The sequence below is a fragment of the Monodelphis domestica genome, chromosome 7 (assembly GCF_027887165.1).
Source record: "Monodelphis domestica isolate mMonDom1 chromosome 7, mMonDom1.pri, whole genome shotgun sequence".
NCBI classification, from domain to species: domain Eukaryota; kingdom Metazoa; phylum Chordata; class Mammalia; order Didelphimorphia; family Didelphidae; genus Monodelphis; species Monodelphis domestica.
This window is the reverse complement of record NC_077233.1, coordinates 233,063,324-233,305,845: the sequence shown is the minus strand read 5'-3', so window position 1 is coordinate 233,305,845 and position 242,522 is coordinate 233,063,324. Positions and strand designations below refer to the sequence as shown.

Genomic DNA, 242,522 nt, shown 5'->3' with positions numbered 1-242,522 from the left:
TTCACAGTTGATTATTGTATAATATTTCTGTTATTGTATACATTGTTATTCTGGTTCTGCTCACTTACTTTGCATCAGTTCATGACTTTCAAGTTTGTTATGGGTAGGTTCTTTTCCTTTATCTCTGATCTCTTTGGGATATAGACCCAGTAGTGGTATTGATGGGCCAAAAGGCATGTCTAGTTTTATGGCCCTCTGAGCCTGATTCCATATCTCAATTCCTTCTTAACTCTGTCTCCAAGAAATCCTTGCCTGACTGATGTATATCAGTAGCATATCTGATGTATATGAGTAGCTATCACTCCTGAGACAATATAGGCTTGTTAAGGAGAAGGGCTATTTTCTTTTGTGTTTTTTTTTTATCTCTAGACTCTGCATAGCTCCTGGAATTCAGGAGGTGCTTAATAGATACTCAATGATTAATTAGTTGAATCTAAAGGCCCATATATACCGAGAACCAAATGTCATCAAGAAATGAAATTGATTATAATTTTACATCAGGAAATGATTGTTCCCAAAGTGAGAGTCACTCCTGACAGTCACCTATCTATAGATAAACTACCAAGTTGTTAGTTGAAAAGCTCATACAACTCAAAGTTGTCAGTGAAAAGCTCATACAACTCAAAGTTGTCAGAAAGAAAATAATGAGAAAAAGACATGGTATGCAATTCAAACAATTCTAAACTGACTTATTTAAACAAAATTTCAATGTAAAAAAAATGAGAAATGGATGGAGAAAAGGTCATCTACTCTGATTACAGCAAATTTTGTGCAAAAAATTTAACCAATGTAAATATATAGTCAGAATGATTAAAACAAAAGAACTTAAAATTGCCTAGTCAGTAAACATTTGGGTTATTCCTCAAGTAGAGATAAAGCAGAGTAAGGAAGCAACTGTTTAGAAATCTTAAGGAGAAGAATGAAGATGGTCAACATCATCTCATCAAAGAGAGAAAACTGATTTAATGAAAGCTTTGGTTTGACAACCCAGGAAGCAAAGATATTCTGAGGGCATGGAAAATGGATGAAACTGGAAGAAAGACAAAAAGCAGATGTAGATGGAAAGGCTCTTCAAAGAGCTTTGTTAAAAAATAAACAAACAAATCAACCTCTTTTCACTTTCTAAGGGAGTGAACACTGTCATTCAAGGACAGGGATCATCCATCTGGAATGGACTAGATAGTTCAGAGAAAGTAGAAATGATTCTTCCCTCCCTCCCCACAAAGGATAGGAAAAGCAGCTTAATTAGAGCAAGTGTATATGCAAGAGATCAGTGCAGTAGGAGACCTTCTTTTGATGGCCTTGAGGGATGAATTTTTAAGGGGTCTTCCATACCAAAAGTATGAGAAAAAAATCTTGTACCTTATTACTACTAAAAAAAATAACTGAAAGAATATCAATAATATAGATCATATATATCTACTTTGTCTTCTAAAAATTTTTAAAGAATAATCTGCATATATAGAAAGAAACCAAGCATTTATTAAACATCTACTATGTACCAGGCACTAAGCACTTTATAATATCTTATTTTATCCTCACAACAACTCTGAGTTAAGTACTATTATTATCTTCATTTTATCTTATCTTCATTTTATAATTGAGGAAGCTAAGGCAGACAGAAGTTAAGTGACTTGCCCAGGGCTATACATCTGGTTAGGTATTTAAGGCTGGTTATTCCTTGTCCAGATTTCTATTCATTGTGCCACCTAGTTGCATAGACCTCCTTGATTTCTTGAAAGCTCTGACAACAGATTTGGCTCTGTTCAATGACCCACTGATCGTTAAATATTAAGTAAGGCATAAAACAGGGAGATAATATAGGCTCACTCAAGATATTTGCCATTGACATGGAGGAAATTCAGGGCAGGGTTCAAGTTGCAGGGGAATTTGCTACTGGCAAGACAATGGCCTGGGATGCAGTGGATGACTTTGGCATCTTTTATATCTGACCAAACTCTAAGCACTCTATAGCTCCTGCTTTAGCTGCCTTTATGGCCACTGGAACAAATTGTTCTCACCCACCTATTCCACCAGAGGAAGCCTTCACACATCTGGTGTAAACATCCCCATAAATCATCAATAGTTTTGAGGTCTGTTGGCTTCCTTCAACCTGGTTTACCTATCCTTACTGGGAAGTGGCTGCGGCACATGCTACAGCTTTTTGAAGCCACAGGTAAGAGTTAGGTAAAAGATGGATAGCAAAGACTAAACAATTAAAGATGTTGGCTTCCCTGAATGTCCGATATACCTGGAACAGTGGAATAATAATCACTAAAAGAGTTTGGTCTACTTTTCATCATGAGAAAAATCAAGTGGATAAAAGGAGCCCATTTTCCTGCCTATTACATACAGGTGAATAGATAACCTATATAGCTGATCCATCAGCATACACATTTTAATTATTAGCTCTGTGAAACTATATAAACAACCCCAATTTAACTTCTGAATGCCAACTGTGCACTGGATATTTGAAACAAGTTGTCCTATAGACATCTCAAACTCAGCAGGTCTGAAAATGAACACATTATCCTTCCTGTTTCTTCATACAGAGTGATTTTAGTTTTTTCAGTCATCTCTGATTCTTCAAAACCCCATTTGGTATTTTCTTGGTAAAGATACTAAAGTGGTTTTCCATTTCCTTCTCCTGTTCATTTTACGGATGAGGAAATGGAGATGAACAGGGTAAAAAGGGACTTGTCCAAGTCCATACAACTAATAAGTATCCAAGTTCAGCTTTGAACTCAGGAAGATGTCTTCCTGATTTCAGGCCCTATATTCTATCCAATGTGATAACAGAGGCTGATCAGAGGCTGAACTAGGGTGGTGGTCGCGTTACTGGGAAGAAGGATACTAGGAAGAAAAAAGAGAAGTCGAGAAGAAATTGATGAGACTTGCCAATTGATTGAATATGGGAGTAGAGAGAGAGACTGAGGAGCTGGGGCTGATGCTGAGGTTTTGAATCTTTGTGAATGGATGATGGTGCCCTTGATGGAAATAAAGAAGTTAAGAAGATGGATGGTTTTGGGGGAAAGTTGGTATTTTAGACAAGCTGATGGATGTAGGTATTCCCTCTAACAATGAAACAACCTCTCCATGCTCTCTTATCCCAAGCTATTCTTATCCACATTTTCCTATAAATCATCCACAGAAAGTTCATCCAGCTTCCTTGTAACCTCTTCTATGTCTTTTTTTTTTTAAGCCCTTACCATCCATCTTAGAATCAATGTTGTGTATTAGTTCCAAGACAGAAGGGAGGTAAGGGCTAGGCAATTGGGGTTGAGTGACTTGCCCAGAGTCACACAACTAGGAAGTATCTGAGGTCATATTTGAACCCAGAACGTCTCTTCTCTAGACCTGGATCTCTATACCCCGAGTCACTCAGCTGCCTTTACGTATCTCAGCAGAGATTTTCCATCATTATCCCTCTTTTCCATCCCTTGTGTGGCCTCCTTTCTTTTCAGGCAACTATCTCTCTGATGGCATCCTTTAAAAGCAGCTTCTCTTATATAATCACATTATTTATTATGTACCTAGTTTTTTATTTTTTGTAAAACGAACATCTTACAAATGAGACGGTATAGGTTAGGGAGTGGACTTGTGGTTTTAACAGTATTGGGAACTCCCAAAGGAGGAAATGTGACCAAAGCAGATCAGTCCCTTCTGTGCAATTTATAACCTTAGAGGGCAGCAAGAGGTTAGGTGACTTGCCCAGGGCTACCCAAACAGTATGAAGCATTTGGTGGCCATAATAAATAGAATGTCGGACTACTGTGAATCAGTCAAAGCCAGCCTGTTGTGGAATGGTGGAAAGTTTTGTTCCTTTGTTTGGAGGAGGACCGATTACACCAAGGGGAGTTATCTTCATGACAAATTGGATTTAAGTGAGGCAGAATTCCACAAATTGAATTCTTCCCTCAGACACTTACTAGCTATGTGACTTTGAGAAAGTCACAATTCATTTCTCTTAACCTCAATGGAGATAATAAGAGCACCTACTTGGGAGCAGTTAGGTGCCTTGGGATTGAGAGCCAAGCCCATAGATGGGAGGTCCTGGGTTAAAATGTGGTCTTAGACAGTTCCCAGATGCGTGATCCTGGGCAAGTCACTTGACCACCATTGCCTAGCCCTTACCACTCTTCTGCCTTGGAACCAATGTACAGTATTGACTCCAAGATGGAAGGTGAGGGTTAAAAAAACAGCATCTACTTAATAGGGTTATTGTGAAGAGCAAATAAAATAAAATATACATATATTTCTATATATGTTTGCCAGTATTATGAATCAGAGGCAGGACTTGAACTCAGATCTTCCTGGGTAGGAGATCAGCTTTCTATCTACATTACAGGAAATTCCATGTGATGGAACTCAACCAGAAAAATCCATAGGAATGAAGTGGGCGAGGCTGGGGGTGTGGAGGTAAAGGAAATGGGACCAGACTGGTTGAGGCTGTGTGTCTTCATTCTTTTCCAGAACCAGAAAAAGTGAGTCGAGATTCATGATTTGCCACCGAGTGTTCATGTTCTTAGATATGGAGATGAGAGTTATTTATCATCAGGAAGGGAAAAGGCAAAGAAAAAGCCTGGAGCCTTTGCTAAGAGATTCCCAGCGAATCAAACACTAGAGCGAGGGCATTTCTAGTTAAGCCAGCTCCGCATCCACACAGGAAATGTGCCAACGAGCAAGCCATTGAAATCTAATTGCCTCTCCCCCAAGGACTTCATTAAATCTTCAAAATTACCGGGAGCCTCGTGCAAAACACAAAAGGAGAAAAGAAGTAATTTCCCTTTAATTGTTGGTGGGATTTGGAAGAAATTAAACTGCAATTAAGTCGAGTTTATTTACCAGCAGACAGAGTGTGGACACAGTGGGGAAGGAGGGATTTCAGTTCTTTGAAAGTTCTTTGAGTGCTCTCTTCATAAAAGCTCCCCTGGGAAAAGCATCCTGTTCCCGAACTTGGATTGTCAGCGGCGAGGGATGAGGAAGCGAGTTCTCTTTACGTCTGTCTGCCCTCTAGCGTCCAATGCTGGAACTGAGAAGTCCACGGGAGGTGGATCCTGAGCAGTCACCCCGTCTCGCTCACTGCCCTTTGTGTAGGACAGAAGTTCTAACTTCCGGCCAACTCCAGCCTCCAACTAACTAATCAGCTCAGCAGGCAACGAGCATCAGTATGGAAACTCAAGCTATTGCCGGATTGCCCACAGTCGCTGAGTATCATCTCCATTTTCCCTGATCTATTTTTTAATATCAGATCGAACACAGAAGAGCAACAAGGGCTAGGCAGTGGGGGTGAGGAGATTTGTCTAAGGTCCACACAGCTAGGAAGTGTCTTGAGGGCAGATTGGAACCCAGGTCGAAGCCTGGAACTTTTCTACTGTTCTATCTATCGGCCCCCCTAAATTATTTTTGAGATAAACTACGTGAGAAACCTGAATCGAGTGCACAAATTTCCTGTGCCATAATATCTCACATCTATACAAGTTCTTGGAAGTTTAGAATCAAGTCATAGATGAAGAGCTCTATTATGATTCAAATTATCTTGAGGGACTGATTTGGGGTAAGAAATATCTGTTTATTGAGAAAGAACCGTGGGAGTAGAAACAGAAGAAAATCACATGGGTCAATGGGGATATGATTGGGGATGTAAAATCTAAATGATCACCATGGTGCAAATATCAATAATGGGGAAATAGGTCTTGATCAATGACACATGTAAAATTCAGTGGAATTGAGCATTGGCTATGGGAGGGGGGTGAGAGGGAGGCATGAATCATGTAATTATGGAAAAATTTTTCTTAATTAAATTTAAAAAATTTTTTAAAAATTTAAAAATAAATTAAAATTTAAAAAAAAATTTAAAAGAGAAATATCTGCTTATTGAATGAATATATATATATCCATTTATTGGTTACACCAGCTTCATAACTGATTCAAGGACATATAGATCTATGGCCCTCTCAAATGACCACCAACCCAGAAACTGGATAAGGCAGCTTACTAAATAGAGTTTTAGGAGCTCATTATTCAGCCCCTCCCTTGAAAAAAATTATTTTTTGGGACAGCTAGGTGGTTCAATGAATTGAGAACCAGGCCCAGAGATGGGAGATCCTAGGTTCAAATCTGGACTCATCCACTTCCCAGCTGTGTTACCCCTATTTTCTAGCCCTTATCACTCTCCTACCTTGGAACCAATACATAATATTGATTCTAAGATGAAAGGCAAGGTTTTTAAAAAAAATTATTTATTTTTTAAATAACAAATTTCCATATAAGTTTTCCAAAGTTATATGATCCACATTATCACCCTCCATTATTCCCTCCCCTTTTCTGGAGCTGAAAAGCAATTCTATCTGGGTTATAGATGTATTACCACACAAAGCACATTTCTATATTATTTATTTTTGTAAATGAATCATATAAAATCAAAACCCCAAACCATATGCCCAAATAAACAAGTGGTAAATCTCATGTTTTCATCTGCATTTCTACTCCAACAGTTCTTTCTCTAGAGGGAGACAGCATTCTTTTTCATAAGTTCCTCAGTATTGTCCTGGATCATCATATTGCTGAAAGTATCCAATTCTATCACAGTTGATTGTTCCACAATATTTCAGTTACTCTGTATAACGTTCTCCTGGTTCTGCTTATTTCACTCTGCATCAGTTCATGTAGGTTTTTCCATTTCTTAAAGAAATCATCCTGTTCATCATTTCTTATGGCACAATAGTATTCCAACACCATTATATACCAAGATTTGTTCAGCCATTCCCCAGTTGAGGGACATCCCTTTAGTTTCTAATTCTTTGACACCACAAAAAGAGCAGTTATAGATATTTTTGTATAAACAGGTCCTTTCCCATTTTTATTATAAGATGTTGCTAATTGGTAGACATTTTTAATTAAGAGGTGGTCTATCAAACCATTTACCTCTCTCCATCTACATAGGGTGACAGGTGAGGAGTTTATCACTTTCACAGGAAAATAATCCTTCTCTCCTTCATTTATTGACCAAATTCTGTTAAAAAGGAAGACATTCTTTGGGATTTCTAAGGACAAAGACAATGAAAAAAGCAGCAGACTGGATGGAATCTCTGACTCAGACTACAGACACAGAAATACAGACTAATTCTCCCTAACATACAGGAATTAATTTAGAGCATTTCTGCTCTAATTCTGCTCGATACAAGAATTAGAACAACATATGAAAAAAAATTCTCATGGCTAGAAAAGACCATGGATTTATCTAGGTCAACTCCCTCGTTTTACAGATGGGAAAACTGAAGCCCAGACAAAGTATATGATTTACCCAAGGTTATATGGATAAGATTCAAACTGCATCTCTATTATTCTAAGATCAGTTCATTCTTTACTTGCAACAATCCTGTGGCAGAAGTATTATAACAGCTATCATCCCCTTAGGAGCATGATTTTATCATACAGGTAAAAAGGGAGATATTGAAAGTCTTACAGATGTGGAAAATGAGATAGCTAGCAAATATGGGAGCTGAGGCTCGAATCCTGGGTTTTCCGACTCTAAGACTAGGACACATTGTGCAATTCTGCTCCATTTCCATCCAATTCACATTCAAGTCAAGACATCTCCCTGTAATGAAGTCCTCTTCAAAAGGAAGGAGAACAACACCTACCATTTCACAATGACTGACTTTGGCTGATACACAATATTTTGGATAATATACCCACAATCCAGGCAGAAATATGACCAGTGCAAGAGTTAGGAAATCCATTACCAAGTTGTCTCCTTTTCTTTGCCTTTCTCCTGGGGCCAACAAGGAGGAAAGGCAAAGGGAAGAGATAATCCTTATACATTTGGATAATTGTCCTTCCCGAGGCCTAGATTTGAGCAACAAACTAGTTTCCTGTGGGATTTTTGAGGACTCAGATGGCTCAGGAGTCTGAGATTCTTTGTTTTATCCTTTTTGACAGAGCCTGGAGTCTTCTCTCAATCAATTCTTGCCAGAGGTAGGGCAAGTTTATGCAGCCAAACTTCAGCGTTTTCCTTTGAGGCTCTCATAATGAGCCTAAAAAGAAGGAAACTTGTGTTGCTGCTGACTTGGCTGCATCTGTGAAATAAAAAATAGGAGCTCTTATCTCCAGTGGTTTACTAAGTCTGAGATTTAGGCCATATTAGAACCCAAACAATGCAACAAGCATTTATTTAGTGCCTACTATGTACGAAGTATTGTTAAGTGCTAGGGATATAAAGACAAAATTTTACATTAGTTTTAATTTTTATTCTAAATTTAACAAAAACAAATGAAATGGGCATCTGGATATATGCAGCAAAACAGAAAAAGAGGATTTGATCATAGAACTGGGAAACCTCAATTATTTATAATAATAATAACGATAGCTATCATTCATATAATGCCTTAAGGATTTAAAAGAGCCTAACAAATATTCGCTCATTTTATTCTCACAACAGTTCTAGGAGATTGGTACTATTGTTATTCCATTTAATAGATGAAGAAATTGAGGCAGACAGAGGTTAAATAACTTGCTCAGGGTTTATTTAGTAAATGTCTAAGACAAGATTTTAACTCAGGTCTTCCTGATTCCAGGTCTAGTGTTCTAACTACTGTGTCATCTTTCCTTTTTACATTTTTTCTTTTTTTTTCTTTCCAGATTATATGTCAATATCATTTTCAATAATCATTTTCTGACATTTTGCAATTCGTGTTCTCTCCCTCCCATCCCTCTACCGCTTTCCAAGAAGGGTGGGATTCCAAGAATATAGGTTGCACATGTATTATTATGTAATACATATTTCTATGTTCATCATGTTACAAAAGAAGGCACATATACTAGAGAAAAATTCTTTCTTTTTTTTTTTTTAACTCTTACCTTCCGTCTTGGAGTCAGTACTGTGCACTGGTTCCAAGGCAGAAGAGTGGTAAGGGCTAGGCAATGGGGGGTAAATGACTTGCCCAGGGTCACACAACTGGGAAGTGTCTGAGGCCAGATTTGAATGTAGGACCTCCCATCTCTAGACCTGGCTCTCAATCCACTGAGTTACCCAGCTGCCCCCTAGAGAAAAATTCTTGAAGAAAATAAAGTGAAGAATGGCATGCTTCATCTGCATTCAGACTTCATCAGTTCCTTCTATGACAATGGATAATCTTTTTTCTATACTTGGAGTTGTCCTCGATCCTTGCATTGCTCATATAGTTGTCAATCACAGTTGATCTTTGTCGCTGTAACTGTGCTCAGTGTTCTTCTGGTTCTGCTCACTTTACTTTGTATCACTTCATATAAATTTTTCCAGTTTTTTTTTTCTTGTGTGTGTGATATGCTGGGAACCATCAGATCATGATGCCTTGACAGAGTCATGCGTGGTAGCTGAGGAGACCACAAAGTGGTCCTTGGAGAGATGTGATTGCCCACTCTATCCCCCTTACATGACCTCTTCCATCAATACCCCTTACCTATGAATTGGCATGATTATTATTCCCCCTAGTCTCAAAAGAAATAATGCAAGAGCAAAACACCTGTACCCTAACTCCCCAAAACATCACCAAAAAGATCAGACCTTTAAACCCAATCCCAAAAAGACTATCATGGGTTAACTTTTTCTTCGGTACACAATTCCCAGCAAAACCCAGCAAAACCGCAGCTAGAGGCCAAGCCCAGAACTTTCCCACTCACAGAAACCTATTCTCATGAAGCCAGCACACAAATAAATCATAGAGGCCCAAGCGATAAGTACAAGTATATCAAGCTTCAGTATGCCTCAGTGACTCGATTACACAAATCAGTATTTGTGTACTCCCTAGAAGCCACCAGTCTAAATTTGAATTATGATCCCAGTACCCTTCAGCCTCAATGATATGATTGTTGAATTGTCTTTTAAGAACTGTTGATTAATTATTCCATTTTATTAAAAGCAATAAGTAGTTTTCCTTGATTGTTTGTAAGCTCAAAACTCACAGGGTAATGAGAAAATTAAGCCACCTCTGACAAAATAATTTATCTTGCTTGTATGCTGTCTGTAATCACAATATAAGAATATAGAATGTTAATCAAGTGATTTGTTAAAAGTTAATGTATCACTTTTCCAATTATCTCTCTTTGAACATGTGTGTTAGGTAATGTAATCTGCATGCCAAGAAAATGGGTATAAAAATAAATCCCAGGCCTGGGAATGGCGGAGCAGCAGATGCAAAGCAGTCCCATGGCCATAATGATTAAGCTGTCTTCCTTTGTTATTTATTTTGACTGATCATTCGCCACCAGTCAGGAACCCTGGAGTCGTGAGTGAGTCTGGACCCTGATCGCGGCAGTGATAGCCTTATTTGTCATTTTTTATGGCACAATACTATTCTATTATAATTATATACCACATCTTGTTCTACTATTTCCCAATTGATGAGCATCTCTTCAGTATCCAGTTCTTTGCCACCACAAAAAAAAGCTGCTATAAATATTTTTGTATAAGTAGGTTCTTTTTCTCTATCATTAATCCCTTTAGGATATGCTTTTTCCTTCCTTCCTTCCTTCCTTCCTTCCTTCCTTCCTTCCTTCCTTCCTTCCTTCCTTCCTTCCTTCCTTCCTTCCTTCCCTCCCTTCCTTCCTTCCTTCCTTCATTCCTTTGTTCCTTCCTTCTTTCTTTCCTTCCTTCCTAAATTCCCATCCAAATAGAATCTAGACTTTTAGTATTAGCTATTTATCCTAGCTAACAGCTAACAGTTCCTTGTACAAACATTTGGGCTTAGAAGGCTTCAAAATATAGACATTTAATTATTTAGAAGAAAATAGAGAACTGAGCCCAATAGAGTCAAGAAACCTCTTGCCCTAAATTGGAACACTAATGCATTGTGGATGGAGTTGTGAACTGATCCAACCACTTGGAGGGCAATTTGGAACTATGCCCAAAAGTCTATAAAACTGCATAATCTCTGATCCTGTAATGCCACTACTAGGTCTGTATCTGAAACATTATTTAATTTTTTCTTATTTATTTATTTATCCATTTATTCATTCACTTATTTATTTACTTGCTTGTTTATTTATTTATTTGTTCATTCATTCATTCATTCATTCATTCATTCATTTATTTATTCATCTATCTATCTATCTATCTATCTATCTATTTTTTTTTATTTTAAACCCTTACCTTCTTTCTTGGAATCAATATTAGATATTGGTTCCAAGGCAGAAGAGTGGTAAGGGCTAGGCAATGAGGGTTAAATGACTTGTTCAGGATCACACAGCTAGGAAGTGTCTGAGGTTAGATTTGAACCTAGGACCTCCCATCTCTAGGCCTGACTCTCAATCCACTGAGCGACCCAGCTGTCCCCTAAAAGAGATTTTTTTTTAAAATGGGGAAAGGACCTACTCATACAAAAATATTTATAGCAGCTCTTTTTTGTGGTGGCAAAAAATTGGAAATTGAGGGCATGTCCATCAATTGGGGAATGGCTGAACAAACTGTTCTATATGATAGTGATGAAATATTATTTTGTTGTAAGAAATGATGAGCAGGATGATTTCAGAAAAAGCTGGAAGAACTTACATGAAATGACACAGAGCTAACTAGGAGAATATTGTACATAGTAACAATAATACTGTATGATGATCAACTGCGATAGATTTAGCTACTCTCAGCAATACAATGACTTGGGACAATTCTGAAGAACTTATGACAAAGTATGCTCTCCACCTACAGACAAAGAACTGTTGGAATGCATATCAAAGTATACTATTTTTTACTTTAGTTTATTTGTATTTCTATTTGGGGCTTTGGTTTTATATGAGTATTCTCTTACAACAATGACCAATATGGAGTATGTTTTGTATAATAATACATGTAGAATTCTGATCAATTTGCTTACCAGCTCTGGGAGAAGGGAAGGAAGGGAGGGAGGGAAACATTTGGATCTTATAATTTTGGAAAACTCATGTTGAAATTTTCCATTACATGTAATTGAGAAAATAAAAAGTAAAAAATTAAAAAATTAAATTAATCAATGACTTACCTATTTTTTCATTAAAAAAACAACAACAACAAAATCTGTTGTTCACCTGCCAGTAGAGCACAGTCCCTATAATGTCCTATAGTACCCCAGGTCGAATGTAGCAAGAGGTAAGGATTTGCAGTTGTCTACTTCTTGTCAGGGCTCTGCCACTAAGTTGTTTTTCTCCCCTTGGGCACTCTACTTCTTGTCATGTTTTCCTTGGCTGGCTTCTCTTCTCCAGCTTTCTGCTGTGTTGTCCTTTTACCAATCTTTCCTTCAGAAGTTGCAAGTAGCCTCCTGAGTCTAGTTCTCAAGTAGAAGGCTCCTGAAAAGGTTATATTTGATTTGTAGCTTCCAGATCTTTCTTGCCTCCTGGACTAGAATGTCACCTGGACCTTTACACTGTTTGTAAATAAATACACAAAGGTTCTCCTTAGGTCTGTAGGAACACTTCTTTCTCCCATTCTTCAACTCTCTATTTTCCACCCCGAGTTAGCTCATGTTAAGTCTGTCCAATTTACTGCCACTCTTTCCCTGAACCTTGGCAGTGATCCCAATGAGTTGGACACCCTTCTCCCACACCCCCCCAATTTTTCTGAAATCCATGCCCTAGTCTTGGTCCTTCCCATTTGTCTTTCAGCTTCTCATTTTACTCTGAGGCAGCTCCTCCCAAAACTTGCAATAAGAGGAAACTTTCTTTGGTAGCCACAAGTATATTTATATGATCTGAAATTATTTTGAAACAGTTTAAATATTTTGGCAGTGGTATATATATATATATATATATATATATATATATATACTGCATTTCTGTTTCTGGGACCAGATTGCATATCTATTTATCAATCTATCCATCTATCCATCTATCTATCTATCTATCTATCTATCTATCTATCTATCTATCTATCTATCTGTCTGTCTGTCTGTCTGTCTGTCTGTCTGTCTGTCTGTCTGTCTGTCTGGTCCCAGAAACAGAAATACCAGGGTTTAAGGTCTACATCTCACACATGCTGGCTGTCTGATCCTGGGTAAGACACCCAACATGTAAGACTTTGAGTTGAAGTTGCTAACCTGCACTAGAAGGAGTTTTCTCATTTTTAGAGCTCCCTAAAGAGATGAAACCACAGGTCCAAAACCCTATCTGTTAAATAATTTAGACCTGATTTAAAAATGAACTCCAACCCCCAAATTAGAGAAAAAGCATATGAATTCATGATAGTTTTAGAGGAGATCACTAGAGGTTAACAGGAATATATAGTATTGTTCATTCAAATCTAGTTTTCAGTGAACCCACCTAACCAGGACTAACAAGTAAATGTTTGCTTGTTTTTTAAAACTAGGCTTGTGATTTCCTTGGAAGATGAAACTCCCAGGGAAGACACTCCCCACACCATAGTAGATAAGAAATTGCTCACAAGTTTATGATCTTATAGAGTCATTTGGGATATTGAGAGTTTAACCAACCTTAGGTCATACAACCAGGATGTATCAGAGGCAAGACTTGAACTCTGATACCCAAGTCCAGCTCTCTTTCCAGATGTTGTTGACTTTTTTTTTCCTGTTTTCCATTTTCATTTAGACCTTTCACAGGGTCGATGATGCCTGGTCAGACCTATCTTCCCACAGGGATGACAAAAATAGACCAAAACAGCTTCAAAGACTGTGTAAGCCATTCCCCACCACCATGATTTAAAAAAAAATTCTACTAACCTCTGGGGATCTCCTTTTATAACTATGGCTATCATCATCATTATTAATTCTATAATAAGAGGTTGGGGCTAAAGACAAAACATTTTGGGAGAGAGGATACAAGGCCTTATAAATGTTAGCTATTATTTTCAGTATTGTTATTAATTCTATCCTAAGAGGTTGGACTAAGGACAAGAATACATTTTATCTTTTCTTCTTTCTTTTACCTTTCTACAGTGTGTCTCCCTAACCACAACATTCCCAAGGCTCTCTCTTGTCTCCACTTACTTCACAAAAGTGGCAATGTTCTGCTGGTCCATCTTACTGACATTTCTGTGTTGATGAGGGACTCTGAGCCTTGCCCTTTTCTTCCCCCCTGAATTGAGCTGACTTCCCCTTTCCCATCCAAGATGGGATGGGAGTATCTTAGAGACTCTTCCTAATACTCTTTCACTATGTCTGCTGCCATATTAATCCATCAAAAAATATTTAAGTGGGAGGCCCTGTGAGGGATATATACAAACATTTGTTCTTTGCTTTCATGGAGCAAATAGACTAATTGGGAGAGACAAGACTAATATATGTGAAATAAATGAGGCAGCAAATTTTTTCGTGTTTAAACGGAGTGGTACAGGCTGTCAGTAGGACATCAGGGGATGGAGGGGGGCTTCATGACGGTTGGAGCAGCCTTTTAATAAATAATTGTTGGATTGGATTAGACTGGAACGAGGGAGGAGAGATTTGTGAAAGCAATGGGACTCAAGTGGAGTCTGCATGGATGGGCACCATTTGGAACAGTGGAGGGGAGAAGAGAGGGCCTTCTGGGCAAGAGAATACACACATATAAGAGCACACACAAACCCTGGAAAGTCTCCTATGCAGTGATGCGAAGTGAAGTGAGCAGGACCAGGAGAATGTTGTACACAGTAACAACAATATTGAACCACGATCCACTGTGAGTGACAGCTATTATCTGCAAGGCAAGGATCCAGGGTAACTCCAAGGGACTCCTAATGAAAAGGAATATCCATTGCCACAGAAGGAACTGAGTCCAGATACAGATGAAAATGTACCATTCTTTATTTCCCCTCTGAATTTTTCTCTGGTGTAAGCAATATGTGTCTTGTTTGACAACACGATGCCTTCTGTGATAATATAATATACAACCTGTATCACATTACTTACCTTCTTAGAGAGGGGGGAGAGAGAGGAGGAGAATATAGACTGCAAAATATCAGAAGATGAATGTTAAACATTGTATCAATATGTAATCTGGAAAAAAGAAAAATTAAAAATTAAAAAAGAAAAAGAAGGGGGCATCTAATTAGCTCAGTAGAGAGCCAATTAAAAAATAATAATCTATATATTTATGTAACAATTCAAAGGCAGCATAAGGATCTGTTTATTTAAAAGAACATTAAATTTAAATTTATTTTTTTCATTTTTTTTAAGCCCTTACCTTCCATCTTTGAATCAATACTCTATATTGGTTCCAAGGTAGAAGAGTGGTAAGGACTATATAATGGGGGTCAAGTGACTTGCCAAGGGTCACACAGCTGGGAAGTGTCTGTTGCCAAATTTGAACCCAGGACCTCCTGTCTCTAGGCCTGACTCTCAATCCACTGAGCTACCCAGCTACCCCCTAAATTTCAATTTAAAACCAAATAGTGAAAAGCTTCACAGAATCTTGATAAGAAGTGTTGTCTCAGGGGCAGCTGAGTCCTGGGCTCAGACACTTCCCAGCTGTGTGACCCTGGGCAAGTCACTTGACACCCATTGCCTAGCCCTTACCACTCTTCTGCCTTGGAGCCAATATACAATATTGACTCCAAGACGGAAGGTAAGGGTTTAAAAAAAAAAAAAAGAAGTGTTGTCTCATTACTGAAAACTTCAAAGTAGCCCTGAAGCAGCATCCTGATGAACAAAGTCCTGTGTTCGAGTTTGATTTCAGACACCTCCTAGCTAAGTGACCCTGGGCAAGTCACAACCCCCTCTGTCAAGCTCTTAATGCTCTTCTGCCTTGGAACCAATATACAGTATTGATTCTAAGATGGAAGGTAAGGGTTTAAAGAAAAAAGTAAACGCACCTAGGTAGGAACATTTGAGAACAAGAACTCAATTACCTACACATGGATTGTCCACAATAAGTATCTAATTCCATAAACGACTTCCTTCTCACCAGCCTATGTTTGGGTGTCTCCTCCCTCTGTCCCTTAGAAACCCTCATAAACAAATCAGGGCTCCAAAACGGTGATGTACTCCGAAGCCAAATAGAAATGACTTTTCTCTGGGGATGTGGGACTGAAGCCAGTTACTAAACCGTAGACGGGCAGTTCTAACAGGAATCCAGGACACACGCCGCATCCCTGGCTCCTCTCTCCTGGGCTTTCAGGGTAGAGCGGGTGGAGGTAGGGTCTTAGGGTCCCAGGGTCAAAGAATGAGGACTAGAAAGGATCTAAGAGACCATCAGCTCCAACTCCCTCGCTGTAGAGACGAAAAAACTCAGGCTCACAGAGGGATTTACCTACCTCAGGTCTTACAGCTCGAGTGGAGGCAGGATTAAAATTGAGGTCTTGCTGATTCTAAGTCGAGATGGAAGCTGTACACAAGATTCTGACTGTCTCTTCCCCGAGGCTATTTTCTAGCCAGGACTACTTACTGAGAGGATTAAATAGAGAGGAATGATCCCCAGGCTACCACTGCCGAAGTGTTGCCAGATCCTTGAATTACTGGCCATTGATAGTCCCTCACATACTACCTGGCACGTATAGTAAAGACTGGCTCTTGAAATCTACAGACTTTTACTGCTTGTGGCACTATCTAAGTACTAAGTCTCAGCTGAACGGATAGAGTGCAAAGTCCCAGTCTTGTTTCAATAGCTCCAAACCCACTGCATTATTTTATTTTCATTTTGAACTTAATAATCACCAAAATAAAGCTAACATTTCCATATAAAAATATAAAAAGGAAAACAGAAAAAGAGCATTGTGCATGAAACTATGAATGTTTTAGCCAGCTATGTAGCACAGGGTCTGGAATCAGAAAGTTAATTTTGTTGTTCAGTCATTTCAGTGGTCTGACTTTTTTTTTTTGCTTTTTATAAATAGATTTTTATTTGTATCTTTTTTTTAACATTGACTACATTTCCTCTTTGTATCTTTCACCTTTTCCCTTCCAGAGAGGCATTCCTTGTTTTAAAGAAAAATAATTATTTTATTTTATTTTTTTTTCTTTTTTAATTTTATGTAGTCAATTTAGAACATTATTCCTTGGTTACAAGAATCATATTATTTCCCTCCCTCCCCATAGCGGTATTCCAATGGGTATTATATGTGTCCTTGATCAGAACCTATTTCCATGCTGTTGATGTTTGCATTAGGATGTTCATTTAGAGTCTATATCCCCAGCCATAACCCCCTCAACCCATGTGATCAAGCAGTTGTTTTTCTTTTGTATTTCCGCTCCCACAATTCTTCCTCTGAATGTGGATAGCATCTTTCTCATAAGTCCCTCTGGATTGTCCTGGATCATTGCATTACTGCTAGTAGAGAAGTCCATTACATTCAATTGTACCACAATGTATCTGTCTCTGTGTACAATGTTCTTCTGGTTTTGTTCCTCTCATTCTGCATCAATTCCTGGAAAATGATTATTTTATAAAGAGGCAGAAGAAAAATTTAAAAATGAGCAAAACCAGTCAACACATGGAAAACATCTGAAAATATATGCTATATTTCATATCTGTGACCTACTTTGTAGTGTCTGACTCTTCATGGCCCCATTTACATTTTCTTGGTAAGGAAACCAGAGTGGTTTGCCATTTCCTTTTTCAGCTCACTTGACAAATTAGGAAACTGAGCCAAACAGTAAAGTAACATGTCCAGGATCATATAACTAGTAAGTATCTGAGGCCAAATTTGAACTCAGTTCTTCCTGACTCATGGTCCAGCACTCTATCTACTGCACAGACTAGCTGCCCCTGGAATTAAGAAGACCTAAATTCATATTTGACCTCCGTAATTTACTACCTGTGTGAACCTGGGCAAGTCACTTTATTCTATTTGCCTCAGTTTCTTCATCTGTTAAACATGCTGGAGAAGGAAATGGCAAACCTCTCTAGTATCTTTGCTAAGCAAACTACAAAAGTGGTCACAAAGATGCAGAGGAGATTGAAAACAACCAAATAACAGCAATGAAAGTCTTATATCCAGTTTCCTTTTCCTTTTAAGTTTATGGTAAATTTAATGCTTTACTTTCCAAATTATCTTGCTTTTCTCTTGGGCTTTTTCTGTTCTCTTCTCGGTGCGTGTTTTCTTGTGGATTTTTTGGTAGGGGGATGAGGAATCCCTTTCTGCCACCTCTTGATAACTTGAAGAAAATTAAAAAACCCTTGAGTAACTCAGGCTTGTCACATATCATGGAGGTACCCCAAGGGGCCTTTGGAGCATGTCCAGGTAGATAGGAAGCCTTCATCTGTTCGGTAATGTGGGTTGGGGATGGTTTTCCGTGATTGGCTGCCTGTGTCTTTAAGCCTGGCAAGACTGAGCTGGTCACTCTCAGGCACACTTTTTGTGTTCACTGCCCTACTCCGCATTTATCTACAGTGTAGAAGGAAGGACTTCCTTCCCCTGATCCCTCTCTTTTATCCTGACTCCTAGAAATGGCCCTGGGACTGTTCGCTTCTCTTCTACAAGGTCTGTTCTCTTCAGTTTCAGGTGCTGGAGGTGATCCTCATGGGTCTTGGGGATTTGAACCATGGTGGTGACAGCCTTGGAGCCAGTATAGCCAGCCAGTGGAAGCCTGGAGGAGTCAGGGAACTGGGGACTTGAACTCAAGGTGGGTTTGGGGTTTGGAAATGGGGCTGTGCTCTATGGAAACAGAGTTAAACTATGGACTGAGTCCCCTTCATCTCTCCAAAGACTGAAGTGGTACAGGTTGGGAGAGGAAAGTGTAAGGAACATCATGCCTCCCATGTAATAGGGAGTAAATTTATATATTTATGATAATATATTAAAAAAATTCTTACCTTCCATTTTAGCATCAGTACTGAGAATTGGTTCTAAGGCAGAAGAGTGTTATGGGCTAGGCAAATGGAAGTTAAGTGACTTGCCCAGGGTCACACAGCTGGGAAGTGCCTGAGACCACATTTGAACTCTGGACCTCCCATTTCCAGGTCTGGTATCTATCTACCTAGCACATACCTGTCCCCAATAATACCTTTTTTTTTTTTATGGTTGGAATGATTTATTTATCTTTTTAAATTTTATAATATTTTATTTGATCATTTCCATGCATTATTCATTAAAGACAAAGATCATTTTCTTTTCCTCCCCCCCACCCCCTGTAGCCGACGCGTGATTCCACTGGGTGTCACATGTGTTCTTGATTCGAACCCATTGCCATGTTGTTAATATTTGCATTATAGTGTTCGTTTAGTCTCTCCTCTGTCATGTCCCCTCAACCGCTGTAGTGAGGCAGTTGCTTTTCCTTGGTGTTTCTACTCCCACAGTTTGTCCTCTGCTTATGAATAGTGTCTTTTTCTCCTAGATCCCTGCAAATTGTTCAGGGACATTACACCGCCACTAATGGAGAAGTCCATTATGTTCGATTATACCACAGTGTATCAGTCTCTGTGTACAATGTTGTCCTGGTTCTGCTCCTCTCGCTCTGCATCACTTCCTGGAGGTTGTTCCAGTCTCCATGGAACTCCTCCACTTTATTATTCCTTTTAGCACAATAGTATTCTATCACCAACATATACCACAATTTATTCAGCCATTCCCCAATTGAAGGGCATCCCCTCATTTTCCAATTTTTGGCCACCACAAAGAGCGCAGCAATGAATATTCTTGTACAAGTCTTTTTCCTTATTATCTCTTTGGGGTACAGACCCAGCAGTGCTATGGCTGGATCAAAGGGTAGACATTCTTTTATCCCCCTTTGGGCATAGTTCCAAATTGCCCTCCAGAATGGTTGAATCAGTTCACAACTCCACCAGCAATGAATTAATGCCCCTACTTTGCCACATCCCCTCCAGCATTCATTACTTTCCTTTGCTATCATGTTAGCCAATCTGCTAGGTGTGAGGTGATACCTCAGAGTTGTTTTGATTTGCATCTCTCTGATTATAAGAGATTTAGAACACTTCTTCATGTACTTATTAATAGTTTTGATTTCTTTATCGGAAAACTGCCTATCTATGTCCCTTGCCCATTTATCAATTGGAGAATGGCTTGGTTTTTTGTACAATTGATTTAGCTCTTTATGAAGCTGGTACTTTGAAAAAACAAACAAAATAGACAAAGTACTTGTCAATCTAATTAAAAAAAGGAAGGAAGAAAAGCAAATTAACAGCATCAAAGATGAAAAGGGGGACATCACCTCTGATGAAGAGGAAATTAAGGCAATCATTAAAAATTACTTTGCCCAATTATATGGCAATAAATACACCAATTTAGGTGATATGGATGAATATATACAAAAATACAAACTGCCTAGACTAACAGAAGAAGAAATAGAATTCTTAAATAATCCCATATCAGAAAATGAAATCCAACAGGCCATCAAAGAACTTCCTAAGAAAAAATCCCCAGGGCCTGATGGATTCACCAGTGAATTCTATCAAACATTCAGAGAACAGTTAATCCCAATACTATACAAACTATTTGACATAATAAGCAAAGAGGGAATTCTACCAAACTCCTTTTATGACACAAACATGGTACTGATTCCAAAACCAGGCAGGTCAAAAACAGAGAAAGAAAACTATAGACCAATCTCCCTAATGAATATAGATGCAAAAATCTTAAATAGGATACTAGCAAAAAGACTCCAGCAAGTGATCAGAAGGGTCATCCACCATGATCAAGTAGGATTTATACCAGGGATGCAGGGCTGGTTCAATATTAGGAACACCATCCACATAATTGACCACATCAACAAGCAAACCAACAAGAATCACATGATTATCTCAATAGATGCAGAAAAAGCCTTTGATAAAATACAACACCCATTCCTATTAAAAACACCAGAAAGCATAGGAATAGAAGGGTCATTCCTAAAAATAATAAACAGTATATATCTAAAACCATCAGCTAATATCATCTGCAATGGGGATAAACTAGATGCATTCCCAATAAGATCAGGAGTGAAACAAGGATGCCCATTATCACCTCCACTATTTGACATTGTACTAGAAACACTAGCAGTAGCAATTAGAGAAGAAAAAGAAATTGAAGGCATCAAAATAGGCAAGGAGGAGACCAAGTTATCACTCTTTGCAGATGACATGATGGTCTACTTAAAGAATCCTAGAGATTCAACCAAAAAGCTAATTGAAATAATCAACAACTTTAGCAAAGTTGCAGGATACAAATAAACCCACATAAGTCATCAGCATTTCTATATATCTCCAACACAGCTCAGCAGCAAAAACTAGAAAGAGAAATCCCATTCAAAATCACCTTAGACAAAATAAAATACCTAGGAATCTATCTCCTGAGACAAACACAGGAACTATATGAACACAACTGCAAAACACTCGCCACACAACTAAAACTAGACTTGAGCAATTGGAAAAACATTAACTGCTCATGGATAGGATGAGCCAATATAATAAAAATGACCATCCTACCCAAACTTATTTATCTATTTAGTGCCATATCCATGGAACTCCCAAAAAATTTCTTTACTGATTTAGAAAAAACCATAACAAAGTTCATTTGGAATAACAAAAGATCAAGGATATCCAGGGAAATAATGAAAAAAAAAACCACAAATGAGGGGGGCCTTGCAGTCCCAGACCTTAAACTACATTACAAAGCAGCAGTCATAAAAACAATTTGGTACTGGCTAAGAGACAGAAAGGAGGATCAGTGGAATAGATTGGGGGCAAGAGACCTCAGCAAGACAGTATATGATAAACCCAAAGATCCCAGCTTTTGGGATAAAAATCCACTATTCGATAAAAACTGCTGGGAAAATTGGAAGACAGTGTGGGAGAGATTAGGAATTGATCAACACCTCACACCCTACACCAAGATAAATTCAAAATGGGTGAATGACTTAAACATAAAGAAGGAAACCATAAGTAAATTGGGTAAACACAGAATAGTATACATGTCAGACCTTTGGGAGGGGAAAGACTTTAAAACCAAGCAAGGCATAGAAAGAATCACAAAATGTAAAATAAATAATTTTGACTACATCAAATTAAAAAGCTTTTGTACAAACAAAACAAATGTAACTAAAATCAGAAGGAAAACAACAAATTGGGAAAAAATCTTCCAATAGTTCCTTTTGAAGTAAATATTTATGTGTAAAAAAGAGTATTGGTAAATTCACTTAACTGGTCATTTCAATTAGTATTTTTTCCAATATTATTCAATTGGTATCAATTACCAAAAAAAATGGTAAATTCTATTAATCAAATATTGGTTAGATGATGACTATGCATTGGACTGGGATTTAGGAGACATGGATTCTTGAGGTTCTGACTTCTTATATGACTTTGGGAAGGGATTTCAGTTTTAGTTTTTGTGAAACAAAGGGATTGGTAGATGGTCTCCAAGGTTCCTTTCAGCTCAGGCATGCTGGGCGTCTTCCTTGTCATTTTCCATTTTTAAATTTCTGCCCTTGCCTGATGTATTTGATTTTCCCCCCTCATAGATATTTCAAGAACTGCTATTTCCTTTTCATTTTGCTGTAAAACACTGCGTTCTTAGTTTTGTTCTCTGCCTTTTGTTCTCTAAACTCTTTCTTCTATTTCTTTTTCCTTGTGCCTCCATTGTCCTTGTAAAAAACTCATTAGCCTGTTACTTGGTTCTGTATAAATTCTCTGGGGAATGTCTTCATTAACTGAATATTCCTTATGGTGGGATATGTGGGGTATGCAGAGAATATTAACACCTTGGGTATGAGGGCTTGCCAAGTGTCCTTTTCAGGGATACTCATTCACCTTTGGCGTTTACCTATCTGCCAACTCTTACCTGTGGCTCCAAAACCTAGATCATGGCATTAAGTGGCCATACCCCAGCAAAACCATCTGGATGGACAGGCTAGACCAGCTGAGGGTAACCTACAGGCATCAAGCCCATCAGTGAGTTAGGGGGATGTAAAGGGGTGTCTACCCCTGGTGGGTGGATGAGAAAAATGAGCTCTAGCAGTCATGAAGGTGGCTGAAGCAGATGCTGCGGACCTCTTGGGGCTTGGGCAGCTTGTCCCAACTATCACTTGCCATCTTGACTTTGGTCTTGCTACTCGACTTTGATGACTCTGGAAGAGAGAGAGGGAAGCCGATGACTTTGTGCAACTCTGCCTCATTGAAATCCAATTCACTGGCAGGTTAAGATATCTCCTTGTGACATCATCGGTCCTCTTCAAAAATGAAGGACAAATAGCAATTCCTCACAGCACTGCTAAATCAGTGCATATGTAAAATGGGTAGAAAGCTGGCCTTGGAGCCAAGCCACATCTCTGATTTACATTGGTTGTGTGAACCTGGGCCTGCTACTTGACTTGTTTGGAATTCTAGGCTAATAATATCAATGGGGGCCACTAAACCATGCATAATGGTTTGCATTATTATATATGTTTGCATTATTGCCTGCATGTTGACTTGGGAAAGTACCTATTAACATTATCTATATTTTGTTAAAAGTTTCCCACTTATAATCTGGTTTTGGTAGCATGTGACCATGGGCTTAATATGTCTGATTTAGGTAATTCTCTTAAGATTAGAAGTTAAAATTGCGCTAAAAGGAATAATGAACTGGAGGACTTCCATGGGAACTTGAACGACCTCCAGGAATTGATGCAGAGTGAGAGGAGCAGAACCAGAAGAATATTGTACACAGAAACTGATACATGGTGGTACAATCGAATGTAATTGACTTCTCTACTAGCAGCAATGCAGTGACCCAGGACAATCCAGATGGACGTATGAGAAAGAAGCTATCCACATCCAGAGGAAGAACTGTGGGAGTAGAAACACAGAAGAAAAACAATTACTTGATCATATGATTTGATGGGGATATGATTGAGGATGTTGACTCTAATAATCACCCTGGTGCAAATATTAATAGTATGGAAATAGGTAGTCTTGATCAATGACACATGTAAAACTCAGTGGAATTGTGCATTGGCTACAGAAAGGAGGTGGAAGGAGGGGAGGGAAAGAACATGAATCTTAATCAATTAAATACAAATTTTGAAAAAGATTAGAAGTTAAAGAAAGGGGGGACAGATGGGTGGTTCAGTGGATTGAGAGTCAAGCCTAAAGATGGATGTCCTGAGTTTAAATCTAGCTTTAGATAGACATGTCCAAGCCGTGTGGGCCTGGGCAAGTCACTTAACCCCATTGCTTAGCCCTTATGGCTTTTCTGCCTTGGAACTAACACACGCTATTAATTTTAGGACAGAAGATAAGAGTTTTAAAAAAAGTGAAAGAGAGTGCTATAGTTTCCTCATTTCAAAATTCTCTATCCCAGGGAAACTGTAGATTCAGTTCCTGTGCCAATGGTATGCCAAGAACGTTTTCAAAATGGGTAGTTCCAGTATATCCTTTCAATCTACCCCACCCCACATCCCTCTTCTATCTACCCCACATACTATCGAGCTTTCTCTGTGTTCTTTGGTACATCTGTAAACTGGCAAGTAGAAGCTTCTCAAGTTCAAAGAAAAGCTTGATGCAGGATTTTTGTAAATGACAAAAGTTCAAAGTGCCTTTCCTCAAACCCAAATGGCAAACTATTTGAGTTGGAGTAAAGCTAATTAAAAAAGACCAACAAACCATACCATTTTAAAGAGAAAGCTGATTTATATGTGGAGTAGAGAAATCAGAGAGAGGGTAATTAATATGCCCATTTAACCTAAGGATTTCCCCATGGCATTTAAATCAAATTTACACAGGTCCACTTTATACTCAAACATCCAGGAACATGTTTATTGCATAGCGCAAGGCGTGCCTGCTTCAGAATAATCAGGGCTTAGTTGCCGCCTCCAGCCATCAGATGTTCCAGTGAGGAACTGGACAGATCCCAGATTATTCCAGAAACTGCCTTATTTTAAGTCAATGAAAAGAATCACAATGAAAGATTAATATCCTAAGAAATCTTTAGGATAATACCAGGAACATCTTCTTTTCTCCTGGAAATAGCCGCTGGGCAGTGCTTTGAAAATTTCATATATTTTAAATCTTTGAATGGATCATTAAATTTGTTGTTGTTTCATCATTTTCAGCCCTGTCTGACTCTTTATGACCTCTGGGGATTTTCTTGGCAAAGATACTGGAGTGGTTTCTATTTCTTTTTCTAGCTCATTTTACAGATGAGGAACTAAGGCAAAGAGGTGAAGTGACTTGTCCAGGGTCACACAACTAGTAAGTGTCTAAGTCAGAATTTGGACTCAGGTCTTCCTAACTCAAGGCACAGCTTTCTAGTCATTGTATGACCTAGTTGCCCCTGGATTCTTAAAAACCCAGTTAAAAAGCTGGAAAGTTGCTGGACTGTTGCATTCTAATTTATGCCCACTAGATGGCAGGAGAAGAAAGATAAGATAGTGCCTACGCCCTGGAAAAGAAATCAATGCTAGGGAGCTCATCAGATTGTAGAAATTCTGAATTTTAGGACTAGAGAGGCTAGGTCACTGAGAGGTCTTCTTGCTTGTGCTTCTAGACAACCACTTTTAAGATGTGTTATTAATTTTTCTTCTTGTTTATATCCCCCTTTCCCCCCACTATGACCCCTCCTCATCCCTTAACCCTCTCTTGTAACCAAACACTGATACTCTGCAGGATATTTCTCTCACGTTTCTCTGAATTCCTTTTGAGAGGGTATGGTGGTGGTGGTGGTGGGGCAGGTGGAAGAAAGAGGAAAGAAGAAAGGAAGGGAAGAAAAGGGAGGGAAAGAGGGAGCAGGAGAGAGAGAGAGGCAGAGACAAAAAAGAAAGACAGGGAGAGGGAGAGAGAGTTGGGGGAGGAAGAGAGAGGGAGGGAGAGAGGGAGAAGAGAAAGAGAGAGGGAGAGGGGGAGGGGAAGAGAGAGAGGAGAGAGGGAGAGACAGAGACAGAGAGAGACAGAGACAGAGACAGAAAAGAGAAAGAGACAGGGAGAGGGAGAGTTGGGGTGAGAAAGAGAGACAGAGAGAGAGAGACAGAGAGAGAGACAGACAGAGACAGAAAGACAGAGAGAGAGAGACAGAGAGAGACAGAGAGACAGAGAGAGAGACAGAGAGACAGAGACAGAGACAGAAAAGAGAAAGAGACAGAGACAGAAGAGAAAGAGACAGGGAGAGGGAGAGAGAGTTGGGGGAGAAAGAGAGAGGGAGGGAGAGAGGGAGAAGAAGAAAGAAAGAGAGACAGAGAGAAAGAGAGAGAGAGAGAGAGAGAGAGAGAGAGAGAGAGAGAGAGAGAGAGAGAGAGAGAGAGAGATTATTTTTTAATTCAATTCAATAAGCATTTGTTAAGTACCTTCTGCATGCCAGGCATTATGTTAGACACAGCAGGTACACAGTAAAAAACAAATCCAGGCTATGCCCAAGGAGCTTACATTATACTGGAGACAAGCACCATGTACACAGGCAAGTATGAAATTTGTATGAAATTAGTAAAAAGTGATTGAGAGAGATGAGGCACTAACACTTGGGGAATCAGGAAAGCTTCTCAGTGGAGCCTTGAAGGAAACTAGGGGTTCCAAAAGGCAAAAGGTTTGGGGCATAGCCTACACTAGCTAAGCCACAGGCATCTTTGAGGGACTTCACTGTCCAGGGAACAGCAAAGAGTCCCAGTATAGCTAAAAAAGTAGGTGAAGGGGAATTACATATAATCAGCTTAGAAAGACAGGTTCAAGGCAGATTGTGAAGTGCTTTATTTTTATTATTTTTATTTTTTTAAACCCTTACCTTCCACCTTAGAATCAATACTGTATATTGGTTCCAAGGCAGAAGAGTGGTAAGGGCTAGGCAACGGGGGTGAAGTGACTCATCCAGGATCACACAGCTGGAAGTGTCTGAGGACAGATTTGAACCCAGGATCTCCCATCTCTAGATCTGGCTCTCAATCCACTGAGCTATGAAGATGCCCCTGAAGTGCTTTAAATGACAAAGAAATTTGGATTTTATCCTAGAGACAATAAGGACCAACTTGAGCTTTTAAAAAACAAAACAAAACAAAAAAACAACTCTTACCTTCCATCTTAGAATCAACACTAAGGATTGGTTCCAAGGCAGAAGAATGGTAAGGGCTGGGCAAGGAGTAAGTGATTTGCCCAGGGTCACACAGCTAGGAAGTATCTGAGGCCAGATTTGAAACCAAAGTCTTCAATCTCTTGGCTCAGGTCTCAATCCTTTGAGCTACCCAGCTCCTCAGTACTTGAGCTTTTTAGGATGGGGAGTGATATGGTGTGATTGGACTAATATTTGTCAACATTTCCCTGATTCAACTTCTACCTTCTCATTTACAATATTGGATAGGTCCAGCTCCTCTTCCCTTTTGAGTCAGGAAATCACCTTTCTTTAAAAGGAGAGAAAACTTCCCTCCAAGGGTCTGACTAGAACTGGCTTCTTTTTTTTTCTTTTTCATTTTTTCTTATCATGCAAAACCCACTTCCATATCAGTCATTGTTGTAAGAGCAAAGTCATACATAACCCAAACCAAAAAATAAAACCAATGATACACTGATGTGAAAGGTGACTCCATCAGTTCTTTCTCTGGAGGTGGAGAGCATTCCCCAGTTTAAGTCTTTCAGAATTGTCCCAGATCAGTGCATGGCCGAGAGTAGCCAAGTTTTCACAGATAATCACTGTTCAGTATTGCTGTTATTGTGAACAATGTTCTCCCGGTTCTGCTTATTTCACTGTGCATCAGTAGAATAGGCTTCTCTTGACACAACTTTCTTCTCCCAGTTTCCAAGATGAGGTAGGCTCTGGACCCTCCTTTTTCCTCCTCCAACAGGGATTAGCTTTCTCTAAAAGAGACAAATCTATCTGGGGGAATCTGATTGGCTCCCCTGGGGGCATAAGGAGTTCTAGTCACTCTGAATCTAGGACTTTAGGTCTTGCTGGATTTCTGAAGACCTCTCACCTTGAAATGTTCTTCACGACATCTTTCTCCGATGACCAGACATTTCCATATGAAGATCAGAAGAGAGAATGATGTCCTTGTATATCCTTAATGTACAAGGGCAAAATTAGCCTCATATTGTTCACTATTCAGTGACTTGCAAGAGCCTCATTTCATGCCAATATCCACATTGAATGAAAAGAGTTTTGGCTTTAGAGCAGTCTCTAACATGTGGTCAAAATGCATTTTAGGATTATCACCTGGGCAGCCATGTGGAATGTAGATGAAGCTGGATATGAGGAAGACCATTCAGGTTTATTGAAGTACCTTAGGAGAGAAAGGACAAGGGCTTGGACTAGGGTAATGGTTGAGTAAGAGATGGGAAGGGGGGAAGATAATGAATTCTTGTTTTGGACATGATGAGTTTCAGATGCCAATGGAACACACACAAGGGGTGTCCAGTAGATAGTGATATGGAAATGGAGCTCAAGAGACAGATTAAGGCTAGATATCTGGATGGAGTATCTGTCCAAGGTAGATGGACTGATGGACAACCTCTATGGATTGTTCATCTGAGTATAGTCAAAGTATGTAGGATATCATTACTCCTTAAATGTTGGGAATCTTTGTCTTAGATGATTTCAAAACCATTGGATCCTACTTTCATGTGTTCAGAGTTGAGGGAGATCTTAAAGGACATTTAGTCCAACAACCTTATTTATCAGATGAGAAACAGAGGCCAGGAGATGAAAAGTGACTCGTATGAAGATATTTAGGTCATCAAGGAGCAGAGAATGGATTTGAAAACATGCCACCTGACTCTAAATCCTGTTGGTCAGCCATAAGGCACATGCTTGCATGTTGGGAGATGTAGGATAACCATTAAGGAACATGTAATTCATCTGATGCACAGAGTCATCGAATGTTGGAGCTAGAAGGGACCTCAGAGATCTTTACGTCCATCTTCTTCATTTTCTAATCAAAGAAACAGAACTTCAGAGGAGTGAAATGATCTGTTCAGGGTCACAGAGCTTGTGAGTGATGCAACTTATCATGGAACCCAGGGGTACTGGGTTTGATTCTTGTGGAACAGATATTCAACTATAAGGGGCAAAAATCGCCAGCAATGTAATTTCTGGTTTTTGAACCTAGAATAAGAGCATTTCAAAAGCATGCTTTATAGCCAGTAAATGTTTAACTGGAGCCTTCTTGATTCCTAGTCTTATACTCCATGCACTATCATGCCCAGCTTCAAGGAAAAAAAGCTTCATGGGGGAATATTCCAGGGTCAACTAGCCACATTGCTATTCCGAGGAGAGGGAGGTTCAGAATGCTGAGGGGAGTTCAGGGATGAGCCAGCAGTAGAAAAGATATGGTTCTGAAGTTCAGAAAGAAAAGGCCAGGACCAGGATGAGATAGGAAATGACTGATTATAGACATAGAGGTCATTACATAATTGAGTTGGCCATCTCATTGAAAGCCAAGATTTGGACAGAATAATTTTTTTAAAAGCGTGCTTTATTCCCTCCTCACCACCCTTGCTTTCCAAACCTAGCTTCCTTTCATGAGTTGTCTTCCTTCACTAGAATGTAAGATCCTTGAGGTCAGGGCCTTTTTTGTTTGCTTGTATTTGTACCTTAGTACTTGGCAGAGGGCCTACCGCACTGTAAAAACCATACTTAATAAGTGCTTTTTTTTTCAGTCAACAAATATTTATTAAGCAAATACTATGTGCCAGATTCTGTGCTGAGCACTTGATATACAAAGTAAAACAAAAAAGAGTGCCTTCTCTCAAGGAGCTAATGTTCTCATGGAGAAGACAGCAAGGAAGTCGTTAAATAAATACAAGATATACACAAAATAGATATAAGGTAACCTGAGAGAAGGAGGGAGATGGCACAGCAGATAGAGGGCTGGTCCTGGAGTTAGGAACAAATCTGATGTGGGACATTTACTAGCTGGGCAAATCAATCTCTTTCTGCTCCAATTTCTTCAGCTGTAAATTGGGAATAATAATAGCACCATCTCCCAATGAGATAATATTTGTAAAGCATTTGCAGACTTTAAACTGCTATGCAAATGCTAGTTATTAATAAAACTAGCTAATATTTCTAGAGCACCTACTATGTGCCAAGGGCATTTATAAAAGGAGTCTTCCTGACTCTGGACCTGGCACTCTATCCCCTGAACCACCTAGCTGTCCATTCCAATCTGTTGTTGTTATGTGGTTTTCAGTCACTCTTTATGACCCTATTTGGTGTTTTCTTGGCAGAGGTACTATACTGGGCTGCCATTTTCTTCTCCAGCTCATTTTACAGATGAGGAACTGAGACAAATAGGATTAAGTCATTTGCTCAGGAATCATGCAGCTAGGAAGTGTCTGAAGCCAGATTTGAACTTGAGAAGATGAGTCTTCCCGACTCACAATATGGCACTCTATCTACTGTGCCATCTAGCTGCCCCATCCCCCATTTGTCCTACACCTCTTCAAAAGAGTTTCCCATGCTTTTCACTGTATGCCAGGTGATAACAAACTGTAGTTCTTTGGGGGCCATTATTATGGTAATTTGATTATCAAAGGTGGCACTCAGCTTCTCATAGTCCATGGTTCAATGACTGACCTGGTGATGTGTAGATTTTATTATATATGTGAGGAATAACCAAAATTAGAAATTAATCTTTTAAAGCTTAAGTTCAAAACCAAGCATTTTAGGAACATGGTTGCTTTTGGAATCATTATTTTTTGACTAAAAAAAATTTGAAAAATTCAAATCAAGTGTTTCTCTGTTCTATGCTATGTGTCATCCATCTCTGCCAGTTGGCACATGGATTGATTTCATTTGTAAGTGAGCCCATTTCTTCAGAGAACTTTTAACATCTAGAGGGTTAAGTGTGGAGATAAACATATGCACATGTTAAGTGGAGCAGACTAATAAATCAAGACAACTTTAATAATATTTCAGGGATTTTTTTCAGCATGTCAAAAATACAGAATATAATTAGTAATCATTTAAATTTCCAACACAAACAATAGTGATTACAAACTGATGAAGACGTAGATATTTTCAGGCTCTTATTTTGTCATTTATGATAACTTGGCAATTATTTTCATGTAGAAGTTTTAATAAGTTTGGATTCAAGGTACAAAACCTTATCTTTGGGCTTTAATGAATCACCCAAAGAATTGAAGAGTTGTAAGAGATTTGTAAGTCATAAAGTTCAATCTTCCAATATTTTGCAGAAATCTTTCCTATAGATAGTCGTGTAGGCTCAGCTAAGTAACTTTCAGTGATGGAGCACTCACTACTTTTTTTTTTAAACCCTTACTTTCTGTCTTAGAATCTATATTACGTATTAGTTCCAAGGCAGAAGAGTGGTAAGGGCTAGACAATGGGGGTTAAGTGACTTACCCAGGGTCACATAGCAGGGAAATGTCTGAGGCTGGATTTGGATCCAGGACCTCTTGTCTCTGGGCCTGGCTCTCACACTGAGTCACCTACCTGCCCCGAAATCTCATCTTCTTTCCAAATGAAAGCTCTTCATATGACTGAAAACAACTATCATGCTCTTTGCCAATCAATCAAATATTCAACTAGCACTTAAGTGCCTACTATGAGTCAGGCATTGTGTGAGACACAGGGGATACAAATAAAAAGAATAAAAAATACTTTCTAGCAGTATAATTCTAATAGAGGAAAAATAAATATGACTATAGGGCTTCCCAAAAAATTTAGTGCTATTTTAAGCTTAAACAGCTTAAATAACTTAAAACAATATTAAGATTTATAATCCTGGACAAGTCATTTGACTCTCATTGCCTAACTTTTACTGCTCTTCTGTCCTGGAACCAATACTTAGTATAAGATTGAAAGTAAAAGTTTAAAAAGTTATTTTAAAACTATAAAATATTTATGATATATAATAGAAAAGTATAAATAAATTCAATATAAAAATGAATTTAAAAAGGAAGACTTTTGGAATATCATATATAGTAGGTGACTGGCATTCACATGGAAAGCTAGGTGGCACAGTGGATAGAGTGCAGTCTGGATGAAATGAATTCAAATCTGGCCTTAGACATACTAGCTACATGACCCTGGGCAAGTCACCTAATCTTGTTTGTCTCAGTGTCCTCCTTTGTAAAATGAGCTGGAGAAGGAAATGGCAAACAAATCCAGTATCTCTGCCAAGAACACCCCAAATAGGGTCATAAAGAGTTGGATGTGACTGAAATGACTGAACAACAAAAAAGCATTTCTATGATGCTTTAAGATTTGCAAAATACATTATATATTTGTTTATAATGCTTTACTTATTTGTTGGTGAGAGCTCCAGCAAAGGCACACTTAAATATATGCAAAATAAATGCAAAGAAATACAAGACAATTCAGTAAAGGTAGAGGAAAGGGAGTCCTCTTCCAATCAGAGGAAGGACATCAGCAGTTGAAGGGATTAGAAAAAGCTTCATGTAGAAACTGGTACTCGAGGTGTGTCTTGAAGGAAGAGAAGGATTCTATGAGGCAGAGGTGAGGAGGAAGTGCCTCCTAGTCCTGGGGAATAACAGGTACAAAAATACAGAGGCAGGGAATGGAGTATCATGTGGGAAGAACCTGGAGAGGGCAATTTGACTGAATCTCCGAGTACAGGAAAGTTAATAATATACAAATAAGACATGTTGGGGCCAGTTTTGATATCAAGGTCATTCTAAGCTAAACAGAGGAGTTTATATTTGAACAAGAAGCCAATAGGGAGCCATAGTTGTTTATTGAGTAGAGGAAAGATGGTCAGATCTGAGCCCAAAGAAAATCATTTGGCATCTTTGTGGACTTTAAACTGGAATGGGGAGAAACTCGAGGCAGGAAAAACAATATGGCAGCTGTTGCAGTAACCTAGGGTGGAGGTGATAAGAGGCTGAGTTAAGGGAGTGGCTTTGTGAGTAGAGAAAAGGGATTGGAGGAGAGCGATGTTGTGGAGATAAAAATGGCAAGATTGGGTAATAGACTAGATACCTAGGAATAAGGGAGAATGAGGAATTGAGGTTATACTTCTTTGCACTACTTTTAATCTTCAGATTTTTATCTATTTCTTCCTTGCCTTCAAATACACCAGCTACTCTCATCCTGAAAAGACATTCACTAGACCCTATTATCCTCTGTATGTCTCCTCCTTTTCTCAGAAAAAAGTTCATTAAACTCATAAATTCCATTTCTTCTCCTCTTACAATCCTTTGTAGTCTGACTTTGAATTCACCCAAAACTACTCTTTAAAGTTACCAATAATCTCTTTTAAAAAACAACACCAAAACACTTTACCTTCTGTCTTAAGATCAGAATTGACAATAAATATTGATTCTAAGGCAGAATGGTAAGGATTAGGCAATTGGATGCCTAGGTCACACATCTGGAAAGTGTCTGAGGCCAGATTTGAACCCAGGTCTTCCAGTTCTGGTACTTTTCCACTGTGTTACCTCGCTGCTCCCTCCCAATAATCTCTGAATGGTCAAATATGAAGGTATTTTCTTTTTTTTCTTTTATTTATTTATTTCTTTTATTTTTTTATTTTTTTTCATACTTTTAATTTTTATTTGGTCATTTCCAAACATTATTCATTGGAAACAAAGATCATTTTCTTTTCTTCCCTCCCCCCATCCCACCACCTCTCCCATAGCCCAAGCATGATTCCACTGGGTATCACATGTGTTCTTGATTCGAACCCATTTCCATGTTGTTGGTATTTGCATTAGAGTGTTCATTCGGAGTCTCTCCTCAGTCATATCCCCTCCACCCCTGTAGTCAAGCAGTTGCTTTTCATCGGTGTTTTTACTCCCACAAATGAAGGTATTTTCTTAAAAAAAATTTTTTTTAACCAATTACATGTAATAGCAAATGTCCACATAAGTTATATGATTTAAATTGTTTCTCTCCCTCTTTTTCCTCCCCCTCTTCTGGAGCTGGCAAACAATTTGATCTGGATTATACATATATTATTGTGCAAAACATATTTATGAAGGTATTTTCTAAGTCATTATTCTCTTTGACCGTTATGCTACACTTGACACTGTTGATCAGCCTCTTTGGCACAAGGACTATATGGGTACAGCATGAGAAATCACAAAGTGTGGGCCAGTCAGTGCCCTGCGAAATCAGTAGGGATAGGAGTATGTAGTGGTGACCAATCCTTGAAGAGCTTGGAGTTAGAGGACCAGTGTCTGAATCCTAGCTCTGTTACTCATTATCTGTTTTACCTTGAGCAATTTGCATCCCTCTCTGGTCCTTGATTTCCTCATCTTTCAATTTGATTCAACATTTATTAAGCAAGCGGGATGTGATGCTTGTTAGTGCCATTTATAACTCTAAATCCTATGATCCTAGGTATAATAAAAATTGGCTCATTTACCATTTTTGGTACACAAAGCTCTTAGCTAAATGCTGAAAAATGAAACATGAAAGAGTGAAATAGAAAAATTTACTCTCCATTCTTTGACCTGTCCAACTCCAGTCTTTTCTTGTCCAAAGCCTATATCAACTAGGACACATGGGGCAAGCAATCTGAGAGCTCTTAACTCTAGATTAGGTCATTGTGGGAATTGGTATCTATGTTAGATTTTTGTTAGATTTTAGATTTGTTAGATTTGTTAGATCTATGTTAGATTTTATGTTAGATTATCTAGATTAGATTTTTGAGTTACAGAACTAGTACCAAAGACCTCAGTGATTTATATCATGGACATGATTGTTTACTCCAATAATATTAAAAAAAGATGAGAGCAACATAGATATCCATGGATAGATTTCATGGAGGTCTATGAAATTTTCATGGAAACAAAAATTATATCTTTATTTTCATTAACTCTGATTAGCATTTCCTTCAATTATTTAAAAAACTTTATTCTGAGAAAGGGTCCATTTGCTGTTGTTCATTTGTTTCAGTCATGTTCAACTTTTGATGACCCCATCTGGAGTTTTCTTTTCTTTGAAATCCTTATTTTCTATCTTGAAATCAACACTAAGGATTGGTTCCAAGGCTGAAAAGAGGAAAGGGTTAGGCAATTGGGATTAAATGACTTGCTCTGGGTCACACAGTTAGGAAGTGTCCGAGGCCAGATTTGAACCCAGGACCTTCCATCTTTAGGCCTGGCTCTCTATCTACTGAGTTACCTTGTTGCCCCCATTTGGGGTTTTTTTTGGCAAAAAGACAGGAATAATTTGCCATTTCCATTTCCGTATCATTTGATAAAAGAGGAAATGAACACAAATGGGGTGAAGCGACTTGCCCAGAGTCATAGAACTCTATTTAGTAAGTGTCTGAGACCCAATTTGAATTCAGGTCTTCCTGATTCCAGGTCCAACACTCAATCCGTTGTGCCAACCATCTGCCAGAAGGAGTCTATAGGTTCTGTCAGACTGCAAAGCAATTCATGATACATAAAAACTTATGAACCCTTATTATTATTTTATTGAAATTTTTTTTCTGATTACATGTAGAAACAATTTTTGACGTGTGTTTTCTGACATTTTGTGGTTCAGTCTCTCTTCTCTTTTCTTCCCCCACCATGATAAATAATCTGATATAGGTTATATCAGTGCTTTCATGCAATATATATGTCCTATTTCCCATGTCATGACTGAAGACATGTATAACATATACAATAAAAAATTCATGAAGGAAATAAAATGAAGAATGGTGTGTTTTGGTCTGCAATTAGAGTTCTACAGTTCCTTCTTTGTCTTTGGAGAGAATTTTTTTTTTATCATGAGTGAATCCCCATTATTAAAACAAACAAACAAACAAACAAACAAAACAAGCCAGTGGACTGGAAACTTGTGAATCTTTTCTAGACTGGAAGTCTGAACTGTTCAAACCTTCTTTGTGGGCAGGCAGGTCAAACTCTGGGGGTCAAAGAAACACAATTCAGGTGCTCAGGTTTGAATCTCCCATTTAAAAAAAATAATTTATTTAGTCAATTTAGAATGTTATTCCTTGGTTACAATAATCACATTATTTTCCTCCCTCCCCTCCACCCACCCTTCCCACAGCCAACGAGCAATTTAATTGGGTGTTACTTGTGTCCTTGATCAGAACCTATTTCCATGTTGTTGGTGTTTGCGTTAAGATCGAACCTCCCATTTTGTATTTATCAAATAAAAAAATGAAACAAAAACAAAGATCAATCTGCTATGGGAAGTGGCAGCTATTTATTCTGGGATTTTCTCATAAGAAAAACTCCCAAAGGGTGAATGTCTGGCCAACTGAGGTAGCTCAGGAACTAAAGGCTCCAAAGTTAGCTTGTTTTTCTCTATTGTTTGAGCTTTCAAATTATAATCTGCCATTAATCTGGAGTTTGGATCCAGCATGGATTTCCTCTTTCAGGTAAGTATGTTTCCATCTCTACTCTTGGCCTGGTTCTACCTGTTTTCATCATTTAACCTCTGTGATTGACTTGTGCCCAAGAGTTATATCAAGAAATCTTGAGGGTGTGATGAAGGCTGGCTCCATGCTGATCATTCTGTCCCCATCGTCTGTCATCTTCCCCCAAATCCCACCATTCTCTCTGTCTGATGACATCATTCTTTAGGCTTGGCAGCTTCCTTCTCACTGTTTGCTTTATCACTCAAGTCATACAGTATCCAGGGAGGTGAGGAAGAAGGGAAACGGTAAGGTATAGAGGAGGGATAGGAAAGGGAAATGATATTGTATATAAAAAAAGGTTGGAATGGATGATCTCTAAGGTTGTATGCAGTTCTTTTTATGCTCTTGGGGAAAGAATGCTATCCACATCTAGAGAAAGAACTGTTAGAGTAGAAATCCAGAAGAAAACATGATTTATCACTTGTTTGTATGGATAAAGGATTTGGGTTTTGGTTTTAAAGGATTACTCTATTAGAAAAATGAATAATATGGAAATAGGACTTGATATATGTATATGTATATATGATATATATGTATAACCCAGTGAAATTGCTGGTCAACTCTGGGAGGAGGGAAGGAAGAGGAGTGGAAGACAACATGAATCATGTAACCATGGGGGGAGCGGGAAAGAAATGTCTTAGGTACAACCATGTCTGAAAAAGTCTGATTTCTAATATAGATTGAAAATTGATACAAACATATAAAGCCAAGGGCATTTTCTAATATATAAGTAGATAAAGAATATGAATGGTTCTCAAGAGTAGAAGTAAATATAAACTATCAGTGATCAGTTAGTTAACCAACAATTAAAAAAAATTAAACACTATATTCCAGGTAGTGTTTTAAGCAATGGGTATATAAAAATAGGTAAAAACAATTCTTGGCCTCAAGGAGCTTGCATTCTACTGATGGAAACAATATGTAAATATCTAGGAGCATACAATAAAAACAATGTATCCCAAAAGTCTTAGTGCCATTAAAGGTTTAAAATGGCGCCATGTTTTGGGACACCCAGTATAGCATGGATGGGAAGTAATCTTGGAAGGTTCTAGTTTGAGGGGATTGGGAAAGGTGGGATTTGAGCTAAATTCTGAAAGAAACCAGGGGAAATAAGAGTCAGAGATGGGAAGGGAGAGCATTCCAAATCTGGGGGATAGTCAACTTAAAGGCACAAAGAAAGGAGATGAGATGTCATGGTTAAAAATAGGAAGTAAGGTCAGTGTAACTAGACTGTAGAAAATATAGGGTAGGAGGAAAGGTATAAGATTCAGAAGACTGGAAAGGTAGGAAGGGGTCAGATTATGAAGTGTTTTAAATACTAAATAAAGGATTTTATATTGAAGTTTTGAGGGACTGGAGTTTATGGAGTAGAAGGGAGCCATGGTCAGACCTATAATTTAAGAAAATCACTTTGGCAGATGAGTAGATGATGGAGTGGAATGGGGAGAGACTTGGAACAAGGAGACAAATTAGAAGGCTACTGTAGACACAGCTGGATAGCTCAGTGGATTGAGCACCAGTCCTGGAGATGGGAGGTCCTATGTTCAAATCTGGCTTCAGACTCTTCCTAGCTGTGTGACCCTGGGGAAGTCACTTCACCCCCATTGGGTGGGTGCCCTTACTGCTCTTCTGCCTTGGAACTAATACACAGTATTGATTCTAAGATGGAAGGTGAGGGTTTAAAACAAAAGAAGAGGAAAGAGACCATTACAAAAATCCAGGTGAGAAGAGATAAATGAGGGTGGTGGTTGTAATAGTGGAAAGAAGGGGACTTCTAGAGGAGGTGTTGGGAAGGTAGACAAGATAAGATTTTGCAGTGGTTTGTGTATATGGGGTGAAAATGGATAATTGAAGCTGTTGACAAGATTGTGAGTGACTGGGAGAATGGTGATAATCTTGCCAGTAATAGGTGTAACAGGGAATTGACTAATCAGAGCTGGATCCTTATGGCCATATGCAGTGTATTGAGCCTGATGTAATTTCTTGGGTGGCACTGGAGCAGGAGTACTTTTCTGTGACTTTTTCTATCTGCTTATTATGTGGTGAGGAGGATAGGCTTCGGAATTGGAACTGAACATTTAACAAAAGACTTCAGTGACTCAGCCTTCTTCTCTTTCTTGTCTGGCTGCTTTTGAATGAGGAGACAATATTTACTGTAAGTTTCCAGGTGGGAAGAATGTCAATGGCCTGCTCTCCCCACCTGGGTGCACATGAAGCCAGGAGCACAGGGCTCAGCTTATATCCCTGTGTTGATTTTCTTTTAGGTTTATGTCAAGGGATATTTGAGGTACCACAGGCTAGGTAGGCTTCAATTCTGTAAGGTTCTAAAGGTCAGGAGAGCATCGGGAGTCTGGAAACTGGTTTCTGTGCCACAGTATGCAGACAGTAGAGAACAGGGAGGAGGGAAGCCCTGGATGACTTGCTTGACCTCTAAAAGCAGTGACTCAACATTGAGATTGTGCAGATTAAATTAAATCTCTCCCCTGATTGTGAAAATTAAATTAACTCCTCTGCCCATTTTTAGATTTAATCACCAAAAGTGTAAACATCCCACTTAATCATTTACTGGGAAGGTCTGTGACCCACGTGTGAAATAGTGGGTGACGAATAAGAATCGACTGACTACCTCCTGGGCAGTCCTAAGCAAGGCTTTAGACTATGATTTGTCCATGTAAAAAGTGGAAGAAGAAACAGGAAGTGACGCAAAAGAAAATGTCTTTAAAAGGAATTACAACTTCCTGTGAGACTCAGTTCTTCATTCCTTGGAGTTGAGACTGGAGAAGAATCTGCTGCCTGGACCTGAGACCCTGTTCCTGGTGAGACTGTGCTTAAATCTCTTCCTTTGGACTGACACATGGTGAGTGAAAAGGCTGACTCCTTTCCTGGATTTTCTGAAGAGACTAGCCTCAGGAGAGACCTACCTCTTGAGAAAGATTTCCCCAGGTCCTCAGCTTTGCTGAGGCCTCTCCAGCTTAGGACTAACTCTTCCTTCCTGGGTTGAGCCAGGGGCCAGGAGTAAATTACTTAGTGCTTAGGCTAGATATCTTACCCTCTCCTCTCTCTGATTTTCTTCACTCTTTCTATATTTTGTAAATAAATTATAAGTAAATATCTTTGGAATAAATTAAATTCCTGGTGACCCTATTTTAAATGTAATCCAGTCCAACCTTTTTATATAATTAAACCTTTTCCACCTTACAAGATATTATTCTTTTTGTAAGCAAGGAAGCACTTTTTCCATTGATTAGACCCCATTTAGAAGTGAACTCAGAGGGTAAATATTCATAGCAGCTGCTTTAAGTTTGAGCCCAAGGGATCAAGGTGATATAGAGGAGAAGATATCCCTGGGTATTTAGAGAAAGTGTAGTGGGACAGGAACACCCCAAGTTTATAAAAGTTCCATAGGGAAATTTGGAAGGACAGAAGGTTGGGGAGGGAGGAGGGCAGAGATGATAAATTCTCTTTTGTATAAGTTGAGTTTTAAGTCGTATTGGACATGTGGGGAGAAAAATCACATGTAAAAGTGTTCCACATCACTAATGACAAGACAAATGAAAAATTTTTAAGAACTCTTGAGGTTTTACCTTACATTCATCAAATTGGCAAAAATGAGAAAAGATAGAAATAGTCAATGTTGGAGTGAGAAGTTAAGTACACTAATATCCTGCTGGTAGAGTTATGAGAGGGTAGAATTGCCTTGGAAAATTATTTGGTATTCAAGAAAATTTACTAAACTATTCATATTCTTCCCACCAGTCTCATCACTGGGCATGTGCCCCTAGGGAATTAAAGGCAAAAAGATAGTTGCTATGCATAACAAAGTATGCATAGCATCACTTGTTTTGTAGGAAACAACAAACTAAAAAACAAAAAAGATGGCCATTGATTGGGGATATGGCCCATGAATGTAATTGAATATTATTGTGTTATAAGAAACAACAAACATGAAGAATTCAGAGAGGTTGGGAGTAGATGTATGAAATGAAGAAAGGAGAAGTAAGAAATACTAGATAGATAAGGATAATAATTTTTTAAAACTTCACATTTTTGCATTTATTCCACAAGTATACATGAAAGTATACATAAGTAATAGTATACATATATACAAGTATACAAAAAGTAATATATATGGTTAAAATGAGCTCAGAATAAAGACAATAAAATATATTTAATCCAGAGGTCAAATTACTGTGAATACAGAATATGGCAGATGAGTTCTGATATAATTGCTATGTTGGTCGATTCTAGGTGACTTTTTCTTTATTACAATATTATATACTTAAATACATTCCTTTCTCTTCTTTCCTTTGACCTTTCATCGCCTGTTCTTTTAATAATAGAGGCAGCTATATGGTGTGGTAGATAGAATGTGAAACCTGGAATTATGAAGACCTGTTCAAATCCTGCCTCAGGCTTTTACTAGCTATGTGATCCCGGGCAAGTCACTTAACCTGTCCTCATCTGTATAATGGGAATAATAGCACCTATTTCCCAGAGATGTGAGAATCAAGAGATTTGTAATGCATTTGTTAAACTTAAAGTGCTATGTAAATGCCAGCCATTAATAATAATAGTGTGAGAATTAAAATTAATATGCAGAAACTCAAGTATTATATTTATAAGATTTATTAAAAAAACTAGAGTTAAAAGGGAGCTAACTCAAGTCACCGTCTCAAGAAAGAAAAGAAAAAAGAGGGAGGAGTCCCAGAAACTTATAAACAATCACATAAAGATGCATGTAAATGAAAGGGAAAGGATTCTGGGAAATACAAAAGGAATTCTGGGGAACATAGTTCAAAGGCAGAAAATTTCCACTTGTACAACAGCTAACATTTATATAGAACCTATTATGTGGCAGGCACCAAGCTAATTGCATTTACTAGTATTGTCTTATTTGATTCTCACAACAGCTCTAAGAGATAGGTGCTATTACTATTACTATTACTATTCTTTTTTTATAGATGAGGAAACTGAAGCTGACAGGGGTCACATGATTTGTCCAGGGTCATTTAGCTGGTGTAAGAGGTAGGATTTGAATTTAGGTCTTCCTAACTTCAAGTTCACCATTCCTTTCCTCTATGTCACACTGGCTCTGAATTCTAAACATGGTGGGTGGGGAGTGGGGAGGGGAAGAAGTAAAATAAAGCATTTTTGTGGTTTGTCCTTTGTTTCTGAAAGGGACCAGTGACATCATGGGGTAATGTCATGACCTTCTTAAATTGGATTTAGGTGAATCAAGGTTCTACAAAGTCATCAGCCTCTCTCTTTTCCAGAATCATCGAGATCCAGTAGAAAGACAAAAGTTAGGAAGACTGCTGATGGCACAGGACAGAGTGCATGGTCTTGGCATCTCTGATGTCTGACCAAGCCCTAAGTGCTCCACAGTGACTACTGTTGTTGTCCTAATGGCTATTGGAGCAAATTCTTCTCATCTGCCCATTTCACAAGGGAAGTCTTCACATGCTTGAGGCAGACATCCCCCCCCCCCATTTACTGGTTTGAGACCTGCCTGTCAGTTACCCTCAACCTGGTTTAACTCATCTGGTGAGATGGTCTTTTGGGTGTGGCCATTGTGCTGCTCTTGGAGCTACAGATGAAAGCTGGGAGGAAAGGCGAACACCGAAGGTGGATGTCAGGAAACCTTCCCAGATGAGGTGATAGTCCTCCTTGAACACCTCTAGACTCTAAATAAAATGTGGGTCTAAAGTACCAGAAAACTGGACCTAAAGGCAGGCTCTGTCACAATAGTACTTTAGGTAAGTTAGATCATTTCTTTAGGTCTTAATTCCATCATATGTCAAATGGAGATGATAATTTCTGTCCTATCTATTTCATAGGGTTGTTATAAGGATTAAATAAAATAAGTGGATATGAAAATGTGCTGAAAAGTTAGATAAAATACAGAGGTAAGCATTAGATACAATATGAGGTTTAGCTCTCAAACCACTCCCAAGGTTAATAGGGTAGAGACTCAGATGGGTTTTGGGTCAGAGAGGCTAATTAGGGAAGGTCTAATCATCACAGACTCATCAAACACCTGAAGACAGGCTCCTAGCCAACAGAAAGGTAATAAACACAAATTCCCAAACGTAAGTCCCCCAGGCAGAGAGGAAATACAGACTCATACTGGTCTTCTCTGACTGCCTTCCCAGAAAAGGGCATTCCCATCCAGGGAAAGACATGTGGAAATACCTCCACATTAGAGAAGACTCCCTAGTGATCTCAAACATGATAGCCATACCCTTCTTCCACAAAGGCTTCTCTTGTTGGCAGCTGGGTAGCATAGTGGATTGAGAGCCAGGTTTAGAGAAGGGAAGTCCTGAGTTCAAATCTGGCCTCAGATACTTCCTAGCTGGGTGACCCTGGGCAAGCCACTTAACCGCCATTGCCTAGCCCTTACCACTCTTCTGCCTTGGAACCAATACACAGTACTGATTTTAAAATGGAAGGTGAGGGTTTAAAACAAACAAAAGCTCTTCTTCCCAAAGGCAACTAAAATGGCAAAGTAGCCAGCTTTGAATCGGTGATGAAGGAAGAGTTCTTAACTCAACTCTGGCTCCAACCACAGGCACACTACACAAAACAAGTCAGATATGGTTTTCTTAATCTGGCCCTTTCTAATGGAGTTCACTGCTTCTATGTTGACCCTGTCCATGGTATTGTAAATGGGAGATATCATGATATGGATACTGGTGCTGAGACTCTAAAATGTGAATCCATATTCAAAGAAGCCTGATTCCTCCAAGTCCTAGGTGGTGGCATAGGTCATAAAACCTAATGGTCGGATCTGAACTGAATCTTGCTGTTTCCCACAGAGTCCTTTTACAGATCATTTTAAGCATAATCAGAAAGTGTCTCAATTAGTACTTTCTCCTTGGTCCCAACAACAGGCAGCCAAAGTTGCTGATTTCAGCCCAGAGATGATGAGAAAGGAAGAAAAAAAGGGAGGAGAAGAGAGACACAAAGATAAGAGAAGAGGAGAGAGAGAGAGAGAGAAAGAGAGAGAGAGAGAGAGAGAGAGAGAGAGAGAGAGAGAGAGAGAGAGAGAGAGAGAGAGAGAGAGAGAGAGAGAGAGAGAGAGAGAGGGAAGGAGGAGGAGGAGGAGGAGGGAGAGAGGGAGAGGGAGAGGGAGAGGGAGACAGTATTTTGTTAGAGACCGTGTTCTGCTTTTCTTCCTAGCACTTAAGAAGTCAAACTCATGCTGTGCATGTGTGTCTCTGAGGAGTGACTCTAAGTAACGAAATGGATTTCTATGTGTGGCTTGTGGAAACAGCATCATTATGGTAAAGTCACATTCTGTAGCCAAACATTGAGCAGTGAATTTAGTCAAGTAGAGCATGAAATAATTTTTCCTGGTCTTTGTTAATCACCAAGTATTTCATGCCTACTGTGCTCAGCCAGGTGCTGAGGAAGAGACTGAAGACTTTCCTCAAACAGCTTGTTATCTAGTTTGGGAAACAAGATATACATATTTATACATGTGTGACACTGGCCTCTATATGACTCTTTTGCCTCTGGGCATGAATCTTTCAGCTTAGAGGCAACATGTCATTGTATTAATTATCCAGCAAGGAAGTATGTTATCGGACTTGCCTACCAGTTGGCACACTACTTATGCACTAGTCCAGTCTTCTCAATTACTCTCTGGCTCAGGTGGTGATAACTTTTCTCAAGGGGCTTCAGTATCTCTGTTAACTATCAGAGAGCACTCCACCTGCACTCCAAGGCAATTCATCATCTGCCACCTAGCCCAGGAGGCAATTGCAGATGCTAAAGTGGTTAGAATTAGCCCCTCAATGACTGGGTCAAAATTTAATCTAGAGAATGAAGTGGAACAATGCTCCAAATATTAAAAACATCAAGACTACTGTTTGTACTAGTTCAGAACTATCACGTCAGTGGCTTCTCTTGCAATTCAATTCCTATTCTATTCAGAATCAAGAGACTTCGCATGTTGTGATAAGGTAGTTTATTGTATATGGGATAAAGTGAAAAGGAAACTAGACTAAATACTCCTCTGTGGAAAGTTTCACTTTCTTATTTTTTAATTTTTAAAACCCTTATTTTCTATCTTGAAATCAATACTGTGTTTCAAGGCAGAAGAGTGGTAAGGGCTAGGCAATGGGAGTCAAGCAACTTGCCCAGGGTCACACAGCTGGGAAGTGTTTGAGGGCAGATTTGAACCCAGGACCTCCCATCTCTGGGCCTAGCTCTCAATCCCCTGAGCTACCCAGCTGCCCCTGGAAAGTTTCACTTTCAATTTTCTTTTATCCTCCCTCCCATTGCTCTCAAAGATCTTTGGGTGCTGATGAAGGAATCCTGACAACACAAAAGCCTTGCTTGGTGGAACACAGGCAGAGGCATTTACTTTTAGGCTCATGAACTAAAAATAAAATTTGGAAAAAGGGGAGGTAGGAGAAGATATTGAAGAGTTTCTCTTCTTCACACTCATGGTCTAAGGGACCAGTTCATCAACCTGATAAGATTCAGAAATACTGGATTTTTTCCCTCTATGTGGTTATGCTTGCTATTCCCCCTTGTTCTACTTTGCCTTGAGGTTATTGTTGCTGTTGAGTCTTTAAGTTATGTCTGACTTTTTGCAATCATATTTTGGGGTTTTCTTTGCACAGATACTAGAGTGGGCTGCCATTTTCCTTTCCAGCTCATTTTACAGATGAGGAACTGAGGGAAACAGGATGAAGCGACTTGCCTGGTTACACAATTAGTAAATGTCTAAGGACAGATTTGAATACATGAATGTGAATCTTCCTAATTCTAAGCCTAGTACCATCCACTCTGCAACCTACCTACTTTCATATGGTTAGTGGACTAGAACCAGTTACAAAATGACTGAGAATGTTCCAAAGTCTGCATGGGGATCTCAGTGACAGAACATTCTGCATATACCCATAATGGCTTGGCTTATTGGCCAGTTCTCCATTATATTTAAAACCAATCTATATATAGTAAATTCATGATTTTGCATGCAAAAATGTCTTTTTCTGTCCTTTGCTTATAGAAATATTTGTGTTTGTTGTTGACTATAAAGTTCAAAATAGGACAACTATGTAGCACAGTGGAATCAGGAAGACCCATTTTCATGAGTTCAAATCCAGTTTCAGATACTTACTATGCGATCCTGGGGAAGTCACTCCATCCTGTTTGCCTCAGTTTCCTCATCTGTAAAAATGAACTGGAGAAGGAAATGGCAAACCACTCCAGTATCTTTGCCAAGAAAATCCCAAATGGGATCATAAAGAATCAGATAACACTGAAATGACTGAACAAACAATAACAAATCAAATTCATACTAAGATTTTTAAAAATCTAAGTAATGATGATTATCAACAATGGCTCAATTCAATTAAAGAAATATTTTTTAACAACTTACAATGTGCCAGATACTGGAGAAAGTGAGCCAACTCATGCCCTCAAGGAGCTTACTTCCTACAGTTGTATGATGATGACTATGGTGAATTGTGATAGTCTTTGCTATGAGAGCATCAAACAATCTCCATAATGTTCTATTGTTTGACATCCCATTGAACTGAATATACCACTCTATGATGTGAAAGAGTCTTGTGGTCCTCCTAGTAAGAATAAGAATAAAATGGAGAACTAGTGTAATCTTTCTTTTTCTTCCCCACTTCTGTCTCCCATGTTTTTATGGCTCCATCAATCTTGTTTAAACTTGAGTGTAAACAATCCCTGTTGTGCCAGCGGCCTCTGAGTCATCAGGCCCCAGCAGACTGGTGCTAAATTAATTTCTGAGCATATTTGGTAGGGATTAGGTTTCCATCTCCCCACTCAGAGACATCCAGGCTCTTTGGCTGCCCAGTAGAGACCTTGGACAAGGAGGGTTCTAATTGGGTTGTGAAAAGCTCCCCATCAGAACAAAGACCATGTGTCTGAATAAGGATCTGGCTCTAGCACATAGAAATCCATCTCAGGTCATTGATGGAGTAAAGGGAAGGAGAAAAAGGAAGCAAGAAATCATTCTATGTTTCTCAGGAAATTATCTGATTTCTTTATCTCCCTTCTCTATCTTTCATTCTGTCTCTGTCTCTATAATGTTTTCTGTCCCAGACTTTTAAAATCTCCATCACTTTTATTTTGTCTTTCATTATCTGTGGTTATCTCTCTTTTTTGACCCTATATCTGCCTGATTCTTGGTCTCCATCTCTCTGTCTTTGATTCTCCAGGATTGACTTTGGCCTATTTGATAAGTTTTGATTTGGATGGGACCTGGGGTGGTTTTAGGACTTTGGGGCCATATTCTTGGTGTTCAGTATATTGTCAAGAAAAATTTTCAGCCAAAATGGCTCAGAGAAGAGCTGGGTTATGGGTATTAAAAAGGGAGAGGGATCTTTATGGACATTAAAAATAAACATCATTAAAATCCAAAGATGCTATCTAAAATATATAGAATTCCTAAGCAAATCTAATATCCCTGGGAGATGGGGGTTAGTCTCTGCCCCACCTTCCCCCTGGTCCAGGAGCCTTGCTATGGACACTCAGCTCTGGAAATACATCTTTTTTTTTTTTGCTAACAATAAAATGACATTCTAGAAATCTAAAAAAACTTTCTATCCATTTAAAAAACCTTCTCCACCTTACACAAACAAGGTTTTGGAGTTGACTATTGATTGAAATTGTTCTATTCACCTTAATGAACATAAATAGCCAAATATGAAATTGGGGAAATGTGTTCAATCACAAAATTGAGCTTTTGTCTATTTTTCTGAGGGGCAAAGTGGCATTTTGGATAGAGAGCTGGCCTTGGAGACAGGAAACCTTGAGTTCAAGTCCCATTTCTTGACACATACTGACTGGATGACCCAGGAAAAGTCACTTAACTTGGAGGCAACAAAGTAGTACAATGAATAGAGTGCTAGACCTAGAGTTGGGAGGACCTGGGTTCAAATCTGACCTCAGACATTGCTGGGTGAACCTGGGCAAATCTTAAACCTGATTGCCTAGCCCATACAGCTATTCTTTCTTAGAATTGCTACTAACAGAAGGTAAGGGTTTTAAAAAAAAGTAATTTAACTTCTCAGTGCTCTGGACAGCTTTCTAAAAGATGGTAAGTTCAAAGGAAGGAGGACTTGCAGTGCCAGATCTCAAACTATACTATAAAGCAGTGGTTATCAAAACAATTTGATACTGGCTAAGAGACAGAAAGGAGGATCCATGGAATAGACTTGGGGTAAGTGACCTCAGCAAGACAGTCTATGATAAACCCAAAGACCCCAGCTTTTGGGACAAAAATTCACTATTTTATAAAAAGTGCTGGGAAAATTTGAAGACAGTGTGGGAGAGATTAGGTTTGGATCAACACCTCACACCTTAAACCAAGATAAACTCAGAATGGGTGAGTGACTTGAACATAAAGAAGGAAACTATAAGTAAATTAGGTGAACACAGAATAGTATTCATGTCAGACCTATAGGAAGGGAAAGATTTTAAAACCAAGCAAGACTTAGAAAGAATCACAAAATGTAAAATAAATAATTTTGACTACATCAAATTAAAAAGGTTTTGTACAAACAAAACCAATGTAACTAAAATCAGAAGGGAAGCAACAAACTGGGAAACACTCTTCATAAAAACCTCTGACAAAGGTTTAATTACTCAAATTTACTACGAGCTAAATCAATTGTACAAAAAATCAAGCCATTCTCCAATTGATAAATGGGCAAGGGACATGAACAGGCAGTTCTCAGCCAAAGAAATCAAAACTATTAAATAAGCACATGAAAAAGTGCTCTACATCTCTTATAATCAGAGAGATGCAAATCAAAACAACTCTGAGGTATCACCTCACACCTAGCAGATTGTCTAACATGACAGCAATGGAAAGTAATGAATGCTGGAGGGGATGTGGCAAAGTCAGGACACTAATACATTGCTGGTGGAGTTGTGAATTGATCCAAACATTCTGGAGGGCAATTTGGAACTATGCCCAAAGGGCGCTAAAAGACTGTCGGCCTTTTGATCCAGCCATAGCATTGCTGGGTTTGTACCCCAAAGAGATAATAAGGAAAAAGACTTGTACAAGAATATTCATAGCTGCACTCTTTGTGGTGGCCAAAAATTGGAAAATATGGGGATGCCCTTCAATTGGGGAATGGCTGAATAAACTATGGTATATGTTGGTGATGGAATACTATTGTGCTCAAAGGAACAATAAAGAGGAGGAATTCCATGGAGACTGGAACAACCTCCAGGAAGTGATGCAGAGCGAAAGGAGCAGAACCAGGAAAACATTGTTCACAGAGACTGATACATTGTGGTACAATCTAAGGTAATGGCATTTACCTTAGTGGTAATGCATTAGTGGCAATGCAATGTCCCTGAACAATCTGCAGGGATCTAAAAAACACTATCCACAAGCAGAGGATAAACTGTGGGAGTAAAAACACCGATGAAAAGCAACTGCTTGACTATAGGGGTGGAGGGGATACGACTGAGGAGAGACTCTAAATGAATACTCTAATGCAAATACCAACAACAGGGAAATGGGTTCGAGTCAAGAACACATGTGATAACCAGTGGAATCGCGCGTGGGCTATGGGAGAGGTGGTGGGATGGGGGGAGGGAAGAAAAGAAAATGATCTTTGTTTCCAATGAATAATGTTTGGAAATGACCAAATAAAATAATGTTAAAAAGAAAAAAAGATGGTAAGTTACAGAGAAGGTGGCAACCTGCATTAGTAGAGGGAGTTCCCTGTATCAATGGAATCACAGGTCCAGTGCTTGTCCCAGTCCCAATTTCACTAATTTAGCAAGCTTCTATTATACAAAATAGAAAGTACTAGGAGAATTCTGCATATAGATTTCCCTCCGACTTGGGTGTAATCTTAATTGATTTCTAGCCCTGAGGGTGGTTGAAAAACTCTACATCTTTCAACATTCAACAATTTACTAAATACTCAGTTTAGTCAGATTTTTGGAGGGATTTTTGCTTCAATCAAAAACTCTACCAGTGGAGATATAACTAGTTAAAAGAACTACCCAACTGACTGAGAATTGTCATTTGCAACTTCTTATTTTCTCACCCCACACACTGGGTCACTTACTAAGCTTTGCTTGTCATCTCTGCTTCCCTTTTTTTAATTTTATTTTTTTAAATTTGGTTAATTTCAAACATTATTCCTTGGTTACAAAAACAATATTCTATTCCTCCCTCCCCCCCACCCGCCCTTCCCGTAGCCAATGTGCAATTCCACTGGGTATTACATGTGTCCTTGATAAGAACCTATTTCCATGTTGTTGATGTTTGCATTAGGATGTTCATTTAGAGTCTACATCCCCAGCCATATCCCACGACCCGTGTATTCAAGCAGTTGTTTTTCTTCGGTGTTTTTACTCCCACAATGTTTCTGAATGTGGATAGTGTTCTTTCTCGTAGATTCCTCCAAGTTGTTCATGATCACTGCATTGCCACTAATGGAGAAGTCCATTACATTCGATTGTACCCAAGTGTATCAGTGTCTGTGTACAATGTTCTCCTGGTTCTGCTCCTCTCACTCTGCATCCATTCCTGGAGGTTGTTCCAGTTCCCACGGAATTCCTCCACTTTATTATTCCTTTGAGCACAATAGTATTCCATCACCAACATATACCACAATTTGTTCAGCCATTCCCCAATTGAAGGGCATCCGCTCATTTTCCAATTTTTGGCCACCACAAAGAGTGCAGCTATGAATATTCTTGTACAAGTCTTTTTCCTTATTATCTCTTTGGGGTACAAATCCAGCAGTGCTATGGATGGATCAAAGGGCCGACAGTCTTTTAGCGCCCTTTGAACATAGTTCCAAATTGCCCTCCAGAATGTTTGGGTCAATTCACAACTCCACCAGCAATGTATTAGTGTCCTGACTTTGCCACATCCCCTCCAGCATTCATTACTTTCCATTGCTGTCATGTTAGACAATCTGCTAGGTGTGAGGTGATACCTCAGAGTTGTTTTGATTTGCATCTCTCTGATTATAAGAGATGTAGAGCACTTTTTCATGTGCTTATTTAATAGTTTTGATTTCTTTGGCTGAGAACTGCCTGTTCATGTCCCTTGCCCATTGGAGAATGGCTTGATTTTTTGTACAATTGATTTAGCTCGTAGTAAATTTGAGTAATCAGACCTTTGTCAGAGGTTTTTGTTATGAAGATTGTTTCCCAATTGGTTGCTTCCCTTCTAATTTTGATTACATTGGTTTTGTTTGTACAAAACCTTTTTAATTTGATGTAATCAAAATTATTCATTTTATATTTTGTGTCTCTTTCTAAGTCTTGCTTGGTTTTAAAATCTTTCCCTTCCCAAAGGTCTGACATGTATACTATTCTGTGTTCACCTAATTTTCTTATAGTTTCCTTCTTTATGTTCAAGTCACTCACCCATTCTGAGTTTATCTTGGTGTAGGGTGTGAGATGTTGATCCAAACCTAATCTCTCCCACACTGTCTTCAAATTTTCCCAGCACTTTTTATAAAATAGTGAATTTTTGTCCCAAAAGTTGGGGTCTTTGGGTTTATCATAGACTGTCTTGCTGAGGTCACTTACCCCAAGTCTGTTCCACTGATCCTCCTTTCTGTCTCTTAGCCAGTACCATATTGTTTTGATGACCACTGCTTTATAGTATAGTTTGAGATCTGGTACTGCAAGGCCACCTTCCTTTGCATTTTTTTTTCATTATTTCCCTGAATATCCTTGATCTATTGTTCTTCCAAATGAACTTTGTTATGCTTTTTTTTCTAATTCAGTAAAAAAGCTTTTTGGTAGTTCGATGGGTATGGCACTAAATAAGTAAATAAGTTTGGGTAGGATAGTTATTTTTATTTTGTTAGCTCATCCTACCCATGAGCAGTTAATGTTTTTCCAATTACTCAGATCTAGTTTTAATTGTGTGGAAAGTGTTTTGTAGTTGTGTTCATATAGTTCCTGTGTTTGTCTTGGAAGATAGATTCCTAAGTATCTTATATTATCTAGGGTGATTTTGAATGGAATTTCTTTTTCTAATTCTTGCTGCTGAGATGTGTTGGAGATATATAGAAATGCTGATGACTTATGTGGGTTTATTTTGTATCCTGCAATTTTGCTAAAGTTGTTCATTATTTCCACTAGCTTTTTAGTTGATTCTCTAGGATTCTTTAAGTAGACCATTATATCGTCTGCAAAGAGTGATAGCTTGGTCTCCTCAATGCCAATTTTAATACCTTCAATTTCTTTTTCTTCTCTAATTGCTACTGCTAGAGTTTCTAATAAATGTTAAATAATAGTGGTGATAACGGGCATCCGTGTTTCACTCCTTATCATATTGAGAATGCATCTAGTTTATCCCCATTGCAAATGATGTTGACTGATGGTTTTACATATATTCTGTTTATTATTTTTAGGAAAGACCCTTCTATTCCTATACTTTCTAGGGTTTTCAATAGGAATGAGTGTTGTATTTTGTCAAAGGCTTTTTCTGTGTCTATTGAGATAATTATGTGATTTTTGTTGGTTTGCTTGTTGATATGGTCAATTATGTGGATAGTTTTCCTAATATTGAACCATCCTTGCATTCCTGGTATAAATCCCACCTGATCATAGTGAATAACCCTCGTGATGACTTGCTGGAGTCTTTTTGCTAGTATCCTATTTAAAATTTTTGCATTTCATTAAGGAGTTTGGTCTATAATTTTCTTTTTCTGTTTTTACCTGCCTGGCTTTGGAATCAGTACTATATTTGTGTCATAAAAGGAATTTGGTAGAACTCCCTCTTTGCTTATTATGTCAAATAGTTTGTATAGTATTGGGATTAGCTGTTCTTTGAATGTTTGATAGAATTCACTTGTGAATCCATCAGGCCCTGGGGCTTTTTTCTTAGGGAGTTCTTTGATAACTTGTTCAATTTTTTTTTCAGATATGGGATTATTTAAGAATTCGATTTCTTCTTCTGTTGATCTAGGCAATTTATATTTTTGAATATATTCATCCTATCACCTAGATTGGCATATTTATTGCCATATAATTGGGAAAAATAGTTTTTAATGATTGTTTTAATTTCCTCTTCATTGGAGGTGAGTTCTCCCTTTTCATCTATGATACTGTTTGGTTTTCTTCTTTTCTTTTTGTTTATTAGATTGACCAGTACTTTGTCTATTTTGTTTGTTTTTTTTTCTTCAAAATAATAGCTTCTAGTCTTATTTATTAGTTCAATATTTTTTTCACCTTCAATTTTATTAATTTCTCCCTTAATTTTTATGATCTCTAATTTAGTTTTCTTCTGGGGATTTTTAATTCATTCACTTTCAAATTTTTTAGATTCACATGTCCAGTTCATTGACCTTTGCCCTCCTTAATTTGTTAATATATGGACTCAAGGATATAAATTTTCCCCTGAGTACTGCTTTGACTGCATCCCATAGATTTTGAAAGGACTTCTCATCATTTTCATTTTCTTCAATGAAATTATTAACTGTTTCTATGATTTGTTCTCTAACCAATTTTGGAGAATAATATTAATTTCCAATTAATTTTTGATTTGTCTCTCCATGTACCCTTACTGATCATTATTTTTGTTGCCTTATGATCTGAAAAGGTTGCATTTATTATTTCTGCTTTTCTGTATTTGTTTGCCATGTTTCTATGTCCTAGTACATGGTCAATCTTTGTGAATGTACCATGTGCTACTGGAAAGGAGGTGTATTCCTTTTTGTCCCTATTTATTTTTCTCCATATATCTATTAACTCTATTTTTCTAAGATTTCATTCACATATTTTACCTCTTTCTTATTTATTTTTTTTATTTGATTTATCTAAATTTGATAGTGGTAGGTTCAGGTCTCCCACTAGTATAGTTTTACTATCTATTTCCTCCTTCAATTCCACTAGTTTCTCCTTTAGAAATTTGCATGCTATACCATTTGGTGCATATGTATTGTTTACTGATATTTCTTCATTGTCTATACACCCTTTTATCAGGATGTATTTACCTTCCCTATCCCTTTTAATCAGATCTATTTTTACTTTGGCTTTGTCAGATATCATGATTGCAACTCTTCCCTTCTTTCTATCAGTTGAGGCCCATAGGTTTTGCTCTAACGTTTAATTCTAACCTTGTGACTCTCTACCCACCTCATGTGTGTTTCTTGTAGACAACATATGGTAGGATTTTGGATTCTAATCCTCTCTCCTATTTGTTTTCATTTTATGAGTGAGTTCATCCCATTCACGTTCAAAGTTATGAATGTCATTTGTGTATTCCCCAACATTTTGATATCCTCTCCTGGTTCTCTCCTTTCTTCTTTTGCTACATCCGTTTAAACCAGTGGTTTGCTTTTAATCAATCCCCCTAATTCCCTCCCTTGATATGCTTCCCTTTTAGTTCCCTTCATTTTTGTTCCCTTCTTAATTTTTTAGGGTCTGTTAAGTTTCCTCCCCCCTCTATTTCCCTCCCTTTTTGTACTCCCTCCCCCTTTGCCCTGGTTTTCCCTTCTCACTTTCCCTGTAGGATAAGATAGAATTCAAGTCCCCAATGGATCTAGATGCTCTTCCCTCTCAGAATTGATTTCACTGAGAGTAAGGTTTAAAGTATTATCTATTAGCATTCTCTTCTTCTACTTCTTATAAGAGTATTCTTCCCCCCCCTTCCCATGCGTATCTTTGTGTGATAAAGATTATCCTATTTATTTTATTTCTTCAAGTATCTCTTGGTTCCATCTTTGATTCCCCCCTCCCTTTTTCTTTTTTTGCATATCATCTTATAACACTTATTACCCCAATCTCTTCCTGTGAATGATTCTTCTAATTACTATAATAGTGAAATAATTTTTGAGAGTTACAAATAACATTTCCCCCATATATTAATATAAATAATTTGATCTTATTGTAGCCCTTAATGAAGAAAGTTTGAATAAAAACATCCCCCCCTTTCCTTTTCTTTCTTATTTACCTTTTCATGTTTCTCTTGAACTTTGTGTTTGGATATCAAACTTTCCACTTACTTCTGGTCTTTTCTTTACAAATACTTGGAAATTTTCTATTTTGTTGAATGCCCATACTTTCCCCTGGAAGTATATAGTCAGTTTTGATGGATAGGTGATCCTTGGTTGAAGACCCAATTCTCTTGCCTTTCTGAATATTATATTCCAAGTCTTGCAGTCCTTTAGTGTGGAAGCTGCCAGGTCTTGTGTGATCCTGATTGGTGCTCCTTGGTATCTGAATTGTCTCTTTTTGGCTTCTTGTAGAATTTTATCCTTAGCTTGAAAGCTCTTGAATTTGGCAATTACATTCCTGGGAGTTGTCTTTTGAGGATTTAGTGTAGAGGGTGTTCTATGAACTCTTTCAATGTCTATTTCCCCCCCTTGTTTGAGAACATCAGGGCAGTTTTCTTGGATGATTTCTTGTAGCATGATGTCAAGATTTCTGTTTATTTCTGGGTTTTCAGGGATACCAATGATTCTCAAATTGTCTGTTCTTGCTCTGTTTCCTGATCTTCCATATTCTCAGTGAGTTATTTTATGTTTTCTTCTATTTTATCAGTCTTTTGACTTTGCTTTATTAATTCTTGCTGTTTTGCAAGATCACTGATTTTCAATTGCCTAATTATGGATTTTAAAGACTGGTTTTCCTTTTCAGTTTGGTCTATCCTGCTTTTCATGGCTTCCAGCTATTTCTACAATTGGGAGTTCTTGTCCTTTAAACTGTTATTTTCTCTTTGAACTATTTCCCACTTTTATTGCCAGAAGGCTTCCATGTTTTGGATAAGTTCCAATTTAAATTCTTCAAGAGCTTATGGACAATTTCCATTTTTTTTGGGAAAGGTTTTGGTGCATTTATTTGAACTTCCTCTTCTATTTCATCTGTAGCCTGGGTTTTTCCTCTGTAAAATTTTTCCAGTGTCAACCTCTTCTTCTTGTTTTTTCTTGGAGGGAGGATGTTGTTCCTGGGCACTATTTACCATCACTGTGGAGGTTTTTCCTTCCCTTTTAGTCAGAAATTTGAGTGAGATGGGCAGGCTCTCTGCGTACGGAGTTAAAGAGCAAGGATTTTGCCTGAGGCAACCTCTTGAATCTCCAGAGCTTCTGCTGTTTGCTGTCCTTCTCTGTGCGATCTTCCTGTGAATGCCCACGGTCTGCACTCTTCAGCCTGCTGGGGTTTCAAGTCTAGCTGATCTTAGGGGTAGTTCTTTGGTGGTCTTAGTCAGCTCCCAATGACCTAGAGGTTCTCTCCACTCACTCTAGAGGTGCCCCTCACTCATTCACTGCTTCTGGCACATTCTGGATCTGACTCTGGCTTGGTAGGTGGGGTGGTAGTGGGGTAGATCAGATCACATTTTGGTGGGAGCTTTTTCACCTCCTTATAGTGCGGAAATGCCCAAATCCCATGTACCTTCAATGCTGTGCCCTACTGTAAAGTCCCTTTGTTCTTATGAATTTTTTGGTCTTTTGAGGTAGTCTATATCAGTGGGTGCTGAGGAAAGGAAGAGTCCTGTGTCTAGGCTGCTGCCATGTTTACCTGGAAGTCCCATCTCTGCTTTCTTAACATCTTTTATATGTCCCCTCCTCTCTTTTAATATGGCCACCACCCTGGTGAAAATCATTATTACTTTATAGCTGGGCTCTTGCAATAGCCTTAGGACTGTAGGGTGCTGCAGTAGATGCAGAGTGCCTGGTTTAGAATCAGGAAGATTTATCTTTCTAAGTTCAAATCTGACCTCAGACACTTACTAGCTGTGTAATCCTGGGCAAGTCATTTAACCCTGTTTGCCTCAGTATCTTCATTGGTAAAAATAAGCTGGAGAAGGAAATGGCAAACTATTCCAGTATCTTTGCCAAGAAAACCCCAAATGTAGTCATGAAGAATTTGGACATGAATAAAAATGACTGAATAACTGAATTGAATTAGCCTGTTGGTTGGCCTCTTTACCTCAAGTCTTTCTGTCTTCGAATCCATCCTCCACTCCACTAACACATTGATCTTCAGAAAGGGCAAGTCTGAATCTCTTTATTTCCTAGTTCCCTTTAATCTACTTCAGCAGCTCCATATTATTTCTAGGATCAATGAAAAATCCTATATTTGGCTTAAAAACCCTCTAACTTTGCCCCTTCCTACTTTTCTGGTCTAGTGACAATGGCTTCTTTGCTATTCCGAAAACTAGATGCTCCATTGCCCAATTCCATTCATTTCCTTTGATTGGTACTATTTCCCTCCTTATCTGTTCCTTCTGGTTTCCCTGGCTTTCTTTAAGCATAACCTCAAGTTTCACCTTTGGCAAGAGACCCACTTAATCCTAATTCTTTCCTTCTCTTGATTTTGTTGTTTTTATTTGGTTATTTCAATCATGTCTGGCTCTTCATGAACCATTTGGTGTTTTCTAGGCAAAGATATTGAAGTAATTTGCCATCTCCTTTTCCAGCTCATTTTCGAGATGAGAAAACAGAGGCACATAGGGCTAAGTGACTTGCCCAGGGTTACACAGCTAGTTAGTGTCTGAGTCCAGATGTGAAGTCAGGAAGAATCCCTGGTGCTGTATCCACTGCACTACCTGGCCACCCTATCTATTTAAATGTCATAGCAGGAATAGTAGTTGAAATGTATTTCCTCCAATACCAGGAGCAAACTGTCCTAAGAGTCTGGGGATTCTAGGCTACAGAATCTTACCCTGGCTATTGTAGACAACCAAGTGGTCACAACCCTTCTGGAACAAAAATCTTCAGGAGGCCACAACAACTCTGTAATACCAGTGCTGAAACTCTGAACTGCTGGGGCCAGGCCAAAGAACTAAGGAATAAAGGGAGAGGAACAGGGTATCTATCGGGTGTTTTGGTGTTGGGGCGTGCTGTGCAGGACCCCACTAAGCCTGAGAGAAAGAGCTCAGCATCTAACTGGGGCCAATTCTGACCATTAGAAGTCACTTGAGGGAGAGACCTGGGCTGCTGAACTGTGAATTGCTCATTATGTGGAAGTAGACTGAGTTGCTTTGAGATCCAGTCTTGACAGAAACCACAGTAAGAGAGGAGTCAGACAGTAAGCTTTAGCAACAAATAAGAGGGGAAAAGGACTGGAATTACCAAAGATTTCAGGAAGGAAAAAAACAAAAGACCTTCAAAATAAGTAAACAACAGGAAAAACAGTAACAACAGAAGGAAATATATCTTCCAGATCTAATAAACCAATTTATATATCTATGAATAAATACTATAAAACAAAGAAAAATGATCCAACAATTGATGAGACAGAGGACCCTGTGGAATGTGAGAACACAGAACTCTAATACTTCCTAAGTGGTTCAAAAGTGAAAAGCACGACATACTTCTTTCCCCCATATTATTCATTTTTATAATAGAATGATCTTTTAAAACCCATGTCCCCAATTCTATACCCACAAAATAAGTGATAAATCATTTGTTTTCTTCTAGATTTCTACTCCCACAGTTTTTTTTTCTAGATATGGATAGCTTTGTTTCTCATAAATGTCTCTCAGAATTGCATGACATACTTTTAAGTTTAACCTGCATTATTAATATTACACAACAATAATTCAAGGCATGAGCTGTAGCATTTACTAATTTCTGAGGTGTATGCATGCAGAAAATGGAACAATTGAGAGCCTGCATGAGCTGGCTGCAGCATATCCCAACAGAAAATAATAAGATGAAATTCAATATGCATAAATATAAAAATCTTACCCTAGAATTCAAAATGTGAACAGCACAAGTTCTGCGTGGGAAACCATGATAAGAAAAAAATTTATCTGAAAGATGTTTTTTAAGGTTTTAGTGAGCTTCAAGCTCACTATGAGCCAGAAGTATGATGAGGCAACCAAAAAAGCTAATGTGATCTAGGGCTGTGTTCAATTTTGAGTATCAGATTTTAAGATTTTGGCAAACTGGAGAGTGTCCAGAGGAGGGTAATGAGGGTGGTGCCTTAAGGTTCTTGATTATAGGTCATATAAGGATCCATAGAAACCAAAGTGAGAAAGCTAGGTAGCACAGGGATAGAGTGCCAGTCCTAGAGTTGAGAGGCCCTAGCTGTGGCAAGTCACTCATTCTAAATTGCCTAACCTTTGCTGTTCTTTTGTCTTAGAACTGACATTAAGATAGAAGATGGAGAAGAAGAAGAAGACGATGAAGAAGAAGAGGAAGAGGAAGATGTAGAAGAGGAAGAGGAAGGAGTGGAAGGAGGAGAAGGAGAAAAGAAGAGGAAGAAGAAGGAGATGAAGAAGAGGAAGAGGAAGAAGAGGAAGAGGAAGGAGAAGGAGAAAGAAGAAAAGAAGAAGGAGAAAAAGAAGAGGAAGAGGAGGGAGGAGAAGGAGGAGAAGGAGAAGAAGAAAAGAAGAAGAGGAAGAGGAAGAAGAGGAAGAAAAAGAAGAGGAAGGGGAAGAAGAAGAGAAGGAGGAGGAAGAGGAAGAGGAAGAAGAGGAAGAAGAAGAAGAAGACTAGAGCTTAAAGAAGAGAAGACTTAGGGAATATTGGGGAGCATGCTATCTCTTAAGTATTTGAAAGTATTATCAAGTGGAAAAAAAATTTGTTCTATTTGACTTCAGCAGGAGAGCTAGTAAGAATGAGTAGAAGCTACAAAAATGCCAATTTAGGCTTGATATCATGAATAACTTCTTAGTAATTGGGAAGTTGTGTTAAAATGGAATGGGATACCTGTGGTGGTGGTGAGTATTTTTTCACTCTGAAGGTCTTTAAGTGGAGATTGTATGACCATTTGTCTGGTAAATTGTGATCAGGATTCATTTTTGGGTATAGGTTGGATTTCGGGCAACCAATTGGTTTCAGTGGAAAGAATTTTAGGCCTAGGGTCAGGAAGATTCCTCTTCATGAGTTCAAATCTGGCCTTAGACTCTTCCTAGCTATGTGATCCTGAGCAAGTCATTTAAATCTTCTTGCTTCTTTTTCCTCATCTATAAAATGAACTGAAGAAGGAAATGGTGAACCTCTACAGGATTTTTGCTAAAAGAAACCCCCCTCAAATGGGGTCATGAAGATTTGGACACACCTGAAAAATAACTGAGCAATAGCAACAAAATGGACTAGGTACCTACTGAGATCCCTTTGTAATGAGTTATATGTTAATTAGGTAAGCAGTAAAAGATTCTTGACAGGTATGGAATAGGTGGATAGAGAGATGAGTTTGAGTGAGCTGAATTTCTTTAATTCAGAGTGGAATCCTCAAAGAGGATGTTGGGAAAAATGGACTCATACTGACTCCATTGCAGGAAGGTAGTGATTGTAAGAAAATCAAGCATTGTTTGAACCTAGTCTTCTGTGACGCCTATACTTGCTGCCCAGAGATCCCAACCAAAGACCTGGGTTAAAGATTGATGTTGGGAGTTTTCTCATAAATTGTGAAGCTAGGTGATTCATATATGAAAGGTAGCTCCATTCTAATCAAGTAGTTATTGTTTCTATATTTTAGATTGTGTACAGCTTCTTGGCAGGGTTTGTGGGACATTTCAGCTGACATCAGTTCCAAGGCAGAAGAACAGTTAAGAGCTAGGCAATGGGGGTTAAGTGACTTGTTCACGGTCATGCAGCTAGGATGTGTCTGATGCTAAATTTGAATTCAGGACCTCCTGTCTCTAGGCCTGGATCTTATTCCTCTTAACCACCTATCTCCCCCCTCAAAGAATAATACTTGTAATAATGAAAATAGCTATAGGATTTTTCAAGGGCAGCTAGGTGACTCAGTGGAGTATCAGGATTGGAGTCAAGAAAACTCCTCTTCCTGAGTTCAGATCTGACCTCAGATACTTACTAGCTGTGTGATTCTGGGCAAGTCTTTTAACCCTATTTGCCTCAGTTTCCTCATCTGTAAAATAAATTGGAGAAGAAAATGGAAAACCACTCCAGTATCTTTGTGAAGAAAACCCCAAATGGAGTCACAAACAGTTGGACATGACTGAAAATAAAGAATTTTACTTTGCAGATTACTGTTAATGTGCAGAAAACGTGTTATTTAATCCAATCTTTACAACATCCCCACGTAGCGGGTTTTGGCATTTTTATCCAGTTACAATTGGTTCAATCCATATTGTGACTTTCCCATGGAGCAGTGCCTATGATCACACAAGCCTTATGGTTCTGCTTCCGGATAGGTCTCCGTCAGGCCTCCCAATGGCAGATTTCCCTGTTTTTCTGATGATGTACTTCTCTTTTCTTGACTTGTATCTATTTTTAGCTCTAGCCTCAGAGTGACTCTCCTCTGGGCTCCAGTTGCCTAGCAGCCACCTCTTGACTCGTGTGATTAGTTTGGCAGCAGGTGGTTATTAATATTCTCTCACTGACATTACCTGGCATTTCTCATGCAGCAACGGATCAAAAATAGAAGTTTGCAGATGTGCAAGGCAGGCTGCACATCTGGAGTCTGACCTTCAGAAAGCCCAAAACATCTACTGAACTCTTCCCCTGAAAGCTGGAGCAATGATGGTGAGTTTGGGCTGTTTTGTTTGGTTTTACCCAGATCCCTCCATAGGTTGGTATTGTCTTTCCTTAGGTACAGCCACATTTTCTGGGCCCTGAGCATTCTTATCCTGCCTCTCAGGGTCACTTAGAATTTGGAGAACTGGTTGAGCTCTGTTTGAGCTCTGCTGAGCTCTGCCTGGTATTTTAGGCATGGTAAGGAACTTTCACCAATGGAACATTGGCCTATAAATGTGGAAGATGCATTTTACTGGCCCCCCCAGAATGCATTTGGCTTTCTAGAGGTTTTCTTCTTGACATAAAAATATGGCATTTCAGACTCTCACTGTTGGCTCATTAGAGTCTCAAAATGACATTGTATTTATTAGACTTCAGCATGTGGCTATGAATAACAGCTAGGAGGGAGAAGATGCTCTAAATGGAGTCCAAAATCCTGAAAATAAAGTCCCAGAAGTCATTTTGACCTCATTTCCAGGGCCCAGATATTTCTGTCAAGATATTATACAGAATAATCATTTTTCCACATTTCTCTATTTTTCAACTAGGAATGTTGTAACACTGACACAAAACACATGTGTGTGCATATGCAGGTTTCCACTTGGGCCAAATATCCAACAATGCACCTCTGAGTCTTCTGGAGTCTGAGAAGAGTACAACGTGGCTGAGATAAGAAAGTCCCATCTATCTTCTCCTTTCTATGAAGTGAGTAGAAACAACCTTCCTGTTTTGTGGAGTATTTGGTGATTACATTTTATTACCTAATTTTGATCATGGTCTCTGTTAAAACAATGATGCAGAATCTTACAGAGGGAAGGAAGATCAGAGGTCATTAAATGTTCCAGAGCAGGAAGGAAAGAAACAACTATATATTGGGTACTATATCGAGTGCTTTTTAAATATTCTCTACTTTTATCTCCACAAGCTTATGGCCCACCAAAACTTTCAGATATTTTTTATTTTTTTTTTAACTTTGTACAATTTATTTTTTTCTCTCTTTTTAAAAAATATTTTATTTGATCATTTCCAAGCATTATTCGTTAAAGACATAGATCATTTTCTTTTCCTCCCCCCCATCCCCCATAGCCGACGCGTAAGTCCACTGGGCATTAGATGTTTTCTTGATTTGAACCCATTGCTTTGTTGATAGTATTTGCATTAGAGTGTTCATTTAGAGTCTGTCCTCTGTCATGTCCCCTCAACCTCTGTATTCAGGCAGTTGCTTTTTCTCGGTGTTTCCACTCCCATAGTTTATCCTTTGCTTATGAATGGTGTTTTTTTCTCCTGGATCCCTGCAAGTTGTTCAGGGACATTACACCGCCACTAATGGAGAAGTCCATTACGTTCGATTATACCACAGTGTATTAGTCTCTGTGTACAATGTTTTCCTGGTTTTCAGATATTTTTTAGACCAATTGAAATCTTTATCATCCTGTTATAGAAGAAGGAGCACAGGGTTAGGAATAAAGAGCCTTGGTTTTGAATCTCAGTTAATTTTAATATCATTATAAATTATTTTAACTATGATAATATATTATATATTTTTAGATTTTTTAGATTTTAATATATTATAATATTAATATTATTTATAATCATATAATTAAATAATAATATATTATATTATATAATTATATAGAATATATTTATATATTATATAATAAACTTATTAATTATATTTATAATGAGTTTTTGGTTTTCAAAACACTTTCACATACATTTTCTCCTCTCATATTCTCTGCCAACAAATTATTACATAACCATTGGCAAGTTACTTCCCTTCTCTGTGCTGTGGTTTCCTCATCTGTAAAATGGGACATTCAAGCCTTATGTGCTATAATCTCATTCTTTTCTGAATTCGAATTGGTCTCCTAGGGTAGATTTTAATCATTGTACTGTAAAAATTAAATTAGCTTCTCTACTAAAAGTATTATATTTTTAGAGGTTTATTAAAGATTATTAGAATTAAGAAATACAAAATAAGAAAGCATGTGCCTAGAGCACTAGCCCATTCACAATTCACTTACTACATCTTGATAGCTGTGTGTGCTTAGAAGCGGAAGCAGAGAGAGACCCGAAGTAGGCGGAGAGTCAGTTTAAATACAAATTGTGTTCTCAGCCCAGGTGAGGACTCAGGTGAGATTTTAGGGAATTCTAGGAACTACCAAGGACTTCTGGGGATTTAAGTCTGGGGTTCAAATCTTCATTTTTACAATACTAAAGTTTTTGCAGAGGAATATCTATTTGGTAGTCAGATTTATCTCCCACAAAGTCTTGTCTTAATTTCTCTTTATGACGTGTATAGAACTCTGGGTTCTTGAAGGATATGCAAAGGAAGCATAGGAACTAGTCAATTCTATTATGTTGGAAGAGCTTCAAGTATTGGACTAGTGGTAGACTTTAACTGTTTTCTGAGCATCATTTTAGCTAAGTCTAAAGGGTGCATCCCCAGGAAACTAGGCACTTAATAATGAATTCTTTGACTGTGGAAACTCATAAAACAATCAACAATACAACATGGTCCTCAGTCCTTGGTGGCTTCCTTTTGCTTCCCAAGCACTAGAGGTGGAGTGGCATAAAAAAGAGAAAGAGGATGCTAAGAATGATTCAATCCTAGCTATGGACCTGAAAGTGACCTCAAAGATCACCTAGACTACCTTCTTCATTTTGCACATGAGCAAATGGAGGCACAGAAAGCTCAAACAAACTTCCCAAGGCCTTACAAATAGTAAGTAGTAGAATCAGGATTCAAACTTGACTTAAATTTTGACTCTAAATCCAACATTCTTTCTATTGTACTACACTGTTTCTCTATTCTGTATTCATGATAGGAACCAAATCTAAATCCTAGGATCCCTCATCTCCTCTCTCTCTCTCTCTCTCTTCTCTCTCTCTCTCTCTCTCTCTCTCTCTCTCTCTCTCTCTCTCTCTCTCTCTCTCTCTCTCTCTCTCCCTTCTTCTCTCTCTCTCTCCCCCTCTCCTTCTCTCTCTTTCTTTCTCTCTGTCTGTCTGTCTGCCTTTCTCTCTCTCTCCCCCTCTCCTTCTCTCTCTCTCTCTCTCTCTCTCTCTCTCTCTCTCTCTCTCTCCTCTTACCTTACACCTTAAATCAATACCGTATATTGGTTCCAAGGCAGAAGAGTGATGAGGGCTAGAAAATTAAAGTGACTTGCCCAGGGCTACATGGCTAGGAAGTATCTGAGACCAGATATGAACCTAGGACCTCCGGTCTCTAGGCCTGGATCTTAATCCACTGTGCCACCCAGCTGCTCCCTTTCTATTTCTCTTGGTCCCTAGCAATGTTTCAACTATTTCTATATTTTAACTTTGCTATAATTCTAGGTGTATGATTCTTGTTTAATGATTGAGTACACATATCACGAGGAATTTAACCATATTGATCTCCACATTCTCTCTACGAGAGAAACCAAAATGAAACGAAGATGAAAGGAAGTTGCAGATTAAATGGAAGGAGGGATCACAACCTCTCCTTAGGCAAATAAAAGAACTAGCATTAGCTTTCTTCTGTTTCTAAAGGCAACAACAAATATAAGATTGTGGAGCATTGGGTCATCTGATATTGAGGTGCTCATGATAAATATTTGCAATAAAGGGTACCATGAAAACAGCTGTAGCTGATGGACCAACATTTGTTGCAGAAGATGAAGAGATAAAGAAATTCTATGAAGAACTCAGTAAGCCCCTGAAACTTAAAATAACATATCCCTCGATTCTTGATTATTTTATACATAAAGGATTACAAGAAATATATTGGAAAATATGTCTCAAGAGTAAGGAATGAAAAAGACCAAAACCTTTTAGGCTATACAGAAGACTGGTGTATATAGCATCAGTACTCTGAGAAAGGAATCAGGAGGCATTTTACATAGCAAGCACTAAATACCACCACAAAAATTAAGTGGATTCTATTTTAACAGGTTAGAAATGACTCATTATTGAAGTGGGAGTCATTCTTGAATCATCTTTCTGTGTATAGTCAGACCATTAGCTTGTTAGAGCAAAGATCAAAATTAATATAGATCTAAAAGAATAAAAATAAAAAGATATGATGTGCAATTAAAATAGCCTCAAATTGGATTATTTAAGCAGATTATTTCTGCCAAGGAATGGGATATGGACAGAAGGAAAAACATAGCAGTTGATTACAATAAATGAATATATGTTTATCAGACCATGGCAAGGAGATCAAAAGGGCCTAAAAATCACCTTAGACAGTAAACAACCTACACACCAAGCAGAGAGATGTGCCCCAGTTTAGAATATAAAATTCTTTGTATAATCTCATGGAGAAGGATGGTGGAAAATTATGAGTAGTATGAACTTCTTAAGACAATGAGAATGGTGATAGGGTTAGCAAGGAACCTTACTTTAAGGGAAACATGGTAAGAGATTCAATCAGTCATCCTATAGATGTGATCCCTACCATATCCTTCAGAGCATAGAATAGTGAAATAGTGTAGTACAAGAGAAAGAATGTTGGATTTGGAGTCAGAAAATGTTAAGTCAAACATGTAAAACCCAGTGGAATTGCACGTTGACTATGGGAGGGGGGTGGGAGGAGAAGGAAAGAACATGAATCATGTAACCATGGACAAATTTTCTTAATCAATAAAATTAAATTTAAAAACTAAAAAGAAGAAAATTTTAAGTCAGGTTTGAATCCTGACTCTACTATTTACTATTTGTAAGACTTTGGGAAATTTGCTTGATCTCTCTGTGCCTCCATTTGCTCATGTGTAAAATGAAGAGTTTGGACTACATAACCTTTGAGGTCCTTTCCAGGTCTATACCTGGGATCGTATCATTCTTAGCATCCTCTGTCACCTTTTTTGCTATTCTGCCACTAACTCTAAACTCTACAGACAAGAGAGGAGGATTTCAAAAGGTCACATAATAAATTCTTTTCATTGTCAGTAACAGTGGAGAATGCTAGTATTATAGTCCAAGATGTCCTTCTAGAGGAAGTGAAAAGGGCACTAAAAAAATGGGAAAAGCAAATGAACTAGTTAGGTCAAATATGGAAAGGAGAAATCTGTGCTGGAGGTGATACAATATTGAGGATCCTGGGGTATAAATTCTCAAGGTATCTGAAAGAGAGAAAGATATAGGGACACACAAAAAATCCCAGGCTTTCTTATCACAAAAATGTTACCAAGAGAGGCAGCTAGTGGATAGAGAGCCAGGCCTGGAGTGGGGAGGACCTGGGTTCAAATATGACTTCAGACACTTCCTAGCTCTGTTTCTCTGAGAAAGTCACTTAACCCAAATTGCCTAGCTTTTCACTCTTCTGCCTTAGAACCAATACACAGTATTGATTCTAACATGGAAAGTAATGGTTTTTAAAAAGTTACCAAGAGAATCAGTATCAGTCCATCTGCTTACTTTCCCATTGATATCACACATGAAAATAATCTACATAAGTGTAGAGGGCATCATCATTGATGAGTTCAATAGAAGAAAATAGGAAGACTTTCACAAGTGATATTCTGCAGTAGACTACATCTTTGTTATCACACAATTGATTAAAAGATATAGATAATTTAACACCTCATTGTGTTCATTTATGACTACTAAAATTTTTGATTTAGGAGATCAAAATGTCAACTTAAAGGTGATCCTCCAAGAATGCATCTCTTGTGTATCTGTCAAAATTATACAAGGCTTATCAAAAGCTATCACAACTATTTGATCATTCCTGTGCTCATTAATATCAAATGAGGCATAAAACAACATGTTACCATCATCACTGTTGTGAACCAATTACCAATCCCAATTACAGAGGAATTTCTTATAACTAGTGAGGTCTTCTACATGCTCCTGTTTATAGATGACATTGTGACGATTGCAAATTCTCTTCATGAGAACCATAACTACATAAAAAATTTGGTCTAATCATCCACAAAGGAAAAAAGTGACTTAAGAATGCTCATTGCCCAGACAATGATACCTTCACATGCAATGTTTTCTCTTCTGATATAATGTTATCCATTGAAGGCGGAGACTTTCTTTTTTGTTATTGTATACCCATCACTCCACATGGTGCCCAGAACATAGAAGACATTTTATAAATGCTTGTTGAACAATTGATGAGATGCAACAACCTATAGAGCCTCTCCATTTGTATAGAGAGACAGTGCATATAGACAGTCAGTTGAGCCTTAATTATAAGAAAGAAGAAAACATGCTGCAATGTCTTTGGGAAATGGCAATTGTCTTTTAATGACTCCAAACTTCTTCCCAACAAGAATTATATTGATCATCCTTCTCCTTCTGGACTGATTTTCTTTGGAGGTCATCTTTCATCTCCTTTGCCTCATTTTTAAGCTGATTAATTTTGGCTTTCAAGACAATATTTTCTGTTTCCAGATGACTTATATGACTTATCTTGCTTTTTAAGTTCTTTTCCAGTTGTCTTCAGCCTCTCTTAATTGTGTTTTGAATTGCATTTTGAGTTCTTCCAAAGCCTATGTCCAATTTGTTGGAATTTCTGTGTTTTTTCTTGGTGTTCCTTGATCTTCCTCTGTTATATTTACTCTTTGTTCATTGCCTAGATAGAAGCTGTCGATTGTAATTTCTTTTTTCTTTTTCTGTTGTTTGCTCATATTTGCCCCTTCTTTTCCCCCTGTAGTTGCCTGTACTCTTTCTCCTCTCATTATGTGTTGGATCTGTGGGTTTGGGCTTTTCTGTCAACCTTCACCCTTGGAGCTTAGCAAGGCACTCAGAGAAGTCTGTGGGGGAGGGGTGTTGGAGCTTGAGCTTCCCTGCCCTCTGAATACTTGATAAGATTAAGCCTAGCAGAGTTGAACTTGCAGAACTAGATGTGCCCTGAGACCAAAACCTCGGGAAGGGAGGGGGCAATATGGAGTGTCTTGGCTGCAACTAGCCTGCCTGCTCTGCGCTTCTTCTCCAACTGTTTCCCCACCGCCTGTGTTCAAAGCCCTGAGCTTGACACAGCTTTGCCTGCAAGGTACTCCCTCCAGACTAGAGCCTTTGCCCACCCAGAGATTCCAGCCACTGCTAGAGGCTTAGTACTGTAGGTGGGGGAGGGGTCCTGGGACCTTCCTTTTTCCTTCCCCTTAAATCTGAGTGTTCTGGAATTCAGGCTTTTGGGGGGCAAACCTTTTAAGTTGGGTCCAGCAGGAGGGTTCCTTAGCTCTGTCCTGTTGTTAGATTTGGTTTTCAGTCCCCTAGGAGCATTTGGTTTTTAATTGGTGAGGAAGGGTTTTCAGAGGTCTGAACTTTCGCTACCTTTATGCCGCCATCTTGATTCTGCTTCCCCAACAAGAATTATATTGATGCTACTGTTGCTTACTTAAGTTTTTGTCAATGGGTGTATGCCATTCTTTTGTGATAAGCATTTCTTCTGTGCTGAGGAAACAACCAACTGTTCTATACTAATTTATACTCTGCATTGAATTATTTCCATTCTTCCCTTTGATGAGACCCTAGACATGAGCCAGACCCAAATTTTCAGTGATTCTCCTTGAGGTTTCAGGGACAGAGAATTCAAGAAAAAGAGCCTGACTCCTCTCTTTAGGAGCGATGAATACCATCTATGCCCACATTATTCTAGGGTGAAGGTCTATCTGAAGGAAGGAGATGGTTAGTATCCCAGCCCCATTGGACCCAACAGTGGTTGTCTGTATGTTATTACAAAGACAGCTCACAAGGCAAAAATATTTATTACCCAAACAGGAAATAAAACAAGTATTTCTGAAATGACAGTACTGAGTTTTGAGGGAGGGAGGGTGCTGGGAGTGGTTTGGGCATAGGGAGGGGGAATCATTGGAACTTTTTAAAGAGGCTAGACTAAACCTGTTGGAAGCTGGGCCAGTCCTCTCTACTTCATTCCTTCTAAAGAGTAAAATTATGATCTAATAAGATTAAATTGAAAAAAAAAACCCTTACTTTCCATTTTAGAATCAATACTGTGTACTGGTTCCAAGATGAGCAGTAAATAAGGGCCAGGCAATAGGGGTGAAGTGATTTGCCCAGGATCACACAGTCATGATGTGTCTGAGGTCAGATTCAAACCCAAGACTTCCTAACTCCAGACCTGTCTCTCTACCCACTTACCTCCTTTCTAGACTTTTCACACATTTCCCCCCTCCTTCATGCACTTTACAGTAGAGCCAAATTGACTTTCCTGTTGTTCCTCACACATCTTCATCTTCTGTCTAGGTCTATGTTCAGGTTGTTCCTCCTGGTATGGAGTGTGTTCCTTTTCTCCCTCTGCCTCATAACATCCCTAGTTTCCTTCAAAGTTTATTGTAAGGGTTCTCTTCTGTTGAGGACCTTCCCAATCCCTTCAGCTGCTAAAGTTCCCCCCAGCTCAGCAATCGATTTGTACTTACTTTGTATGTACTTAGATAAGCACAGGTTGTTTCTTGAGATATAGTGGAAGTGCTTGGAGGCCAAGAAGTTTTTCATTTTTGCCTTTGTATTCCTAGTGCTTAGGAATCATATAATAAATATGTGTTGATGAATTGATTCTTAATCTTTGCAACACAACCATATGAGAAAGTTGGAGGTAGAATGGTCTGTAGTGAGTAGGGTAAAATTATTCTTCATGACAGACTCTCTCATTCCTGATTCTGCCATGAAAGATAGAGTATTGTTTTTAAAAATTATAGACACTTAGGTGGCCCAGCAATAGAGCATAGGACCTGAATAGCCTCAGAAACTTACTAGCCGTGTGACCCTGGGCAAGTCATAGGGCTGTCTGCCTCTATGTCCACATCTGTAAAATGAGGATAATAATATCACCTATCTCCCAGGATGGTTGTGAAGATAAAATGAGATAATATTTGTAAAGCACTACACAAATTTTACCAATTATATGTAATAACAAATTTCTACACAAATTTTCCCAAGTTATATGATCAAAATTGTCTCCTTCCCTCCTTTCCCTTCCTTCTTCCAGTGCTGGTAGGTGATTTAAGTTGGATTATACCAGTATTATCATGCAAAACATATTTCTTTATTGTTCATTTTTGTAATCAAATAATCTTATAAAATCAAAGCACCAAAATATAAACCCAAATAAACAATTGAAAAATAATTTGCTTTCACTTCATTCTGTTTCCAACAGTTCTTTCTATGGAGGTAGATAGCATTCTTCTTCATAAGTCCCTCAGAATTGTCCTGGATCCTTGTGTTGCTGTTAATAGCAAAGTCTATCATATTTGATTGTTCCACAATATTTCAGGTACTGTGTACAATGTTTTCCTTGTTCTGCTTATTTCACTCTGCTTCAGTTCATGGAGATCTTTCCAACTCTTTCTGAAATCATCCTGTTCATCTTAACAAACATTATTAGGTGTCTACCACTTCCCAGACATTATGTTGAACACTGAGGATATAAAAAGAAGTAAAAGACTACTCCTGGGGACAGCTGGGTGGCTCAGTGGATTGAGAATCAGACCCAGAGACGGGAGGTCCTGGGTTCAAATTTGACCAGACATTTCCTAGCTGTGTGTCCCTGGGCAAGTCACTTAATCATCATTGTCTAGCCCTAACCACTCTTCTGCCTTAGACCAAAACCCAGTATTGATTCTAAGATGGAAGGTAAGGGTTTAAAAAAAAAAAGACTACTCACAGGAGCTCACAGTATAATGGAGGTTACAATAAACAAATATATACAAACAAAGTAAATAATTAACAGATGGAAGACATTAGAAATTAGAGGAGTTGGGAAAGACTTCATATAGAAGATGGAATTTTAATTGAGACCTAAAAGAAGCCAGTAGACAGAGATGATGAGGGAGAAGATTCTAGGCATGAGGAACAGAGAAAACATCTGGAGCCGAGAGATGGGTGGAGTATCTTCTTCATGGAACAGTTAGGAAGTCAGTGTCACTGGATTGAAAAGTATGTGTTGGGGAATAAGGTGTAAGATGATTGGAAAGGTAGGAGGGGATTAGATTATAAAAGGCTCTGAATGTAAAACAGAGGGTTTTATATTTGATCCTAGAGGACACAGGGAAGCCCAAACTAGAAGAAAGAAACACTGGAGTTTCTTGAATGGGTGGAGAGGTGACATGGTCAGACCTATGCTTTAGGAAAATCGACTTCAGTGACTGAATGGACTGGAGAGGGGAGAGAGTTGAGGGAGACAATCCCACCAGCAGGCATTTTCAATAATCCAAGCTTGAGGAGTTAAGCGCCTGCACCAAGGTGATGGCAGTGTCAGAGGAGAGAAGGGGAATTTTTCCAGAGAAAAAAAGATGAAATAAAGATGAAATAGATAGGCCTTGGCAACCGCTGGTATATTGAGGCGGGGCATGTATGAGAGATACTAAGGAATCCAGGATGACTCCTAGGTTATGAGTCTGAGAGACTGGAAGACTGGTGTTGGCCGCTACATTAATAGGGGAGATAGAGGGAAAGACCATGAGTTCTATTTTGGACATGTTGAGTTTAGGATATCTATTGGACATCCAGTTCGAGATATCTGATTATCAGTTGGGAGATGCAAGACCAAAAGGTCAGCAGAGAGGTGGATTTGAGAATCATGGGCATGGAAATGGTAATGAAACCCATGAGAGCTGATGAAATCACCAAGTGAAGTGGTATAGAGGTATAGAGGGAGAAGATAAGAGGGACCAGGACAGAACCCTGAGAGATACTTATCATTAGATGGCATGATCTGGGTGAGGACTCAGCAAAGGAGACTGAGAAGAAGGAGTGGTCTGATAGGTAGGAAGTAGGAAGAGAACCAGGAGAGAGTGATGTCCTGAAAACCTAGAGAGAAGAGAGCATCAATGGGATCAACAGTGTCAAAGACATCAGCGAGAAGAATGAAGATTGAGAAAAGGCCATTGGATTTTGCAATTAAAAGATCCCTTGTAGGTCTTGGGTTCAAATTTGGACTCAGACACTTCCTAGCTGTGTGACCCTGGGCAAATCACTTAATCCCCATTGCCTAGCCCTGACCACTCTTTTGTCTTGGAACCTATACCTAGTATTTATTCTAAGGCAGAAGGTAAGGGTTAAAAATAAGATATATATATATATATATACATACATACATATGAAACTAATACACATACATGTTAGACCAAAAGCCATTCACAAATGCATATTAATAAAAATTTCCAAGAACTATGAACTATTAACAATCATATGAAAAATTGCTCCAAATCATTATACAACCGTTATGTTTCACTATAAGAGAAGTGAACGTCAGAACAATGCTAAGGTTTTACTTCACATACAAAAAATTGGCAAAGATGATAAAATATGAGCATAGTCAATGTTGGAGGAGTTGTAGAAAAACAGATATATTCAGGGGGTGTACTGGAACCAGAGATTGTACCAGCTCAAGAGAGTCAATTGTTAAATTTTCAGTTTGAGCATTTACATGTTGGAAATCTGCAAACACTCTAAAACATGTCTTGATTTATTATTTTCTTGACTTAAGAGAGTAATGTAAAAAATGTTAGTAATCCAGATTAAACTTCAAAATATATGATGTATACATTTATTTTTTCTGGAGAGCCTCTTGTTAAACATTTACCAATATGCCCTTAAACTTAGTTACACTATTGGGGAAGCCCTTTTTTGGACCAACCATTATGGAATGAAATTTGGAATTACACTAAAGAAGTGACTAAAATGTCTATCTATACTCTTTGATGAAAGGATCTCAAGGAGAGAAATTATAGAAAGAAAGATTTCACAAAATGTTAGAGCAATACTTTTTGTAGTAGCAAAAAAGAGTATCTATCTGGGTCTGGACTGGACCTGTGAATTCATTTACAGAAATGAAAATTCCTGTATGAGGACACTACACATATTTGGGGCAGCTAGATTGCACAATGGATAGAATGCCAGACCTGGAGTACCTGGGTTCAAATCTGATCTTAGACACTTCCTAGCTATGTGACTCATTTAACTTCAATTGTCTAGCCCTTACTTCTCTTGATACTTAGTATTGATTCTAAGATAGAAGATAAGGGTTTAATATATATATACACACACACACACATATATATATAATGCAGATTTGTATCTCCTCTGCAATATGACTTTCTCAGGGTAACATAGCCAGTATGTATCAGAAGTAACACTTGAACCCAGGTCTATCTTGACTTCAAATCTGGACCTTTATCAACTACTCCACATTGCTTTTAAAAACAAAGAAGCTCCTCAAGGATTGGGAAAATGGCTGAAAATTTATAGTATGTGAATGTAGTGAGATATTACTGTACCAAAAGAAATGATAGATGCTAGAAATTCAGAGAAAGATGGGGAGATTTGCTTGAACTAATACAAGAGAAAGTAAGTAGAATGAGGAAAACAATATATATGACTATAATAATGTAAATTATAAAAATAGGAAAAGGCAGCTGAACCCAGATAAATTGTAATGACTAATTCTGACTTCAGAGAATAGATGGGAAATATGTTTATCTTTTCTTGGTAGAAAAATGGAGTGTTTGATTTAAAAAATTTTAAACACCTGCAAGAGAATCTAATGGGTGGTTTTGTTCAACTGTTTTCTCTTGGATAGAATGGAGGATTAAAGCAGAAGGTAGAGAGGATATTGGAAAATGATTGCGATCAATAGCAAAAGGCATTAATGTAATTTAAAAAAAAAAGACTGGACTTTCCCATACACAATCCAGATGGGAATGAGTGATAGCATGGTATAGTGAGCAGAAAGATCTGTTCTCAAATCCTTCCTTACATATTGTGTGACCCTCAGACAAGTTAGTACTCAGTTCCCTTACTACATGTAAAAAAAATGAGGACCTTTAAAGTCCCTTGCAGCTCTAAATCTGTGATCGATTCCTTCATAGCCTTTTGCTCTGTACACATACACACGTATGCCTTTCAATCATCTTTTTATGACTTCTTTTTTTCCTTAAGGTCATCCTGAAGGAGACTTACAGTGTATTTTCCCAGGACCCCTTGCCCCTGAGGAGGTTCCCTCAATTAGTTGCTTGGATACTCCTAGCTGGGTTATCAATATGGAATGAAAGCAGTCATACATTCCCAAATGGCCTATTTGCATAACCAAGAGATGGCAGCACATGCCCACAGATGACTCTCACAGCCTATTTCCTTCCTGGCTCTAGCTGGAAAGTTTCAAATGAGCTAACCCCCAATTTGTAGAGACCAAATGAAATGTTCCCCTCCTTGGGGCATCATCTCAGGCATGACAGATGAAGCAATTTTGGACAGAGCTAGGAGTTCAGAGACTGAGTTCCAAGTTCTAAGGGAATGGTGTTCTCTTACTTTTGTTGTTGTTGTTGTTGAAAATTTTATTTAGTCAATTTAGAACATTATTCCTTGTTTACAAGAATCATATTATTTCCCTCCCTCCCCTCCCCCCACCCCTTCCTGTAGTCAACACACAATTCCACTGGGTATCACTTGTGTCCTTGATCAGCACCTATTTCCATGTTGTTGGTGTTTGCACTAGGATGTTAATTTAGAATGTCTACATCCCCAGCCATATCCCCTTGACCCATGTAGTCAAGCAGTTGTTTTTCTTCTGTGTTTTTACTCCCACAGTGTTTCCTCTGAATGTGGATAGTGTTCTTTCTCATAGATTTCTCCAAGTTGTTCTGGATCACTGCATTGCCACTAATGGAGAAGTCCATTACATTCGATTGTACCACAGTGTGTCAGTCTCTGAGTATAATGTTCTCCTGGTTCTGCTCCTCTCACTCTGTATCACTTCCTGGAGGTTGTTCCAGTCTCCATGGAATTCCTCTACTTTATTATTCCTTTTAGCACAATAGTATTCCATCACCAACATATACCACAATTTGTTCAGCCATTCCCCAATTGAAGGGCATCCCCTCATTTTCCAATTTTTTGCCACCACAAAGAGCGCAGCTATGAATATTCTTGTACAGGTCTTTTTCCTTATTATCTCTTTAGGGAAACCCCTAGTTTTCTTAAAGATTTAGTTCAGCTGCTAAACTTAGCTCAATTGCTATGGGAAACTTTTTCTTATTTCTATGGATGTTTCCAGTTTGCTAGTGCCTTTCCTCCTAAAATGATAGTGTTTCTTTATCTGTCTCAAGAGGATGTAAATTCTTTAGGGACAGGGACTATTTTGTTTTTGTTCTTGTATATACAGGGTGTAGCATAGTTCTTAGCAATATAGTAAGTGCTTAACAATTGTTTATTTATTGTTTTGTTGGTTTGTTAGAACAATGTCTCCAGAAGGCCTCAGTTAAAAATTTATTAGTTGGAAACACATTGACTCATTGCTATTTCTCTTAATTTTATTTTTTTATTCAAAGATATTTTATTTTCCCAATTATATGCAACAACATTTTTCAACATATGTTTTCTGAAATTATAAGACCAAATTGGCTCCCTTTCTACCTTCCCTCCCCACTCTTGGTGATGGTGAGTGTTTTGATTTGGATTATAAATCATGCAGAACATACTTCTACATTGACCATTGTTGTAAGAGAATACTAACATAAAACCCAAACTCCGAAACAAAACTGTAAATAAACTAATGCAGAAGATAATATGCTTTGATCTGCATCTGACTCCAACAATTCTTTCTCTGGAGACAGATCACATTCTTTGTCATAATACTTCAGAATTGTCCCAGATCATTTTGTTGCTGAGAGTAGCTAAATCTTTCACAGTTGATCATCAGGCAATATTGCTGTTACTATGGACGGCGTCTCTCGGTTCTGCTTATTTCACTCTGTGTCAGTGCATGTAGGTCTTTCCAGCTCTTTCTGAAATCATCCTGCTTATCATTTCTTAGAGCACAATAGTATTCCATCACAAATACATACTGCAGTTTCTTCAGCCATTCCCCAATTGATGGGCATCCTCTCAATTTCCAATTATTGAACATCACAAAAAAAGAGGTACTATAAATATTTTTGTACAAGAAGGTCCTTTCCCCTTTTTTAATGATCTCTTTGGTATGCAGAGCCAGTAGTGGCATTACATGATCAATGGTTATGCACAATTTTATAACCTTTTGGGCGTAGAGTCAAATTGCTCTCCAGAATGTTGGATTAGTTTTCAACTCCATCAACAATACATTAGTGTTTCAATTTTGCTACGTCCCCTCCTACATTTATCACTTTCCTTTACTCTTATATTGACCAATCTGATAGGTGTGAGGTAGTTCCTCAGAGCTGTTTTACTTTGCATTTCTCTAATCAAGCATGATTTAGAACATTTTTTCATATGATTTTTGATAGCTTCGATTTCTTGACCTGAAAATTTCTTGTTTGTATCCTTTCCAACTTAATAGATATTTATTGACTGACTGTGGTATAATAAGCACTTTAAAAGCCTTGTCTTCTTTTTACTATGTGCTAAACTCAACTGTATCAATTGTACCTATTATGCTGAAAAACTTTGTTACATCATTCCCAATTTCATGTTTTTTCTTTTCTCTTTTTTCTTTCTCTATTCTTTTCTTTTCTGAAACCTTTATCTTCTGTCTTAAAATTGATACTAAGTATTGTAAATCTTAAAATTTCACAGACTTATGAATGTTAAAAATTTTACTCCACATTGAGGAATCCTCCAATTCCCTACTTGAAATAATTCCCTACCAGATAATGAGAACTCTACTTGAATGTGAAAACTCCTTGCTATGGGAGGATCTCTACCCCATCCCTACTTGGGACTGCTTTAGGGGAGAAAACTCCTTGCTATGGGAGGACATCTATTCCACCATTAAGAATGCTTTAGGGCAGAAAACTCCTTGCTAAACAATGAAAGTACTTGAAAACCATACTTATAAAGGAAAGGAGTTCTTTGAGCCATGCCTATTTTTGGAATTGATACAATGGGATGCTAAGTGCCTATAAAGGTGGGGCAACTTGTAAACTACTTAGACCTAAAAGGTGAAAACTTACTCAGAGGTTTTCTCCTAATGAAATTAGTTGACACAGCAGCATTTTTTCCTGACTTACTAAAGAGATTAATCTACTCAGCTGTGAATTCAAAATGGGCTGTCTTTTGGAAAACATTTACAGTGATTGGTAGATATAGGGACTTAGGGGAGGTGATATGGGAGGAAAACCCCTATATAAGAAAAAGCAGATATCCTTTTGGAGGATCTCTGATGAGGATTGCTTGGGAAGAATCTCTTGAGAGAGGCTCTGGAGAAGGGAAGCTCTTGGAGGACAATCTCTAAGGAGATCTCGCTGGAGCTCCTCTGAGGGGACTCTGTCCCTCTGGAGGTTCTGGAGAGAGGCCCTTTGGAACTCTCTCTGGTGAAGTCAGCTGAGATGGAGCTGGCCTGGTGTCACTAGAATCCTTGCTTAGGCAGACCTTGTGGTGAGTGTTAAAAGACTGACTGACTGATCTCTCTCTCTTAAGACTCAGGTCTAGGCCATGTTGGCTTAAGGCCCTTCATACTTATTTCCTTTCTCTCTCTTTCTCTCTTTTCTTTAATTCCACATTTGTATTAATTAAAATCTCTATAAAACCCAGTTGACTTGGGTATTTGAATAATTGGGAATATTAACCTTATATTTGATTTAAAAACCAAGACACTGTAGTGAAACATATTTTCTGTGGTCAAATTTACTCACCCTCTCTTATATCTATCACAATTTATATCTTCCACCATTTTAACTCACTACAGTTTACAACATCACTCTTTTAACTGTTACAGTTTATGGGCTTCACTATTTTAAATCTCACAGTATTGATTCCAAGGCAGAAGAATGGTAAGGACTAGAGGATTGGGGTTGAGACTTGCCCAGGTTCACACAGCTAGGAAGTGTCTGAGTCTTGATTTGAACTCAAGATCTCTTGTTTTGAGTCCTGACTCTCTATCCATTGAACCATCTCACTGATCCTCCATACCTTTCCACTGGCTGTCTTCCATGCCTAGAATTCCCTTCTTTCTCCTCTCTACCTCCTGGCTTTTTTGGCTTTCTTTAAGTCCCAGCTAAAATCTCATCTTCTGCAGGGAGCCTTTCCTGATACCCTGACTCCTAAATCCTTTTCTCTGTGGATTATCTTCATTTTATTTTGTCCATATCTTATTTGTGCACAATTATTTTCACATTGTCTCTCCTCCTGAGAGTGTGAGATTCTTGAGAGCAGGGACACTTTTAGGATATCTTTGTATCCCTAAGTCTTCTTAGAAGAGTGTCTGACACATAGTAAACAGTTAATAAATGTTTGCTGGCTTTGTGGCCCTAGACAAGTGGATTCATCTCTCAGTATTCTTGGCAATTTTCTAAGGCTATAAATTGCAGAGGAGGAGCTTACTTGCATTGGCAAGGGAAGTTTCCTCCCCAGGGAGTTCTCTATCTATATCAGCAAAGTTATAGATTCACTTCTTATCCACAAAGAATGTTAGAACATCAAAGGTGAGAGGGTATCTTATCATATAGTTTAACCTCTCCTTTTATGAGGAAGGAAATTAATTAAGCAGCAGAAGAGATAGGACTTACCTAAGGTCTCACAGTTAGTTAGGATCAGAGTCAAGATGGAATTCAAGGTCTGCTGACTCTTAACTGTGAGGCCTTTTCCCTTTTATTTTCTTAAAAACAAACAAACAAACAAACAAACAACCCAACACAAACCTTTACCTTCTGTCTTAGAATCAATGCAGAAGAGCAGTAAGGACCAGACAATGGAGGTTAAGTGACTTGCCCAGGGTCACACAGCTAGGAAGTATCTCAGGGCAGATTTGAACCTAGGACATCCTGTCTCCAGGCATGGTTCTCTATCTCCTGAGTCACCCAGCTGCCCCCCCCCCCTCCAAGATCTACTCTTGATGGACACAAATTTAGGCAGCTGGTGGTTTAGAGAATAGAGTGCTGGCCCAGGAGTCATGAAGAACTGAGTTCAAATTCAGTCAGTGACTGAGTTCTTTTTATTTAATCAGCAGCTGACTTTGAGATATCACCTGCATTAAGGAAGTTGCTTTTCAAAGGGGAGTTCAGAGTACTTATTGACAAACACATGAGTCTCCTTCCTAAATATCATTAAAGGATAAAGTTGGAGATTCTTGCCTAAGTCAGTAAGGGAGTTTAAGGGTGAATAAGATAATTCAGCTCAAATACCATCACACCAAAAGTCACTACAACCCTACAAATAAGGAAAGAATTCTAAAGCCATGGCTAACATACTGCTTATTTAGTGGACAGGGAAAGGGAAGAAAATAAGAGTTTATGCAATACTTCTTGGGCAGCCAGGTGGGTGGCACAGTGAATACAATGTTGGGTGTAGAGTTAGAAAGACCCAAGTTCAAATCCAGCCTCAGAACTTTCCTAAGTGAATATCCTTGGACTGGTCATTTAACCTCTGCTTGCCTCAGTTTCCCCAACTGTAAAATGAGGAGAATAATAGTATCTACCTTGAAGAGTTTTAGGGAGGATTAAATGAGATAATATTTGTAAAATGCACTTCACATAGTAAGTATTTTTGCTGTTATTCAGTTACATTCAACTCTTCCTGATCCCAATTGGAGTTTTCTTGGCAAAGATACTAGAGGGGTTTGTCATTTCCTTCTCCAGCTCATTTGACAAATGAGGAAAGTGAAAACAAGGTTAAGTGACTTGCTCAGGATCACACAAATAATAAGTGCCTGAGGCTGGATTTGAACTCAGGTCTGCCTAATTCTGGGCCCAACACTCTCTCCACTGTGCCACCCACCTAGCTACCCAATTGACGTCACATAAATACTCATTCCATTCCCTTTCCCTGGCCCCCCCCAATAAGAAGTATGTTAGCCATGGCTTTAAAAGTGGAGGGTTGTAGTGATTTTTGGTGTGATGGTATTTGAGCTGAATTATCTTATTCACCCTTAAACGCCCCTGTTGGCTTAGGCAGGGATCTCCAGATACCTCCTCTAACCACTTTTGGGAAGGAGAATCATTCGTGTATCAATAAGTACTTAGAACTCCCATTTGAAAAGCAATTTCCTTAATGCAGGTGATTTAGTATCTCAAAGCCAGCTGCCAATTAAATAAACAGAACTCTGAAAGCCTCATTAAAGGAAATGTTACCTTAGAGTTTTGAAAGAATCATAAATAATGTTCTGGTGGAGCTTTTGGTGACATTTGAATTAAAGGAGCCAGATGGTAGGTTCAGGGTCATCAGTTTAGTATTAGGGAAAAGTCACAAGGAATCATAGGTGATAGGGGGCTGCCAGCATCATGAAGAAATTAGGTAACAGGGGAAAGGTAGGAAGATGGAACCCAAATAATCGCTGACAAGATCAGGTAGCTTGGTGATGCAGTGGAGCTACCATGACAAAGAGGCTAGTTTGATTCCTGCCTCAAATATTTACTAGCTGTGTGACCCTAGTCAATTAACTTTTCTTAGTGTCATTTCCCCATCTATAAATAAATAAATAAATAATAATAAATAAAAATATTTATTTTTATAATATATTATATATAATATAATAGATATTAATATATAATAATAATATAATAATTTATAAAAATAATAAATAAATAAAATAAAAAAACAGAGGGTTGGAATAGATCAGTGATAGTGAACCTTTCAGAGACTGAGTGCCCAAAGTGCAGCCCTTACGCTGCATGTGAGCCCCCCTCCCCCAACCTTACCTTAGACAGGGGAGGAGGGAGGAAACACTCCCACTGGGCTGCTGGGAAGAGGGATGGGTGATGGAAGAAATGTTCTCAGGTGCATATAGAGGGGCGGAAGGGAGCAACCCTCTCTGGCACATGTGCCATAGGTTCGCTAACATGGGAATAGATGGCCTCTAATATCTATTTCTAGCTCTAAATCTATGATTCTGTGAATTGTGGGTTCAGAGTATAAGAATCAAAGCAACAGTATTTCAGAGGTCCAGGGCAACAGTTTCTCTAACAAGGGTTTAAGAGTGTTTCTTGCCTGTTACACTAGATTAACTCTGCCTGCTCAGCCTCTCTCTGAATAGCTTACTTTTTTAGATTTAGGAATCTTCCTTGATATAAAAGCATTCTTATATATCTATGCCAGTCAGAAAGTTTATATCTTCAGGACATACAAGGAAGACTGTAGCCTGTGGACTTGGGGAAAAAAGGACTAAATATCCATTTTCCTTGGAATCAGGTTGGGTAAAGGCTGGTTGAGTTCCATGTTAATAATAAAACCCCATTCAAGAGAGAAAGGGAGAAATGTTTCAGATAGGACATTTCTTTACAAACAGCTGAATGGCCTGGGATGGGAGGAAGAATCATAGTAAGAAGCAAGTGGGGCTTGGTGGCTGGAGTTACTGATTATGGGTGCTTAAAACTGAATTGGGGTTAAGACTGATATAACCAAATCCAAAGATGCTTTTGGGACATGAATTCTTGAGTTCAGTTCAATGGTTAAATACAATAAGTTCAGTGATTACATCAAGATTCTAATCATTGTTCTATGGGTAAATGTGAGTCTATTTAACCTCTTCTACCAAAGTCAGTCGTCAACTTATCTGTAACTATAATTATAATTATAAAGTCTTATTAAAAAAAAAACAAACCCTACTGGGCAGAGATGTAGGTGATGGGGGTTAAGTGACTTGCCCAGAGTCGCACAGCTAGGAAGTGTCTGAGGCCAGATTCAAACCCAAGACCTATCTCTAGGCCTGGCTCTCTATCCATTAGGCAACCTAGCTACCCTTAAAAATTATTTCTTTTTAACATATTTAAAAAATTAATTAATTAAAAAAAATTGAGTTCCAAATTCACTCCCTCTCATCCCACCTCACTCACTGAGAAGGAAGAAATATGATCTAAAGTATACATGTGAAATTATGCAAAATAAATGTCCATTATTAGCCATGTTGCAAAAAAGAAAACATTTATGCTTTCATCTGCATTCAAACTCTATCAAGTCTTTCTTTGGAGGTGGACAGCAGTTTTCATCATAAGTCTTTCAGAATAGTTTATTGTATTCATAAGAATAGTTTAGGTCATTCACAGTTGATTATTGTATATTATTACACATCCCTTCAATTTCCAGTTCTTTGTCAACACAAAACCCCAATTCAGTCCCTTAATTGGGGAAGGGCTGAACTAATTGTAGTATATGACAGTGATGGAATACTATTGTGCTATAAGGAATGATGAACTGCTTGATTTTTATAAGAACTGGGAAGACCTCCATGAACTGATGTGGAGTGAAATAAACAGAACCAGGAGGACATTGTACACAGAAACTGAAACATTGTGGGGTGCTCAAATGTAATCAACTTTGCTACTAATAGCAATGCAATGATCCAGGACAATCCCAAGAGATTTATGTGAAAGAATGCTATCCACATCTGGAGAAAGAACATTGGAGAAGAAAACATGATTTACCACTTATTTATATGGGTATATGATTTGGGGTTTAAATTTTAAAAGATTATTACAAAAATGAATAATGTAGAAATAGTTTTTGAGTGTAAGACATGTATAACCCAGTGGAATTGCTTGTCAGCTCTAGGAGTGGGGAGGGAAGAGGGAAGAGAAACAATATGAATCATGTAATCATGGAAAAATATTTTTTGAAAAATAAAAAATATATATTAAAAAATGCAGGCAGTCCCTGCCCACAAAGAGCTTACTTTCTAATATGGCAAAGACATAAAGTGGAACTTGACCTGGTGGGAAATTTAAATGTGGTAGCTTGGTTTAATGGTGGGCAGGAAATGACGTGGAAGTTTGGTTCTAGATAAGGAAGAAGCTCATTCATTGGGACCTAAGGTGGATTGTCAAGAGCCATCAGGCCATGATGTCACATGTGGAAGCCAAAAGGTCACAAAGTGACTCCTTGGCAGGATGAAATTGCCCACTCAGCCTCCTCTGTATGACTTCTTTCATCAACATCCCTTACTAATAGAATTGATATTATTATTGTCCTCTCTCTAGTCTCAGAAAAAGTAATATAAAAGCAAAATGCTTGCACACTATTCCCCCCCAAATATCACCAAAAGATCAAACTCACAAAACCGAACCCAAAAGACTATCATGGGTTAACTTTTACTTAGGTATATAATTCCTAGCAAAAGCTGTACCCACAAGCTGTGCCCAAATATACCCTACTCCCATGTTCCAAAACTTATTTTCCTAAGTCAGTACATAAGTCATTCATAGGAAAGATCTGTGCAAAATACTTTGGTACACACCAAGCTTCATCATGCCTCAGTGTCTTGATTTTTACCAACCAAAACCCTCCTTGAATGACTCCCTAACAAACCCTGGAAAATGATCAGCCTAATATTAAATCAGAATTGTGTTCTCAGTACCCCTTTGATCTCTCAATTTCACTGCTATGATTGTTAATTGTCTTTAGGATTTCTGATTGATTATATATTTTTATTAAAGGTAATAAGTAATTTTCCTTGATTATCTAGAAGCTCAAAGCTCCTCACAGGTTAATGAGAAAATTAAGCCACCTGTGATGAAATCATTTATCTTGTGTAAAACCTTTGTGTATCCTGTCAGAATCAATAGTTACAATATAAGAGTATAGAATAATCTTGGAATGTTAATCAAACAATTTTAAAAAGTTAATGTATCACTTATCCAATTATCCTTACTCAAATATATATGCTGAATAATGTAATTGTAAGCCAAGAAAATGGGTATAAAAATAAAGGCTAAACCTGGGCATGGCAAAGCAGCTACATCATGCAGAGCTTTGCCTCAGGCTGATACACACACACACACACACACACACACACACACACACACACACACACACAGCTGCCTTCTGTCTCTCATTTTCACCTAATTGCTCCACCTTCCAAGGACCCCCTGGAGCCATGGCCTTGGCTGGATCTGAGACCCTGGCAGTGGATCCAGGGACAAAAATCTATCAACAGATTATCTAAAAAATAAAGCTAATTACTTGTTGCAATTGTTTTTTAGTCATTTCTCACTATAAGTGATCATGAAACAAAATGCATTTAAATTACATAAGGGGCTACATTTCTATCTAAGTGCTTATTGTCTTTCATTTTGTTCTAAGATTTGTTCAACTCTTTCAATTGGGAGTCAATATAACTTTCCAACATTATGTTATTTTCATTTTTTAATAAATCTATCAAGTATATTGAAAAATTTCTGTGTGTTATTGCCATCAATAGGTTTTTCTGAAGTAACAAATCATCCCTAATATTAATTTCAACAACATTCAATCAAATAATGGGTAATGCAACATTTTGAGCCTGAAATTAAATGGACCCTATCTTGTAACTTATGCTGTTTAGGGGATGATATAATTCATTTCCTTCATTTTTTTGTTTTAAAAAAATTGATACATTTTCAAAAGCATCACTTTATCTCTGAATATATTTCTTTCTTTCCTTTCTTCAGAAAGCCATTCCTTTTGCCAAATCAAAAAAGAAAAAGGAAAAAAAAGGTAAAAAAATGAAAAAAAATCAATTGTCTGACTGTACAATGTACATCCACTTTCACAAAGGAGGTAAGTACAGTCTTTCATCTTTTACCCTGAACAAAATCAGACCATTATAATTGTTTTGGTTTAGTTTTTTTTAGTTTTTTCCTTCTATTTCCATTGTAGTAGTCATACAGATTGTTTTCCTGGTTCTATTTACCTCATTGCATCAGCTCAGCTTCATACTAATCAGTTTTTATGATCTGGTAATTTTCTGTGACTTTTATGTTTTTTGAGTTATTCCTGAATTGATGGGCATTATTTTATTTGTTGTATTTTCATTCTGAGTGCCTAGAACAATGCCTGCCACATTGTATGCCCTTACTAATTACTTATGAATTGATTGAATGATTGATGGATAAACATCCATTTTCTTTCTCTTTCTTTGCTATTACAAATAGAATTACTAGGAATGTTTTGATGAATATGACCCCTTTCTTTCTGTCTTTAATTTCCTTAGGGCATATATGCCTTGCTAGAACTGTCACTTTTTAGTCAAGGGATATAGACATTTTATTCACTTTTTCACAATTAATTTTTTTAAAGCATAATACCAAATTACTTTCCAGAATGGTAGGACAAATTTACAGCTTCACCAACAATGTCTTAGTGTACTTATCTTCCAGTAGTTCTTCATCTATATATTATCTGAAGGGAAGAAGAGGATATGATTTTGAACAGGAGTCTCTATGGATATTTATATCTGTATAACAAATCGCTATCTCCTCTTTCCTGTTGCTAAAATGGAAGGCAAGATAAATTAGAATTTTCAGCTGGATTGTGAGGAGTCTACATGGCCTGATAAATGCAACCTGGCAGGCTAACTATGTTTATTTCATACTGGCTCTTTATTTTGCTTGGCACAATATGGCATTAAAAAACTTCAAAAAATTCTTCAGAGAAAGGAGTTGGGAGAAGATGGAACAAGCAGAGAAATTTTACCTGTACTTGCACAGGAGAAGGGGACATATCTCTATATGAAATCAAGAAATCAGAGATGAGTGAATGGGCAGATTCCCTGGAATTCATTCCTCTGGCCTTCAATCTAGAACTTGAGAAATTTATTAAGCAGTCCTTGTTGGACTTACACCAAGTGACAATTCAGGAAGCTGAGCCAAATCTCTTTTTTTTTCCAGTCAGTTTTTGTAGTGTCTGATAGATGATGAAATGATCATCATCAAATGCCTACTCTATTGGATCATAGAATTAACTTACAGTGCCCAAGATTGCCATCTTTTAAGACTGGAGAGTACATGTTTGACAAACATACCCTAGAAGAAAGCTGCAGAATCCCACATTAAGACTTTAAGGTTTTGGGACCTTGAACAAAGATCATCGACAAGGTCCCTGCAGCTGTCCTCTCTTAATACTAAGAATAAATTATTTGACATTTCAAAAAAAATTCTTATAAAACAAACAACAATGCAAGATCCAATGGGTATTTCCTAGAAGAATTACACACTCTTATCAGACTTGGATCCCCAAGTATCCAAGTGAGCCTTCAAAGATCATTCAAACTTTTTCCTGAAATACTCTTCAAAAATAGTTTGGCAATTTCCTGTGTAAGTTTGCTGGGTGATAGGGAAAAAGGAGTGGTTTAAAGGCTAAGTGGACCCCTTTGCTAATTAACTTCAAAAGCTGCTTTTATCATTTCACCCATATCTCCTAGTACCTCTTTTCCTCTATGGCTTGGAAAGCAGAAAAAAATACCGGGTTCCTCCTTTTCCTCTGGCTTTAAACATTTTCCTCACTTAGTGGCAAATAGAAGTACCTGGCTTTCTAGGAATAAAAGGACTGAGCTATAGTGTTGAATCAGGTGTGGGTACAGCAGAAAGAGCCCTGAAGGATATTAGAATATTGATCCATGTAGCAGTAAGTCATAACTTTAGACAGCTGAACATGAAGTATGCCTCCTTTCTTGTGGCATAGACCTGGGAGGTACTGAATGAGGACAAAAGTATTCATTTGTTTTGTTTCATCGTATTTATTACAGAGGATTCTATCATGGAGAGGCAAAATGGCAGGAACCAGGAAGCACTGGGTAGTGATTGTAAAAAAAAAATATTAAAGGCATCTATAAAACACAGATAAAATGGCAAAATCAGGATTTAAATTCAGACTCATATTTCAGATTCATTATTCTGCTACTGGACCATTTTGTATGTCTTTTGCACATACTTACTTGGATACAAGTAAAATCAGACTTTGTGCATACCCAGATTACCTAACATGGAGGTACCCACCTGGGAAAGGCCAGGGACCAACTTCTGAGAGAAGACATTCTGGACTTCCCTATCATAGGTGTGGGAAAAGTCTCTTTCCATTGTTTGAGTAGCTGGAGAGGCTGTGTCTTTAAATGATTAGACTGGGACATTCTTGCTCTTTCTTGCATGGTCCAAGGAGTAAAGTCTTGTTTACACAAAGATGGGCACCAGGAAGTGAGTAAAGAGAAGGACTACTCTCCTCCTCTTCTCCTACATTTTCTTCCCTTGCCTTCTCCCTCTCATCTCCTCCCTCCCCCTCTTCCCCTCCTCTCCTCCTCCCTTCCCTTCTTCCCCCTCCTCTCCTGTATTTGCTCTCTTCTCCTCTCCTCCCTTCTCCAACTCTTCCTCTCCTCTCCTTTAATATTTCCTCTCTTCTCTTCTCCTAGATTTCCCCTCCCCCTCCCTCTCCCCTCTTAACCTTTTCTTTCCTGCTCTCTCCTATCTTCCCCATCCTCTTGTCCCTTACTATAGTCCTGTATTTCTTCTCTACCCCCTTTTCTTCCTACATTTCCTCCCTTTCCCTCCTCTCCCACCCTTCCTTTTCCCCCTGCATTTCCTCCTCTCCCTTCCTTTACTCCTACATTCCTTCCCTTCTTTCCTTTTCCCTTCTCTCTTCCTACATTTCCTCCCCTCCCCTCCTGTCCTATATTTCCTCCCTTCTGCTCCCCCCTCCTGCTTTCTCCTTTCCCCTCTCTTCTTGCTTTGAAGCTTGGGAGCTACTTGTATTTTTACCCCTTTTGCCTTTCTGACAGCATCTGGCTCACATGGGCTTCTTCTTCCCTGTCCCTGACTTCATGGTTTTCCTTGGTCCTAACTTCTGATTGTAAAATGTTAAGGCTGCTGAAAAGAAGAGGTGAAAGTCTGTTTAGGTTAACTCTTGATAGATTTGCATGAGTTTAATGTTACTATTTCCTAACATTCCTCAGCTATGAACTTGTTCTTCTTAGCCACATATTATCCCAAGCAAGAAGCCCACAAACATTTGTTGAGCTTAATATGTGGGAAGAGTGTTTTGTAATTTTCAAGTACCATAAAGAAATTACAGCAGCTAGATGGTACAGTGGATAGTGCCAGTCTTGAAAACAAGGGAGACTTATCTTCCTGAGGTGAAATCTGGCCTCAGACACTTCCTAGATGTCTGACCCTGGGCAAGTCACTTTACCCTGTTTGCCTCAGTTTCCTCATCTATAAAATGAGTTGGAGAAGTAAATGGAAAACCATTCCAATATCTTTGCCAAGACAACCCTAAATAGGGTCAAGAAGAGTCAAGACATAACTGAAATAAGTGAATAACAATAGAGATGTTGCTGTCATTGTTAGATAAGAAAAGTTGCCACGGGTGAGTGCCAAATAAATGATACATATCTATATCTATATCTATATCTATATCTATATCTGTATCTATATCTATATCTATATCTATATCTATATCTATATCTATATCTATATCTATCTATATCATCTAGGGTTATAGATAAGAAAATGGAGGCTTAGGGGAAGTAGGTTGCACAGTGGATAGAGTGCCGATCTTAGAGTTGGGCTGACCTGGTTTCAAATCTTGGCCTCAGACACTTCCTACAAGGGCGACCCTGGGCAAGTCACTAAACCCTATTTGCCTGGTCCTTGCCCTTCTGTCCTAGAGTAGTTATTAAGATAGAAAGTAAGAGTTAAAAAAACAACAACTGAGTTCAGGGAGCTTAGCCCATGGTCATATGACTGGTTTAGGGACAGTCAACTTACAAATCCATAAACATTTATCCTTCATCTACTATGTTCAAAGTGCTATTTAAATCACTATAACAACAGTAATGTTAATGGAAATAAATGAGTTAAAGTAAGGGAGAGGGCACCTGGTTCTGCAGTGGTCAATGGGAGGTTTAAGAACCCTAATATCCAGTTGGGGTTCATAGGCTTTGGAAGAAACTAACTCCCTAATTTAATAGATGAGGAAATGAGTCTTGGGTTAAATGACTGACCCAAGGCCACACAGATAGTAACAGAGCAAGATTTGAACCAGTGTCCTCTTACTCTGAATTTGAATGCTTGTTCCCATTGTATTACAGTTGCAAAGGTCTTTATAAATGTTATAGTTCAACCTTGTTTTACAAAAAGGGAAACAGGCTCAGAGGCAGAAAGAGTCTTATCCCTGGTCAACTTCCTAGTTAATGACATAGCCAGGACTAGGAGCTATATCTATATATACTTCTTAGGTTTCAAAGAGAAATTGGGACTTGAGTTGAGACTATCATGGATGATTCATGAAGGGCTGTAAGGGTGGACCACTTGTATTATTGAAGAAATAAACTTAGAGGAAATACTAATCCCAGAATAATGCCACCTCCTATTTTGATAGTGTGAGAGCATTTCAGAGTACTTCTACAAGGCTATCTCATTTAATCCTCAAAAATACCCTATGTAGGAAAGGAAAGCCTTTTTTAACCCCCATTTGAAAGATGAGAAAATTAATTAGTCCAATTGAGCTGAGTTAATTTGGTCACAGATAACTTTCAAGGTCATATAGCCTGCCATCTAGCCAGGATTTAGAAGATTCTATTTTTGAAGGAGATCTCTTTTGACTTCTGGTCAATGACTCTTTGCTTCCCATACAGTCTCCCCAGGAGCTCAGGACAGAAGTCAATTAGAAATTTGATTTACAATCAGAGATTTATTAAGTCACTGGGACTAAGAAGACCAAAGAGGTACAGGAATATCTACTTCCTTAGAGGCATGACTCTTTCGAGTAAATGGATATAGCTGCTCACTGAACACTAAGGGAGCCAGGTCAATGTGAAAAGGACTTAAAACTTGTTCGTTTTCCTTTGAAGATCTCCTAAAATCTTGACAGAAGTTGGAATCCTTGGACTTTGGAATTTTCAAGGATTTCATTGGAGTGTTTTTGGTTGCCTGGTAACTTAATGGGAAGCAGTGGGTTAGATAACTATACCTGTTTAAGCTAGACCTTCGTGGAGGTGAGGGGCTTTGGACAATTACAACCTCTGTTGCCTCAGGAACAAGAGGGAGATTTGGAGGAGAATGGATCAGCTCCCACTCTGGAACAGGGACAAGGTCCAAACAGTAGGAAACTGAAGTTTCACTAACCTTTGTCCAGGGTGTAGGTAACTCATGTCTAAGGGAGTTATTCATGGGATCATGAGAGCTCTTGGGTAATTGTAGTCTTAATGGTACAGGTTTGGGATGCAACTGGGGAACTTGAAAACTCTTTTGTCTTGTTCTATCGTGAGGAGAGTATTTCCAGCAGACACTCTTAGGGATCATTATCTATGTTATTTTAGGATGTCGTCGCTGAGCTGGACGTAATGTTGACTAGAGGCCTGGTTGTGGAAGTAATGCAGAAGCTGTCCTCTGGTGAGTAAGTATGGTGTTGCCTTCTCCTCAGATGGGTGATGATCTCTAATCTCATAACTGGTCCTGTTTCAGAAGAGGAATTCAGGAGACTGTGATCGAAAACATTGCAGGTCAAAGATGCTTTTGGCAAAATGCCATCTTTCTTTTCCTCATTATCACAGTAAGTCAGTCAAAAAGCATTTACCAAATACTTACTATTTGGAAGGAACTTTGCAAGTACTGGGGATTGAAGAGAGGCAAAAATGTGAAAGAATTCACATTATAGAATGGGGGAGACCTGTCCTTTGAGTTAAGTGTGTTTAACCCATTTCTAGCCTAGTGATAAAACTGGTGGGTGTGTATGGAAGTGTGGAGGGAGGGAAGATGTAAAGTGAGTCAAGTATCCCACAGCAAATTGAACAACAACAAATACTCATTAAGCATTTATTATTGTGTGTGCAGAGCAATGCATTAAGTGCTTGCTGGGGAGATATCAAAATGAACACAAAGATACGGTCCTTGCCTTCCAAGAGCTCATAATCTAGTGGACTGTACAACCCAGAAGATAGCAAATGACTTTTAAATACTCTTTCTCAGACCTTCTCTTTGATGTGTCTCCATTCCTTGACACCACCTTGAACTGCTTTACTAGTTCTTATCATATCTGCCCTTTCCCTTTCTCTTTTCTTCCCTTAGACAGTGTCTTTCTACTTCCAAATGAGAATTGGCCATGGGTTCATTTACCACCTCTACAAGGATGATTCCAAAAGTTGTACTATTCATTCATTTGTTCCTCCCTCCCTCCCTCACTTCCTTCCTTCCTTCCTTCCTTCCTTCCTTCCTTCCTTCCTTCCTTCCTTCCTTCCTTGCTTCCTTGCTTCCTTCCTTCCTTCTTTCCTTCCTTCCTTCCTTCCTTCCTTCCTTCCTTCCTTCCTTCCTTCCTTCCTTCCTTCCTTCCTTCCTTCCTTCCTTCCTTCCTTCCTTCCTTCCTTCCTTCCTTCCTGATTTAAAGAAAAATGTAAGAAGCCCTATAAGTCATGTAGTCCAAAACTTTCATCTCACAGGTGAGGATACTAAAACTCATAAGTTATGTGACTTCTTAAGGCAAAATTTGAACTTATCTTCTTGACTCCATTCCAATTTTCTCACCACTGCAGCAAGCTGCCTTTCATCTCCTTATAGCCTTGGTTTATTTCAAGACTACCCATTTTGTTTGAAACCCTCTGCCATTCAATGGACAAAGAGGTAGAACATCAGACTTGGAATCAGGAAGACTTGAATTTAAATTCAGCCTCAGACACTTACTAGCTGTGTTCTTTGGGCAAGTCACTTAACTGTTTGCTTCAGTTTCCTCATCTGTAAAATGAAATGGAAAAAAATTGGCAAATAAGAAAGTCCCAAAATAACATTCAGATCGAGTGACAATGAGTTGGACTAAATGACTGAACAAACAACAGCAGAATAATATTTATGGTTTTGATCTCTGACGAGAGAAGAAACAGTAGACAAGCTTAACCCTACCAGCCCTGGCTTGTAAGCTTTCTTCATTCTTAGCCCAATAGATCCTCTATAAAACTATGGATTCAGGGGGGTTCATCTCTTGAGCTACCTCTACTTTTTATCCCTTTCTCCATGTAGAGGTAGCAGCGATTTCTCCTACCTCCCTGGCCACTTAGTTTCATGAACTTAGTCTTCCTCCATAATAAGATTTTAGGGACTTAATATCTTGCCTATACCAGAAGCACCTGCATTTTAAAAAATATGAAAAAGGGCATTGTTTAACTTTAAGGAATGCAGATCCAATGAGTAAAATTCCAGGCACTTTAGGATCTAAGAGAGGGAGAGATTTTGAAGAAGGAGGGAGATCCCTTGTGTTGCTTTAAAGCACACACTTAGACATCCTACCTTGCTGTGCCTTGGAATGTGTGGTCCCAGTGTGCTTAAGGCAATGAGACTTGCTTTCTCATGTACTTTGGATGACACTCCTACTAAGATGGCCATAACTCTCCCAGAGTAGTTCAGTAAGAAGAAATGAAACACCCCAAGGGATAAATGCCATTCTTTTCCTTAATGCCCTTCATTGTTTTTATCCCAATACAAAGATTATCACCTTTTCTGATTTCTGTTTTATTAGATTAGCCCACAAGCTAATCTACTTGATCTGGAGTGGTGATAGGGGAGTTTCTCCTTTTGAAGGGAGCATCTACTATGACATCAGACAGAGGATATTCAGTCTCCTATTGGTCAAGGGACCTACATGGTAGCATTGTGGTGAAATAGTCTAATCGACATGTGTCAAGTCTCTCTATAAAGTAAAGAGACTTTTAACAGCTAAGTCAAACCTTTACCTGCTAGTCTCCTTTGGGAGGTTGTGTGTTGATTCCAGAATTATTCCTTTCCCTCAGAACATGTTTGGAACTCCTTTGGGGGAATAATATTCATATTATGTATTTTTGACTCCCAGACACACCCCTTAGCTTTGTTACCTCTACCATTTTCAAAAATCATACCTACCCTCAAAAGATACGTTTATTGCCATTGAAGACCTCTAAGAAAATATGGTATTGGCCAAATTAGTTCACATCTCTGAGCTTCAGTACTTTCTGATAAAAACTTTTATACTAAATGCTTTTATGGAAGATACTGTTTTCCCATTTACATGTAATAATTTTCCACATACATTCTCTGAAGTTATAAGATCCAAATTGTCTGCCTCCTTTCTCTCCCCACTTCTAGAGATAATAAACAATTTGATCTGGGTTATTAATGGATTGTCATGCAAAACATTACCATATTATTCATTATTATAAGAGAATACTTATATAAAACCAAAGTCCCCCCCTAATACAAATAAACAAAAGTTAAAAATGATATTCATTGATCTACATTATAACTCCAACAGTTCTTAGGTGGATAGCATTTTTTTTTTATCATAAGTCCTTCAGAATGGTCCTGGATCATTGTACTGCCAAGAGTGGCTAAGTCTTTCACAGTTGATCATTGTATGATATTGCTGTTACTGTGTACAAGGTCCTCTTGGTTCTGTTTATTTTACTCTGCATCAGTTCATGTAGATCTTTTCTGCTTTTTCTGAAATCTTCCTCCTCATCCTTTCTTATAGCACAATAAATAGCATTCCATTGCCACATCATATACTGCAATTTGTTCAGCCATTCCCCAATTGCTGGACATTCCTCCAATTTCTGATTCTTTGCCACCACTAAAAAGGGCTACTATAAATATTTTTGTATAGGTAGGCCCTTCCCTACAATTTCTTTTATTACTTTGGGGTATAGACCTAGTAGCTGTATTACTGGATCAAAGGGTATGTACAGTTTTATAGTCCTTTGGGCATAATTCAAAATTACCCTTCAGAATGGTTGGATCAGTTCCCAACTCCTGATTCTTCCACGTACCCTCCAACAGTTATCATTTCCTGTTACTGTCATATTGACCAATCTGATAGGTGTGAGGTGGTACCTCGGAAGTGTTTGAATTTGCATTTCTCTAATCAAGAGGGATTTAGAACATTTTTTCATATGATTATTGATAGCTTTGATTTCTTCATCTGAAAACTGCTTGTTCATATCCTTTGACCACTTATCAGTTGGGGAATGACTTATATTTTTATAAATTTGGCTTAGTTCTCTGCATATCTGAACAATGAGATCATCTTTATCAGAGAAATTTGTTAGAATATTTCCCTCCAGTTTGTTGTTTTCCTTCTAATCTTGGTTACATTGGTTTTGTTTATACAAAACCTCTTCAAATTTAATATAGTCAAAATTATTCATTTTACATTTTATAATACTCTCCATCTCTTTTTTGATCATAAATCCTTCCCTTCTCCATAGATCTGAAAGGACTTCCTGTTCTCCCGGGCTGGCTCTCAATCTATTTAGCCACCCAGCTGCCCAGCTAAATGACTTCTAAGGTACCTAAGTATTTTTATTCTAATTGCCTTGGTCAAACTAGATTGGGTTCTCTATACTGAAAGGGAAAGAAGTCGGGAATTTTCTTGCAGTCTTCCATGGTTAGAATGGAGGGAACATGGTAGTATTGGAGACAAGCCCAGAAACAAGGGATTGAGGGGGTGCAACAGATCTTCCTAACCTCTAATTCAGTGATAGTGAACCTTTTAGAGACGGTGTGCCCAAACTGCACGTGAGTCCCCTGCCTTACCCTAGATAGGGGAGGAAGGAAGTGCTCATATTGGGCTTCTAGGCAGAGAGGTGGGTGATGGGAGAAATATCCTCAGATGTGCCTGGATAGAGGGAGGAGAGCATCCCCCTCTGGCACACATGCCTTACATTTGCCAACATGGCTTAATTAATTTATTATATTCTGTTTGGGTTATGTCAAGGTCCCCAGGGGACTGGGGCCCCTACTTGGTGAACTACTGTATTGTACTATGCTTCCTTTCTATTCAGTGGTCTCTAAACTTTATATTATATTTAGCAAACTAAAAAAATTTTTAATCAGTAAAAAATTCTTCAAGCATACACACCAAAATACTTGTATTAATTTATAAATCACATATATACCCTACTACATATAACATATATCATAAAATATGAACATATGTTAATATATAACTAAAGATTAGTAAGGTTTAATTTTTTGTTATAAGACAAAATATAAATATAAATGAAAGTACTCTACTACTATTTTCTTCCTATACTCCTATTAGATGATTTTGTACATCTAGAATGTGTAAGCACACTTTGGATACTACTGTTCTAATTCACTGACAAAGGAAAGACCTCTTTTGCTTTGAGATATCAAAGAAGGTAGTTAGTTAAGGAGCTAGAGAAAAGGCAAGGAGGTGGTCAAAGGCCAAAGTTCTAGGGGCAGGAGAGGGGATGGGAGTCTCTTGGTGAAACTGTATCAGACCTACCTCCCCTCTCCCCCCAAAATTGGGTGTCCCTGAACAGGATTTGCTGGGTGTAATCAATCAACAAGCATTTATTAATCTCCTTCTTTGTGATGTGCCAAGCACATAATAGGGACTTAATAAATATTTATAGGTTGATTGACTAATTCCTTCTTTGCATTATATAGCACATAGTAGGGTCTTAATAAATATAGATTGATTGACAGTAAGTAATTCCTTATTTGTGTTAGATAGCACATAGGCAGGGACTCTATAAATATTTATAGATTGGTTGATAGTAATTCCTTCTTTGTGTCAGATGTGGTCAGAGGGTAGAGGATGAGATAAAAGCAAAAATAAAGAGGCAGCTAAGTTGCTCAGGTTTGGAGATGGGAGGCTCTGGGTTCAAATGTGTCCTCAGACACTTTCTAGCTTAACCCCCTTGCTTAGCCCTTACTGCTCTTCTGCCTTAGAACCAATACACAGTATTGATTCTAAGGAAGGTAAAGGTTAAAAAACAAAAACAGAACAATTGCTTTCCTTAAAGTATACCCATTCAGTAAGGAGAGATGACAAGTATATACAGGACCCTAAATTCAGGTCTGCAGGAGATCCCAGATCATAAATCATAAATCAGCAAATTAAGACCCAAGAGATTATCACTGGCTCAAAATCATAGAGATAGTATTCATAAAGGGGTAGGATTTGAACCCAAGCCCAACCACCAATTTTTCTGCTGTATAGACAAAGAAAGGATATGGAAAAATATATTCAAATAAAGACAAGGTTATTTTGGTGGGAGAAGCCACTAGTAGTTGTGTGTGTGTGTGTGTGTGTGTGTGTGTGTGTGTGTGAGTGTGTGTGTGTGCACGCACGCAAGAGTGCGCAGTGAAGACCTCACTTAAGAAATGTTCTTTGACCTGAGATAGTCAAAGACAGATACTAGGGATTCTAAGAATAGATATTCTGGGAGTGAGGAATACTGAGAAGAGGAGGAAGATGAGGTGTTAGGGGGAGATACAGCAAGAAAGCCTGAATACATGAAGAGGAATAAAGTTGCTCCCTGGGAGAGGGCAAAGCTATAGCAACCTCAGCAAGAACCTCTCCTGGTTTTCCTTAGTCTTTGTTCCTTTTCTTTGAGATTATCTCCAATTGATCCTGAACATCGTCTGTTTGTTATCTTCCTTGTTAGATTGTCATCTCCTTGAGAGCAAGGAGTATCTGGTTGTTTGTTTGTTTACTTTCTTGGTATACCCAGTGCTTGGCACTGTAGATGTTGTTGCCCAGTCCTTTTCAGTTGTATCTGTCTCTTCCTGGCTCCATTGGGAGGCTTTTTGGGCAGAGATATTGAAGTGGTTTGCCATTTCCTTTTCCAGCTCATTTTAAAGATGAGAAAACTGAGACACACAGGGTGATGTGACTTGTTCAGGGTCACATAGTAATTGTCTGAGGCTAAAATTTAACTTTGAAAGAGGAGCCTTCCCTGGCAAATAGTAGGTTATAATAAATTGGCTTGACTTGTTAAGAAAGCCAGTTTTCAGTAATGTTTTCTCAAGGTCTAGGACCCAAAGTCCACCTGGGAAGCATTAGAAGGGAGGAGAAAGCAGGCACCCTTCCTAGTTGCATTGGATACTGGATTTGGATGCAGAGGAACTTTATATAGATCTTATCTCTGTGACCTTGGACAAATTGCTGAATCTCTTTGGGATCCAGTTTACTCATCTGGAAAGTAAAACGATTAGATTAGATAGACTCTATGGTATCCTCCAAGCTCTGAAATTTTAAATGAGTGATATGCACTGTATTCTTATATTGTTAGATTTCAGATATCTAAGTAAAGACACTCATGCCCTGCGGCTTGAAACACCCCAGATTCTAGAAGTCACACAAAGTAAACTGTTAAATAGTGAGTGGCATAAATATTTAAGCATTTGAGGCCTCAGAATAACTTTGATTATTAACCTGACTATCTTGCTGAGGGGTAAATACTTTCTATCTACAGATCAGAGACTGAAAAATCCTTTGATGGTTTTTATTTTTGTGTGAGAAATAACTGCATTAGTTGGGAAGCTTTCCCCAGAAGGCACACAGTCAAATCATTCCTGGCTTTATATGGAAGACATTCAGGCACTCCAACAGAAACAATTCTGGGAAACTTTCTGGGATTTGGTTACTTCGGTCATATTGTGATTGAGTGGAATCATGGGGATCTCTATGGGGGTCATTGGATTCATTCTTTCAAAAGGAGTAAAAACTGTTGGGATGCCTTGTAGGCCAGTAGCTTGGAAGACAATCCAACCAAGATTGCCATTGTACTGAGAGAAGTCATGGTTCAGGGATGATTGTGCCACGCCAAGACTGGCAGAAGGTCAACCACAAATGGATGCTTGGAGATGGTGGTTGGTTGATACAAGGAGGACCATGGCAAGGACCTAACTAAAGACTGAGGATATGAAGAAAAGCAAAACTGCTTCTGTTTTAGGGAATAACCATTTGAGTGACTTCAGCTGACCAATGAGTCTAGAAGCCATATTGCAAGTGATTTAGAAGAGTGAGATATAACTAGATGACTGGTTATAATGTATATGTATATATAATATATTCTCTATATAAACACATTCACACATGTGAGAAAGAATGAAAGAGAAAAAGAAAGAGAAAAAGAAAAAGAAAGAGAAAGGACGAAAAAAAGAGGAAGGAAGAAAGAAAGAGGAAGTGAAGAAGGAAAGAAGGAAGGAAGAAAGGAAGGAAGGAAAGAAAGAAGAAAGAAAAAAGAAAGAAAAGGATTGCTTAGGGAATCCCAGTAATTCTTGGCTGAATAATTGCGGGCTGGAGAAGTCTAAGGGGACTTCTTGGACGAGGATGAATTACACTGAAGGATGGATAGGATTCAACTAGTTCAGGCAGCGGGAAATAACGGAGGAAGCAGTGAGCAGTTCAGGACTTCAGTGGGAACGTTGTGGGTGGGGGTGCACTGAAGCCTGAGAAAAGGAGAGAATCACATCCTCGTTTTTGGCATACTGAGGTTGGTATTAATTATTGCAATCTGCAGGGAGCCTCCCTCTTCGGCCAGGAATAAACAAGCCCGAGAGAGAAGAGGAGTCTCTGGGACATGTTATTTTTATTTTGAGTACGTTCTGTCGGGACCGGGGTAAAAATGGCCCTCCATCTGGCCCACCCCTCTGCCAAGCAGGAATGATTGATGCCTTTGTGGAGGAGGCTGGGACTGGGAACGCAGTGGGGCGCCTTTAACAACATCTCGATCCTTTCCCTTGGCACCAAGCCTCCCTCAGATCGAGGATGGAGAAGCGTTTTCTAGCTAAGTACTGCAGTTAGGTCTACAGTGATAGTCCCAGGAGTAAAAGTGTGAGGAGTTATCTCCCTCCTACCCTTTCTAACCACCTCTCTCTCTGTCTCTCTCTCTGTCCCTCTCTGTCTCTGTCTCTGTCTCTCTCTGTCTCTGTCTCTCTCTGTCTCTGTCTCTGTTTCTCTCTGTCTCTGTCTCTGTCTCTGTCTCTGTCTCTGTTTCTGTCTCTGTCTCTGTCTCTCTCTCTCACACACGATTGTCATACTCAGGTTGGTCAGTTCTCAGTCCGAATTTCAGTCTCATCTTGAATTCTTTCCTTGGCTATGGATGCCTAAACAGCTCCAGTAAGAAAGCCCTGTTTTAGGAGCAGCTGGGTGGTTCAGTGGATGGAAAGTTTAGGGAGGTCCTGGGTTCAAATCTAGCCTCAGACACCTCCTAGCTGTGTGACCCTGGGTTGCCCATTGCCCAGCCCTTACTGCTCTTCTGCCTTAGAACCAATACACAGTACTGATTCTAAGGTGGGAAGGTGAGTTAAAAAAAAAAGAAAAACTGTATTTTGCCCAGAGAAGCAAGACCAGCAAGAAATGGTATGATGCCTCTGTGTCAAGAAAATGGGAGTTCAAGTTCTTCCCTTGACTTACATAACCCTTAGTATTTCATTGGCTTTAATTTTTAAATTTTAATTTAAATATTTTATTGAAAAGAATATTGAGAAGGCCACTGAATAGGTCAGTGGTTAGAGAGCCAGGTGGGAGGTCCTGGGTTCCATTCTGACCTCAGACATTTCTTAGCTAGGTGACCCTGGGCAAGTCACTTAACCCCCATTGCCTAGCCCTTGCCACTCTTCTGCCTTGGAACCAATATACATTACTGATTCTAAGATGGAAGGTAAAGGTTTAAAAAACAACAACATTGAGCATCAATTCAATCACCTAAATTAGTTTAGTAAACATATACTAAAAGTAATTAAATTTAAATTATTAAATAACTGATAATATTAATTAACAATTTAAAAAATAGTAATTAAAATAAAATTAATTTAAACAAATAGGAAGGAAACATTTAAATAGCATCTGCTTTGTGCCAGGCACCATGGTAAAGGCTTGACAAATATTATCTCATTTGATTTTCACAATAACCTTTGGAAATGGATGCTAGGATTATCCCCATTTTATAGTTGAGGAAACTGAGGCACAGATTAATGACTTGCCCAAGCTCACACAGCTAGTAAGTGACTGAGGTCAGATTTGAACTCAGACCTTCCTGATTACTGCTTCATATAATTGTCCTTCTTATATCGACCAGCTAGAGGATGAGCCCAAAACCCTGGCCTGGCTTTCCCAAATGTATGAACATGGAGGGAATTGTTTGGATGATACAGAGTCAAGGTGAGATATAAAATCAGATATTAAAGGCTCATGAAGTGTGATAGGCAGACTAACCATTGGGCTATTACAATAATCCAGACAATAATAATATTAATAATAATAATAAGTAACATTTATGGAACATTATGTGCCAGATTAAGAGAAGAAAAGGACCTACATATTTAAAAATATTTATAGCAGCCCTTTTTGTGCTGGACAAGAATCAGAAATCTGCAAAGCACTTCACAGTTATTAATCGCATTTGATTCTCACAAAAACCCTGGAAAGTAGGTGCACTTTACCGTTGAAAAAGTGAGGCAAACAGAGATTAAGTGACTTGCTCAAGGTCACATTTTTTTTAAAACCCTTACCTTCCATCCAGAATGGTAAGAGCTAGGCAATGGAGGTTGAGTGACTTGCCCAGGGTCACACAGCTGGGAAGTTTCTGAGATTAATTTTGAACCCAGGACCTCCCATCTCTGGGCCTCAAGATCACATTGTTAATAAGTGTCTGGGTCTAAATTTGAACTCAGGCTTATTGACTCTAGGCCCAGCATTTTATCTACTTTACCACCTAGCTGCCTCCTTAAATATGAGGAGATAAAGGTCTGAACCAGGGTCATGGCAATATCAGAGAAAGAAAGGGTGGCTTTTTTTGGAGACAAATAGGGTTAAGTGACTTGACTAGGGTCATACAGTTAGTAAGTATCTGAGACTGGATTTGAATTCAGGTCCACCTGACTCCATGGCCAGAATTCTATCCCCTGTGCCACCAAGCTTCCCTGAAGGGTACCATTTTTCAAGAGATATTACTAAGGCAAAAAACAAAAACAAAAACAAAAACAACAAGTCTTGGCAATTGATTGGATATTGAAGATAAGAGAAAGAGAAAAGAATGGAGATGGAGGTGTCCTTGACAGTAATAGGGAATTTTGGAAGAGGGGAGGGTTTGAGGGAAAAACCCAATGAGTTTGGCTATAGACATTGTTGAGTTTAAGATGTCTATGGGACATCTAGTCTGAGATATCTAATAGATAACTGGAGATGTTGGAAGAGAGGTTAGGGCTAGATAAGGAGATGTGAGAATCAGCATAGAGAAAATAATTGAATATATGGGACCTGATGTCATAATCAAGTGAAATAATATAAAGGTAGGAGAGGAGAGTGCCTGCCTGCCTTCATCATGTCATTTGTCAACCAGAAACCAGTTATATATTAATTGTTCATGGGTAGGCTGAGCCAATATAATTAAAATGACAATTCTACATAAATTAATTTACTTATTCAGTGTTTTATCAAAGAAGCTATCAAAAATTATCTTATAAAGCTAGAAAAATGATAACAAAATTAATCTAGAAGAATGAAAGGTCAAGAACAGCAAGGGAATCAATGAAAAAATGTGAAGAAAGGTGGACTAGCAGTAGTAGATTTCAAGATGCATTACAAAGCTGTGATCATCCAAACAATTTTGCATTGACTAAGAAACAGAGTGGATTATCCCCATTTTATAGTTGAGTAAACTCAAATGACTGCAGTAATCTCATGTATGATAAATGCAAAGATCCAAGTCTTTGGGACAAGAACTCACTATTTGTCAAAAATTGCTGGGGAAATTGGAAAGCAGTTTATCAGAAATTAGATAAAGACCAACATTCACACCATATACCAAGAAAAGGTCAAAATGGGTACATGATTTAGAAAAGAAGCGTGATATCTTAAGCAAATTAGGGGACCATGGAATACTTTACCTGTCAGATCTATGGATGAAGGAAGAATTTATGACCAAACAAGAGAGAAATTATGGGATGTAAAATGGATAATTTTGATTACATTAAATTTAAAAAGGTTTTGTACAAACAAAACCAATGAGCCCATGATTAGAAGGAAAGCAGGAAACTGGAGAGGGGAGAAAATATACAACAAATTTCTCTGGAAAAGCCTCATTTCTTAAATATAGAGACAACTGAGTCAAATTATAAGAATATAAATCATTCTTCATTTGATAAAAGGTCAAAGGATATGAAAAAGTAGCTTTCAGAAGAAATTAGAGCTATCTTTAGTTATATGAAAAAATGATCTAAATCACTATTGATTAAAGTAATGCAAATTAAGACAACTTTGAAGTATCATCTCTTACCTATCAGATTGACCAATATGGTAGAAAAGGAAAATGACAAATATTGGAGATGATGTGGAAAAAATTGGGATACTAACACATTGTTGGTAGAATTGTGAACTAATTCAAACATTCTGGAGAGCAATTTGGCACCATGCCCAAAGAGCTATAAAACTGTGCATACCCTTTGGCCCAACAATACCACTAGGTTTGTATCCCAAAGATTAAGAGAAGAAAAGGACCTACATATACAAAAATATTTATAGCAGCCCTTTTTGTGCTGGACAAGAATCAGAAATTGAAGGGATGTTTATTAATTGAGGAATGCCCAAACAAGTTGTGGTATATAATTGGAATGGAATGCAATTGTGCTATAAGAAATAATGAGCAATATGGCTTCAGAAAAACCTGGAAAGACTTACATGAACTAATGCAAAGTGAAGTGAGCAGAACCAGAACATTGTATACAGTTACAGCAACATTGTAGGATGATCAACTGTGGATGACAGCTAATCTGATCATCATAATAATCCAAGACAATTCTGAAGGACTTGGAGAAAGAACTGATGGAGTCTGAATGCAGATTTAAGCATTACATTTTAAGCTTTCTTTCTTTCTTTCTTTCTTTCTTTCTTTCTTTCTTTCTTTCTTTCTTTCTTTCTTTCTTTCTTTCTTTCTTTCTTTCTTTCTTTCTTTCTTTCTTTCTCTCTTTCTTTCTCTCTCTATCTCTCTTTCTCTCTCTCTTTCTTTCTTTTTTTCTTTCTTTCTTTCTTTCTCTCTTTCTTTCTTTCTTTCTTTCTTTCTTTCTTTCTTTCTTTCTTTCTTTCTTTCTTTCTTTCTTTCTTTCTTTCTTTCTTTCTCTCTCTCTCTCTCTCTCTCTCTCTCTCTCTCTCTCTCTCTCTCTCTCTGTCTCTCTGTCTCTCCCTCTTTTTCTTTTGCAATGCAGCTAATATGGAAATGTTTTCATGACTGTGCATATATAATCTGAATCAAAATGCTGCCTTCTCAAAGGGAGAGAGTGGCAAGAGGAAGGGAATTTTGGAACTCAAAAATTACCCCCCCCCAAAAAAAAAGGTAAAATAGTTTTTATATGTAATTGAAAAAATAATATAAATTATTCTTTAAAAAAAAGAACCAGGTATAGAAAGTTCATCCACACATGTTAATTCTCTCCACAGTACATCCTTTATACCTCATCATGATTATTCTTGGTGGGTACCACAACTCCATTTTATATATATATATATATATATATATATATATATATATATATATATATAATATATAGTATAGATCCCAGATTTAGTGGACCTTAGTTGTTATCTAGTCCAATGCCCTCATTTTATAGAGGAGAAAATAGAAGTGCAGAAACTTTGACTAACCTGCCCAAGGTCACATAGGCAGCAAGTGACAGGGGATTTAAACCCCAGTTCTCTGACATCAAATTCATCATTCTCTCCTCTATAGGACACCACCTCTCTGAGGTCTAAGTTTCTCTATTCTGAGCCTTTTTAAGGTCTTAGAATTTCCCAAGTTGTCAATTTCTCTGTATCTGTATAAACTTCAGGGAGTCTGAGAAATACATGACAAGATTTGAAGTTATATAAGTCTGATTGGAACCTATGGGATTTTGATTGAGAGATTGAATAGTCTGGCCCCAGTGGGGAGCACAATGAACCAAAGCATCTAGGTATGACATTTAATTTTAGTTTTCACTTGCCTATGGCTGAAAAAACAGTAGGATAGTATTTGGGAAAATAGACACTTCAGTGTGCACTGTGAATGGAAACTAACAAAGGGGTTGGTTGATGAAGCTAGAGCTCTCCCCTGCTTGCCATTCTACATTTTAAAATTCCTGATGAGAATATTTGTTGTTTCTCCTTGGTCTCAAAGAAAGGACATTAAAGGTTTATCTTGCTTCCCCAGGGCTTGTCACAGGCAGATACTTTTCACATGATTGTCTCTATTTCTTTAAGCTTTTTCATATGGTTTTTATCTCCATTAAACCATAAATGATCATAAGTGTCCTGTGTCTCTGATCTGTTGGTTAACTGAATGTAGGGCTGGGTGTTCAGTGGAGGACACCAGGGACTAGCTTGGTATGCACAGGGTTAAACAGATTAGAGATTTAAACTTCTATCCAGAATGCTCAGCTTTCCTTTGCCTAGTAGGAGACTGATTTAGTTAAGATGAGATTGTTTTTGCTTTGAGTTTATTGATACCTCTTAAGTAAGTTCCTAAATAGTAGAGTTTGATGACTTGGGACCATGCCCTTATGGACTGGTGGAGTCATTAGAGAGATGATCTGAAATAGAAAATGGTTCAGTGAAACTCTAGCCTCTGAATCAAGAGGCAGAGTAGAGGTCTGTAAAAAGGGAAGGGCTCCCAGGTGGAAGGAGACATTTCATCTGAAATATTGGCTACTTCCCTATAAGAAATGATTGAAATTCTGATGTTGAGAGGGAAAGAAGAGAGTGAATATTCATTTTCACTTTCCATCTAACCCTTGTCAGATAGTGACTCTTTCTGATTATCTTTAGATCTTAGATACAGATAATGCTGCAGTGAAAATGTTCTCCAGGGTTGTTCCAGTAATCTCCTTTATTTGACAAAAGAAGCCCCAGAAAAGTGAAGTGACTTGCCCAAAGTTACAAATATAATGTGTGGCAGAGCTGAGATTTGAACCAGGTCCATTACTCTTTCCACTGTACCATCATGCCTTTTTCTTCTAAGTTTGGGTAAATGCCTTTCTATGTGGTCTCTGTGTGGGAGTGGGGAAAGACTGTGTCAGAGCAGAATTGGCAGGATGTATTGAACCTTCCTCATCACTGGGAAGGGACAGTCATGGAGGAATTCCATCCCAGAGAGACTACAAGGTGGAAAGGGCAACATTTAGGACAGAATGGGATAATTAGCTAGACTGGATTAGAGACAGGAGGCAATTTCAGAGCTGAGAGAAGACAGCTGAGAGATGAGGGCTGAGGCCAGCAATGAAATTCATGTTCAAGTTAGAGGAGGAGCATGAGAATAATTTGTTGCACTCAGAAGCTGCATAGATGCATCCATATTTTTTGCCTAGGAATGTGTGACTAATAGAACTCTCTCAACTCTCTCCAACTCCCATCAACTGGAGCCCCCTTGTGATATTGCTACCCTCATGAATTTTACAAGACAGCGAATGCAATGAATGGCTCTCTGGAGAAGCAGCTCTTACTCTAGCTAGTCATGCTTTATGATAGATAGGCTTGGCTTCTATTATATTTTGATGGTTCCATAATCAGAGGTGTGCTGGCCCCAGATGAAACTAGATTTCTAGAACTGATTGCTAAGTTTTTAGTGTGAGGTATAAACCTTGGAAATCAGCAAACACTACCAAGTGGGTCTTGATTTAAGACAAGAAAGTGATGGGGAAAATGTTAATAATGCAAATTAAACTTACAAGTATCTTGTGAATGTATTTTTCTCCTCTGAGAGCTAGTTGCTAAATATTTGCCAGCATAATGCTTCCCATAACCCAAGGGACTCTGGGTGTGTGTGCCAAATAGGAATCTAATTCAAGAAGTGATTATATCAACAATAGGAAAACATAATGGAACCTAAGGCCACAAGTAATAGAATGCAGGTATAATTATGTGAGAGGTCCCTTGTAATTACAGATCAACAAGCCAATTATTTCTTCCAGGAGACAGGACTTGTGTGTGTGAGCTGTTTTCCTTCTCTGGATTATGGTAATGAAGAAGCATTTCCCATTTTGACAGACACTTACCCCCATTCATTAAAAAAGGAGTACAAGAGAATGTTTCAGTGACTGTTGAGTTTGCTAAGTTGAACAACTCAATAAGATTCAAAGAAAAATGGAAATATTGCATGGGTCAATGGAGCAAATTCAAGAATTCAATTCAACAGCTATTTATGGAACACTTGCTATGTGCTGGCCACAGGCTGAAGATACAAAGACAAAATTTAAATGGTTCTTGACCTCAAGGGGCTTCTATTTTATTGGGGGGAGGGGATGCATATATAGATAAACAAAGGTAAAATATATAAAAAGGAAGTGTAAGGCCATTTGGATGAGAAGGGCATTAGTAAAGGGAGGAGAATTAGAAAAGATCTCAGATAGGAAGAAATACTTGAACTGATCCTCGAAGGCAGATTCTAAGAGACAGAGATGAGGAGAGGAGGACATTCTAAGTTTGGAGACAACTTGTTCAAAGATATAGAGAGGAGAGGGAATGCTATATAGGAGAACAACAAGTAGGTCAGTCTGACTGGAATAGGGGGTCTATGTTTTTAGTCTATTTTTCCCTAACGGCAATTGGGAGTTATTGAAATTGAGACTGGCCTGGTCAGACCTGTGCTCTAGGAATATCATTGGCAGCTTTATAGGTGATGAATTACATATGGGAGATACTTGAGGGGACCAAGTGGGAAGCTACTATGATTTTCCAATTAAGAAGTGATCAGGGGAGAAGGAAAGTAGGTGGCTCAGTGAATTCAGAGCCAGTCTTAGAGATGGGAGACCCTGGGTTCAAATCTGACCTCAGACACTTCCTAGATGGGTGACCCTGGGCAAGTCACTTAACCCCCATTGCCTATCCCTTACCACACTTTTGTCTTGGGACCAATTCACAGTATTGACTCTAAGATGGAAGATAAGGGTTAAAAAAAAAACAAGTAAAAAGGCAAATAACTAGAAGGCACTTTGGATAGAGCACGAGGCTTAGAGTCAGGAAGACCTTTATTCAAATCTGCCGTCAGACTCATCCTAGCTGTGTGACCCTGGGCAAGTCACTTAATTTCTGTCTACTTCAGTTTTCAGAACTATAAAATGGAGATAATAATAATACCTCCCTCCTTGGGTTGCTGTAAAGATCAAATGAGGTAATATTTGTAAAGTACTTAGCACAGTGTTTGGCACAAAGAAGGCACTTATTAAATGTTTGTTTCCTATCTTTAGCAAGAATAGAGAAGTTAGGGAGAGGAGCAGGTTTTAGGGAAAGGTCATAAAATCTGTTTTGGACATATTGGGTTTGAGATGCCCATGGGATATTCAGGAAGAGTTGGGTAGCAGACAGTTGTTGGTGAGACTAGTAATCAGGAGAAAGGCTGAATTTTATTTTTGGTCCAAAACTGTAGACTTGTGATTTCATCAGTATAGAGAACTCTACCAATATAGGCAACTGTTCTATAATTTATATATGTATATCTAATATAGTATACATATATATAAATTTTAATATGCTTTATAATTTACAATACAACTTATAGGCAACTGTTCCAAAATTTATAATGTAAATTATAATCTGCTTTAAACTGTCATGGCACTCAGAGACTAAATAATTTGCTTATGGTCATACAGCTCATGTGTGTTGGAAGCGGGACTTGAATCTGTGGCTTACTCTTTTGAGGATGGCTGTCTCTCTACCATACAATCCTAGCTCTCTTAGAGATGATAATTTTCTTTAGTTTTGATCAATGAGATATTTCTGAAGTCATAGCTATGTTCTCCACCCAGGAAGAAGACCTAGAATTAGAACATGAAGGACTAGCAAATCTTAACTTGTAGACATCTTTGGGGAAGAGAATAAGGTTTTCTCCCATTTCACTTAAAATAGCCTTAGTATCAAAGAGTAAAATAATGCGTTTATGGATAGCACAGGGAACATGGGGTCATTGGGGGCCACAGAATGCATGTAGCCAATCAAATATTGTTACAAGGATAACTGGATGGGAAAGCAGGGATGGTTCAAAGTAATCTGTCTCCAATATGGCAGAGATGGAGTTGGAGGAACCAAAGGGCCTGCCTTACTGATGGAAGATCAGAGGCTCCATCTTTGTATATGAGGAATGCCACACTGATGAGAATGGGAATATGCTTTGGTGGCACATAACTCCGTCTTCATCCTGCTGTGTGCATTTTCCACTTCTAATATAATTGAGGACTTCAAAGCTATTTTTCTTCTCTGGGTATTACAGATCCCTCTTATGTCTCAAAGCCCACAAATATCTGCCATTTGTTGCCAATTCTCCCTCCACCTTCCCTCTTTCCTCTTGCTCACCCCCAAAAAGCTTCAGTCATCATTAGGATAGATTAGTGTGAAATAGCAGCAGGGAAAGTATGCCCCATGCCAACATCACTCACTCTCATTAGTATTAATGGGCCCTAATAAAAACTAAGCATGGCAGTAGTGTGGTGGGGCCTGCTGCGATCAGCTGGTGCCTGCTGAGTGCCGGGTTTGTTATACAAGGTCTCTGGCTGTGGTTTACTGTTTTACAGTCTGATTAATAGTGGAGCAATGCAATTCCAACTCCTCTGTATGAGCCTGGGGGAGGGACACACACCCACGTGTGTGTGTGTGTGTGTGTGTGTGTGTGTGTGTGTGTGAAAGAGAGAGACAAAGAGATAGAGAGAAACAAATAGAGGGAGAGAGAAAGAGAGGAAGAGAGGAAGGGAAAGAGAGAGAGAGAAAGACAGGGAGAGAGGAAGGGAAAGAGAGAGAGAGAAAGAAGAGACAGAGAGAAAGACAGAGAGACAGAGAGACAGAAAGAAAGACAGAGAGAGAGGGAGAGAGGAAGGAAAAGAGAGAGAGAAGAGAGAAAGACAGACAGAGAGAGAGAGAGAGACAGAAATAGAAGAGAGAGAAGAAAGAGAGAAGAAATCAGTAAAATGTCATGATTGACAAGGCAACTTGATTCCCTGCTTCAACCAATCTGAGTTCTATTTCAGATGATGAAGGATGGAGGGAGATTGAAATGAAGATTCCCAGTCTCAGAATAACCAAGGATTTTTAGGCTTGATGCAATTATTAGGCCAACTTGGGACTGGCTCAGTTAGAATGTATGTTAGAATTGGAAGAATCTCATAGAGAGCATCAATCCTATTTCTTTATTTTAGAGAGGAGGATCTGAGGCCCAGAGAGATGAAGATTTTGTCCTCAATATCATTTAATGATTGAGCAGATCCAAGATGAGAATTAAGGGTTCTTTCCATTCCGTGATACTGCTGAGGAGTCACCACACTGGGAAAAGACCTTTAAGTGTATATGAACTCTTTCTGTCCTTGGTCTAGAGAGGCATTGCATAGAATGGAAAGAGAACTTTGGACCAGAAGTCCTAGGACCCAATTTCAAATCTTGTCTCTCATGTTTACTACCTATGGTCCCTGGGCTTTGGTTTCCCCATATGTAAAATGATCTAGATGGTGTCCGAGGTCCTTTCTAGTTTTAAATCTATGACACTGTGATCCAGCTTCATCATCTGCTTCCAACAGAATCTCTAGGAATTGGCCTGATTGGGAAGGAAGGGAGAAAGATGATGAAGAAAGCTATTTTTCCCAAGATCCTATGATAATAACATCAGGATCAATATATTCCATGTCACAAGAAAAAATTTGACAGGACTGTCATAACAATTATGAGGATTGGTCTATTGTTGGGCTCTGAACAGAAGTGATTCCAGATTTGACCACTGATGGAACCATTTATATACAACTTACGAAGGTCCTATGTACCCAATAAATGGTTTAGTCTGCTTTATTTATGTAAGGAATGCAAGCTTCTCCTGATTATAATTAGTTTAGACAACTCCATCTGATTCATGCATTCAAGGTTAACAAACTTTCCTAAACACATTGCCCTTGGGATGGACTGTGGGGGGAAGAGAGTTGTCACAGTCCGGGCTGCCATTGATTGATAAAAGCTACTACTTCTAGATGGTCACCCTAACTCAAGTGTCTTCCTCTCTCCAGTCCATCCTGCACTCTACTGCCAAAGTAATTGTTTTTAAACCAAGATATGACCACATAACTCCCCTACTGCATTTGGATAAAATATAGTCTCTTCTTCCTTTAAGTCACACAACCCAAATGCTACTTTTTTTTTTTTTTAACCCTTACATTCTGTCTTAGAATCAATATGAAGAATCAATTCCAGGGCAGAGGACAGGGAAGGGCTAGGTAAGGAGAGGTCCCCCTCCCTCTTAGTCCCTGGGAGTCTGCCCAAGAACAATAATCAGATATAAGGACAGAGACCCAGTGTGTATTCCATCTATGCCCATATGACTGAAGGGCTGGGGAGCCACATTCCTGCACTGTCTGACTTGGGTTTCTTCTAGTACTTGAGTTCCATCTTAGAACTCATATCACATCCACAATCTCCTCATATAATTGAACTCTTATTTTAAAGGTAACATCTTTATACTAAATGTTCTCCCTATCTTACAGGCTGAATATATTCCATGTTCTCTGATCACAACCAATGCAATGCTAGAGAAGACTCATGGCATTCGTGGGCTGGAATGGATCTCTCGAGACCCATAGGCTTAGAGTTGGAGATGCTGTTTTTTTACCATTGCCTACCTTTAAGGAAGACTTGTAGAGCACTATATAGACATAAGGATGACTACCACCAGTGGGGGAGGGAGCTAGGTGGTTCTGTGGATAAAAAGCCAGCCCTAGAGTTGGGAGGACCAGAGTTCAAATCTAGTTATTGATACGTCTTAGTTGTATTATCCTGGATAAGTCAATTAGCCCCAGTTGCCTAGTCCTTACTGCTCTTCTCCCTTGGAATCACTACTTCTAAGACAGAAGTAAAGGCTTAAAAAAAATTAATTCCAACACTGAATGGTATTGGAAGGGAAGGGAATAAGTGTTCGTTGAGTATCAACTGTGTACCAGGCATTCTCCTAAGTAAGAACTTGATAAATATTACATCATAAGGAAATCATTAGTATCAAATGTAGGTGAGATACATTGCAAATTTAAAATTATTTTGTTCAGTCATTTTTTAGTCATGTCCAGATCTTTGAGATTCCATTTGGGGTCTTCTTGGCAAAAATTATGGTGGTTTGACATTTCCTTCTCCAGCTCATTTTATAGATGAAGAAAGTGAGGCAAAGAGGGCTAAATGACTTTCTCAAAGTCACACAGCTAGTAAATATCTGAGGTCACATTTGAACTTGGGAAGATGAGTTTTCCTGATTCCAGGCCTGACTTTCTATCTACAATACCACCAGCTGCTCTGTAAAAGTATTTTGGCATTATTCTGGACATTTCCCTTTCCCTGGCTCCATATATCCAATCAGTAGCCAAATCTTGTCACTTCTATTTTCATAATATCTCTTGCATCTGGCTACTCTTTCTCTCCACTCACCCATCTACCCTCTTGGTTCCAGCTTTTATCTTTGCTGTTATTGTTCAGTTGTGTCCAACTCATTGTGACCCCATATGAGATTTTCTTGGCAAAGACACTGGAGTGGTTTGCCATTTTCTTCTCCAGCTCATTGGAAATGGAAGCAAATGGGGTTAAATGACTTGCCCAGGCTCACACAACTGTTGTGTCTGAAGTCACAACTAAATACAGATCTTCCTAACACAGAAGAAAAACAACTGCTTGATCACATGGTTTGATGGGGATATGATTGGGGATGTAGACTCTAAGCGATCACCCTAGTGCAAATATTAATAATATAGAAATAGGTCTTGATCAACAATACATGTAAAACCTAGAGGAATTGCTCATTGGCTAAGGGAAGGGGATGAGAGGAGGGAAGAGAAAGAACATGAATCATGTAACCATGGAAAAATATTCTAAATTAATTATTAAATAAACTTAAAAAAATATTCAGGTCTTCCTGACTCCAGTGCTCTATCCACTGCTCCACCTAGCAGCCCTCATCACCTCTTGCCTAAATGGCTCCTATGGTCACCTCAACTCCAATATCTTCCCCTTTCCAGTTTATCCTGCATCCCACTGCCAAAGTAATTGCCCTTACAGAAAGATCTGACCACCTAACTCCCCTACTGCATGTAGATAAAATACAAAGTCCTCTGTTTAGTTATTACAGCTTTAATAATGGCTTCTAGCTCACAAGGATTACTGTGAGGATCAAATGAGATAACATGGAAAGGAACTTTTCAAAACTTAAAGAACCACATTTGTTGTTCAGTAATTTCAGTCATGTCGGACTTTTCCTATCTCCATTGTGGGGTTTTCTTGGCAAAGATACTAGGGTGGTTTGCTATTTCCCTTCTCCAGTTCATTTTACAGATAAAGAAACAGAGGCAAGCAGATTTAAGTGGCTTGCCAAGGTCACACAGCCAGGAAGTATCTGAGGCTAAATTTAATTTAGGTCTTTCCTGACTCTATCTACTGTGCCACCTACCTGTCCAAAGCATCATATAAATGTTAGCTATTATTGTTGTGGTGGTTATTATTATTGTTATTATAATTATAACCTGGCCCCAACCTATCTTTCCAGCCTTATTAGACATCATTCTTCCTCCCACACTCTGCAATCTAGCCAAATTAGCCTTCTCTGTTTCTCACTAACAACACTCCATCCCTCTTCTCTATATCTTTGCCTTGGTTACTTCCAAGCATGGGTTGCACTCCCTCCTTAGGTTTATCTCTTCCTTTAAGTCGCATGACACAAGTACTAGCTTTTAATTTTTTAGTCCTTACCTTCTGTCTTAGAATCAATACTAAGAATCCATTCCAAGGTAGAAGAGTGGTAGGGTCTAGACAATTGGAGTTAAATGACTTGCCCAAGGTCATGCAGCTAGAAAGTGTCTGAGTTTCAATTTGAACCCAGCACCTTTCATCTCCAGGCCTGGCACTCTATCTATTGAGCCACCCAGCTGGTATTCACCAAATCCTCTCTTTTGAATGAAATCTTTTCTGCTCTCCCCAACTATGAGTGCCCTTCCCCCTCAAATACCCCCTTTTATACCACTTTGTATATCTTTGTAATCATTTTCTACTCTCTATTTTTCTGTGCTTGTGTACCCCACTAAAACAATGTCTCATTGCTATTGAGTTTGGTTCTTTGTGCTTGGATCTCCAGTGCTTGGCACATAGTAGGTGAATAACAATGGTGATGATGATAAGGCCTTTGTATCCCATGGAGGACACAGCCCATTAGTGCTACATTCAATCCATAACAACCTGGAGTTACTAGTGGATTTGGGGGTGGGAGGAGAGAAAAATCTCCTGTGGTTTCTGCTTCTTGCCAAGTAAAATCTACAGGAGAGGACACATCTTCGAGGAGTGGGCTGTCAGCTAAGCTTAGTCAGTTCTCAGTTCTTCTTCAAAGAAAGGTCAGAATCTGGGCTTGGGGACATTGGTCTGGGAATGGGTCCTTAATAAGGGAAAGTTAAGTTTGCAGCACTGATTGCCTCTGAAAAGTTTCTTTCCCAGACTACAAAGTTCTAATCGCCAGATGAAAGGAAATGTCACCACCTCTGGAAAGGCAAATCAAAGCCCCCCCAAGGATTTCAGTTCTACTTTCCTATGACAGCTCCTCTGATCCCCTGAGGGGGAGGTGGGTTTCTGAGCAAAGGAGAGGCCTTCTGGAGCCTGGGGATTTTTCAAGGGAGCCCATTGTCATGTCAAATAGCATTTCACAGTGAAAGAACTGAGAAGTCTAAGGATCATAATTGGAGAGAGATTTCTTGGCATTTCTAAGATAGGAAGCCTGTTGGGGAAAGAGGGAGAGGGGCTATCTGTGAAAGGATCTAGATCAGAAAAATACACCCAACCAGTCATTTGTCGTGGGGTCTTCTGGGGGGGGGGGGAGGTCATTCTTTTGAATCTGGAGCCAGTGTTGTCATTTGGTCTCAACCTATGATGGCTGCTATGATCCTAGGATACAATGGGTCCCATAGCCAAGGATAATCTTTCCTGTTTTCCTTTTTCCAGTGGCAGAGAGAACAAAGGTAACCCGTGGTCCACAGACTCTGTGTGAATTATTATTGATAGTGGTGGGATTTGTTGTTCAGTCATTTTCAGCCCTGTTCCACTCTTTGTGACACCGTTTGGGTTTTTTTTGGGGGGAAAGACACTGGAGTGTCTTGCCATTTCTTTCTCTGAAAAGAGGTTTTTCCCAAGCATCAGACAAGATGATATGATTAAAGCTGTAGAACTTTATTACAGTATCTGTTCAAGGAAAGGCTGCAGGACTAAAAATGAGAGACCTAGAGGTAGGTTGGAACTGGGGGGCAAGGACAAGGAAACAGGAGTTAAGGGCAAAGGCTACATCTGATTTTCAGTCCTTAAAGGGAACAAATGAATGGAAAAAAAGCACTAACCATTGTGCCTTCAAGCTCTGTGCTAATAGCTGGGATGGGAAGAAGGAAAAGAAGGCAAGTCCTATTCTTAGGGAGCTCATACTAGAATTAGGGAGTTTTGTGTGGCTATAGGGCCATTGGCAAGGTCTTCAGAGTTCTTAGGATTGGAGGGAGTCCTCATCTTAGAGATGGCTTGCCACTATTAGGAAAGAGAAGAAGGGTCAGGTAAATTGGGGATTCTGGGATTTTTCCTGCAGGGATGAGGATAGTGAGGTTGGTAGCCCATGTTGGGCTATAAGGGGAAAAAGAAATGATGGCTTTGGTAGGAAGGGTGGGACAGTGGATATATGGAGTGAGGAGAGTGGGAAGAAGGGTCGTACTTGGCATCAGCCCCAGCTAGAACCCACCAGAAACTCTGATTGGGTCTGGGGCAGTCTTTGGTGGGGGAGAAGGAAAGGAATTTCTCCCATTTGGTCTCAGTTTCACCTGAGACCCCTCCAGGTTCCTTCCTGGAGTCTGGGTGACTTAGGGACAAATCTCTTAAGTGTTATGATACCCATTTCCCTATCTATAAAATAAGTGGTTTGAACTAGATGACCTATAAGGTCCCTTTAAACCCTAAGTTGTATGATGTGAGGAGGCCAATGAAGTCTTGGAAAAAGAAAAACAGGAGAAAACAAAGCTTAGAGCCCTGTGCTGTAGACTAAAGAACTCAGAGAGAATTGGGATACTGTGAAATTTATCTCAGTTTCTTCTGGAGAGGCAGGCATCCAAACAGTTTGTGGAGTGCTTGGAGGTATAGCAGAGTGAGAAAACATTACCTGGTTCCTGGAGAAGTGAGCAGAGAAGAGAATTTGGAAGCCAAGAGTGGCTTGGGAAAAAATTGGCAGAGAGACAGCAATGCAGACATCCACTCTGAACACAAGAAGGGAATGTACCTGCAGAGACAGAAGGAAGAGTGAGGATGGGCAGTGTCTATTCTTGAGGTCTCTCTTCATTGATTCACAGAACTGGAAGGTACCTTAGAAATCACTGAGACCAAATCCCTCATTTATTTATTTATTTCTTAAACCCTTACCTTCCATCTCAGAATTAATAGTACATATTAGTTCCAAGGTAGAAAAGTGGTAAGGGTAAAGCAATGGGGGTTAAGTGACTTGCCCAGAGTCACCAAACTAGGAAGTGTATATAAGGCCAGATTTGAACCTGGGACCTCCTATCTCTGGATCTGGCTCTCAATCCACTGAGTCACCCAGCTGCCCCCTTAAGTCCCTCATTTTTTCAATCAGGGAACTGAGGTGAAGAGGTAAAGAGGTTTTCCAAGGTCAGTTAATTAGTCAACAAGCATTTCCTAATTGCTTACCTACATGGCAAGCACTGAGTTGGGCACTGTGAACATGAATGCAAGCAATAAGAAAAACAGTGCTTGTCCTCAAGGAACTTATATTCTAATATAATGGACAGTAGAAGGGAAGGTCCCAGAGCTGTTGAGGGGAGGACCTGGGAAGTGAATTCTGATATCCTTGATTCCTAATTCAAATGCTTCCCTTTTTACTACACCTCAACAAGGAATAGGCCAGCTGAGTCTGTTAATATCTGTTTATGCCCATGCTTTTTGCCCACTGACTTTGAGGGATACAGAAGAGTGTTTTAGTTGTTCAGTCATGTTTGAGTCTTCAGGATCACATTTAGGGTTTTCTTGGCAAAGATACCGGCATGGTTTGCCATTTTCTTCTTCAGCTCATTTTATAGATGAAGAACTGAGGCAAACAGGGTTAAGTGACTTGTCCAGGGTCACACAGCTAAAAAGTGTCTGAGGTCAGGTCTTCTTGGCTCTAGGCTGGGTGTTCTACCCGGGGCACCACCTAGTTGTCCCACACAAACTATCTACACACAAGGGTATGTAGTTTCAATACACGAGGAAGATTCTTCTCCCTTTCCCATTTCCCAGGACCAGATAAATTCATCTTTCACTGTCTCTAGGTGGAAACAGAGAATCAGCTTTGGAAAAGAAATATATTTGTTCAAGTATAACTATCTCTGCTTCAGAAATGCAAAAGAACAACTGGTTTGCAAACCTTAGTTTAAAAGAAGAGGCAAGAGGACATTTAAAGATAAAATAATAAAATTTTATTGAAAACTTTTTTTATAGCAGCAGAATTTCTCTTCCCCCTTTCAGAGAGTCATCTCACGTAACAATTTTTTAAGAGAAAAAAATGAGAAGTAAAAAGTTAATAAGATTGATCAATATATGATCAATATCTGTGATCACTATGTATGATCAATATATGAAAGTCTGAAAATATATACGATGTGCCATCTTCATGGACTTTCCTCCTGTGCAAAGGAATGAGGTGGGGATGTTCTCCCATATGTCTTCTTTGGGGCCATGCTTGTTCTTTGTCATTTTCAGCATTACTTTTGATTGTTTTGTGATTCGTATTTTTTTCCATGATATGGTTGTAATAATTGGACATTCTGTTTCCTTGGCTCTGTTTTCTTCACTTTGCATCAGGTCATATAGATCTTTCCATGCTTCTCTCCAGTCATCACACATCATTTCTTACATCACAGTAGTATTCCATTGCATCCATGTTCCACAATTTGCTCAGCCATTCCCAATGTATGGGCCTCTACTTTGTTTCCAATTTTTTGCTATCACAAAAGTGTTGCTATAAATATTTTGCTGTGGATGGGGCCTTTCTTCTTATCAGTGGTGTGGCAGGAAGACATGATAAGGAAGGAAGCCAATATGAGCAAGATAGTGAGACAATGAAAGAAATACTGATTATACTAATTGGTTGGATTTGCTCAAGTCTTCTGATACATAACAATAATCCTTTGTGACTCTAAACTAAGTTTGAGACACAGGGAACCCTGCCATAACTGCACTACCATGACCTGGACTGAGAATAACCCTAGGAATTTTTTCACATAAGAGGATCATTATCTGACCAGGAAAGGTTCCAGAGATTTTTCAGATAACTTAATCAATCTATCTCCTCAACCCCCTAAAAGTCACTCCAAGGAATACAGACAAGAATCTACTGTTATACCTGTCCCTCAAGCAATAATCTTATTTTTTTTTCTTTTTGTCTTTCTCTTCCCTGTCTTTCAAACAAAAACTAGCTAATTTCTGGATCTAATGAGCTCCTCTGCTTAGGAGAAGGGTTCCAGCTGGCATGCTCATTCTGCTGAGAAGAATACATTAAAATACCCTTTGCTTCTTCCTCAATTTCTAATGTCTTTCTCTCACCCGGTTCAGCTCTGGTCAGGTAGGGTCAGACACTCGTGAAGATAGTGGACTGACAATGGTAATCAGGGAAAGATAACCAGGGCTCTGTCCCAGGGCAAAGAATTTAGAGGGCTTTGACATAATTTTCCAGCTACAGGAAAGTAACAGAGCCAAGAGACTAGATAGAAATGTGTCCAAAAGCAGTATGCTAGAGCATCTGCCCAAGGCAAGGTCAAAAAAGGCACCCTGGAAGAAGAAGCATAGGAAGTTTGATTTTGATAACTGCTTTGCAAAATAATAAATTGGTAAATGTAACTAGTGAAATAGGAGTTGAATTGTGTACCCACAGGGAGCCTTTGTGGAATGGGTCTAGAGGAATCATCCCATAGTGCTTGCTCTGAGTTGCTGGGTACACCTCTGGGGAAATGTATTTATCTCTGAAGGACTTGATGATTTGAGATGACTGCAGCAAACCCTGAGTGATACTTTGGCCCTCAGTACCTTGATGGATAAAGTAAGAGGAGACGTCAAAACTAAAACAGAATATTGGTTGCTAAGCATGAGGAGTGGTCTGCTCAGTGGAGGCTAAAGAGGGACGCTGGCCCTTCTCTTTCTGTCATTTCATCCTCTTTTTGAAGGGGTAGGAGTGCCCTATCCTCATCCCAGAGACTTTACAATGGCTAAAACACATTTTCCACCTAGGCAAGCTTGAGCCTGGATCTCTGGCCCTTTCTGAGTGGTGTTGTCCTTGAGGAGGTGATTGAACTAAATGTTGACCTTGACTTGGGTATGTTAAAATTTGGGAAAGATCTTGTGAGTTCAAGAAATCCAGAGATACTGGGTCTTTTGATAGGAGCTGTCTGGTAGCAAGGGGATAGAGTCTCTGGCAACTATGCAGGGCTTCTTGGAGAAGGTGACCACTGATAGACAGATAAACTTAATCCCTGGCTTGGTTTTCCCTAAGGTGGCTAGGTGATGTGGGAGATGTGCATCCAAGTTTGTAGCAGGGTTTCCCCCCAAGAATGGAGACTCAAACTCTGTTCAGTCCAGAAGTAAGAAAAGAATTTTATTTGAAGAAGTGGTGGGTTTTGGTGGTAGAATAGCTGGTAGAATAGTCTGGGGACTAATCAGGTAGCCTCAGGGCTGATGGACAAGCCCAAGGGATAGTGGAGTAGCCTCTTTGGAGCTGAGAGTAGTGGCATCTCTGTAGAGTGGCAGCTTCCTCTGAGGAGTGGAGCTTCCATGGTAGAGTGGCAGCTTCCATTGTAGTGTGAGAGCTTCCACCATGGAGTGGCAGCTTCGACACCCTGTGGATCAGGGTTGGCATATTGATTGGGGTCTTGGAGCTTGGCATCTCCCCTTCTAAACTCAGGTGAAGGTATGTTTTAGGGTTTGTTGCCATAAGGAATAAGGAGCATGTACAAGATTTGGGGTCTCAGTATGCAGGTTCCACATTCCCCTATTACCCACCTTGTCATCATTTGTCAGGGAGAGTTCTTGATGCCCTTCCAGGGTGGGAACATGAGGAGGGGATACGGTACATTGGAGGACCACTATAGGTAATTATAACTAAGAACAATATAAGCAATAAAACAGAATGGGTACAAAGCTGATTGATGCCGAGTATAGAATGTTACCAATCTGGTACACAGAGTGGATAATTGAACAATCTACAATTCATGCTTGACTAATGCTAAAACTACAGGTGTTGCAGTTGATGTTTAACTAGTGCTAAGCAGTGAGAAATGCAAGATTTCAGAGTATGGGGATCCCATTCCTATTACTATCCCTTTCTATATACTATATACTATATACTATATACTATATACTATATACTATATACTATATACTATTCTGACCACTGCCAGCCCATATCAGTACAGTGGATAGGAGGGTAGATTTTGAATCAGAGAAATTTGAGTTTGAATCTTGATGTAGACAATTAGTTACTAGCTGTGTGTGTCTTTGCACGAGTTACTTAATCTCCATCTGCCTCAATTTCCTCATTTTGTAAAATGAGGAATATATATGTAAATATAATATAAAATGACATAATAATCACATCTATCTCAAAAGGTTATTGTGACGATCAAATGAAATCTAATGTATAAGGAGTCTTTGCAAACTTTAAAGCACATACATATGTTATCATCACCTTTTTTTCAAACCCTTACTTTCTGTCTTAAATTTGATACATAAGTATTGGTTCCAAGGCAGACTTAGGAAGAGGTAGGAAATAAATACCTGCTCCATACAAATAGGAGCGTCTTGTTAAATGTTTAATAACTGGCTGGGAAGAGGAAAATGTATCCATGAAGCACATGTCTCAGAATCAATACAGTTTATTGGTTCCAAGAGCATTAAGAACTAGGCAACGGGGATTAAGTGACTTGCCCAGGGTCACACCACTAGGAAGTGTATGAGGCCAGATTTGAACCTAAGACCTACCTGTCTTGAGTCCTGGCTCACTGTCCACTGAGCCACTATTCCCAATCATTATCATGAAGACATTTGTCTTGAGGGAGACAGTGCAGAGCTGAGGTGAAATACAGAATGCCTATTCAGTAGTTCTGAAAACTGTTTCAGGTTCCACTATTTAGGTTTCTAACTTTTGACAAATTAAAACAGTAGTTATAGGTTATAAGTTAAGTCAATGCATAATGTGGGTGTTTTAACATTCCTTTTGTATGTCGACATGGGGCACAACTAGTGAAAATACTTAGGGGGTGGAGATGGGGTGCTGGGTGTGAAAAACAGCAAGGAGGCCAGTGAGTGTCACTGGATAGAAGCTAAGTGGAAGATGGACTAGACTGTGGAGAAGTTTGAGGCAGAGACACTAACCAGAAGGATCTTGCAATGGTCCAATCATCCAAGAGATGATGAGGGTTGGCACCAGGGGAGAGAAGGCAGGGAATAGGAGAGATGTTACAAAGTCAAAAACAACAGGCTTTGGCAACTGATAGGATCTGGAGGTGAGAGTGATGATCTGTGTAGGACACCTATCTTTTGAGGTTTGGTGCCTAGAAGAATGATGGTACCCTTAATTAATAAAGAGACTTAGGAAGAGGTAGGAAATAAATACCTGCTCCATACAAGTAGGAACATCCTGTTAAATGTTTTAACAACTGGCTGGGGAAAAGGAAAATGTATCCATGAAGCACATGTCTTAGAATCAATACAGTTTATTGGTTCCAAGGCAGAAGAGCATTAAGGGCTAGGCAATGGGGGTAAGTGACTTGCCCAGGGTCACACAGCTAGGAAGTGTCTGAGGTCAAATTTGAACCCAGGACCTCTTGTCTCTAGACCTGGCTCTCAATCCATTGAGCCACCCAGCTACCCCTGCTATGAAACACTTCTAATTTTAATGAACACAATTAACATTTAGCACTAAAATAACATTTAACTAACACTTCAATTAACAGCAAAATAAAATTAAATGAGTGATTAATATTTCCTCCATTGTGTCTTAAGTCTAGACAATCAATGAAACAATAAACCGGGACCTCCTTTTTGCAGCATTTGCTGATTTCTGAGGTAAAAATGCTCACACTGAAAATTTAACAATCAGCTCTGGCCCCTATTGTACATAAATTTTCAAACAAGAAACAGGGCCTTTCTTCCATCCATGGACATGAGTCCAAATCTAAATAATAAGTAAATCTTTCCTGAGAAGGCCAGAATTATAACATAACCATCCAAAGAATGTAAGAAAAGGAAGTTCCTCCCTAGCCTAGCCCTTCATAACAGAGGTTGCTCTCCCTCAGAACTTATCCTGGTCCATATTTATTCTGTGGGGCCTGAGCTGAGGGGTGGGTATTGGGGTTAGGTGGGTGGGGATTTAGCAGACAGGGAATGGGTGCAATTCCCCAGTTTCTTGGGTCCAGCAGCGGTTCCTGATATTAGATGAAAAAAATGATAAAACACAATATTTGTGGCACTAGGAAGAAAGAAGCACACTGACCTCACTGGTAGAACTCAGAACTAATATAATCTTGGAAAGTAATATCACATTATAAACTAAAAGTTATAAAACTGTTCATACCCTCTGGGACTCCATTATCCAACTACTGGGATTTCACCCTAAGGATACAATTAAACAGGGGAAAACAGACTGTTTCCATAAAAATATTTGTAGCAGCTTTATTCATAATGGCAAAAAACTGGAGACAACCCATGCGCCCAATGATTGGGGAATTGCTGAACAAACCGTTGAATATGAATCGAATGGAATATTATTGTTTAAAACAATTGGCAAAATTGATGAAGAAATCTAGGAAGATGCATACAAATTGATACCAATTAATCAGACCAAGAATATGTATATATATGTATAATATTATATATGTGTGTTATATAATATATTTTTTAAAATTCACAAAATTGCAACAAAATCTAGAAAAACATGTAGCAGAAAAATTCAAGAGACCTAGGACCAAATAGGCTGCTTTTGATGCTATTTTGCTAAAGTTAATACACACCATAAATGATGGAGTTTTATGCTTAATCACTTTTTATTCTTTTGGGAGGGGATTGGTGCATAGTCACAAAATTTAGAGCAAATTTTAAAAAAAATTATTTGAGGAGACTGGTCTTTTAGTTAAGTTGACCAATCATCAGGCATGTATTAAGTGCTTACTATGTGCCAGGAATTTTGTTGGGGATACTTGTTCAATAATTTTCAGTCATGTCTGACTTTTCATAATCTCTTTTGGGGTTTTCTTAGCAGAGATACTGGAATGATTTGCCATTTCCTTCTCTGGCCCATTTTACAGCTAAGGAAATGGAGGCAAACAGGGTTAAGTGATTCATGTAAGGTCATATAGGTAGTAAATGTCTGAGGGCATATTTGAACTCAGGAATATGAGTCTTCCTGACTCTGGTCCCAGGACTCCATCCACTGATGTGTCTGGTGATGAAAGGAAAGTCTCATGCTCTAGAGATCAATATCATATAGGAATCTGGAATGTAAGATCTATTAGCCAAGGTAAAATAGAAGGTGAAAAATGAAAACACTGACATCATGGGTGTCAGTGAACTTAAACGGATGGGAATGGGTGAATTTAATTTAGGTGATCATTACCTATAACTCCAATGGGCAAGAATCTCTTAGAAGAAGTAGAGTAGCCCTCATAGTCATATATAATATGCCATATCACATAGCATAATATTATAACAAGTCATAATAAAGAGTGAGAAAAGCAGGATTGGGGTATAATTTCAAAAATGACAAAATGATATCTGTTTAAATGCCAGGCAAACTTCATCATCATACAAATCTATGTTCCAACTATTGATGCTGAAGAGTCCAAAGCTGCTCAATTCTATGAAGATCTACAACATCTTCTAAAAGTGACACCAAAAAAAGATGCCACATTCATCATAAGGAATTGGAATGCTAAAGTAGAAAATTCAAAAATGATTGAAAAAATAGGCAAGTTTGACATTGAAGTAGAAAATGAAGAAGGGTAGAGTTTTGCCAAGATAACCTTTTTTTTAACTCTACACATGAACAATTTCAGATGGTCAATATTGAAATCAGATTGATTATATACTGTAGTAAGGGATTTTGCAAGCTGACAGCAAGAGGTTATTACTAATCATAGTGGATAATAATAACACGTATCCTGTATTTTATAGCAACTTCATGTACACATTTAATATCATGTCAGGAGACATGGCAAATGTAATTTTGTATTTTTATGGGATTGTTTCCTACGTATCCCTTATGGAATTTTCACCTTGTTTCCCCATTGTTGTTATATTGTTTTAGGATATGAATGGATGAAACCAGTGATGCATTTAACTATAAGAACTGTGTTAGCTTATGCACCATTGATGTGTTTATGTTTACTTGTATTGTATAAATGTAGAGTTTTGTTTTTTGGTGTTGGCTATAGACTAAGGGCAATGGTTTTATGGATTACAAAAGATTCTAAGATGAAGCAGATGACTATGATAATGAAAGATAAACCAGAGGCAATGGAGCAATGTATGAAAGAGGATGATTTTGAATAATGGTGCTTTAAATTATTTAAAAGATAAAGATATAAATAAGGAAAATAATGAAGGAAATATTAAGAAGATGACCAGATTGGAAAGGGAGGATGCTGTATGTAATAAGACCCAGGCATCATTGTTTCCTCTAAGAAATTTGAAGTACATAAGGTTAAAACTCATAAATTGTTTACTCCTGAGGATTTGGAAAAAATCAAATGTAGAACCATTTGCTTTTCAGATGAACCTAATAAGGTAGTAAAAGAATTTCAGAGGGTGATAGATATATTTGACCTTGATTATTATTTATTAATGAAGGAGTTATTGACAAAGAGAGAAAGGAACCAATTCATAGAGGAAACTAGAAATGATCCATCTTTGACCCCATGGCCACAGGATTTTGAAGGTGTGGATATAAATTCATCCCCTGATTATGCAAGGATGAAACAAGCCAGGAGGTCAATCATGGATTTAATGAAGAGGCATACCAAATGCCCTAATGCTTGGTCCAAATTTGAGAACATTAAACAAAAACAAAATGAATCACCAACGAATTTTTTTAGAGTGAATCACAGATGCTGCTGAAATAATTTTAGGCCTTGATGTGTTAGCGGATGACACAATTGCACACATCAGGAGACTATTTGTAAAAAATGCATGTCCTAAGATAAAGTTATTTTTAAAAAATAATCGCCCAGATTGGGAAAAGATGGGTTTGGAAGAATTAAGTAGAAAAGCATCTTATTTGTACATGGGCAATGATGATAGATATGAAGACAAGGATACAGTAATTGTGGATTTGAAAAAGAAATTAAGAGATGCTGAAAGTAAAGCAAGGGACAGTGAAATAAAGGAAATAAAGGCAGTGGCAGAACTTAGATCTGTGCAACCAAACAACTAGTACAAGCCAAGAGAAAGGAGATGTGGACCTCCATGATGTTTCTTATGTAATCGTGTAGGACATTTTGTTAGGGAATGTAGATTCAGAGGGCAATTTTCTAGGCAACTAAATGGATGTAATAGACAGTATAACAATAATTGGAATAGCAATAATTATCAAAGGAGAAATAATGTTAACAATTGCTAAAATGCTTGCTGTCAGGGAGCTCAAGCACTTGATTTGAACACTATGCAAGAGTGGGTAAAATCAGGAGCAACACCCAAATGCAGTAAAGTAGTTAGTGGGAATAAGGGTGATCTGAAAAAAGGGGTATGTTCATTATGAAGATGTACCCAGAGTTCTAAAATATTTGAAGACTCAAGGGAAAATGGAGATAAGGTTAATGAATTTATAAATAATGTGATTGAAAAAAAGGATAATGTAATTTGTGTTAATAATTGTGAGGAAAAAGAAAATTGTAATGTAAAATTAGTGGAAAATTCTAGTGATTGTGAAATAGAGGAAAATAATGAAGAATGTAACTTGGATAAAGATAATGTGATTGTAAATGAGAACAATGTTAGCAAAGTAGAGATTATAAAGACCAATGAGAATAGTGAAAAAGCTGATGATGGTGTTAAAGATGTTAAATCCTGGGGATATCATGCAATTCAAGCAGATGTGAATTTGTATGGACAGGAAATAACTGAGCTTTGTACTGATGTTACTGTGCTAGCACCAGTGTTGGAAACATTTCAACCACCAAATAGTACAGAACCATATACGTCTGTAACTATTGGAGACAAGATTTATGATCTTTGGTTGATACTGGAGCCAGAAAATCAGTTTTGCAAAGTTTTCCTAAGAATTGTAGAGCTGTTGGTATAATGGAAATAATAGGTGCTACTGGTAAACCACAGAGAGTAGCAAAATTATAACCAAAAACTTTAGGCCCATTATCTGTGGAGCATGTATTTCTGCATGCCAGACTGTCCAATGAATCTTTTAGGTAGAGATTTATTATGTAAATTAAGGGCAACAATCTAATGTACTGATACTGGTGATATCTCATTACATCTACCAGAAGAACCTCTGAAAGCTTTTCCATTGCTGTTCTTAAATTCAGTCAGTACAAAGGGTGACTTAGATTCAATCAATATAATACCTGAGGATATCCCTGAAGATCTTTGGTCAAAGTCTTCCACAGATGTAGGTCTATTGAAATCAGCTACTCCAGTAAGGGTGAGGACTAAGGAAGGACCAGTTTCTTGTATATTTCAATATCCCTTTACTAAAGAAGCAATTGAGGGTATAAGATCAATCATTGAATCCCTAATCCAACAAGGGATCATAATACCTTCCTTCTCGGATCAGAATGGCAAAGTTGTACATCATTTTATACAGGATCTAAGAGCAGTTACTGATTATGTAATCAAGACTCATCCTGTTGTACCAATTCCAGCTGCTATAATTTCTTCCATTCCAAGTCAAGCAAGATATTTCACTGTGGTATATTTATGCTCTGCTTTTTTCTCAATTCCAATTCATTAGAATTCTCAAAAGGTCTTTGCTTTTACCTGGGAAAAAGCTAAGTAGACGTGGACTCGTTTGCCACAGGGATTTACCAATTCACCGAGCCAATTTTCACAAATTCTGAATAGAGATCTGAAAACTATAACATTCAAAAAAAGTAAATTGGTGCGTTTTGGGGATGAGATTCTTCTTGCATCCCCAAATGCTATGGTGTGTCTGAGGTATAGCAAGATTCTTTTATTAGAATTATATAAACATGGGCATAAAATCTCCAAGGCAAAATTACAATGGGTTTTGCCTCAAGTGCAATATCTTGGTTTTGTGTTATCAGAGGGTTCAAGAAGTATCACACAGAAAAGAACAGCAGACATCCAGAAACTGAGTGCTCCTAAGACCAAAAAGAAACTCAGAGCTGTTCTTGGAACAACTGGTTTCTGTAGACAATGGATACCTGGATATAGTGAACTAACAAAATGTTTAACAGATTTAACCAGGAATACAGAACCAGAACCTCTGAAACTAAAGCTTGAACATCTGCAAGCCTTAAGTAAGCTTAAAGAAGCCATTTTATCTGCTCCATCTTTGGGTATCCTAGGCTATACAAAACCATTCCAAGTTTTTGTTAATGAAACTAAAGGTATTGCTTCTAGGGTACTGACACAGATATTAGGACAAAGTTATTGTCAAATGGATGTTATAGTTGTCAGCTTGATCCAATAGCTGCAGGTACAGTTCCTTATTTAAGGGGTGTAGCAGCCACTGCAGTATTAGTCCAGAAGTCAGCAGATTTAGTTTTGTGATGTCCATTGACTATTGTCCACATCAAATAGAAGCATTAATGAGGAAATTTCATATTCAAGTTTATTCAGATCAATGAATTTCTAAGTTTGAAATTATTCTTCTGGGTAGTGAGAACATCCAGTTGAGGAGGTGTAGTGTATTAAATCCAGCTACACTTCTTCCTGATTTGCCAAAGAATGGTGAACCATTATATGAGTGTGTAGAAGTAGTAGATCTAGTGGATATGATGCATTTGAAAGACACTTTTATTGAAAATCCAGACTTGGTGTTATTCATGGATGGTTCTTCATATTTGTGTAATGGAATTCAGTGTACTCGTGCTGCAGTGGTCACAAAATTTGAGACACTGTGGTATGGCTCATTAGCTAGCATCATTATTGCTCAAGGAGCAGAGTTGGTGGAATTGAAGCAAATATGTCTTCTAGCTGATGTTAAAAGTGCAAATATTTATACAGACTCTCATTGTGCATTTTCAGCATGTCATGCAACAGGGAAGATCTGGAAACAATGAGGTTTTAATACTGCATTGGGAAAACCAATTGCACATGCAGAAATAATAACTGAGTTGTTGAATGCTATCCAGAAACCTAAACAGCTAGCGGTGATCCATTGCAGAAGTCATACTTGTGACAGAGATTCAGTCTCCAAAGGAAATCATAGAGCTGATATAACTGCTAAGTTTGCAGCCTGGAATGCTTCAGTGTATGTAATGAATTTGTCAACTATTGAGTATGATGATTTAGAAAGAACTTATATAGACCCAGAAATTCAGAACCGGAAGGAGAAATTTGGAGCAAGGAAAGAACATGGAATATGGATTGCAAACACTGGAAAACTGCTGTTAACAAAAGATTTATATACCTACTTGTGTCAAGCCATTCACACAAAAGGTCATTTTGGTACTTAAGCTGTAGTAGACTCTGTAAAAAGGCAATGGGTAGTACCGGGAATAAGGACTGTTGCAAATAAGATCTGTACTAGTTGTTCTGTTTGCCAAAAATTCAATCAAGGTGCATTCAGAAAGAAAGGTTTGGGTAGTAGACCTTTGGCATCTTCTCCATTTGAGAGTTTGCAAATTGATTACATCAGCATGCCAAAAGCTGGAAGATATAAGTTTTGTCTTTTAATTGTGGATAGATTAACAAAATGGTCAGAAGCTTTTCCATCTAATACTAATACTGCTAGCTTTGTGGTGAAAGTGTTACTTAAGGAAATTGTTCCTAGGTTTGGTATACCAATTACCATAGATTCTGATAAAGGATCTCATTTTACACAAAATGTCCTGAAAAGAATCTATGAGAATATAGGAATAACACCTAAATATCATGTTCCTTATCATCCACAAAGTTCAGGTCAAGTGGAGCATGTGAATAGAGAACTGAAGACTATGGTGGGGAAAAGTTGTGCTGAAACTCATCTAAAATGGCCAGCTATTCTTACTATAGCTTTGTTTTACCTATGTACAAGATCAAGAGCAGACTTACACATATCATCTTATGAGATGCTCTTTGAACATGCTCCATTGCAGGCAAAAACTTGTAAGGCTGTTTATACATCTCTCTTGGGAGGAGATTGTCAACTTGCTTCATATTTAAGTGCATTACAACAGTGGCTTAGAGAACTGCATGATATGGGAGTATTGATCCAATCTGGTCCATTGGATTATTCTCTTCATAATTTTCAACCAGGTCATATGGTGTATGAGAAAAATTTTGCAAAAACATCAGCAACTCAAGAGAGTTGGGTAGGTCCTTATACAATTGTGTTAGTTTCACCATCTTCTGTGAAAGTATTAGGAAAAGATTCATGGTATCATTGCTCACATATTAAATTAGCTCATGGAATTAATAATGAAAATGTAGAAATTGTTGAAATTGTTGAATGAAGAAGAGTTCGTGGAAAGTTGAGATCATTAGTCAAATAGAGTCTGCAGTCAAAAAGATCAATAAGGAGTGGACCATTCCAGTGGAAGAGGACATTCAGATGGAAAAGGACATTGCAGTTGAAGAGGAGGATTCAGAAAATTGATTGACATCGTAAAAAGACTGACTCATAAATATTAAGCAGATAAAGACTTTGAAGGGAATTTTCAATGAAGAGCATCAAGTGATTGATGGACTACTGGTTCTAAGGAATCTAGGTAATGTAACAAAACATAACACAACACGACACGACACGACACGACACGACACGACACGACATAACATAACATAACATAACATAACATATTCATAGGCATTCACCAATACATTTTACTACCATGAATTTTGGAGAGGACGAATTCTTCAAACAAGTTGAGAAGTGAAGAAAAATCTGAAGCTTTGGTAAGTATATTGTATGCAACAGTAACACAACAGTAACACAACAGTAACATTGGCATAACACTAACAAAACAACATAACATAGCATGAATAACAACATAACAAAAATATATACACAAAAAAAAACATGGTTAGGTTACATTGATTCACTAGTTGAATGAGTGCAACAATGTATAGCTAGATACTAACAATGTTATAGTTAGTTATAAAGTAATTAGTTACTAACAAAGATAGCTACTTAGTTTAGAATAGTAATAGTATATGTAGGTGAGATTAATTTTGGGAGATTTTATTAAAATAGAGCTGTAGTGAGATAGATTAGAGTTTAAGGTTGATAAGATAAAGTAAGATACTGAACTACACTACAAAATACATTACAACACACATAACAACATACATCACATAGCACATGACACATAATATCACATATGCAAAAATGTAAATACATATGTAAATGGTGTGTATTATAATTAGGATTGTAGAATTAATTGTATTATAGTGTATGCATGCATATATGTAACATATGTGTAAATATGAAGTATATGTGTATATATCATATGTATTATATGTATATAGTGTATGTATTATATATGTAAAACTTATGTAAATAGATAATATTTACTAAGTTCTTAACATAGAATAAGGTTATGTTCAATTTTAATCTATTATTAAATGTATTTTGCATAAGTAAGTTTGATGGTTTGGTTAATTTTTTTTTTGTAAAACTTATGTAATGTACTTATTGTATTTTTTCAAAAAATTTGTCTAAGTTTGCTGTTTATGCATTGCAGTCATAGTAGAATTTTCTGTATTAGTTGATAAGAGTAGTATTTTATGATTTTAATGTTTTGCATGAATTTGTATTTGTATTTTGATTTTGATGCTATTTGCTTGTTTTACTTTTGCATATTTTTGAACTGTATTTTGAACTTTGTAATTGTTCATTGTATACTTTCCCTTTTCCTTTCCTTGATTAAATCCCTAGAATAGGATAGTATTAGATAGGATAAGATAGTTGAGTGTAGGCTGTTTATTATTTTGGGTAGAAATTTTAGTTTAAGGAAAATATAAGTATGTTAGTGCACAAATGCCAAAATAGCAATTTCAATACAATTTTGGCTTTGTGCAAAGGGGGCACTGTAGTATGGGATTTTGCAAGCTGACAGCAAGAGATCCTGGAGACCAACATTCCACACAACTTGCAGAGGCTGGGGAACTGAAAACACACAGGCAGTTGCTGAACATAATTGTCCTCTAGCAGTCAGGAAAGCCCAGAGGGTTTCTGTTTGGTATTTCTGGGGTGGACCCAGAGAGCTAATGATTCCCTCTTCTTTGATTTTATTGACATTCTGCCTGTTTCAGCCTGTTACTGCTACAGAGAAGTGGATTTCAACAATGCTGGTGACTTACTTCTGGGATTACCGCTTGAATCAAAGAGGACTCCTATGCTATGAGATTCTTTGGCCCTGGCCCTGTTCCTATAAAAACCTCTAATCTTAATGACTACTTTAAGAATTTAGTTAGAATAATTATATAAGTTATAAAGGTGTTTTTCTTTGTTTGGGTTAAGAGTTAGTTATTCTCCATTTCCCTTTTTCCTTTACCCTTTAGATGAATAAACCTGTTATTTTATATATCTTTTTAGTTTTGAACCCTTAATTATCCCTTACTAAACCCTCCCTTATTACAATACTTTGCAACCAAAGTTGTATAAGCTCTATAAAGTTATTATAAACAAGACCTGGAACTCACAGTGGCTCAGATCATGAATTTCTTACTGCAAAATTTAGACTTAAATTGAAGAAAGTCGGGAAAACCATCAGACTCATATACATATGACTTAAATAACATCTCTTATGAGTATGAAGTGGAGGTGATAAATAGATTGAAGAGATTAGATATGTTAGATAGTGTCTGAAGAACTGTGGATGAAGGTTTGCAATATTGTGTAGGAGGTAGCAACAAAAAAAAAAACATCCCAAAGAAAAAGAAGAACAGGAAAGCAAAGTGACTTTCTCATGGGGCTTTACAAACAGTTGAGGAAAGAAGAAAAGTGCAAGGGAAAGGGAAAAGGGAAAGATATACCTAGCTGAATGCAGAATTCCAGAGAATAGCAAGGGGAGATAAGAAGGTTTTCTTAAATAAATAATGCAGTGAAAAAGATAATAACAATAATATGGGATAATATTACAATATTATAACATATATATACAATAAATAACAATTAAATGGGAAAGACAAGAGATCTCTTCAAGGAAATTAGAGATATCAAGTGAATATTTCATGTAAAAACAAGCACGATAAAAGATAAAAATAGTAGGGACTTAACAGAAGCAGGAGAGATTAAAAAGAGGTGGGAAAATATATAGAAGTTCTATGCAAGAAAGATCTAATATCACTGATAACCATGATGGTGTGGTTACTGTTGTAGAGTCATACATTCTAGAGAACAAAGTCAAAAAGACTTTAGGAAGCATTATTAACAAAGCTAGTGGAGGTAATGGAATTCCAGCTGAGCTATGTAAAATCCTAAAAGATGATGCCAATAAAAGTGTTATACTCAATATGCTGATGAATTTGGAAAACTTAATAGTGGCCACTGGATTGGAAAAGATCAGTTTATGTCCTAATCCTAAATGGCAAGGCCAAAGAATGTTAAAATTACCAATTAGTTGTGCTGATTTCACATGATTGCAATGTTATGCTTAAGATTCTGCAAGCTAGGCTTCAGAAATATATGAACTGAGAATTTCCAAAAGAGAAAGCTGATTTTCAGAGGCAGTGGGACTAGAGACTGAATTACCAACATTCATTGGATTTGGAGAAAGCAAGGGAGTTCCAGAAAGCATCTACTTCTGCTTCATAAAGCCTATAATGGCATGGATCACAACAAAATGTTGCAAGATGGGAGTACCAGGTAATCTTACTAGTTCCCTGAGGAAGCTGTGTTTGAGTCAAGAAGCAATAGTTAGAATTGAACATAGAACAAACTGATCAATTTAAGATTAGGAAAGGAACACAACAAGATTGTATATTATCACCTTGTTTATTTAACTAATATGCAGAGTACATCATATGAAATGCCAGACTAGGTGAATCAAAAGCCAGAATTAAGGTTGTTGGGAGAAATATAGACAGTATCAGATATAAAGACAATATCACTCTAGGGGCAGAGAGTAAAGAAGAATTAAGAAGCCTTTTAATGAGGGTGAAATAGAATGTAAAAGTTGCTTGAAGCTTACCATTTAAAAAAAAAACATACAACTAAAACCATTGCAGCTGGTCCCATCACTTCCTGCCAGATAGAGGGAGAAGAAACGGAAGCCCAGTGAGATTTTATATTCTTGGTCTCAGATATCATTGCAGATAGTGATTTCAGCCACAAAACTAGAAGATCCTTGTTCCTTGAAAGGAAAGCCATGGCAAATCTGGTTAGTGTACCAAGGTGTAGAGACATCACCTTGCTGACAAAATTCTGTATAGTCAAAGCTATGATTTTTCCAGTAATATGACTATGAAAGATGGATTATGAAGAAAGCTGAGCACCCTGGAACTGATGCTTTCAAATTGTGATACTGGAGAAGATTTTGAGAGTCCTTTGGGCAGCAGACATTGAATTAGTGTAAATCTTGAAATTTCTCAGACTTGTGAATGTTAAAAATTTCCCCATTGGGGAATTCTCAATTGGAACAATTCTCTACTGGGAACATTCCACATTTGGATGTGAGACCTCTACTTGGATCAGAAATGGGAGGACCTCTGCTCCACCCATACTTGGGACTGCTTTGGGGGAGAGAACTCCTTGCTAAACAATGAGGGTACTTGGGCCCATACTTATAGTGAGGCAAAATATTGAAGCTGAAATTTATGTCCTAATCCTAAAGAAGGGCAATGCCAAAGAATGTTCAAATTATCAAACTATTGTGTTCATTTCACATGCCAGCGATGTTATGCTTAAGATTCTGTGAGCTAGGCTTCAGCAATATGTGCACTGAGAATTGCCAGAAAAGAAGGCTGATGCTGGGAAAGACTGACAAAGGTTGAGATGAATATATAGTGCCATGGAAGCAATGAGCATGAACTTGGACAGACTTGGAGAGATAGTGGAGGACAGAATGGTCCAGTAGGCTACAATCCAAAGGGTCACAAAGATTCAGATATAACTGAACAACAACAGCGTTTTTCATCATGGGTCCTTTAGAACAGTCTTGTATCATTATATTGTTTAGAGTACCTAAGTCTTTCACAGTTGGTCATCATACAATATTGCTGTCACTGTACAATGTTCTCCTGACTTTGCTCACTTCACTTTGCATCAATTTATATATCTTCCTAGGTTTTTCTGAAGCTATCCACCTCATCATTTCTTATAGCACAATAGTATTCCATCACAATCATATACCACAACTTGTTCAGCCATTTCCCAATTGATGAGCATTCTCTCAGTTTTCAGACTTTTGCTACCACAAAAAGAGCTGCTCTCAGTATTTTTGTACATAAGGCCTTTCCCCTCTTTCTTTTATCTCTTTGGGAAAGAGACCTAGTAGTGGTATTATTAGGTTAGTTCATAATATCTGTTTAGATAAAATATATAATGTCTTAATTAAGATTAATTTTCATTGTAGATTGGGGCATGGGGAGGATCCATGAACTGGGAACTCCATATAGCTCCAGTTGCTTCTGTTTAAATTGTTTCCTTTGTAATCCTGTGGATTTTATTAGTTTAAAAATAATATTATGAGGAGTCTATAGGCTTTGCCAGAATGACAAAGGATTCTGGAGCACAAAAAAAGTTAAGAACCATGTAGTAGAATGGAAGAAAGTTGGCAAAGGCTGGGGAGAAATGAGAGAGACTTTCAGAGAGTGGGGCATAAGGTCTCTTATAGAAGGAAGTCCAACCTCTTCTAAGCCCTTTATCTTTCTACCTCTTGCTCCTTGTTTCCTACCAATAGGTTTTCGATCAGCCCGCTCTCCAGGCTCATTTCTTCATCAAAGGGCCCACTCTCCATCATCATTTTGTGTATCATCTTGGGAATGCTGAAACTGGGAGACAGGACTTCATTTATTTCTCAAAGAATGTACTTGGATAACACTCCATTCTTTGATGCCACTGTGGGAACGGCTTCTTCTTCCTATGGTTTTTGGCCCCCATCAGGGCTTTTGTTGTTGTTGTCATTTGCAACAATAACACTTGGATTCAAAAAATTTTAATTGCAGTGTGTGGGAACAGGGGGGCAGGTTGCTATAAGGGTCTGGAGTGGGCTGAAATGAACAGAGGAAGCCTAATGAGTTAATTAAACTAATGTTGGGCTAAGGTTCAGTTTGAACCGACCAGAAGACACCAGGGGACGTCAGACCATCAGACTCCCACACTAGGGAAAGCGGGGGAAACATTGAGCCCCTGTTAGGTTCCCCAGCTTTTCTCCTCCCATACTTTCAACTTCCTACCCAGCTGTGAACCTGCTCTATTTTGATTTATATTATCATTAATACGGCCCAGTGCTCCTGGGTAGATGCAGCTTTGAAAGGCAGATGTTATTGGTGGAGTCTTTGTACTGTGATACAAATTGTGGGGACAGCTCCAGCCTTTGCTTGGGAAATTATAGGCCTCAGTGGGAAACATGAAGATGCAAAATGATTATGTTCACTGGGGCCAACCCTTGTTGCCTGATCCCTACACTTGTGTCACAGGTGATGAGTGCTAATTAAACTGTTTTCCAGCTCCAATGGGTGGACATCTCCAAGTCTGGGAGGGGGCGGAAAACATTAGGGGCTCTGATAGCATCAGAATTTTTCCTAGCAACCTAGGACCCTGGGGACAGAAGTTCTTTATAGCTAACTGTTTAATGGTTATCACTTATGCCCATGAAATCTGCATTGAGGAAAAGGGAGACTTCAGGAAAGAGAAACCCTTCAGGTCTTAGCTCTTCCTGGATGTGAGAAAAGCTGAATGTGACAGTCATCACCAGATCTGCCTAATGGTCTTCTTTATTGACACTTGCCAAAGCCCTTTCACATCTACCACCTGAACTGTACTCATCAATTATCCTTCAGAATTAATAATGGTAATAGTAACAATGGCTAGCATTTATGTAGCACTTAAGGCTTGCAAAGCACTTAGCAAATATCTCATTTGATTCTCACAAGCAGTCTGAGTTGAGTGCCCTTATGATTCCCATTTTCCAAAGGAGGGAACTGAAGCAGAAAGAGGTTAAGTGATTTACCCAGGGTCATATAGCTAGTAAGGATCTGTGGCTGTATTTGAACTTGGGTCTTCTTGACTCTAAGATGAGCACCCTGCCCACTATGCCTATAAGTGATCTCCTAGGGACTAAAGTCAAATTTTAAATGAACTCATCCTCCTCCCTGCTTCCCCTAACCCTATCTCATCTATTTATCCAGGCAAAGTCTCCTCCTGCCCTCCTTGTCCATCAGCAGCACCCTCCTTTTGTCTCTGTCAGTGGCGCACCATTATTTTCAGAGGTGGCTCTTTACCATCTCAATTCTCCTCATCCTTTGAGGCTCTGCTCAAGTCGGCCTCCTTTTTGGAGCCTTCCCTGCTGTACCGCTCTAAACTTTTGTCCCCCTTCTCCTGGCTCCTTCAGCACCAAGGAGCATAATGAATCTCTCTCATTTATTAGGTCATTATGCACAGTCATGGTTCTTTACTGTCTGATGCATGTTAGTCTTGTATGGCAGTGAGTTGGCATTATGGATGAAGTGCTGAGCCTGGAGTCAGAAAGACTTGTCTTTCCAAGTTCAAATTTGGTCTCAGACACTTACTGGCTATAGGACCTTGGGAAGAATATGGAAAATAGCTCTTAATTCATTTGAACCTCCCACCTGTAGCCCTGGCTTTCTATCCACTGAGCCACCCAGTTGCACCCCCTGGACAACCAACTCTTTTATTTTTTAATCTTTATCTTCCATCTTAGAATCAATATTGGATAAGGCCTAGGCAGTGGGAGTTAAGTGACCTGCCCAGAGCTAGGAAGTGTCTGAGATCAGATTTGAACCCAGGATCCCCCAGTCTCTAGGTCTGGCTCTCAATTCACTGAACCACCCAGCTGCCCCCTAAACAACCAACTCTTCAGGGAGCTTGCTCTGTGAAATTTCCCTGGTGATCAGAGATAAGTAGTGAATCAGAGAAGGAATGCCTCGCTTCTTTAGAGCTATAAAAAGGTTGAAGACCGCTAATCATCCTGCCATGGGACGTTCTCCTACCCATAGCTCAAGATGGTAATGAATTTGATTGGGGCAGGGTGGGGGTGGGGTGGGAAGAGAATAGTATAAAAGAAGCCCAGGACCTGGAAGATAAGACTAGTTCCCCATGGCTCTTTCTAAATTCTATTTAATAAAAAATAATTCCCTCCAAGTGTCAGTTTTTTATTATGGTTTCCCCCTCTTGGCTTCTGAGAGAGTGAGCTTTAGGGAGGCGAAGCAATTTCATGAAGACATTGAACCTGAGTATGCCCTGGATGGCTGGAATGATCTGATGAGATGTTGGAAGTATAAGAATAAGGGGGATGGGGGTGGGAGAAGTACAGTTATAAATATTCATGTCCTGAGCTTGGCTAATCTCTCTATAACACTGTATGGAGTGACAGCTCTGGAGTCAGGAAGAATCATCTTCCCTCCACCATTTTCTACCTGTGTGACCTTGGATGAGTCACTTAACCCTGTTTGCCTCAGTTTCCTCATCTGTCAAACAAGCTGGAGAAGGAAATGGCAAACTACTTCAGTATCTTTGCCAAGAAAACTTCAAATGGGGTCATGAAGGGTTGGACATGACCAAAAAAGACTAAATAACAACAACAAAAGCATCTTGTACCTAACAAAGATCTTTCTGAAGGTGACCTAAACATAAATCAGAACACAGTTTGAATAGGACCTTGGCTCCTTAGAAGAAACATTTTAGGCGGCAGTTAGGTGGCTCAGCGGATTGAGTCAGACCTAGAGACAGGAGGTCTTGGGTTCAAATCTGACCTCAGTCACTTCCCAGCTGGGCAAGTTACTTAACTAGTCCTTACTACTCTTCTGCCTTAGAACCAATACTGGGTATTGATTCTAAGATGGAAGGTAAGGTTTTTGTTTTTGTTTTTTTAAGAAGCAGCAGCATTTGAGATACTATTCTTTTCTGACTTGAACCTCTTTATGCACGAGTGTTCAAATTCCTCCTTTTTTTTCCCTTAAAGGGACTGTCCTGGAAAATGAACACCAAATTGACTGGAAGGGACCAGCTTCTTCCAAGGCTCAGCTCATATGATTTTCTCCTTTTTTTAAAAAAAAATTATGCTCTAGTTTTATCTTCATTCTTTTATAGCAAATTTCCACATAAGTTTTCCAAAGTCATGTGATCCAAATTGTCTCCTTCCCTTCTTCCCTCCCCCCTCCTGGAGCTGACAGGCGATTCAATCTCGGTCATCCATGTATTATCACACAAAATCTCTTTCCACATTGTTCATTTTTGTAGTGAATAATCTTATAAAACCCAAACTCCCAAACATAAACCCAAATAAACAAATGAAAAAGTGTGTTCAATGCCAACAGTTCCTTCCCTGGAGGGGGATAGCATTCTTTTTCAGAAGTCCTTCAGCATTGTCCTGGATCATTGTATTGCTATTGGTAGCAAAGTCTAATATGATTTTCTCTAAGGAAATCTTTCTTCACAGTTGTCATAGTTCTCTCCCTTTTCCCCAAAAGGATTCTGGCTTTAGACACACTAGCTATGTGACCCTGGACAAATCATCTAAACTCCCTCTATCTCAGTTTCCTTATCTGTAAAATGAGGATTTTGGACTTGGTGGCCTCTGAGGACCCTTCCAGCTCCAGTTCAATGATCCTGTAATCAATGTGTGTATTTGCCTGTTTATGTGTCCCCCCCTCCACTCCCTGTCCTGTAGAGTGTAAGGTCCAAGAGGACAAGCACGGAGACATTTTCCCCTCTTCTTGTATCCCTAGTACCTAGAGCAGTGTCTTGCACACAGTAGATGCTCAATAAATGATTCTTAAGGGCACACTGGTCCTGAAATCATGAAGACTCAAGTTCAAATGTGGCTGCAATCATTTAATAGCTTTTTGACCCTGGGCAAGTCACTTAACCCTGACTGCCTCAGTTTCCTCATTTATAAAATGATCTGTAGAAAGAAATGGCCAACCACTTCAGCCCCCAATGAAACCACGAATAAGTCACAAAAAGTTGGACAGGACTGAAAAGACTGAACAAACACAAGAAGAACAATTTGTTAGATTGAACTGAGTTTGATTGCATTATAGATCATCTGTGCCAATCCCTTCATGTAACAGAGGAGGGGATTGAGATCTAAGAAAGCTTAGTGACTTGACTTAAGTCGTACATTTAGTTCACAGCAGAACTTGGACTAGATCAAATCTCTTGACTTTTTTTTAGTCCTTTATGTTCTATCTTGGAATAATCAATATTTGATTCCAAGACAGAAGAGTGGTAAGTGTTGGCCATGGGAGTTAAGTGAATTGCCCAGGGTCACAAAATCAGGAAGTGACTCAGGTCAGATTTGAACCCAGGATTCCCATCTCCAAGGTTGGCTCTCTATCCATTAAGCCATCTAACTACCCCTCTCTTGATTCTTAATGTAGAGCTCTTTTTGACTAGCTTTTTGTTGAAGAAACAATTTGATGAGAACCCCGAATCTTCATTTACTAAAACAAAATTCCTTAATCAATGGGATATATGAAAAGTGTTATGAAGAGTTTGTCTCTTTTTTAAGGTCAGTAATATTTTATTTTAATTAATAGTATTTATCCCACCAATTACGTAAAAACATTTTTTAACATTTGTTTTCTATCTTATGTGGAAATTAAAATTATTTAACTAATTATTAAACTTTTATTAAATAAATTTATTATTAAAATAAAAAGTCAAAGTGAAAAAACAACCAAAAATTTGTCTTCTAACATTTTGATTTCTAAATTCTCTTTCTCCCTCCCTTTCCTCTTCTCTGAGATAGTTAGAAATCTTATGTAAGTTATACATGCTCAGTCATACAAAACATTTGTCATGATGTAGAAAAACATTTACAAAATCCCATGAAAAAATTAAGTGAAAATGATATGGTTTGATCTACACGCAGTGTCCATTAATTCTTTCTTTGGAGTAGACCACTTTTTTTTTTTATCATGAGTCCTTTAGAGTTGTCTTGCATCATCATATTGATCAGAACAGCTAAGTCATTCACAGCTGATTATTCTACAATGTTGTCGTACCTATGTACAATGTTCTCCTGCTTCTGCTCACTTCACTTTGTGTAAGTTCATAAAAGTTTTTCCAGGTTTTTCTGAAATCTCCCTGATCACCATTCCTTATGGCACAATAATATTCTATTATAATCATATACCACAACTTGTTCAACCATTCCCTAATTGATGACTATTCCTTAAGTTTCCAATTTTTTGCCACCACAAAAAGTTACTATAAATATTTTTGTAAAAATAGATCCTTTCCCCTTTCTGCCACCCCCCCCAGCTTTTTTTTTTTTACATACTGATCTTGCTGAAACAAAAGGTATGCAAAATTTTATAAACCTTTGGGCACATTTGCAAATTGTTCTCCAAAATGGTTTGATCAGGTCACAACTCCACCAACAGTGCATTAGCGCCCCAGTTTTCCCACATTTCCCCCAACTTTTATAATTTTCCTTTTAGACAATCTGATGGGGATAAAGAGGTAACTCAGAGTTGTTTTCATTTGCATTTCCCTAATCAATTGTGATTTGGAGTTTTTTTTTCTCATGACTATAGATAGTTTTGATTTCTTCATCTGAAAACTACCTGTTCATATACTTTGACCTTTTGTCAGTTGGGAAATGACTCATATTCTTATAAATTTGACTTTGTTTTTATGTATTTGAGAAATAAGTCCATTGCCAGAGATACTTGGTGTAAAAATTTCCCTCCTCAGTTTTCTATTTTCCTTCTAATCTTGGTTGATTGGCTTTGTTTGTGCAAAATCTTTTCATTTCAGTGTAACCAAAATTATCTATTTCATAACTCATAATGTGCTCTATTTCTTGTTTGGTCATAAATTCTTCCCTTATCCATAGATTTGACAGGTTAACAATTCCATGATCCTCTCATTACGGTTTTAGAACAGAATGGAAACTCAAGAGATTATCGAGTCCAACCCCCTTCATTTTACAGATAAAGGAACAGAAGCATTAAAGAAACATTCCATTTGTGTCTAAATCATGTGTCTATTTTGACCTTATCTTGGTATTCATTCAAGATATTTTGAGGGCTCTTTTCACTGAACAACAGTGGGGGTGACCAGGAGGACAAACAATGTCCTAATCACTGTCTCCAAATGGGATGATCTGACTCATCCCCAGAGGACTTTCGTAGAAGTCTGGATGATGAAATGGAGAGAATGTTACAAAGGGAAATAGAGATCAAAGTTGGATCAGAGTTAAGTTGAACTCTACCATTCTGTACTTCTGTGATTTTCTAATGGGATAGTGCATGTAAGGGCAGAATGTGGGTTTGATTTATGCAGGGTTAACAACATAATCCTAGGCACTCTACTCTTTTCAGACATATCTATAACTGAGAGAAATTTTAAAAACAGAGCTGAGGCAAAGTGGTTTGATGAAAAGAATCTGGATTTAGAGTTAAGGGACCTGAGTTCAAATCTTGACTTGGCCAGTAAATACCTATGTGACTTTGGGGAAGTGCTTCTCTTTATCGGTAAAATGAGAGGGGTTGGACTAGATGATCTTATGAGGTTTCCTCCCATTCTTCATGTCTGTAGTTCACAGCAGCTCAAATTTATAATGCAATTATAAGAGGAAATGGACCAACATGAAAGAGATGAAAAGACATAAAAAGGTGGATTAAACCACCCTCGAGCTTCTAAATGGGAACAATGGTGTCTAAATAGTAGAAAGCAATCTGCTAGTTGATCTCCAACTCTTACTTATTCATTCTTCGAGCATTGTAGCCTTTTTCTAACAAATATAGAGCACAGAGGGCAACTGGGTGGCTCAGTGGTTTGAGAGCCAGGCCTAGAGATGGGAGATCCTGGGTTCAAATATGGCCTCCGATACTTCCTAGTTGTGTGAACCTGGGCAAGTCACTTAACCTAGCCCTTAATTGCCTAGCCCTTACCACTCTTCTTCCTTGGAACCAATACACAGTATTGATTTTAAGATAGAAGGTAAAGATTTTAAGGGGGAAAAACCCAGCCTATATAGAGCACAGGAGAAATTTCCCATAAGCCTTCCCAGAGAGTGCAATGTCCAAGTGATTGCTCTCTATGCTCAAAATGTAATCTGATTCCCCATCTAGAAGGAAAAATAAAAGCTTCTCCATTTTCTAGGCATCTTCCCCTCAATTTAAAAAAATATTTTTTGGGGGAGTTGGCTATTAAACATCTACTAGCACACTCTTGGATTTCTCACACTGGAAGAACCTTTTACCCCCTGAAGTCGTTTCTTTTGGCTGTTTTCTCTCAAAAATTAGTAAGGAGGGGGAAGCTGAGAGGCAGGCCTAGAGTCAGGAGGTCCTGGGTTCAAATCTGACCTCAGACACTTCCCAGCTGTCTGACCCTGGGCAAGTCACTTAACCCCCATTGCCTACCCCTTACCACTCTTCTGCCTTAGAACCAATACACAATATTGATTCTAAGATGAAAGATAACAGTTTAAAAAAATTAGTAAGGAGGATACCCAGGCCAACCATAGCTTCATTCTTTTCCAGACTGCAATCCTGACTCTAGAATCTCACTGAGACCCTCACCCAAGATGCCCAGGTCTCTCCTTTATTTCCTTCCCCTTTCCCTGTCTTTCCATCTCTAGTTTATCCCCTACACACCCTTTTTAGCTTCTTTTTATGTGTTGTCTTCTCCTATTAGAGGGTAAGCTCCATGAAAGCAGAGACTGTCTCATTTTTCTGCTCACATTTGTATTCCCAGCAATTAGCCCAGTGCCTGGGACATAGTTGTTAGTCCTTCATTTTCTTTTTTTTTAACCTCAGCCTCTGTTTTAGAATGGATACTTAGGTACTTGGTGTTAAGTGACTTGCCCAAGGTCACACGGCTAGGAAGTGTATGAGAGCAGATTTGAACCCAGGACTTCTTATCTCCAGACCTGATTCTATCTATTAAGCCACCTACTTGTCTGTAGTCCATCATTTTAAAAGAGGACCAATGACATCATGAGGATGATATTTTTACTCTCTCTTCCAGAGTCATTGAAGTCCATTGGGAAGATACATACATGTCAGGGCAACTGGTAATGGCCCAGGAGGCAGTGAATGCCCTCAACATCTTCAGTGTCTGACCAAGATCTAAGCACTGCACAGTGCCTGCTTCAGCCACCTTCATGTCCATTGGAATAAATTGTTGTTGTCCTCCCATTCTGCTGGGGAAGTCTCCAAGTGCTTGGGGTAAACATTCTCCCAACTCACAGATGGGTTGGAGGTCTGTTGGTTGCTCTCGGACTGGGACATAGTTTTTTATTTTATTTTATTTTGCTTGTTGAATTGATTTTTTGTTTTTTATTTTTTGGGAAATCTTTATTTAATTAATTAATTTAGAATAGTTTTCTATGGTTACATGATTCATGTTCTTCTTTCCCCCACCCTTATCCCCCATAGCCAACGTGCAATTCCACTGGGTTTTACATGTGTCATTGATCAGGACCTATTTCCATATTATTGATATTTGCACCATGGTGATCATTTAGAATCTACATCCCTGATCATGGGACATAGTTTTTTTTTCTTTTCTTTTTAAAAAATTTTATTTAGTCAGTTTAGAACATTATTCCTTGGTTACAAGAATTATATTCTTTCCCTCCCTCCCCCACCCACCCTTTTCATAGCCTATGCACAATTCCACTGGGTTTTACATGTGTCCTTGATCAGAACCTATTTCCATGTTGTTTACACCAGGATGTTCATTTAGAGTCTACATCCCCAGCCATATCCCCTCAGCCCATGTATTCAAGCAGTTGTTTTTCTTCTGTGTTTCTACTCCCACAGTTTTTCCTCGGAATGTGGATGGTGTTCTTCCTCATACATCCCTCTGGGTTGTTCATGATCACTGCATTGCCACTAATGGAGAAGTCCATCACCTTTGATTGTACCACACTGTATCAGTCTCTGTGTACAATGTTTTCCTGGTTCTGCTCCTTTCACTCTGCATCACTTCCTAGAGGTCATTCCAGTCTCCATGGAATTCCTCCAGTTCATTATTCCTTTTTGCACAATAGTATTCCATCACCAACATATACCACAGTTTGTTCAGCCATTCCCCAATTGAAGGGCATCCCCTCGTTTTCCAATTTTTGGCCACCACAAAGAGCGCAGCTATCAATATTCTTGTACAAGTCTTTTTTTCCCTTATTATCTTTTTGGGGTACAAACCCAGCAGTGCTATGGCTGGATCAAAGGGCAGGCAGTCTTTTAGCACCCTTTGGGCATAGTTCCAAATTGCCCTCCAAAATGGTTGGATCAATTCATAACTCCACCAGCAATGCATTAATGTCCCAACTTTGCCACATCCCCTCCAGCATTCATTACTTTCCTTTGCTGTCATGTTGGCCAATCTGCTAGGTCTGAGGTTATAGCTCAGAGTTGTTTTGATTTGCATCTCTCTGATTATAGACATAGTTTTTTTTAAATAAATGCTTGTTGACTCAACTCGATTTGCAAGGAGGTAGGGATCCTTGTCTGCCTAAGACTTGTTAACAAAATCATGCAAACACCTACAAACTCAGGCATGTGCCATTTATCTTGGGTCAGACTTCCAGTGATTTCAACTCTTTGGAATATAGGAATACAGGAAGCTAGAAGCAAAGCCCCCCTAACCCCCGAAATAATCCCTGCACTGGAATCAAGTGGCTATTTCTCACACCTTCAATCCCAAACTTACTCTCATTTCAAAACAAATCTTAACTAGTTTGGTTATCTGGTTTCCCAGGCCCCCAAATTTAGAAACAGCAAATGGGAAGATAGCAGTGGTATGTGTGTTTGTAGGGGAGCATTTTCAAGAATAACAACAGCAGAAGTGACTCCTGACAACCTGACAACCTGACAACAAGAGAATGCCCAGAAGCACCAAAAATTAGAGCATAACACAATAATGTTTATTTATTATTGGCAAGAAAAGTTATTTTTATCAGGAAAAGGTTAAATTCTATCCAACTATCCAACTTCCTCTATTTAAAGAAGCAAGGAAACAGGTGCTGCTTTAAAAAAAAAAAAACCCTTATCTTCTCTCTTAGTATCAATTCTTAGAAAGAAAAGCAGGAAGGGGTAAGCAATTGGGGTTAAGTGACTTGCTCAGGGTCATACATTTAACCCAGGGCCTCTTGACTCCAGGTTTGGTGCTCTATCTTCTGTACTACCTAGTTACTCCAGGAAACACTTTTTTTAATTTGAAAATTTTTATTTAATTAATTAATTTAGACTATTTTTCCATGGTTACATGATTCATGTTCTTTCCCTCCCCTCCTCCCACCCCTGTCCAGTAATCAATGAGCAATTTCACTGGGTTTTACATGTGTCATTGATCAAGAACTATTTCCATATTATTAAGATTTGCACTAGGGTGAACATTTAGAGTCTACATCCCCAATCATATCCCCATGGACCCATGTGATTGAGCTGTTTTTCTTCTGTGTTCAAGACACACTTTTTGGAAGGTTTCCATTCAACATTTGCACAAGAAAAGGTAAACCTTAATTCAAGTCCTCTCATTTCCATCAAGTCCCAGCTACAGGCCTAGGCATATAGGGGTATTCAGAGAGGACTAGCACCTCTGCTATGAGGCCCTTTCCAGAGCTGCTCTTCCAGCTTTATTAAAATTTTTTTTGTTGTTTTTAAAATATTCATTCACAGTTTTATTTTGTCATTTAAAACATGACATAATGGAAAGAGCCCTTGATCTAGACTTCTGAGGACATAATTCAAATTTCAGTCCTGCTACTTTCTATTTGCAAACCAGCAAACCATTTCCCATTTCCATAGCTGTGAAAAAGAGTCAGATGAGATGATATCCAAAAGCCCTTCTAGCTCTAACTCTCGTCTCTCTGTGTTCAGTTAATTTTGGGCGACAATGCTTATCCATCTCCAGCACTATCTTGCACTTCACAAAACAGTGGAAATACGGCCTTTACTACCTTTGATTCCATTTGAACAAATATCAAGTGCTCCTGTGTATACAAAGGCAATAATGAAACATACATATCGATCACATGTCCAATAGATGTTTGCCAGTAAAGATTCCAAGGACCTTGGATTGGCTTAGAACAAGGAATGATAAGGCTGGGATCTCCCTTGTGGCCTGTCTCTTGACCTATGCTAAAAACAGCAAGCTGAGATAAGAGATAAGAGATCTGAAAGGTTCTTTATGACTGCATTTTTATAAACCTAGTGGTAATTGTTCAAGTCCAAATTTAGACAGAGTGAGGCACAACCTCCCCTCTGACTTTTCTGAAATATTTTAGCCTCTGTGGGACTATCTAAAAGGTGATTGGAAACCTCACATTGTAATGGATAGAGTAATGAGTCTGGAATCAGGAAAACTTGAGTTCAAATATCAACCACAGACACTCATTAGCTCTGTGGCTTGAGCAAGTCACTTAACTTCTGTGTATCTCAATTTTCTCATCTCTAAAATGGGGATAATAATAGCACTTACCTCACATAGAGTTGTTATGAGGATCAAATGAGATAATGTCTGTTTTAAAAAACATCTAGCATAATGCCTGCTATATAATACATGCTATATACATGTTTATTCCCTTGGCTTATAGAATGTTAGAACTCATAGTGACCTTACTTATCTTTTAATCCCCCTTAAAAAAAAGTCTTCCCTTCTGTCTTAGAATCAATACTATGCTCTTCCATATTTAGTATTTAGTTTTCACTTTGTGGCCCCAAGAAGCTGTGATATGCAGGAAAAAACACACCCTGGTAAAACTGGCTAAACCAGGTAGCCAACAAATCTCAGATCTATTGGTGAGTTAGTGCTACTCCAAGCATATGAAGAGTTTCCCTGGAGGAATGAGTAGATGAGAACAATTTGTTCCAATGATCATGAACCAGGCTAAAGCAGACACTGAAGATCACTTAGAGCTTGGTCACACATTGAAGATGTCAAGGTCATCCACTGCATCCTGGGTCGTCACCAGTTGTCCTGAATTTTGTCTTCCCACTGGGCTTCAATGGCTCTGGAAGAGAGTGTGGAAGACACCACCCTTGTGATGTCATTGGTCCTCTTTGAGAAATGAAATTATCTCACACCTATCAGACTGGCTAAAATGATAAAAAGGGCAAAATGAAAAATGCTGGAGGAAGTGTGGAAAAATAGGGACACACATATATTGTTGGTGGAAATGTGAACTGATCCATTTTTGGAGAGCAATCTGGAATTATATTCATGGAGTTACAAAACTGTGTACACTATGAATCTTAAAATTGCTCAGACTCTACTTCAGAAGATTTGATTAAGCTATTCCCCATTTTCTACAATGGAGGTACCTAGTCAGGAATGTATTGAGAACTTAAAAATTACTCCACCCTGCTCAAACAGTGCCTTAGGTGAAGATAAAGTTGTAAAACCCCTTACTGAACAATGAAAAGTCCACAACTCATACTTATAGTGAAGCAAAAACCCTAAGCTAGGTGGTTTGTTTTTAGATCTAATACAAAAGGGTGCTAAGTAACTATAAAGGTTAAATTAATCACTAAAAGGTCAAGCAACTTACAAATGACAAACGTAACAAAGAGATGTGAAATGCTCAGAAGATATCATCTAATCAGAGAAGGTGATAACGAAAGAAGATGTGAACTAAGAATGAACAGTCCTTGGGAAAAGTGTCTACTGTGATTGGTAGATGTGAAAATTTAGGGGAGGTGACATAAGAGAAATTTCTCTTTAAAAGGGAGTTCGCCGTGGAGGTTGGAGTTTGGAGTTAGTTTGGAGGAGCTGGCTCTCTGAACTTAGTTGGAGTTTGAAACTAGTTGGAGGAGCGGGGTCTCTGAACTCAGTTCAGTAGTTGAGGATTTCAGTGTAGGCCTGGAGTTTTGCTTGGGACGATCTTGTGGTGAGTGATAAAAGACTGACTAGTAGAGGCTCAGGCCTAGGCCATTTGGCCTAGGCCCTTCCTACTATTTTCCTTTTCTCTCTCTCTCTCTCTCTCTCTCTCTCTCTCTCTCTCTCTCTCTCTCTCTCTCTCTCTCTCTCTCTCTCTCCTTAATTCCTTCATTTGTATTAATTAAAATCTCCATAAAACCCAGCTGACTTGGGTATTTTCATATTTAGGAATTTTTCCCATGGCGACCACTTATTTTTCATTTAAATTAAGACACTAAAAATTATCTTTACAGTTTTGGCAATTCACAGTCTTGAAACCCACATTTTAGCGGTTACATTTCACAAGTTGCACAGGAAAATATGTATTAAATGATAATATACAAACAACCTATATCATTTTATCTGCCTTCTTGGGGAGGGGAGAGGGAAAGAAGGAAGAAGAGGAAAAAAGAAGACATGGATTTTTGGACATAACTAATGCAAGAATTTGTTTCTCTTGGATAAGCATATTTATTATAATTTGTTACATATTTGTAACATATTATATTATATTATTGTTATATTACATTTTATATTGTGTTATATATTTTAAAATAGTAACAAAAAAAGAAGGATGACCCAGGGAAATGTTTGTAGTTTCCTGTTTTTCAGTCACAACCAACTGTTTATGACCCCATGGACCATAGCAGCTGAGGTCCTTCTGTCCTCCACTATCCTGGATCATGTTGCTTGCTTCCATGAAACCTTCCATTTCATACTCTGATGTCTCCCTTTCTTCTTGCCTTCAATCTTTCTCCAAACCAAGATCTTTTCCAAAACATCCCATCTTCTTGTTATGTGGCCAAAGTATTTAACCAGGAGACAGATGGCAAGGTGAGAAGTAGGGGAAGAAGTAGAGGAGCAAAATATGGGGGAAGGACACTCAGGAGTATTTGGATGGAAGATCTACATGCTGCAGGCTTTTCCTTTGAGATGCAACCAGGTGTAGTGGACAGAGTCCTGGATGTAGTCAGAAAACCTGGGTTCAGATTCTGCCTTGTGATATGGAATCAGACTGAGATTTCGATTCCTGTCCAGCAGTCTTGTAATAATTTATGGTTAGTAACAAGAATACTTTATATACTTTTTTATAAATTTAAAGTTGTTTTGAAAAAATTTTTTTAAGAAAAATCCCTCACCTTTCATCTTAGAATCAATATTAGTTCTAAGGTAGAAGAGTGGTAAGGGCTAGGCAATGGGGTTAAGTGACTTGCCCAAGATCACACAGATAGGAAATGTCTGAGGCCAGATTTAAACCAGGACCTCCCATCTCTGGGTCTGGCTCTTTAATGCATTGAGCCACCTAGCTATCCCTTGCATTGAAAATTAAAACAAACAAACAAACAAACCACCAAACCTTAGCTAGGAGATGGAGTTATAACAAAAGGCCTTTGATGTCTCAGCTCTTCTAGCTCTCTATGATCCTATAAATCACAGACTGACTAAATGGGAAAATATGCTGGCAGTCTCTGAAGGGGGAACAGTTAACAGCCTTAGGAAGCACTTTATCAGCTTCTTGGGTTGGAACAAGGGATTAATGATGCTAGACTAGCAGATTCAATCCCTGGATAAATCATGGTTTCGCCTAAGGAAAATGCAATCCTTGGCCAGAAGTCAAATCAGAATGCTTGGTCATCTGTCTTACCAATGCATGCCTTCCTCTCAAAGGAAAATGGGCAATGAAATATAGGCAACCTGGTATAAAATAATCTTCTTTAATTCCCTATATACCCTCCAGCTCCAGCTACCACTTAAAACTCTCCTTGGTAGTAATACCTAATCCTTTAAGAGCTTATGGAAAAATCTGCAACTTCGGCAAGGTCTTGGGAATCCCCTTCATGGTTCAAGGAGCATAGAGAGCTTACTTGACTTCAGAGTGAATAATGTGGAAGGTCAAGTGATTTCAACTCTTGGAATGTTATTTTTGCATTGGAATTGTCTGAGGGAATTAATGATGATGAGTGGTCAATGAACTATTAACTGGAGGCTAGAAGGGGAAAAAATTTTCAAGGCTAAGGTTGCATTTCTTCTAAAGGCAGTTAACATTCCATACAGAAAAATTCTGTCTTGTGGTTTAATACCTTAACCCTGGCCAGCTGTTTTGTTGCTCTGCCCTCTTCATCCTCAGTCCTGAATGATAGAGAGACCATTGATCTCCTTCATTCCTATTTGCAAATGACAAGATGGTGCTGGAGGAAATCATGAAACAGGACTGATTGGATCTTCTACAAATTAATGCTCTTTGACTAGAATGGGATTCTTAGTATTGCACTGGGATCCTTTTGTATTCAGTGTTGGGGTATTTTCTCCAACCTTGACACCTTGAATAAATGGGAGAAATAAAAAATGTCCACCCGAAGGCATTTATACTGACATACGACTGGGCTGGTGGATGATAGAGGCATGGGAAGAGAAGGGAGAAGACCTGCTAGAATAGGAGTGTTGGCCAACAATGGGGAAAGGAAGAGAACTCTGGATATTTTGGGATTTATTCTACTGAGGGTATGGTACCAAAAGCCTGGGGAATATTTCAGACTCATTCTTAGTTTCCCTAAGAAACTGGTAGACTGGGTGTCTGAATATTGGAGTACTAGGCAGAACATTAGAAAGAGAGAATGTCTCATCTACCCTTCTGGAGTGGCAAGAAACAATGGGCCAAGATATGCCTAGGGCCTGGGACAGTTTCTTTCTACAACTTTCCCCTGGTGGGATGGTCAGATTGTGAAATTTAGATTACTCCACCCTACTTAGATCTTACTTTATGGAGAAGATGAAATTGTAATCTCCTGATTGAACAATGAAGGTACTTAGTTTTTACTTTATAGTGAAGCTAGAACTTAAAGAATAGTTATAGGTGATGATAATAATTGTTATTATTGTTCAGTTATTTCAGACTCTTGTTGGTCCCATTTGGGATTTTCTTGGCAAAGATACTGGAGTGGTTTGGCATGTTCTTCTCCAGTTCATTTTACTGGTGAGGAAACTGAGGCAAGCAGAATGAAGTGACTTACCCAGGGTTACATAGCTATTAAGTAACTGAGGTTGGATTTGAACTCGGGTCTTCCTGATTCCAGGCCTGCCACTCTATTCACTGCACCACCTTTCTGCTCTAATGATAATAGCTAGTGTTTATGTAGCACTTTCAGTTTTGCAGAATACTTTACAAGTATCATCTCATTATGTCCTCTCAACATCCCTAGGAGATAGATACTATTATCATCCCCATTTTACAGATAAAGAAATTGAGGCATAAAGTAGTTATATGATGTTCCTGGGATCTCATAGTAATTATCTAAATTGGGGTTTGAATTCAGGTCTTCCTGACTCCAAGTCTAGCACCATTTCCACTGGATCACCTAGTTAGATAATTGGTAATGTTTTCTCAGTCATCCTTTTTCTTTTTTCTTTTCTTTTTTTTTGGTAGAAGCAAGATTAGAGATTTCCCCATATCTTCAGTATCTTCCTTTCCTTTAAATAACTTGCATATTGTCCCTCAATGCCTGCATAATTACATAATTTCTAATACAGCTCCTTTCTCTCTTTCTCTTTCTCCCTCTCTCTCTCCTCTCTGTGTTTCTCTGTGTGTCCCTATCTCTGTCTTTGTCTCTCTCTGTCTCTTCCACTCTCTCTCTCTAGATATAGATAGATAAATAGATTGATATTTAATCCAACTGGTTGTTATTCTCTCTTTATTTTCTTTACTTTGTAAGTGTGTATGGTGGGACAGTCCATGTGGGTTATTTCTTACCATCCTTGATGGCAAAAAATAGTTTCTTATAAAAGGTTTTTTTTTTTTGCAAGCCTTTCCTTTTTTCTTTTGTTTATAGTCTTCTATTTTTGTTCTTGAAATGACTTTGTTTAGCAATATCTCGTCAAGCTTACTTTAGATTTCATTCATCACTTCTCTCTACAAGAAGATACTGCTCACACTCACCCCCCATCTTTCTTTGCACAGCTAAGTTTCTATGCTGATGCAATGTTATTTTCAAAAATCATCTCTCTCTGTTTGGCAAGCAAGTCAAATGTTTGCTGAACAAGGTACTATTTCTAACAATTAATCCTCAAGCTACCAATACTGGTGCACAAGCCGTGATTACTTTCTAAGTGGTCTTTTTGCAAATATTTATCATTAGTATTACACTACATGGTGATCAAATACCCCACGAAATATTTCTTATAGACTGGGGACATGGGATAAAGCCCACTCTGCACATTCTTTTCTTTGCCTCTCTGAGGAATACCTAAGCCATCCTTCCTCGAAGCTACCTCCATAAAAGTTCTAGTCTGATGTCTCATCATGGCATAGCTAGGTCCCTGGGCTTTTGAAGGCTACACCAGCCAAGCACTAGTTCTAATAAATTCTATCATACCGGAAGAGCTTTAAGTATGGCCTGGGGGATAGATTGAGTCAGTTTTCAGAAAACTAGTTAATCACAACAACTCTGCTACTTAGTAATAAAAATTTTTTTATCATAGAAAGAGGGGGGAGACTACATTTATGAGAGCCTACCTTGTGCCAAACACTGTGTGAAGCACTTAACGTAAATATTGTCTCATTTGATACTCTCAATAACCCTGGGATATAGGTGCCATTATAATCCCCATTTTACAATTGATGAAATTGAGGCAAAGGGATGTAAAATGACTTGTCTAGGATCACATAACTGGTATTTAAGACTAGATATGAACTCAGGTTCTCCTGATTCAAGGAGCCTTATTCTATATATTGCATGAAATAAAGAAAAATTTTAAATGGCCCTCAATTTTATAAGGCTTTCTGCTGTTTTCTCTTTGACAGTGGTCAAATTATAGAAGGGCAAATGTGACCCAGCATTTTCCAAAAAGGGAAGGAAAAGGAATTGGCAAAGTTCAGGAAAGAGGACAGAAGGTCAACAAATCATATAGCTTTTAGACCTTCAGTAAACTTAAATTGGACTATTGGTCCTCTAAATGTGAAATCCTTGTCCACTGACAAATGAGTAGACATATTGCTGGAGGAACTGAACATATTAACCTTGACATTCTTTATGAGATACATAAATATATTATTCATGAAACTGAATAATGATTCTCTTCCTTCTTTATCACAGAGTGTCAGAGTGGAAAGGGACCTCAGGCTATTTAATTTAATCCTCTAAGAGAAAAGAATCTACTCTTAAAGATACCCAAGAAAGTGTCATACAGCCTTTGTGAAAAGACTGCCAATGGGGACAGATGGGTGGTTCGGTGGATAGAGTGCCAGGCCTGGAGTTGGAAGGACCTGGACTCAAATCTGGCCTCAGATACTTCCTATCTGTCTGATCCTGGGCAAGCCACTTAATTCCATTTGCCTAGCCCTTGCCCTTCTGTTTTAGAGTTATTACTAGGTTAGAAAGTAAGAGTTTAAAAAAAAGAAATAAGAAAAAGAAAAGACCTCCAATGGAAGGGAACTTCCTACCTCCTAAGGCAGAATATTTCACCTTGGTTAATCATTAGGAAGGTGTTTTTTTTTTCATATATAAGAACTAAATCTTCTTTTCCATGACTATCACACATTTGTTTCTACTTATTCCCTCTGGGACCAATCATAAAACAAAAATTTAACTCTTCTTCCATGGTGATAGTCCTTGAAATATTTGACAATGACCATCATGTGTCCCCCAAATCTTTTCTTCTCCAGGTTGAAGATTCTTAATTTCTTCAAATGGTATTCATATGACATGAACTTAAGGCTCTTCCCCATCAGTGGTCTCATTCCTCTCAATGCTGCTGTCTGGAATTCCTTTCCTGGCCCCTTGGTGTTCCTCCCTGCCATCCCACCAAAACACACAAAATAGTCAATCTCATTTTATGTGTTGACTTTTGCCATTAGAATGTAAGTTCCTTGAGGCCAAGGACTATTGTTCTTTCTGCTTGTATTTGTATTCCCATTGCTTGGTAGAGTACCTAAAGTAACTAGTAAGTGATAAATTAATGCTTTTTCACAATTCAACAATATTTTATTTTCCCAGTTGCACATAACAATTTTCAACATCCATTTCCCAAAATTATAAGATCCAAATTGTCTCCTTCCCTTCCTTCCCTCCCCAATTTTGGAGATGGTAAATAATTTTATCAGAATTATACATGTAAAATGCATATAAAACATACTTCTATATTAATCTTTGTTGTAAGAGAAAACTCATATAAAACCTAAACCACAAAATAAAACCACAAATAAAGCAACATGAAAAAGGGTATGCTTTGATCTGCATCTGACTCCAACAGTTCTTTCTCTGGAGGTGGATAAATGCTTTAAAAAATAAACAACTTACCTTCTTTCTTAGAATTGATACTAAGTATTGGTTCCAAGGCAGAAGAGCAATAAGGGTTAGGCAATGGGGGTTAAGTGACTTGCCCAAGGTCACACAGACAGGAAGTATCTGAGGCCAAATTTAAACCCAAGTCCTCATGACTCCTAGCCTGGTGCTCTGCTGTCCCCTAATAAATCCTTATTGGCTGATTGATTGAGATTGCCTTCCCCTGGTTGGTCTCCATCTTACCAGTGAACTTTTTAAAATGCGGTATCTGAGACTGAACACGACACTCCACATGAGGTCTGACTAGAACAGAGTACAGAGGTACTACAGCCCTCTAATCCTGGGATATGAATCTCCCCTTAACGAAAGCAATCTTTGCATTAGATTTCTGGACTGCCATAACATTTTTTTTGACTCACATTGAATTTGTCATCTCCACTGGACTGTAAACTTCTTGAGGGCAGGGACTGCCTTTTATCTGTCTCTGTATCCCCAGTGCCTGGCATATAGTAGACACTAATAATAAGTGTTTGTTGACTGATTGATACTAAAATCTCCAGATTTTTTTTTTAAAGATACTGTTTCATAGCTTAATTATTATCAGCAAAGCAAGTATCCAGGACAGCTCCAAGGGACTCATGACAAAAAATGCTATCCACTGCCATAGAAGGGCCAGATGGAGTTCAAATGAAAATTAAAGCATACCATTCTTCATTTTATTTCCTCCATGAATTTTTCTCTGGTGTAAGCAATATGTGTCATATTTCACAACATGTCAAACAGGGATATATATAAATATATGTATATATCAGATGGTTATATATGTACAACCTATATCATATTACTTGCCTTCTTAGGGAAGGGGGAGGGGGAAAAGGACAAAATGAGAAATAGATTTTTGGACATCGCTAATGGGAGAATTTGTTTTTCTTAGATAAGTATATTTTTTATAATGTATTACATATTTGTTACAAATCATATGCTTAAATCATTATTCTGCTACATATTACATCATGGTGTATATATATATATATATATATATATATATATATGTGTGTGTGTGTGTGTATATACACACACAGTTGTCCCTTGCTATGCCACATGACTGTATCAGGGGGTTTTAAACATATATATATATATATAAAATTCTGTATGCGGAGTTCCTTACACTTATCATGGTGCACTATGGTCTAATGGAATTAAAGGCAACCAACCACAGCGCTGTGTTCTGTATCCTGGATACTGATTGGCTCAGTGACTATAGGTTAATAAGAGTTTGGAAAAGGTTTATAGGAGAGTAAGAGGGGTTTATAAAGCCTTAAAATACATAAATAATAAAATAAATATAATGCTGCTACTTTGAAGATTTTCATCTATTGCAGGGGACTTGAACATAAATCCTATGATAGATGAGGGATCACTATATGTATATATACATATATATATATATATAAATAAAGGGTAACTCATGTGGAAATTTAATATTAATCTGTACCTCCCTTTTGTCACCCAATGTTTTATTATTTAATAAATAAATATAGAATTTTCATTATAACACTCAGAAATCAAATCAGCATATATTCTGAGAAAAAAATAAAAAAAAAAACTGTTGCATAGCTGTGTCTTCCTCATCTTTTCCTTAGTATTTTTAGAACCTAAGTGTAAGATCTTACATTTATCTCTATCCAATTTAGTGTTTCTGGATTGTGTCCAATATTCTCTGAATCCTGATTTTGTGGTTGTTTACCTATCCTGCCATCTTCCCCCACTTGGTATTATCTCCAGATCTGATGAGGATGACTTCCATACCTTTTTCCAAATCATTGATGAAAATATTGGACAGCACAGGGCCAAGCACTGACCTCTAGAGTGGGGCTCTCCATTACCTACTTCCTTCCCAGTTGACGTTGACCCATTAATAACTACTATTAGAATCCAGCCATTCAATCAGTTCTGAATGTGCCTAATTGTCCTATTTTCTAGCCCATGAGTCACCATCTTTTCCACAAGATTAACATGAGAGATTGCCAAATGTTTTCCTAAAATCTGGTCAAATGACATACATTATATTCTTCTGATATATAAGGCTAGTAAGTGTTGATCATGCCAACAAAATTAGTCTGGTATGAGCTATATTTTTTAAATGAACTCTTACCTTCCATTCTAAGATAAAAGTGTTAACTCAGTATTTAAAGTAGATGTTTAACCACAAGAAGGTGTGATCTAACTACAAAAAGGTGCAAACTAACCACAAAAGGTGTGAACACCCATTTCATGCATTGAATGGGAGGTCTGTGACCTACATGTGAAAGAGTGGGCAGTCTTGGAGAGGAGCATCTGCTGTGATTGGTAGACATACAAATTTAGGGGAGGTGACACAAGAGAAAAATGTCTAAATAGAGGAAACAGAGGCACCCAAGGATGATGAATCAAGAATGAAGAAGAATCACTTGTAGGAAAGACTGGAAGACAGACACTTGAAGATAGACTGGAGGACAGACATCAGACTTGGAGTGAAGTGGCTTCCATATGGCTGTGGAATTGGACCCCTGGAGGAGCTCGTGCAGGAGACCTCAGACTGCTTCCTTTTAGATGGTCACTGTGGTGAGTGTAATGGCTGACTTAGATCCTTGCCCTTTTTGGAGGTGTGAACCTCCAAGAAAGGCCCATCATCTTGAGATTCTTTTCCCTGATTAGGGCCTTAGAATTTCTACCTGGCTCAGAGGAAGCTGGAGTTTTCTCTCTCCTCATTTCTTAATATCTTCCCTCTATTGTAAATAAAACTACCATAAATTTCATTCTACTTTAGCAATTCATTTTGGGATTTAAAAATGAAATCCCTGGCGACCACAAAATTAAATATTCAAGTCCAACCATAAATAAATTTAACAATACACAAGGAACCATCATTGGTTCTAAGGCAGAAGAATGGTAAGGCAATGGGGGTTAAATGACTTGCCCAAGGTATACAGCTAGGAAATGTTTGAGGCCAGATTTGAACCTAGGTCCTCCCGTCTCTAGCTCTGACTCTCAATCCACTAAGCTACCCAGCTGCCCTTAAAGTATGACCTATTCTCTATGAACCCAGGCTGAACTTTGTGACCATCACTTCCATTTCTACATAGGTATTTACTAACTATTCCTTTAATACTACAGTCTAGAATTTTGGTGGAAATCAAGTTAAGTTCAGGAGTCTGTAGTTTGCAGACTATTCTTTTTCCTTTTTTTGAAAACTGGGGCAACAGTTGCCCATCTCTAACCTCATAAGATGGTGCAATACATACAGCACTGGAGTTGGAGTGAGGAAGACAGATCTTCCTGAGTTTAAATATGGCCTCAGACATTGACTAGTTGTGGGACCCTGGGCAAGTCATTTCACCCTGTTTGTCTCAGTTTCTTCATCTGGAAAATGAATTGGAGAAGGAATGGCTAACCATTCCAATATCTTTGCCAAAAAACCAAACCAAACCAGAACAAATCCAAATAGCATCAGGATGAGTCAGACACAACAGAAAAAACAACTGAACAACAATAACCCTGTGATAGTTCTTCTGTTCTCCATGATCTTTTAAATATCACTCATGTTTAGCAATCACACCTGTCACTTTGCAGTACCTGAGAATATAATTATTCTGGGCCAAATGACCTGAACTCATGCAGGGCAGTTCATTTTCATCTTGCGCTCCTACTTATATTGAGTATCAACTCCCTGTGAGACACTTTTACTCTTTGAGAGAAATAAAAATGGAAAAGTTTCTCTCCATCAGTCAGTCAATAAACACTTTTTAGAGGCCCATTATGTGCCAAGAATTGTGCTCAGGGCTGATAGCACAAAGAAAAGTAAAAAACAGTCTCTGTTCTTGAGAAGTTCACAGTCTAATGGAGACTGCAAGTTCAATATGAGTTGTCTGGTCCCTCTTGAACATTGGTCCTCACCCTTCTATTTTCTTTAACTATAGCTTTTAAAACTTTTTTTTTTGTTGTTTTAAGCTTTCCTGGACAGTCTCAGCTGCTTCTTGGCTTTTGTACTCTCGATGCTGTTCTTAGAGTACTTTTTATTGATCCTCTGTTATATTTAGAAATCACCAACATTTTTGAGATTTTTTTTTTTGGTAGAAGGGATGGATTTCATTGAGCCATCCATACTCTATTCTAAGTTCCTCTTATCAACAACCAGTGGTAATGATTGGGCAGATAACTGGCCGTGCTTAGAGGTGCAGGTTATGGTTGTGGAACTTAGCAAAGGTCATTGGTCCAAATGGGGATTGACCTCATAACCTTGGCCTCATAAGCAGATTGCACTAACCATTTGAGGCAACCAGTCATAGTGCCCTCTTCTTCCCTAGTGGGACATGCATTAAAGGCTTAAGGTGTCAGCCTTCATTGGTAGGAGTCTTCCTTCATTTTGGACTGCCATATTCCAAGGTATGATTTTCTTCTCAGCAGGATTATAGACCTCAGACTGGAAGGTCTTAGAGTTATTGAGGATTAGGTTAAAGGTCATTCTTTCTCATTTTGTAAGTGAGAAAAGAGAACTAGAGGGGGAAGAGATTTTTCTAAAACCACACAGTGGGAGAACAGGGATAATTAGTATCTCTATAGCCTTTAAGTTTTTCCCATCAGGGCAATACTATAAATTTGGTGGTCCATGGGGAAGTAGGGATGGCCACAGTGGGAAGTTTTTCTTAACTATTGATGGGTTCAGGAGTGAGTTCTTCATTTTTTTGTTGTATTAAATAAAGTGTGCCTTATATCTGATGTTATGTTAGCCTGAGTGCTTGCATGGGAGCCAAGGGTCCCTTTCCTTTTGTGGTGGAGATGTATGGAACCAAAATGAAATATTGATGTTCTCAAGTGAAAGCTCAGATGGGAACAGAAGCCAAAGGGTATAATTATAGAGGAGACCCCAAGTGTGAACTCAGATGACCCAAACACATGGTGCTAGGACCTGTATTAATACAATAGTAGAAGGGAAGGTATCCAGCACCTAGGAAACATATGTCAAATATTCAGAGCCAATAGGCTCATCATTCATTCTCAAATTCCTTCTGTCTGCTCCCTATTTTTGGTGTCTCTGAGGTATTGTCCAAATTCCTCTCTTGCCCTTTGCCCCCTTCTTACCATATGGGACATGTGTTAAGGGCTTGATATTTGTCTTCTAGACCGCCCACCTTATTGACCCAGTCCTGGAAAAATGACCAAGGAGACCAGCCCCAGAACAGAAGGTATTTCCATTAGCACAGGGGACATAGAATGATATCCTTGATAGGTGAAGAGGTTGTCTCCATAGCTCCTGAAGTACTAAGAAATCACCAGCCCATACACACATATTTCTGAGGCTTTCTAGAAACCTGCTGCCATGTATGATTATTAAGAATGATATGAATGATAATAATTGTTGGAATTTATATAGTGCTTTAACATTTGCAAAGTGCTTTACAAGTTATGTATTTGATTCTCACCACAATCCTGAGAGGTAGACTATTATTATCCTAATTATTATCCTCATTTTACAGATGAGAAAGCTGAGACTAGGGGAAGTGAAGTGACTTGCCCAGAGTCATAAGAAGAAAGTCCAGGAAATCTCTTCTTACATCCTTAGAGGAAAAGGAAGACTCACACCCTTCCTGGGGAGTCACTTGAGGGATGCCTCTGTGTTCAACAAGCTAAGAGAAGTGCTCAATATTCGCTGGGTTATGAATTTGGAACTGGAAAGGACTTTAGAGATTCCTAGTCCTTCAAGCATCTGAACTTCCCCACCTCTGTTTCCTTCCTATAGACCTCTACTCCTGTCTGGAATGTACTTTTTCCCTCCACATAGCCTCTGTGACCAAGGGAAAAGTATTTTGCCTTTCTGGGCTTCATCTTCCTCTCCTCTTCTGTAAAATAAAGGGATTGGACCAGGTTGCCTTCAAGATCCCTTCTAGCTCTGGACCTCTGCTCTTTCAACAAATATGTATTCCTTGCCTATCAAATGCATTGTTGTCATTCAGTCATTTTCAGTTGTGTCCAACTCTTCATGGCCCCATTTGGGGTTTTCTTAGCAAAGATACTAGGATGGTTTACCATTTCTCTCTCCATTTAATAGATGAGGAAATGGAAGTAAACAAGATTAAGGGACTTGTTCAGGATCACTTAGCTAGTAAGTATTTGAGGCCAGATTTGAACTTAAAAAAGATGAGTCTTCCTGACTCCAGGCTATTAAAATTAATTGTGATTGGACTCTGAATATATATATATATATATATACATATATATATATATATTAGGTGGTTGCCAGGGATTTAATTTCTAAACCCCAAAATGGATTATTATGGTAGTTTATTTACAATATTTACAATAGAAGGGAGATATTAAGGAATTAGAGAGAGAGAGAGAGAGAGAGAGAGAGAGAGAGAGAGAGAGAGAGAGAGAGAAGAGAGAGAGAACTCTGGCTTCTTCTGATACCAGTTAGAATTTCTAAGCCCCAGCCAGGGGAAGAGAGTCTGAAGAAGTTGGGTCTTACCTAGAGGCTTTCATGCCTCCAGAAAGGCGGGGTCACTAAGTCAGCTTTTCACTCACCAACCATAACAATCTAAAAGAAGTCTGGGTGTTGGTCTTCCAGTTGCTCCTCTGAATCAGCGCCCAAATGAATCTCCGAATGAATGTTCATCTTCCCTTCAGTTCCGAGTGACTGATTCTTCACTCCAAGTCCGGGTGACTGACTGTGTCGGAACTCATCCAAATGTCTGAATCTGAATGACTCTTCAGTCTTTTTTCCCTCTGTTTAAAGACCTTTTTCTCTTGTGTCACCTCCTCTAAATTTTCACGTCTACCAACCACAACAGACGCTTTTCTCCAGGACTGTCCATTTTTAAGTTCTCACCTTCTTTGGTTAGATTATATCTTCTTGGATTACTTAAATCCTCTTTTGTTAAGTTCACCTTTTGTAGTTACTTAACACTTTTTTTTAGTTAAAATTTAAAAATAGATTGTTTCTTACAATTCTAGCTTCACTGTAAAGGAAGAGCTAAGTACCCTCATTGTTACAATCAGGAGATTGCAATTTTATCTTCACAATAAAGAAAGAGTTAAGCATCTTCATTGTTACAATCAGGAGATAGCTAAATCTAATCTTCACAAGGCCCAGCATTCTAACCATTGTACAACCTAGTTGCCCTAGTATGATACATACATACATATATATGTCCAGTCTAGGTTCCAACTTTTCTGCTTGATTCCTCTGCTTCTACTAAGGTAAAATTGATTTCTCCCTTCTTGTATTCTTTTTTAAAACTCTTACCTTCCATCTTAGAATCACTACTGTGTATTGGTTCCAAGGCAGAAGAGTGGTAAGGGCTAGGCAATGGGGGTCAAGTGACTTGCCCAGGGTCACACAGCTAGGAATTGTCCCGAGGCCAGATTTAAACCCCTTCTTGTATTATAAATAGCCCTTTGTATAGACCCCTTATTTGCCTTTTTAGTTCCCCTTCTTATCATATATTTCTTCTATAATACTAAAAGTTTGAAGTGTGGGCCTGTGTTGTCTTTTGTCTTCGTGTCTAGAACAGTGCCTAATCACTGTTCATTTACTTATTATTTTATTTCATTTTTAGATGCTTAACTTCTGTCTTAAAATCAATGCTAAGTATTGGTTCCAAAACAGAGGATTGGTAAGGGCTAGGCAAAAGGGATTAAGGGACCTACCCAGGGAAGTATCTAAGAGCAGATTTGTATTCAGGATTGAGCCAATTAACTGTCCCATCTCATTAATGTTTATTGAACTAAGTTGAATTTATTCCCAGTTCTAGAGTGTTAGATATTATCCCACACTGTCATATGGCCTAGCTTTTATCTTTGATGAGAATATAGTGGTCAGTTCATATATAGTTGTATTATTATTCACCATACCTGAGAATTAATCATCTACAGAGTTTCTGCCTTAGAACCAATGGGGCAATACTGATTCTAAGGTGGAAAGATGAGTTTAGAAAAAAAGAAAGAAAAAGAAAAACCCTGTTTTGCCCAGAGAAGCCAAAAAAAAAAACGCAGTTATAAACATTTTTTTGTAAAAGTAGGTCCTTTCCCTCCCTTAAAAAAAAAAAATCTGTCAGAAATGCAGATATAGTAGTGATATTACTGGATCAAAGAGTATGGACAGTTTTGTAGCCCTTTGGGCATAGTTCCTAATTGCCCTCCAGAATGGTTGGATCAATTGACAATTCCATTAATAATGCATTAATGTCCCAATTTTGCCACATTGCCCTCCAACATTTATAATTTTTCTTTACTGTCATATTGGTCAATCTGATAGGTACAAGGTGGTATCTTGGAGTTGTTTTAATTTGAATTTCTCTAATCAAGAGGGATTTAGAACATTTTTTCATATGACATTGATAACTTTGATTTCTTCATCTGAAAACTGCTTATTTGTATCCTTTGACTTGACCATTCATCAATTGGGGGAATAACGTGTTCTTATAAATTTGATTTAGTTCTTTAGGTATTTGAGAAATAAAACTTTTTTATCAGAGAAATTTGTTATAAAACATTTTTTCTCAGTTGTTTCCCTTCTAATCTTGGTTTTGTTTATACAAAATAATAAATGAATAATAAAATTATTCATTTTACATTTTGTAATGTTCTCTGTCTCTTGTTTGGTCATAAATTCTTTCCTTCTCCATAGATCTGACAAGTAAACCATTATATGTTCCTCTAATTTACTTAAAATATCATACTTTATGTCTAAATCATATACCCAATTGACCTTATCTTGGTATAGGGTTTGAGATATTGGTCTATCCCTAATTTTTGCCATTCCCAATTTTCCCAGCAGTTTTTTCCAAATAGTAAGTTCTTATCCCCAAAGCTGGGATCTTTGGGTTTATCAAATACTAGATTGGTGAGGTCATTTAATCCTACTTTATTCCATTGATCCACTCTTCTATTTCTCACATAATAGGTATTTAAAGAAATAACTTCCCTTTCCCCCCTTCCCAGTTGTAACTTTAAATTGTTGTGTGGCTTTAGTGAAGTCACAACTTTTTGATGCTCGTTTGTTCAACTATAAAATGGGAATTCCTTCTCTGTCTATCCCAACCTTACAAAAATTATGATGAAACTTAAAGCACAAAAATGTGCAGAGTTTGCTGCACACCCCTGGGCTGCCTGCTTCTAGAATTCCCACTCGTGGTTCTCTTCACTTCTGAAGTTTCTGAGCTGCAGTGGGTCAAATAATCAGGTTCCTAAACTAAGTCTGCCATCAATATGGTAAATCCTGAAGAGCATGGAGCCATCAGGAGAGTGAATAGGCTCAGGCTGAAAACAGGAGTTCCAAGCTACTAGGATTGGAGCCATGAGAAGCTACGAAATTTCCAGTTTAGGCAACATAGGAAAGCCAGGGGAATAGGAGTAGGCAGAGCAATAGACAGAAAGAGTCTGAGCAGGGAAAGGAGAGAAGGAGGGAGAGAGAAAGAAACAGACAGAGAAAGAGGCAGAGACAAAGAGGAAGGGAAGGAGAGAAAGGGAGGAGGGAATGAGGAAGGGGGAAATGGAGAGGCTGGAAGGATGTGAAATAGCTTTGACAAGCTAAAAAGTATTATACAAATGGAAGAGATAATCATTGGCACTAATAATAGTGTTTGTGGCAGAAAGAAGCAGCAGTGACCTCAGTTGCCTTTGGATGTGGTCTGGGATTCGGACACTCCAGTTTCATGGTAGAGAAAAAATCAGCAACAAATTTCAAAAGAAATTTAGACCCCAACCTCAGTAATCTCAGATAGAACCATAGGTGGTAGCTACTCTGGCTATTACTTCCCTCTTCTCCTTCCTTCAGTGCTCCACAGCCCTCGCCAAATTACCTAATAGCATTTCCATCAGGGTTGATCCATCTTGTTGAAGGACAACAAAATCACCTAGAGCCCTGCTGGACAAAGTAAATGGACCCATGACCCAAGAGAGTGCGTGTTCATTTTATTGATTGGGAGATCATTTTAGCAAGTGTGGGCTTTATATCTGACTTCACAGAACACAGAATCCACTCAGCAGGACCATAAGGGATTTGCAGGCAGCATTTGTCTCTTCAGAAATGAAGGGTACCTCAGGAATGACACTAAACTAGAAGTCAAAAGAATTGGTCTGCTATGTCATGTTCAGAACATTCCTTTGAAGCTCCCTGCCTCAGTTTCTTCCTCTGTAAAATGAGAAGTTTGGGCTGAATGAGCTCCAAGATCTTTTCTAACCCCAGTGGTATGGTTCTGTTTCCAGCTTTTTTTGAATCTCTCCCTCATATTCCCAGCCTCTTCCTAATAGACACTTTCTCTCCAACCTTCTGCAATTTAGCTTTCTCGTTCTCATGGGAAACAAAGCTATGTTCTCTCCACCACGTATGCAAATAAGCCTCAGAGTATTGAAACTTCAGCAGTAAACACAACCTTGTTCACTTGAGAAACCACCACCACCTGACACCTCTCTCTGCCAGAAGGTGTTCCAGACTGTCAGTCCTACACCTTTCCGGCTGTTCCTTTAATTGGACTAAAAGGTTAATGAGTCCCCCTTTCCAACTTTGCAAACTCCAGATGGAGACATGGAGTTGTTTTTAGCTAAGGTTCTCCCTTCCCAATTCCTTCCCCACTCTTGAACCGTGGCTGAGCTTTCTATTCAGCATTTGTCACCAGGAGCCACCAATGGCTTGGGAGAAGAGAGATTTGAAGTAATTTGTTGATGAACAAAGAAAGAGAGCAAATCAGAAAATTTCAGAGCTGGAAGGTCCCTTCTACCTTATCTGGTCCAACCCATGCATTTTGCAAAGGAAGAAACTGAAACCCATAGAAAGAAAGTGACTTGCCCAGAGTCCCACATCTAGTTGATCATGGAGGTAAGAAACTAGACTCCTGGGCCAGGATTGTGTGTATGTGAGTGCAAGCGTGCTATTTGCTTGAGGCTGAGGTTTGTTTTTGTTGGTGGGTTCCCCCCCCCCCCCGGGGTATTGCCTTTCATTGTGATCTAACTTGGATGGAGCATCAATTTTTCACCAGACTCTGCTGCAAGGAGGGACTAGAGTCTGAGATCATTTTTGAAGGGAAGGATTAGTTAATTAATTGTCCTTGATGGGATCTTGCACACAAATGGGAATTTCTGGCTGCAGGAATTATCATTCCACGATCTTAGTGCTGTAGAAAAGGGAAAGAACAAGAGAACTGGGTTAAAGTTTGCCCTTTGGAATTAAAGCTCTCCCAACCAAAGTGAGATAAGAATTGACTTAGGTCAAATATCTACATACACATCTTTCTCTTGTGGTTCCCCTCTTGGTTCCCCATGTTCTCCACAGTTGCCTTTTCACCCTGGAAATGCCTCTGCCTTTGTGCTCAGCTCCCTTCTTCCATTCATGAGTTCTGGTTCAGAACCTCCATTTTAGGAAGTGCCCAGGTACAAATTATTTCTTGCCAACACTCCTGGGTCTCTGGATTTTTCCTCTTTCCTCCATTAGAATGTAAGCCTCCCAAGGACAAAGACTGTGTGAATACTTAACACAGTGCCTGGAACATAATCTCTCTCTCTCTCTCTCTCTCTCTCTCTCTCTCTCTCTCTCTCTCTCTCTCTCTCTTTCTCTCTCATTCTCTCTCTCTCTCTCTCTTTTGTTCCCTAACCCTTCCTTCCTTCCTTCCTTCCTTCCTTCCTTCCTTCCTTCCTTCCTTCCTTCCTTCCTTCCTTCCTTCCTTCCTTCCTTCCTTCCTTCCTTCCTTCCTTCCTTCCTTCCTTCCTTCCTTTTTTCCTTTTTTCCTTCCTTCCTTCCTTCCTTCCTTCCTTCCTTCCTTCCTTCCTTTTTTCCTTCCTTCCTTCCTTCCTTCCTTCCTTCCTTCCTTCCTTCCTTCCTTCCTTCCTTCCTTCCTTCCTTCCTTCCTTCCTTCCTTCCTTCCTTCCTTCCTTTTTTCCTTCCTTCCTTCCTTCCTTTTTTCCTTCCTTCCTTCCTTCCTTTTTTCCTTCCTTCCTTCCTTCCTTCCTTCCTTCCTTCCTTCCTTCCTTCCTTCCTTCCTTCCTTCCTTCCTTCCTTCCTTCCTTCCTTCCTTCCTTCCTTCCTTCCTTTCTTCCTTCCTCCCTCCCTCTCTCCCTCCCTTTCTCTCTCCCTCTCTCTCTCACTCACTTTTTTGCCACAGAGAAGGGAGCATATTTTAATATCTTGTATATGCATAATGCTTTTATGGCTTTCCAAAGTTCTATTATATCTCTCTTGTTTGATTCATACAACAACACTGTTGTAGGGTTGGAATGCATGGGTTAAAGATCAGAGCATCAAGAAATTAAATGACTTGACCAAAGTCAAGAGTCAGTTTAGTATCTGAATTGGAACTAGCCCAATCCTGTGCTCTTTCCTTTATATCACTTTGCTTTGCCCATCTATGACTCGGCAAAGATTCTCAACCTATCCCAATTCTTTGGGAACAGATAAATTTTCCATTCATTGGTAGGTGAGATGACTTTCATGCATTCCCAAATCAATGCTATGTGGCCTTATTCAAGTCACTTAACATCGCTGTATCAATGTTTTTAGGGGGTCAGTGCAGTCTTGCGCCTCTCTCCCACAAACCCCAACTACTTACTACAAACAACAGTGTTGTTTCTTTCCTATGTGTCCCAAACCAAACCCTATCCATCATTCATCATGTAGCTAAAGTCTTACCTTCTCTACAAATTCTCCCCTGACCTTCCATTCCAAAACCCCACTTCCACAAAACATTCTTTTGTCCAAATTCCAATTTGCTCTTATAATCTCTGCTGCATCTCTTAGTTTTTAAAATTTTTGCTATTTTTTGGCTCAGTCTTTAATTTGTTTTTGTTTTTAACCCTTACTTTCTGTCTTAGAATCAATACTGTGTATTGCTTCCAAGGCAGGAGAGTGGTAAGGACTAGGCAATGGGGTGTAAGTGACTTGCCCAGGGTCACACAGATGGGAAGTGTCTGAGGCTAGATTTGGATGCAGGACCTCCCGTCTCTAGGCCTGGATCTCCATCCATTGAAACACCCACCCTTCATTCTTTAGTTCTTTATGTGTATATCCATCTCTTTAGTCTTCAGCTAGGGTATAAAGTCCTTGAGGGGGACTATATATTATTATGCTTTAATTTTCCATAGACTTTAGTTCATGAGTTCTTAATTGAAGGCCCACATCCACAGATAGATTTCAGAGGTCTGTGAACTTGGATGAGGGAAAAAATGGCATCTTTATTTTCATTCCTCTCTAAGGGAAATCTTAGCATTTTCATCAGTTGTAAATATAGGCAACAGACATTCTTCTGAGAAGGAGTCCATAGGCTTCACTAGGCTTCCAAAGGGATCCACAACCCAAAAATTGGTTAAGACTCCCTGCCCTAGAAGATGATTAGTAAACGCTGGATGATTAATTAGGGAAAGCTGATACTGCTAATGGCTGTAAAACTGTCTGCAAGAAATTTGACCCAATGGAAATAAATGAGCAAGCTGTTGGGGCATGCCTGTATCGAATGCTGATTTACTGAGACAACATTTTATTTGCATAGTGTATGTCCAGAAGAGAATTCCATATTTTCTTGAACTTTTGAAGATTCTTAGTGCTCAGAGATTTTAATTTCTCTGGAACAAGACCTAAATTGCTCTCCCTTGAATTCTCCTTTCTAGTTTCTTTCCCCCTCTCCTACTTCCACTTGCAGTCTATCTCAAAACTCTTTCACTGGCATCTTGTCTTCTTTCCATTTTAGCGATGATGATGATGATGATGATGTAGGTTTTCTACGTTGTTGACTCATATTTGGTCAGAACTGCCAACCTTTCTTTGATTCTAAAGAGCCAACTCTTCCTCTAATTGTTTCTCCACACTTACTTTGTCCCTGTTGGTGATAAATTTCCTCTGGTCTCTGAGGTCATTATGTGAAAATCTGCCCATAAGGAGTGAGTGGGAGAGCGTCATTGTCTCAGTGTATTTCTCCTCACTAGTATGTATATAATGAGTGTTTTCAACCCCAGAGAGGGCATCTACAGCCAAAGGAAGGATTTGATTATGAATATCTCAGAGCAAAGGCTGTCTACCAGTCTCTTATGTCATAGGAGGATGAAAATGGTGTTGATGGACTGTCAGGGTCCTAAGAACTCTGACTGGAAGGGTCATCTGAACTTGGATATAGGCACACCTGAGAGAATAGGGAAAGAAATGCAGCTTTTGCCAACCATTTTTCTGGCATGCATTCCTCTCTGCCAAACACTTCAATGTTCCCTGCTCTGAAGACTTCAGGGAGCTTACTCACAACCCAGACTAGCACTCAACTCATGGACAACATACAGGGACATTCATCTAGGGCAGTGATGGCGAACCTTTTGGAGACTGATTGCCCAAAATGCAACCCTCATGCCTTATATGAGCTCCCCACCTTACTCCAGACAGGGGAGGGAAGAAGTGCTCCCATTGGGCTACTGGGAAGAGGGATGAGTAATGGGAGAAATGTCCTCAAGTTCTTATGAAGAGGGGAAAGGGAGCAGCCCCCTTTGGCACTCTTGCCATAGGTTTGCCAACACCAATCTAAAGTATGGCCAGAAACCACAATCTCTCACTCAGCTTACTCTCTCTTACTCCTTCCAAGGCAAACAGCCCTGCAACCATAGGGACCATCGTTATTAACAATAACCCCGATACTGAGCCTTTTCCCACTTTTATCTGCTGCCTGAAGGCTGTCCTAATTTGGGAAAGCTAGTATGGCCCTCAGGGTTAGTGGCAGCAATTACTACCTTTCTGGTCTCACAGCTCAACTCTCTTGGTTTCATTAGGGTAATAATATATTTCAGATCTTGATGAGTAAAAATTCTGATATAATTATGTTGGCATCTACCCATAGGCCCTTTCCTAGTTCTTCCTCAGGAAGTGTTGTTTAGTTTTGTTTGGAAGAGGAAGTGACTATTCCCTCCAATTCCATTAATCTAGTGCTGAGTCTTCTAATGCCACTTCAATGCTTCATCCCCAGTCAGTGCTAAATCTAGGGCAGCTAATCCCCTTCTCTCACCCAATTATAACCCTATTCATCATCTGAAGTGACCTAGTGTCTTAGGGTGAGTACCTACCACTGTTATGACGGTACCAGATCTGTACACAGTCCTCTTCCTCAAGGGCAGAGTGGATGCCATCATCTGGCTGATTTCCATCCCAGTAGTTATAGTCATAAGATGTACCATCTGTCCATTCAAACTGACCTTCCTGTTGTAGACCCCCATTTAGAGGCAAGAGGAAAAAAATGGAAAGCAAGAAGAACAACTATTTATTTATGGCTCATGGCACAGATCTGAACATTATTCACATCTCTGCATACTTTATACTTTAAAAAATTTTAAACCCTTACCATCTATCTTAGAATCAATATTAAGTATTGGTTCCAAGGCAGAAGAGTGGTAAGGGCTAGGCAATTGGGTTTAAATGACTTGCCCAGGGTCACACAGCTAAGAAGTCTCTAAATTCAGATTTGAACCTAGGACCTCCTGTATCCAAGCCTGGCTCTATCCACTAAGCCATCTAGCTGTCATGTACATACATTTTAGCATGCAGAGGTGATGATTAAACAAGGCAGGAGACATACTTAGAATATGGAATTGTAAATGAGGGGTTATCAAATTTAACCTGGTTGACTTCAAAAAGTATCAAGAGTTAAAATGAAGCCAATTTCAGTCCACTATTAAGAAGATAAAAACCAATTAGGACTACAGAGAAGGACCAAAAAAAAAAAAAAGCTACATTGGAGAAAGCTATGATCACAAAATAATATGGACTGGTCACGTAGAGAAAGTGGAATAACCAATGGACAGTCCATGCACTCTGCTGATATCCTGAGGTTGTCAAGAGAAATTGAGGAAGATACTCAGCACTTTGGTGACTCCAAAGGGTTTCCGTCTGTACCTTTGATGGAAACACACAATTAGACAGCTAGATGGTATAATGGAGAGAGTTCTGGACCTGAAATAAGGAAGATCTGAATGCAAATCCTGATTCTAGTACTTGCCAGATGTATGACCTTTGCTAAGTTACTTTATGGTTGCCTCAGTTTCCTCATCAGTAATGAGGATAATAACAGCATCTACTCCTCCAGGGTTTTTTTTTTAATTTTTAATTTTTAAAAAACCCTTACCTTCTGTCTTGGAGTGATAAGGGCTAGGCAATGGGGGTCAAGCAATTTGCCCAGGGTTACACAGTTAGGAAGTATCTGAGGCCAGATTTGAACCCAGGACCTCCCATCTCTAGGACTGCCTATCAGTCCACTGAGTCACCCAGCTGCCCCTCCCCATGCTCCAGGGTTGTTTTAAGGATTTAATGAGATATTTGTAAAGTCCTTTGAAAACCTTAAATTCTATATAAATGTTAGCTATTATATCATTATAGTAATATCATATGTTATTTATATATATCTATATCATTAAATATCATTATAGTAATGGGATATGATGAGATCCATTTGAATTGAGTGTAAGAAAGACAATTTCATACAGTTAGAGTAGTCTGAAAATGGAATAGGTTACCTTGGGAAGTCATGAATTCCTTGTCACTGAAAGTCTTTAAGCAGAAAGTGGATGGGAACTTGTCAGGGATACTATACAAGAATTTCAAGTTTCGGGTAGAGGTTGGACTAAGTGATCTCTAAAGATCTCTTTTAAACATCTCTGAGAATCCCTAAGGATGCTTCCAACCCTAAGGTTTTACATTTGTATGGTTAGAGAAAGGTTTAAAGTCTATGCACTTCATCATAGTGCAACCCCAGTCAAAGCCTATTGGTAGGGGACTCTCTCCTCCTTGATGGAAAAGGTCTTTCCTCAATGACCTATGTCTGCATGAGGGGTAAAAGTGGATTTAGTAGAGCAGCCTCATGAAGCCACAGGGCATTGATCTCTACCAATGAGGAAAGGGTCCCATACCAATGGGCTTTGGGACTAGGGTTCCATTAGTAAATTCAAGATTAAGATTTTTCTTAAAAAAAAAACCAACAAATTTCCATCCATCCATTCATTCATTCACATAACATATATATATATATATATATCACATCTATCTATCTATCTATCTATCTATCTATCTATAGAGAGAGATCAGGTTTTTAATGAATGCCACCCTTCTCACCTGTCTCCGGTCATGAAGTCCCATCCAGATGTCTGTTGGTATCCCAGGCACACAGCTGTTTACAAGATCATGAACAAAAACATTCTCCTCCCAGCTGAAGGAAAGGATAACAGAATTATACTAATGTTTTTCAGTTGATTGATCCATCGATAAACTTTTATTTAGTGCTTACTATGAGCCAGGCACTCTGCTAAAGGACTCAAAGAAAAAGTAAAAACAAGTCCTGTCCTCAAGGAGCTTACATTCTAAAAAGAAGAGCAATCTATACAGAAATGAATACATATAGGATAAATCCAGAGTAGATGGAATGTAGCCATAGAAGGGAAGGCATTAGAAGTAGGGGGTGGGGGTGGGGAAAGAACTTTAGGAAGAGGTGATCCTTGACTTAAGTCTTAAAGGAAGCCAGAATTTCCAAGGAATTTGTAACCTTTGAAACACTATAAATTTGCCAATTATTCATATTATTGTTATAGTGATTATTAATGGTGCCCATGGGTGAGACAGCATCCTTCCTTCTTCCTCTCACAAAAATAATTAGGCATTTTTCCTTTTCCTTCTATCTCTCACTTGAAAACCTGGCATTGTCAAAGATCATGCTCATTGAACCTTTTGCAGGGCTATGATGGAAATCTCACAGATCTGATTCTGTTGGTGAGATGGAGTGTCTACTTAGCCATAAGGATAAAGTGTTAGTCCAAAGGACCAACATGCTTTTAGATAAATGAATAGGATGTGGCAGGGGGATGGTGTTTTAGTTTCACTTCAGAATTTTCCTCGTGCTGATAATATAAAGGGGCAATTGATCTCTAGATACTGATTGTCATTCTCTGTGACTTATAGTCTGAGAATGTTTAAGTGGGCATTTTGGGGAAGGAAGGCACAGAATGTGTTGGGACCTTCATCTTAGGAAGCTCTCAGTGCCCCAAGCTGTAAATGATGAGAGCCACTCCACTCCTCCAAGATTAGAGGCAGCTGGGGAATTCTTTGTGACAGGAATGAGACCCATTCACAACAGAGAAATCTGTATCCATTTATCCCAATTCATCAGTAGGAATACATGTACAATCTTATACTTGGACTGAAAAAGGAAGTTAAGATACAAAGATGGTGGCGGGGAGGCTTGGTAGAGCAGACTTTGTTAGAAGTAAAGGTTATAAGTTAGGTGCTACAATGGGTAGAGTACTGGGCCCACAATCAGGACAGATCTGAGCTCAAATTTGGCTCAGATTTATTAGCTGTGATGTTGGGCATGTGATTTAACCTCTATCTTCCTCAGTTTCCTCAACTGTAAAATGAACATGATAATAGCACCTACCTCCCAGAGTTTAGCAAGGTAGGAATGGAATTCTTTTCGAGAATAGTATAGAGTTTTGATTCATTGAGAGATCTATATAGGGAGGAGAGGAGAATGTAACCAATGCAGAAGTGATGGTCTAGGAAAGAACCAGGGGTTGAAGAGAATGTAAGTCATAGTGAGGATAAAAAATGGGTTGGATTATAAGGCATAGGGAAACATGGAATGATCAAATATTACAATAAAATAAAGGTATTTGAAGTCGAGTTGGAACATGTGTGTAATAATGAGACTGAGTTTATGACCATTTCTTATGTGATTGAGATGGAATGGAGGAGTATGTCATAGTAATTGGGTAGACTGAGGAACTGGGAAGTTAAGGTATTTGACTAGCACATATATGTGTGTGTATATATATATATATGCATAGAGAGAGAGAGAGCACCTACACACATATATATGTATATTTTATTTACACCTATATAATATAAATATATAAAGTCTCCTAGCATGGCACTAGGAGTTGCAGTGGAAAGACTATGTAATCCAGGCACTGAATTCACTGAGGAAGAAAAGACTATATCCTAGGCACCAATAAATAATGGTCATCAGGATCTGGATTGGATGATAAATTTGCAGAGCATGAATCTCAGAAGAGGAGACATTGGTTGATGATGGTGGTGAAGGAGAGTCTAGAATTGGCAAGAAGAAGCAAGAAATATTCTAACTCATTCACTATTGATCAGTGACTCAGAGGACATGAGAGAAAGTGTATCCAATACTGAAAAAGGCTATTAAAGAAAGTATTACCTGGAGGGAGCCAGGTCTCAGTGAATGCCAGAAGATGGAAGGAGCAAGAGAAGAAAAGGTTTGAAATGCGAAGAAAGTTAATTTTCAGTTGTGGAATTTTAAATAAAATTGTAAATTATGGAACAGAAATTCCCTGGGGCACAGGAGAAGAGTCAGGTAGATCTGGATTGAGACTTTAGAAGAGACTTGGATGAGGTGGATAGGAATAAAGGAATAGGCAATAAGGAATGGGAAATGGAGTTCATACAGAGCTACAGCCATTGGAGAGAGCTCTATTGAGTTATCAGACTGCTTGAAAACTTCCCTCAGCATCCAACCTCCTAGTGATTGATGATATGTCTTATAAGACTGAGGAGTCTACTTCTCAACAGCTAAGAACAGTAGAATGTGTAGTCAAGAGGCTGCCATGGGGGGCAGGGATGGGAATTCTCATCTGAAGAATACCGGGAGGTCTGGGGAGGGGTAAAGGCTTTGTCTAAGGTCCTCCAATCAACCTCGGAGAAGGTTCCCTGCTACCTGGATTTAGTGCTGGAGAAGAGCCTGGAAAGGTTCAATGGAAGCTGGAATTTGGAAGCTGGGTGGTAGTTTCATGCCCTAGGACAACTCCAAGTTGGAGAAAACCCCAAGAAAGGGCTAATGGAAACCACAAAGGAGGTGGCAGCATCTTGTCTGTATAACCAGAAAAAAAGAGGTAGGCTACTAATATATAAGAGGAAAGGGTAACAGATAGAAAAAGCAAGTATTATACCAGTTTTTCAATAATCAGAATATGTACACCATAAGATTATTTTTTTTAACTTGGAAAAAACTATAGGAGATAATAAAGAGTGAAATGAGTAGAACCTAGAGAACATTATATACAGCTACAGATTTAACATTTGAAGAATGACTTGTGAATGTTCACCTCCAAAGAATGACCTGAGAAGTGGAATAATCTATTTATTCAAATCTGTTAGCTGGATGATGCCTTCTATGGGGAGAAGAAAAGGGCTGATATATTTGGCAATAAATTCTCTTAATAAAAATGTTTTTAATCTTCTATAGGGGATCTGGAGAAAGATATGGGCAAAGAATTCACAGGCTTGACAAATAAAAAAATTTGGTCAGGAGTGCCGCTATTAATGAGAGTAGAAGATCCATTAAAGCATTAGTACAACCCCTTTTAGGAAATCTAATTAATCTAACAAAAGCAATTGCTCTATGGTGGGGGGTGTTGTGCATATGTGTGTGGCTATACTACAACTGTTGCACCAACCCAGGTGGGACACACCTGTGCAAGGGACATTCCCAGTGCTCAGGCTTTTCAAGGGAATTAGAGAAGGAAAAATAGCTCACACCACCCCCTTATGCCATCTGCCATTGACGGAACTGCTCCAGCAATTAAGAGAATCTCCTTCTGTGAGGAAATCCAACAGTACTTGTTTGGGAATAAATGGACAGAGCTAGAAGAAGAAGAGGTGGGGCAGCGAGGTGGCACTCAGCCTAGAATCAGGAAGACTCATCTTTCTGAGTTCAAATCCAGGATGAGACACTTACTGATTGTATGGCCCTGGGCAAGTCACTTGTAAAATGAGCTTCAGAAGGAAATGGCAAACTACTCCAGTGGCTTTGCCAAGAAAACCCCAAATGGGGTCATGAAGACACAACTCAAAAGTATTGAACAACAACAAAAGAAGACCAACTTGAGATAGGTAGTGTGGTCTGACTACTGCTAGGGCATCCTGCAGTATTCTGCATCCTGGTCCTCCATGTAGATGCAAACAGGATAAGTACCCTAAGTTTCTCTAGCGTTTTAGTTCATCTTTGGTTTTACTAGAAGTTCTGATAGCTACAAAGAGATACAAAGTGAGCCCTACAATCCTGTAACTCAGGGCTTGGCAAAATAAATAACTTTCAGGTCTAGAAACTGGGACTTCAACCCAAAATGGATCTGTGGCATTTGGTATGGCCTGGGCCCAAAGGTCTAATATACTATATGGTTGGTATTATATGTGTGATACTTCTGATTTGATTACCTTTTATTCAGTCTGATTAAATGCATTATAAATTAATGCTCATGTGAGAGGTGAATCAATGAGGCACACCACCCCGGACATAATATTAGGAATGACTAAATAGGTGGGGATAAAGAACTGATCAATCAGAGTGGAAGAAAAACCAATCCACACTCCCAGGTACAGATGAAAGATATAGTGCATCTCTTCACATGCCTTCCAGACAACCCATGCAAGGGCAGAAATAAGGGCTGCCTGGTATCAGCCACTTTGACATACTGAAAGAGCGATGTTTAATGGTCCACATTTCACATCTCTAAAGACACAGTTGAAGTCTCCATTCCACTTTCTTGCCTTCTCTGATCAATCTAGCACACACAGATTACTTCCTCTTTCAGATCTCCCAAACCACTTGTCATATACCTAGCATTTCATTACCCCATTTCTGTTTTGTGTTGCCCATTAATTGTTTTATTTATCTCCCCAACTAGACAGTAAGCTCCTTGAGGGAGGGGAATGTGACTTTACTGGACATTTTTTCTGCCCACTCTGCAACACCCAGAAAAATGCTAGGCACAAATAAATACTTCTTAAAATAAACAAACATAAATACAAACAAAAATTCATTCATTTATTTGCTTATTAATGAATGAATCAGTAAATACATGGAGAGCTAAATAAATAAATACTCATTGATTTCAACTGAATATCTTTTTGCTTGCCAGATTCTAATTTGATCCTTTCTATATACAGGTATATTCTTTCAATGATCTCATCAACTCCCTTATCATCTTTATGCAAAAGACTACCAGATGATACATATATCTATATCTATATAAATTGTGTATGTAAATATATATGTGTATATATATATATATATATGTATGTGTGTATAGATAGAGATAGAGATATATAGATAGAGAGAGCGAGCAACAGTGACCGGAGAGAGATCCATTGAGAGAGCCACATGATCAGAATGCTTAAGATTCTCTATTAGGACCCAATCTCCTGGTAGTTGATGATTTGTCCTGTAAAGGCTAAGAAGCCCACCTCTCAACAGGCAGGAGTAGGAGAATGATGTATGTACATATATAGAAAATGTATAATATACATTATGTATGTATATATGTGTATAGTCCTAGACCCATGTTGGCATACCTATGGCATGCATCCTGGAGGGAGCTGCTCCCTTCCACCTCTCTATGCATGCTTGAGGACATTTCTCACATCATCCATCCCTCTGCCCAATGGCCCAATGGGAGCACTTCCTTTCCTCTGTCTGGGGTAAGGTGGGGGAAGGGGGGACTCACATGCAGTGTGAGGGTTGCAGTTTGGGCACTTGGTCTCTAAAAGGTTCACCATCACTGCCCTAGACACTCTCTCTCCATCTGCAATCCTACATTACCAAATTTATATGTTATATGTTAAATAATCTACTTAGATGTCCTTTAGGTAGGGATGTCATTCAAATGAGAAAATGGCTATAAAGCATTTTACAAACCTCAATGTGATTTATAAATTCCAGTTATCAACGTCTTATCACCATTAGTATTATTATTAATTATCCTCTAGTCACCAAGCTTCTCATCCAGAATGGCTTCATTCTCTGAACCTTTAACCACAATCCTGCTGAACTCACTCAAAGTTTATAGAACAAACAGGGGCATGTTGGTAAATGTTTAATGACTGGATTCTTCTGGGGGGGGGATGTATTCCCATTTCCTTTTTTTAATTTAATTTTTTTCATTTATATGTAGAAACAATTTTTGACAATTGTTTTCTGACATTTTGCAATTCAGAATCTTCCCTCTTCCTCAACTTCTCAAGGCAATGAATAGTCCAATATAGGTTTTATCAGTGCTTTCATGCATGTACACTTTTTAAAAAATCTCTTGGAGTTAACTCTATGTATTGATTCTAAAGCAAAAGAGTAGTAAGGGCTAAGCAATGAGGGTTAAGTGACTTGCCCAGGGTCACACATCTAGAAAATGTCTGAGGCCAAATTTGAACCCAAGATCTCCTGCCTGTAGGCCTGGATCTCTATCCACTGGGCAACCCAGCTGACTCCACATATGTACTTTTAAGTTTAGTTTGCATTGTTAACACTTTCCCAAGTCTGGTGGTGGTGGTTGTTTATTCGTTTTCAGACATACATGATTCTTCATTTGGGGTTTTCTTGGCAAAGATACTGGAGTGGTTTGCTATTTTCTTCTCCAGCTCATTTAATAGATGAGGAAACTGAGGCAAAGAGGGTTGTGTCTTGCTCAAGAGTCACACAGCTAGTAAGTGTGAAAATGAAATGAATAATGACTACACCAACCATTTGGACTTGCTTGAACTGTTTTTTCCAGGAGTTTCTGATCCTATGGAACCTTGACACAGCACTGTTTTGTGATAGTAATTAAGTGGCAACTGCCAACAGAACCAGGCAGCTGCCTTAGAAACTTCCACATAAAGCTAATCTTTATCTACGCCAGGAGCAACCTCAGAGACTTGCCAGATAAAGCAACCATAATGGTAAACAACCATTTCTACCAGCTCTGGAGAAGCCCCTAAGCTCTATTCCAGGAACTGATTGTTAAACTCCTTCCCCTGAGCTTTGTGATTTTGAATAATAAACACTAGCAAGCCTCTGCAGCTGATGGGCTTCTATCTTAGGAAGGAAGTGCTGCCATTTTGTTGAGAAAAATAAAGAGCTTGTGCTTCACCCTCTTGTTCCTGTTGTCTCTCTCTCACTCAGACTCCAATCCATTGAGTTGGAAATTGTAGTTGACACAAGTTTCTGAGGCTTAATTTGAATTTAGGAAGAGTCTTCCTTATTCCGGGTCCAGTCCTCTATCTATGCACTGTGCCACCTGGCTGTCCCAGGTTAGAATAGTTGACAAATAATTCCACTGTAGTCCCATCCTTTCTTGAAGGACAGCAATCAAATATTTTGATTGTATTCATGTTCCAAAGGCAAGAAACTGTGTTTGGGATTTGTTCATTTATATCTTCAGTTATGAAGTTGATTTTAAATCCAGAACAGTCAAATTGATAAGTTGTGATAACAGTTAATAAGCATTTATTAAGCACCCACTACATACTATATTAAATGGTAGAAATACAATCCCTGCCTTTGATGAGCTCACCATCTAGTGAGGCTTTGAGCTCCCTTTTCTATCCTTATCAAGACTTCTTTAATCCAGACATGAGGGAGGGGGGCGATTGGGAATAGGAAATTAGGTGGCTGGGTGGCTCAGTGGATTGATTGAAAGACAGGTCTAGCTTGGGTTCAAATCTGGTCTCAGATACTTCCTAGCTGTGTGACTCTAGGCAAGTCACTTAACCCCCACTGCCTAGTGGGAGTTACTTACTTACTGCTCTTCCGCCTTAGAACCAATACACAGTATTGATGGATTTTTTTAATCCCAATATATTAATTAACCCTCTGCAGCTCTCTCTGTTGGCATATCCCAAGACCTCCTTCTTCTTTAATGAAGATCCTTGAAATCTTCTGAATTATCTCTCAAAAGAAGATACTTTTATATCTATTACAATGATACCTTTACAAGAAAAATATCCATTGTTGAAAGGAAGCTTCAGTCAGTGCTTTGTTAAGCATGCTCTTAATAAGGATTATTATTGTTACTTAGACAGTAAGATCTTGTTTTACAGGCACTCAGCACATGTGAATTCAGGTAGATGTAACTGGTAATGGAAAAAAATAAAGGCAAAATAATATGTAAAATAAAAAATTGCAATTATACACTAAGTCCACGCCATTTTCCAAGCTGCCCTCTGGTCTCCCAGCAGTTCATCCAGTCATGCTCATTCTTACTCTAAGAAGTGTTCATGGGAGCCATTGCATTGTTTTGTGCCTAATGGAGTCCTCACAACAGTTGTGTCCAGTCAAAGCAATGCTTCTTTTTCTTTCACATGGACCCAATGCTGTTTAATCTACATTATTCAAGTGTTTATTTGTCTTATTTTTTAAAATTATGATAGCTTTGTTCTTATAAAAATGCTCACTAAATAACGAGGTTCTCTATTATGGGTGATTTTCAACCCATGTGGAGGGCCATATTGGTCTCATAAATCAATATCCTACTATAGTGCTTTCAGGTTTACAAAACACCTTATAAATGTCATCTGGTTTTTTAAAGCCCTTGCCTTTTGTCTTAGAGTCAATACTTAATATGGGTCCCAAGGCAGAAGAGCAGTAAGGGCTAAGCAAATGATAGTTAAATGACTTGTCCAGGGTCACCCAGGTCAGAAGTATCTGAGGCCATATTTGAACCCAAGTCCTCCCATCTCCAGTTCTGGCTCTCTCCATAGAGCCACCCAGCTGCCCCTGTTATCTCATTTGATCCTCACAACAAGTAAATGTCTATAGGAAGTAGAAGCTATTATTATCCCCATTTTACAGATAAGGAAACAAGCTTAGAAAGCTTAGAGGGGGGATAGCTGGGTGAGTCAGTGGATTGAGAGTCAGGCCCAGAGATGGGAGGTCCTGGGTTCAAATTTGACCTCAGACACTTCCTAGCTGTGTGACCCTGGGCAAGTCACTTGACCCCTATTGCCTAGCCCTTACCACTCTTCTGCCTTGGAACCAATACACAGTATTGATTCTAAGATGGGAGGCAAGGGTTTAAAAAAAAAGAAGAAAGCTTAAAGGACTTTACCAGGCTGACATATCTAGAGGATCTGAATATTTGTCTTATGATGGCAAGAATGAATTTATTATTGAATTGCACTGGTTATGATCTATTTTCCCTTTCAAAAGAGAAACTCACCTGGAAAATGCATCCCCTACCCATCCTCTCCAGACTATCACCCAACTCCTTCCAAAGTAGAAAAGGAGAATGCTATGGGCGTGAGAGGTGGCACCAGTTCCTGATAAGCTTACCTGTGAATGGAAGCCAATTTGGCCGACTTTGTTCCGATGGAGAACTCTGCACAGTAAAGGTCAGCCTCAGCCCATGTCTTATTAAGAGGGAAAAATCTGTAGCAGTAACCTTCATACTCCATCCAGAACAGGGGGCATGGATAGGGCTGAATCATCTCTGGCATGGCTTGAAGAAAAAGAAAATCAGAAGATATTTGGAAATGTTAGAACTATTTATTTTCCTTTGCAATGGAAAAATGAAAGAAAGTAGATGTTGCTGAAGCTATTATGTATATCATATGTTTATATAATAATAGGTAATACTTATAGTGCCTACTATATGCCAAGTGTTGTGCTAAGCACTTTACAAGTATCTGTTTTGATCCTTTTAACAACTCTGGAAGGTAGGTGCTTTATTATATTCATTTTACACAAAAGGAAACTGAGGCATGCTGAGGTTAAGTGACTTGTCCAAGGTCACACAGCTATTAAGTTTCCCAGGGTACATTTGATCTCAGGTCATCCTGACTCTGGACGTAGAATTCTATCCATCAAACCACCCAGCTGCCTCCTGCCACAAAGTTAATATACTTGAACCTGAGGAACTGAGACCAACCAACGCTCTTTCCCCTACATCCCTAAAGAGATCCTTCAATGAGAGAAGGACTTCTGAGAAGGAATTGTCCTGTTTTTGTGGAGAGTAAGGACTGTCCTAACTTCTTGGAGCCAGGAGAACTTTTCTTTCTTTTTTTAATAAAAATTTTTTTTTCTGCCAACATTTAATTTATTGAATTTATTTATTTTTATTTGAAATTTTTTATTTAATGAATTAATTTAGAATATTTTTCCATGGTTACATGATTCATGTTCTTTCCCTCCCCTCCTCCCACCCCCCTCCTATAGCCAATGAGTAACTCTACTGGGTTTTACTTTAATAAATTAAAAAAAATTTTCTTTTGCATTTCTGTTCCCACAGTTCTTTCTCTCAATGTGGTTAGCACTCTTTCCCATAAGTCCTTCAGGAGTGCAGGAGAACTATTCAATATGAAATGCAGAAAACAAGACAGCAGGGATGTGACCTCCCATGTTACTTTCTTTGGGTGCCTTTCCTAACTTCTTTTCATTCATTTGATTTGCTTCATGGAACAAGGGATGCCTGTGATATTCTATGGTTAAATATGCCAGAAAAGTAGGGCTGTAACAGGTCAGCACTCAATTATTCATTTTTCCTCATCCAGAGTAGTCAAGGCTCTTTAATTGAGAGAGTGCAGAGTTGCAAAAGAGCTACTTGAGCCCCTAGCAATGATAAATTAGTTCCAATTTGGCAATTATTTATCCTTCTCTTTATCTTTCTGATATTTTTAGTACCAGATCCTAGACTGATTTCTGCCCAGTGCATCCTTTTCATCTATAGCCAACCCCATGAGGTTCACTATGAAAGAGATTCCATAATCTCTGATCATATCTTTCTTCTACCCCCAAATTCCAGGCATTCCCCATTGCCTACTAAATGAGGTGTAAATTCCTGATCCTGATATGCAAGGACCACCACAGTTTTTACTCCAAACTACCCTTCCAGCCTAATTTTCCATCACTTACTCTTCACATCATTTATGTTTCTGCCAAACAGGACTACTCTCAGACCCCAGTTCTTGTTCTGTCCTTTCCCACCTCCATGCCTTTGTTCATGCCATCCCCATTCTTAAGTGGAGCCTCTGAAGCCCCTGTCTCCACCTGTCAAAGTTCCTTACTTCTTTCACAACCTGATTCATGTGCCATTGCTTCCTTGGGCCTGGAGCTATCCTATTTCTCAAGATGAAAAGAATTCCTTCTCACCATGGATGATCACAGAACTTTGGCCTTCTTTCAAATCACCTCCTTCTCCCGGTATTTTATAGTGATTTGGGTGTATCTTAACCTTATTAAAATGTAAGTTCCTTGAGGCTACAGTCTGTATCCTATCCATGTTTGGTCTAGCATGGCACTTTGCACATAGAAGTAATTTTATAAATGTGTGGAGGCTGGAATTTGTTATTGATTCTCAGATTGGGAGCTACCTAACTATTTTTAATATACATTTATTTTATTTTTTAAAAATCATTTCAATATGATGGCATGAGGGATCACACCTTTGCTATGGCTTCTGGGAGGAGAGATTCTATAGAACAAAAGGAATCACTGAAACAGAAAAACTGCTGGAATGAGCACACACATATGGAGACAAATAATCTTCTCCTGTTACAAGTGGTTAGTAAAGTAAGGAATATCCTGCTTTCTTGGGCAGGGGAAAGGGACAAGATGAGAAAGGAAGAGGGGAAAGGAGGGAGAACTGATGCTGTCCTTTCAACACCTTTATACAGAGAACTCCTACATTCAGAAACAATATCAAAGTAAAAACAAGGCAAACACTAACAAAATACATATGCATAAATATATGTATGTATATATGGATAGATAGATGGATGGATGGAAAGACAGACAGATAGACAGGTAGAAGAATGGATGGATAGATAGATATAGACAGATACATATATGGATAGATGAAAAATGGTTGGATAGACATAGCTAGACAAACAGGTAGATAGACAGATAAAAGACAGACAGCAGACAGACAGACAGATAGATAGATAGATAGATAGATAGATAGATAGATAGATAGATAGGTAGGTAGATGGATGGATGGATGGATGGATGGATGGATGGATTGTTGTTCAATCATTTCAGGCATGTCCAACTCTTCATGACACCATATGAGGTTTTCTTGGTAATGATACTAGAATGGTTTGCCATTTTTTTCTCCAACCCATTTTATGGATGAGGACTCTGAGGCAAACTGGATTAAGCGACTTGCCCAGGGTCACACAGCTAGTATCTGAGGTCCTATTCGAACTCAGGAAAATGAGTCTTCTTGCCTTCAGGTCTGGCACAATCTACTTCACCATCGAGCTGCCTTCCCAAAACAACAAAAAGATAATTCTTGCCCTCAAACATTAGATCTCAGTTGGAGAAGACAAGAAAGGATGGTGCAACCACTCAGCATAGTATGGAAATGACTAAAAGTGGTTAGAGTGCCTGGGCTCTTCTGTTCACTCAAAATAAATAAAAAAAGTCAAAGGACTCAAGGACAGAGTCCAGGGTTGTTTATTTGGGAGCAGAAGGGGGAGGTTGATTATAATCAAAGCCCTCCCATGGGCTTTCTTGTTTTACTCCAAGAATCCCTTCCTCTTTGGGAACAAACTTAAGGAAAGCAGAGCATATTTTATAGAAAATAGAAATCTTCATCTATTTTTCTGATTCCAGTATCAGAAGAAAAATATTCCTATTCCTCTTTCCCATGACATGTTTTGAGGGCCATAAGTAGAAATATCAATGAACTTGGGCTAAACTAAATCTCTAAAATCTCTTCTAATTCTTAACATTTGGGGAGTCAGAAGATACGGGTTTTCAATGACCTAGGGCCAGTTTATTGTCTCTCTTTTATTTTAGGTTGTACATATTTTATCATATGCCACTTAACCTTTGTCTCAGTTTCCCCATCTGTAAAATGAACTGGAGGAGGAAATGGCAAACCACCCCAGTACCTTTGCCAAGAAAACCCTAAATGGGGTGAAAAAAAGTGGGACACGACTAAAAAACGACTAAACAAAACCATATTGAACTTGTTGGCAGGCTCTGGGTAGAGGCTGAATTCAAATCGGCGCCTAGGTCTCAGTAGCAGTGGCTGGATGGAATCTTTTTTCTGGGCAGGGGTTTAAGAGAGATTGCTGGCTGCAAGTGGAGTTGCCTTCTCTTGAATCCAAATCATTGGGAGAATCAAATGAGCCCTTTGAAAATCATGTAGCAATACTTTGATGCAAATTTGTCATTCAGTGATGGCTGGTTTTCCTGTTTATAAAAGGGGAGCCAAACTCTGGCCTATAGCCAGATGTCCTGCATGGAGTCACCCACAGATTTCCCCTGTTGCCTTTGAATTCAATGTTTGGGAAGCTTTGGGCTTCTTCTGTTGGGATGGGGAGTGAGGTGGTCATTCAGGGTGGGGAGAAGAAAGAAAGGTGACAGTCCTGTTGTTTAGTCTGGTTTTGTTTTTAAGGAAAGAATGTCAGCTTCCCCACTCGGTCTGGCTGCTTGCAATAGAAGGCCAAATACTGCCTTGGGAACTTTGAGCTGCTGCATCCCACTGAGAGCAGTCACAGGGGGAAAAGGGAAAAGAAGGTGGCAGCAGGAGCAGGTTCAATTTTAATAGCTGTCCCTGCCCTGCTGGGACTCCTTTCTCCAGCCTGATCAGGAGAGACGTTAGAGCTGAGTCCTAAGACCCTGGTCACTCAGAAGCACTGAATGGGAGAGTCTCTTTGTCCCCTAGGCAGGGGGATGGGCAGGCTGGTGGCCTCTAGGCAGACTGGAATTCCCCTCAATACTACCCTGTTCCCTTATTTTCTTATACACGGATGGTGGACAGAAAGTCAGCCTTGACTTGGATTCTGGTCTGACCCCTGACACATACTGGCTTCCTGCCACTGGCCATGTCACAGACTCTCAGGAGTATAGATAACTCTTAAAAGCAGAAATTACAGAGATGTTGACTCGTATTTGTAAAAGGAGTTTCTTCACTCTGGAGTTCTCTATATCATTTAAACCACAGGTCCAGTTCCTATTCCCATCCCATATACTTCCCAGGGAAAGAAGAAAGAAAGGAAGGGAGGGAGGGAGGGAGGGAGGGAAGGAGAGAGGAAGGAAGAAAGGAAAGTGGGAAGGGAAGAATGGAGGGAGGAGGGAAGGAAGGAAGGAAGGAAGGAAGGAAGGAAAGGAGGGAGGGAGGAAGGGAGGGGAAGAGGAAGGGAGGAAGGAAGGAAAGAAGGGAGGAAGGAAGGAAGGGAGGGAGGGAGGGAGGAAGGAAGGGAGGAAGGAAGGGAGGGAGGGAGGGAGAAAGGAAGGAAGGGAGAAAGGAAGGAAGGAAGGGAGAAAGGAAGGAAGGGAGGGAGGAAGGAAGGAAGGAAGGAAGCAAGGAAGGAAGCAAGGAAAGGAGGGAGGGAGGAAGGGAGGGGAAGAGGAAGGGAGGAAGGAAGGAAAGAAGGGAGGAAGGAAGGAAGGGAGGGAGGGAGGGAGGAAGGAAGGGAGGAAGGAAGGGAGGGAGGGAGGGAGAAAGGAAGGAAGGAAGGGAGAAAGGAAGGAAGGGAGGGAGGAAGGAAGGAAGGAAGGAAGGAAGGAAGGAAGGAAGGAAGAAAGGAAGGAAGGAAGGAAGGGAGGGAGGGAGGGAGGGAGGAAGGGAGGGAGGAAGGAAGGAATGGAGGGAGGGAGGAAGGAAGGAATGGAGGGAGGGAGGAAGGGAGGAAGGGAGAAAGGAAGGAAGGGAGGGAGAAAGGAAGGAAGGGAGGGAGAAAGGAAGGAAGGAAGGAAGGAAGGAAGGAAGGAAGGAAGGAAGGAAGGAAGGAAGGAAGGAAGGAAGGGAGGAAGGGAGGAAGGAAGGGAGGAAGGAAGGAAGGAAGGAAGGAAGGAAGGAAGGAAGGAAGGGAGGGAGGGGGGAAGGAAGGAAGGGAGGAAAGGAAGGAAAAAAGGAAAGAAGGAAGGAAAGTGGGAAGGGAAGAATGGAGGGAAGGAAGAAATTAAAGAATGAAGGAAAAGAAAAAAAGAGAATGGAAGGAAGGAAGAAGGGAGGGAAACAAGGATTTTTAAAGTGATTATTCTGTGCCAGGCACTGTGCTAAGTGTTTTACAAATAGTATCTCATTTGATCTTTCTCACAATCTTTTAAGGTAGGTGCTATTATTATCCTCATTTTACAGCTGAGGAAACTAAAGTAAACAGAAGTCAAGTAACTTTCCTAAAATCACATAGCTAATAAGGGCGTGAGACAGATTTTAAACTCAGGTCTTCTGGGCCCAATGCTTTATCTACAGAATCACTTGACTGCCTTCATCTCAAAGGGCATAAATACTTAAACTTTGGGCATTCTAAGTACTACTTTCTGCTCCTAGCTGTAGATAAGAAGAGAAAACCAGGGTCAGTCTTCCCCCAGAGATAAAGGATATTTGGTGGCTCCATCTGTCTCTGCAGTCCTGGAGATTCCTCAAAGACACTGGGATAAGAGAGTGATGAAATTCAGTTTTAAACAAGTCCCTGAACAGCAGCCTTCCTCTTTGCTGAATTTTTTACTCTAGGGAATCTGTATAGACAGGAATCTTCTAGGCTTTCTGAGACTGGGCAGATCTGGACTACTGTCAAACTTATGTTCTTTCTTGTTCTCCTTAGTTCTTACAACAAATTCTCCAAACTCTCATTCATTCAACAACCAAACATGTATTAGATATGTACTAGACACTGTGCATTGTAATGGATTTTGTTTAGTCATTTCAGTTGTGTCCAACTTTTCATGACCCATTTGGGGTTTCCTTAGCAAAGATACTGAAGTGGTTTGCCCTTTGCTTTTTCAGCTTATTTGACAGATGAAGAAACTGAGGCAAACAGAGTAACTGACTTGCCCGGGGTCCAACAGCTAGTAAAGTATCTGAAGCCAGGTTTTAACTCAGGTCTTTCTGACTATAGGTTATATTGCTTTACACTAAGAGAGATTGCCCTTCGAGGAATTAGATGGTTTCCAAGAGTAGCTGTGGTTGAAGAATTCATCATCTTATAGTTAACCCAGTGATAAATTTCTTGGAACTTAGCCAGGCTGGTCTTCAGAGCAGATGTACTCTTATTTTAAACTTGTCTGCCTACCTAAGCCAACTAGGTGATACAACGGATATCATACCAGGCATAAAGTGATGGAAGCCATGAATTTGATGAGGCATAATTTTTTGTTTGATTTTAATAATATCTGCCATAAATCCTTTTCAGAAGAATGGATGGTAAGTCCAGTAAACAGATGCTATAATTTTATCTGTGGAGTGAATTGCTAACAAGGAAACTATCAATGCAGAAATTTATAATCTGAGATTTAAGGACACTGAGAAGTTCAATGGAATATCCAGGGTCACACAGCTAATATGAATCAAAATATTTCTGGGCAAGTAGGGGGTGCAGTGGATAGAATACTGGACTTGGAGTCAGGAAGACTCATCTTCCTGAGTTCAAATCTAGCCTTAGACACTTTCTAGTTATGTGACTGACCCTGGGCACATAACTACTTAACCCTGTTTATTTTAGAATTTGTATACTTACAAATATTTTACTTTAAAGGGAAAAAAGTCATACCTATATATATGTGTGTATATATACATACATACATACATACATATATATATATATATATATATATTAATCCTTACTTTCCACCTTAGAATCAGTACTATGTATTGGTTCTAGGGCAGAAGAATTGTAAGGGCTAGGCAATGGGAGTCACACAGCTGGGAAGTGTCACATTTGAACCCAGGACTTCCAATTTCCAGGTCTGACTCTCAATCCATTGAACCACCTAGCTGTCCCCTCTATGTAGAGTCTTAAGGTGTGCGAAGTACTTTCTTTTTCTACAACAATCCCAATAAGGTAGCTAATACAAGTCTTATCATCCTCATTTTGCAGATGAGGGCAATGATGCTGACTGACTTGGCCATAGTCATCAGAGGCAAGTTTGGAAGTCATCTTTCCAGATGCCAAGTCTAGTATTCTTTCCACTTACCCACTTATCTTTTCATTTGAAATGTCTTGCTACTCCAAACTGTGAAGTGTGAGTTAAATAAACCTGCCACGGAGCATCAGCTTGCTCGAAAACTCCTCCGGAAGCCCGGCAACCCTCCATACCCGGGAACATCTGGTAATGCCCCTTCGGTCCTCGAAATCTTCCCACCCTGCCATCACCCTACAAACTCAAAAGAGGCACCCTCCCGACACCACCTGGGTTTAGATGGCTCCGTCATTCATTCAGTTTACACCTGGGCCGCTAGCATCTGGAACAAGTCACGGGGCTCCAGGACCGGGCTGACCTGTGGCCAGAATAATCCCTATGAAAGGGGGCTGCCACAGGACCCGACTCCAGCAGGAAGAGCCACCGAGAGAGAAGCGGAACGCTCTCTGAAGCCAGAGCTCAGCTTAGTCTAATTTTCATCCATCTGACCTTCGCCACATGCCCTGAAAGGAAGAGCGGAGACTGACCCCGGCTGTCCCTGTCCACACTCACCTGGGCTGATTTTAATGTCTGTCTGTGGAAACGCTCGGATAGAGAGGAAAAGCAAGGACGCGGCGGTGGCCCACAGCTCCCACCTCACCATCTTCCCTGACCCTGGAGAAAGGAATGTTGCCAGATTGGAAGAGAGGCCAGTTTAGTAGCAGACCCTTCTTAAAGGACCCCTGCTCGGACCTCAGACTGAACCCGCTGCCCGGACAGCAGCCCCTTTCCCAGCCTCCCTCCCTCCCCTCCCTTCTTTGAAACTGCAACCTGTCAGAGAGACAAGTTGGGGAGGCTGGGGGAGGGGAAGGGAGAGGGAGAGATGGGGAACAAATGGTGCTGTGTGTGAGTGTGTATCTGCCCCGGCTGTATCAACTTGAACAGTGAGTCACCTTGGTTTACCAGCCAGTGGCTCCCATCTTTTTTTCTCTGGAGTTGGAAGCATCGCTATATATAAATATAAAAAATATATATGCACATATATTTGTGTAGAAAATGAAATCTTATTTGTAAAGCACTTTGCAAGTCTTAAAGTGCTACATAAATTATTATTAATATTATTAACAACAATAATAATAATATTTAATATCTACAAGGTGTCCCAAAACATTTAGTGCACTTTTAAGCTACTCAAGGGACTAAAGCTTAAAATGGCACTAAATTTTTTGGGACACTCTATATAAGCAGTGTAGGTTTAATGGAGAGAATACTGGACTTGAGGTTAGATAGACTAAGATCCAAATCCTGTCCCAGGAACTTACTAGTTGTGTAATCATAGGCAGGGCTCTGAGGCTCAGTTTCCCCATTTATAATAACAGGTCCTACTTCACAGAATTATGTAGTAGCACACCAACCCTACTACACCATATAAATGTCAGTTATGATTTTATATATATATATATATATATATATATGGATATAAAATGTATACATACAAATATGGATATGTAATATATTAAACATATACATATATAGCTATGGATATATAATGTATAATATATATATATATATATATATATATATATAAAATATGGACATAGATAAGATGGATTTCAGCTCCTGTTGAACCATCATGTTCCTGGGCCTCAGTTTCCTCACCTGAAAAATGGTAAAATTGGGCTAAATGATCTCTGACACATCTACTGGGATGTGTGTAAAATTCTGAGAGATGATTTCTAGGGTCTCTTTCAGCTCCAGAATGCCATCATTCAAAATTGGTTGCTCTATCCCAGGAAGCAGCAAGGTAGCAAAGTGGAGAGAGCACTGGGCTTCAAATCAGAAAGATTCATCTGGTCTCAGATACTTACCAACTGGGTGGCCCTAGACAAGTCATTTAACCTACGTTTGCCTTAATTCACTGGAAAAGGAAATGGCAAACAACTGTGTGACTCTAGGTAAGTCATTTAATCTCTGTTTGCCTCAATATGCCTATTTGTAAAATGGGAATTATAATAACACTAACCTCCCAGGGTTCTTAGGAAGCAACTATGTGGCTCCATGGTTCGAGTCAGGAAGATGAGTTCAAATATGACTCCAGATAGTTACTAACTGTGTGGCCTTAGATGAATCATTTAAAGTATGTTTGCCTTAATTCACTAGAGAAGAAAATGTCAAACTACTCTGGTATCTTTGCTAAGAAAACCCCATGCACAGGATGGTCCATGGGGTCACAAACAACCCAAACAACCCAGGGTTGTTCGGAGGATCAAATGAGATAATATTTGTACAGCAACTGGCACATAGTAGGTTTTATAGAAATGCTGATTCCCTTCCCCATCCTCTTCAGGTTGGATGGAGTTGACTTATCCAAGATTTTAGAACTAAGGCTTCCTGCCTCTCAGTTCAGTGAGCTACACCTTGCTAAATCCTCTGTTGGAATGTATCTTCAGTCACTAGCACCTGACCAAGCACATAGTAGGTGCTACCTAAATGCTGGTTGATTGATTCTGCAGGTTGAAATGCATCCTGGAAGACTGCTCTGTATCCAGTTTAGGCTTTTGGAGGAAAGTCTTTTGACTTTTATTTGAGTGATGGGGAAGGTAAGTATGAGGAGGCGGGTGATTCATGCAGGCTACATTCCCTTTAACTGTGGAATGAGCATGGATAGTGTCAGGGAACTGATGGAAATCAGTACAATGTCCCCACTTATAACAAGGGGTTTTTGTTTTGTTTTTTAATTCCTATCTTCTGTCAGAATCAGGTATTGGTTGTAAGGTAGAAGAGCAGTAAGGGCTAGGCAATTAAGTGGGATTAAGTGCCTTGCCCAGGGTCACCCAGCTTGAAAGTATCTGAGGTCAGATTTGAATCCAGATCCTCCTGTCTCTCCAGGGCTGGCTCTTCATCCATGGAGCCACCTAAATGCCCCTGCTCCTGAGTCTTTCTTCAGAGGTGTTTTGAGATTATAAGGGGAATGGGACATGAGGGTACTCCAGAGGTTTCTTGTTCTAGCTGGAGACATATAGTTGGATGGTGCTGAACAAGTCACTTGACCTTGTTTGCCTCAGTTTCCTAATCTGTAAAATGAGATGGAAAAGAAAAGGCAAATCACTCTAGGATCTTTACCAAGGAAACCCCAAATGAGGCCATGAAGAGTCAGATACGACTAAAAAACTGCTGAATCCAGTGGAATCCAATCTTGCATCCAGTTCTACTACAGTGCCATACAAAGTTCACTCCCTGGTACTACATTGTTGACTGATTTCTGACCTCATGGAAGTTTGCTCAAGGAGCACCTTGCCCTTGTCGTCTTCCAATCAGGTTTCATTTTTCAGTATCAAATTGGGTTGGGGTAAATCTCTGGGCTTTCCTCCTTCATCAGCACCCCCTACAGAAGAGCCCTTGGTTTATACTCTCAAGGGTTCCTTGGACCCCCTGTGCTTCTTTGGGCCATCTGGGTGGTGTTATTAAAATTACCTGGATGTCCTCTCTTTGACACCCAGTGTAGTCAGTTAACAAACATTTTTAAAAAACGATTGTGGCAGGAGTAATCTGAAGTATTCTATCTGGCATTCCATCCACTGAGCTTTTGGCTGCTTTGTAACAAGAAGCTTTGAGGTATGTTTTTTTCTTGCTGCCGTGCAGCAGTTTTTCAGTCATTTGTGACATTTCATGATCACACTTGGGGTTTTCTTGGCAAAGATTCTGGAGTGGTTTGCCATTTCCTTCTCCAGTTCATTTTACAGATGAGGAAACTGAGACAAACAGGCTTAACTGATGTGACCAGAGTCACCCAACTAGTAAGTATCTGAGGTTGGATTTGAACTCAGGAAGATGAGTCTTCCTGACTCCAAGCCTAGCATTCTACCCACTACTCCATCTACCTACCGTTTTTAGGTATGTTTAGGTGTGATTAAAGAAGAAAGGGAGGGGAACAGAAGAAGAAGACCCTAGAATCTCTTGCCCTTGTGTCATTTGCTTCTTCCCTGTTAGTGTGGTATAATAAAGGAGTCAGAAGTCCTGAGTTCGAATTCCAGCTCTAGTCCTTTAAATACCTGGGTATAGGGGATGGCTAGGTGTTTCAGGGGATTGAGAGCCAGGTCCAGAGATGGGAAGTGCTGGGTTCAATTCTGGCCTGAGATATTTCCTGGCTGTGTGACCCTGGGCAAGTCGCTTAACCCCCATTGCCTAGCCCTTACCACTAGTTTGCATTGGAACCGATACACAGTATTGATTCTAAGATGGAAGGTAAGGGTTTAAAATAAGTAAATACTTGGAAGACCTTGGACAAATCATCTCACCTCATTTATAGAACGATAGTTTTCTAAGGTCCCTTCCAGCTCCCCATCTCTGCCTCCAGCATCCTTACTTCTACCTCTCCCACTCCCTTCTCATAAGTCCACCCTAAGAATCTCTGTGGTCCCATTAACAGCCAAGCTCTCTGCCTGGCATTCATGGCTTATAAATCTGGCAGGCACTAACGTTGCTAACTATGCCTGTGAAACATAAGCCACCTCATTTATGGAGCTCAGCCTACTCTTGCCCACACAGTGTGCTCTCTTTGCTGAGACGACTGTTGAAAGGAAGCCAAGGACTGAGTCAGCCTGGGAACACTAGCTCCTGCCCCAATCTCAGGCTGGGGGTGTGCCTCAGTCTACACAACGGACATTTTTCTGAAAAATATGTACACACAGGAGATTTCTGTAAATGAATTCTCATCATAAATCCCAGGGAAATGGGGGAGAAATGTTCTTCTATTGCTTAAACTTAACCCTGGTGACTAAGAGGCCAGATTGTTGCTTAGAGACTGGATTTATTTGATGCTAAATTTAAGACTGCAGATTCTGCTGACCCCCCCAAAAACCTTCCAGGGGCTTCAAAGCCAGTGCCCAGTGCGAGGAATGTCAGGAGTTTCCTTCTTCTCTAGTAACCTCCATGTCTCACATGGAAACTGCCTCCGTGCTGGCAAATTAGCTGTTGTTTCCTTGTTCCTTTGTTTGAATCCTATGAAGTACTATGACTTTTGGAGACTGGGATGTGGGAAAGAGGAGAGGGAGATACCTATTTCATCACTTCTCTCTGCGAGATGCTTTATTTCTCTCTTTAAAAACCTTTAGAAGGCATTGCTATAAGCATATACAAATATTGGGTAGCATTTAACACCACAACAAAGCAAAATTAATACAAAAGCAAATATTAGGGGGCAGCTATCAGTGGATTGAGATCCAGGTCTAGAGACAGGAGGTCCTGGGTTCAAATCTGACCTCTTCCTAGCTGTGTGACCCTGGGAAAGTCATTTAACTCCCATCTCCTAGCCTTTATTGCTCTTCTGCCTTGGAACCAATATTGAGTCTAAGATAGAAGGAAAGGGTCAGATACTTACTAGCTGCATGACCCAACTCTTATTTTTCTCTTTGCGATAGATTGGGTGAAAGAGTGGGGACGAGTGAGTAGGAGATGACTTTTCCAGGTGGTGTTTCTCTTTTGCCACTAAAAACAAGATCACAGCCGGTGCAACTTGTTATTGAAATCATTCTTGCCCTTGTAAGACAAATAATGAAGGGGGCTGGCTATGTATGTGATGGTGGACAAGCCACCTAAATTCTCTGAGCCTCAGCTTCCTCAACTGTAAAATAAGGATAATAATAATACCTACCTCCTAGGATTATTGTGGGGACTCTAATAAGGTCATATATGCAAAGTGCCAACTTTAAAGGTCTATAAATGTGTGTTCAATTGTTTTCAGTTGTGGCAGATTCTTTGTGACTCCATTCAGGGTTTTCTTGGCAAAGATATTGGGATGGTTCACCATTTCCTTGCCCAGCTCATTTTATAGATGAGAAAACTGAGGCCAACAAGGTTAAGTGACTTGTCAAGAGTCACACAGTTAGTATGTGTCTGGGGCCGGACTGGAACCCATGAAGATGAATCTTCCAGACTCCAGGCCTGGCGCTCTATTCACTTCAGCACCTGGCTGCCCAGAATTCTATTAAACCTAACTTTAATTCTTTGCAAATTGCTTCCATCCATTGCTCTTGGCTCTACCATCTGGATCCAAAGAGAACAGATTTCAGCCCAGTGACACTCCTAGCTACCCCGTATAAATGTGAGTTATGTGCATTTTTTGTAAATCAAAGAATACTTGTCCCCCAGCCTTGACAAGTGTAGGAAAGGAGCACATTGGTCAATTCTGGCCCATCTAAGGTGAAAAGATTCATCCCCTTTCTTCTTGTATTTATGCTCAAGTTCCAGACCCCAAATAGTTCCTTCCAAAGGCCTGGGAACCATCAGCAGAGGATCACTTCAGGGGACCCCCAATAATCTAAATGGAGGCAGCATCAAAGCTGGCAAGGGTGCTGGCCAGATTTCCTCTGGGGCTCAGACAGAGCAGTGAGGAGAGAAGGCCAGGGATGAATAGTCTGCTGCAAGTGGGGACCAGTCGGGTCCTCAGCATTGCCCTATGGGATTCCCCGTTAGGTCCATGCTGGCAGGCATGCCGAGTCTGGATGCATTCAGTGGTTCTTAAATCAAATTGAGGAAGGTAGGTTTGGGAGCAGAAATGGAAAGAGTGTTCTTTGAACATGGACGGAGTTAACGGAAGCTCAAATACCTCTTCAACCACTAAAACTGTGGGAGATCCAGAAAGTGCTTCAGGAATCTCCAGCCCTCTCCTCTTTCCCCGAGCTCCTCCTGACACCGCCCCTTTGACATCCCATTTTCCCCTGCTCTCCCCATCTCCTCTTAGGAGAAGCATTGCAGAGGTGCTTGGATTATACTAATTAATATGTGGTGGAACCCCAAAGCTGGGCACCTTGGACCACAGTTTCCATGGAAACCAATGAGCTTTCTCTGCACCTTGTCAGTGTCCCTCTCATCTCTGAAGGGGTCTCTCTTCCAGAGGGCACTATGCATTGGTACATGTGTAATTCGTTATTCTGATCTGCCAGAGGGCCACTTAAGAGATCTGTAACACCAAAGACTTAGACCTGGAAACAAACTGAAAGGTCACCTAGTCCAGATTCCTCATTTTACAGAGGAAGAAACTGAGGTCCAGAGACTTGTCCAAAGTCACATGGGAAGGGGCAGAATGACTGAAGAAGGTGTCCTGTTTAAGGTGAGCTCCCTTCTTTCACCAGAGAACAGCAAGCAATGTGACAAATAACATAAAAGTCCAGCAAGAAACATGAAGGCTTGGGGTAAATGACCTCAGCAAGACAGTCTATGACAAACCCAAAGACCCCAGCTTTTGGGACAAAAATCCAGTATTTGATGAAAAATGCTGGGAAAATTGGAAGACAGTGTGAGAGAGATTCGGTTTGGACCAACACCTCATACCCTGCACCAAGATAAACTCAGAATGGGTGAATGACTTGAACATAAAGAAGGAAACTATAAGTAAATTAGGTGAACACAGAATAGTATACATGTCAGACCTTTGGGAAGGGAGAGGCTTTAAAACCAAACAAGACTTAGAAAGAGTCACAAAATGTAAAATAAATAATCTGGAATACATCAAATTAAAAAGTTTTTGTACAATCAAAACCAATGTAACTAAAATCAGAAGTGAAGTAACAAATTGGGAAACAATCTTCATAAAAACCTCTGACAAAGGTTTAATTGCTCAAATTTACAAAGAGTTAAACCAGTTGTACAAAAAATCAAGCCATTCTCCAATTGAAAAATGGGCAAGGGGGAACTTCCAGGTAAACATGGCTGCAATCTAGACTTGACTCACTTCCCCTCTCCGGCACCGAATGAAATAGACTACCTCAAAAGAGCATAAAAATCACCTTTGGAAGAACGGAGGGACTCTCTAGTACCCCACAGAAACAAAGGTACGTGGAGTTTGAACATTTCCACACTATAAGGAGGAGGAAAAGCTCACACAAAAACGTGAACTGAGCCACCACTCCCCCCCCCCCCACCAAACCAGAGTAAGCTATCAGAGCACTCACTGGGACAGTGAGTGAGTGAGAAGCGTCTCTGTCTGGGGGGGGAACACCAGGGTCCTTGGGATCTAAAGACTGCAAGGAAATGACCTCTCAGGGTGGTTTCACAGGAGAATCCTGCGCTGATCAGTGTGGAACTGAACTCCGGGGCAGTTGCACTGAGCACCTGGGTGGAGCTGAACACCTGGGCAGGCTGCGCTGATCTCCTGGGTGGTTGGACTGAACACAGGGGCCCCGCGCTCTAAGAAACCTTGAAGGCTGGGAAGAACTAGTCTGAGGCAACCTAAATTCACAGAAAACCTGCCCATATCACCCAGACCCCAGACCAAAAAAAAGAAAGTGGAATAAAACCACCAAAGGGATGGCTCACATGTCCCAAAATCAAGACTCCAAGAAGAAAGGGGGGGGGGGAGTGACTATTGAAAAATTTTATGGAGGGAGTACCCAAGGAAAAGAAGAGAATGAAGATGAAATCCAAACAAAATCAGAACATGCCTCCCAAAATGGAAACTATCCACAAGCTCTGGAAGATCTCAAACTGGAGCTTACCCAAAAGATGGAAACCTTTTGGAAAAAAAATGGGAGAAAGAGATCAGCAGTCTGATAGACAAGACTTCACAATTGGAGAAGGAGCTGGAAGCATCTAATAGAAGGGCAGACAAAGCTGAAAAGCAAAACCAGTCCCTAACAACCAGAATTAAGCAACTGGAAGACAGCAAGCATGCCCAAAAGATGGAAACCTTCTGGAAAGAAAAATGGGAGAAAGAGATCAGGAGTCTGATAGACAAGACTTCACAATTGGAGAAAGAGCTGGAAGCATCTAATAGAAGGGCAGACAAAGCTGAAAAGCAAAACCAGTCCCTAACGACCAGAATTAAGCAAATGGAAGAAAGCGAGATTACAAAACAGCAAGAATCAATAAAGCAAAGCCAAAAAATTAATGAATTAGAAGAAAACATGAAATATCTCACTGAAAAGGTCACAGACTTGGAAAACAGAGGAAGAAGAGACAACCTCAGAATTACTGGTCTCCCTGAAAAAACCAGAGATAAACAAAAATATCAATGCTATTCTACAGGAGATTATAGAAGAAAATTGCCCACATGTTCTGGAGCAAGGGGGCAAAATAGAAATAGAACGGGTTCATAGAACACCCTCTATACTAAATCCCCAAAAGACAACCCCCAGGAATGTAATCGCCAAATTCAAGAGCTTCCAAAAAAAGGAGAAAATCCTACAAGAAGTCAAGAAGAGGAGCTTCAGATATAGGGGGGCTCCCGTGAGGATCACACAGGACTTAGCGGCTAACACACTAAGAGACCTCAAAGCATGGAACACGATATTTAGAAAGGCAAGAGAGCTTGGTTGGGTCTTAAACCAAGAATCAACTACCCAGCAAAACTGACTATATACTTCCAGGGGAAAGTATGGGCATTCAACAAAACAGAAGATTTCCAAACATTTGCTAAGAGAAGACCAGAACTTAGTGGAAAATTTGACATCCAATCACAGAAAGCAAGAGAAACATGAAAAGGTAAATATGAAAGAAAGGGAAAAGGAGATAAATCTTATCTTTTTCTTTAAGTCAAACTCTTTTCTATAAGAACTACATTTATATCAAATTATATATATATTAATATGTGGGGAAAACGTATTGTGTAACTCTCAAAAATTGTATGCATTATAAGAGTAGTTAGAAGAATCATGCATAGGGAAAGATTGGGGCATCAAGAAGATTTGGTGAAAGGGGGGGCAAAGAAAGAAAAAGGGAGGGGGAAATCGTCGATAATACTAACATTTACTTCAAGAAATGGGGGGGGACTAAATAGAATAATATTTCCCATACAAAGATACACATGGGAAGGGGAGGGGAAGAACTCTCATATGAGAAGGAGAGCATGAAGTAGAATTACTTAAACCTTACTCTCAGTGAAATCAAATCTGAGAGGGAAGAACATCTAGATCCAGTGGGATCCTGAATTCTATCTTATCCAACAGGGTAAGAAAGAAAGGAAAATCAAAGAGGGGTAGGGGGAAGGGAATATAAAAAGGGAGGGAAGGAGAGAGGGGAGGGGAAGGGAGCATAAAAATGGAAGGGCTAGAAAGGGAAGCATATCAAGGGAGGGGACTAGGGGGACTGACCTAAAGTAAATCACTGGTTCAAAAGGATATAGCTAAAGAAGAAAGGTCAGAACTAGGGGAAGTTATCAAAATGCCAGGGAATCCACAAGTGACAATCATAACTTTGAATGTGAATGGGATGAACTCACCCATAAAATGTAGACAAATAGCAGATTGGATTAGAACCCAAAACGCTACCATTTGTTGTCTTCAAGAAACACATATGAAGTGGGTTGATACTCACAAGGTTAGAATTAAAGGATGGAGTAAGACCTTTTGGGCCTCAACTGATAGAAAGAAGGCAGGAGTTGCAATCATGATATCTGACAAAGCCAAAGCAAAAATAGACCTGATCAAAAGGGATAGGGAAGGTAAATATATTCTGTTAAAAGGGAGTATAGACAATGAGGAAATATCACTAATCAACATGTATGCACCAAATGGTATAGCATCCAAATTTTTAATGGAGAAAGTAGGAGAATTGAAGGAGGAAATAGACAGTAAAACCATATTAGTAGGAGACTTGAACCAACCACTATCAAATTTAGATGAATCAAACCAAAAAATAAATAAGAAAGAGGTAAAAGAGGTGAATGAAATCTTAGAAAAATTAGAGTTAATAGACACGGAGAAAAATAAATAGGGACAAAAAGGAATACACCTTCTTCTCAGCGCCACATGGCACATTCACAAAAATAGATCATACACTAGGTCACAGAAACATGGCACTCAAATGCAGAAAAGCAGAAATAATAAATGCAACCTTTTCAGATCATAAAGCAATAAAAATATTGATCAGAAAGGGTACGTGGAGAGCCAAATCAAAAATTAATTGGAAATTAAATAATATGATACTCCAAAATTGGTTAGTTAGAGAAGAAATCATAGAAACAATGAATAATTTCATTGAGGAAAATGACAATGGTGAGACATCCTTTCAAACCTTATGGGATGCAGCCAAAGCAGTACTTAGAGGAAAATTCATATCCATGAGTGCATATATTAACAAATTAAGGAGGGCAGAGATCAATGAATTGGAAATGCAAATCAAAAAACTTGAGAGAGAACAAATTAAAAACCCCTAGAAGAAAACCAAACTAGAGATCCTAAAAATTAAGGGAGAAATTAATAAAATCAAAAGTGATAGAACTATTGAGCTAATAAACAAGATTAGAAGCTGGTACTTTGAAAAAACAGACAAAATAGACAAAGTACTGGTCAATCTAATTTAAAAAAAAGGAAATAAGAAAGGGAAATTAACAGCATCAAGGATGAAAAGGGGGACCTCACCTCCAATGAAGAGGAAATTAAGGCAATCATTAAAAACTACTTTGCCCAACTATATGGCAATAAATATACCAACCTAGGTGATATGGATGAATATCTACAAAAATATAAATTGCCTAGACTAACAGAAGAAGAAATAGATTTCTTAAATAATCCCATATCAGAAACAGAAATCCAACAGGCCATCAAAGAACTTCCTAAGAAAAAATCCCCAGGGCCTGATGGATTCACCAGTGAATTCTATCAAACATTCAAAGAACAACTAACCCCAATACTATACAAACTATTTGACATAATAAATTCTACCAAATTCCTTTTATGACACAAACATGGTACTAATTCCAAAGCCAGGCAGGCCAAAAACAGAGAAAGAAAACTATAGACCAATGTTATAATTAAAATAGTTGAGGTTGTAAACTGTAGTGAGTAAAATAGTGGAAGATATAAATTATAGTAGATATAAGAGTGGGTGAGTAAATTTGTGACTGCAGAAAATATGTTTCACTACAGTGTCTTGGTTTTAAATCAAATATAAGGTGGTCGCCAGGGAAATATTCCCAATTATGAATATACCCAAGTCAACTGGGTTTTATAGAGAATTTAATTAATAATACAATGAGGAATTAAAGAAAAGAGAGAAAGAGAGAAAAAGGAAATAAGTATGAAGGGCCTTAAGCCAACATGGCCTAGACCTGAGTCTAAAGAGAGAGAGATCAGTCAGTCAGTCTTTTATCACTCACCACAAGGTCTGTCTAAGCAAGGATTCTAGTGACAGAGTCTCCTCAGAGAGAGTTCCAGCCAGAGTCCTCCTCAAAGAACCTTCCAGCCAGAGACTGTTTCAAAGGGCCTCTCTCAAGAGCCTCCAGAGGGACAGAGTCCCCTCAGAGGAGCTCCAGAGAGACCTCCTTAGAGATTGTCCTCCAAGAGCTTCCCTTCTCCAGACCCTCTCTCAAGAGATTTTTTCAAAAGGATACTCATAAGAGATTTCTTCTCAAGAGAATCACTTTCTTATATAGGGGGTTTTCTCCTATGTCACCTCCTCCAAGTCCTTACATCTACCAATCACTGTAGACATTTTCCAAAGGACAGTCCATTCTAAAAACACTGCTTGGTTGACTAATCCCTTTAGTAAGTTTGTACCAGAAAAAAACACTGCTGGGTTGACTAATCCCTTTAGTAAGTTTGAACCAGAAAAAACTTCTGAATAAGTTTTCACCTCTTTGCTCCTGGCAAGTTTACATGTTGCCTGACCTTTAATAGGTACTTAGCACCCCTTTGTATTAATTCTAAAAATAGGCTTGGTTAAAGAACTTTTTGCCTCATTATAAGTACGGGTTATAAAGTACTTTCATTGTTTAGCAAGGAGTTTTCTCCCCTAAAGCAATCTTAAGTACAGGTGGAATAGAGGTCCTCCCATTTCTGATCCAAGTAGAGTTCTCACTGTCAAAATGGGGAATGTTCCCAGTAGGGAGTTGTTCCAATGGAGAATTCCCCAATGTAAAAATTTTTAACATTCACAAGTCTGAGAAATTTCAAGATTTACACCAATCTCCTTAAGGATTATAGATGCAAAAATCTTAAATAGGATACTAGCAAAAAGACTCCAGCAAGTGATCAGAAGAGTCATTCACCATGATCAAGTAGAATTTATACCAGGAATGCAGGACTGGTTCAATATTAGGAAAACCATCCACATAATTGACCACATCAACAAGTAAACCAACAAGATTATTTCAATAGACGCAGAAAAAGCCTTTGATAAAATACAATACCCATTCCTATTAAAAACACTAGAAAGCATAGGAATAGAAGGGTCATTCCTAAAAATAATAAACAGTATATATCTAAAACCATCAACTAATATCATCTGCAATGGGGATAAGCCAGATGTATTCCCATTAAGATCAGGAGTGAAACAAGGATGCCCATTATCACCTCTACTATTTGACATTGTACTAGAAACACTAGCAGTAGCAATTAGAGAAGAAAAGGAAATTGAAGGCATTAAAATTGGCAATGAGGAGACCAAGTTATCACTCTTTGTGGATGACACGATGGTCTACTTAAAGAATCCTAGAGATTCAACCAAAAAGCTAATCGAAATAATCAACAACTTTAGCAAAGTTGCAGGATACAAAATAAACCCACATAAGTCATCAGCATTTCTATATATTTCCAACACAGCTCAGCAGCAAGAACTAGAAAGAGAAATCCCATTCAAAATGACCTTACACAAAATAAAATACTTAGGAATCTATCTGCCGAGAGAAACACAGGAACTTTATGAGCACAACTACAAAACACTCTCCACACAACTAAAACTAGACTTGAACACTTGGAAAAACAATAACTGCTCATGGGTAGGACAAGCCAATATAATAAAAATGACCATCCTAGCCAAATTCACCTATCTATTTAGTGCCATACCCATGGAACTTCCAAAAAAAATTTTTTTAATGATCTAGAAAAAACCATAACAAAGTTCATTTGGAAGAACAAAGGGCCAAGGATATCCAGGGAAATAATGAAAAAAAAAAATACAAAGGAAGGGGGCCTTGCAGTCCCAGATCTCAGACTATATTATAAAGCAGCGGTCATCAAAACAATTTGGTACTGGCTAAGAGACAGAAAGGATTAGTGGAATAGACTCGGGGTAAGTGACCTCAGCAAGACAGTATATGACAAACCCAAAGATCCCAGCTTTTGGGACAAAAATCCACTATTTCATAAAAACTGCTGGGAAAATTGGAGGACAGTGTGGGAAAGATTAGGTTTAGATCAACAGCTCACACCCTAAACCAAGATAAATTCAAAATGGGTGAATGGCTTGAATGTGAAGAAGGAAACTATAAGAAAATTAGGTGAACACCAAATAGTATACATGTCAGACCTTTGGGAAGGGAGAGGCTTTAAAACCAAGCAAGACTTAGAAAGAATCACAAAATGTAAAATAAATAATTTTGACTACATCAAATTAAAAAGGTTTTGTACAAACAAAACCAATGTAATCAAAATTAGAAGGGAAGCAACCAATTAGGAAACAATCTTCATAACAAAAACCTCTGACAAAGGTCTGATTACTCAAATTTACCAAGAGCTAAATCAATTGTACAAAAAATCAAGCCATTCTCCAATTGATAAATGGGCAAGGGGCATGAACAGGCAGTTCTCAGCCAAAGAAATCAAAACTATTAATAAGCACATGAAAAAGTGCTCTACATCTCTTATAATCAGAGAGATGCAAATCAAAACAACCCTGAGGTATCACCTCACACCTAGAAGATTGGCTAAATGACAGCAAAGGAAAGTAATGAATGCTGGATGGGATGTGGCAAAGTAGGGACACTCATTGCTGGTGGAGTTGTGATCCAACCATTCTCGAGGGCAATTTGGAACTATGCCCAAAAAGTGATAAAAGATTGTCTGCCCTTTGATCCAGCCATAGCACTGCTGGGTTTGTACCCCAAAGAGATAATAAGGAAAAAGACTTGTACAAGAATATTCATAGCTGTGCTCTGTGTGGTGGCCAAAAACTGGAAAATGAGAGGATGCCCTTCAATTGGGGAATGGCTGAACAAATTGTGGTATATGTTGGTGATGGAATACTATTGTGCTAAAAGGAATAATAAAGTGGAGGAGTTCCATGGAGACTGGAACAACCTCCAGGAAGTGATGCAGAGCGAGAGGAGCAGAACCAGGAGAACATTGTACACAGAGACTAATATACAATGTGGTACAATCGAATGTAATGAACTTCTCAATTAATGGCAATGCAATGTCCCTGAACAATCTGCAGGGATCTAGGAGAAAAAACATTATCCTCAAGCAGAGAACAAACTGTGGGAGTCAAAACACCGAGGAAAGGCAACTACTTGACTGCAGGGTTTGAGGGGACATGTCTGAGGAGAGACTCTAAATGAACACCCTAATGCAAAAACCAATAACATGGAAATGAGTTCGGATTGAGGACACATGTGATACCCAGTAGAATCACGAGTCAACTAGGGGAGGGGGAGGGGGAGGGGGGAGGAAAAGAAAATGATCTCTGTTTCCAATGAATAATGTTTGAAAATGACGAAATAAAATAATGTTTAAAAACTAAAAAAAAAGAAACATGAAGGAAGGGAGCTCATCAGGAGGAAAACCTCCAAGTAGCAGAGCCTAGAAAAAATGAGTAAAAAATTTTAAAAGAGGCTTTGATACAATAAATAAACATTCTTTTTTTTAACCCTTACCTTCCTTCTTAGAATCAATACTGTGTATTGGTTCTAAGGGAGAAGAATGGTAAGGGTTAGGCAATGGGGGTCAAGTGACTTGCCCAGTCACACAGCGGGGAAGTGTCTGAGGCTAGATTTGAACACAGGACCTCCTATTTCTAGGCATGGTTCTAAATCCACTGAGCTACCAAGCTGCCCCCTTTAAATATTCTAAAGTAAAATAAACAATACAACAACCTTAGATCAGAGGGAATAACAGTAATAGTTAACATTTATTAAGCACTTACTATATGCTGGGCCTGAAGTCAGGAAAACACATCTTCCTGAGTTCAAATCTGATCTGAGACACTTATTAGCTGTGAGACCCTGGATAAGTCACTTAAATCAATTTGCCTCAGTTTCTTCATCTGTAAAATGAGCTAGAAAAGGAAAAAGCAATCCATTTTGCCAAGAAAACTCCAAATGAGGCTACCAAAATTTGGACATGACTGAAATAACTCAACAACAACAAATATGCCAAGCTCTGTGCTAAGCACTTTAGAATTATTATCTCATTTGATCTCCACGACAACAGTGGGAAGGAGTTACTAGTATTATCCCCATTTTGCAATAGAGGAAACTGAGATAAACCAAGGTTAAATGCCCAGGATCACACAAAAACTAGTAAGTGGCTAAGTCTAGATTTGAACTCAAATCTTTCTGAATCTAAGTCCCACACACTAACCACTGTACCATCTAGCTAAATGCTGAAGCAGATATTCTCTCCATTCATTGAGTCCTTAGTGAGGCAAGTCACAATGTAAAGACAGCCATGTCGATGAGTCATGCCATTCCCAACTAGTCCCACAAATGATACCAAAATGACATCTAAATACCTAGATGACCAAGAGATGAGTCTCTGAAAGGGGCCGACTTCATGCTCCTGAGAATCACATGATTTAAGAAGAAGGAACTAAAGAGGATGCAGGATGCACTACCAAAACGAGTAGCATCTGGGGAGAGGCTATCATGGCTGCCAGTACCGAGGACCCCAAGGCTAAGGAGAACTGAGATTTATAGAGCAACAGAGGAAGAAGAATGATGTCATGGATAGAGGGCTGACCTCAGGCTCAGGAAACCCTCAACTCCTGGGTCCCACAAGCACCATTTTTTGACTCTGGGGAAGCCACTTGACTTTTTAGTGCTCTGGGAGATTTTATAAAACTATAAGGTAGAGGGGAACTATGGCGCTGAATCAACAAGGGAGTTTCTTCACCTAGGAATTCTCCACACCAGTGAAATCAAAAGTCCTAACCTGATTCCTATTTAGATGATGTTTTGAAGCTTACAAATCACTTTATATACATCAATTCATTTGATCCTCACAACCACTTTATGACACGTGTGATATTATTACTGTTGCAATCCAGAACCATGGACCAAGGTTAGCCCAGAGGTAACCTGGTATCTGAAGAAAGGGACTAGGCTCGGTCCCCGTCCCCCATTCTCTGACTCCTTATACCTTGATCTTGGAGCCTCAAGGAAAAGCACTTAAACCTTAGATTTGCCTCGTGTCTCAGGTGCCCTCAGAAGGGAGTAGAAAGGAATCTCATGAACACTGTAGATCAGGTATAGGACAGCTATTTATGTACTCCCTATGAAAGAACTAAAAAAAGTGCAAGCATTCAATGACAGATTTTAACATGAAGCAATGACCTGTAACTACTCTTACATTGTTGAAGGAGACATCAAACGTTTGGTTGATTAATCATTTCATTTTTCTCCCTCCCCCAGCTCAGCACTGGCCAAACATCTCCCCCAAGGTATATGGCTTCTAGCCAACCAAGCCAAGGGTTGGGCTCCTTCTCTCCTCTCAGTGGTCATCTGCTCTTGGAAATGCTGGAGGAGCTACAGTGGGATAGAATCAGAATATAGCTGGTACCACCTAAGGAACCCAGGAACTTCTAACCATCTCAGAGAGCCATTTCTGAAAAGTCCATCTATCTGGATTGCCCTTAGGCACCTCTTCTTATGGAAATAAGCCTAAAACAAAGAGACATCCTTAAAGGCTCCAGATCTCACTTTTTCTGAGACACAGACAGTCAGACAGAGACAGACACAGAAATACAGAGAAAAAGAGAGACACAGAGATATAGACACAGAGATATCCAAAGAAGGAGAGATAGAGAGAAACAGAGACAGAGAGTTAGATACACATAGAGAGATATCTGAAGAGAGAGGGAGGGAGAGAGGGAAAGAGAGGAGAGACAGAGACAGGAGAGACAGAGACAACGAGAAAGACACACACACAGAGAAACGGAGCCAGAGAAACAGAAAAATCAGAGACATACAGATATTTATGTGCTGTATTATGGAGGGAAGGGGACCAGAGTTTGCTGAGTCATCCCATAGCACTAAGTACTTTAGTGTTGAGTCAAAACATTGGTACTGGCCCAAGATCCACCAGATGGGATGCATGTGTATGCGTGTGTGTATATGGGGTGGGAGGAGGGAAGGTGTTCTTCAGTTTTCCTCCTTACATTATCATCCTCATTTTATAGATGAGGAAGCTTAAGCTCAGAGATTTGCTGAAAAGTATCTACCTGGTAAGGCTCTGAGGTTGGATTTGAACCCAAATTTTCTTGATCTCAAAGCTAATATCATGGAAGTCCTTAGCTCTAAGATCCCTAAATCCAGATGTCACTTAGGGGCACACCAAATATACTGACTCTAAAGTCACCGCCAAACATACAGTTGCCAAGACTACCAAAACCACCAACCCCAAGATGGGCAGAACCACTGACCCTATACTTACCAAGTCCACCAACTCTATGTTTGCGCATCAAATTTTCTGTAGACCTAGTTCCCTTGCTTTCTGGAATATCATATTCCATGCCTTTCAGTCCTTCAGTGTAGATGCAACCAGATCCTGTGTTATCCTCACTGTAGTTCTTTGGTATCTGAATGACTTCTTCTTAGCAGCTTGTAATATTTTTTCCTTGGTCTGATAGTTCTTGAATTTGGCCATAACATTCCTGGGTGTTGTCAGTTGGGGATTAAGTACAGGAGGTGATCTGTGGATTCTTTCAATCTTCACTTTTCTCTCTTGTTCTAGAATATCAGGTCAATTTTCTTGCATCATTTCTTGTAGGCTGATGTCCAGGCTTTTTCTTTTGTCACGATCTTTTGGTAGTCCAATGATTCTTAAATTGTCTCTCCTGGAACGATTTTCTAAATCTTCTGTTTTGTGAATGAGGTGCTTCACATTTTCCCAAATTTTTTTTTATCCTTTTGGTTTTGTTTTATAGTTTCCTGCTGCCTTGTGAAGTCACTTACTTCTAATTATTTTATTCTGGTTTTTAAGGACTGGATTTCATCCCTGGACTTTTGGTCATCCTTCTCCTGATCTTTCATCTCCTTCGTCTCATTTTCAAGCTGATTAATTTTGGCTTTCAAGACACTTTTTTTTTGGTTTTAGTTCAAGTGCCTCTGTTTCCAGATGACTATCTTGCTTTTAAGTTCTTTTCCCAATTGTCTTCAGCCTCTCTTAATTGTGTTTTGAATTGTATTTTGAGTTCTTTCAAAGCCTGTATTCAATTTTCTGGAGTTTCTGTTTTTTTGTAATTTTTTTTCCTTGGTGTTTCTTCATCCTTCTTTGTTACATTGGCTCTTTGTTCATTGCCTAGATAGAAGCTGTCGATTGTAATTTCTTTTTCTGTTGTTTGCTCATATTTGCCACTTCTTTTCTCCCTGTTGTTGCCTGCACTCTTGCTCCTCTCATGTTTTGGATCTGTGGTTTTGGGCTTTTCTGTCAGCTTTCCCCCTTGGAGCTTAGTCAGCAAATCTCTCAGAGCAGTCTGTGGGAAAGGGGTGTTGAAGCTTGAGCTCCCCTGCCCTCTGAAGGCTTTGATGAGATTAAGTCCAGCTGATTTGAACTTGTAGAGCTGGATGTTGTAATATTTAGTGGGAAAGATGGGGAATTTAAAAATGGGGAATAAGGAAGGTTTGTAGCAGGGGATGGAGGAGTTTAAGGGAGAGAGGAAATATTGCTTCTAGTGAGGCAAAGGTGAGAGATGCCCCCTGCTGAAAGGTAGCAGCAGCAGGAGTTCGGTAAAGACTGTTTGTTGTTGAATGACTGAGCTGATGTTCAGTTCCCTCTGTGCCCAGAAAAGATAGTCCAGTTATCTGACTACAATATTCTAATAAGAGAAATTTTAATAACCAATTCAGATTGGAGAGGTATCAGGGAAAAAGGGAAGAGGTAGGTCCCTAAATAAGGTTGGAGTCTTCCTTAGCTTAGCAGCTGAGGCCAGGCCTCACAAGCTGGTAAAGGGTTTCTCCCACTCCCGCCCTCTGTGCTAATTTTGTCAATTTCAGAATCTCAGCAGTAGACAGAAAGCAACAAGAACAGTTCTAATCTTCAGAGCTGATTGGGCCTGTGTCTTCGGGCTGAACTGAGTAGAGGCACCCCAAATCCAGACTGGGAAGCTAATGCTCCTCCTACCTCCAACACCAGAAAGGAAGTAAACCCAGCAGAAAGGAAGTGCTAGTCACAAGACCCAACTGCCACTCCCAGTTGCCCCTTCCCCCACCAACTATCAGTCTTGTTTCCTTTCCACAATGTGCTCTGAGGCAAAAACCTCAGGAAGGGTAGGGGTAATATGAAGTGTCTCCACTGCTGCAACTAGGCTCTCTGCTCTGTGCTTCTTCTCCAACTACTTTCCCACCACCTGTGTTTGATACTCTGAGCCTGGCACAGCTTTGCCTACAAGGTACTCCCTCCAGACCAGAACTCTTGTCCATCCAGAGGTTCCAACTACAGCTGGAGGCTCAGTGCTCTAGGTGGGGGAGGGGTCCTGGGACCTTCCTTCTTCCTTCCCCTCAAACCTGAGTGTTCTTGAATTCAGGCTTTTGGGGGGCATACCTTTTAAGTTGAGTCCAGCAGAAGGGTTCCTTGGCTCTGTCTTGTTGTTAGGTTTTATTTTCAGTCCCCTATGAACATTTAGTTTGTAATTGGTAAGGAAGGGTTTTCAGAGGTCTGAACTTTCACTGCCTCTATGCTGCCATCTTGCCTCTCCCCCCCCCCCCAACTCTAAAGTGTTGAACCCAAGACTACCAGTACTTAGTCCCCTATGGGTAGGGGAAGGCTTCCTATTTGAAGCCTACAAAATACCAAATTTTGTTCTACAGGGCAAAAGCCCTTGTTCAAACCCGAAATTGTAGCTTTTTTTTTTTTTTGGCTAGGACATTATCCTTTACTGTTTTGTTTAAATAAAAGAAAATGGTAGAGCATGAAGTAAAGCAAAGAGTAATCAGATTTCCTGCTTAGCCCCTCACCTAAATGAGAATGGAGACAACCACAAGTAATTCCAAGTTTAGAAAATCAGAGAAATAAAGCAAAGAATAAGGATGAAAATGAGAGCTGTCAAATATGAATTTTTAAAATAAAAACTGTTTCCTGTTTCTACAAAAATAGGAAAATAGATCACAGAAGATGAGATGAAATATTCCTCTGAAACATAGACTTCCTCAAAGTCTCATATGCATGAACCCCAAACCTTCTGACTCTAGCCCCAGTGTTTGGACACGCTGCCTCATGCTGACTCTTTTGATCTGACTTGATCCTTGATGAGCTCTCCAGGAGTCAACCCTGCTCCCTTGCCTCCTTCCCCACAGAAGCCTGCCATCATCTCCAAGTTATCTCATTGGCCAAGCCTTCTTCCCTCTTCTTGAATCAGAAGCTGAAAACATGTGTTTAAAAACACAGAGATGGGGGAGGGGGGATTGGTACCATCCTTCAGACAAAAGAGCAGCCTCTGAGAGGCAGGGAAGATGCTCCCCCCAACGTTAAAGATGTGGCCAGCAGAGGGCAACAGGACTATCTCTGCAGGGGCTCCTCCAAGCTGTTCTATCCTTGAACATTTGGAAGGAGCAGCTTAATGTCCTCCAGTGTTTGTTTAGATTTGGACATATCCTGGAACAACTTCCAGTGACCTCAGTTTCCACATCTGTAAAATGGAGATAATAATAACACCTTGAAGGATTGTTGTGAGGAATAAATGAGATAATTATTAAGCATTTAGCACAGTGACCAGCACATGAAGCAATAGAAACATTAGCTATTACTATTTTTATAATTGTTGTAATTATTAAAGATCATCTCATCCAGTCTATTCACTTCAATAAGCATTTTAAAATCAATTAAGAAATTGATATCTTTTGTTTATACATCATATCCTTCCTATTCTTCCTTCTTCCCTTTACAAGCAACCCCTTATAATTGAAAAGTAAAAAGAGAGAAAGGAATCAACCTCACATTACATAGTTTCTACCTCTATCCCTCATATACACTCCAGAATTATAGAAAGGGAAATGCTTCTCTCTTTGGTAGTTTAGTAATCCTGCCACCATTTTTATTTTGCAGAGCAGGAGCATGGAACAGACTGGATCATCCAGTGTCCTAAGGGCGACTACCCTTATGCTTCTAAAATCTTTTCATTTCCTGATCCATCCTGCTAAAACAATGTTTAGATATTCTCATCTTAGTGGGACACCTAGTTCAAAAGAAAAGAGAAGCCAGCAGCTTACCTCTCCCGAGGAGAAGAAAATTGAATTGGCTTCCATTTATTCCTTATGCAGTGCCTTACATGAAGCAAAGCAGCCAAGATTAGACTGTCTCAGACCAGGGGGCAATAGTGCTCCATGTTACTTGCATAACAAGAGGCTGAGGATGTCACCAAGGAATCAGTCTAAGGCCTTAGAAAATCTAGGCATAGAATCATAGGATTTGGGAACTGGAAAGGATTTTAGAGATAATTTAGACACTGCCCTGGGGCCTTGGAGCTTGTGTATCTCCCAGTTTTCCTGTCTTTCAAGTACTGCTAAGTCCTAATCTCACAGGAGGGATCACTTCTTTTTTTAAACCCTTATCTTTGGTCTTAGTATCAGTTCTAAGACAGAAGAGTGAGAAGGGCTAGACAATTGGGTTGCCTAAGGTTACCCAGCTAAGGAGTGTCTGATTTCAGATTTGAACCCAGGGTCCACCCCCCCAGCCCCGACTCCAGACTTCTTGCCAAACCATAGATACAGAATGGCATAAGCATCTTTGGACTGTTGTGTTGATTAACACCACTTAACTTTTGGGGGTTTGTGAAAATTGATAATTCTATGAGTGGGCTTTGTTGAGAAATCATTGTAAAAAATACCAAATGTATCAATGAAAGATTCTTAAATGTGCTATATATCTTTCAGCACAAATAAACCACTGAGCCTCAATTCCCTTGTCTGTAAAATCAGTTCTGAGTTTCCTTCTTTAGGAATGAAGGACAGCTTGGTATAGTGGATAGAGAGCTTCAGCTCAGGAATAACTGGGTCAAAGTCCTACCTCTGATATTTTCTGCCTAGGCAACTCACCTTGGGTAAGTCACTTAACCAGTGTCCTAGACAGTTCACTAATACGATAAATTGAACAATGGTTACTATGGACAGAGATTGTTTTCTTACCATGGATCAGAGATCCAGACCAAAACAACAGAAATGTTTCCTTCAGACCTGAGTCTGTATTTTCCAGTCATCTGCATTCTGAAAGAATTAAGAAGGACATCATATGAGGGGAAGAAATTGGACTATTAGAATCTTAGAAGACAGAAGGACCTTAGATGCCATCGAACCAACCACTCATACCCAGATACCCTTTATAAACAAGGTAGGTGGTTATTCAGCCTATTCGGGAATACTTTCAAGGATGGAAAACTCATTCTCTCAGAAATCAGGCCATTCCATTGGGGGTAGCTCTAATTATTAAAAAGTTTCTGTTTATAGTGAGTCCGAAATCTGACTCTCTATAATCAATCTATAATTGGTTCTAGTTTTGACATTTAGTGTCACACTGAATAAATTTAATCCCCTTCCAGAGGACAGCCTTGTAAAATTGTGCAGATGACTACTGGGCCTATCTTTGGTCTCCTCTTCTCTAGACTCAACATTTCCCTTTCCTCGTATGATAGAATTTCAGGACCCCTCCCCAATTCCAGTTTTCTTACTTTGAACATAATCCAATTTTCCCATATCCAGGAATGTTCTGGAGCCAGCTTAAACCAATTCATTAGAGATGATGGTTGTTTTCATTATAAGCATTGCACCTTGGAAATGACTGAATACTACCAGTAAGGGTAGATTTATTATTCTGTTGACCCATCTACACTTAAGAAAATGATGAAGAAAATGCTAATAATGAAGATTGAACATAAAAGTGTGTGATAGGGGCAGAGAGATGGTTCAGAGGATAGAGTGTGTAATGGTGAGGGGAACTAAAAGGGTGAGTGGCCCAGAGAGCAGCTGGTTTTTAGGACTGAGCTCTTCCTCCACTAAGCTGAGCAGCTTTAATGGAGTTAGCCAGTCCAGACCAAAGGGGAAGTCTACTCCCCACAGTTTTTTCCTGTTGATGAATTGAAAATCCCCCTCATAGACTCTGAATCAATTTTTTAAAATAATTCAAAGTATCTAATTTATTTTGAAAGGAAAGGGGAGAGGGTAGAGGGAAAGAAGGAGGTCCCTGCTATCTCTTTCCTATGGCAACTTTTGAGGGCTTGACCAAAACTCTCTTCAAAGAATATAGCTCTGAGTTCCCCTAAGGGAAAAATATAGTCCAAGTTGGGCAAGAAATGTCAGTCAGTTCAGTCAGATAAAAGGGTTTGAGAAGAGTATCTCTCCTATCCAGTTCTCTCAGTCTTATATAAGAAGACCAGAAATCTCTCTCTGGCTCCAACAGTTTTTTTTTTATCTTCATGGAACTCTCCCATCCCCCAAAGGTCCTGAATGTTCCATTTGCTCCTACAGAAGCATCTTCTTCAAATTTCAGGTTTCCCTTGCTCTTGGCCATTTCCTTGTTCACAAGTGTCAGGTCCAGAGACAGGAGATCCTGGGTTCAAATTTGATCTCAAACACTTCCTAGTTGTGTGATTCTGGAATGGTTTAAAAAAAAGAATATTTATTTAGTGGATCAAAGCCTCTTTTAAAAGTTTTTACTCATTTTTTCTAGGCTCTGCTACTTGAAGGTTTTCCTCCTGATGAGCTCCCTTCCTTCATGTTTCTTTCTTTTTTTTTTTAGTTTTTAAACATTATTTTATTTGGTCATTTTCATACATTATTAATTGGAAACAGAGGTCATTTTCTTTCCTCCCCCCCCACCTGTCCCATAGTTGACGCGCAATTACACTGATTATCACATGTGTCCTCGATCCAAATTCATTTCCATGTTATTGGTTTCTGTAGTAGGGTGTTCATTTAGAGTCTCTCCTCAATCATATCTCCTCCAACCCTGTAGTCAAGCAATTGCTTTTCCTCAGTGTTTTTACTCCCACAGTGTAATAATTAAAATAGTTGGAGACATAAACTGTGGCAGTTAAAAAAGTTGGGGTCATAAACTGTAAGAGTTGAAATAGTTAAAATGGTTGAAGATATAAATTGTAGTAGATATAAGAGTGGGTGAGTAAATTGACCTCAGAAAATATGTTTCACTACAGTGTCTTGGTTTTAAATCAAATATAAGGTGGTCGCCAGGGAAATATTCCCAATTATGAATATACCCAAGTCAACTGGGTTTTATAGAGAATTTAATTAATAATACAATGAGGAATTAAAGAAAAGAGAGAAAGAGAGAAAAAGGAAATAAATATGAAGGGCCTTAAGCCAACATGGCCTAAACCTGAGTCTTAAGAGAGAGAGATCAGTCAGTCAGTCTTTTATCACTCACCACAAGGTCTGTCTAAGCAAGGATTCTAGTGACAGAGTCTCCTCAGAGAGAGTTCCAGCCAGAGTCCTCCTCAAAGAGCCTTCCAGCCAGAGACTGTTTCAAAGGCTCTCAAGAGCCTCCAGAGGGACAGAGTCCCCTCAGAGGAGCTCCAGCGAGACCTCCTTAGAGATTGTCCTCCAAGAGCTTCCCTTCTCCAGACCCTCTCTCAAGAGATTCTCCTTCCCAAGAGAGATTCTGCTTTTTCTTATATAGGGGGTTTTCTCCTATGTCACCTCCCCCAAGTCCTTACATCTACCAATCACAGTAGACGTTCTCCAAAGGACAGCCCATTCTAAAAACACTGCTGGGTCGACTAATCCCTTTAGTAAGTTTGTACCAGAAAAAACTTCTGAATAAGTTTTCACCTCTTTGCTCCTGGCAAGTTTACAAGTTGCCTGACCTTTAATAGGTACTTAGCACCCCCACTGCATTAATTCTAAAAATAGGCATGGCTTAAAGAACCTTTTGCCTCATTATAAGTATGGGTTTAAGTACTTTCATTGTTTAGCAAGGAGTTTTCTCCCCTAAAGCAGTCCTAAGTATAGGTGGAGTAGAGGTCTTCCCATTTTTGATCCAAGTAGAGTTCTCACATCCAAATGTGGAATGTTCCCAGTAGGGAATTGTTCCAATTGAGAATTCCCCGATGGGGAAATTTTTAACATTTACAAGTCTGAGAAATTTCAAGATTTACAACAGTTTGTCCTCTGCTTGAGGATAGTGTTTTTTCTCCTTGATACCTGTAGGTTGTTCAGGGACTATCCATTGCCACTAATGGAGAAGTCCATTACGTTCAGTTGAACCACAGTGTATCAGTCTCTGTGTACAATGCTCTCCTGGTTCCGTTCCTTTTGCTCTGCATCACTTCCTGGAGGTTGTTCCAGTCCCATGGAATTCCTCCACTTTATTATTCCTTTTTGCACAATAGTATTCCATCACCAACATATACCACAATTTGTTCAGCCATTCCCCAATTGAAGGGCATCCCCTCGTTTTCCAATTTTTGGCCACCACAAAGAGCGCAGCTATGAATATTCTTGTACAAGTCTTTTTCTCCATTATCTCTTTGGGGTACAAACCCAGCAGTGCTATGGCTGGATCAAAGGATAGACATTCTTTTATTGCCCTTTGGGCATAGTTCCAAATTGCCCTCCAGAATGGTTGGATCAGTTCAAACTCCACCAGCAATGAATTAATGTCCCTACTTTGCCACATCCCCTCCAGCATTCATTACTTTCCTTTGCTGTCATGTTAGTCACTCTGCTAGGTGTGAGGTGATACCTCAGAGTTATTTTGATTTGCATCTCTCTGATTTTAAGAGATTTAGAACTTGTTTTCATGTGTTTATTAATGGTTTTGATTTCTTTGACTAAAAATTGCCTATGCATGTCCCTTGCCCATTTATCAATTGGAGAATGGCTTGATTTTTTAGCTCTTTGTAAATTTGAGTAATTACACCTTTGTCAGAGGTTTTTATTATGAAGATTGTTTCCCAATTTGTTGCTTCACTGCTAATTTTAGTTACATTGGCTTTATTTGTACAAAATCTTTTTAATTTGATGTAGTCAAAATTATTTATTTTACATTTTGTGACTTTTTCTAAGTCTTGCTTGGTTTTAAAATCTTTCCCTTCCCAAAGATCTGACAATGTATACTATTCTGTGTTCACATAATTTACTTTTAGTTTCCTTCTTTATGCTCAAGTCATTCACCCATTCTAAGTTTATCTTGGTGTAGGGTGTGAGATGTTTATCTAAAGCTAATCTCTCCCATACTGTCTTCCAATTTTCCCAGCAGTTTTTATCAAATAGTGAATTTTTGTCCCAAAAGTTGGGGACTTTGGGTTTATTATAGACTATCTTGCTGAGGTCACTTACCCCAAGTCTATTCCACCGATCTTCCTTTCTGTCTCTTAGCCAGTACCATATTGTTTTGATGACCACTGCTTTATAATATAGGTTGAGATCTGGGACTGCAAGGCCACCTTCCTTTGTATTTTTTTTTATTATTTCCCTGGATATCCTTGATCTTTTGTTCTTCCAAATGAACTTTGTTATGGTTTTTTTCTAATTCAGTAAAAATGTTTTTTTGGAAGTTCAATGGGTATGGCACTAAATAGATACATAAGTTTGGGTAGAATGGTAATTTTTATTTATTAGCTTGTCCTACCCATGAGCAGTTAATGTTTTTCCAATTGTTCAAATCTAGTTTTAGTTGTATGGAAAGTGTTTTGTAGTTGTGTTCATATAGTTCCTGTGTTTGTCTCGGCAGATAGATTCCTTAGTATTTTATATTGTTTAAGGTGATTTTGAATGGGATTTCTCTTTCTAATTCCTGCTGCTGTGATGTATTGGGGATAAATAGAAATGCTGATGACTTATATGGGTTTATTTTGTATCTTGCAACTTTGCTCAAGTTGTTGATTATTTCCACTAGCTTTTTAGTTGATTCTCTAGGATTCTTTAAGTAGACCATCATGTCATCTGCAAAGAGTGATAGCTTGGTCTCCTCATTGCCAATTTTAATACCTTCAATTTCTTTTTTTCTCTAATTGCCACTGCTAGTGTTTCTAGTACAATGTTGAATAATAAAGGTCATAATGGGCATCCTTGTTTCACTCTTGATCTTATTGGGAATGCATCTAGTTTGTCCCCATTGCAGATGATGTTGGCTGATGGTTTTAGATAGATATTGTTTATTATTTTTAGGAAAGGCTCTTCTATTCCTATATTTTCTAGTGTTTTCAATAGGAATGGGTGTTGTATTTTGTCAAATGCTTTTTCTGCGTCTATTGAGATAATCAGAGGTTTTTTGTTGGTTTGCTTGTTGATATGATCAATTAGGTGGATGGTTTTCCTGATATTGAACCATTCTTACATTCCTGGTATAAATCCCACCAGATTGTAGTGAACAACCCTTGTAATGACTTGCTGTAGTCTTTTTGTTTAAGATTTTTGCATCTATGTTCATTAAGGAGATTGGTCTGTAGTTTTCTTTCTCCATTTTTGGCCTGCCTGACTTTGGGATCAGTACCATATTAGTGTCATAAAATGAATTTGGTAGAACTCCCTCTTTGCTTATTATGTCAAATAGTTTGTATAGTATTGGGATTAGCTGTTCTTTGAATGTTTGATAGAATTCACTTGTGAATCCATCAGGCCCTGGGATTTTTTCTTGGGGAGTTCTTTGATGGCCTATTCAATTTCTTTTTCTGATATGGGATTATTTAAGAATTATATTTCTTCTTCTGTTAATCTAGGCAATTTATATTTTTGTTAATATTCATCCATATCACCCAGATTGGCATATTTATTGCCATATAATTGGGTAAAATAGTTTTCAATGATTGCCTTAATTTTCATTGGAGGTGAGTTCTCCCTTTCCATCCCTGATGCTGTTAATTTGATTTTCTTCTTTCCTCTTTTTTATTAAATTGACCAATATTTTGTCTATTTTGTTTGTTTTTTCAAAATACCAACTTCTAGTCTTATTTTTTAGTTCAATAGTTCTATCACTTTCAATTTTGTTAATTTCTCCCTTAATTTTTAGGATCTCTAATTTGGTTTTCTTCTGGGGGCTTTTAATTTGTTAGCTTTCAAGTTTTTTTGATTTGCATGTCCAATTCATTGACCTCTGCCCTCCCTAATTTGTTAATATATGAACTCAAAGATATAAATTTCCCCCCCGAGTACTGCTTTGGCTGCATCCCATAGAGTTTGAAAGGATGTATCATCATTGTCATTTTCTTCAATGAAATTATTAATTGTTTCTATGATTTGTTCTCTGACTAGTTGAATTTGGAGAATCATATTATTTAATTTCCAATTAATTTTTGATTTGGCTCTCCATGTATCCTTACTGATCATTATTTTTATTGCCTTATGATCTGAAAAGGTTGCATTTATTATTTCTACTTTTCTGCAGTTGTATGCCATGTTTTTATGACCTAGTATATGGTCAATCTTTGTGAATATGCCATGTGCTGCTGAAAAGAAGATGTGTATTCCTTTTTTATCCCTATTTATTTTTCTCCATATATCTACTAACTCTTATTTTTCTAATATTTCATTCACCTCTTTTACCTCTTTCTTATTTATTTTTTGATTTGATTTATCTAAATTTGATAGTGGTAGGTTCAGGTCTCCTACTAGTATAGTTTTACTATCTGTTTCCTCCTTCAATTCTACTAGTTTTTCCATTAGAAATTTGGGTGCTATATCATTTAGTGCATACATGTTGATTAGTGATATTTCCTCATTATCTATATTCCCTTTTATGAGGATGTATTTACCTTCCCTATCCCTTTTGATCAGGTCGATTTTTACTTTGGCTTTGTCAGATATCATGATTGCAACTCCTGCCTTCTTTCTGTCAGCTGAGGCCCAATAGGTCTTGCTCCACCCTTTAATTCTGAACTTGTGAGTATCTACTCGCCTCGTGTGTGTTTCTTGTAGACAACATATGGTAGGATTCTGGATTCTAATTCACTCTCCTATTCATCTACATTTTATGGGTGAGTTCATCCCATTCACGTTCAAAGTTATGATTGTCACTTTTGAATTCCCCAGCATTTTGATATCCTCTCCTAGTTCTGACCTTTCTTCTTTTGCTATATCCTTTTAAACCAGTGGTTTACTTTTAGTCAATCCCCCTATTCCACTCCCTTGATATGCTTCCCTTTCTGGCCCCTCCCTTTTTGTTCCCTTCTTGGTTTTTTAGGGTCTGTTAAATTCCCTCCCCCCTCTCCTTACCTCCCTTTTTTTAAAACTCCCTACCCCCGGCCCCCCTTAGTTTTCCCTTCTTCCTTACCCTGTAGGATAAGATAGACTTCAAGATCCCAATGAATCAAGTTGATCTTCCCTCTCAGAATTGATTTCACTGAGAGTGATATTCAAGTATTACTTATTAGAACTCTCTTCCTCTCCCTTTTATAAGAGTATTCTTCCCTTCACCTTCCCATGTGTATCTTTGTGTGACAAAGATTATTCTATTTATTGTAATTCTTCAAGTATCTCTTAGTACCATCATCGATTCCCCCTCACTCCCTTTTTTGCATATCATTTTATAGCCTTTAATGCCATAATCTTTTCCTATGAATGATTCTTCTGTTTACTATAATAATGAAAACATTTATTGAGAGTTACAAATAACATTTCCCCCCACACACATATATATGTGTATATATATATATATATATGTATATATATATATATATATAGTTTGATCTAATTGTAGCCCTTAAAGAAGAGAGTTTGAATTAAAAAAAAACATTTTTCTCCTTTTCCCTCTCTTTCAAATTTACCTTTTGATGTTTCTCTTGATCTTTATGTTTGGATGTCAAACTTTCCACTTAGTTTTGGTCTTTTCCTCACAAATACTTGGAAATATTCTATTTTGTTGAATGCCCTCACTTTCCCCTGGAAGTATATAGTCAGTTTTGATGGATAGGTGATTCTTGGTTAAAGACCCAGTTCTCTTGCCTTTCTGAATATCTTGTTCTAGGCCTTGCGGTCCTTCAGTGTGGAAGCTGCCAGGTCTTGTGTGATCCTGATTGGTGCTCCTTTGTATCTGAATTGTTTCTTTTTGTCTTCTTGTAGGATTTTCTCCTTAGCTCGAGAGCTCTGGAATTTGGCAATAACATTCCTGGGAGTTGTTGTTTTTTTTGGGGGGGGGGTTAGTGTAGAGGGTGTTCTATGAACTCCTTCAATGTCTATTTTTTCCCCTTGTTGGATGATCTCACCAGTAGTATGGTGTCAAGGTTTCTGTTTATTTCTGGCTTTTCAGGTAGACCAATGATTCTCAAATTGTCTCTTCTTCCTCTGTTTTCCTGATTTGTCACCTTGTCAGTGAGATATTTTATGTTTTCTTCTATTTTGTCTGTCTTTTGACTTTGCTTTATTAATTATTTTTTTAAGAGATCATGCTTTCCTTAAGAAAGCTACTCTTTATTTTACAAAGGCTAATTATATCACATTTTGCCAACATTTTCATCTTTAAGGAAAATAGTTAAAAAAAACACATAAAACGTTAATACACTAGAATAAGCTGCTATGAAACAGTTCTGAACAGGCAGAAAATGTAGAGTTTCCTTTTACAGAAAATGTTAATATTAAGTCTCTAATAGCAGCATCATTTATATATATATATGTATATATGTATGTGTGTGTATATATATATACATATATATATACATACTTATACACTCACACACACACACACACACACACACATAGCCAGTTTTGAAAACATCTTTTATACACAAAACATTTGATTCTGTTTTGTTCAAATAGGATTTATATTGGCAAATTGATTTCTTCACATTTTTTCAATTCCCAACATGTGCAGATGCTACATGAAGTTTTAATCGATCAGCTGTGGTTAACAAACTTCCCCACTGTACCCTTAATCCAATATCATGGCTGACAGTGCATTCAGGTCTCTCATATATGGATGTGCTGTCAGGATCTGATCAATTTTCATTCTTTGTTCTGACTCTGGGTATACCTTCAGGAGGGCTTCCCTCAGCTGTTTGGTTTCTGATGGGGATCTCTGTGGTGGAATTGTCAGGCTTGGTTGAATATTGGCTAGATTTTGTAGGATCGGGAGGTTGGGATGCTGGGCAATCCAGTTGCTTGGAAGAATGCCCTGAATCGGGGGTGTGGGTTGTCGGCTGGTGCTGGGTGCCTTGGTGTTGGGGACCCTGAAGGCAGTTTCATGTAGTCCTTCACTTGGTAGAGCTCCCAGTGGAGGTGGAAAATCCCCAAAGCAGACTTCTTTACGAAGAAACTCCTCTAATCTAGGTCCACTTCTTCCCAGAGGATCATCAGGAACCATAAATATGTCCCCAACAAATGTATACTGAAGCAACCTTTTTTAAATAGTTTCTCTCCAAGATACTGATTCAGTCTCAAATTCTCTGAAGTTATCATTGGTTACAATTATGCCACTAGTTTTGTCAGCTAGGTGCAACAGAAACCTGTCATCATGAGAAGCAATTCTTGCTCCAAAGACCATTCGGGCTGGGGTTAAAGATAATATTCCAAGGTCCTGGAGCTGGGTCAAGAAATGCTGCTCTGTGATGTTAGGATCACGTCTTGTTCTCCATTGAGGAACAAATGTTTCTGTTGCCAAGTTTCCAAAAATATTCAATGGCTATTGCAATCCCCCGACAGGAAAAGAACTTATTGAGACCATGAGCAATTGCAACATTGCTCCCATCAATAACAATGTGCCTTAAATCTGATCTCCCTGGTTCATTTTTTAATTCCAGCCTGTATGGTGTTTTTAGAGTATCCCAGAATCTTTGAACCCCAGTAACTGAGGAATCAATACAACGATTGAATTGTCCTGCCAGCTTAACGCTAGTAACTGAAGGGAGTCGCTGAGATGGATAGAAAGGCATTGGAGGGAGGGGTTGGCAATTTGGCTTGACTTGGGAAGGGTTGCAACATCCTAGCTGGCTTTCACATATAAGATTAACATTATTCTTTGGAACTGTGATCCCAGTTTTTGGATACAAAATATTTTCAGGAATAATTGGTACTCTTGGCTGGTGACTTGGTGTTCCTCTGGCAACAAAATCCATGTCTGTAAGTATTCCCTTGTCATTTAAGAGCTTCTTCAAAGGGGAAACAGAAGGTGAAGAGCCATCCATTTCTATATCTATGTGGGGAATATGGCTCTGGGTAGAATTCCAATTTTTCTGCTCTTTGTTCTGTTGGAACTAAACTGGCAGTTTTCATTTTGCAGTTTGAGGTACCTGGTTTTTCTTCTATTCTGAGAGGTGACTGAGATTGTTCTATTATGTTTTGTTGCAGGTGATCCTTTGTTTTATTTGGAGAAAATTTCATTTTAAATTTGTTTTGACTATTGCAAATCACCTTGCTTTTGGCTTCAGTGATCTCCAAACACACAAATGAACTTTGTCTAGGGAAGACTTCTTTTTCTTCCTAGAACTTTCTGTTTTCTTTTTCAGTTTCTTCTAGGAGTACTAATGGTTCTGTAGATGGTCCCTGCTCCTTAATAACTTTTTCTACAGTTTCCTGGGAATATCCCATAGTTTTAAAAAAAGTTTACAAGGATGTTATATTCCATTTCCTCAGTAGTGTCTTTTACATCAATGCCTAAATCTTCAGAGATTGTACAGGAATCAAAGAGCAGATTAATCACTGTGCCTGCAGTCAATTTCTCAGTAGCAGATGGAGGCTCACCTCCCTGAACATTTTCCAATGAAAACTGCTTCTTTGTGTGCCTTTCTTCAGTATCAGAAGATCTCCTTTTGTGACATATCCTTTCTTTGGAAACAGAAAAAAACTGTGTCCATTTGTTTTGTAAGCTCAGAAACAGGGGTCCCTGCTTGCTTCCTTTCATCCTCCTGAAAAGTTTGACCATCACTGGACACGTTCATCTCTTGGATGCCATTGTGTGTAAATTCTATTGTATGATCTCTAAGATCAATAATATCATTATCATCATAATCTAATTCATTTGGATCTTCACCATGGGTAAGATTTAGGAGTTCTTTCTTCAATGAACTGGGTAAAATCAACAAGTCCATTGTATATTTATCTGCATGTGACTCAACAAATTGTTTAAATTGCTTTTTCACCTCTGATTCGTTCTGAGTACTTGGTAGACTCTTGTTATTTTCAAAGAGCTTCACAAATTGCTGTATGTGACTTCTGGCCATAACAACAGCCTCAGCACCACCTCTGATACTAAGCACACCAACGTCCAGAATAGACAGATCAGCACATGTATCCTGGATCAAACTCTTAAGAAACAGGTTCTGTGCCCCTACAAAAATACAGTGCATGTCCTTTGGATAACATTCTTTCTCTTCTAATTCAGGTTCACAGATTCCCTTGATGAATTCCTTGGCGCTACAGAAGGCCTCCTTTGCCCCACTGAGCTGAAGCCAGATGCAGCTGGGTGTGGGCAGCGGTATGGGGGTGTCAGGTGGGCCTAGCACCATGAGGGACACCCCAAAAAGGCCCTCGATACCGCCCCGGTTTGCCAGCAGCGCGCCGTCTTCTCCCTGGGGGCCGGCAACTCATCCAGCACGGCCTGGCCCGAGCGCCTTGCCATGGCTGCTCCTCCTCCAGGGCCCGGCCCGGCCTGGCCTCCGGGGCCCAATCCAGAGATCCAACCAGTGGTGATGGCCCCCGGAGCCCTCCCTGGCCGCTCCAGGCCCCCGCGGACCACAAGCTCCGCTAAACCATCCCGCTCAGTGGGCTGCAGGATGGCAACTGTGGGAAGGTAGGGCCGCCCCCCCTCCCCCCTTTGCCGCTGCCACCAGCCGGGGCTGCGCTGCTTTATTAATTCTTGCTGTTTTGCAAGATCATTAGTTTTCAGTTGCTCAATTCTGGTCCTTAAGACCTGGTTTCTTCTTTAATCTTTTGGTATTCAGCTATGATTTCTTAATTTTTTTTAACTATTTCCCATTTCTCTTTCCAGAAGTCTTCCATATTTTTGATGATAAGCTCCATTTGAGACTCTTCCAGGGCTTGTGGGCAGTTTCAATTTTTTTTTTTGGTTTTACCTTTGTTTGAATTTCGTCCAGTGTTTCCTCTGTAGCCTGGGTTTTTCCTCCATAAAAATTCTCGAGAGTCACAGCCTTCTTTTTGGGTTTTTTGGAAGAATTTTGAGGTTCCTGTGCACAATTAGCCATTTTTCCTGGGTGTTTCCCCTTTCCTCTTTAGTCAGAAATCTGAGTCAGCTGGGCAGCTTCTCTGTGTATGGAGTTAAGGAGCAAGGATTTTGCCTAAGACAAACTCTCGAATCTCCACAGTCCTTTGCACGTCTTCTCAGTGCTACCTTCCCAGGGGCACCCAGGGTCTGTGCTCTCCCGCCCACCTGATTTTCTGGTCCAGCTGCCTCCAGGGGTGGTTCTCCGGCAGTCCGTGTTGGCTCCCAAGGACCCAGAAGTGCCACTTGCTCTCTCCAGAATCACTCCTTGCTCACTCCCTGGTTCTGGCGGGCGTGCTGGCTCTGGGCACCTAAGGTCTGCAATCCCTTGTGAGCTGAGGTTTCCCACCAAGCTGCTTTCAGGAGTGGGTCCCTTACAGTCCTAGTCAGCTCCCAAGGACCCAGAAGTGAGGTGTCCCTTGTTCACTCCAGGGTTGCCCCTTGCTGGCTCATCTTGGCGTGAGCTGGTTCTGGCTCTGTAGGTGGTGGTGGGGGAGGGTGGATTGGCTCGCGTTTGGGTGGAAGCCCTTTCACCCTCTTGGACTGGAAAAGCCCCAATCCTATGCACCTTCAATGCTGTGCCCCACTGTACAGCTCCTCTGCTCCTTTGCAAATGGTCCTTAAGGTCTTTTGGGGTAGTCCTTGTCAGTGTGTGCTGGGGAGGGTAAGTGACTCGTGTTTAAACTGCCACCATGATTACCCACAAATTCCATACATTTTCTTCCGGAAAGCTGGTTTTAAACATTTAACATTACATCTATGACTACATCTCTCTTAAAATATTGCACTAAGAACTGAACATGCTCCAGGTGTAGTCTTATCATTTCAGAGTACTGTAAAATGACTGTCTCCCTTTTTCTAGATATTTATGCTTTATTTACATATTTTGTTATATTTTATTAACAGCTTAAAATCACATTTTATTGGTATGGAAACTCCCTTCACTGAGAGGCCAGTCATAGTCCACCTGTAATGAATAGCCTCAGGGATTAAGCTTTCTCCACCCCCAGCCAGATTACAGGTAGAATGAATTGTTCCAGTAGCATTACAGAGGACAAACTAGAGAAGGGAGAGACTAGAGGCAGTTAGACCAGTAAGGCAGTAATTCCAATAGTAAATAAAAGATGAGAGCTTGACCAAGAGTGGCTGCATTACAAGTGGAAGGGAAGAGACCTACCTTGGTTTTTTTTCAGGTTTCTTCTCATTTTCCTCAAATTGATTCCAAGGTACAATTTGCTGTAGGGATCCTCCCAGGAGTAGTTGTGTCCATTACTCTCACCTCCATTGTGATGTATGCACGTGTCTACTCATATGTATAGTATGTGCATGTGTACGTGTCAGCCTTTTATTTTGCCTCTCAATTTGGGGGGGGGGAGAAATAGATCACCCCAGCACTCCCACATCACCTCAAGGGGGAATAGGGGAGACCCGGTCATACCCTAAACCCCAAAAAAGGCAACGACTTTGAGTGCATGGCACAAATAAATAGATCTTTAATTTCAATAAATATACACTCCATCATACCAGACAATATGTTCTGAAAAAATGTACAGAAGCATTCGAAAGAGTAAACAGTTCTACTCTCTACTCTCTAACTAGGCTACCTCCTTAATTTAGGGGTTATGGGAGGGGGAATGATTTTGATTCACACACAAACACAGAATGACACACAAGAGTCTGTCAAGGAAAGAGATCGAGCCCAATGGAGGTTTGGGAATACTTCGATCCATGGCGTTGGCCCTCGGTGACTGTCTCCATTGGTTTTCTCTGGATTGGTCCATGAGTCCACTCCAAAGGATTATTTTGCTATATTATATTCCACATACTTTACATATAGTTATGTGAATAGTAGACAGGAGGGTCTCTGACAAACAGGATGTAGTTGTATGACAACTTAGTAATGGGGGAAGGCAAGAGATCTAGGTCCCGGCACGCCATCTTCCACACGAGAGGGCTTCGGTGCACACACGTTTACACACGTGTGCCTTTAGACAAGAACATAAGCATATATACTGACAAGTTGCAGGGAAATAAGCTAACACAAGGACAGATTTGTTAAGTCAGAAATTCTTTTACCACATTTTATATATATATATATATATATATATATTGGAATTTTTTTCCCAAACAATCTAAGCTACTCATCACATTCACCAAGAGAATACATAGATACTTATACCTCTGGGAAAGAGAAATCAAGTGTGCACGTGCTGTCAGCTGACAGTGACCATTTCCGGGGAGGGGGATTGGGGGGTGGGGAAGGAATCTCCCCACACTCTGACCCAACCCCCAGCAAGCCAGGCAGGTAGAGACTGGGCAGCCTTCTTCTTGCTAATTCAAACGTGCCCTTGGCATTGGAAATGAAGTCGTGGGGCAAAGGTTATAGGGGCGGCAACATCAGCAGTGTGTCCAGGAGGTCCCAGAGAAGAAACGATGGGCACAGTTCACATCGTCTGGGAATGGGACGCAGGAATGTCTTGGGAAGCACCTTATCCAAGGCAGTCTGTTTTGTTACCGTAGTAGTGGTGTCCATTGCTCTCCATTCCATGGTGATCACGCAAGCGTGTCTCTACTCATATGTATAGTATGTGCATGTGTCTATGTCAGCCTTTTATTTTTCCTCTCAATTTTTTTTTGGGGGGGGATAAATCACACAAGAACTTTCACGTCACCTCGAGAGAGGCAGGGGAAACCCTGTCACACTCGGCTCGGGACCGGAGGCTATGCCACTGCTCCACGGCCGTCCGGTGGGTATTTAGCATCCGCCTCCAATGGTTGGACTCGGAGGAGCCAGTGGAGTACTGGCCGATGACGATCCGCCCGATGAAGTCGTTGCTGCTCTTCATGTTGTGGCCATACACTGGGGAGAAAGAATGGGAGAAGGGAGGGAGAGAAAGGTTGTGAGGAAGAGGAAGAAGAAGAGAATGGTGGAGAGGAAGGGCCAAAAGATATCAGTGAGAGGACTATAATTCCCTTAAGTTAGGAATTATCTCATCCTTCCTAATTAAAATTTTAAGGTGATAATTTGGAGGGCAGCTAGGTGGGTGGATTGAGAGCCAGACCAAGAGAAGACAGTTTCTAGGTTCAAATCTAGCTTCAGATGCAGATTGATTCTAGGATAGAAGGTAAGGACTTTTAAAGAATGATAATGGAGGGGGGGGGGGGCAGCTGGGTAGCTCAGTGGATTGAGAGCCAAGCCTAGAGATGAGAGATCCTGGGTTCAAATTTGGCCTCAGACACTTCCCAGCTGTGTGGCTAACCCTGGGCAAATCACTTAGACCCCATTGTCTAGCCCTTACCACTCTTCTGCCTTGGAACCAATACACAGTATTGATTCTATGACAGAAGGTAAAGGTTTAAAAAATGATAATTGGATATTGATTCTACATTCTAAAAATAAAATCTGAGCACTCTTAACCTGGGGTTGGCTAACTAAAAAAAACCCCATATTTTGATCATTGTGTTTCAATATAATTGGAAGTTACAACCGTATGCATTTTAAGATATTATTCTTTTTCTTTTTTTTTTAACCCTTACCTTCTGTCTTGGAGTCAATACTGTGCATTGGCTCCAAGGCAGAAGAGTGGTAAGGGCTAGGCAATGGGGGTCAAGTGACTTGCCCAGGGTCACACAGCTAGGAAGTATCTGAGGCCAGATTTGAACCTAGGACCTCCCATCTCTAGGCCTGGCTCTCAATCCACTGAGCTACCCAGATGCCCCTTTAAGATATTATTCTGAGCAGTCTGCCAAACTATGAAAGGGGTCTATAACACAAAAATGTCCCTCCAACCTAATCGATATCATTGTTTGGTCTATAAAGGTTTCTGTGGTTTCACAACATTTATTTAGTCGGACTCTGGGCTTCTTGAAGTTAAGGTCCCAGGTCTCACAATGCGTGAGGTGCGACAATTGCCTAATAATTCATTTTTGACCACAATAAATCACAAAATCACAGAATTTCAGCCCTGGGAGGAAACAGCTTGGTGTAGGGGAATAAGACTTGGCTCTGGACTCAGAACTCGGTTAACATCGAGCTCAGACACTTAGGTGACCTTGGGCAACGCTCTTACTCTCTGGGTCCCCGTGGCTTCATCTATAAAATTAGGGGATTACAGGATGACTTCCAAGATCTCTCTCAGCTCTCACCCTATGATCTTATCACTTCAGTGACCAAAGAGTTCAACTCATACCCACTGAGTCATACCGGATAAGCAGTCATCCAACACATGTAAAGACCTGACGAGGATTAATATACCGCCTCTCAAGGCAATCTCTCCTCTTTGGGATAGTTCTAATTTTGAGTAAGTTTTTCACTGGAGCACAGATTTGGAAATGGAAGCAACTTTTAGAAGAGATTATCAGGTCCCATCCTTCCCATTTAACAGATGAGGAAACTGAGGTACAAAGGTATTAAATGATCTGCCCAGAGTTCAGTAAATGTCTGAAGCAAGATTTAAACTCAGGTCTTCCTGACTCCAAGTTCAGTAACTCGTCTTGTTGCTTAGTTGTTTCTGACTCTTTGTGACCCCATTTAGGGTTTTCTTGGCAGAGATACTGGAGTGATTTACCATTTCCTTTTCCAGTTCATTTTACAGGCCAGGAATCTGAGGCAAACAGGGTGAAATGACTTGGCCAGGGTCACACAGCTAGTAAGAGTCACATTTAAATTCACAAAGATGAATCTTCTGGCACTCTATCCATTTTGCCACTTACCTGCCCAGTACTCAAGTAAGTCTAAATGTGCTTCTTTGCAAATTTGCTTCTACCCCCTGCTCCTGTCTCTAACACCAGGGTTCAAACAGAACAAGTTTACTCCCAAAGACAACAATAATAACAGTAATCACTAACATTTCTATAGCACTGATTTTTGCTTTACAATTATTATCTCATTTGACCTTCACAGTAACCCTGGGAGGGAATTGCTATCGGAACCCCATTTTACAGATGATGAAACTGAGGTAAACAGGTTAAAATGACTTGTTCAAGGTCGCACAGCTAGTATGTGTGAGTTGAGTGTCTGAGGCTGAATTTGATCTCAAGTCTCCCTGACTCCAGGGCCGATGCTCTATCCACCATGCCTAGCTGCCCCAATGATAAGAATTCTTCACATGTGTGTATTTCAGCATTGTTCCTATCCTTCAGTTAGCAAGTCAATCAATAAGGATTTCTTAAGCCCTTATTAAATGCTAGGCACTGATAAAAGAAAGAAAGGCAAAAATAGAGGTTTTCCCTCTATTCTAATGAGGGAATATTTAATTTTAAATCATATTTATGAATACTTAATTATATATATTTATACTATAAATTTTTGATATAGAAAATTAATCTAAAATTTTAATTTGTTTTTAATTTATTATATAACATAATATTCAATAATTTAACAACTCATTGATTATTTGTTGTTATATAATTTCATGTTTAATAATTTGATGATCATTTGATGAATAAAATGTAATTAAAGCAAACATTTAAATAAATAAGTCTATTCAAGATACACACAGAGTAGACAGAAGGTAATCTCAGAGGGGAAGACATCACCTGATTAATGGATCCAGACTGAACACAAGAACAGAGAAGCTTCTGTTCTGTTTTATCCACAGCTGACCTTCCCATTGGGAGGATGCTACTCTCTTTAACATATTGTGTAGGGGGATGGGGAGAGGGAGAGACGGAGAAGGCAGGACCATTAACATCTATTTAATAGAAGTAATGGGTTTCCTGTTAGGAGCTGCTACCATTTCTCCAACCCTTTGCAGGGGAGGCCAGCACAAAATATTTTCACAGGAAGATTTTCTCTGTTAATACCCACACACATTTAATTTTCATCTTGAAAGCCTAATGAGATCATTAGCTTGATTTATCCTTGGAGTCAAGTTAGTCCATTCTCTATCTGTACTGTGGCATTCCTCATGATCTGCTACTCTCATGGGCGCCCAGACTGTCTGGGTTATTAATGAGGGGCCATTGAATGTGATGTATCACGGATTTACCCAGCATGAGCCAGGCAAGTACGGGATTGATCCCGGGAGGAATTCTGATGATCAAATAAACCCGTCAAAATATGCAGAAGGAAAAAAAAACCCAACTCAGAGCTCAGACGGTAATGAAGCCCTGTCTTCCCCCCACGAGATCTATATCAAGTCTATGAAATTATAAAACCGGGGAAGTGAAAATAACTAAAAACCAAACCCACTTCCACCCCCACCGAGAGGTTTCTAAAATAATCAAAATAAACAAACAAAAGCAAATCCCACAAAAATCATTAGCATGTTTTTGGTCTGATAATTGCTGTGAGCTAAAATTATTGATAGGTGTGACTGGTTTAGACTGCTAATCTCCCAGAGAACACAATATCACAGGAGTCTGGATTTAGAGGTGGAAGGGACAGACTTTATAGGTCATCAAGACCAATCTCCTTCATTTACAGATGAGGAAACTGAGGCTGGTAAATGCCCTGCCCATGAAAATATGTTGATTTAGGTCTTTGGAAAATATGAGTAGGCTTTATTTTTTAAGAAAATCTACTGTACAAAAATCCAAATTTACCCAATAGATTTTTTTTGGCAAGGAAGGAGGGATAGGGAGGAGGAAGCGGTTTAAAGGATGAGGGAAGAGATATGATTTCATTAGTATTTGGAATTCCCCCTCCCCCATCTTAGAAAAAGAAATCAAACAAGCCATCCATGAACTCCCCAAGAAAAAATCCCTAGGGCCAGGTGGATTCCCAAGTGAATTCTATCAAACAATTTAAAGATCAACTAATCCCAATACTATACAAACTATTTGGCAAAATAAGCAAAGAAGGAGTCCTACTAAATTCTTTTTATGACACACATATGGTACTGTTACTCAAGCCAGGAATGCAAGGATGGCTTAATATTAGGAAAACCATCCACATAATTGACCTTATCAACAATCAAACACAGAAAACACATGATTATCTCAATAGATACAGAAAAAGCCTTTGACAAAATACAACACCCTTTCCTACTGAAAACACCAGAAAGTATAGGAACAGAAGGGACTTTCCTAAAAATAACAAACAGTATCTATCTGAAACCATCAGCTAATATCATCTGCAATGGGGATAAACTAGATGCATTCCCAATAAGATCAGGAGTGAAACAAGGATGCCCATTATCACCTCTATTATTTAACATTGTACTAGAAATGCTAAAGATATCAATTAGAGAAGAAAAAGAAGTTGAAGGAATTAAAGTAGGCAATGAAGAAACTAAGCTATCACTCTTTGTGGATAATATGATGGTATACTTAAAGAACCCCCCAAAAATAAACTACAAAGCTTGTAGAAATAATTAATAACTTTAGCAAAGGTGCAGGGTACAAAACAAACCCACATAAATCATCAGTATTTCTATATATTTCCAACAAAACTGAACACCAAGAGTCAGAAGAGAAACTCCATTTAAAATCACTCTAGCTGGGGGCAGCCGGGTGGGTCAGTGGCTTGAGAGCCAGGCCTAGAGAGGGAGGTTCTGGGTTCAAATCTGACCTCAGACACTTCCCAGCTGTTTGATGCTGGGCAAGTCACTTAACCCCCATTGCCTAGCCCTTACCAATCTTCTGCCTTGGAACCAATACATAGTAGTGATTCCAAGATGGAAGGTAAGGGTTTAAAAGAAAAAAAAATCACTCTAGTCAATATAAAATACTTGGAAATCTATTTTCCAAGAAAATACAGGAATTATATGAAGACAATTACAAAACACTTTTCATGCAAATAAAATTAGAACTAAACAATTGTAAAAAACATTAATTGCTCATAGATAGGCCTAACTAATATAATAAAAATAATAATCTTACCTAAATTAATTTACTTATTCAGTACCATACCTATCAAACTACCAAAAAAACTATTTTATAGAACTAGGAGAAAAACTGTAAGAACAAAAGTTCAAGAATCAAGGGAACAAAGGAAGAAAAATATGAAGGATGGTGGCCTAGCAATACCAGATCTTAAACTGTATTATGAAGCAGTGGTCATCAAAACAATATGGTACTGGCTAAGAGACAGAAAGGTAGATAAACAGAATGGACTTGGGGTAAATTACCTCAGCAAACTACTGTTTGATAAACCCAAAGATCCCAGATTTTGGGACAAGAACCCACTATTTGACAAAAACTGCTGGGAAAATTAGAAAACAGAATGGCAAAAATTAGTTATAGATCAATATCTTACATCCTATAGATAAGGTCAAAATTGAGATGTAATTTAAACATAGAGTGGCATTATAAGTAAATTAGGGGAACATGAAAAAGTTTACCTGTCAGATATATGGAGAAGGGAAGAACTTATGATCAAACAAAGAAATAGAGAGCATTACAAGAATGTAAAATAAGTACTTTTGATTATATTAAATTAAAAAAGCTTTTGTACAAACAAAGCCAATGCAACCAAGATTAGAAGGGAAACAAACTAGGGGAGAAAATTTAAAACAAATTTCTCTGATAAAGGTCTCATTTCTCAAATATATAAAGAACCAAGTAAAATTCATAAGAATCCAAGTCATTCATTCCTCAACAGGGAAATGGTCAAAGGATATGAACAGGAAATTTTCAGATAAATGAATCAAAGCTATGAAAAAAATGTTCTAAATCCTTTTTGATTAGAGAAATGCAAATTAAAACAACTCTGAAGTATTGCCTCACACCTATCAGATCAGTCAATATGGCAATAAAGGAAAATGATAAATGTTAGAGGGGATGTGGCAGAGTTGGGACACTAATGCATTGCTGGTGGAGTTGTGAATTGATCCAACTATTCTGGAGGGCAATTTGGAACTATGCCCAAAGGGCTATGAAAGTGTGCACACCCTTTGATCTGGTCATGCCACTACTGGGTCTGTATCCCAAAGAGATAATAAAAAATAGGAAAGGAGCTACTTATACAAAAATATTTATAGACATGCTTTGTGGTAGCAAAAAAATTGGAAAAATAGGGGGTGTCTATCGATTGAGGAATGGCTGAACAGATTGTAGTAAATGATGGTGATGGAATAATATTGTGCTGTAAGGAATGATGAACAGGATGATTTCAGAAAGAGCTAGAAAGGTCTACATGAACTGATGTAGAGTGAAATAAGCAGAACCAAGAGACCATTATACATAGAAACAGCAATACCGTGGATCGATCAAAAGTGATAGACTTTGGTACTAAGAGCAATACAATGATCCAAGATAATTCTGAGGGACTTATGAAAAAGAATGCTATCCACCTCCAGAAAAAGAAATGTTGGAGTAGAAATGCAGATGAAATCATATGATTTATCACTTGTTTATTTGGGTTTTTGTTTTGGGGTTTTGGTTTTATAAGATTATTCACTTACAAAAATGAATAATATGGAAATGTTTTGCATGACAATACATGTATAACCAAGATTGAATTGCTTGTCAGCTCCAGGAAGGTAGAGGGGAAAATGGAAGGAGACAATATGGATCACATAAATGGAAAACATATAAAATTTGTTATTAAAGTTAAATTTTTAAAAAATTATTAGGAATTCCTAGTGAGGATATTCCCTCTACTAGGGCAGATGGGCACCAAGGTACTATAAGGGCACTTGTCTTGGGCTATGTGTTAGTGGCAGGACTTGAAAACAAATCTTTCTGACTATAGAATCAGCTCTCCAACCACAATTCTGGGAGATAATAATATTAAGAGAATAACTGAGATAACTCAACAAGGGGGAAGTAATGTTTATTGCCAACAAAACCAACTCTTTTACTATTCAAGTTGTTTAAATAAATGGCCCCCTTATTGCATCTGCAAAAAAATCAAGGGATCTGACTCAATGGCTTCCTTCTTGGTTTTAGATCTATAATCCTCCAATAGACAGTGATTCCATTAAAAAAAAATTCTTTTTTTCATAGAATTTTTTGCTCACAAAGAAGCAGCTAGCTAGCACAGTGGATAGAATGCCAGCCCTAGAGTCAGGAGGACCAAGCTTCAGATCTGGCCTCAGACACTTCTAGCTGTGTGACTTTGGGCAAGTCATTTAACCCCATTTGCCTAGCCTTTGCCCTTTTCTCTTAAGAGCTGTTACTAAGACAGAAGGCAAGGGTTTAAAAAAAATCAAGGGATTTGATTGTTGCTTCAAAGGTTTTTCCTGGTTCTAGATCTATAAATTTCCATTAGAAAATGATTCTATTCATAAAAATTCTACTTTCACAGAGCTTTGATTCCAAGACAGAAGGTAAGGGTTTAAAAAAAAAAAGGTAGGGGAAAGTCTCTACCTGATAAAGAACCCACTACAGCTAGAGATATTATCTGTACATATTATCTCCCCTCAAAGAAAGTATGCTCCTTGAGGGAAAGCAACTGTTTCATTTTTGTCTTAATGCTACATAAAAGGCATTGAATAAATACTTAATATTACCTACCATCTTAGAACTGATACTAAGTATCAGTTCCAAAACAGAAGTGTGGTAAGGGCTAGGAAATTGGGTTAAATGACTTGCCCACAAACACATGATTAGGAAGTGTCTGAGGACAAATTTGAACCCAGGACTTCCTATCTCCAAGTTCATCTACTGTGTTCTCTAGCTGTCCCATATTGATTGGCTTTTTTTTTTTTAAGGTAAAGAAGTTAGTAATATATTGTAGAGACATTTCCATAAAAATGTTTGATTTTATGTTTTTATGCTTGAAGAGGATGACATCAGTTACAAAGAAAGTCAATATGAATAGAAAAACCATTCAAATAGAAGTTCCTTGAACAAAAGGACTATTTTAATCTCTATATCCTGTAGTACCATGGATGCTTAGTAATTGCTCATTGAATCAAATTGAATTTCTATAAGTCAGTTAAATGAGGAATAATTATTAAATATCTATGGAGTATGAATGGAAAAGATTGCTTTTTCATAGAAATATAAACAGAAATTATTTCATTTAGTCACCTCAATGATTTCCCATCATCCTAAAGGCTACCTCCTCAGAGTGTAACATCCCTCATAGTCCACCTGGATGTGATTCCATGAGTCTTTCTCATTCCTTATTCTTGCTTTGGATAAAAGGACAAAAATGCTGATGGATATTGCACAGGTTGAGTTGGTATGGATGGGATGCAATCTGCATTGTTGGAGGGACTACAAACATTGATGAGATTGATGGTCTTCTGATGCTGGTGATGTCTTTAGCAAATGTCATACAAACCATCAATCGTGTTTAAGAAAAAAAAAAGAATACGATGTTTGGTCTTTAACCAAGTGGCCACTTGGGAATCATCTATCAGCTCGTGTATCTGTTTCTATGGTGCTCATCACCATGGCATTTTAGAGCTCAGACAAACATTCTTGGCAAAACAAATGAAAACACACACAAAAAAATGTTTCACTGGATTCTTGGCCCTAGAAACCAACATTTGAGAGGATGGTGACAGAGCAAATGAGCAAGAGTCAGAAGAAAGTTGAGGTTTTCACAGATTTGTGTGTATGTGTGTGTGTGTGTGTGTGTGTGTGTGTGTGTGTGTGTATTTTAAGCCTGTTCTTGAATGCAAGAACTGAATTGCTTTTGGTTGCTAATTGACAATTATGGAAGAGAAATTAGAAGACTTGGTATGTGGGAGTGATAAACTTTCTAAATAAGAATAAGGTCTTTGCAGACCTCAGCAGATTGTACTGATTACACATCTCTTATGTTTCATTCAGTATGTGATATTCTGCCCTTGGATATGGTTTCAAATGTCCACTCCCTAAATCAACTCCTTTTCTAAACCTTATCTGGCAGTGAGAATCATTTTCAAAGATACAATAGAGGATACAGATCGGATATAATCTACTTGTATAATCTCTCTTCTTCTTCTCTTAAAATAAAATTTTATTATTTCTTTGTTTACTTGAAAAAACAATTTTTAACCTTTGGTTTTTTAAAGTATGAGTCAAATTCTCATTCTCCCTTCCTCCCCTCTCTTCTCCCTGAGGTGGCAAGCAATCTGATATCAATTTGACATGTGTAATAGTGTAAAACATCTTTCCATATTAGTAATTTTATGAAAGAGAACTCAAACAAATATAGTATGTCTTAGTCTACATTCAGACTCCATCAGTTCTTTCTCTGGAGAGAGATGGTGTTTTTCATCATGAGAATCCTTTAGGATTGTCTTGGATCACTGTATTGCTATAAATGTTTGTCATCTAATATTGCTGTAATTGTGTACAATGCTCTCCTGGTTCTAATCACTTCACTTTGTATCAGTTCATGGAGGTCTCTCCAGGTTTTTCTTAAATCATGCTTCTTATCATTTCTTATAGTACAGTACAGTGATTTCTCTTCTAAGATGCCATATTGGGCTAGCATTGATCTTCCTCTAGTTCAGACCCAATGTTACATAAGAGTAAGTGCCATATCAAAAATAAAATGAAAGCAAGAACGTGTGTGCATGTACACTTTGCTTCCCTTGACTGGCAGTTAATGGTAATTTGCAGCAGAAATACAAGTCAGACTCAGCAGTGTCACTACTAGGTCTATGCCTCAAAGAAATCAAAGTAAAGAAGGAAGGAGATTATATGTACAAAATTATTTATAGCTATTCTTTTTCTAGTGGCAAAGAATTGGAAACTGAGGGGATACTCATTGATTACAGAATGGCTGAACAAGTTATGATATATGAATATGATGGAATGCCATAGTGTTGTAAGAAATGATGAACAGGATGGTTTCAGAAAAAAATTGGGAAGATGTATATGAACTGAAGCAAATTGAAATGAGCAGAACCAGAAGAATGATGTTTACAATGATTGCATGTTGTAAAGATAATCAACTTTGAATGACAATAATTCTGATTAAAACAATGGCCAATCACAGTTCCAAAGGACTCATGATAAAAAATGTTTTTCACTTCCAAAAAGAGGGCTGATGGACTCAAAAGTGCAGATTGAAGCATATTTTCTTTGCTTTCTTTTTTTGGGGGGGGAGAATGAGATTGATGCAGAGTTTTATTTTGCATGACAACACAATTGTAAGGAGTTTTGTTCTTCTTGCCTTCTCAATGAGTAGGGAAGGGGGGAAAGGGTAGGAGAGAATTGTTAACAGAAAATAAATAAAATTTAATTTAAAAAAGAATTGCATGTCAAAATAGATGTGCTTGCAGATGGCCCAAGAGGTCATTTTAGGGAGCCTGAACCCCAACTTCCTATGTAGAAGAGTAGAAATTTTTGCTATCTCAGGCAATGGGGTACTAGAATCAGCCTTTGAGCCAGAGAAGCTTTGGGAGTTGCTTCACTGGTAACTTCAAGTTCAAGAATTGCAGGATTAGAATTCCTATAGAATGGGGGGTGTGGAGGGGTCCTGTGTGTGTGGATGGAGAGTGAGAGAGACCCAAAGAGAGAGAGACTGAGATACAGAATCTTGATTCAGTATTCTCACTGGATTCACTGAATCCAGTGCTTCAAAGAGAGAAGAGTTAGCATCGCTCCTGAATAACATCCTACCTGAAGAACAAATCCAGTGAGTTACTGGGATAATGAAAGTCCACTGGGCTAGGTGTTCAGCTGTCCTCAGAGGAATTTTACCTTCCAGGAGAAGTCAGAGCCACAGGGAGGCCCCATGAGGCTTGGGGAGCCTGGGTAGGAAAGGACTCACAATGTACATACGTCAAAGATCTGCCCCAGTAGCAGCACCTGGTTTAGCTTCTTCCAAAGCAGCTTCCATAGAGGCTATTTGAGTGCTTTTCCTGTTTCTGTATCTGTTCAGGAGGCCGCTATGAGGTCTTTACTATCTTCTGAATTTTACGCAGGGTTACCTAAAAATCTTCTATACCTGCTTGGCAGGTGTAAATTTGAGTGTTTGTATGGGAGCTTGGAGAATCTCGTACTTATTTTGGGGGGAAATGAGAAAGAAAATATCCCTGGAATGTGTTTTCCTAGAGTAACCCCAGGTGGAGGCAACAAGCCCCCATAATAGGTCTTTGAGGGTCAGTTCCCTAGTTACCCAGAGTCCCTTGGGGGTTCTGGAATACCTATCTCAGAGCCAGAATTTCCACAACTAGCCTAGACTTTGGGGTTAGAAGGAACCATAAGAGATCTTCCCTAAGCACATGGCTGATCATATTGCTCCCCTCCTTGAGAATCTTCCATGGTTCCCTATTCCTTCTGGGATGAAATGCAAACTTCTCAGCTTGGCATCAAAAGACCTTCACCATCTGGTTCCACTTTCTTCCCACGCTCTACATTCTAGCCAGACTAATCTAATTGCTGCTCCCCCACTGCAGCTTCTTATTTCCTTCTTCTGCACTGGCTGCCTTGCCAGGAATACATTCCTTCCTCACCTCCACAGCCTGGTCTCCTGAGCATCCTTCAAAGCTCAGCTCAGGTATACTCTCCTATGGTAAATCTTTCCTGACCCAGATGTTAGTCATCTCTCTTCTTCCTTCTCAAATTGTCTTGGGCATACTTGAACTTGTTGACATGTAGTAATACTTCCATACAATGGGAGTTTATGGACGAAAGACTGTCTTTGTATTCCTTTGCACACAGTAGGCATTTAAAGAATTGGGTCTACAAATCTATTCCTTTCCAACCTCCCACCCCATCGCACCCCTAGGCAGCTAAATGGTGCCCTTGACTGGGCATGAAGTTGGGAAGACCAGAGTTAAAATCTGATCTCAAACACTTACTAGCTCTGTGACCGTGGGCAAAAATCAATCTCTGCCTCAGTTTCTTCACTTGTAAAATGAGTATAATATTTGGGTTGTTAGGTGGCATAATGGATAGAATACTGGACTTAAGAGTTAGGAAAATCTGAGTTCAAATCCAGCCTCAGATACTTCCTAGCTTGGTGACCGTGAGCAATCTCTTAACTTCTGCCTACGTATCCTCAATTGTGAAGTGGGCATAATGTGGACCTCTACTTCACAAAGTTGCTGTGAGGAACAAATAAGATAATATTTGAAAAGAACTTAGCACAGTGCTTGGCAAAATGCAGGTGCTTAATAAATGCTTGTCTCCTTCGCCTGCCCCTCTTCCTTAATCTTAGGACAGGATAACTAGAATCTTCTCTCCTTTTAGAGAGCTCCAACATATTACAGGCTTGATGTGACAGATTCATTTTCCTAATGAGTGTGGCCTTTTCTCCCTGAAACCTAATAGCTTCTTCAGCTTTTCTTTTCATTTAAATACATTTAGATTAAGTACTCTTTCTTGAACTTTTTCAGGCCTGCCCTGAGAATCCACAGTAGGGATTTCTTTTGTTGCCCCCATGCTATTTTATTTATCTTTACCATTCAGAAAATCTGGCAGTCATAGTTAGTTTACAAGAAGGAGGTGATTCACTGAATCATGAGACAATCCATTGTTCATTACCACAGTGCTCGGCACATAGTAGGCATTTAATATATCCTCCTTCCCTTTCATCATTCTCATACTTAATTCCAAATAGACATCTTCACTATCCTATAACTAGCTGAGAATTCAGCTAGATTCTCTCTTTAAAACTTTTGCTTAGGAATCAGTGAGGTGGCTCCATGAATTGAGAGCCAGGTCCAGAGATAGGAGGTCCTGGATTCAAATCTGATCTCAGATACTTCCCAGCTGTGTGACTCTGGGCAAGTCACTTTAACCCCCATTGCCTAGTCCTTACTGACCTCCTGCCTTAGAATCAATACTTAGGAAGGTAAGATTTAAAAACAAAACAACCCCAACTTTTCCTTATTGGTGAAGGCAAGCTGATGTCCAATAAATTTTAATTATTCTATTCTTGTCCATCATAGCTAAAAAAAAAAGTGAAGAAAGAACAGTGTAGAAGAAGTAGCTGGGCAAAATACGGGGTGAAGTTTTTTAAGAGTTTGGATAATTAGACAATAAAGTATACATTCTTTGCTTCTTGTTGTTTAGTCATTTCAGTCGTGTCCAACTCTTCCTGGGGTTTTCTTGTTAAAAATGCTGGAGTATCTTGACATTTCCTTCTCCAGCTCATTTTTATAGATGAGGAAACTGAAGCAAACAGGGTTAAGTGACTTGCCCAGGGTCACACAGATAATGTCTGAGGTCGGATTTGAACTTAGAAGGAAGATGAGTTTTTCTTAGTCAAGGCTTGGTGCTCTGTCCAACTGTGCCACCTAGCTGCTTAGCAAACCAAAAAAAGGGGTAAAGGGGTAAAAATATTGCCCATGTGATAAATACACATTCAAGTAGGGATTTAATGAATACATTAATCCTCCCTTCATAAATTCCACAGTTGAGCCAAATTTGCCTTCCTGCCGTTTCTCATACACAACATTCCATCCCTTGCCTGGACGCCTCTTCACAAATGGTCTTCTTGTCAGAAATGCAGCTCCTCTCTCCTCACCTGTCTCCCAGAATCCCTAGCTTTAAGGGCTCAAGCTCAAGTGCCCCCTACCCCATGGGCTCTGTCCTGATTCCCCTCAGTGGCCAGGGTCTTCTTCACCCTGAAATTCCTTTGTGTTTGGGCTGTGTCTATTTGTATTTATTTACCTGTATGAATGAATCAATGAGAAAACACTGGCTCAACACTTACTACTGGCAAAGTGCTGGGCTAAGTATCAGGAACACAATCAAGAAGTTTCTGTCCCAATAAGCGGGAGCCAAATAGTCAAAATAACCAAACCCAAATCAGAGGCAAGTCACTAAAATTCCAGAAGATTCCAGAGGAAACAAGCTGCTGCCCTGGCAATGAACTGAGAACACAGACCAAGGAATACACACACACACGTTATACATCTACACATACATACATACGTGCATACACACATTTAGGTATACAACTAAGGCAGGAATTTGTTTTGTTGGACGATGCATGTTTGTAGGGGCGAGTAGGTGGTGCACCAGGTCTGAACTCAGAAAGACTCCTCTTCCTGACTTCAAATCTGGCCTCAGCCACTTCCTAGCTGTGTGACCCTGGGCGAGTCACTTAACCCAATTGCCTAGCCCTTACCACTCTTCTGCCTTGGAACCAATATTTAGTATCAATTCTAAGACAGAAGGTATGAGTTAATTTTTTTTAAAGGAACTTTCTTCTGGTCTTCAGTGTAAACCTTAAAATTTCTCAGACTTGTGAATGTTAAAAGATTCTCAGACTCTACCTTAGAACATTTGGTTAAGACCATTCCCCATTTTAAACAATGAAGGTACTTGATCAGGAATGTGAGAACTCTGACCTTATTTCACACATACTTAAGCATACTTTAGGGGAAGATAAAGTTGTAAACGCCTTACTGAACAATGAAAAAGTACTTAACTCATACTTGTCGTGAGGCAAAAGCCCTTAAGCTAAGTACCTATAAAGGTCAAGCAACTTATGAATTTACAAGGAACAAAGAGCTGAGAAACTTACGCAGAGCTTTCCTGGTGTGAATTACTCCAAAGTTCACACCTTCTTAGGTGTGGACTAAGAATGGTCTGTCCTATGAAAAACGTCTACTGTGATTGGTAGATGTAAGAATTTAGGGGAGGTGACAAAGGAGAAAATGCCCTTTAAAAGGAGACGAAAAGCGCTCTCTAGAGACAGTCAGCTGGGAAAAGGCTGCCTTGAAGGGTCTCTCTTGAGACTCTCTCGGGGACATTCAGATTAAGGATTGAGCTGGTGGAGGCAGCTGAGATGGAGCTGGCCTGGTGTCACTAGGATCCTTGCTTGGACAGATCTTGCAGTGAGTGATTAAGGACTGACTGATCTTTTCTCTTAGGGCTTAGGCCTGGGTTGGCCAGGACTGGCCAGGGCCGGCTTATCCCTTTCTCATTATTCCCTCTTTTTCTCTCTTTCTCTCTTTCTTTAATTCCTCATTGTATTAATTAATTAAATTCTCTATAAAACCCAGTTGACTTGGGCATATTTCATAATTGGGAATATTTCCCTGGCGACCACCTTATATATTGATTTAAAAACAAGACACTGTAGTGAAAACATATTTTCTGCGGTCACAATTTACTCATCCACTATTATATCTACTACAATTTAAGTCTTCCACTATTTTAATCACTATAGTTTATGACCTCAACCATTTAAATTATTACAGTTTATGGCTCCCACTCTTTTAAATCTTACATCAGTAGCTGTGACTGCTGAAGAGGCAGGGGCTGCAGCAACTGCAGAGGCAGCTCATAGGTGGCACCTCCATGGGTCTGGTCAAGGCTGCACTTCCAGGGACTCTGTGCTTATCCACCAATGGCAGCTGGTCAGAGGGATGGTGCTGGTGGGGCCCCTTCCCTCTAACAGACCCTGATACCCTCTAGGAAAGCCTCAAGGGCTAAACTGGAAATAGAGGTTGGGAAGACACTGTTCTGCCTTGAGTTTGGGGGCTCAGGGTCCATTAAGACTTGAGGGGAAGTGGTGGTCAAGGTGGTTTGTCACCCCTGCTCTTACACCCTCCTGCCTCTTCTTGGGGTACCTTGCGGCTTCCTCTAGACTGGTTTGCCCACCCCAAAGGGTCACAGTTGTTCAGCAGTGGTTCCTGTCAGTGGTGAGGTCCTATATATGTTATCCTCCAACCTCCACAATAAAATGGGTTTCGTGAGGGTAGGTATTGTTTCCTTTTTTGTCTCTGAATTCATAGTGTCTCATAGTAGGCACTAGATGGCATAGTGGATGGAGTACAGGGCATGGAGTCAGGAAGACCTGAGTTCAAATTTGACCCCAGACATTTAATAGCTGTGTGACCCTAGGCAAGTCATTTAACCCTATTTGTCTCCATTTCCTCATCTATAAAATGAGCTGGAGAAATAACAAACCAATCCAGTGTCTTTGACTCAAAAAACCCAAACAGAGTCATGAAGAGGTGGACACAATGAAAAACAACTCAACCACAAGTACATACTCCCTGATTGATAAGCCCTTAATAAATGCTTAGTGAATGAATGAGTTACAGAGATGAACAAATGAGCCACAATGCTTCTTCCCTTTCCCCAACCAAAGCACTATCAACTTTCCTAGAGGCCAAGCTTTGGTTTGGCTGAATGCCCCCAAGCAAATCTGTCCAAGAAAGCAGCATCAGCCACCAGCACTTCTGGCATATAGACAGGGCTAAAGAGGTCATTCGGTCAGTGCAACTCAGAAGCAATATTCCAACTGGCTGGCATTCCCCTTCACTCTAGGGTGGACCTTTAGGTGGTCTCAATAATAACTTTGCTGAACACCTGTGGCCTCCAGAGCCAGCCAAGAAAATCCTTGATACCTTCTCTAGACTAAACAAGATGGTAGAGACCTTGGCTGGGATATATTTTCACAGAAGAAAGTAATAGTAGAAGGTGGCTAGATGGTTTAATGGATTGAAAGTCAGGCCTAGGGATGGTAGGTTTTGGATTTAAATAAGGCCCTAGATACTTCCTAGCTGTATGACCCTGGTCAAGGCACTTCTCCCCCACTGCCTAGCTCTTCTGACTCTTCTGACTTGGAACAGTATTCATTCTAAGATGGAAGATGAGGTTTATTTCTTTAAGAAAGTAATAGGAGTAATATCTTATCTTTTCATTTACTGTTTTTCTACTCAATATATCCTAAATTGGGAAAGAATGTGTTTCATCACCAGACAATATCTAGATAAGCGCTTTTATATATGTTATCTCATTTGATCTCCAGCAAGGAAGGAAGGAAGGAAGGAAGGAAGGAAGGAAGGAAGGAAGGAAGGAAGGAAGGAAGGAAGGGAAGGAGGGAGGGAGGGAGGAAGGGAGGAAGGAAGGAAGGAAGGAAGGAAGGAAGGAAGGAAGGAAGGAAGGAAGGAAGGAAGGAAGGAAGGAAGGAAGGAAGGGAGGAACGAAGGAAGGAAGGAAGGAAGGAAGGGAGGGAGGAAGGAAGGAAGGGAGGAAGGGAGGGAGGAAGGAAGGAAGGAACGGAGGGAGGGAGGAAGGGAGGGAAGAAGGAAGGGAGGAAAAAGGGAGGAAGGAAGGAAGGAAGGAAGGAAGGAAGGAAGGAAGGAAGGAAGGAAGGAAGGAAGGAAGGAAAGAAGGAAAGAAGAAAAAGGAAGAGGGGGAAAAGGGAAAGAGGGAAGGGGGGAAGGAAGGAAGTCTGAGGAAATATATTTCAGTATACTGCGTTACTACAAATAATGATAACTCATATTTGGACACCATTTCATCCTTTTCAGAACCTTTCCCCATCAGACAGTGAACTCCCAGAGAGTGTGGATTGCCTTCCACCTTTCTATGTATTTCCAGTGCTCAGCATAGTACCTGTACTATGTACAGTACCTGGCTCATCATAGGTGTTTAATTAATGTTTGCTGATTGATCGATTACTGTTTATTGACTGCTCACATGAGAGGAAGGTACCATGGATGCTGCTATTATCCTCCTTTGGTAAATAAGGAATCTAATAGTGTTGCAGTGAATTGCCCAGGATCACATAGCCCAGGCTAAGCAGAATATCAGTCAGTTGACAGGCATTTATTAAGTACCTACTATGTGCTAGACATTATGTTAAATACTGAGGATACAAAGAAAAACAAAAGATGGTACCTAGCATATTTTTACAAAACCTTTAGCTTCTAGATACCAAAAGGGGCATCTAAGTGGCTCAGTGGGTCAAGAGCTAGACTTAAGAGATAGAACGTCCTGGGTTCAAATATGGCCGTAGACACTTCCTAGCTATGTGAGTTTTAAGTCACTTAAACTGGGAAAGTTACTTAACCCCCAATGCCAAAACATTAGTATTCTTCTTTGTAACCAATATACAGTATTGATTCTAAGATGGAAGATAAGAGGTGTTTTTTTTTTTTTAAAGAAAGAACAGATACTAAGTATTGATTCCAAGTAAGAAGATGGGGTGAGAGCTAGGCAATGGGGGTTAAGTGTCTATAGGAAGTATTTGAGCCTATGTTTGAACCCAGGACCTTTCATCTCCAGGCCTGGTTCTCTATCCACTGGGCCACCTAGGGGCCCTTTCACCAGCACATTATACCGCATCAAACCTATAGGGAGAAGTCACTAAGCAGAATCGTCCCACCTAAACCTTCTTTCCTTTAAATGTAAGCCACATTTGCCAGGGAAAAATAAAAACAAAGAAAAAGCCCCAGAAAAGCTCATTTTTAAAACCTCCTAAGAGTGAGCAGACCCAGGAAAGCATCAAACACAGTAAGAACAATAATATATGATGTTCCAACTGCAAATGACTAAACTATTATCACCACAGCAAGGATCCAGGGCAATGCCAAGGAACGCATGGCAGAAAAAGGCGATCCATGCTAGAGAAGGAACTGACAAGAGTCCGAATGCAAATGGAAAGACACCATTCTTCACTCTATTTCTTCTGTGAGTTTTTCTTTAGTGTAAGCAATTTGTGTCTTGTTTCACAAGGAGATGAACATGGAAATAGGTATTATAGAATAACATATGTACAGCCTATATCTGATTACCTGCCTTCTAGGAGAAGGGGCAAGGGAGACAGAGAGGGAGAGAATGTGGCTTGAAAAATATCAGAAAACCAATATTAAAAACTGTATTGACATGTAAAAAAAGTTTCCTCAAATCTTACCCAATGACCACTTCAAGACCTTCTCAGCCCATTAAGCTCATGTGTTCCAGCTATGTAGTCCA

At 39.1% G+C, this 242,522-nt stretch overlaps 3 protein-coding genes and 2 long non-coding RNA genes across 13 annotated transcripts in view; 1 reads left to right on the top strand and 4 right to left on the bottom strand.

Moving 5' to 3' along the window:
• Positions 1–88,808: 88,808 nt before the first annotated feature.
• On the bottom strand, positions 88,809–91,703 carry LOC103098934 (uncharacterized). Of its 2 annotated transcripts, XR_008913726.1 has the most exons (3): positions 91,619–91,703; positions 90,814–90,864; positions 88,809–89,592 (listed from the first exon to the last, which is right to left on the bottom strand). It is a non-coding gene; the product is annotated as an uncharacterized LOC103098934 (long non-coding RNA). The 2 variants fall into 2 exon arrangements; XR_008913727.1 differs by lacking the exon at positions 90,814–90,864.
• On the top strand, positions 89,075–187,034 carry LOC103098813 (uncharacterized). 7 transcript variants are annotated; one of them, XR_008913724.1, is made up of 4 exons: positions 89,075–89,279; positions 89,457–89,529; positions 93,363–93,442; positions 185,973–187,034. It is a non-coding gene; the product is annotated as an uncharacterized LOC103098813 (long non-coding RNA). The 7 variants fall into 7 exon arrangements; XR_008913725.1 differs by lacking the exon at positions 185,973–187,034 and adding an exon at positions 178,354–178,483; XR_008913721.1 differs by lacking the exon at positions 185,973–187,034 and adding an exon at positions 141,216–141,385 and having other exon boundaries at positions 89,075–89,238.
• On the bottom strand, positions 162,321–186,658 carry CLEC19A (C-type lectin domain containing 19A). Its single transcript, XM_056806580.1, has 5 exons — positions 186,568–186,658; positions 178,477–178,642; positions 169,491–169,584; positions 167,453–167,585; positions 162,321–163,539 (listed from the first exon to the last, which is right to left on the bottom strand). Exons 1-5 carry the CDS (start codon positions 186,656–186,658, stop codon positions 163,460–163,462), a joined length of 564 nt encoding a protein of 187 aa, XP_056662558.1. The 3' UTR covers positions 162,321–163,459.
• Positions 187,035–217,570: 30,536 nt separating the features above from the next.
• Positions 217,571–222,959, bottom strand: LOC100025697 (NEDD4-binding protein 1-like). The gene is given in 7 exon segments (XM_056806306.1): positions 217,571–218,451; positions 218,453–219,039; positions 219,041–219,403; positions 219,405–219,642; positions 219,644–220,358; positions 220,361–220,661; positions 222,891–222,959. Coding segments are annotated over 7 exon segments (2,988 nt in total). The 3' UTR covers positions 217,571–217,736.
• The window catches only part of SYT17 (synaptotagmin 17), an 83,763-nt gene continuing 63,725 nt past the window's right edge, over positions 222,485–242,522 (bottom strand). For both annotated transcript variants that reach the window (XM_056806578.1, XM_056806579.1), the window contains exon 8: positions 222,485–223,881. In XM_056806578.1, coding sequence (XP_056662556.1) covers positions 223,685–223,881 — 197 coding nt within the window. In that variant the 3' untranslated portion in view covers positions 222,485–223,684. The remainder of the gene's footprint in view (positions 223,882–242,522) is intronic.

Bases quoted from the DNA above. Each gene is read 5' to 3' on its own strand.
- CLEC19A (XM_056806580.1), bottom strand. From the start codon at position 186,658: ATGGTGAGGTGGGAGCTGTGGGCCACCGCCGCGTCCTTGCTTTTCCTC. The intron at 169,585-178,476 runs GTAAGCTTATCA...CCTTTCCTTCAG, and splicing joins AAATTGGCTTCCATTCACAG to CTGGGAGGAGAATGTTTTTG. The intron at 163,540-167,452 runs GTAGGTACTCAC...CCTTTTCTACAG, and splicing joins CTGGTACCGTCATAACAGTG to CACTAAGATCGTGGAATGAT.